We start from the raw sequence: 210,274 nt of genomic DNA, 5'->3' as shown, positions 1-210,274 counted from the left end.
ACTCCTCCGGGCGGGGGAGGGTTCTTGTCCTGGCACTGAGGCAGCATGAGAAGCAGGCCAAATATTTCCGTACTTTTAAGCCGATTTTAGACATACTGGGCTGATAATTGATAGTGCTGAAGCCACTACCCTGGGGGAATGAAACGGGAGCTGGGATTCTGGCATCTGGAAATCTGCCCTCACGGGGGGGCGGGACCATGTCAGTGACCAATTTCATTTAGGGAAGCTGGGCCTTACCCCTGAAAATCGGGGCCTAACAAGCACTGGTAGCTCCCATTGACTTGAACTGAGCTTAGTATTTATGAACTGCCTTCCAAGTTGGGCACAACATTTGGACCTAAAATAGCTTGACCTTCCACCCGCAGAGCCTTCCTCAGGCAGAGGGCCAAGGAGCCCTGCTTCCTAATTCGAACCCTTCGCCGCCGCGTATCAAGAGTTAACTGAAAGGTGCTACTGTGGGGCAGTATCGTGAATATGAGCAAGTGGGACCAGAGCCGAGGGCTTCCAAATGGGCCATGCATGGCACTGTGCAGCTGGCCAGATGAACCCGGGGTCCTCTTGCCGTCTCATTCTAGATGCACCAGTGCCCTGCTGTGTTAGTGCGTATCCTGTGTTCTTAAAAGGGTTGGCCAGTTCCCTAAATCTGCATCCAAACCCCCCTAAATACAACATGAGAATCCAGACACATTGTTATTGTAGCCATGGTGGTAAGAAACTTAATTTCTTCAGGTCCTGTGGCTTTGCATGGAGAAATAACCTGAACACTCCCTGTTCTAGTGAAATTCACACTCAAACGAGGCAGATCTGTAACTGGGAAGTTGATTACCTCTGCCCTTGGTAGTTGGGCCCAGTGGTTAGATTCCCCATCTCTTGAGGGTTTCCAAACGAGACGTGTAGCTTTGCTGGGAGAGGTGTTCTCGTCAAACAGGCGCATGGAGGAGCTCAGTGCTGGGGTAATGGATATGTGATGAACAGTAGGTCGGATGAGGTGAACCTTCACGTTCACCAGTTTTTAAAGTCAGGAAGTGCTGAAATGTATTGATACAAAATGAGCCTGTAGTGGGGCAGAGTGGCTGACCACTGACTATGTAGCAGTTCTGCAGAAAAGGACCTGAGGATTCCAGTGGATGAGAAGCTGGATACAAGTCACCAGGGTGCCCCTGTAGCCAAGAAGGCTAATGGCATATTGTGGTGCATTAGGAGGAGCATTGCCAGCAGATCTAGAGAAGTGATTATTCCCCTTTATTTGGCTCTGGGGAGGCCACATCTGGAGTATTGTGTCTAGTTCTGGGGTCCCCACTATAGAAAGGCTGTGGCCACATTGGAGGGCAACCAAAATGATGCGGGGCTGGGGCGCATGACCTATGAGGAGAGGCTGAGGGATTTGGGTTTGTTTAGTCTGCAGAAGCGAAGAGTGAGGGGGGATTTGAGAGCAGCCTTCAACTTCCTGAAGGGGGGTTCCAAAGAGGATGGAGAGAGGCTGTTCTCAGTAGTGACAGAGGCAGAACAAGGAGCAATGGGCTCAAGTTACAGTGGGGGAGGTCTAGGTTGGACATAAGGAAAAACTATTTCCCTGGGAGGGTGGGGAAGCACTGGAATCCCTAGAGGTGTTTAAGTCTTGGCTTGACAGAGCCCTGGCTGGGATGATGGAGTTGGGGTTGGTCCTGCCTAGAGCAGGGGGCTGGACTTGATGACTCCTGAGGTCTCTTCCAGCTCTAGGATTCTCTGACCCAGAGGTGGCCAAGCCCCTCACAGAACCCTGGTGGGCAGCGCCCAGCCCCAGCACAGCACCTGCCGCTTCTGTCAATGTGGGAGCCACTAAAGGAGTCAGCAGAGCTTCAATCTTAACTTCACCCGCAGAGCAAGGGCAGGGCATGCAGGACAGCAGGGGATTTTTCTGGCCTTGTGAAATCACTTCGTGGCCCCTGGAACCCGGGCTTGGAGAGGGGCTTTCCAGGCCAAAACGATCAGAGTCCCATTAATGGTGGCTCCAAAGTTCCAGCTCCAGGCTCAGTGTTGTGGGAGATCAGATGGAGATTTAAGCTTTACAGCGCCTCTCTGGATGCTTCCAGTAACCCCAGCGCCAGGTTCAGAGTGTGGGAGCACCTCTGGGAGCTAATCTTCACGATCCAGCCCCAAAAGCTTCTGTACTGTCTTTACATTAAAGAGGGAGAACAAGCATGGGGAGATTAGGTGACGTGCCCAAGGTCTTGCAGAAAATCTCTATCAGGATCACAGATCTGTGTTGTCTTGGTCCAATGTCCCAGATGCAGGACCATCTGTGGTGTGGAGGAAGTGAATTGGGAAATATTTACCCCTTCATATAACACAGTCACCCAGGGAAATCCACAGCCTGCGGGTTTAAAGTAAAGGTGAGGGAACCCTGCGGCGCTCAGCGCCAGGAGCTGCTGAGACAACCAGAGCTAGGAGGGAGACCAGGGAAGACCGAGGTAAGTTGATGGAGGAAAGGTCAATCACTGGCTGTTGGCCGAGGTGATCAGCGACGCAGCCCCCGCTCCGGGTGTCCCAGCACGTCTGGTGGCCAGAAACTGGGACTGCTCCATAGCTGCCCAGCTTGGTTCACTCCCTCAGGCGCGGGTGACTGGGCCGTCACTGGGCTGAGCCAGGAGAGCTGCCCCGACGTTCCGCCTCCGTTGGCTTTCAGCTGGTTCTGACACCAGCAGGATTTCAAGGCCTGGGCTCAGGCCCAGGGAGTCTCAGCACAACATCTGGCTCCTTCTATCACTGGGCTTGTCAGGTGAGAGCTCGGAGCTGAGCGCCCCTGAATGCACGTGCAGGGAGAGGCGTCCTACCAGCCCGACCTGTCTGCGGCTACACCGTCCGCTCTGCTCGGATCACAAGGCGACTCCTTTGTCGGCTTCCGCTGGGCTGGGCTGTTGCTCTTCGGGGCGTCCCCGTCCAGCAGCTGCCCCACGACAGGCGTGTGGGCAGCTCCCCTCATGGGGCTATTTGCACGGGAAGCTGCTTTGGGCTTCCCCATCGTATGGTGGGGGAACCCATGGCCCAGTGAGTCGAGCAAGGTCCAGAGGCAGCAGCGCGGGGGCCGGGAACACACTGGCTGCTGGCCCGTCTCCGGGGCCTACCGAGTAGTCGTGTAACCGCCCAGATTTGAAGTGGCTACATGACTAGTCCGTGAGTCGCTGGCTCCCTCCCTCCGCTGAAGAGCCCGGGGAGCCAGGCAGCACCAGCAGGTGGATCGCTGCGGGCCTGGAGGGGAGACTCCCGATCGGGGAGCAGGGGCAGGCGGGCCCGGGGCTGGCTCTCTGGCTGAAGGACGAGGAGCCTGGTGCAGGCAGGGCTGTGCTGAAGGACTAGCCGGGGGGGGGGGGATCTGAAGCAGGGTCTGCACCGGGTGGGAACCGGACCAGTCTTGTCAGCTCCTTGGCACCATGAGCCTGTGACAGGCAGGTCCTGAGAACGGGCTGGGAAGGCCTGGAGCTGGGGGGGGAGGCGGCCTCCAGCACGAGGACACCCGGGCAGGGCTGGGGGGGGGGTGAGTCCCCGGCTGGGGCGGGTTAGGGAGGCAGGTTCAGAGCAGGCCCAGCAGGTGAAACGGGCCAACAGCTCCGGGGCGTCCTTGGCTGCCCAGGCGGAATCTGAACCCACGTCCCGGCTGCAGCCACTGGGGGGCGCTGCCGCCCAACCAACGCGCCGCCTGGTCCCGCCGCCCGCAGCCGCGCCAGGCGCTTGGTCCCGGGACGCCCCGGCTCGGCCAGCCCCGCAGCAGCGATGCGCAAGGACCTCGCGGCCCGGCGCTTCCTGCTGCGCCGCGTGTTCCTCGCTCCCCGGGGGGCGTCTGGCTGCTGCAAGGTCTTGGCCCCGGGGGCTCGTTCGCTGTCCAGGGGAGCCCGGCCCGGAGCGCGAGGCTGGACGGGCCCCTGCGCTCCGGGGGCACTGGCCGCGCGGTGCTCCCCGCTCCCCCAGCAAGGGGGCCGGGCTCAGTGGGGACAGTCGGAGGGGCCCCGTGTGCCGCTCCGGTAAGCGCCGGCCGGGCTGCTGGATCGGCCCAGGCAATGTAAAGGGGGCAGCGGGGGGAGGCTGGGGGGGAGGTGCGCGCTCCGGCCGGCTGGCCCCGCTTGGGGGGGGGTGGGGAGAGCCCCTGTGCGGCAGGCCCCGCGCTCTGGCTGCAGGACGGGCTGGTGGCTGCCCTGCGGCCTCACTCCGGGCTGGAACAGGCTCCCCTCTGGCTGGGGCTGCAGCCGGGCCCCCATCTGCCGGCAACCCCGCTCCTGCCGCCGCTGGGAAAGCAGCAAAACCGGCCCTTCCAGTCGCGTCTGTGGCTGCCCAGCCATGGCCCCGATCCTGGGGAAGACTCGCAGCGTGGCCCCCCTGTGCACTCCCCACGTCCCCAGCCTCCTGCCCCCCCACCCTAACCCCTGCCCCGAGGCCCCTCCGAGGGGGCGGGCAGTGATAGGACAGTGCCTGTAAGAAACATCCCTGACTTTCACCCTGGCCAGGCTGGATTCAGCGACCTCAGGAGATGCTGGATCCACCAGTCCGGGGGGAGCGTGTTCGGATGGTCGATCACCCTGCGCCTTCTTCCCTGCTTGGTGTCTGGCTTCAGCACCCAGCCAGGGACCTTGTTCTGCCTTTCTCTGCCAGGCTGACGAGCGCTTTTGGGCCCAGGCTTTTCTCCCCAGGAAGGTGTTTGAGAGGAGAGAGGTAGGCAGCCAGAGCTCCTTAGTCCCTCCCTCCCTCCATCCATTTCTGTGGCTCCTCTTCGCACCCCCCCCAATGCATGAAGTGTCTCCCTGTTCAAAACGGGCACAGCCAATGGGACGCAGAATCCGGCTCTGTCTCACGAGTCTGAACACAGGGCTGGGGCGTGTGTGCTCCTGCGCGCTCCTCCCGGATACGCAGCCACGGATGGCATTGGCCCTTTCCTAGCTGGGCTTTGCACCACACGCGCCCATTGAGCTGCTGTGCACGTGACCCGAAATCCTTGTGTCACTGCTTTGCAGGACACAGTCCCCTCTGCGCCCCGTGGTCCTACATGGGCACTTTGCTTTGACTACAGTAAAATGCATTTTGACTGTACGGGCCCCACTTGCCAAGGGATCCAGATGCTCCATCTGACACCCTGTGCCCACCGTTATCGCGTGGTCGGTCGTTGGGTCGGCCATGCATTTTACAAGCAGCAATTTGCTAGTCCCAGAGAGTTAGTTCCGGTCACTGTGAACAGGCAGAGTAGCATCAAGCGCCCTGCAGAGCCCTCTAGGAACACACCCCTGCAATGACCATGGACAGCTGCCTCGTGAGATCTGCCAGTGGTAACCAGTTTTTAAATCTATTTCACTTGTGCCCCACTGATACAGAGCACTGCTCACGTCTAATCAGACTAACACGGCTACATTTCTGTCACACGTCTAATCAGACCGCGGTGCCTCCCCGAGTCCAACCCTTCATCGAGGTCTAAGTACAAAAAAGAAACGTTGTAGAAGTAGATCTGTCAGGAAAGGGTCATGTCAAACCACCCTGCTACCCCTTGTTGACAAGGTAGCTCACTGGGGGGGGGGGGGAGGTAGATGTGAAATATCTTGACGTGATTCTAAGTGGCGTGTGGGTGGGACGAGGCAGCGTCTGTGGGCCGGATCTGGTGGCTTGGCGGGCTGGATCTGGCCCTTGGGATGTATTTTGCCCAGGCCAGGCCTAGCGCCAGGAAGGAACGACCGAGATTCACATAGTGAGAGAGCAAAATGCCAAACCCAGGGGGCTTGCGCCTGCATTGGCAGCACGAGGGCCGTCCCGGGAAAGGCTTGTGGGCAGTGGCGCGGGTGTGAGCGCCCCCACTGCCTGGAGAGTAGCACGGTCAGGAGCCACATTGAGCCTCTTTTACAAGGTTTGCCTGGAAGCCCTGACTGGACTTGCTTCTGCTCAATGAAACACTGAGAAAAAGAGACTTTCCCATAGCAGTTTTTGGTTTGAAAAAATGGCTTTTCATTTGGAAAACTTTTCACTTGGAAAATATGCAGAGCAGCTGCCGGTGAGCATCCAGTCCTCCCAGCTCCACTGAGCTGCTGTGTGACTGTGCCCATAGCATGACCCTGCTCCGTGCCTCAGTTTCCCCAGCTGAAAAATGGGAGAAATGTCCATCCTCCTAAGCTGTGGGGGAATCCTGGCTTACATGATGCCTGTCAAGGCCTCCTGCTTGGCACCTCTACTAGAGGAAGGATTTTCAACTCAGGACTAAATTCTGCTCCTATTAACATAGAAGGACATTACAGCCACGCCTGGGGAGCAGGTGATAAGCTACCAGTTGCCGAACACCTCCTGCAAGGGGCTGAAAACCCCCCATGTCTTTTCCAGCCAGCGCCAGTAACGGGGCTGGTCCTCCATCACTGACGTCAGTGGAAAATCTGCCACCGGCTCCCATCTGAAAATGAGACGTAGCAGGTCAGCCTGGCTCCACAGCACGATCTCTGCAGACAGAACTGGGGACAAGAGTCAAAGGGCCACAGATGAACAGAGTCCATGAAAGCATCTCTCTGAAATGTAGCCCATACACACGCCACCCCCGAGCCTTTGACCACCATGGGCCAGGTCTCAAAAAACCAGCAACATGGCTTAGAATTGTGCGAGGGCTTGTGGGGGCTTTTTCAATAGCACTGAGTCGTGAGTCTGGTTGTTGGCCATCTGGGTTTGGAGCCTTTTGCAGATCGTGTTCTCCAGCTTTTCCCTTGAACTGCAAAGATTAGTCGCTTAGCAGCTTCATTTTTTACCTTAAAATGATGGCGGAGCATCTCACCCAATCACCTGACTCCAGGATCTGGGACTTTCAGAAAACCCTCCTGCATTGTCAGCACTGGCAGTGAACAACCTCCCTGGACTAAGGGCCCAAAGGGAAACAAGGAAATTGGGACGTCTCCGACGCAGCAATACCCTCATCTCGCCTTGTGACAGCGCATTTTGCAAACACATTCGTTACACTGAAATGCAGCCACTTCTGGGCTGCTGCGAGACCAGCTTACCACTGCCCCGCCCCTGGGAGCCAGTGGGGAAGAAAGTTCTCTCTTTGACACTGGCGCAGGAATTCAGAGTTGGAGGAAATGGAGAGCGAGCAGGAAACTGGGGTTGCAAGAAATTGTGCGTGGTCAGCACCTTGGTTTTGTGCCTCATCAGCCACCCGCCAGCTCCAACAACTCCAGGGGGGCTGGGTTGGTTTGGCAATGACTCACAGCGCAGAGCGCCACCTACTGACCCAAACCCAAAGTCTTCCAAGCAAACCTCCCCTCCCTTTCCCATTCCTCCTGCTCTGATCAAACCCATCCATTGTGCACCTCTGTCAGCCTCACCGATGCTCTGCCCACGGATCCCCGCTCCCTCCCTAGTCAAGTGGCTTTTGTCCTCGGTAGGCTCCGTATTGTTCTCGTTATTTATTAGTTTAATTTCCCTGCACTTCCTTTAATTCAAAAGAACTCAGGGGTAGCAGCTGTGGGGTGAGCTGTGCCCCCACTCCCAGGCTCTGATAGCTGGAGAGCTGTTTAAGTCCTAATGAACGAGGGTCATTTCCTGGCCAGCGTGCCGCTAGTGTGACTTGTAGCAACTTGGCCCTGCCAGCCTAGGCCCTGCTGGAAGTTTACAATGTTCTCGGCTTCAGCAGGCTGCTCTGCCCTCGTGTCTAGCCCTGGAATAGCTCAAGCAGCGACTTTACAACAGCCGCATGACTGAGCTCCTGTGCTGTTCACACTGGGCTTTGACTCTAGCGTTGCTCTGCTCTTGCACCCATGTGAGCGTGCGGGTAGTCAATTCCAGTGGGGCTTGTGTACCCCAGTTCCTGTGCATCTAGCTGGGGTGAGACTCTACTACATATTCCGGTGTCAAGCAGTCCTACCATTGGCCATGCTACACGCCACGCTGTCTGCACATTCAAGACAGGCAGGGGAGCTGAAATGCGGTGGCTTCACACCCTGGCTTGCTGCACAATAACTACCAGTTGGGATTAGTCCTGCTTCAAAGACTCCTGAGGTCTCTTCCAGCTCTAGGATTCTCCGTGAACAAGCTCTGTTTTACGCCTCATTTTTAGAGGTTTCTAAAATGCTTTGGTTATATTTTTCCATTGCCCCGTATAATTGGACTTCAGGGGAGCAAGGGATTTGCAGTTATGGACAAAGATCTATTTAAGGGGGTGTGATGGAGAGGAGGAGGGCTGGCCAGCACAGGGTGACTAATGGGTTAAACTCAGGTAACTAGCAAGGGTATTGGCAGGGGGCCAGAAGAGCCAATGGGATACAATGCTGAAACCTGAATAGTAAATAGATACCCGGTTTTCTCTTCCTGGCTATGTCTAGACAACATGGCTCCATCGACAGAGCCACGTAAAATAGTTTATTCAGCATAGTCCAAGAAGCGGGGATTTAAATAATCCCTGTTTCATTAAAATAAAAATGGCCGCCGCACTGTGCCGATGATCAGCTGGTCCGGCACAGCGCGGCAGTCTGGACACGGCGCGTCGACAAGGGAAGCCTTTGTTGACCGCTCTGGTATGCCATGTAGTCTAGACGTAGCCCCGTCGTGTGACTTCTAAGTTAAGGGCTGGACGGCGCAACATGCAGTTAGCAGATTTACCAGGCCTACAAGGAATATTGGGCATGGGAGGAGACTGGACTATGAAGGGATGGTGGAAAAAAGTAGATTGAGTCACAAGCAGGGTGTTTTTCTTTGTTTTGGTTGTTTGGTTAATCTTCTCTGTGCAAAACCCACGTGCCCCCCCCTTCACTATCTAAGCTGCACCTAGAAAGACTAAGTGCTCTGTGTTTTTCTCCGTTCTGTAGCACCTAGCAACCAAGTATGCTTGATTAGGGATAGCTTTGTTTTGTTAATAAAATCACCCTTTTTAGGGCAGCGATTTGATTCTTGTGTCCTGGAATGTAACAGAAGGTCTGTGCGTGTCTGCCTGTTAGCCGGACACGTCCGCTATCAGAGATACAGTTTGTATTCTTTGGGGGTTTTGGTTGGTTGTTCTTTCAAGCCCCCGAGGAAGGAATTCAAGTGTTTCTGCCTGTTTTTCTGGGTTTGAGAGTGGCAGCTGCCTCCCGAATCAGTGACTGGGGAGGTTTGTGAGCAGAGCCTATAGAGGCAAGATTTGTAAGGTCTTTTGCGGGCCCCCACCTTCTGCACTGAGTGCCAGAGGGGGGAACAGCCCTGAGAGGGGGGAAAGTCCAAATCAAACTTTTCTTATAAACCCTCAACAACATTTATGAAAGATTTGTCCTTCTGCAACAACCGTGTGTCCTGCCTCCCCCGCAGCTCTGGAGACACTGCTGGATTTATCTGGGCCTGTGTTATATGGCTTGCATTTTTAATACGCCACAAAGGTGCCTAGTCCCTTAGGGTATGTCTACACTACAAAGTTAATTCGAACTAACAGACGTTAGTTCGAATTAACTTTGATAGGCGCTACACATGCAAACCGCTAGTTTGAACTTAATTCGAACTAGCAGAGCGCTTAATTCGAACTAGGTAAACCTCATTCTACGAGGACTAACGTCTAGTTCGAATTAAGGGGTGTGTAGACACTTAATTCGAACTAGTGGGAGGCTAGCCCTTCCCAGCTTGCGCTGGTGGCCACTCTGGCCACCACCAGGGAAACTTGTCTGCCCCCCTCCCAGCCCCGGAGCCCTTAAAGGGTCACGGGCTGGCTACGGTGCCCTTGCCAGGTGCAAGCCTGCCAGCACCCAGCCAGCAGAGCCTGCACCTGGCACAGCATGAACCAGTCACCCGCTGCCACCCAGCCCTCTGCCTCTTCCCGGGACCAGGCTGGCGGCTCCCAGGAACCTGCCCGGGGCCGCAAGAGGCGGGCGCCCGCCTGGTCTAGTGCGGAGATCGTGGACCTCATCCACAACCTCCGCACTAGGCACAGGAAAGTGGCCGTCTAGGGCAGGAGAGCTGCCAGCCTGGCCACCCAGGAGCAGGTTTGCATGGTCCAGTGAGACCCCCGACCCTAAGCTTAGAACATAAGAACATAAGAACGGCCGTAGTGGGTCAGACCAAAGCTCCATCTAGCCCAGTAGCCTGTCTGCCGACAGCAGCCAACACTAGGTACCCTGGAGGGGATGGACCGAAGACAGTGACCAAGCCATTTGTCTCGTGCCATCCCTCTCCAGCCTTCCACAAACAGAGGCCAGGGACAACGTTCCTACCTCCTGGCTAATAGCACTCCATGGACCCAACCTCCATGAATTTTTCTAACTTCTCTTTAAACTCTGTTTTAGTTCTTGTCGCAGGAGGCTGTGAAGGCTAGGAGTTCCACAGGTTGACTATTTGCTTTGTGAAGAAAAACTTTCTTTTATTAGTTTGAAGCCTGCTACCCATTCCTTTCATTTGGTGTCCTCTAGTCCTTCTATTATGGGAACTAATGAAGAACTTTTCTTTATGCACCCTCTCCACACCACTCATGCTTTTAGAGACCTCTATCATATCCCCCCTCAGGCTCCTCTTTTCTAAGCTGAAAAGTCCCAGTCTCTTTAGCCTCTCTTCATATGGGACCTGTTCCAAACCCCTGATCATTTTAGTTGCCCTTTTCTGAACCTTTTCCAAGGCCAAAACATCTTTTCTGGGGTAAGGAGACTACATCTGTACCCAGTACTGAAGATATAGCGTACCATAGTTTTATACTTTCCCTCCTCCTTCTTCCCCCTTCCAGCTCCCTCCTCCCAGGTTTCCCTCTCCCCTCTCTCTTCCCCTCTCCCACTTCCTTTTCCCAGTCTCCCCAGAGGTTAATCCCCCCCTCCAGTTTTGTTAAATAAAGAGAGTTTCTGTTTTTGAACACGTGTCCTTTATTTTGTACATCAGGAAGGGGGGCTAGGGAGGGGTAAATGGAAGGAGGTGAGGGAGGAATGGGGTATGAGCCCCCGATGGGGAGGACTGGGCTGGCTCTGCGGGCTCCTCAGGGTGGAAGCTCTCCTGCAGCCCCCCGATTCACCCCCCACCCCCAAATGGCAGCCTGCGGCAAGTGCAGCCGGGCAGATGGCCGAGTGCTGTGATGTGCCAAGTGTGGGCACTCAGGGCACTCCAAGACAGGACTGCTTTGCTGTCTACCTCAATGAGGGACAAGCGAGCGGGGAACCCCTGAGAACTGTCTGGCCGGGGTGGGGGTCGGGTCCCTTTAAGCACAGCCCTCGGCTAGCCTGAGATAGCAGTTCCACACTCTAATTCCTAATCTGATGCCCTGCCGGCACTGCTTCCGGCCAGCCTTAACTTTGGTTCAGGGTCCACTCAGTGTGGACATGCTAGTTCCAATTAGCAAAATGCTAATTCGAACTAGTTTTTAGGTCTAGATGCACTAGTTCGAATTAGCTTAGTTCAAATTAACTAATTCCAATTAAGTTAGTTCGAATTAGTGCTGTAGTGTAGACATACCCTCATAGCAGAGGGTTTAATGCCTTGTCTAAACTACTGAAAAACATATAGAATACAGGATGAGGTGGGGAGGGGTGGTATAAAAATGTCTGTGCCTCAGTTTCCCCTATGAGTAAAATGGGAACTGTTAATACTTAAGGGTGCATCTATTGCGTATTGCGCAAATTGCATCTCTTATTTCGATTGTATTTCGAAATAGCTTATTTTGAAGTTTGGGGCATCTACTCAGCACCAAATTTTGAAATAATGCGCTATTTCAAGACATCTCTTAATCCTGGTGGAATCAGGGTTACAGGGAAGCTGGAATAGTGTGGCCGTTATTTCAAAAAATATTTCGAAATAGCAGGCGCGTTTCAAAGACGCAGCGTAGCTAGTTTGGGGTATCCCGATACAGCCCCGCTGTCTAGACGTACCCTAACTGGGGGACAGAGGGAGCCGTAACCTGCCCACGGTGACCCAGCAGGCCGTGGTAGAGCTGGGAACAGAGACCTCACCGGTTTCTAAGTGGCTTGGGGTGAGGAAATGCCAGGCTCAGGCCCCAGGCTCGAGAGATCTAGACACCTCAGGATCTCACCCAAGAGCCTGGTTATGCCAAGACCCCTGCTCTCGACTCAGCCAGGGGAAGCCATCTAGGAAACTGCCCCCCCGTTACCCCCACCCTCACTGCCTTCTGCTCTCTCGGCTCCCAAGTGAAGGTGACGAGCACCTGCGTCTTCATAAACAAAGGGACCGTTGGTCATAAGCCCATGCCTCAAAAACCACCCCGCCATTTGCAGTCCCTGGAGCCCCCAGGACGGGGTGTGGTGTCCTCCACTCACAGCCCTGCCACGTACGGTAGCTGAAGGGGAAGAGGAGGACGCGTGGAAGCTGCGGGGGGTAGGCGGCACAGGGAGCACAGTGCGCACATCTTCTCTGTAGCAGGCAGCTGCAGCTCTGGGACCCAGATGGCTGCTGAACGCTGCATTCAGAAATGCAGAGGGGCAGCGCGCAGCAAACATAGAGCCACTGGTGCCCTGGGGCTGTCAGCCAGGCCCTGTCCCCAGTCGGCTGACGCTTCAGTGCCCTGTAACTGGTCACTGGCACGTTTCACTGCTCCGCGCCTCAGGTCTGTGAGCCACACGGTCGGGATCCGCTCGGCTGGGGGACAGGCAGAGTGGAGGGTTCATGCCTGCCCCATCTCAGGTTGGCATGTGCCTTGTGAGACCTTACTGAGGGCTGCTCATTAGCAGTCTCCTGGGCTGGACGCTCGCCTCTGTGCTGCTAAGGCAGAGAGATTGTTATCCGTGCAGAGGTTTGCACAACGAAGGGAGGCGGAGGTGGGGGGAACCATTTCCACAGCCCCGGGGAGAAGAGCAACACAGCCTATTAAGGCTCCAGCGCTGAAAACTTCATTAATGCTTATTACATAATGAGACACTTCGGTTCTTAGCAAGCTTCGCAGTAGCTGGGAGTCCTGCGTGCAGCTACCCACAGACACCGCAGCCTCGGGGTTTCTGAGCTCGAGACCCGCTTCTGACGTGTGCTGTGACTGGCAGCTCGGCTGTGCGGCTTCACCTCTGCTCCTTGCTCTGTGTTAACCACACACCTGCCTGCCTGGGCTAAAGGGTTTTAGGAAAAGTCACCGCTGGAATCTGGATGGGTCTTTATGAGAGAAAACCTGTGGCCCAGGGTCTTCCCCCGCCCGGTTGCATAGTGTGGTCCAGCTCCTCCAAGCCAGCAGCTTTCCACCCACAGTGCATGGGGCCAGTGCCCAGGCATGGTCCAGGAAAGCCTCGGCCCGACTGCAAAGTGCAGTAACTAAGGGTATGTCTACACTAACCCCCTAGTTCGAACTAGGGGGGGTAATGTAGTCATACGGGTTGCAAATGAAGCCTGGGATTTGAATTTCCCGGGCTTCATTTGCATAAAGCCCTGAGCAGGATCAATGCACACAGGCTACTGCTCGCTGGGCTGCTCAGCTCCCCCCTTCCCTGGGAGCTGCGTCGCTTCAGGGTTCTTACCGCAGTCGCCGGGGCAAAGACTCCAGGCTCTGCCCCTCTCTTCCCAGCATGCTTTGCTAAAAGGAGATGGACATGTGTGATGTAGTTGGGGCTGTCTACTCTAGTGGCCCTGGGCCCGCTCTGCTGGGCATTCGCTGTTGCTGTGTGTGCTGTGAGTGACCCCTACTGGCCTCTGTCTGTAAGTCTGCCCAGTGGGGGGGAGGGTCACCCCTGCAGCCTTCATGTCACAAAGACAATGGCCCAACCGGTTCTCACCTGACCAGGGGACGGGGTTAAACAAAGGCAGAGGTGTGGCTACCTGGGGGGGATGTGTGTTCACTGGTTTTGGAGAAGGGGCAGTCTTGGCTGGGAAAAGATGAAGAGAAGAGACTGAGCCGAGTCCTGGAGGTTCAGGGGCCTTTGTCTCCCTGCCCCAAGGGGTCTAAGGCTGCCTGGCCCTGACTCCTATATCCACATCGCGCCTGGGCTGTGCTGTGTGCTGGAGAAGCAATAACCCCTCTCTATTCTATGAGGCTGGTGGAGTCTCACCTTGCTGCAGACGGGGTGCAGGGTCGGGGGTACCCGACGCACCATCACAACATGCAACCCTTTCCCCCCAGAACAGGAGCCTGCTCTGCACTGTGCTTTGGCTCTGTGCTCCAGGGCCGGAGAAGAGGCCAGGGACAGCTTCCAGCTCTCTTCTGCCCTCGCCTGGTAACCCTGGAGAGAAGGGGGGGCCCAGCTTGTCCCCACTGGGCTGCACTTCTGGGGTTCTCATCTGCCCATGGGGGAGTGTAAACCCAGTTAGCTGGGTCGCACCTTCTGCCATCCCAGTGACTGTGCCCCGTCCCATGGCTACGTGAGCGCGCAGGCAGGGGATCTGGCAGACGCTGGAATAGATGGAGCCCTGCCCTGAAGCACAATTGAGGGTTTGCTGCTCCTGGACCCCACTGGCTCAGTGTTCCCTGCCCTGCCCTGCTCTCGGCAGCGTTTTGGGAGTCCCTGCTTTGAGCACAGTCTGCCTCAGCACGGGGGTGGCCCGGACCCCCTCCTGGGAACCCCTGTGCCCCACATTTCCATCAGTCTGTAACTCCTGTTCTAGCTTCCCGCTTTCATGAGCTACGGATGGTTCTTAGACCTCAGCTCCTGGTGCTTGGCTCCTACCTGGAGCTGGTCAGATTTTCAGAGCCTGAGCACCTGCAACTCCCACTGACGTCAGCAGGAGCTGGGGTTGCAACCCCTAGGAACTAAGCATTTGTCTTGATGCTCAGGTGTAGCTTTAGGAGCCTAACTTCAGGCCTTAGGCGACTGGACAGATCGTTAGGGCTGGAAGGGCCCTTTGCCATGCTCTGGGCTGAGCCCTGGCATAGCAGAGGCTCTCGTCCGCTGGCTCCTGCATTGAGTCCACAGGTTCTGGCCTGAGCGAGCCTGGAGCTTCTAGGCAGACACCCAGGGTTGCTTTGAAGATGTCACATGATGGAGACTCCCTGGGAGCTGATCCTGGGGTTAGTTGCACTCACTGTCCCATTGGTGCCTTATCTCTAGTTGGACACTGTCTAGCGCCGGCTGCACCGAGGTGCAGCACCCTCAAGTGCCCACTCAGCTTCTCCCCAGCAGGTCCTGCCGTGACCAGCTCACCTCTTTGTGTAACAAAGCTTTGCATTCAAATGCCGTTTTCTTTTTGATGGTAATTGAAGGATATTTTTAGGCTTTTCACAGAAAGTGTGTGAAATCCATTAGAAGGAATTAGCTGTTTCTTTTACACATATCATTTATATCCTGTGCCTTATGCTACCAACTTATCACATATTGCCACCTCCCTTCTGGACCGGGAGAAGCCACATCCATTTTAATTTGCTTTAACCAGAGCTAAGACTGGGCACTCAGTCTCCAAGGGCTGTGCATGGAGAAGTGAATGCGTTCTCACAGCTCTCCCACCCCGTAGCTATTAGCTCCATTTTACGGATAGGAAAAGAGAGAGGCAGAGGCACCTTTGATCTTGTAGTAAGACTGGGCCTTGGGAGAGTTAAGTTCAATTCCTGGCTCTGCCACCATAGGCCAAGTCATATGATGACTCCGTGCCTCAGTTTCCCCATCTATAAAACAGGGATAATCTTTCTTTCCCCCCAGGGTTGTGTGTGTTGAGAGTGGGATGTGTGCAGCGACAGAGCTTCCACACAATGTGCACAGAAGGTGAGGTTAGCTTCACACTAGAAACTTCTAATTGGATTTAAAAAGGAGAAAGAGGGAAATTCTGGTAGGAAGGTCCCGAGCAGGAGGGAAATAAGCACAGCTAAGGCAGTTAAGATTTCACCTGTGGAAGGCGCGTGACCCTTCTGGTGGCTCTGTGCCTAGCTCTGAGCCCTTGGTTTTCCCCTGTGTCCAACGTGCTGCCTTCCCAGCCAGGGACTGTCAGGACCCACCTCTGAGACAAGGTGGGGAGGATCTATCTTTTCGGGGACCAACTCCAGCTGGTGAGAGAAAAGCTTTCCGGATCCACTGAGCTCTCCTTGTGACAATCAGAGCACAGAGCATTGGAGCTGGGGATGGCCAAGCAGCCACTAATAATGCCCGGGTGGTAGTTGGCATGCACCAATGGTATTAGCTGCAGAAGTGAGGGTGGGGGGGACCCAAAGAGCTTTGAACCTCACAGCCCAGTTGCTGTTTCCATTTGTTTCCCTTTTAAAGGCGATAACACTGTGAACAGGCAAGCGCCTGCAATGGGAACAGAGACTGGGGAGATGTGGGGCGCTGACAGAGCACCCCCTTGTCCCAGTTAAATTCCATTCTGTCTGTGCAGCCTCCGCCAGCAAGCCAACATGCAGCCCCGATCACAGTGGGAAAGGAAACTCACTCCCACACGTCCGCTCCCTTCCCCGGCTGTCCGGGGGGAGACACAGAGGGCAGAGAGGGAGACTCATGCAGGGAGTTCAAGCCAGCAGGGCAGCACGAGCCACGCCCAGCACGACAGCCACACTGCTCCATGCTGTGCGTGAGCTAGCTGAGCACGAGTCTGTGCAGCTGGTCTGGGAATCCCGCCTCCCAGCTGCAGTGCAGGTGAGCCCGTCGTGCGCAGAACCAGAAGAGTCTATGTGGAAGGGAAGGGATCTGCAGTGTGGAGAGAGCCTTTTCCTGCACGCCAGGCATGAGCCCTTGGATACCACAGTGGTGGGCCCTGGGGAAAGCCTTCTGGGAAATAGCCCTGGTTCACACTTGCCCAGCTGTGCTGCAGTGGGACAAGATTCTAGTGATTAGAGCAGGAGCTGGGGTTTTAGGGTCCTAGGCCCAGCTCTGGTGGTGAATCAGCATGTGACCCTGCAGCATGGCCATGTGTGGTGAGCAGGAGGCAGCTCCATCCAGCTTGTATAAGGAAAACATCTGGCTAGGCTGGAGCTGCAGCCAGAGCCAAGCCTAGACAGCTGCTTGCTTGCAAGGAAACAGCTGAAGCACTTGCTAAACAGGGTGACCAGGGCTGCCTCTGGGAAGTGGGGTCTCCCCTGGAACTCCGGAGGAGTGTAGAGAGGGGGCACTGAGGATGCATGTCCTGTGTCACTGAGAGGGCCAGTGACTCCTGCCTTGAAGCAAGGGAGGGACATGTGCACCTACATGCTTCATTGTCCTCAGACAAGCCTGTTTTCTGGGGAGTGGGCCTGGGAAACTTAGGGTCGGTCTACACAGCAAAGTAATTTCGAAATAACTGTCCTAGCGTCTACACAGCCAAACGGCTACTTCGAAATTAATTCAAAATAGTGAAGCGCTTATTTCGAATTTGGTAAACCCCATTCCACGGGAATAACGCCAAATTCGAAATAGCTATTTTGAAATAAGTGCAGTGCAGACACTTCTATCGAAATCGGGGGCCTCCAGCCTTCCCAGGGTGCCCTGGTAGCCACTCCAGATTCAACCAAGAACACTCCACTCCCCTCCCCCCTCCCCGGAGCCCCTAAAGGGGTAGACTCTGGCCACAGTGCCTGTGCCAGCTCCAAGCCTGCCAGCCCAGAGCCAGCAGTCACTGCCCCTGACCCAATGGCCCCAAAACATGAGCCAGCAAGCCACTGGCAGCCAGCCCTCCACCGCTCCCCAGGAGCAGTCTGCCAGCTCCCAGGAGCCTGCCAGGGCCCAGAGAAGGTGGGCGCCTTCCTGGTCTAGGGTGGAGATCATGGACTTTATTCAGGTTTGGGGGGGATGCCCCCAACGTCCATGATCTCTGCACTAGACGGAGGAATGCGGCCGTCTAGGGCAGGATAGCTGCCAGCCTGGCCACTAAAGGCCACATGCGAACCCAGGAGCAGGTTTGCATGAAAATCAAGTTGGTCCAGCGAGACCCCCAACCCTGAGCCCTGAGCTTCCCCTCCCCCTTCTTCTTGTTGCTTCCCCCTTCCAGCTCCCGCCTCCCAGGTTTCCCGCTCCCCTCTCCCACCCTCTCTCCGCCCCTCTCCCACCTCCTTTCCCCAGTCTCACCAGAGGTTCATCTCCCCCTCACCCAGTTTTGTTAAATAAAGAGAGTGTGTGTTCATGAAAATACATGTATTTTATTTGACATCAGGAAAGGGGGTTGGGGAGGGGTAAGTGGAATGAGGGAGGAATGAGGCACAAGCCCCCCAGTGGGGCAGACCAGGGAGGCTCTTTGTGCTCCTCAGGGTGGAAGCTCTCCCGCAGGGCCTCCTGGATACTGACAGCCCCTGATGGACCTCCCAGATGGCAGCCTGCAGAAAGTGCAGCCAGGCTCGCAGCAACGCGTCCATGAGAAGCACCAGCGTGCCCAGGGGCAGCTCTGACTCCATGTTGCAGAGTGCTGTGGTGTCCCGAGTGAGAGCAACCAGGGCACACAGAGACAAAATGCTTTGCTGTCCCTCATCGAGGTGGGCAAGCAAGCAGGGAAACCTGAGAACTGGCTGTCCAGGGAGGGAGGGGTCCCTTTAAGCACAGGCCTCAGACAGCCTCAGGCAGCAGCCACACAAAGTAACTCCTGACCTGATACCCTGCCGGACTTGGTTCTGGTTGGCCTTAAATGCGATTCAGCATCCACTCAGTGTGGACGTGCTATTTTGACATAGCAAAATGCTATTTCGAAATGCATTTTGGAGGAGACGCGTTATTTCGAAATAACTTATTTTGAATTAACTATTTCGAAATAAGATATTTTGAAATAACGCTGTAGTGTAGACATACCCTTAGTGTCCGACTCTGAAAGAAAACACATGGGATTCCCTTCACCATTTTTCTCTTTGTATTGAATAAAAAAGTGCCAGGCAGCTTTTCTCCTGAGTTCTGGTGACAGGGAATCTTGGGAGGACAGACCCGGCAGGCAGGGGCAGATGACCGTTTTGCGGGGCCCCGGGCAGCATAATTTCGCGGGGCCCCCCCTTTGCCACGGCGCATGCGCGGGACTTTTTGAAGCGCGGGGCCCGGGGCGGCTGCCCCATTCGCCCTCCCCTATATCTGCCCCTGCCGGTAGGGGGGTCTCACCTTGCAGGTGTCTCTGAAGCAACACTCACGGGCAGGAGAGGAAAAGCCTTTTCTACTTTGACCAATGAACGTTCTTTGCCTCCATCCGTACCTCAAACCCTGGAATGCACTTGGGGGAAAGATCTTTGTTACAGATTCACATCCAGGCCTCTTTGATTAGGAGGAGAGAATGCTGAGGAGGCATTTCTCCAGGGCCTCCCAAGACCTCCAGCAAAAGGCGTCCTAATGTGCCCATAGGCGGCGACTTATATGGACTCGTGGTGCCCATGCACCAGGAATATTCAGAGCCAGGGGCCCTGCTCCACCAATATTTGAAGCTGGGTCTCTCCCCCGGCCCTGCTTGGAGCAGGCCCTGGCCAAGGGCGGACTGGCCTGGGAGGACACCGGAAATTTCCAGGTGGGCCGTCGTGAGATGGATTGTCTGGAGGCTGCTGGTGGAGGAGGGGTGTGACTGAGCAAGCCTGTCCAGGACGCAGGAGGCCAGAGGGAGCCAGGGCCCCAGACAAACAGGGATGAGAAGCACCCATGGCGGATGGACCGGCGAGGGGGCTGCCCGAGAGCCCAAAGGGGCAGCACCCCAGGCAGGAAGCCGAAGGTCCGGGTGTAACCCTGGAGGTCCCGGCGGAGCACACCTGGGAGGTCCAGAGGCACAGTCCTGGGGGAGGAGAGCGCCCGACTGGCTGCGGGACGGTGCGCTTGTACTGGGTGGCCTCTTCTTTGGCTGAGTGCGGCCCCCCCCCCCCACCGCAACTCCCCCTCCCCCGCCCGTGGGCCCTCCCAGCTGGCCACCCCCTCCATCTGTGTTATCTCCCCCACAACTCCTCTGTCTGTGAACCCCTCCTTGCCCAGCGGCCCCCCCGCCTGTGTGCCCCTGCCCACTGTCCCGCGACCCTCCCCTCACTACCTCCCCCCCCTCCTCTCCTCCCCCGGCTCGGCCTCTGCCCAGCAACACCGCACCCCCACCTCCTGGCCCACTGCAACCCTGCTGGGACCCCGTCTCCTCTTCTCCCCCCCCCCCACCTCCCTGCCACCCACCTGGATTCCCATCTCCTGTCTGGCTCTCTAAACAATCCCCCCTCCCCCTACTCTCTGGTCCCTGAACCTTCCCTCCCTCCCACCTGCCCAGGAACCCAGCCCCCTTGTGCTGTGTCCTGACAACCTCACCCCTGCCTGGGACCCAGGTGATTCTCCCTCCCCCTTTGTCGGAGGAAGGGGAACTCTGGTGTCCCAGCGCCCGTGTCCCCAAGTCCCTTCCTGTCTGGGGCAGGAGAGCGTCATTAAAATTGGAATTGCGATCCCCTTGAAATAGGCTTTGTTTTAAATAATATACTTTTAAAATTCAATTAAAAATTGTTATGGCCTAAATTTATCATAACCTATTTAAATAACTTATGAATTAAATTTAAATAATAAATAGAACATGTCTCCTGTCAACTTTTAAAGAAATTCTACCAGTTCACTAGTGTAAGTTGCTGGGTAAGCACCCAGAACTAGTGTATACATCAGCAGTAGCTTCTTCTGCAGATGAAGACAGAATGTTTTTATCACTTCTGTTTATTCAGCTAGTTCAATTCAATGATTAGTTCATTCACCCTTGCAAAACTGAGAGTGGACAAAGCAGAAAAACTTGTTTTCCTCTTTTCTCAGTAAAAAACTGGTTATGAGAGAGTTCTAACATCATGTATATAGTAGCCCAATGTGTGAGAGTCTGTAATGCTGAAATGTTGGCTGATCCCTCTGGAGGGCGCTGTTGGCTGAAATGCTGGCTGTTCCCCCTGGGCGCCCGTGCTGCATGGGGAGTGCGGGGCCCAAACGGCTGCTTGTGCCGCTTGCTCCCCTGCGTTGGCCCGGCTGAGCGGCACAGGAGTCAGCCGAGCGCCACGGCGGGAGCAGAAGGGGGGCGGGGCGGTGACGTACATGGCCAGGGGGCGGGGCCTGGATGAGCGTGCATCCCCGACGGAGACAGAGGAGAGTGGAGGAGTCAGAGAGGAGGCGGAGGACAGCGGAGAGAGAGTGAGAGGCAGGAGGGGGAGGAGAGCTGAGAGAGAGGGCGGGGGGAGGCAGTAGGAGGAAGAGAGAGAGAGAGACGGAGTGAGAGACCAGAGGCTCAGGAGAGAAGACCGAGGTGGAGGAGAGACCTGAAAATCCTGTGTTATGATGAGCTAATTGGCTAGTCTTGAAGAACATGATGACTAGAATCGAGCTGTTAAAATCACTATGGATATTTCTTTTGTTTAATAAATGAATTTTAGATACAAAATGTGTTTGGATACTTTTTTGTTATGTGTCTTTCACATTTAAGATAGTTTTGTTTCATACAAAAATTAAATGCTGGTTTTGTTTATTTTAAATAGAATTTCCGTCCAGACAGAAGTAGACACAAATCATACATTTTAAAAAAAGTAGCCACCACTTAGCAAATAATAAACGGGGTAAAAACCTGTCTCTTAAGTGTTACTATTACACACCATTTTGTAATAGAATAAAAATGTAAAAATTAAGAATCTGATTACATGTAAGTTACACAATTATTTGGGCACTTCTTTAGTTGGTAGCTGTACTGAGTGTATTCTCCTGGTTAGTAAACAGAAGCACCAAATTTGGCATACAGGTTATATTTAGTTGTAAATCAACATGTTTTAAAGAGTGCTTGGTTGTTTCCATATTCAAAAGTATTAATAACGTTGATATTCTTAGTTAAATAATTTTTTCTTACAATAGTGATATTGCGCAATAAACAGAAACTGTTAAACGCTTACGGTTTCCAGTCCATTTTTACATTATTTACATCCTCTGGCAAGGAGTTCCACAGATTGATTGTGCGCTGAGAGAAGAAAAACTTTCTTTTGTTTCTTTTAAACCTGCTGCCTATTAATTTCATTTGGTGATCCCTTGTTCTTATATTGTGGGAATAAGTAAATAACTTTTCCTTATTCACTTTTTCCACACCAGTCATGATTTTATAGACCTCTGTTATATTCCCCCCTTAGTCTCCTCTTTTCTAAGCTGAAAAGTCCAAATCTTTTTAATCTTTCTTCATATGGGACCTATTTCAAACCCATACTCATTTTTGTTGCTTTTTTCTAAATCTTTTCCAAAGCCAATATATCTTTTTTGAGAGGAGACAACCACATCTGTACACAGTATTCAAGATGGGGACGTAGCATGGGTTTATATACAGGCAATAAGATATTTTCTGTCTTATTCTCTATCCCTTTTTAAATGATTCCTAACATTCTATTTGCTTTTTTGACTGCCGCTGCACACTGAGCGGATGTTTTCAGAAAACCCGAATGACTCCAAGATCTCTCTCTTGAGTAGTTGTAGTTAAATTAGTCCTCATTGTATAGTTGGGATTATTTTTTTCAATGTGCATTACTTTGCATTTATCAACATTAAATTTCATTCACCCTTTTGTTGCCCAATCACTTAGTTTGGGGAGATCTTTTTTAAGCTCTTCACAGTCTGCTTTGGTCTTAACTATCTTGAGCAATTTGATATCATCTGCAAATTTTGCTTCCTCACCATTTACCCCTTTCTCTAGATCATTTATAAATATGTTGAATTGGATTGGTGCCAGGACAGACCCTTGTGAGACCCCACTAGTTACCTCTCTCCACTCTGAAAACTTACCATTTATTCCTACCCTTTGTTTCCTGTCTTGTAACCAGTTATCAGTCCATGAAAGGACCTTCCCTCTTATCCCAGGACAACTTCCTTTACTTTAGAGCCTTTGGTGAGGGACCTTGTCAAAGGCTTTCTGGAAATCTAGGTACACTATACCACTGGATGTTTGTCCCCATGCTTGTTGACCCCCTCAAAGAACTCTAGTGGATTAGTAAGGCATGATTTCCCTTTACAGAATCCATGTTGACTTTCCCCCAACAAATTATGTTCATCTCTGCATCTGACAATTTTATTCTTTACTATAGTTTCAACTAATTTGCCTGGTACTGACATTACACTTACCAATCCTTACCAGGATCATCTCTAGAGCCCCTTTTAAATATTGGTGTTAAATTAGCTATCTTCCAGTCACTGGGTACAGATGCCGATTTAAAGGATAGGTTACAAACCACAGTTAATAGTTCTGCAATTTCCCATTTAAGTTCTTTCAGCACTCTTGGGCCAATGCCATCTGATCCCCCTGACTTGTTACTGTTCAGTTTATCAATTTGTTCCCAAGCCTCCTCTAATGACACCTCAATCTGGGACAGTTTGCAATTCCTCAGATTTGCTACCTAAAAAGAATGGCTCAGGTTTGGGAATCTCCCCAATATGCTCAGTGGTGAAGAGTAAAGCAAAGAAATCATTTAGCTCCCAAAGGGGAAGGGAGGTAACTGGCTCCTATATAAGTAAAAGCCCCAACTATTGAGACTTTCCCCCATAAAATCAGGACATCTGGTCACCTTAGCCAGTCACCCCTTGGCCAGAAGTGATTTCCATCATATCCAGGGGTGGCGCCCAGCACCAATGTTCCTGCTAACTTTTTCCACCCAGGTGCAGAATAAGTTTTGTTCTGTGCACCACCAGTAGAGATGCACGCTGTTGGTAGTGGCTGTGGGCTTTTGCTCCCCAGCAGGACCCATTTGTATCTCTCGTGGGTGGCCGCCCAAGCGCTCAGCTTGCCGGGAACACTGCTCAGCACCCGCACTACACTATTTTCACGCACACTTTGGCGGGAGGAGCTGGGGCTATTGGGAGCCGCTCTCGCCGGGGAAGGGGAGTGGGAGGATGGACCCCGTGTATACTTGCCGGGGAAGGGTGAGATACTTGGTGCCCCCTGGGCTGCTCCCTTCCGGCTCCAGTTTGCAGCTTCTCCGCTGCCTCTTCTAACTCGCCAGCCCGCCCGGCGGCGGCGCCTGGAGCCCGGCTCGCCACACGGGGGCTGGCCGGGAGGGGCGCCCCGCGCAGCCTACGGTAGGGGGCATTGCAATCCCTCCAGCCGCCCGCGCTCCCCGCCCCTGCCAGGGAGGGAATGGAGGCGGATCAGGAGCGCACGCTTCCTGCCAAGGGACGGCTCTGATGCTCGCAGGCAAAGCCGGGGGCCGGCAGGCAGGCAGGAGACACAGCGCGACCGGGAGCCGGGCAGCCCGCCTGGACCCTGCGCCCAGCCCCGCAGCCGCAGCCCCGCTCCCGCCGCCTCCAGCCCGGGCTCGGCAGCTGCCCCGCGCCCCCCGCCGGGGCTGCCTTGTTGCGTCGGGAACAAAGGAAAGTCGCCCCCCTCCGCCCGCCCCTCCCAGCATGAAGATGCCTTGGCTGGCGCCGGGGCCCCGGGCGCTCGGGCTGCTGCTGCTCCTGGCCGGCCACGCTGCGCTGGTAAGTGACACCCGGGCCATTTCAGCCCCCCCCTCCGCAGAGCAACCGGGGGGTTCCCCTCCCCTCCCCCCAGCTCCCTCCCGCCCAAGAGGGGCACCGCCCCCTCCCCAATCCAGCCCCTTCCCCCTGTCATTTCCAGCCCCCCCGCGCGCCCCCTCCCCACCGAGGGGACCCCCCCTCCCACGGCAGCTTCGATTGTTGCAAGACAACAAATGCCCCCCCCCCCGAGGCTCTGGGTCGATGCCGCGCAGGGGAGCCGCCCCCAGAAAGTTGAGGGTGGTTGGTTGCGCCTTGGCTGGTCGGCCGCGGTGCATGGCCCCCGGGCAGCCGGTCTGGGCCGCATTGTCGGGAGCTAGAGGCTTCCCGGCTGGGTGTGGGCGGGTGCCTGGGGGGGGGGGGGGGTTGCTGCCTGCCAGGTAGCTGCGAAGCCCCAGGGGTGGGCGTGTGGGGGGGGGGATCTTCCCTGGCTCGTCCCGCACGCGGGCTCTGCGCAGGGCAGTGGGGCGCTGGGGGGCCGAGATATCCGGGTGCCGCTGGAAGGTCGCAGGGACTCAGGACGATGGGGCGGAATTCGCCCCGAGCTGGTGCAGGAGCGCGGGGCGGGCCCTTGCAGAGGGCGGATTGACAGGCGCTGGGGCAGGGACGGGCGGTCCCCGGGGGCTGCCGCCAGACGCGCTCGGGGGGACGCCGGAGCAGCAGGTGGAGTCGGGAAGCGGCCGGGGCTGGAGCCCGGCTCGTGCAGCCCCGGGGCTCGCGGGCAGCGTTGCAGCAGGAGGCGCCTTGACGTGAAGGACACTCGAGTTGCGGGCTGCCCCCTCCCCCGCCAGGGATTGTTTCCAGGCCCTTTGATCCTGCTTCCCAGCAGGGCCGGGCGGGGGCTGATCCGCAGGGACACAGCCGGGAGGAGACAAGGGGCCACTGAGTCACGCCAGGGGCAGCTCCCAGGGGGCGTCCCTTGGGCAGGAGCAGACTCGTCACCCGTCTGAGGGCAGAGCTAGTGCTGCCTTGTCACTCCTCCCTCCCCCTGGCCATGGGCCTGGCCTGTCCTGGGGTGTGTGAGCGGAACCGTTCCCAGCAGCGATTCTGTGCAGGGGTCGCACAACCTGCCGCCCAGCTGCGGGCCCAGCAGTTCTACCACCCGGCCCCCGCCCGGCTGCTGGCCTGTGAGTTCAGCGGCCCTGGCGGGGTGTCCATACCCCTCCCCCAAGCCTCACCCCTACTCTGGCCCCATCCTGCCTCTTCCCGCCCCTGCTTTGCCCTCTCCCCCCATCGCACCCCTTCCCCGAGGGAACTCCAGGGGGCCTGGAACAGGCTGGCAGCAGGGGCTGGGCCCCTCTGGGGGAACAGCTTGTCCACAGGACGGTTGGGGCGGCTGCCGCAGGGCCCAGGCGGCCATGGCGAACTGTACAGTGGACACGATGGCTCTGCACACACCTCCCCCAGGCCACAGGGACGTGCCGGCAGTGGCAGAGTTGGGGGAAGCCAATCTAGCCCCGCTGCATTACCAGTGTTGGCACCAAGGGCCCCCTGGGAGGGGTTAAATCACGAGGGGGGGGCCGCAACAGGGGAAGCAGGTGGTGCCTGGGGATGTGTGGGGTGGAGAATGCACAGAGACCTCCCCCATAGCCCTGCCAGAGAGAGGTGCCCACTGGCCCATTAGGAAGATTTGAGGACTGACATTGGCCCTAAGGTAAATTGAGTTTGAGACTCCTGGTTTTGTATCCTAAGAGACAGATGAAACTTTTTTCCCTAATGAGGCTGATGCACCTGATCTTGAATATGCAATCATGGGCGTGATCTATTTGGAGGAACCTATAAATATTGTGCTGCACTCCACCCTACTAGCAGTAAAGCCAAGCAGATGCTCATGCTGCGTATCAATAACTAATCTATTAAGTTGAACAGCACATTTTGCTATTGATCTGTGGCAGACTTGGTTAAACTAACAGCTCTATTATTCCACTGTTTATACACTGGCTAAGAAATTAGTTTTGCTCCTGGAGCCCCGGATTTCTGTGTGGGGGTGGGGGAAGAGACAGCTGAAATGTGGGCTCCGTTCTGAGACCAGCAATGTTTGGGTGCTTGCATGTGACAGCAGGATCAAGTGTTGGGTCATGCTTGGCCATCTCAAGATGGATTTTGTCAGCGCAGAGTCTGGTTGTAAAAGGAATCACAACCATTCCCCTGGTTCCCTCGGGTGCTGCCTGAGCTCCCTCTCTGCCTCTCTGACTTGCGATGGTTGCTGATGTTTAACTCCAACTTCTTACGTGCGGTCTCACCCGCATGAAGCTCGCCACTCGCGGGAGGCTGTTTGCTCCGTGTCTGATGACTGTCACTTTATACAGCCGCATCGTTTGCTGTTTCATGCCCCTCTTGTTGCCCCTCTTACAGTATGTTTGAGTGCTGATCCCTTTGCCAGGGCTTGGAGCAGCTCTCATGGCTGACAAGAGACAGGGCATGACTGCCATCATGGGCTGCGGCTGAAGGCCTGGCTTGGAAGGCAAGCCCCAGCCCCCCGTTCTGGGCATGCCACAGCCCAGACCCCATGGTGGCCCCTGGGCCCTGCCCAGCCCCCCCATGCACTTCTGTTATGGCTGCTGTCCCCCCTCCAAGGATAATCATCTCCCCCCAAGCACCAAGCATGCGCGTAAAACCAGCTTCCCCCCTCCTGGCTCCCACAGCGCCGAGCAGCACTACCTCCCCCTGCCCCTTCGGCTCCAGGGGCAGCCGGGCACCATGGCCCCAACCCCAGTTCCAGGCCGGCCCTGGGAGCAGCTGGGCAGCCACACCATGGATCCAATCCCAGCTCTGGCTCCAGGAGCAACTGGGCAGTTGCACTGCAGCCTCAGCCTTCCTGGCTGGTCAGAGCACTGGTCACTCAGGCAGCCAGACTGCAGTCAGAGCCCCTGCCCGCCCCAGCCGGCCGGAGCATGATGGGCAGGTCCACTCCAGTCTTTTAGGGAAGGCAGTGCCTTCCTTTGCCTCGATTACCTGCTGCCCATGGCTGCAATGGCTATCAAGGAGATTCTTTCCGGAGGCTGCAGGACACAGACAGACCCTGTGGGACTCTCTGGCTGCTAGCACAATGAAGTGGCACTGGTGTGTGCTGCAGCCACGGACCCACGTGCCCAAGTGGTTGGTGCAGTTTCCCTGCTGGTTATGCTGGATGCTCCTCACCAGCTCTCTCCAGCCTCTGATACCTCAGCAATTCCTCGGGGTGGATCCGGGCCAGAACGGATCAGTTGCTACGGAAGCTGCTCACCTGAGTGGGTATATTGGGAAATTGGGAGATTGTTTGGATTTGAAGGAATTATGGGATAGCTCCCAGGGAATCGTGCTTGCACCCCCGTTTGGAGCAGTTCAGTGAGCCACGGGACATGTGCCCCCCCAGACGTGGCTGTTGACTCACAAGTGCAGCATGGGTACAGCCACCTGTCGAGGTGCGGATTCCCGTAAGCCAGGATCCGGAGACCAATCACAGCGGCTCCCTAAATCCTGGCCTGGATTCCACAGTCATAGAAGGGAGTGCTGGCATCGCTCCTGCTTTTCACCTTCCAGTGATATTTCCCCTACCTGTAAATTTCAGTGACCGGTTTCTCCTGATGGGGTTTTGAGCGGAAGGACAAAACGGCCATTTGCTGACATCAACCAATTCAAATTGGAAACTTTCTGGCCTAATTGCAGCAAATGCAAGAAAGGATATTAATGCAAAGTTAGCACATGTGTTACTGGGTTATTAATAAACACTCCAGGTTGATCAGGCTGGCAGGGAAATGGTTAAATGGAGACTGGGGGTGGGGGAGCATCTTCCTTAAATTCCAATTCAGTAAGAGACTCCTGCTGCCTGTGGCCTGGAGCCTTGCTTGTCAGGGGCCTGTTACTGACTCTGGGCTCTCCGACTGAGTGAGGACTGTTGCTCTGGGGCAATCGGGTGAGATCCAACGCTCTCATGCCACTGAGGAGGCTGGGGTGGGAGGTGCTGTCTTGAATTGAATCCAGACATTGCCCCCCTGTCGTGATGCAGCGTTGGGATGGGACAGCATCACTCTGGCTCTGAGGCAGATTTGGGGAGCTGAGCATGTGCGGTAATAGCAGGCGGGTGTCTCCGGCACAGCGTGTTCCTGCCGGATCCCCCGGCTAGCATGTGATCCTCTGTTTGTGTCTATTGTTTGCAGGCATCGGGTCAGGAATGTCGAGTGCAGCCGCTCTGCAGTTGCTCTGTGCAGGGTGGGTGGCGGTGTGGGGCTCTCCAACAAAGTGCCAGTGTACTGGGTTCCAAACGCCTCCTGCCGCTCGCTGCTGCAGACTTTGGAATCACTTCTGTAGGCAGGGAGCGGAGATCCAGCCTGTCTGGGTGTGTGGGAGAGACACCCCCCTTGGATCTTCTCTGGGGTTACAAACAGGCCCCCCCACAGCTCTCCCCAATCCAGCCCCTCCTGGGCACCAGGGTAGAGCTGGCTGGGAAGGGCTGGTGTGGCACTAGAACGGGCTGCAGCAAGGGAGTCTCATTCAAAACTCTAGGCGAGTGAGCGCTCCTGGCAGAGCCTTTGTGTTGTCTTCCCTCTCGAGATGAGCCCCATATCCTGGCATATCCTTGCCCAGGTCCCTCCTTGGGATAGACACTGACCCCCGAACCTCTGACCACGCTAGCCCGCATTGCAGAGGGTGCAGGGCTGGGGGTTACAGCAAGAAGTCTGAGATACCCAGCCTGGGTTGGGTAATGGGGCCCTGAAGAGACAAGATGTGGGGAGCCCATTAATCCATGGGAAAGTGGGCAAAGGATCCAGCAGCCTGGAGGTCAGGAGCTGTGGGGTCATGGGCACATGTGATGGGAGGAAGGGTTTATGATGCATCTCCCTCTTCATGGGGCAGGGAAAGGTGCCTATGGGAATGGCCAACCCCTCATCCCCTGGGGACAATGCAATCCAGGGATTGTTAGTAACCTGGGACGGTTCTTCCCCTCCTCACCCTCGGGCTGGCTGTGACTTGGATGCTCATGTTGTGTTTATCAGCATGTATTCCCTGTGCGAAAATATCTGCGGGTAGCTAATCCATTCCTGGCCGCGGTGGTGCCCTCCCGTGCCCCGGCTGGTGTCTGGCGACGCTGGGAGCAGAGGGGGCATGCCAGCTGAGATGCTTCTGTTTCCAGGCACTTTGCCAGGCTCCCTTCATGGGCTGGGAACGGGAGTGTTTCTGCGACGTCAAATTTCTTATGCCACTGATGAGCTGCGAGGTGTACCCACAGGTGGCCAGATGCCTCTCCCGTGACATCCAGGGTAGCGTGAAGGTCCATAGGACAATCAGCTGCACCCCGTGTGGGTGTGGGGTGGTGTCTGACTTACCATCACTGCCCCCGCCTCGGTTTCCTCCTCTTCCCCAGGGAAGGCCATATTGCCAACTGCAGCGAGGCCAGTGCCTTGCTAGAGATCTGAGGGCGAATGGGCTCAGTTATTGGCCAGCTGAGAAGGCGCTGAATGTAGCACCTGGGCTGCACTGCTGCGTGTGTCTGCCCGTTGGTCTGGAGGGGACCGGGCTAGTGGCAGCCGTGCTGGAGGGAGGCACGGGGGTAATGAGCTGACGGGGCAAGATGAGGGCTGGGTGTGGTGGGGCAGATGTGAGAATGGGGGATGGGCAGGGGCGTGTGCCCACACACATGCTCCATTTCTCCTGCTGTGCTTTGAAACCTCCTCGAATGGATCGGGGGCTGGGAAGCCCCGTCCTTGCTGGCAGGGAGGTGGCTGGGCCACGTGGTTAGAACCACGGGGAGTTCCCCCTTCGCGTCCCAGCGCTAAAGAAACCCGAATCAGAACTGGGCCACAGCAAGGCTGGATTGAGTCCTGGGGAGGCAGCCAGCTCTGTGCCCCGACAGCTAAGGCAGGGGAAGCGAATGCTCCTGGATCCACGCGGGGCAGTCGGTCGGTCTCTCCCCGGCCTTTGCCCCTCGCTCCCGAGGCCCAGTGCTGCGGTAGCCTCCTGGCTTCAGCCATTGGGTATGAGGTTGACCCCTCCTTGTCGGACAGGCCTTCAGTACATTGAAGTGGAAAGGCTCCCCTGGCTGGCTCCCCTGGGCCTCATCCAGTGAAAATGATTCTCTCCTGAATAGGCTCCAGCTCCAGCATGTTGACCCTGCAGAAGCCAGTTGAATGAAGCCCTGCTCTGGGGCCACTGCTGGTGTCTTGAGGGCAGGTGGGGGGAGAGCGTGGGAGCCAATAGCCTCTTGTCTCCGCGGCTCCCTTCTCATCTCGCCCTCTCCTGGACATGGCTCCGCGGAGAAGCCTCTGCCTAAAGCAGAGCGAATTCTCCCTCGCAGGCTTCGCATCTTCACCTGCATTTTGGGAATTGCTGGTGTATTTCAGTTTGGTTCTCCCGGCCTCCCTCCAAGGCCCCTTGTCTCCTTTCAAGAGGATGGTTTCATGTTGCCTGCTGCATATGTAGATGGACTCTGGTGTTCTTCCAGGCTTCCCTGGAGGAGGCCTTGGTGAATCATCAAAAGCATTGGCCCCTTGACGGGGAACTGTGTAGAACAGTCAGTGTTGTTCCTTTAAATATGCAAAGTAATATTTAAATATGCAAAGGCAGTGATTTGAACTCAGAACCCCTCCCACCTCTGGTCCCAGAGTTGTCCAGAGGCTGGTTTATGCCAAGTAAAAAACTAAGCTGCACCAAAGTGGGACACTTCCGCACTGACATAAGTAGAGTGAGTCTGTGCCAGCACTTTCACCAGGCTGTCTGTGCTGACGGGGCGGTACCTCTGCCCCGGGATGGAATTTAGGAAGACAGAGACCCCAGAATAGCCACAAGCCCAGCGGCTAAGGTATTTGCCTGCAATGTGGGAGACGGAGGCAGGCTCTGTTCATGTGGATGGCTACCTGGACTTAGAGCCCCAGGAAGCACTGGGGAGTAATTACTTTGAATGACTCGGGGGACTTATTTTGAAATAGCAACAGTGGAGCGTCCACACTGCTGCTGTTTGAAATCAGCGTTATTCCTCGTGGACAGCAGGGGTTATTTCGAAATACAGGCAGTCCCCGACTTACGCGGATCCGACTTACGTCGGATCTGCACTTACGAACGGAGCTTTCTCGCCCCGGAAGTCGGGACGAGAAAGCCCCGTTCGTAAGCTGCTCCGGTGCCCCTGGTCTGCTGGAGACCGTCTCCAGCAGACCAGGGGCACCGGGCGGGTTCCCGCGCTTCTGAGGCTTTGCCAGAGCAAAGCCTCGGAAGCGCGGGAACCGCTGCTGCTGCCACTTGGGTGCCGGTGCCTGTGGTCTGCTGGGGACCGTCCCCAGCAGACCACAGGCACCGGGACCCAAGCGGCAGCAGCGGGCGGGTTCCTGCGCTTCTGAGGCTTTGCCAGAGCAAAGCCTCAGAAGCGCGGGAACCCCCGCTGCTGCCGCATGAGACCCGGTGCCTGTGGTCTGCTGGGGACGGTCCCCAGCAGACCACAGGCACCCGGACTGAAGCCGCAGCCGCGGGGGGGTCCCGCGCCTCTGAGGCTTTGCCAGAGCAAAGCCTCAGAGGCGCGGGGAACCGCCGCTGCTGCCGCTTCAGTCAAAGCGGCAGCAGCGGCGGTTCCCCGCGCCTCTGAGGCTTTGCTCTGGCAAAGCCTCAGAGGCGCGGGACCCCCCCGCGGCTGCGGCTTCAGTCAGGGTGCCTGTGGTCTGCTGGGGACCGTCCCCAGCAGACCACAGGCATCCAGACTGGAGCGGCAGCAGCGGCGGTTCCCCGCGCCTCTGAGGCTTTGCTCTGGCAAAGCCTCAGAGGCGCGGGACCCCCCGCGGCTGCGGCTTCAGTCCGGGTGCCTGTGGTCTGCTGGGGACGGTCCCCAGCAGACCACAGGCACCCTGACTGAAGCCGCAGCCGCGGGGGGTCCCGCACCTCAGAGGCTTTGCCAGAGCAAAGCCTCAGAGGCGCGGCACCCCGCTGCCGCTGCGGCTCTGCTCCCCGTGTCCCTGGTCTGCTGGGGGGGGGGGCGCAGCTAGTGTGCCCCCCCCCCCCAGCAGACCAGGCTTTTGTTTTGGACTCTGGGGCAGAGCAGCTGGGGCGCTGCCGATTGGTCCTGCAGCGCCCGTGGGCACTACTGGACCAACCCGGCAGCACCCCAGCTGCTGTGCCCCAGGTCGTGATTCAGCCGCTGCTGGTCAGTTTCAGCAGCGGCTGAATCAGGACGTCTGGGGCAAAGTAGCTGGGGTGCTGCTGGGTTGGTCCAGTAGCACCCCAGCTGCTCTGCCCCAGGCGTCCCCAAGTCAGCTTCTGCTGAAACTGACCAGCACTGACTACAGGAAGCCCCAGGCAGAGTTGCTCTGCCCCGTGCTTCCTGGAATCAGCTGCTGATCAGTTTCAGCAGCAGCTGACTTGGGGACGCCTGGGGTTCTTAAGTTGATTCTGCATGTAAGTCAGAACTGGCGGTCAGTTTCAGCAGTGTCTGAATCTGGACGCCAGTTCCGACTTACATACAGATTCAACTTAAGAACAAACCTACAGTCCCTATCTTGTACGTAACCCGGGGACTGCCTGTAACCAGCTTGGTAGTGTGGATGCTCGGCTTGTTATGTTGGAATAAGGGCCACAGACCAGGGCCACAGGACAACTCATTGTGTTTACAAGTGTTCACAGGTCAGGAAAGCTGTTTCCCATCCAGCTCTGGACATGTGTCCACAGACCACTTATTTATTTCAGTGCAAGTTTGCCTGTAGACTAGTCTGAAGCCTCTTGCTTCCAGCTGTAGAACTTCAGCATCCCCACCTATCAGATGCACAGAGACAAAATGGGACGTGACAAGCCCCCTGTTCCTGGGCTGAAAACTGCAATGCAGTGTGAGACCCACGTAAGGACAGCATCAAAATTTCAGTCTGTCATGAAAAATGATGCTTTGGATATTGTTAATTTCCTTGTCCACCAGCTCTTTCCTGGATCCGGGATGGCGGCTGGGGGAGCTATCCTTGAACTACTCGAGTCTCTGCTCTGACTCTGTTGATGATAGACCTTCGAGGGAATGTTAAATGATTATGTGAGATCTCAAACCAAGGTCCTGACCACTTTCAGGCATTAAATCTTCCCTGGCGCTCTTCCCGGCTGTGGGCCACATTCCAATATGAGTAATTACATTCTCTTTGCTGAAATTTCCCCTGCACTTTAAAATGGAAACATTTTATTCTTCACTTCCCTTTCCTGAAAATACCCATTACGTAATGTTGCTGAGTGCAGGTACACAGCTGCCCTCTTCTAGCCCAGAGAGAGCTGCATTTTTCTGATGGGGGAGGGGATTTATACACCTACAGGAGGAACGTCTGCTCTCACAAAGGCCAGTGCCAGTTCGCTGACCACAGGGAGCTGCACTGGCACATGGCAAAGCGCTGGAGGGAAGGAATTGCAGTAAACAACACGCTGTCACTGCTATGTATGTCATCAGTAAACGTCACTATTAGTGAACAGAGAGAGAGCCCGTTAGTGCCCTGGGCTTGTGCAGGCGCATCGGCCAGGCCTGGGAGCTGGCAGTTCTGAGCTCCAGGCAGGGCTCTGGAATAGAGTGCAGCCTAAAGGGCTGAGCAGGGTGGAATTCCTGGGTTCTGTTCCCAATGCCACCACCTTGTGGGGAAAAGTCCCTGCCCTTCTGTGCCTCAGTTTCCCCACGTGCACTACAGGGATAATGCTTCCTTTGAAAAGGACTTTGAGTTCCTCTGGCAGAAGGGGCTGTGGGAGCGACTGAGCTCTCTGTCCAGTGATGACATTTCCTCGGGGGTGCTGGGTGCCCCTCTGCTAATCTTTCCTCTGGTTTCCCTGCCCAGAGCAGGGCTCAGAGTTTTCAGGAATCACCTTCAAGATGCAGCCTCCGAGTGTCCCTTTGCCTTCCCCCAGTGTGACGTCTGCTCCTGCCAGCCTGTGGCTGTCCAGGAGCTGCAATGGCGGGAGACCGGGGCGTATTTGTATCCCGTTTCATGCCTTTCTCTTCTTTCCAAGCCCCATCGCACGGCAATGTAAACAGCTGGTTGACGGGAAGCTGGGAATCCCCATCACCTCAGAGCCAGGGCAAAGGGGGGTTGGGAGCAGGGTCTTGCAGCGGATCAGAGCTGGAATAGAACCTGGAGTCCTCCCTCCGGGCGCTAACCTCTCCCCCACTGCCCTCACGGAACTGGGAGCAGAACCTAGGAAACCCAATTCCCAGCCCTCCGCCTCTATTCTTTGGGGCATTCAAAGCTGGGCTCCGGAGCTGTGGGGTGCTGACTGTCTCTGGGTCAGAGCTGGACTGTGCTTGGGATTCTGAGCCCCTCCTCCTGACATCTGACCTGTGCAGTGAGGGGGTTGGCGGGAATGAACGGCGGCCAGCCCACAGATCCAGCCTGGGGGCCAGATGCAGGCCACCTAACACTTGGATCTGGCCTGTGAACTGCATCTGGCTGCTCTCTATGTATAGCCTGCTGCCCAGGCCACCACATTTCCAGGTAGTAGGATCCTATTTCGATGGGTCATGGCTCACAGTCGTGGCAGGGGCTGGAGCAGCGAGCCCTTTAAATAGACGCAGCAACCCTGGGCGGGTGCCAGACAATGCGGTAGTGGCAGAGTAACAAGCCCTTTACTGGGTTTTTAATTCAAAGCCTCTGGCCCCAGACAACTCCGGGAGGAGGCTAGTCCCCAGCCCCGCCCCTTCTGCATCAGGCCCTGCCCCTTCTGGGGGTGCACCTGGCCCATGGCCATGTACCAAAATTCATTAAATGGCCCCCCTGCAAAAAGTATCATCCACTCTTACCATAGAGCTTGCTGGGCCTTGCAAGAGATTTTGTGTGTGCACGTTTGGCTGGACATTCAGTATAAGTGGCTTGGCACTGGGCTTTGTGCCTGCGATTATGGTCTGTAGTTAACCAGCCCTACTGGGTGGGGAAGCACTGGGATGGGTTCCCTAGGGAGGGGGTGGCATCTCCTTCCCTAGAGGTTTTTAAGTCTCGGCTTGACCAAGCCCTGGCTGGGATGATGGAGTTGGGATGATGGAGTTGGGGTTGGTCCTGCTTTGGGCAGGGGGCTGGACTCGGTGACTCCTGAGGTCTCTGCCCGCCCTGGGATTCCAAGATTCTAGTGCTGCTCAGAGTTGCTGGATTGATCACTCCAAGAATTCATAGAATCCTGCAGGGGACTAGGACTTCAGTCGTTTTTGTTGCTCTTCTCTGGACCTTCTCTAATTTCTCCACATCCTTCTTGAAATGTGTGCCCAGAACTGGACACAACACTCCAACTGAGGCCTAATCAGCAGGGCTATGTCTACACTGGCCCCTTTTCCGAAAGGGGCATGCTAATTTTCAACTTCAGAATAGGGAAATCCGCGGGGGATTTAAATAAAGATGTCCGCCGCTTTTTTCCGGCTTGGAGAAAAGCCAGAAAAAAGCGTCTAGACTGGCCTGATCCTCCGGAATAGAGCCCTATTCCGGAGGATCTCTTATTCCTAGATCCTCCGGAATAGGGCTTTATTCCGGAGGATCGGGCCAGTCTAGACGCTTTTTTCCGGCTTTTCCCCAAGCCGGAAAAAAGCGGCGGACATCTTTATTTAAATCCCGCGGGGGATATTTAAATCCCCCGCGGATTTCCCTATTCTGAAGTTGAAAATTAGCATGCCCCTTTCGGAAAAGGGGCCAGTGTAGACGTAGCCCCCAGGTGTGGTCTATACTACATGGGAATGTCAAAGGAAGATACGTAACTCCAGCTACACAATTTACAACGTATCTTATGTTGCATTTCCACGCCGACCTCGTGAGAAGCAGGTGTACCAGCACCAACACCCTTTGAGTTCGCTCTAGCGGGTCTACATTACGCCTGCGAAATTGAACCCCGGAAGATTTGACCGCAGCATCGTTGATTTTCCGTATAGTGTGGACGTGCCCGGAGCAGAGGAACAACTTCTCATGACTTGCTCACACCACTCTGTTAATGCAGCCCAGAATCATATGGGCTATTTTTACAGTGGTGTCTCATTGTTGACTCATATTTTACTTTGTGGTTCACTGTGCCCTCTAGATCCTTTCAGCCATACTCCTTCCTAGACAGTCCCTCCATGGAGCACTTTGAATTTGTTCTTATTGATCGTCAGCATGTTTGCCTCAGACCAGTTCTCCAGTGTGTCCAGGTCACTTTGAATTATGCCCTGTCCTCTGAAGCGCTTGCCACCTCTCCCAGCCTTGTAATGGGTGTCACGGGGTGTCATGGGGCAGACTCACCACCATAGCGTCTCCAGCCGGCAGTCCTGGGAATTAGCTTGTTTGGACGCCTCCCTCTAGTTCATGGGTTCCCAAACTGGGAGGCATGAAGAAATTCCACCGGGGGGGAGGGGGGCGCGAGGCCACCCAGTCTCCACCCCCCATCAAGTTTTGCTGCCCTGTTTAGTTCCTTTTTCCAGGGGCAAACCATGCCAGAGGCCCAGCTCAGATCAGAACCCAGGAGTCCTGAGTCCTCGTCTTCTGTTCTAACCACGAGGCCCCTTCCACACTCCTGCCATGAGGCAGGCAAGGTAAATCCTCCTCCACCCTACTGTTAGAATAACCAGTGCTGGCCCAGTCTGCCCAGGGGCGCTGTTTCCTTCCTTGCATCCCAGGAGACAAAACATTTCTGTACACTGCACAGAGCCCCAAGCCCCCTGCCCTGTTCTACCAGGGGCTGGGGAGGAGGAGGCCCATGAGGTCCCCTTGCAAAGCTATTGGTGGCAGGGCCCTGGGGAGACCCACATGATCTTTTCCAACTCAGTGAGCTGGGAGCTGCAGGGCTCATTCTGGCTTGAAGTCTGACTAGGTGCTTTTTAAGGAGTCTTGAATTATACGTGGCATTCTACGTGGCACGAGGAAGCAGGCTGGGGATTATTATTTAAGAGGCAGTGATATTTTTATGTAGATCTCTGTAGACTTAGAGCCAAGACCCACCTCCTTCTCCTTCACACTTGGGCAATTCCAGCCTGTTAGAAAACTTCTCGTGGCTTTTCCCCAAAGACGAGCCTTTGCACTGGGAATGAGAAATTCTGCCTCGCAGAATCTCTTTGGCTTTCCCCCGAAAGTTAGAAGCGCCCAGAAAGAGGAGCTTGGAATGAAAGAGCTGACAAGCCCCATACAAAGGGTGTCCCCTTAATAACTTAGGCTACGTCTTCACGGAGGACCTATTTCAGGATACCGGAAGTATCTCAAACTAGCTATTTTGCATCTTTAAAGTAGCCCGTTGTTTCAAAATAGATTTTGAAATAATATAACAGGCACACTATTTCAGCGTCCTGGTAACCCTCATTCCATAAGGGTTAAGGGACGTTTTGGAATAGTGCTTTATTTCGAAATTACCTTGAAATTTGCATAGTGCAAATAACATAGCTTATTTTGAGGTAAGGATGCAATGTAGACCAGTGTTTCTTAAACTGTGTTTTGTGGCACACCGGTGTGCCGCAAGGCAGTTGGAGGTGTGCCGCGGAGGACAACAGAATTAAAAATGGCTGCCCTTAAAGGGGCAGGTGACTTTTTTTTTTTGCTCAACAAAAAATCCTTGGTGTTCCTCATAAAAGAAAATTATTGTTTGGTGTTCCTTGGTCTTAAAAAGTTTAAGAAACACTGGTGTAGACGCACCCTTAGGAACTGTGTGTGAGATTTAATAGCTAACTGGGCCTAGTTCTCGTCTTGGACCAGTTTTATACTGTGTAGCTGCACTGTCTGCTATAGAGTCACTCCTGCTTGGCCGGTCTCAAAGCAGGCTTGTGTTGAAAGGTACAGTCCAGGTTATAATTCACACTGACTCTCATGGACCCAATTATCAGTGTGGGGCAGTGGTTTGGAAATTGGGTGTGTTGGGTTCTCTCTTGGCTGTGACCTTGGGCCAGTCACCCCCCCCCCCCTTGGCCCCCGACCCGTCCCCACCCTTTGAGCCAGTGCTCGGTGGGGCAGGGACTCGCACTGTGTGGCTATCGTACCTAGCACCACTTGGCTGGGGCCCTCTGGGCCCTATTGAAATGTAAAGAATTGGTCTCTGCCCCGTGGGCAAGGCCACTGAGATGAAGTCCCTGCTCTTACACTGAGCATGCAGCTGAAATAGGGCCTCGCATTGGGGAAGCATGCAGCTGAGAGAGGGCCTCGCATTGGGGGAGCATGCAGATGAGAGAGGGCCTCGCATTGGGGGAGCATGCAGATGAGAGAGGGCCTCGCTTTGGGGGAGCATGCAGATGAGAGAGGGCCTCGCATTGGGGGAGCATGCAGATGAGAGAGGGCCTCGCATTGGGGGAGCATGCAGATGAGAGAGGGCCTCGCATTGGGGGAGCATGCAGATGAGAGAGGCCTCGCATTGGGGGAGCATGCAGATGAGAGAGGGCCTCGCATTGGGGGAGCATGCAGATGAGAGAGGGCCTCGCTTTGGGGGAGCATGCAGATGAGAGAGGCCTCGCATTGGGGGAGCATGCAGATGAGAGAGGGCCTCACATTGGGGGAGCATGCAGATGAGAGAGGGCCTCCCATCGGTGGAGCTTATTCCAACGACCCTCTTGCAGTAGATTTGGAAGTGGCCGGGAGCCTTGTGCTCCTTTGAAACCCGTAACCCTGGTGTATATGTGCACCGAACCTCCCAATTGGCCCATCGCTGGCGGCTGAGTTGGCTGGTGATGGCACGGGGGGAGGGATGTGTTTCTAAAATGGGATCTGCCCTGGAAAGCCAGGAATCAGCCCCCCTTGAGTCTGGCTTCACCAGAGGCGATGGGAGGCAGGTTTTCATCTCCCTTCCCAGGGCTCCCAGCCAGGATTTCTCCCCTTGCCGTTTGGCACCCGTTGCGGACTGGGCCAGATAGGGGCTTAAGGATCAACTTGTCACTTTAATTACTAAGAGCACAGATCAGCTGTAACCTCTCCGCAGGTTTCCGCAGTTACCTGTGTGCATTAGCGTTTGGCTGCAGACAGAGAGGGGTGTAGCCCCCAGAGAGGCAATGTACCAGCGGGGCTGGGAGCAGAGGGACAGTAGCTGCAGGCTGAACTCCCTCAAGCTACCCCATGCCATCCCACCTGCCTCCCACAAGTGTCTGTCTCACTGCCGGCTGCACCGGTTGGGCCTGCTTCAGCGTGTGTAAACCGTGACTCCCGAACACGGCTGCTAATTCCGGCACCTCTGCTGAGGAGCAGACTCACCTGTGCCAAGACCCGCAGGGCTGCTCAGCACACGTCTCCCGGCATGGAGGGCATTGGTCACTGGGCCTGACCTCCCAGCTCAGCCCTGCAGCTGCCGTGGCATTGGCGGTGTTGCTGATGGGTCTTTCCAAGCAGCAGGTTCTTTGGTACCTCCAGGGGATAACAAGAATTTGGTGCCTGGTGCTCCTGCTTGAAGCCCAAGGACCTGCTGGGAGCTGGGGCAAGTCTGTCTGGCCACAGCCATGCACAGGAAACCCATGGAGACAGGTCTGTTTCTGGGCCAGGGCCAGGGCGAGCCAGCAGGCCTCCTTCTGTGGCTGCAAACTCATTAGTGGACTGGGACTGGCCAGCCTTGCTCAAGCTGGCCTGGCTCTCTTGTCCTCTGCAGCCGCCTTTGCCCATCCTGGGGCTGCTGGGACCTGCTTTGCACTTCCTTTTCTGGGCCCGCCGGAGCCATGTGAGGCTGCTCTGACGAGAGCCCAACGCACTCCCGCGACAGCAGGGCTCAGGGAGGGAGACGTCCTAGCACTGACGTGGCTCGGCAGCAGGGGAGGAAGGCAGCGGAACATGGGTTTCCAGTCATGCTTCTCTCGCAGTCGTTTAAAATTCATCTTGGCTGCAGTCCAGACTGGGCCATTGGAAACGCTGCTGTAGGTGCGCGTCTGCCAAGGCTGGAGGACAGACCCAGAGCACAGGCCTCCCTTCACGGGGTGCGGGCTGGTGGGAGGAGCTGGCTCCTCTCTCATGTGGGAGGGGAAGGTTTCTGGGGAGGGTCTTCCAGCCCAGCGAAGGGAGCAGGACTGTGGCGTTCTCAGGGTTTCTCTTAGCTCGAGAAGGGGCCGCCCAGCGGCGTCCTCATGGCTCCGGGTTGCGGGGCTCTGGGGCGGGCAGGGTGCTAGGTCCATCTACTAAGAAGGAACTTTTGCTGCCTGCTGCCCTATGGAAGGCTGTCCCTTGGTCACCTGAAGCCAGACCTCCGGCAGGCTCTGAGCATGGTTCCTTCGGCACCGTGGCAGCGTAGGAACGAAGGTGATACCCCTGGGGGGCTGGGAGAGGGGTTTCTCTCATCCCCTGCAGCTCCAGACAGGGGCTGGATTACTGAGCTGTCATTTGCTTGCTCAGGAGAGTGGGACTTGTTCAGCGGTCGGGGTTCGCGTTGTGTGCTGATCTCAGCAGTTTGCCTGTTCCACATGCCACCTCCGTGCAGACAGGCTCCTCGGGCTCTGTCCTTCCAGTGAGCGGGCAGCTGCGTTTCCTCCCGACACGCACAGAGAGCAGGGGGATGCTCTCTTCATCAGCGATGGAGGTGGGAGCCCACAGCCCGCTGTACTCCTCCGGGGGGCTGAACACAGCACAAAGCGCATGGGTTTGGTAGGCTGCAGCCCACGCCCTCACAGACGGAGATTCCCCACCACAACACACTGTCCTCCCCTGCCCTCCCTATTGGACTTGAGAGTCATCAGCAGCTGGTTGGCCATGGAGTCTAAATCTCTTCCCCCCAGGGCGGAGCTGAGCTGAGTCCCTGGGGAAGGCTGCCCGGTATGCACAGAGGAGCCTGTGTCTGCAGTGTCACTCCAGCCTGGCTCTGCCCTGAGGCCACACTGATTTGAAAGCGGCATAAAGAAAGTCAGGGGTGGAAACAATCCCAATAGACTCACTGAGCCACTCACCAAGGCTATGTCTAGACTACGGAGTTTTTCTGGAGGTGTCCCGGAAAAACTCGGCTGCATCAAGGGAATGCGTCTGCTCTTCTGACATTTTTTGCGGAAGAGCAAACGTGCTCTTTTGGAAGCCCTGTATTCCTTGTGCCACAAGGAAGAAGGGCTCTTCCGAAAGAGGAGGTTTTTCTGAAATTTGGCCCAGTGTAGATGGGCCACATTTCAGAAAACCCTCTTCCAAAAACACCATCGGAAAAAGGTTCGCAAATTGCAGTGCACCATTTGCGTACCTTTTTCCGATAAAAAGCGGCAGTCTAGATGTAGCCCAAGTGGGCCGGGGCCCTCTGACAGCCATCCATTTCTTCCCTCTCCCCTGCCTGGGCTCCTGCAGCATCTGCTCACAATGTGGATTAAGTGTAATTTAGTTTATCTGGCTGCTGATTCTTTCAAATCTACTCCATTTAGTTGAGGACATTAGGTTTGTAATCTGGCTTTAACATTTTAGCCAACGTCAATGTAAAAAGGTGGGGGTTTGCGGGTGGGGGATAGGTTGGAGAGGCAGCTTGGTCTCCTAATGTGATACTGGAAAACTTGTCTCCATCTTCCTGCTGTCTGATTCTTCGCTTACTGCAGGCAGAGCTCATATTGATTTCAGAGGTGCAGGATCAGAGCTAAGACCTTTGGACCAGACCACACTGGCCTTGGGTGGTTTCGAAGTGCTGCATGAGATTTCTGCTCTCTCATATCAGAGAAGCTGTCGTAATGTAACGCAGCCCGGCAGCTTAGAAAACTGCAGCTCTCATGCCTTGCGCATCCCACCGAATAGCACTGAGCTCCTGTTTAAAATACAGGAGTTCCCATTGACTCCCTATTTGCACCCATTTACAGCATACACCCTATTAGGGTGTGTCTAGACTACAGGGTTTTGTCGACAAAAATGGACTTTTGTCGACAAAACTATACCTGCGTCCACACTGCCTTTGAGTTATGTCGACATAACGTCGACAAAACTCAGCAGTTTTGTCGACGTATGTAAACCTCATTCTATGAGGAATAGCACCTTTTATTGACAGAGTTCTGTCGATAGAAGGCGTTATTGCATCTACACTGTCCTTTGCGTCCACACTGTTATGTCGACAAAGCGGCTTGTAGTCTAGACGCTCTTTGTCGACAGAAACTTTGTCGACAGTATCTGTCGACAAAACTTCTGTCGACAAAACCCTGTAGTCTAGATGTACCCATACTGTCAGACAGGTGGTGGTGATGACGGGGGAGGGAGGGGGAAAGGGAGGGGTGACGTCTGTGGAACTCTGTGTTTAGTAAATTAAAATTTGCATCCAAAAAACTGCTAAAAGAATGTTAAGATTACAATGTGGAGTGCTCACAAGTTAGGAAATGCCATTGTTAATGTTGCCGGTGTTACCTAACTTCTGCCCTCTGTGGGTGCACACGGCACGCGTGTTTTTCATGATAAGATCACACAGTTGTTTTCCTTGGAACCCTGTCTCATTCATAAGAACATACAAACGGCCATTCTGGGTCAGACCAATGGTCCATCTAGCCCAGTAAACTGTTTGCTGACAATGGCCAATTCCAGATGCTCCAGAGGGAGGGAACACAACAGGTAATCCTCACATGTTCCCTCCCCTATCTCCCACTTCCAGACAAACAGAGGCTAGGGACACCATTCCTACCTATCCTGGCTAACAGGACTTAACCTCCATGAATTTATCTAGCTCTTTTTTGAACCCTGTTAAAGTTCTAGCCTTCACCACATCCTCTGGCAAGGAGTTCCACAGGTTGACTGTGTACTTAGTTAAGAAAAACTTCCTTTTTTTTGTTTTAAACCTGCTGCCTATTAATTTCATTTGATGACCCCTAGTTCTTATATTGTGGGAATAAGTAAATAACTTTTCCTTATTCACTTTTTCCACACCAGTCATCATTTTATAGACCTCTATCATATCCCCCTTAGTCTCCTCTTTTCTAAGCTGAAAAGTCCAAGTCTTTTTACTCTCTCTTCATATGGGACCCGTTCCAAATCCCTAATCATTTTTGTTCAGATCAGTGGATGGACGGTGGACAGCAAATGGATGTTGGACTGAGGGTATGTCTACACTGCAGAGTTTTTCTGGAATTATGGCCATTTTTCCAGAAAAACTATACTTACATCCAGACTGCTATTGTGTTCTTTCGACAGGATTTTTTCTGACAGCGGTAAACCTCTCTCTAAAAGGAAGAAGCCTTTTTCCGAAAGAGCGCTTTTGGAAAAAAGCATGTGTGGATGGGTAAGAGGGGTTTTTTTTCGAAAGAAGAGGCCTCCAGGAAAAAGCACAGGTGCCCTGGTGGCCGCTCCATCCATAGTAATCACAACTTAAATGCGAGATAGCGTCCAATTAATGTGGACGCTCTCTTTTGAAAAAGCAGGTCCCTTTTTCAATGCACTTTGGCAGTGTGGACACTCTCTTTTGAAAGATGTTTTTCCGGAGAGCTCTTCTGGAAAAGCTTCTTCTGCAAGAAGCCTGCAGTCTAGACGTAGCCTGAGGGGGTAACTATCAGTATCTCCCCCCCCCCCCGCCCGATGTGGGCTATTGCATCTCGTCCAAACTCTTCTCTGAAGACAGAATTATTAATGTCCTCCTGGACTTTTCTAAGGGGCTTTCTTCATAGTATCTCCGCGCTTTACAAACACAAATGCATTTATCTTCCCAGCACCTCTGTGAGGAGGTTTTATTATCCATGTTCTATACACAGGGAATTGAGGCCCAGAGATTAAAGTAAAAAGTGTTAATTAGCTTTGGGTGCCGCTTTTGAGATGTTCAACCTGATTTTTCAGAGTATTTAGCATTGATAGCACTTAATGTGTTCGGAGCAGAGCAACTGAGTACTCAGCACTTCTGCAAATTGGCCCTCATGTGCCTCAAGTTGGGTTCCCAGGGAAGGAGGAACTGATAAGTCTCCTGGGAAAGGACGGCTTCACTGACTTGCGAGCAGCTAATGGGAACACTGTGGCCGTATTCAGAGATCTGAGCCATGAAACCTGAGGCAGGGCCCTACGGACAATACCCTGCACTGCACAACCTTGATTCATTCCTAGAGGACGCTTTGTCCTGCGCACCAAACACGCAGTGTCCTGTGGAAAACCGGAGTAAGTGACCACGTGGTGAGAGACTGTGTCATGATGCAGATGCATAAGGGGGCTGTATGCAGGCAGCACGGGTAATGTTACTACTGGCATCTTCCAACTTGTGGGTATGTGACTTTGCAACCCTAATGCTCTTTTAATGGGGTTTTAGATGTAATTTCCCAAGTTAAATAAAACTCATTAAAACTGGAACCCCCCCCCCCCCCAATGTAATGAAATGGAACTATGCTAACTCCTGTCGTGGGCCAGCAGTGGGGTTGGGCTCTTTAGACACACAGCACAGTTCTCTGCTACTTGTAGCAGTAGAAGGCTGTTATCTTTTGTACCATCCTTCCCCTGGAATGGGATGGAGAGATCTACTGTGGCAGTGAGTTTCCCAGCTATTTGTGGGCAGCAGAGGAAGGTAGGGACTCAGGAATAAAGCATTCTACACCTGCATCTCAAAGGGAGTGTTCTCTAGTGGTTACAGAGCCTCCTGTCACTGTCTGCCTGACCCTCACCCCGTGTTAGTTCAATGAGGGTGCTTAATTTCCTTGGACTCCTTTGAAGATCTCACCCTGGCACTCTTGAGTCATTGACCCTTCTTTAGGGAAAGCTGGGCTGGGAGGGGAGGGAGAGGCAGTGAAAACAGAGCACTTTTGTGGCAACACATAGATCTTCCTCTGTTAATTAATTTGACATTTATATAGAGCCTCTCATGCACAGATCCAGCGTGCTTTGGCAGCCTCACACACAGGACAGCGTATGTAGGCAGCATGCCCTTTGTATCAGCCAGCGGAAAGCGTCAGCAACACAGAGATGCTCCACAGGCATTCAGGCTGGAAAGGAAGAAGGGTTCTGTCCCCGGCTGTAAGTGCAAGAGAGAGAGAGCAGCCAATTGGGGGTGGCTAAGTGAGTTCCTCATGCTGGCAACTGGGCTAGCTCCGTTTGTTAGCACCAGTGGCTCAGGGCTGACGTACAGCAGCTGTGGCAATATGACAGCTCCGCGCTCCAGCTTGGGTCTGGGTCACCAGCACCAGATCCTGCGCCAGGCATCTGCTTTCTTGGAGATCGTTAGAATCATGAGGTTAGAAGGGACCACGAGAGTCATCTAGACTTGTAGAATCAGAATCCTACAACTGGAAGGGACCTCGCGATGTCTTAAAGTGCAGTCCCCTGCCCTCATGGCGGGACCAGGCACTGGCTACCACAGGGCTGGGCAAAATACGTCCTGAGGACCAGATCTGGCCCACGAAGCCACCGGGTCCGGCCTGCAGACCACCCTGCTGGGACCCTCAGGCACTCAGCCCAGTAGGTGCAGCTCTTTGCTCTGGAGGAAGGGGGAGTCTTTGTGTGATCTCCCTGATCCCAGGCCAATCCTTAGCTCCTATTGGTTGGAAACAACTGGCCAATAGGAACTGACCCCAGCCAGAAACAACCAGCCAATAGGAGCTGAGAGATTGGCCTGGGGAATGGGGGCCGTGCAAGCCTCTCCCTCCTCCTGGAGCTGAGAACCACATGGAGGGAGCTGCCTTTCAGTTTTAAGCGTCTCGGGCTGCAGCAGAAAGGGAGCCCAGCCTGCCTTCGGATGCTGCAGGGCTACTGGCTGGGAGATGCTTAGGTAAGTGCCTCCCAGCCAGAGCCTGCCTCTGGTACCCTGCCCCTCCCACACCCCAACTTCCTCCCCCAGGTCACCTTCCAAACCTGCACCCCCCTGCCCCAGGTCACAACTCCCTCCTTCACCCAAACTCCCTCTCAGACCTCATACTATCTCCTGCACCCCGTCCCGTTCCCCAGGCGCCCTTCTGTATAATCCTAGACCCCACACTCCCTCCACAGAAAAGTGCGGCCCTTGACCACTTACAAAATCTTAGAGTGCCCCCCCCCCCCCACCAAAAATTATTGCTCACCTGGTCTACCATCTAGATCATCTTGATGAGATCTTTGCTCTTAAATATCTCCAGTGATGGAGATTCCACAATCTCCCAGGCAATTTATTCCAGTGTTTAACCACAGTGACAGTTAGGAAGTTTTTCCTGATGTCCAACCTAAACCTCCCTTGCCACAATTTAAGCTCGTTGCTGCTTGTCCTGTCATCAGAGGTCAAGAAGAACAATTTTTCTCCCTCCTCCTTGTGATGCCCTTTTACATGGAATCTGCAGTCATGTCCCCTCTCAGTCTCTATCCCAGACCAAGCAAACCCAGTTCTTTCATTCTTCCCTGGTAGGCCTGTTTCTGGGAGCTGCTGCATGTGCGGAGCGGGGCAAAGCAAGCCCCGACCCTGCTCCCTGGCTGGAGCACTGGACAGGGCAAGGGCAAGTACCCAACCCTGGTCCCAGGTGGGAGTTTGAGAGACGGATTAAAAGGTCCAATGGGCCAGATGTGGCTCATGGGCCATAGTTTGTCCACTCCTGGTTTAAACCATTGAAAACACCCTCATCCAGCCTCCCTTTAAAAACGTCCAGTGAAGGAGCAAGGAGCCTTCTCTTTGCCTGCTTAGGTGTGGTACTTAGTTGGCTCCATCACCCTATATCTGAATGTCTCACGTTTCTCTACATTTATCCCCCATCTGAGGATGGGGAAGCCTGTTATCTCCACTTTACTGAGGGGAAACTGAGGCACATGGGCCAACATCACACAGGAAGCCTGCACCAGAGCAAGGATTCCCATGTCCTAGTGTAGCGGCCTTGCCCCTGCCTGTCCCTGCTGGTTAACAGACCACGACTGCTCTGACCCCTAAGTGGAGGGTCACAAGCCCTGCAGGGGTCCCTCACCAAGGCAGTGTTGTATGATGCAAGATCTTTCCCTCTGGCAGAGCAGCTTGGTCTGTTTGTACCTGTGTATCACGGCCGTCCCCGCAGTGTCAGAGCCAGGTGCTTAAGGAGACAAGTCACAATTGCAGCCGCTCCTTCCAACGTGCAGGAGAAATGGCTCCGTTCATTTACAGGGGCAGTGACAGTGCCAGGGAATAATGGGGGGAAGCCAAGGGACACAGAGAGCTGCATGCTGAGTGCGGCGAGGGCTGTGATTCGTGGTTCCGGGTCCTGGCCTGGGGAGGGGGCTGGGGACTGGGGGCCGTGGGGAACGCACTGTGGCTCCCAGCAGCTGCAAATGGCGAGGGCTTCCTGTCTAGCAGCGAAGCCCATGCTCTAGGTCTGCTCCTGCCTCCCTCACACACAAACCTGCCCCCATCGGTGGCCAGCTGCTGTGGGTGGCCATGATCTGAGGGGTGTCTCTGGCAGCCAGGGCTGATGCCAGGGAGGTGTTAATGTCCTGGGGCAGATGCCATGAAGCTGGGGGTGCGCTCTAGATCCCATCCCAGAAGCTGTGGCCTGTAAGTCCCCTCCCCCTGCTGCACCCAGCCAGGAGTGGGGGGAGCCCATCCCTACCCCACCCCCAGCAGCTGGAAATAGCTTTACATTTTAAAGCCAGCCCATAAATACTTGACAGTCCCTGCATCCAGCTCATTGAAGGGATATTACCGTCTGATGGCTTTTTAGCTGGTGTCTGTCCTGAGGCTGTTAGCTCTATAATGAGATCTCAACAGGAAACCGTCCAGGTTCCATGCCATAAAGAGTAATCAAAACAAGCTGAATGGGGCAGGTAGGGGGGAAGGAGGCAGGGGGGTCTGCAACGATCAGAACAATCTGCAGCCTGCTGTGTGGCTCCCAAGGCAGATAACTAGCCAAGGCAAGAGAGTGTCACATGGAGAGCTCACAGTTCCAGCACGAAAGAGAGCCCAGTCACACTGCCAACTCTGAGCCTCCAAACATCATGAACCAGGCCCCAGCAATCCTCATTGGCTTAAAAATCATGAGATCTCTCTCTCCCTCCATCCCTATCCCTATCCCCATCCTCTCTCTCTCTCCCTCCATCCCCATCCCCATCCCCATCCTCTCTCTCTCTCCCTTCATCCCCATCCCCATCCCCATCCCCATCCTCTCTCTCTCTCTCCCTCCATCCCCATCCTCTCTCTCTCTCTCTCCCTCCTCTCTCCCCTCTTCCTGCTGAGTCCTTAGAGGGTCCATCATGTTTTCCAGCTGTTCTCTGCAAACTCCAGGGCTGGAACCATTTTGTTTAAATGCAGCGGAGAGTCTCACATAATCACATGACTCCAGGAGCTGGGGCTTTAAGGAGACCCACCAGGAGTGGGAGTCGTGTGCTACAAGAGCAGATGCTGGCAAGGCTGGGGGAGGGGAGGGGTGGCGTGACTGGGCAGTTGCAAATCGAAAGACTAGAAGCAAGATCTCACTCTGCCCTGGAGCTTGTCCTGTCACTGGTTTGCCCTGTGGTAGCATCAGGGGCCCTGGGGCAGACCAAGGTCCCATGGCGCTAGAACAGAGGCCTCCGTGGGTCGCATCCAGCCTGCAGAGGTCCTGCTGCTCCCCTACCCCCGGGCCAATTGGGACCCTGGCGATTGACTCTTAAGTGTGCGCGCATGAGGGCAGGGAGTGAGAGACTTCGCACGCTCCTTCCGCCCCCAGGCCAATCAGGGCTTGGGGCGGGGGGAGCGCGCAGTCTCCTCCCACCCTGCAGGGAGCGCTTGGTGCTTAGAAGCTCTCGGGGGAGGCGGGGCAAAGACTTCGCATGCTCCCCCAATCAGAGTCCTCATTCCACGAGGAGTAACGGTCGTTCGAATTAGGATCTCTAATTCCAACTACCTACTCGGTGCCGCGTGGAGCCGCGTGGAGCCGCGGGCACAGAGTTCGGACTAAGGGGGCTTTAAAAATGGCAGCGCCCGGGAACATGCAAATGAAGCCCGGGATATTTAAATCCCAGGCTTCATTTGCAACTCCAGTTGCCCTAATTACCCTACCTAGCTCGAACTAACGAGCTAGTGTAGACGTACCCCAAGAGGTGAAGGCTGCATTTCCTCCCGGGAGCGGGAGGCAGGCAGAGTCCAGGCCAGGGAGCCGGTGAGCTGGGCAGGGCCTGCTAGCCGTACTGAGGCACTAGCAGCTTGTGGATCTCCCTCGGTTTTCTGCTGTTCCTCGCTGGCGACGAGGGAGGGCGGGTGGAGCTCTCCTCTGAACCAAGCGCAAACGAATCCAAGGCCTTGGCTCCAGCCCAGTGGAAAAATCCAGAGTTGCCAGGTATTTGTTGATGAAACAGGATTATTTTATACGTCTCCAGCAAAGCTTTAATCTGCTGCGGGGAGTCTTATCAGAGCGACCGGTTCCCTTTTTTGGAGTGAGGCGAGCGGGCCCAAGCTGAGCACAGGAAGCAGCGGGCAGCCGGGGCGCTGGGACTGCAGCAAAGTCAATGCCCAAGCCCAGTTTATTCTGTATCTCTGGCCAGTGAAGAAGGCAGGTCTTGCGGCTGAGGCTCTGGCCTGGGGACCACGGCCCGATGTGTGGCTCTGCCACAGACTCCCTGTGGGGCCCTGCCCAAGCCATTTAACGGCTCCGTGCTTCAGTTTCTGTAACGCGGGGAAGATGATGCTTCATCCAGCACCCTGCCTCTTGGCCTGCCCAGTCTGTAAGCTCTTCGGGGCAGGGACCCCTCCCTACGCCCAGCTCCTCGCCCAGCAGGTGGCTGAGGTCCCTCGGGGTGAGTGTAATGGGACTTGGTCTAGCATTTGCCTTGTCGTGGAGGCAGATGCTGGGGGCTCTGCAGCGTGGCGAGGCAGTACAGGGAGCGCTGTTTGTGGCACATTTGAGGGGGTTAGTGGTGGGGCCAAAGCAGGCTGGCTAAAGTAGAGCTGGACTGGAGTTTATTGCACAGGGTTGTGGCTGCAGCACAAGGGGCTAAGGCAGGGTGGGCCAAAGGGCCTCCGTGGGCCAAGTGGATTGATCCGGCCCGCGGAGGCTATGATGCTCCCCTGCCCCCAGGCCAATCAGGGCCTGGGGATGGGGGAGCACGCAAAGTCTCCAGCGCCACATGCCCCTTGTAGGGCGGGGGCAGGGCGGGAGGAGACTTGGTTGGCCCGGGGGAGTGCGTGAAGTCTCCTCCTGCACTGCTCAGCTGGACAGTGACTCTAAGCGCAGTGCCCCCGTGCAGGGCGGGGGCAGGAAGCGAGAGATTTCCTGTGCTCCCCCTGCCCCCAGACCCTACCTGGGGACAGAGGGTGGGGGAGCATGCAGGAGTCTAAAGGGAACTGCCAGCTGTTCTGAACGTTCTCTCTGGGCGGGGCGGGGGCAAAGACTTCCGGTGTTCCTGCCCCGCCCCCCCCAGCCAGTCAGGGTCTGTGGGTGGGGAAGCAGGGAAGTGTCCTGCCCCCGCCCCTTCCGCCTGCGGCCCCACCCTTTCTGAAGTGGCCCCCTGTCTAAAATTATTGCCCACCCCTGGGCCCAAGGGCGGGCGCTGCTCTGGTCTACCTGAGCTGCCGTGACCCAGGTGAGGGAAGGGCGCGCTCCGGGCTGGGAGGTTTCAGAGACTCGCCCACTGGGCCTCCCTGCACACATGCCTGGCTGAGTGGTGCCTTCCCTGTCTGGCAGCCTGAGGGACGGGATTTCCTGCTCCCCTGACGGCCTGTCGAGACGTGATCGATGCCGTGGCTGAGGAGCCGCTGGGCGTGCAGAGCAGAGGCCAGTCTCTTAGGGCTGCGGGTCTCCGTACGGGGCCCGGGGCCCACTGGGGTCAGAGAGCAGAGCCGGAGTTAGACTCACTCTGGCTCAGGGCTGAAGCTGAAGCCTGAGCAGCTTAGCTTTGCGGGGCTCCCTGTGGCGTGGAGGCCCAGGCAGCAGCCTGCTTGCTCCCCCCAACCTAGCCCAGAAGGAGAGTTGAGGGGCCATGGAGTTTTTATTGCATGTTTGGGGCCTGTTGAGCCGAAGCGGCCAGATTAAGGGTCTGTCTACACTACCACCGTAGTTCGAACTAGGGTGGTTAATGTAGGCAATCGAAGTTGCAAATGAAGCCCGGGATTTGAATATCCCGGGTTTCATTTGCATCTTGCCGGGCGCCGCCATTTTTAAAGCCTCAGTAGTTCGGACTCCGTGCTCGCGGCTACACGTGGCACAGAGTAGGTAGTTCGGATTAGGCTTTCTAATTCGAACTACCGTTACTCCTCGTGGAAGTAGGGTGGCAGTGTAGACATACCCTAAGGGAATACTCAGGCTACTGTGTCCCCTGGGCGCCCCGCCCCAGACTCCTGGGGGCCCATGCCCGCCTGGGGCGTGGGCCGCCGCCCGCTGAGCTGCTCTTTGAGTTCATTCCCAGGGTCAGGTGGAGAACTTGTCTTTCCGGGCACACGGGGGAATTGTGGGAGGGCGCCGGGGGCACGTGGCACTAGCCTGCGTCCACTGGCAGCGTGAGCCCGTCTGCAGTTGGCTAGCTGGGCTCTCTGGAGCCGTGGCCAGTGCCCAAGGCGGGCAGAGGGACAAGCCGGGTCAGGCGGAGGGTTCCGGGGGCAGGCGGGACGCGAGTTCGGGGCAGCACTTGACTTACACTCAGGCTGACTTTGCCGTGATGACAAGCTCTGGGAGGGGTCTCTGTGGCCCATGGTGTCTCCTCTCCTGCTCCTCCAGCCCTTCCCAGCCCTGGGGCAGAATGGCTGCAGCTGAGTCTGAGCCTCACCCTTTGGGCATGGCTGTCTGCTCAGGGCCACTGGGCCTGACGTGGTGTTACCCTCCCTTTGCCCCAGGCAGGTACAAATGGCTCCCGCCTGGGCACAGGGTGTTGGCCGCTTGCCCTGCTTCGCATGTGAGTGGAGATGCGAGGCTACGGGTCTCCCCAGCCCCTTTAAAGGCAATGTTACTGCTGGGAGCTGACAGCCTTGCCGAGCAGAGCGCAGGGCCAGCGGTGGTGCAGGCCTCCTCAGCCCGCCGCCCCTCCAGTGAGCCGCACACCCACCCCTCGGGGGGTTTGGCCCCCCAGCTCACTGCAGGGCATTGGAAACGCTCGAGCCTGGCTTGCAGGTTTGGCCTCCTCCTGCAGCACTTGCCAGCGGGGCCGCTGGGAGGGCGCCGGGCACTAGTGGCTCTCTTGCTGGCCAAGCGTCACCTTCCCCGTCTCTTCTAAGAGTGCTTCTGAGCCACCAGCTGCTTCTGGAATGTGAGGCCACCCTTCCCCTGACTCTTGGGGTGTCAGGCTGCCCGGCCCAGGTGCCTCTGGTCTGGGCGCTGACCCGTGGGCGCTGCATGGACCATTAGCTGCTCAGGACAGCCGGGGGCGGGAGGGGGTTGTGTGCATTTGCCTGGGCTGCGCTCAGCTAATTCAACCATGTTTATTCAAACACACTCTACAGCCCAGATCAGAGGCGCTGGTGGGGGGGGCGGGGGGGTGTGTGAGGGGAGGGCAGGGGAGGAATTTCCCGGGCACAATCAGGATTCTGTCTCGCCTTCCTTAGACGTCGTAAAATAAACCTGCAGCGAGAGACCCTTTAGAACAATATTCCATTCAAAACGGGCGCCCGGCCCCATCCGGCAGCCAGGTCCTGGGCATGGCTGGCGTTCTGCAGGGGGCGGGCAAGGCTCAGCCCATTTTCATGCTGGGGGCAAAAGAGATGACTCAGGGCAGAGTCTCAACCATGTTCCAGTGGAAAACGTTCCAGGCTTTCCCTCCTCCCCTTGCAGATCTCTTCCCGCCTGGCCTGCCGGCTGGGCCCCCAGCCCTAGAACCAGAGGGCAAGCTCTTGGGGGCTTGGGCCGTTTTGTTTGGGGCTGTACAGCTGCTAGTGCAGTGGGGCCTTGGCCTGGGAAATGATCCTTTGTGATGGAAGGGTTTGAAATCCAGGCGCAGGGGATGTGTCTGGTTTGTCGCCCAGCGCTGCAGAGCCTCATGGCTCTGGAGGTCCCAAGTTCAATCCAAACTGGCCGCTTGGCCATGGTTGTGAGGGGCAGGGTGGCTCAATACTGTGCTCCAGGCAGAAATCGGCTGCTGAAGGTGTCTAGCCAGAGGTCTGGTCCGATGGGAATGGGAGTGGTCCATGCCCATGATCTGTGCCTGAGGGGGCTGGCCTGCCCATTGCAGAGGTGATGTCCTTGCAATCTGAGGCCAACCATGGTGCAAGCGTTAACCCTCTCGCCCACTGTGAAGTTGAATGTTCGCTCCGTTTCCGAGACGGGGCGGCTGAGACCTGGGGAGCGGCAGTAGCTTGTCCAGGGGGAGCTGGCGTTATGGCTGCGATGGGAACTCACAGCTCCGCTCTGCGGCTGCTGGAGCCACCTCTCTCTGCATGGCCTCAGCTGTGCGGGTGGCACGTTGTACTCCGGGTCTCTGAGCTGCTGGGTCTCGGAGCCTGGCCCGTCAGGTTTGTGCTCTTGGCTGATTACCGCCAGCCAGGCTGCTGGGCTGACCCTGAGCTGAAGAACGGAGTGCAGCCCACGGGCACCCCCTCCCGCCCCTCCCGCTGGCCTGAAACCGCTACTTCGAACTGCCTAGACACAGCATCTCCGTCTGGAAGACCCCACCCTCCTGGCCGTTTCCAGTGCACGACCTCGCCCTGAGGCAGGGCTCCCTTGGCATTACCACCAACCTCATGATGGGAGGGTCATAGAATCATAGAACCATAGAGCTGGAAGAGCCCTCAGAAGGCCATCAAGTCCAGCCCCCTGCCCTAGGCAGGACCAATCCCAACTAAATCAACCCAGCCAGGGCTCTGTCAAGCCGAGACTTAGACAAGGGTCCCACAAGGCCCTGCCCACTCAGGCTCCCTGCCACTGAAAAGGGGCCTTGGGAGAGAGTTCCCAAGAGTGCCCTAAACCAGCCCCTGTTCTCATCTGCTTCTGGACCCCTCCCCGTTTCCTGTCCCAGCTCAGAAGACTCCCCCAGGCCCTGTATGGCCTGCTTTGCCTGGGGGGCTCAGAACCACCCGCCTTCCTCCAGGGGAGGAGCTGGGGTGGACTGAGTTTCTCAGGCCTCAGACCAGTTCCTGTGGGAAATCACATCCATTGAAGTGGGGCTGGCTAAGCCACTCTAGACTGAGCTCCTTCCTGCACCCCCACTGTCATTGCCCATGCTGTAATTGCTCTGAGTATGGCGAGGCAGTGTTTCCTAGTAGACGTGCTGCCTGGGTTCCTGGTGTGGGTTCACACATCTGAATCCTTGCGGGATCCCCTCAATCCTGCAGCCCTGGGGGTTCCAGAGAGATTATGGCCCGAAGGGGCGAGTCTGCCTCCTGCCCCGCACAGGCCAGGCAGCATCCCCCAGACTCCCCTGTGCAAGCCCAGTAACGTGCATTAGACCTTTGCACCCTCAAGAGACTCAGTTGCTGTCTGCACAAGCAACAGCCCAGGTGCCCGCAGCGCCTGGGTGCCAGTTAGGTGCGTTGTGGCCCGGTGGTGAGCCATGCCCCGTCCTTCAGAGGCAGGCAACTTCCCCCACTGCCCCTCGAGAGTCCTCCCCATCTGATCTGGGGGGAAATTCCTTCCTGACCCCAAAGGGGGGTCAGTGGGACCCTGGGCATGCGAGACTACGGATTCTCTGGACCGTCTCAGTGCACTGCCCCGACTCAGCCCTTGATCCCAAAGCACCGTGAGCCAGTCGCAGGGGGCAACGTGGGCTCCTGGCCGTCAGTCGGCACAGCGCCTCTCTGGGAGGCTTTCTTTGCTGGGTCCCTGGAGCGCCCTTTGAAGTTTGCCTTCCTGCCCTCAGCCTGGCGGAGGTTGGGGGGCTGGGCTGGTGAGCACAGGCCATGCACACAGGCAGGAAGGGGTGGGGAAGCAGGGAGAGGGAGGGGCAGGAAGGGAAGGGGGCAGGAGGTGTGGATGACATAGCCCAGGACTTTTGCCGTCTCTGCTTCACAAACCGTCTAGCCGCCAGGGCCCGGGCCCCGCACTGTGAATTTCCTCCGCTGGGAGATGAAAGGCGCTTTGTGTCACGGGGGAGGGGTCAAGCTGGGTTGGGGGGTGTTTGCTGACATCTGCTGCTGCTGTGCACGGTGAGTGAACCCAGTGTGTGCAGGCTGTTGCCTGGGGCTGCGAGTGCCACCCCTCTCAGAGCATGCGGGAGCGGGGAGGAGCTGGCGTGGACTGAGTTTCTCAGGCCTCAGACCAGTTCCTGTGAGAAATCACATCCATTGTAGCTGGGGCTAGCTAAGCCACTCAAGACTGAGCTCCTTCCTGCACCCCCACTGTCATTGCCCATGCTGTAATTGCTCTGAGTATGGCGAGGCAGTGTTTCCTAGTAGATAGAGTGCTGGATGGGATGCTTGAGGCCTGGGTTCCTGGCCCTGCCACTGTCCTCTTGGATGACCTTGAGCAAGTCACTTTGCTACTCTGTGCCTTAGTTTCTCCATCTGTAAAACAGAGATAATGACCCTGCCACACACCCCCTTCATAATGTGCTTGGAGAGACACCGATGGAAAATTGCTACATGAAAGATTACTGACTAGTTATTACAGGTCTCTTGGGCTGTTGCTCCAGCACCTTTTAAAATCCCTCAGTGCAGCCTGTGCTTAGACTTGCATAGGTTCCCAAACTGGGGGGGGCCATTCCCCACTGGGGGGGAGGCGTGAAGAAAATCCAGGGGGGGTGCGAGGCGACCCAGCCCCCCCTCCCCAAGAAAGAGCCTGGTCCATCCAGTAAAAAAATTCAGAAAGTAGCATGTGAAGTGTCCCGTGTTTTCTGTTTTTCCTGGCTTGAGCATCCACTGGAACAGGCACAGGTCCAGCTGGCTAGGGTAGGGGGAGGATGGAGCATCCTGGGCAGACTTCAAAATGGCCACCTTAAAAGGGCAATGCCTCCTCGTCTCTTAAAATCAACAGCGTTTTCCCTCGAGTACTGGCACCTTTTTTTTACACTGGTCCTGGGAATTAAAGGGGCCACGACTGTTTTTCAGCCCCGGTCAGTCCTTTTTTTTTTTTTTTTTTTTGCTCAACAAGTTTTGCTGCTATTTTTGGGGGGGCATGAGGGTTTCTCAAAAATCAAGAAGGAGGCGTTATGATGAAAAGTTTGGGAACCGCTGGCTTAGAGGATGCAGCATTGTGGAACTCTGTGGGAGCAGCCAGGCCCCTCCCTCTGATACTGACTGAAAGTTGTTCCAGGCTGTTTACAGAAATTGTGGGAGGGCCAGCAGGGAGCCTTCCTGCGGTAGGGAGGGTGGGGCAGTGCCGGGCCTGGCCTTAATATCCGGATGCACAAAGCATCAGCCCCCAGCAGGCATCAGCCTAACTGCTCTCTAGAGGGACGAGCCCGGCTTTTGTTCCAGGGCCTCACCCTAGCTTCAGTCTGGAATCACTTTGGCAGTGCTCCAGCAAGTGCAGCCGGCCCCACTTGCCTGCCATAGCCAGGGCTGCAGGAAACCCCGGATGTCCGTTGCACCCAGGTGTCTTCTGCTTCCCATCCCGTCGTCCATCTGAACTGGTCCAGGGCATGAAATCACATCGGCGCTGCACCCTAACAGACCGGAAGCACAGTGCATCATGCACCCACCCGCAGTGCTGCCTCCAGGAAAATCGATCCCTCAGCAGGGTCATCGCTCTCTGCCGGTGGCGCTGGTGAGCGCTAATTGAGGCCTAATTAGTGATGACTGGTTTCTGAGAGCAGCCAAATGCCCCAGTGAGTTTCCTGGTGCTGCTCTGTGCTGTGCAGCTGTTCAGAATCCACCTGCTGGCTCTTTCCCTCATGTGTTCCCACTTCATAGCAGGTGGCACCCATCCTCGGGGTGCATAGCTCTTCAGCAACAGCACTTAGCACCTGCGCAGAGCACGCCCCAGACATTAACTGGCCTTTGCAGCGCCCGCATGCGAAGAGAGGTCGGGCATGTCATCTCCATTTCTGATAGGGAAACTGAGGCACAGAGTGGTTAAAATCAAAGTGAGTCAGTGGCAGAGCTTAGAATAGAGTACAGAAGTCCTGACATCCATTCCCATGCTCACCTGTCTCTCAGCATCGAACGCTGGGGGTTGTAGCGCATGGTCAGTCTTATCTGCATGTGTTTCCTTACTGGCCTGCTAGTGAAACGAAACTGGAGGTTCATTCAGGGTCTTGGCTGCTCGAAATGAGATCGGGTGACTTTGTTTGATGCTGACTGGCTTTCGTTCCACCCCTTGTGCTCCTGCCACGCGGAGACTGCTCGAAGAGGGTGTGAAGGCTCCACTCCCTTGGGATGCAGCATGTGCCTGACTTGTATCCCCGGCTGGCCAGATCTGGCTGTGGTGTGCGGGATTTTTGTCAGGTATGATCTTATACATATCCACTAGGTATCACTACCCATTGGGTGGAAAGGGTTAATTCTCTGTCAGGGACAAGCAAGGTATTTGGCTCTGTTTGGGTTGGAATCAACAGGGTTGAATGAAGCTTCAGTGGGCAGATATCAAACATCCCAGGCAGCTGAACATGTGAACACAACATGGCTGGAACAGGGAACAAAGGAAACAGACAGGTGTGAACAGATGGTACCTAAGGCCAGGTGCTGGAACAATGGAGACGCAGGGACAGAGACAGATCATGTTTCCAGAGTACCTGGCCCACGTTAACCTACTCGCTCTTGGACTAATAAATGTTACCTTGCCTGGAGAAGGATGCTGCATATTGCTGCAAATGCTGACCAAGCTGCATTGTGCCCTGTGAGGGGAAAGTCTCTTCCAGCAATCGGTCGTCAGCTGGATTCACTGCAGGGAGCTGCAGAGAGAAACAGGGTCCTTGGTGCTTGAAGGCCCAGTTGTGGGGTTGTGGAGGCTGTGGGTCTGCCTTTTGGAACAGAGTGGATCTCTGGGGCTGTGTCTACATTGGCACCCCTTTCCGGAAAAGGGATGCTAATGAGACCAGTCGGAATTGCAAATGCCATGGGGGATTTAAATATCCCCTGCGGCATTTGCATGAAAATGGCTGCCGCTTTTTTCCGGCTCGGGGTTTTGCCGGAGAAAAGCGCCAGTCTAGACGGGATCTTGCGGAAAATAAGCCCTTTTCCGGAAGATCCCTTATTCCTACTTGAAAGTAGGAATAAGGGATCTTCCAGAAAAGGGCTTATTTTCCACAAGATCCCGTCTAGACTGGCGCTTTTCTCTGGCAAAACCGGAATAAGGGATCTTCCGGAAAAGGGCTTATTTTCTGCAAGATCCCGTCTAGACTGGCGCTTTTCTCCAGCAAAACCCCGAGCCGGAAAAAAGCGGCAGCCATGTTCATGCAAATGCCGCGGGGGATATTTAAATCCCCCGCGGCATTTGCAATTCCGACTGGTCTCATTAGCATCCCTTTTCCGGAAAAGGGTGCCAGTGTAGACACAGCCTGGGGCTTCGGGTTACTCCCAGGAGACTGTTTAAAGGCTGGGACGTAGCCCAGGTCCTGTGAATTCAGGACACGTGGTCAGAAGGAGAATTGGCTGGTGGAACATATCGGTGCTGAATTGTTTCGTTCATCCTTGTAGGAGCTCTGGCTATGGCTACACTGCCGCTTTTTTGCAAGAGAGGATATGTAAATTGCGCTCTCATTTGCATATCTTCTTCTGATTCTTTTTGCGGAAGAGGTTTTGCCGATAAAAAGCCCGGTGTAGACGGGGCCATTTGTCGGAAAAAACCCTCTTTCGCAAGGCCCCTTGTAAATCGAGCTTTACAGGGTCTGGTGGAGAAGGATTTTTTTCCCGACAAATGGCCCCGTCTACATGGGGCTTTTTATCGGCAAAACGTCTTCCGCAAGAAGAATCGGAAGATATGCAAATGCGAGCGCAAAAAAAAACGGCAGTGTAGCCATAGCCTCTGAGTCCAGGAGAAGCCAGTGGAGTAAATTCAACATCTCTGCTGCCCAGGGGAAATCCCAGCGGAGTGCTACAGGGGGAGGGAGGGAGGGACTGTGTTTGTGTGAATGAGCGAGACTCAGAACCCCAGTTATTGGCGTAATTTGGCACCCGTGCCCAGGGCTGACAAGCACAACAACAGGCTGTTTTCGGCACCCAGCCTCCTTAATTGGTTGTTTCTGTTTGTGACGGAGCTGCAAGGAACTGAGCCTTCCCGTTATCGGAGGATAATTGGTTTGGGTGCAGAGCGGTAGTTGAGCTGCTCGCAAAGCACCAATTAGGAGCCTGGGAGCGGGCTGCATGCAGGCTGGTGGCAGACTCCTCCTCTGTCTGGCTGCACATCACCCATTCTTCCCCCAGATTTCCCACCAGTGCAAACGCCCGTGCAGGCAGGAGAGCCAGGCTGGACGGGCTGCCGTGGGGGTGTAAGCAGCCCTAGCTCGCTCACTGCCCCCGGGCTGGGGGGTTTGAGGGGAGTGGCGGGGGTGGCGATGGCCTCACTGTGTTGGAAGAAGGGAAAACGGGAGCCCAGCCCTGGGCAGCTGAGGCGGGTTTGCCTTACTGCTGAACCCGCAGCAGAGCTGGCTGGCTGCAGTGGAAGACTCAGTCCCCTTTGCCACAGCAAGGCGGCCCTGGGGAGGCTAGGAGGCACCGCGGGGAGTAGAGCCACACGGGATAATTCCTAGAGGCCCCCGTTGAGATTGGGGCCACAGCACCTATGAGAGACGGAGGACGTATCATTGTCTCTCCGGCACAGCTGGGTAACGGTCTCCGGCGGCTGCCTGGGCTAAGCGTGCTCTGCAGAGGGATCGCTGCATTGCATCTCAAGCCGCTCTACAGCATCTTGACTGGGCAGCCCCCACCCATCTCCCGGGGAGGCTGCTGCCTGAGACTTGAAGGGCTGGGGTGCAAGGTGGCTGTGCGTGAGGGTTTGGGGGCAGGTCTGACCAGGGGGCATCTGTAGAGGAGCTAGGTAAGGTTCCCCCTGTGTGTCCGGCCCCCTCCTCCTGGTGCATCCTGCTTGTCCTTCATTTCCCTGCCTCTTGGCCTTTCCTCCGTCTCCCTCAGCTCCCCCTTTGAATTACACTTGTTGCCATGGGAACAGTGTCAGTGATGCAAGAGATGCCTGGTGACATTCCCAGGTGCCTGGTGGAGCCGGCATCTCTAATAGCATGAAACACTGCACCTGGGGTGTGAAACGGGGAGCTTGTGCCATGGACGAGGCTGTTAGAGGGCTTATCCCTTCACCCTCCCGCTTCCCTGGGCCTTCTCGTGGGAGTCGAGAGCAGTTAGACCCAAGTCCAGAGATGCAAACAATTTGCTGCGTCCAGCCGGCAGCGCCCCGGTTTCCGTTCCGTTCGGCCCCGTTCCCTTGTTTTCTCTCAGTCGCTCCTGGGTCACGTGCGGGGCTGGTTCTGACACCACGCCCCTGAGTAATCGGGAGGGCACTGACACGGGAGTTGGGGAGGTTGCACAATGTGAACCAAGCAGTCCCAGGCACCAGTTCCCCACCAGTACCCTGCTGTGAGAACAGCTCGTGCCCTGCTACCGTGGCAGCTCTAGGCCCCCTCTTATTTCCTCCCCCCCTCCCCATGCCCACGCTTTGCTTGCTTTGCTGTTTTTCCTTTTTGGGACGCAGCAGACTTCATACCTGTAGGTGCACTCCCCTGGCTCTCAGCGGCCAAGCTCTCATTCTCAGTCACTACGCCACTTCGGTGAATCCCTTTCCCATATTCTGAAGGAGCTGCGGGCCCATCATGCATGGACTTTGTCGGGGACTAAAACTAACGTTGGGATGAAATGTTATGGGGGGGATGTATCTTACGTGTGTGGCTCTAGCCTGTGTATATGGGGTATTTTAAGTGTGCAGCATGAGCATTTTTTGTGTCTCATGCATCTGTGCATTGTGTCTTTTGGGTGCATTCGGTGTGTGGCTTATGGGTGTATATAGCATGTGTGTTGCACGTGGGTCTCTCACGTGTGTATAGTGTATATTTTGCATGCATTCTGTCTGTGCACGGCGTGTGTATTTTGTGTGGTTTTGTTTACCATCATGGACCCCCTCCCCTCTTCACACTCTTCACACTGGGTATGTCTACACTACCACCCTAGTTCGAACTAGGGTGGTTAATGTAGGCAACCGGAGTTGCAAATGAAGCCCAGGATTTGAATTTCCCGGGCTTCAATTGCATATTGCCGGGTGCCGTCATTTTTAAATGTCCGCTAGTACGGACTCCGTGCCCGCGGCTACACGCGGCACGGACTAGGTAGTTCGGATTAGGCTTCCTATTCCGAACTACCGGTACTCCTCGTGGAGTAGGGTGGTAGTGTAGACATACCCACTGTCTTTTGAGCCCATGCTTCATGTGGTGAGCCATCCCTGGCACTGCTGGTGGGCTGGGAGCTCGCTCTACCTGTTTGCCTGGGGATGGTTGAGTGTCAGGCTGGAGTGTGCTTTGGGGAAACGATTGTGAATCATCGCTGCTGCCCGGTAAGCTGGGTACTTCAGAGTGTTCTCCATGACTTGCCCCCTTGACTTCCACATGGATCTGACCTGCCTTCCTCCGAGGACAAACTTCCCCTTAACGACATGGGGCTTTTCTCGCTCCTTTTTCAGCATTTGGGGCCATGTGTCAGTGACTGTGAAAGATGAGCTGTTCTTCGCCCTGGGCTGGGGTAGCCCTTGTCTGCTGGGCCTAGCTGGGAGATCTGGCAGCTCCAGGTTACCTCTCTGAGGCTACAGCTACGCTGCTTCGCTTTTGCAGAGGCTATGCAAATCACACTCGCATTTGCATATCTTCTTCCGCTTCTTTTTGCGGAAGAGGTTTTGCCTATAAAAAGCCCCATGTAGACGGGGCCGTTTGTCAGAAACCCCCCTCTTTCACAAGATCCCTTATTCCTCAGATATCAAGGTTTACAGGATCTTGCGAAAGAGGGTTTTTCCCAACAAATGGCCCCATCTACACGGGGCTTTTTATCAGCAAAACCTCTTCCACAAAAAGAATCAGAAGAAGTATGCAAACGCAAGCGTGATTTGCATAGCCTCTTCTGCAAAAAAGTGGCAGTGTAGCCGTAGCCTGAGGGTGCCTCAACACTGCACCGTTTTCCCAGAATAGTGGCTGTTATTCTGGAAAAACAGTCCTAGCGTCCACACTGCAATTGCGTTATTTCAACAGGACTAATGGAGGGCATTTTCCGACGGCGATAAACCTCATTTCATGAGGAGTAAGAGTGCAGGGTGCTCTATGACAGTGGTCAAGAGATTCCTCAGTGTCTCCTTTCCATTGCTGGCCTGGGGCCCAAAGAGATGCTAGGTCCCCTACAGACTCCCAACAAGGATGTCTCCAGCTCTTAAAGACACAGTGCCCTATAATCCCAGGGACTACACAACAGACATATCGCTGCTGCTGGTCTGTGCCAAATCCCTGTGTTTCTTGTGGCTGGGGTGGTTCCTTGGATAGAGTGTTTCTGTTCTAATCAGTGGCCATGGAAGAGGGAGATTCTGGCTTTTCCGCTTGCTGGACCAATCAGTGGCGGCTGTCAGAATCAACAAGTGTGAAATCTGCAAGCAAAACCCGAGGTTGCCATGTCAACTGCTTTGTTCTGGATCTGAGTGACAGCTCTTGTTACACTCTGTATGTTCATAGACCCAGCTTCCCAGGTGGGTGGGGTATCGGGGGGAATGACACACAGAACGTGTGAATGTTTATAGAAGTTTAGGCTTGTGGCAAGGACACTGGGACTAGAACTCTGCACTTTGCGTACCTTTTTCCGATAGTTTTGATGGAAGAGGCTTTTCTGAAATTTGGCCTGTCTACGCTGGGCCAAATTGAAAAACCTCCTCTTGACCTTCTTCCTCGTGGAAGGAGGAAGTCAGGGCTTCTGAAAGAGCTCATCTGCTCTCCCGCAAAAAAAGTTCCCTGGACGTGGCAGAGTTTTTCCAGGATGCCTCCGGTAGCCTGGAAAAAATCCGTAGTCTTGCCGGGGTGACCTTGGGCAAGTCACTTAAGCTATGTGCCTCAGTTTCCCCTCTGTAGACTAGGGATTTGCCTTCCTTTCTCCTTCTTTTGACATGCCCATTTAGACTGAAAACCCTCAAGAGGTTGATTCATTGTCTGCCACGATGGGGCCCTGTTTAGTCAGGGCATGTAGCCACAATTGTCAAACAAATAAGGAAAGAATTGATTTCTCCCAGGGCTGTGAGGGGCAGCTGTTGTTCAAGACCAGGACTCGGAGTCCTTGGATCCCAGTCCAGTGCTCTGATCAGTACTCCATGCCCCTTTTCCACCTGCATTAACCCTTTCTTGGTGGCCTATTTAGGGCCACAGCTTCCATGTTAATCCAAAAAGGAAAAATCTGTCAGCCCTACCCACTCCACGCTTCCTGCGAGCCTCGCAGGCAGATTTCTCACTGGACTCCCATGCAATCATCCCCCCGCCGCTCATGTTCCCTTGTAGGGCTGCCTGTTCGGCGAAGCATCTGCTGCCAGGGCGCTTCCCAGAGTCACAGACTTCAAGGCCAGAAGGCACCACTGTGATGACCAGTCTTGATTTATAAATGGTCACCCTGAACTCCCCCCATGCATCTCAGTAAATGGCCACACAGGGCTGATCACCTGCACAGCATGAACATAAGAACGGCCACAGCGGATCAAAGGTCCATCTAGCCCCCTGTCCTGTCTGCTGACAGTGACCAACCCAGATGCCCCAGAGGCAGTGAACAGAACAGGGAATAATCAAGTGATCCCTCTCCTGTCATCTATTTCCAGTTTCTGACGAACAGAGGCTAGGAACACCAATTCCTACCCACCCTGGCTAACAGCCTAACCTCCATGAATTTATCTAGCTCTTTTTTCAACCCTGTTAAAGTCCTGGTCTTCACAACCTCCTCTTAGGATTGCCAGATACTTTCGCAAAAAATTCCCCCACTCTTCCAACCCCCACAAGATGTAGCAGGGGAAAAATGTCCCAGCCAGCCTTCTGTCCGAGAAAAACAGAAAATACCAGACATTTTACATGTTCGGTATTTTCTGTTTTTTTTACTGGACTGTCTGGGTGAAAACTGGACACCTGGCAAGCCTACCTCCTTTGGCAAGGAGTTCCACAGGTTGCACTGCGTTAAGAAAAATCTTCCTTTGATTTGTTTTAAACCTGCTAGGGTATGTCTACAGTACCACCGTAGTTCGAACTAGGGTGGTTAATGTAGGCAACCGAAGTTGCAAATGAAGCCTGGGATTTAAATATCCCGGGCTTCATTTGCATCTTGCTGGGTGCCGCCATTTTTAAAGCCCCGGTAGTTCGGACTCCATGCCCGCGGCTACACGTGGCATGGAATAGGTAGTTCGGATTAGACTTCCTATTCCGAACTACCGTTACTCCTCGTGGAACGAGGTGTACCAGTAGTTCGGAACAGGAAGCCTAATTCGAACTACCTAATCCGTGCCGCGTGTAGCCGCGGGCACGGAGTCCGAACTACCGGGGCTTTAAAAATGGCAGCGCCCGGCAAGATGCAAATGAAGCCCGGGATATTTAAATCCCGGGCTTCATTTGCAACTTCGGTTGCCTACATTAACCACCCTAGTTCGAACTAGGGTGGTAGTGTAGACATACCCCTACCTATTAATTTCATTTAGTGACCCCTAGTTATGTTATAGGAACAAGTAAATAACTTTTACTGTCTCTATACCTGTCATGATTTTATAGACCTCTATCATATCCCCCCTTAGTTTCCTTTTTTCTAAGATGAAATGTCCAAGTCTTTTAAATCTCTCTTCATATGGGACCTGTTCCAAATCCCTAATTATTTTTGTTGCTCTTTTCTAAATCTTTTCCAAAGCCAATATATCTTTTTTGAGAGGAGACAACCACATCTGTACACAGTATTCAAGATGGGGACGTAGCATGGATTTATATACAGGCAATAAGATATTTTCTGTCTTATTCTCTATCCCTTTCTAAGTGATTCCTAACATGCTATTGGCTTTTTTGGCTGCCACTGAACACTGAGTGGATGTTTTCAGAGAACTATCCATGATGGCTCCAAGATCTCTCTTGAGTGGTTATTCTAGCTAAATTAGTCCCCGTCCTATTGTATGTATACTTGGGATTATGTTTTCCAATGTGCATTACTTTGCATTTATCAACATTAAAATTCATTTGGACGTCACCAGGCCGAGCAGACACCCAGGACTCACTTCCGCCCTGGTGCAAGCAGGTGCAGCTCTTGCTGACTTGAGTGGAGTTGCTCCAGCTGCGTCTTGTGGGTGTGTCTGTCTCTGCCTGTATGGACCTGCAGGTCTGCCCCTTCCTTGGGGAGCAGCAGCAATAGGAGTGATGCTGGCTTGGCCAGGCAGGATTGTCCTCCCTCCGTGCCTTATTTGTACCAGCTGGGTCCCCTCCCCCTGGCAGAGCTAGGAGCTGGGCTGAGCAGCTCCCATCTCATCTGGACCTTTCTGAGTGCTGAGTTCAGCTGCGCCATCTGCAAGTTGCTGCCTCCTGGCAGTGCTGGGCTGAGCTCCTGTCTGGGATCCCCCCTCCCGGGCTGAGAGAGAGGCAGTCTGAGCAACATGCAGCTGTCTACACTGCTTTTGCGGAATCATCTGCTTTTGCGGAAAAACTTGCCAGCTGTCTACACTGGCCGCTTGAATTTCCGCAAAAGCACTGACAATCTCATGTAAGATTATCAGTGCTTTTGCGGAAATACCATGCTGCTCCCTTTCGGGCAAAAGTCTTTTTCCAAAAAACTTTTGCGCAAAAGGGCCAGTGTAGACAGCTCAGATTTGTCTTCCGCAAAAAAGCCCCGATCGTGAAAATAACGATTGGGGCTTTTTTGCGGAAAAGCGCGTCAAGATTGGCCACGGACGCTTTTCTGCAAAAAGTGCTTTTGCGGAAAAGCGTCCTGCCAATCTAGACGTGCTTTTCCAAAAATGCTTTTAAAGGAAAACTTTTCCGTTAAAAGCATTTCCGGAAAATCATGCCAGTGTAGACATAGCCCTCCAGTAACGTCTCATGAGGCGCTTGGGGTCCTTGGGATGAAAGGTTCCGTGGATGTGCCCAGTTTCCAGCAGGCCTAATGACCCCTATCTCCAGTGTACGTTGCTGGGGCAGAGAGCTGGCCCAGCCCAGGGGGCACTGAGGTTGACCAGGGCGGTGCGTTTAGAAAAGGAGACAAGGCCTGTGTGTGGAAGCCTGGGCAGTCCCCGTCCTCCCCGCCCCCCAACAAGGTGGAATTTGATACGGGGGAGGGAATCGCAGTAACAGGATTTATGCAGCGAGGTTTCGGCAGGGACAGAGTCGGTTGGCAGTACCGTCATTTATGGCAGCTAACCAGAGCAAAGGTATTTTTCTTTATTTGTTACCTACAGTGAAGGGGAAGGAGCTGGCTGCTATGGGGCAGCCCATGCTGTCCTCCCGGTTGGCGCCCCAGTGTCCTCAGGGTGCCCCTCCTAGCTGTGGAGGGGAGTTTAGATAGCTCTTTGTCGCTGCTCGGAGGCCGCCTGTACTCTTGCATTGGCCTACACAGCCAAGTGGGCCCTGGCTGGTGCAGGGTACCTTGGGGCATCCGTGCGTGTCGGCCCGTGTGGGTTTAGGGGAGGAGAGTCTCTCTGCACAGACGCGTTGTGCTAGGGGTGTCAGGCATCTGGTTTTTGACTCAAATGTCTCCAAAGGGGCCCTAAAAGTCTGGTCGGCAGCGCAGTGCGGGCTTGGGGCTAAGGCAGGTTCTCCTGCCCAGGATCCACATGGATCCTGGGCCACCAGGCCCCTGCAGCCCCTAGGTTCGGAGTGGCCAGGGAGGCTCCATGCACTGCCCTCTCACTTGCAGGCGGAGCCCCTGCAGCTCCCATTGGCTGGGAACCACGACCAATGGGAGCTGAGGGGACCGTGCCCCTTGGTGCAAGGGCAGGATGCGGAGCCTCCCTGGCCACCCGCCATGTACCTAGGGGCTGCAGGGACCTGACGGCTGCTTCTCAGGGGCTGTGGTGCTGCCAGGACCTCACATTGCCTCCCAACCTGGACTACTTCCCCCACAAACACTCTCCAGGAGCCCGCAACCCTCACCCCCTGCTCCAGCCCCGAGCCCCTTCCTGCACTCAAGCTCTTCATCCCCAGCCGAAGCCCAGCACCCGCACCCTCAGCCGCAGTCCTCGCTGCCGCCCGCACCCCAACCCCCTGCCTAGCCCAGTGAAAGTGAGTGGGGGTGGGGCAGAGTGAGCAGTGGAGGCAAGCGGGTGGGGCGGTGTTTGGTTTTGTGGGGTTAGAAGGTTGGCAACCCCGGGTGTGCTCCTCCGGGGGGGGGGGGGGGGGAGCGGCCGCCTGCCCAGCTGGGGTCCTGTGCCTGTTACAGCCCATCGCCTTAGCTGCTCGAATGCTTCACAGCAGCAGTAATGTGGTCCCAGGCAGCGTGATCCATCCTTCCAGAGCCTGCCTGGTCTCTGGAGCCCCTAGGGTGGAGGCTGACGTTCCAGACTCTGCCCTCCGCACACCCCTGACTCCCTGGCGGCGCCTTGCTTGGTTTCTGGCTATGTCCGGCCGCTGCCACGCAGCCCCCTCTGCCCACTAGCTGCTGTCAGCACGTCTGCGTGGGGTGAGCTGTGGCTGAGAGGCAGATGGAGCGTTGGCTGCCCTGGTGCAGGACTAACACTAAGGGGAAGAGATGCCCTTAAAGGGACAGTAGGAGACTTAACCTGGGCCAGGAGCCAGGTCATCTCCCATCTCAGAATGGCCTTGATTCCCTTTAGCTGCCTGCTACAGGGCAGGGAGGGTTCTAATCCTGGCTGTCACCAATTCCTGAGAGCCCTTTATAGCCTGTGTTGGTGTTTGTCTCCCACGGGCAGAGAGCCATTGTCGAGAGCTGGTGTACGTGCATGCACCCTAACTCCTCCAATCCGATGGAAGCAGGACTGTGTGTGTGTGTCAGAAGCCCTATAATGCTAACAGCCCATGTGTGTGTCAGAAGCCCTATAATGCTAACAGCCCATGATGATTCCCCATTGAAACCCTTGGACAAAAGGATGGCTCTGGGGCTAAAATGATCTTTATTGTGCAGTTGCAATTTATCTGACATGCATGTGGGGTGTGGCCTCCATGCATGGGGCTTACGTAGAGAAATATTTGTGCCGGTCACATCCACAGCTCCAGGGCCGACACACCGAAGTGTTGAATAAGGAGTAGGTCTGGTACCACAGCTGTTTTCTTGGCCACACCTGCATTGTAGCCCTCCCTTTGGGCTCCCACGCTCCCCAGCTCAAGAACTCTGTGCCGGGCGTGGGTGGAGCTGGGAGCAGGTGGGCAGCTGTACAATCAGTCTGCTCAGGCAGGTGGGACTCTGTAGCACTGGCACAGGGAGCCTGGGGCCATGCATCCGTGTGCCGCAGCCCCACAGATCCGAGGGGCTGCTGAACGCGTGTGTGCCAATTTCATGCTGTCGTGCCTTGTTACTGTGACAGGGGAGCTGGGAGCACCATAGGTGGGAGGGGCAACGACACCATTTGAATGAGTGGGCTCAGCCTTCTCCCGTGGAAGAGACGATTGGGTGTGAAACAGCAGGGGCTACAGGTGGCCACCCACTGCGGATGGCCCGTCTCTCCCATGACTGCCTGTGCTTGGATTTACACGGGTGGCCCGTCCCTCCCATGACTGCCTGTGCTTGGATTTACACGGGTGGCCCGTCCCTCCCATGACTGCCTGTGCTTGGATTTACACGGGTGGCCCGTCCCTCCCATGACTGCCTGTGCTTGGATTTACACGGGTGGCCTGTCCCTCCCATGACTGCCTGTGCTTGGAGTTACACGGGTGGTCTGTCCCTCCCATGACTGCCTGTGCTTGGATTTACACGGGTGGCCTGTCCCTCCCATGACTGCCTGTGCTTGGATTTACACGGGTGGTCTGTCCCTCCCATGACTGCCTGTGCTTGGATTTACACGGGTGGCCTGTCCCTCCCATGACTGCCTGTGCTTGGATTTACACGGGTGGCCCGTCCCTCCCATGACTGCCTGTGCTTGGATTTACACGGGTGGCCCGTCCCTCCCATGACTGCCTGTGCTTGGATTTACACGGGTGGCCCGTCCCTCCCATGACTGCCTGTGCTTGGATTATACCCTGACTTTAGCAAAGCTTTGATACGGTCTCCCTCAGCATTCTTGCCAGCAAGTTAAGGAAGTCTGGGTTGGATAAGTGGACTGTAAGGTGGATCGAAAGCTGGTTAGATAGTCGAGCCCAATGGGTGGTGATCCACAGCTCGATGTCTGGCTGGCAGTCGGTATCAAGCGGGGAGTCCCAACGGTGGGTTCTGGGGCTGGTTTTGTTCGACATATTTATTAATGACCTGGATGAGGGGATGGCTTGTACCCTCAGGAAGTTCCTGGATGATGCTAAGCTAGGGGGAGAGGTAGATATGTTGGAGGGCAGGGATAGGGTCCACTGTAACTTAGACAGATTAGAGGACTGGGTCAAAAGAAATCTGATGAGGTTCAATAAGGACAAGTGTAGAGTCCTGCACTTGGGACAGAAGAATCCCAAGCATTGTTACAGGCTGGGACTGACTGGCTTGGTAGCAGTTCGGCAGAAACAGACCTGGGGATTGCAATGGATGAGAAGCTGGATAGGAGTCAGCTAGGAATATGAGAGGCTAGAGCAGTGCCCCTTAACCAGTTAACTGGTTAAATGTGAAGTAAACTTCATGTTTAACTGATCAACCAATAACATGGGATTTGACATCCCTAGAGACAACAGGGCGCTCTGGTTGCCACGAAGGCTAATGGCATATTAGGGTGCATTAGGAGAAGCATTGCCAGCAGATCTAGAGACGTGATTATTCCCTTTTGTTCGGTGCTGGTGAGGCCACATCTGGAGTAATGTGTCCAGTTCTGGGCCCCCCATGTGGACACATTGGAAAGGGTCCAGTGGAGGCAAGAAAAATGATCAGGGGTCTGGAGCACATGACCTACGAGGAGAGGCTGAGCGGACCAGGCTTAGTAGAAGAGAGAAGAAGAATGACTGAGTTGGGTTGGTCCTGCTTTGGGCAGGGGGTTGGACTCTAACCCCCGAAGTCTCTTCCAGCCCTAATCTTCCATGATTCCATTATATGATTCTGAGACTGTCACCACATCGGGGAGCGTCATTCCAGGCTCCTCCCCATTGAGTCTGAACCCCAAGGCTGGAGAATGGCTGCCTGCTCTGTCCAAGCAAGTAGGTTCTGAGGCAAATGGGCATTTCCCCTCCCCCATCCCTGCCTTCTCTCCTGTCTCTCAGAAGCGTCTGTTCCGAGACGCTGATGGATAATAATACGTTTGTCTCGTAAAGAGGACACGCTGTCAGCTTTTAGTCGAATGCCAAGCTCCCGGAACCTCTGCTCTGTTCTCCCAGGGCTGCGGGAGAGGTACAGTTGGTCATTGGTAATGAGGAGTGGGAGGGGGTGCACATGGAGGATGATGCAAGGTTTTGGTTGGTAGGCCTGGAGGAAGGGGTTAGTTATTCGCAGTGTTTTTCCCCAGGAAAAGTTCTGTGGAGCCTGATTCAGAGCCAAGAGGTGTACATTCGTGCGCGTGTGCGTGGTTATTTCTGTATCCACACTTGTATCCACAAAATGAGCCGTGGATATCCACATCCGCGGATGTGGATACGCAGGAATATAAAGCAGATATCCACAGATTTGCAGGGCTCTGTTTCCCTCAGGAAACTGAGTTCGCATGTCTGGTTGCTTTTGGTGAGGTTCCTGCTTTTTCTGCCAGGTTTCCAGACAGAGAAATGAGGCAGAAGGACAGGATGCAGGCCCAGTGTCTGAGTGAATCATTGGGGGTATTAGCCAGTTTGGGCAGGCCTCTGACCTCTGAGGTCCCTGAGCTTGGCTGTGAATTCCCAGAGCTCCTAATCTGATCATTTCACCCCCCCCCACCACCCTTGAGCCTTTCTCATTCCCTCTCCTTCCAGAGCAGAACGGCAAAGGGGATTTCCGAACGTTTCCTTGCTCTGAATCTCATTCCTTTAAAAATGCTCCCGAGGTTGAACTCTTGGTAGCTACCCAAAGAGCCCGTCGCCTTTGTGAGAGGCTCTTGCCTCGGTGGTGCCCCCAGCAGTGACTGTGGCCGTTGTGTGTGAGGCCGAGCGATGCCTGTAGCCCTGTGCTAATTTCCCTGCGCTGAGCCGGGGTGGCTGCTGGGTGCTGTCTATGCCAGTAGAGCCCCTCCAGCCCGCCTTACGCACCGCCCTTTGGTTTTCATCCCTGCAGCAGCATCTGACCCTAACCCTGGTCCTAGGTGCGTCTGCCTAGCCAGGTACCACGGGCAACAGGAACAAGTTCAGTTTTCAGAAGCTGCCTGCAACTATAAATATCTTGGAGTGCAGCAAAATCTCCCAGGGGCTTGGCACTAAATATAGGTCTCTGCCGCATGAAGGCATGGCCATGGAGAGGGCCACGGAGAACTGCTGGTGGGTCTTGCTGCTCCCTGCTTCCCCGGTAAGGAAAAGGTGGAGGAAGAAAGGAGGGGAGAGCGGGAGAGGCAGGGAGGGGGGATGTGCAGGAAAATCATTGCCTACAGACAGAGCTGCAGAGGAGAAGACTCTCTCAGGTAGCCCCTCAGTGAAGGGCCAGAGGTGTGGGGAAGGCTGCACCACCATGGGGTGGAGATGCTGTGCAAACCCCAGAAGAGCAAGGTGGTTTTCCCTCTTCACCAGTGGAATTCTGGGCTGCTCTCCGGGTGGAAATAGCCTCCAGGATAAATTAGAGCAGCCCCATAGGTGCTCCACTTTACAGCAGCCTCCCAAGACTCCACCCAGAATCTCGCTAGCAGGATGCATTATGGAGAACCCCTGCCTCGCACCTGCAGCTCCACGTCTTTGTGACTGTCAGCCCACTCACGCTGAGTATGTGAGCGTCCGGCACGTGGCTGAGCGTCTGCAGCACCCTCTGCCACTCGAGTCCCAGCCGGCTCCAAATGTCTCTGCTAATGCACCAAGGTTCTGACATGCAGCGCCCCTGCTATTCCGGCCCTGGGATCTTGGACACGTGCCCACGGGTCTGACCTTGCACTTGCAACCTGAGCCATAGCCCCTCCACCATTCTGACCTGTGCCTCCCTCCCATACAAGCTTGTGATCTGCACATCTTGGTCCTGGCCTGCCCTTGCTATTCTGCGTTGGAACCCTCCATCTAAACCCTGCTCAGGCATGACCTGGAGAGACTCTTGCTGTTCAGTCCTGGCCTTTTCCTTCTGGGTTCGCCACCATCAGTACATTTACTACGAGTTTGAAAAAAAGACATAAAAAATGTACAGCCGTTGAGAGTCAGCAGAGACACTGATCTCTCTTGTAAAAATAGCAAGAGCAGCTAGAAAAATGGGTTTTTCCCTCTTGTTCTGGTGTACATGCCCAGCCCACCCCCCCACGAGCACTCTCCATATGCAGCCTGGATTCACGGAATTCTTTTTTTATTTTTTAATTCCAGGATGATTGAGAACAGTGGATTCTGTATCTAAACCCAAGCCTGCTGTGGCCAGAGGCAGCAGCCATTACAAATCCCCCAAATTGCTTTGAAAATTAATTTGGTGGATTGCGTGAGCACTTTCACAATGTAATCTGGGTTTAAAATGACAGGGCTCCAGGAAGGGTCATTGCGAAACCATAAAAGCCCAGGATCAGCAAGCAAAACCGGAGCTGGCCAGTACCTGCTCAGTGGGATCAGCATGGCTGGTCTGGCTCTGCAGGAGACGTGCGTGCATGTGACGTCTGCGGGTGGAGCACAGTGGCTGTGCCATGCAGGAGCTCAGGAGGGAGGATCGTAATGGTCTCTTCAGCCGTAAGATCTGTGACAAGCCCCCTCTGCTTTCAGGCTCCGGAGCACAGGTGTTAACAAGGCCTCCACCTGAGAGTGGGGTTTGCTGCAGTGGGGTTAGTCTGGTCCCTGTTCCAAATTCTGTAAGGTCAGAGCTTGTGGCCCTGCTGAGTGACTGGCTAAGCAGCACTTTGCAGGAAAGGGCCTGGGGATTCCAGTGGATGAGAAGCTGGAGATGAGTCACCAGTGCGCCCTTGTAGCCAAGAGGGCTAACGGCATATTAGGGAGCATTAGGAGGAGCGTTGCCAGCAAATCCAGAGAAGTGATTATTCCCCTTTATTCAACTCTGGTGAGGCCACATCTGGAGTATTGTGTCCAGTTCTGGGCCCCCACTATAGAAAGGATGTGGATGCATTGGAGAGGGTCCAGCGGAGGGCAACCAAAATGATTAGGGGGCTGGAGCTCATGACCTCTGAGGAGAGACTGAGGGATTTGGGTTTGTTTAGTCTGCAGAAGAGAAGAGTGAGGGGGGATTTGAGAGCAGCCTTCAACTTCCTGAAGGGAGGTTCCAAAGAGGAAGGAGAGAGGCTGTTCTCAGTGGGGGCAGATGGCAGAACAAGGAGCAATGGTCTCAAGTTACAGTGGGGGAGGTCTAGGTTGGATATTAGGAAAAACTATTTCACTAGGAGGGTGGGGAAGCACTGGGATGGGTTACCTAGGGAGGGGGTGGCATCTCCATCCCTAGAGGTTTTTAAGTCTCAGCTTAACAAAGCCCTGGGGGTATGTCTACACTACCCTCCTAGTTCGAACTAGGAGGGTAATGTATGCATACCGCACTTGCTAATGAAGCCCGGGATTTGAATTTCCCGGGCTTCATTAGCATAAGCGGGGAGCCGCCATTTTTAAATCCCCGCTGCTTCGAACCCCGTGTAGCGCGGCTACACGGGGCTTGAACTAGGTAGTTCGGACTAGGGTGCCTATTCCGAACTACCGGTACACCTCGTTTCACCAGGAGTAACGGTAGTTCGGAATAGGACCCTAGTCCGAACTACCTAGTTCGAGCCCCGTGTAGCCGCGCTACACGGGGTTCGAAGCAGCGGGGATTTAAAAATGGCGGCTCCCCGCTTATGCTAATGAAGCCCGGGAAATTCAAATCCCGGGCTTCATTAGCAAGTGCGGTATGCATACATTACCCCGCTAGTTCGAACTAGCGGGGTAGTGTAGACATACCCTGGCTGGGTTGATTTACTTGGGATTGGTCCTGTCTTGGGCAGGGGGCTGGACTTGATGACCGTCTGATGTCTCTTCCACTCTATGATTCTATGAGAGGCTGAGGGATTTGGGCTTATTTAGTCTGCAGAAGAGAAGAGTGAGGGGGGATTTGAGAGCAGCCTTCAACTTCCTGAAGGGGGGTTCCAAAGAGGCTGGCGAGAGGCTGTTCTCAGTGGGGGCAGATGGCAGAACAAGGAGCAATGGGCTCAAGTTGCAGTGGGGGAGGTCTTGGTTGGATATTAGGAATAACTATTCCCCTAGGCGGGTGGGGAAGCGCTGGGATGGGTTCCCTAGGGAGGGGGTGGAATCTCCATCCCAAGAGGTTTTTAAGTCCCAGCTTGACACAGCCCTGGCTGGGATCATAGAATCACAAAGCCCTTGGGCTGGCAGAGACCTTAGGAGGCAGCGAGTCCAGCCCCTGCCCGAACCAGGACCAACCCCGACTCAATCATCCCAGCCAGGGCGTTGTTGATCTTGGGTGATTGAGTCGGGGCTGGTTCCGTTTTGGGCAGGGGGTTGGACTTGATGCCTCCTGAGGTCTCTGCCTGCCTGGGGGTTCTGGGATTCTATGCCTCCTCTCTTCTGCCCCAGCTCCAGTCGACTTAGGGCTCCTCTTGTGATCCTGGCTACTGCAATAGTCCAGGGCCCTTGTGCAGCACAGGGCTGGCAGGTTATGCAGTAGCTGGACTGAGGGACTGTCCCTGTCCTGATGCGTGTGGATGGAGATGGGCAGGCGGGGAGCCCAAGAAGACAGACCCTGGCCAGCAGGACAGGCAGGTCTCAGTGCAGCCTCCGCCTGGTTGGTGTCATGTTTTGGGGAGGGCGTCACAGCCCGGAGCGTTTGCAGGAGCAGAGAGGTGGCTTTACAGAGATTTCCAGGGAGTCTCCTGAGCCCGAGGGAGAGGCCGGGTGGGTGTGGGGTGTTTGAAGTGGGCAAAGGACGTGGCTTTGGTGGACACTGGAGTTGGGAGTTGACAGCTGGATGGCGAATGAGGGGTGGGTGGGGACAGGCAACAAACATGATTCCAGCCATACGCGCTGACTCCACAGCTGCGCTGGGGCTGGAGCACCCTGGGTGCTGAGCCCTCTCCAGCAGCCAAACTTCCCCCCAGCTCCCTCTGCCCAGAGCCTCCCACCTGCTGGCAGCTCAGCTGATTTACTCCTGCCCCCCCTCTCAGTGCTTCCGGAGCAAGGTGAACAGTTGATCTGCTGCAGTCAGGAAGCTCTGGGAAGTGGGGGGGCGGGCTCTGGGGAAGAGGTGGGGCGGGGAGTTCGGAAAAAGGATGGATGGAGGTGGGGTGGGAATTTGGACATGAAGCCTAGGGTAGAGGGAGGGGTCGGGCACCCCGTGGCTGGAGGGGAAGCCAGTATTTTCTGAAGACTTCAGGGGGTTGGAGGTAGCCAGTGGTGGCCAGATATTTTGCACTAGCCACTTAGCCTGTCATAAGACGGGATTTTCAGGTCTCTCCTCCACGTCAGTCTTCTCGCCTCAGCCTCTGGTCTCTCGCTCTCTCTCTCGCTCTCCCCTCCTCCTACTGCCTCCCTCTTTCTCTCTCAGCTCTCCTCCACCTTCTGCCTCTCTCTCCGTCTCTCTCTTTCTCTTCTCCCTCTCCTGCCTCTCACTCTCTGTCTGCTCATCTAGCCCCTGCTTCCTGGGCGTGTACGTCACCGCCCCACCCCCCCTTCACCTCCCGCCGTGGCACCCGGCTGACTTCTGTGCCGCTCAGCCAGGCTACCGTGTGGGAGCAAGTGGCACAAGCCGCTGTTTGGGGTCCGGACTCGCGATGCAGCACAGGAGGGCTTCATGGGGAGTGCGGGGCCCAAACGGCTGCTTGTGCCGCTTGCTGCCACGTGGTGACCAGGTTGTGCGGCGCAGAAGTCAGCCGAGTGCCACGGCGGGAGGCTTAGGACGTGACTCAGGCAACAGCACCGCCCAGAGGGAACAGCCAACATTTCAGTGTTACAGAGTCACAGACATTGGGCTACTATATATATGATCAGGGCTCGCCAAGCGGCGGTGAGCCCCACTCGCCAGTCGCTCGGTCCTGCGCTCTGTGCATGCACAGATCGTTTCGCGCATGTGCAGATCGCTCTGCACCGGCTCTTCCGGGGTGTAATCTACTCGCCACGGGCAAGTATTTGTCGAGCCCTGTATATGATATTGTCCATGCCACATTCCTGCACGTTTGTTCAGGAGCCAGCTGGAGAACAGAGCTCCCGTTGGGGCCAGGCTCAGGACCAGCTATGCTGAACAAGTCTAGCTCTATAAAAGATCACATCATGAGTAGAGCCCAGCTCAGATGCAAAATTTGTATCTGCATCTTCATTCATATCCATAAAAAGGAGCTGCAGACATCTGCATCCCTATCTGCAGATGCGGACTCCTGTGGCTATAAGGCAGGTGTCAGTGGATTTGCAGGGCTCTAAGTGTCATGTGTGACATGTTGGTCTGGCATAAACCAGGCAGGAAAGCTTGGTTCAGATAATGAAATGTCACTTGGCTCTGAAAGTGGAAGTGGCAAGGGAAGGCAAACAGCTGCGAGGAAACTGATGGGTAGAGCTGAGTGACACAGTGAAAACTTTTTTGTGATGTTTGAAGTTTTTGCTTCAAGGGAGATTTTGAACCTGTAAAGTTTTAATAAAGTTTTAATATTTTGTTGAAACAAATGGGTAACGTACAGTGTTCCCTCTAATTTTTCCCATCTATGGGCAGAATAAGTTTTGTTATGTGCACCAAGGCATGTGCTGAAGTGCACTACCAATAGAAACACGCTGCTGGCTGTGAGAAGCAGTGGGTGCTCTGCCAATCAGCTGGGAGGCAGCTAAATTTCTCCTGGGTGGCTGCCTGAGCGCTCGGCTTACAGGGAACACCGGTAATGGGGATACGTGGAGAAATTTTATGGTGAAAATTGATCTTGGTCTCACGGAGATTTAGAAAAATAGGGCCATTTATGAGGGCATGTTTTGATCTGAAAATGTGTGGTGTTGAACCCAGCAAATGAAAACACACTCCAGCTGCTTTTGCCGCATTGGGCCATTTTCACAAAGTTACAATGAAAAGAAGTCAGGGTCCTGAGTTTTATCCCCATTTTGCTTGTGACTGTTTCAGACTTGCCAAGTTGCGGCATTCAAACGTCTACAGTGAGGTCCTGCAAAGTCTTTAAGAAATGATAAAACTCATTAGTTTCTGAGCTTTTGGGGGAGGGAGGTGGGGGAGGGGGCACATTTTCAAGCTTTTCCCTCCAACCTGGAGAAGTAGAAACTTCTTTCATTAATATCATGAAAGCCGAGATCCTCCCATGACAGCCCATGATGCTGCAAGCAAGACTTTATGAAAACCCCACAGTATTGTGAGACTTGCCATAAAATCATGAAGGTGGCACCACGAGCTCTTTGGCCTGAGTCTGCCTGGAAACCCAGCACAGACGGTAAAACAGGGAGACCGCTTTGGATTTCAGGGAGGAATTTGAAAATCAAGCTCCCAAAATCCCTTCCCCTGACATTAACTGTTCTTTTTACCAAGATGCTTATTTTAAAAAAAGGGAGTGACTTCTGTATTTTATATTCTTTCCAAGGAAAACTTGCCCGGGGCTTTGCCCACAAAAGCTCAAGACACTATCTCTATATTTTGGTTAGTCTCTGAGGGTACGTCTACACTACAGCGCTAGTTCGAACTAACTTAGCGTCTAGAACTAAAAACTAGTTCGAATTAGCGTTTTGCTAATTCAAACTAGCAAGTCCACATTGAGTGGACTCTGAACAGGGCTTAAGGATGGCCGGAAGCAGTGCCGGCAGGGCATCAGAGGAGGACTTAGAGCGTGGAGATGCTGTCTCAGGCTAGCCGAGGGCTGCGTTTAAAGGGTCCCGACCCCCACCCCGGACACACAGTTCTAAGGGGTGCCCCGCTTGCAAAGAAGTTCTGGCTTGGAGTGCCCGGAGTACCCACACTGGGCACATCACAGCACTCAGCCATCAGCCCGGCTGCACTTGCCGCAGGCTGCCATCTGGGGAGAGGGGGCAATCGGGGGACTGCAGGAGAGCTTCCACCCCCAGAAGCCCGCAGAGCCAGCCCAGTCCTCCCCAGAGAGGCTACAGAGACTGGGACTGTTCAGCTTAGAAAAGAGGAGATGGAGCGGGGACAGAATAGAGGTCTCTAAAAGCAGGGGTTGGGTGGAGAGGGTGCATTCAGAAAAGTTCTTCCTGATTTCCCATAAAGAAGGACTAGAGGACACCAAAGGAAAGGAATGGCTTGAAACTAGTAAGAGAAAGTTGTTGTTGTTGACAAAGCAAATAGTTAACCTGCGGAACTCCTTGCTGCAGGAGGCTGTGAAGGCTGGAACTAGAACAGAGTTGAAAGGGAAGTGAGATCAAGTCATGGAGGTTGGGTCCATGGAGTAGTCTTAGCCAGGGGGTAGGAGTGGTGTCACTGCCCAAAGTTTGTGGAAGGCTGGAGAGGGATGGCACGAGACAAATGGCTTGGTCACTGTCTTCGGTCCATCCCCTCCAGGGTCCCTAGGGTTGGCCGCTGTCGGCAGACAGGCTACTGGGCTAGATGGACCTTTGGTCTGACCCAGGACGGCCATTGTAAGCTCAGGGCTCAGGGTCGGGGGTCTCAGTGGACCCCCTTGATTTTCATGCACACCTGCTCCTGGGTGGCCAGGCTGGCAGCTCTCCTGCCCTAGACGGCCACTTTCCTGTGCCTAGTGCGGAGATCGTGGATGAGGTCCACGATGTCCGCACTAGCCCAGGCAGGTGCCTGCCTCTTGCGGTCCAGGGCAAGCTCCCGGGAGCCGCCAGCCTGGTCCCGGAAAGAGGGGGAGGGCTGGGGGGCATCGGGTGGCTGGCTCGAGCCGTGCCAGGTGCAGGGTCTGCTGGCTGGGTGCTGGCAGGCTTGCACCTGGCACGGGCACCGTAGCCAGCCTGTGCCCCTTTAAGGGGTCCGGGGCCGGGAGGGGGGCAATAGAGTTTCCCTGGTGTTGGCCAGAGTGGCCACCAGGGAAACCTGGGGAGGGCTAGCCTCCCACTAGTTCGAATTAAGGGTCTACACACCCCTTAATTCGAACTAGCTAGTTCGAACTAGGCTTAATCCTCATAAAATGAGGTTTTCCTAGTTCGAACTAAGTGCTCCACTAGTTCGATTCAAATTCGATCTAGCGGAGCGCTAGTGTAGCGCCTATTAAAGTTAGTTCGAACTAACTTTGTAGTGTAGACATACCCTGAGGTGCCACAGGACTACTTTTTTTTTAAAGTTACAGACTAACACGCTCTGAGACAAGGAAGACCAGTCACTCCATGGCATCGCCCCTTTGCTCGAGGGGACCAGTTGACACAGAGGAATGAGCTGTGAGAAAGGGAGAGCAGGATTTTATGCAGCTCTCCAGCTGCATCAACAAGCCAGATGTCGTATTAAGCCCTTGTAATTCGGTGCCACCCACGTGCTCTGGAGTTTGCCCCCTCTAGGAATCTGGCCCCCCCTCAAACGGCAAAGCCACGTCACAGAGGAGGAAAAGACTTTCTTCTTCCTTGTCCATTGTGCTAATGCAGGCAGTGAAATGTGCCCTTTGGACGCAGCGGCAGAAGCCCCCGACTCAGCCAGCCTCAGAGGACTGTAATTTAGGAAGGCGTTTGCAGGCAGACCAGACGCCTGAGAGCTTTTGAGTAAATCTTGGTCAAATGCTGGCTCTGGCGGGGACAGCGAGCCGGGGCAGCACAGTCACTGCCCAGATCCTCCACTCTGGGGCAGTTCGTGCTGCTGTCAGCCCCTTTCAGTCTGCCTGAGAAGGCCCTGCCCTGTGTGCATGCACCCCCTCACCCCTCCAAATCTTAGCTCCTTTGGGATCGCCCACTGTCCCTGCCCTAAAGCCAGGCCTCTCTGCTTTCAGGCTGAGTTAAATATTTGGGAGCATCTCCTCCCTTTGCAAATGTGCCCGTGTGTGTGTTCCCAGATGTGCGTGTGCACACACGTTATTTCGAACTCCTTAGTGGGGTGCATAAATTAGCATCTGCGTTGAATACATGGGCACTGCCTGGGCATCTGCATGGCTTCCCACCACGCACAGGGGTCAGTGGGATGGATTCGCTCGGGGCCGGTCTCAGGTAGCAGGAAGAGATGCCCAACAAGAAACTACCAAAATCCTCAGGGCCTCACGAGGCCTCAGGCATCAGCCAGCTGGTGTGCGTGTGTCTTGTGGGGATGCTGGTGGTGCCGAGGGGGGAGATAGGTTCGGGGTGCGCTGTTTAGTCTCTGCTCCCGAGCTGCATGTTAAAGGGCTTGTCTCCAGCTGGAAAGGGCTGTCTGCCCACGGAGTTCAGCAGTAAAACCGCTGTTGTGTGTCCACAGTGTCAGCATTCGGAGTGATGCATTCTGGGCAGCAATCCTCCAGAGCACCACTTCCTGTTCTGGTGCTGGGGCATATGGGAAGGTGGGGGCGTGGGGCAGTCGTGGGGCATCCTAGGTCCTGTCCCAGTGCTCTGTGGTGCATCCCTTCGCATCCCAGCAACCCCCGTGCTTCCATCCGCTTTTGACACCATCTTTCTGTGGCTTTTGTGCTGCGCGCTTGTGCTCCTGGGCCTGCGGGAAGGGACCCTGAACTGTCCAAGGGCGTGCGGAGGTCTCACTGACCTGCCACGCGTGGCAGTCGGGTTGTGCCGTAAGCATCGAGCACATCATGCAAAGTGTCTTGTGGCATCAGGCAGCTGCTGCCCACAGCGGAACGCTGCTCCTGGGCTTGGGGAACAAGCTCTGAGCAGCGGGATCCCAGCGTCCTGCGAGCCTGGCATGACAAGCAATGGCTGCAGAACCTCCAGACAAGGAAAGCCATGGGATTGTGAGCTGAGCTCACCTCCCCGCCACCGCGGTGCAAAGATAAGCGACTGAGAGCTGCCCTGCTGGGCTTGTGGCTGGCTGTGCACAGATGGACTTCCCTAACTGCGGGAGGGGAGGCGACAGATGGCACGCACATTTCAGTTCTGGTACCAGCCCACCTCGCCTCCGAAGGGTACTTCTCCATGCTTCTCCAGGTGCTTGTGGATCCCCGGGGGCATTTCGTAGACATTAACACAGGCTGGTCTGGAAAGGTGCATGCAAGCGGGGACTGTCTTCCTGGACTAGAAGATCACTGGGGGGGGGGGAGTGGCAATGCCCATTATGACTCTGGGAGACCCTGCCTCCCCCTTGATGCTCTCATGAAGCCATATACTGGGAACCGTGACGGCGGTCAGGAGCTGTTCAACCACAGGCTGAGCAGGTGCAGGATGACTGTGGAGTGTGCTTTTGGCTGTTGAAAAGCTTGTTGGCGATGTTTGTGTGGGAAGCTGGACCTGGCCGATGACAACATGCCTATGCTTATAGTCACATGCTGTACCCTCCATATTTGTGAATGAAAGGGTGAAAGCTGGACCGATGAGGCTCAGTGCCTGGAGGCTAAGTGTGAACAGCCAGCGCTGTTAGAGGAGCACAGCGCGGGGCCCTAAAGATCAGGGAAGCCTGCAGGTAGCAATTTGATGCTGAAATATGTGTTGCCAAGCTCAGGAGTGCTGTGGCTGAAATGCTAGTGGGGGACTCTGATTGGTCTGTATTAAGATGCCTGTTGCTGTTCTGGTGTTTGCTTGCTTGCAGTCATGCACTGGAATAAAGAATACTTGCAAACCCAAGAATTTCATTTATTAAAAGCAACACAGGTAGACTACACACAGCAGCATGACAGGCCTGCAGTTGCGGGGGAGGGGAAGGGAGGAGGTGAGGCTGCAGCACGTTTACAGATTTGTGCATATGCCGCCCTGCTGTCCGATGTACTGTGTGCTGCAATTCAGCAGGGCTAACCCGCGTGGGGTAGGGTGCATTGTGTGCCAGCTGGAGACAGGATGGTGGCCAAAATGTGTTGGTGGTGAGAGGGGGGTGCATGGAAAACAGTTTTGAGACACTGGGGAAGAGGGGTGTTCATGGAGCTGCTCTGTCTGGTATTTCCGGTTCCCAGTACAGTCCTCTGAGCACTAGCAGTGCCTGCAGCGTGTCCGCTGAGCGCTCCATAATGTTTACGAGCCGCTGCATGACTGCGTACCGGCGCTCAGCATCCTCCTTCCCTTCCTGCTTGCACTGTCCCTCCACTGCTCCCGTTCTTCCCTTTCAGCGCCAGCCTGTGGTGGGACCCTGCACTCAAGTCTTCTGTACCTCTCCGAGGACACCGGCGTTCGGCAGGCGCTATCAGGGAAGCCCAAATGCTACATTTTACAGGGGGACCCTTGTGCTCTAGACAGAGTCTAGACATAAGCGCTGTTCACGTACCTATCTGGCTGGCTATCCCAGGGCAAGTGCACATAAGACACAAGACCCCCAGATTGTGAGTTGAGCACCAGGGCAGGGGATTTCACTGGGACAAGGCCTTCTGGTAGTCTGGGCAGCTGTGTCTTGGGGAGAGCCAGCACTGCAGGGGGGCCCTATACTCGCTAATGCCCACACATTTTCCACAGGCTGTGGTAATCCTGCAAGACATTTCACTGCGGTGGGTGAGAGGGAAACAAGGGGGGGTCTCGTGTGACTGTGGCTTCCATCCTGGCCCTTACGTGCCTTGCCTTTGTGCAGCGATGTCCCCCTCCCCTGCCCTCGTATGGCAAGGCTACTTACTGGGACAAGTGAAGCCAGCAGCCCTGCCACGGAGCCTGCGGAGGAAGAGGGCCCAGCATCCCCATGACACACACCTCTGTCCATTCCCGCATGTACCCCTGGTAACATCCCTCTTCCCCCATGTTAGGCTGTTGGCTAACCTGGTGGGTCTATGTAGCCGGGGCAGCTAGAGGTGCTCTTCATTCCTTCTGTACATACAGCCCCAGCAGGCTGGGAGCTCGCTCCGCAGCTCACTTGGACCCACTTCCTTGTTCCCCATGGGCTGGCTAGCAGCTGTGAGTGAGCTGTGAGCTGGTGGGTCTCGGTGAGGTTCCCAATGGGGCAGCAGCCTCTCAGTGTCAGACCGGGGGTTCTCCAGTCAGCGTAGGGAATCCACCTCCCCAAGAGATGGTAGCAGGGTTCTGCAAGAATTCTCCTGTCCCTCTTGCACTCTCTGCTCTGGGAGTGTGGACTTGTCCTGCCCCTGTGAGATGTAGCTATGCCACTGTAAAGTCACAGTGTAAACCAGACAAGTGATGCTAAGGCAGATTATCCTGGACCAGAGGTGGGCAATCATTTCTGATGTGGGGGTCACTCCAAGAATTTGGAAAGTGGTTGAGGGCCGCCCTCTTCCGTATTAATGGCGGAGGTGTGGGTCTGGCATGGTGTTTGGGTGCAGAAGGGAGCTTGTGTAACCCACAAACCTAGTGTGGCTCACTGTTCCGTGCAGTGGCACTTAGACCATTTGCCAAGAGATAAGAACAAGGGAGCTCTACAGCCTAAGCTGCGAGCCAGCTGGTTTTATAGCTCAAGCTGTAGAGGCTCCTACATTAAACTCGAGAGATCCCAGGTTCAAATCTGCCTGGTGGCAGTTATGCTTGCAGTAAAGTATTAGGGTATTGGAGTGGGTGTGGGGTCTGGGAGGGAATTTGGGTGTAGGAGGTAGTTGTGACCTGGGTTAGGGGAGGAGGATGCATGGTTTTGGGCTGTGATCTAGGGCAGGAGGGGATTGTGACCTGGGGAAGGGAATTGGGATGCAGGAGGGGGGCAGAGGGTTGGGGTCAAAGGGTTGGGGTTCCAGAGGCAGGCTCTGGCTGGGAGACTTACCTGCTTGATTCCTGGCCAGCAGCCTTCTCAAGCAGACTCCCTGCCTGCCCCACGCACACAGTGGCTGTGGTTTGTGAACAGCTAGGAGCTGGGGGCAGAGGGTGATTCGCAAGCTGCCTGTTGACAACAGGTCACTCCTATTGGCAGAAACTGGCCAATGGGATTTTGCTGGGGGTGGGAGCAGCGCGCAAACCCTTTCCTCCCTCTCCTGGGGCTCACAGCTGTTCATACAGCTAGGAACCGCTGCATTTCTCAGCAGTGTGCGGGGGAGGCAGGGAGTCTATGGTCTGGATCCAGCCTGCAGAGGGCACTTTGCCCAGGCCTGTCCTAGACCAACCTGTGGCCGTGAGCCATTAAGCGGCTCATTGGGGTTCTGTGTGTGGTCCATGAGACATTGTGTCTACCGCGGCCCACGCACAGGGCTGCCAGGCTCCACTGCTTTCTGTCTGCACTGGGGCGGCATTTGGAGTGTGGATGCGTCGGGAGCGCTGGGCTAGTTAGTACCTAACAGCAAGATAATCCTTCCTCTCTCTGCTTCCCTGCTGTAAACCGCACCCTGTGAGATTTTGCTTTGGTCCTTTTAAGCCTTCCAAGTATCGAACCTAACCTAGCTGGGGAAGGGGCGGCTGTCGCTAGACTCATCCCAGCCGAGGAGGGACCTTGGTGCTCACAGATCAGAGTGTGGAAGAGGACAGCTGTTTAATTATTGGTTGTGCAATTTTTCCACTGGTTGGAAGGTCTGACAGCCCTGGAGACAGACAGTCTCTAGCCACAGGACAGAGACAGCCTGGGTAGCAGCAGGCCAAAATTGCCCCTGCCATTGGTTCTCGCAGCCGAAGGAGCTTGCAAGAGCTCTGCTTAATTCTCTATCTGGTTCCCTTCCCTGCTAAGTGGCTGGCTGCATCTGGAAACGAGTTTCACTGGACCCTGCCCAGGCCTTCTGTCTGGGAAGCTCTTCCCATAAAGAAACAGTCCGGCACACAGGAGTGAGCCCCCCGTCTGTGTTGGAGGGAGGCGAGGATTTGGCAGGGGTGTTTTTATTAAGTGATGGGCAGGACGTGGACAATAACCAATAAATCACGGCAGCTGGAGCACTGCCATGTGAGGCTGAACCCTCCGTCCCACCCCAGCCCCACCCCATGGATTGTGTGACTGGAATTTTCAGGAAGTCGCAAAGGTCTCGTACAGTCACAGAATCCGTGGCCTCCATGCGAGAGTCGTAGCCTTATCCGTGGCCCATTCAGTCCTGGGCGGCCTGGTGAGGCTGCCGACATGAAGGCCCGTCTGGGTGATGACGTTGTCTCTGTGAGCTTGGGGGTTATTGTGCGTGAGGCGTGCATGTCCGACCTGGACGGGCGTCTTTGTGATGAGGGCCAGGTCCTGCGAGGGACTGGATTGGCATGTACCGATTCTTTGCTCGCAGGCCACCAGCTAGGCACTGGGGCTGATGACAGCCAGGTTCAGAGCAGGGCTCTAGAGCAGGGCTACTCAACTTTGGAAGCCCCAAGGGCCACAACGATACTCACAGCGCATGCCGAGGGCGCGTCTTAAGTGTGTTTGCATGTACATGCAAATATAGATGCAAATAGCTTCTTTCACACTGACGGGCGTGAATCCAAAGCAACCTTCCCACAGTGCCCCTGCGCTCCCTGCGCCTCCTCCCTGGGGCTAGAAACGCCAACACCCTGTATCCGTCTGTGCCAGCCAGCCCGTTCGCGTGCGTCTTTCACTGCTCACCCCCCTGGGAGACGCCTCGCCGTTGTGGAGCGTGTTCCCAGTGGAGGCCATGTTCAAAGGTGTTGAGCCCCACGTAAACCCAAACCGCACCGCGGGCTGCAAACAAACAGGCTGTGGGCCACCTGTTGAGTAGCCCTATGGCGGCCCAGAACTGGAATAGAGGGAAGAGGAGCCGTGTGTGTTTGCAAAGGGGGATTTACTCCTTGCGCCCGGAGAGGGGAGGGCAGAGGGGGCTGGGTGTCATCCCCTCGTGGGTAGGAAAGCCGGGAGCCGCTCCCTTGGAGCTCTGGGGCAGAGGTGGAGAATATCCACCCGCTGAACCTGCCTTTTCCAAAGCCTGATGCAGGTTTTACCCAGCGGCATGGAAGCTCAGCTCCACTGAAGAGGCAGCAGAATTTGCCGCTCCAGGCTGACTGAAAGGGCGGTTCGGCTGTGAGTGGCATTCAAGTTGCCATTAAGTGGCTCAAGAGATTGGGAAATGAAACCTCAGTTTTCTACCCAGGCTGGTGACTCTGCAGCTGTTGTTGCCAACCCTCCAGGATTGCCCTGGAGACTCCAGGAATTAAAGGTTAATTTTAATGAAAGATTACATCATACTAGATTTACCCAGCATTGCTAGCCTCCTTCAGGGCAGGGGGCTTGGGATGTGGAGGGGGTGGGAGTCAGGGTTGGGGGGTGAAGAGGGGCTCAGGGCAGGGGCTCAGGGGTGTGTGGGGAGTACAAGAGTCAGAGTTTGGGGTAAGGAGGGCTTGTGGCTAGGGGGTGTGGGGGATGCAGGAGTCAGGGTTGGGGGGTAAGGAGGGCTTGTGGCTAGGGGGTGTGGGGGATGCAGGAGTCAGGGTTGGGGGTAAGGAGGGCTTGTGGCTAGGGGTGTGTGGGGTGCAGGAGTCAGGGTTGGGGGTAAGGAGGGCTTGTGGCTAGGGGTGTGTGGGGTGCAGGAGTCAGGGTTGGGGGTAAGGAGGGCTTGTGGCTAGGGGTGTGTGGGGTGCAGGAGTCAGGGTTGGGGGGTAAGGAGGGCTTGTGGCTAGGGGTGTGTGGGGTGCAGGAGTCAGGGTTGGGGGTAAGGAGGGCTTGTGGCTAGGGGTGTGTGGGGTGCAGGAGTCAGGGTTGGGGGTAAGGAGGGCTTGTGGCTAGGGGTGTGAGGGATGCAGGAGTCAGGGTTGGGGGTAAGGGGGGCTTGTGGCTAGGGGTGTGGGGGATGCAGGAGTCAGGGTTGGGGGTAAGGAGGGCTTGTGGCTAGGGGTGTGGGGGATGCAGGAGTCAGGGTTGGGGGGTAAGGAGGGCTTGTGGCTAGGGGTGTGGGGGATGCAGGAGTCAGGGTTGGGGGTAAGGAGGGCTTGTGGCTAGGGGTGTGGGGGATGCAGGAGTCAGGGTTGGGGGTAAGGAGGGCTTGTGGCTAGGGGTGTGTGGGGTGCAGGAGTCAGGGTTGGGGGTAAGGAGGGCTTGTGGCTAGGGGTGTGTGGGGTGCAGGAGTCAGGGTTGGGGGGTAAGGAGGGCTTGTGGCTAGGGGTGTGTGGGGTGCAGGAGTCAGGGTTGGGGGTAAGGAGGGCTTGTGGCTAGGGGTGTGTGGGGTGCAGGAGTCAGGGTTGGGGGTAAGGAGGGCTTGTGGCTAGGGGTGTGAGGGATGCAGGAGTCAGGGTTGGGGGTAAGGGGGGCTTGTGGCTAGGGGTGTGGGGGATGCAGGAGTCAGGGTTGGGGGTAAGGAGGGCTTGTGGCTAGGGGTGTGGGGGATGCAGGAGTCAGGGTTGGGGGGTAAGGAGGGCTTGTGGCTAGGGGTGTGGGGGATGCAGGAGTCAGGGTTGGGGGTAAGGAGGGCTTGTGGCTAGGGGTGTGGGGGATGCAGGAGTCAGGGTTGGGGGTAAGGAGGGCTTGTGGCTAGGGGTGTGTGGGGTGCAGGAGTCAGGGTTGGGGGTAAGGAGGGCTTGTGGCTAGGGGTGTGGGGGATGCAGGAGTCAGGGTTGGGGGTAAGGAGGGCTTGTGGCTAGGGGTGTGGGGGATGCAGGAGTCAGGGTTGGGGGTAAGGAGGGCTTGTGGCTAGGGGTGTGGGGGATGCAGGAGTCAGGGTTGGGGGTAAGGAGGGCTTGTGGCTAGGGGTGTGGGGGGTGCAGGAGTCAGGGTTGGGGGTAAGGAGGGCTTGTGGCTAGGGGTGTGGGGGATGCAGGAGTCAGGGTTGGGGGTAAGGAGGGCTTGTGGCTAGGGGTGTGGGGGATGCAGGAGTCAGGGTTGGGGGTAAGGAGGGCTTGTGGCTAGGGGTGTGGGGGATGCAGGAGTCAGGGTTGGGGGTAAGGAGGGCTTGTGGCTAGGGGTGTGGGGGGTGCAGGAGTCAGGGTTGGGGGTAAGGAGGGCTTGTGGCTAGGGGTGTGGGGGATGCAGGAGTCAGGGTTGGGGGTAAGGAGGGCTTGTGGCTAGGGGTGTGGGGGGTGCAGGAGTCAGGGTTGGGGGTAAGGAGGGCTTGTGGCTAGGGGTGTGTGGGGTGCAGGAGTCAGGGTTGGGGGTAAGGAGGGCTTGTGGCTAGGGGTGTGGGGGGTGCAGGAGTCAGGGTTGGGGGATAAGGAGGGCTTGTGGCTAGGGGTGTGTGGGGTGCAGGAGTCAGGGTTGGGGGTAAGGAGGGCTTGTGGCTAGGGGTGTGTGGGGTGCAGGAGTCAGGGTTGGGGGTAAGGAGGGCTTGTGGCTAGGGGTGTGGGGGGTGCAGGAGTCAGGGTTGGGGGATAAGGAGGGCTTGTGGCTAGGGGTGTGGGGGATGCAGGAGTCAGGGTTGGGGGTAAGGAGGGCTTGTGGCTAGGGGTGTGGGGGGTGCAGGAGTCAGGGTTGGGGGATAAGGAGGGCTTGTGGCTAGGGGTGTGGGGGATGCAGGAGTCAGGGTTGGGGGTAAGGAGGGCTTGTGGCTAGGGGTGTGGGGGATGCAGGAGTCAGGGTTGGGGGTAAGGAGGGCTTGTGGCTAGGGGTGTGGGGGGTGCAGGAGTCAGGGTTGGGGGATAAGGAGGGCTTGTGGCTAGGGGTGTGGGGGATGCAGGAGTCAGGGTTGGGGGTAAGGAGGGCTTGTGGCTAGGGGTGTGGGGGATGCAGGAGCTGGAAGGAGCCTTGCTGCCTGGGCAGAGGTTCCCCGGGGCTGGCTGTGGCAGGGGCCACACTGGTGGGGAATCTTCTACTCTTGCCCCTGCCGCCCCAGTGGGGTTATAGCTGTCCCCAATCTCTGACCCTTGCTGCCCCCATGTGGTCATGCCACAGTATAACTGTCCCTGCCCCCTCCCTTTCTGTGTTATAAAAACAATCCCATTCCAGGCACATCCCATTGTCCTGGCACAACCAAACCCTGACCTTGCTTTCAGCTATGATACGACGAAGGTGCCTCCCGCATTTTGTGGTCCTAGCTCTTACGGTTTAGGAGTCGTTCTTTAGAAGTAGTTCTTGAACAGATGGACAGACAGACTCGCTCACTGGCAGACAAACAAATTCTCCCAGATATTTAGTAGATGACGAAACCTCCAGGAATACATCTATCCAAAACTGGCAACCCTAACATCTGACAATGAGGATGTTTGTCAATTGCAGATTGCAGCCTCCTGGCTGCATGGAATTTGGTTTCAAGAGGCAAATAAAATGTCTTTGAGTTTGTGAACTTGGTTCAATGTCCCGATCTCGTTAAGCTCTCGACTGTGCCAAATGTGGGAGCTTCTCTCTGCAGTTGAAAGGATTTCTTTCCCTCCCCCTGCACAAGATTTTGTTCCATTTGTAGCCAGCAAGGAGCTCCCTTTCCTCCCACCCCAGAGAAAGCATTTGGGGACGTTTGAGTATTTTCCAAACGGAGCACCAAATTCGCTTTGAACCAGGCGCTGCAGGCTCGATTCCCAGCAGAGCTGAGCTCCTGCCAGGCACCCACCTTTCTGAGACGCTCTGGAAGCCCAGCTCCTTCTTTTAGTGCCTGGGCTGGAGATGGGCTCCTGACGTAGGGAATGTCTGGGCTTCAGTCACAGGGAATAATTGCAGCCCGCCAGCATGGGGCAATGACGCTGCAGCACCATGAGTGATTGTTCGGGGCTCTGGGCAGCCTTGAACAGTGCATGTGGTCAGTGAATGCAGCCCCTGCAGCTCCACAGTGAAGCAGGCTGGGGAAAGTAGGTCGTGTGGGCAGGCTTTGTCCTACATATGTAAATCATGTCTATTTATGGTCACCAGTGTGAGAGCAGGATCAGGTGTCTCTCTCCAAGATGCTGCCTGCTCCCTAGTTCCATCTTCGGGTGCCAGGGGCTTGTTCTCTGCCCATCGCAGGCTGGGTGGGTCCCATGCTTTTCAGTGCAGTGCGATCAGTCTCCCAATTTGCTAGGGCCCAGTTATACATGTCAGAGCATCAGCAGCCAGGCGTAGTGTGTGTGGCGTGCAATACACACGGCACTGCGGTGGTGTTACATACGCATCGCTTGTCAGTAAAGCAGGGAGAGCCAAGGAAGTGAGCCCTTCTGACTAGTGACCAGCTCCTGGGAAGCATCATTAGTGCTCAGGACCGGAGTTGGGACTCCTGGTACTGTGCGTGGTCGTGCTATTTGCTCGCAGCGTGATCTCAGGCAGCTCTCAGAAGAGAAGAGCCAGGTAAATTGTTTTGACTGAAACTTCTTTTTTAGCAGAAAAATGCAAATTTGGGGGAACAAAACAATTTGCAAATATATGCCAATTTGGCAAAGTGTGTCGGTCTAAAAAACAAGAGGAAACAAAGCTGCCCTTACTAATGACTGCAAATGTCTAAACATTTTAGAATTTTAGAATCATACAACACTAGAATTAGAAAGAACCCCGAGAGGTCATTGAGTCCAGTCCCCTGCCCTCATGGCAGGACCAAGCACCATCTAAATCATCCCTGACAGGTGTCTGTCTAACCTGCTCTTAAATATCTCCAGCGATGGAGATTCCACAACCCCCCCAGGCAACTTATTCCAGTGTTTAACCACCCTCACAAGTAGGAGGTTTTTCCTGACATCCAACCAAACCTCCCTTGCTGCAATTTAAACCTGTTGCTGCTTGTCCTATCCTCAGAGGCCAAGGAGAACAATCTTTTCTCCCTCCTCCTTATAATACCCTTTTAGATACTTGAAAAGTGCTCTCATGTCCCCTCTCACTCTTCTCTTTTCCAAACTAAACAAGCCCAGTTCTTTCAGTCTTCCCTCATCGCTCATGTTTTCTAGACCTTTCATCATTTATGTTGCTCTTCTCTGGACCTTCTCCAATTTCTCCATATCTTTAAAAAGGAAATGTTTTGAATTTGTGTTTTGCGGTTACATCTCATGGTATCCAATGGAGAAATAAAAAGCTCAACGCCGAAACAAAAAGTTTCGCCTGATCTGAAACAATTATTTTCAGTTTGTCTATTTGCTGAAAATGGTGAAAAGTTTCTTTTTCCGGACAGCACCCAACAAAATCTTTTTTGATTTTTTTTTTCATTTTCAAAATTGCTCCCAAGCCACAAAATCCATTCCTTGTGTGGCTCTAATTTCAGAGGGCTGGAAGGCTCTGAGTTCTCGATTCACCATGGAGCTCTGGTGCCTACTTCTCTCCCCACAGACGCCACTCGTGGGATGGAATGCTGGGGAGAGGTTACAAGAGCTGGACTTCCACTTTCTGAGCTAAATGGGACTTTCTGCCGACTTATTTAGATACTTATATGGCCCCAATCAACCTTTCCATCTTTGAAGTATGTCCAAGAGCCATGACAACCACCATCTCTCTCCTGCCAGGAAGAATTAGCACAAACTTGCCTCTGCTTTTCATACTGCCTGTTTCCGAGGGGTAGCTGAGTTAGTCTGTAACTGGAAAAACTGAAAAAACAACAAATAGTCCTGCAGCACCTTAGAGACAAACAACATTTGTAGATGGTAGCATGAGCTTTCATGGGCACAAGCTGCTTCATTTTCACACAGCTTGTGTTAGGCAGGCTACCTTGATAGCCCAATAATACACTTGTGACACTTCGGACAAATTACTTCTCCTCTGAAACACAGAGGGGCAATTCTGATTCCACAGAGCTCTTGGCAGGTGCAGAGCCAGAGTCAGGTTCCCTCTTGGTTGGCGTGGGTCTCCCCTGGCCAACAGGGAAGAGAAAACCTTTTTAAAACAAAACAAACCAAAAAAACGTTGTTGTAAAACCACAGAACTTGGCAGGGGCACTCGGCGGCAGATGCGCTATCTGAATTCATTCTTGGAAATTGACTAGTTTTTCAAGTTGATGGTGCCCCTTTAAATTACAGCAGGATTATTCAAGAGAGCTAATTCATATTGGAGTCCCTCTGAAAATAACAGAAGGCTCCAGCCTGCTAACATGTTTGAATTTGGCAAGTGCAGCATCTTAATCAACATCCATTAAAATTTTCCTGACAGCTTTGGAGGGGTGGGGGAAGAAACTTTTCCCATCCAGTGATACATGAGCTTCAAACTGTGTCTGGCTGTCAGGGACAGAGGTGCACAGAGCTCCAGTCTTGGCTAATCTTGTAATTAAATCCCAACAGGAGCAGGGAAAGGCCATTCCTGCAATGGGCTCCCCCTTCCACCAGCAGTTTTGGGGAAACTGCCACTGTGGAAGGGAAATCTGTATTAATCTGCAGCCAGCAGAGAAACATCTGGGAGCCGCTAATGTACTCCAGATTAATCATTATTAGGAGGTTCATTATCTATCACTCAGTGCAAGAACAGATTGGGAGGGGCAAAGGGCCTCAAATAATTGAACCGCAACAGTTTTAGGAGCAGATATTAGATGGTTATTGCTGCTTTTTTTGCCAAAACGAGTGAAAGCTTTTCCCTTTAACGCTTGTTAAATACGCTGCTAATTGAGCCTCCCTCTATGTCTTGCTCATTCTCATTAATTCGTATAATTTTGTACATTTTCCCCCTTTTTTCGGTGGCAGTAGCAATGCACCATAAATGGTTTGTGTGTGATAAGCAAATGTTAATGAAATGCGATTAGGGGTTTGTAATGGGTGCTATATGAAGAGAGATTAAAAAGACTGGGACTTTTCATCTTGGAGGAGACTAAGGGGGATATGATAGAGCTCTATAAAATCATGACTGGAGTGGAGTAAGGAAAAGTTATTTACTTGTTTCCATCACATAAGAACTAGGGGGTCATGAAATTAATAAGTCGCAGGTTTAAAACTAACAAAAGGAAGTATACTTCGTGCAACACATAGCCAACCTGTGGAACTCCTTGCCAGGGGATGTTGTGAAGACCAGGACTTTAAGGGTGCATCTACACTGTACCGTTATTTTGAGATAACTAGTGTTATTTCAAAATAACAATGTGAGCATCTACACAGCCATTCCATTATTTTGAAATAATTTTGAAATAACCGACGTTTTATTCTGAGATCTGTAAACCTCATTCTACAAGGAATAACTCCTATTCCAAAATGGCTATTTTGAAATAAGGCTTGTATAGATGCTGTGCTTCTGCTACTTCGAAGTAGCCTTTCTCCAGGGCCATACTAAGTTATTCCTCCCTAGTGCCTCCTGGGGCTCTAAATCGAGATAGCACGTCTACATTAGGGAAGCCTGCCTTGGGCTAATTTTGAGGAATGTAGTGCACTGCAGTGTAGACATGCTATTTCGAAATAAACTATTTTGGAATAACTATTCCAGAATAGTTTATTTCAAAATAAGCATACAGTGTCAATGTACCCTAACAAAGTTCAAAAAAGAACTAGATACATTCCTGGCGGATAGCTCCCTAGCCTCTGTTAGAGGCTGGAGTGGGGGGCAGGGGAAGGATCACTTTACGATTCCCTGCTCTGTTCATGCCTACCGGGGCACCTGGCATTGGCCACTATCAGCGGACATGACACTGGGCTGGATTGATCTTTGGTCTGACCCAGTACTGTATGGGTGTTCTCGTGTAAGCTTTCTGTGGCCTAAGATAAAAGGGCAGCAAGTTCTTACCACCAACCGTATTGTATTCCTTTGTGGCTCTGGTGTGGCAAAAAAGAACCTGGGGATTACAGTGGATGAGAAGCTGGATATGAGTCAACAGTGTGTCCTTGTAGCCAAGAGGGCTAATGGCATATTAGGGTGCATTAGGAGGAGCATTGCCAGCAGATCAGAGAAGTGATTATTCCCCTTTATTCGGCTCTGGTAAGGCCACATCTGGAGTATTGTGTCCAGTTCTGGGCCCCCACTATAGAAAGGACGTAGAGAGGGTCCAGCGGAGTGTCCAGTGGGGAGAGTGGGCCCCCCATTATAGAAAGGATATTGGAGAGGGTCCAGCGGAGGGCAACCAAAATGATTAGGAAGCTGGAGCATATGACTTATGAGGAGAGACTGAGGGATTTGGGTTTGTTTAGTCTGCAGAAGAGAAGAGTGAGAGGGGATTTGATAGCAGCCTTCAACTTCCTGAAGGGAGGTTCCAAAGAGGATAGAGAGAGGCTGTTCACAGTAGTGACAGATGGCAGAACAAGGAGCAATGATCTCAAGTTATAGTGGCAGAGGTCTAGGTTGGATATTAGGAAAAACTATTTCCTTAGGAGGGTGGTGATAGAGATGCAGCCATGTTAGTCTGGTCTAGCTGAAACAAAAGACACTTTAAAGTGCTACATAGTTCTGTCTTTTGTTTCATCTAGAAGGTTGGTGAAGCACTGGGATGGGTTACCTAGGGAGGGGGTGGAATCTCCATCCCTAGAGGTGTTTAAGTCTCAGCTGGACAAAGCCCTGGCTGGGTTGATTTAGTTGGGATTGGTCCTGCCTAGAGCAAGGGGCTGGACTTGATGACCTCCTGAGGTCTCTTCCAGCTCTATGATTCTATGACTTGGGTTGTGTGTGCCTAGTTTCCATCTGAAATGACTGCTGTAATGACCATCTGTGACGTAGTGGGGGTACCTGGCTGGTTTCTATGCTGCTGGCTCTGGGGGAACCCCCACTGGCTGCCGTGGGTACCACGACGCAGCAAAACAGGATGAGTCACTATGCAAACCAGTGGCCAGACACCCCCCATGGAGAGGAACAAAGGAAGGTGGAATGCTGCCTTGGCTGGGGGGCAGGGCTGGAAGTTAGTTAGTTGGTTGCTGGCTGTCTGAGAGCATGGAGGAGCGCCTAGGGGAAGGGGCTGGAGTTTAGGGGCCCAGTCTCCCCCATCTCAAGGGGGCCTGAGGCATCCTAGCCCAGCTCTGGGACCAGATTCCATCTGTGCTGTGCTGTATCCTGGAGAGGCAATAAACTTCCTCTATTCCACCGGCTGGTGCAGTCCATTTGTGCCATTTCGGGGTGCAGGAGACGGGGGACCCCCAACGTGCCATCACACCATCACTCTTTGGTGCCAGTCCCAGCAGAAAGGTTAAGTTGGGGATGAGCCATGGAGGGGGATCCACACACAGAGGTAGCTTGCATTGTCCTTGACCATGTGGCAGAGAGGAGCTGTTGGGGGCAGGAGCAGTTGAACTGGCAATAGAGTTGAGCAGACAGGTAAAGGGCAACTGGTGGCCATTTGAGTGGCTTTCTTTCCACAAATGCACCGTGAAGGTTCTCGATCAGTGTTTAGGGTAAGGTGCCAGGAGATGGTGCTCAAGAATATTTGCACAGTTCCTGGATTCTGTAGGTCCAATAACACCAGTTGTGCATGAGATATGGCTTCCTTTCTGAACATTCCCAGTTGTCTTTTTGCTAGTATGCTCCTGCGGATGAACGTGTTCCCGGATTGCTCCTGGGAAGTGCATTGCAGCAGTGCTGTGGGGGATGGGCAGTTTTTCTGTCTTGTGAATATTTCTGGGTTTGAATATTTTTTCCCATCACAAATTGAGCCAAAAAGAAAAAAATATTCAGAACCTCAAAAATAGTTGTGACCTGATCCCCTCCCCCTCCCTGTTTCGGGGATAATGTGAAAACATTGTGATTTGCTTTTGATCAGTTTTCCTTTTTAGCCTTTTCCAGTCTATTTCACTTAAATTCTGAAAAATAGAAATAATTTCGAACAAGAATCCTGGAATTCTTTCTTTCCGCAGCTTCAAAACTTTTCCTCAGTATTCTTTGAGTGGGAAAATGTGCTGAGTCTGGCCCTGTTCCGTGACATTTCCATTTTGATAAATCAGCATTTTTGACACTTCCCCACCCCCCTTGAACAATTCCTAATCTTCAGACTCCAGACCTTTGCTGCAGTCCCTTTAACAGCAAATCAATGAGGGTACGTCTACACTACAGCGCTAGTTCGAACTAACTTAGTTCGAATTAGTTAATTCGAACTAAGCTAGTTCGAACTAGCGCATCTAGAACTAAAAACTAGTTCGAACTAGCGTTTTGCTAGTTCGAACTAGCGCGTCCACACTGATTGGATGCAGGGGGGCATTTAAGGGCAGCTGAAACCGGTTCTGGCAGGGCATCAGGTCAGCAGTTGCTTTGTGTGGCTGCTGTCTGAGGCTATCTGAGGCTCGTGCTTAAAGGGACCCCCCCGGACAGCCGGTTCTCAGCTTTTCCTGCTTGCTTGCCAACCTCGCCGAGGGACAGCAAAGCGTCGGTCTCTGTGCCCGTCTGTGTCGGTGCTTCCCTTCGGGGGGGACTGCCGCAGGTGGCAACATGGAGCCACGGCTCGCCCTGTACCTTCTGGTGCACGTTCTGGACTTGCTGCTGCAAGCCTGCCACCAATGGCTCGAGGCTGCCTGGCACCACCTGGGGAATGTCAGCCCCCTGCCTCTCCGCCTGGCCGCCCTGGGGGCCGTGGAGGAGCCGCGGCGGCGCCCCGGCACCGGCGTGCCCCGCCGCATCTGGCGTCTGGACACCAGCAGCGACTGGTGGGACCGCATCGTCCTGGAGCGCTGGGACGACCGACAGTGGACCCAGAACTTTAGGATGAGGAGGGACACCTTCCTGGAGCTCTGCGAGTGGCTCGCCCCTGCCCTGCAAAGAAGGGACACTCGCATGAGGCCCGCCATCCCCCTCCAGAAGCGGGTGGCCATCGCCCTCTGGAAGCTCTCCACGCCGGACAGCTACCGATCCGTCGGGAACCAGTTCGGCGTGGGGAGATCCACTGTCGGAGCAGTGCTCATGCAGGTACGGCGCTCGTCGGCCACCGAGCCGGGGGGGAGGGGGGCTGCGAGGAGGGGATGGGCCGCCCCAGGGACAAAGGGGGGGGCGGGAGGAGGCGAAGGCGCCCCGCACCGGAGGGGTCGGGCTGTCCCGGCCGTACTACACGCCGCCAGGGGGGTTGCTTCCGGGAGTGGGCTCCCAGCCACCCAGGCGCCCCACTGATTGACGCTTTGCTGTGTCTCTCTCCGCAGGTGGTCAAGGCCATCAACCGGGTGCTGCTCCGCAGGGTGGTCCGCCTCGCCGACCCGGACGCCGTCATCCGGGGATTCGGCGCCCTCGGCTTCCCCAACTGCGGGGGGGCCATCGACGGGACGCACATCCCCATCCGTGCCCCGGAACACCAGGCGTCCCGGTACGTCAACAGAAAGGGGTACTTCTCCGTCATCCTGCAGGCCGTGTGTGACCACCGGGGACAGTTCACGGACATCAATGTGGGCTGGTCCGGCAAAGCACACGACGCACGGGTGTACCGCAACTCCTCCGTGTGCCAGCGGCTGCAGGACGGGACCTTCTTCCCCAACCGCCACATCAGGGTCGGGGACGTGGACATGCCCGTCTGCCTGGTGGGGGATGCCGCCTACCCACTGCAGCCGTGGCTCATGAAGCCCTACACGGGGCACCTCAATCCCTCCCGCCAGGCCTTCAATAACAGGCTGAGCAGGGCCCGCATCGTGGTGGAGGGGGCCTTCGGGCGACTGAAAGCCCGCTTTCGATGCCTCCTCACCCGTCTGGACCTGGCCGAGCACAACATCCCTCCCGTGGTGGCGGCATGTTGTGTGCTCCACAATTTGTGTGAGCGGAAGGGGGAGGCTTTCCTGCCAGCCTGGATGGCTGAGGCTGACCGCATGGCTGGACACTACGGTCAGCCCCGCACCGCCGCCGTCCGGGAAGCCCAGCGGGGGGCCATCCGGATCCGGGAAGCCCTGCGGGAGAGCTTCCAGGTGGAGGAGGAGGAGGACTGACCTCTCACTGCATGCCCCACCGGGGCCTTCTTCCACCCTACCCCCCCCTTCCCCTTTCCCCTCCCTACCTACTGTCAAATAAAGACACCTGTTTTTCCAACAAAAACGTCTGTTTATTTCACAGAACTGGGGTGGGGGAGGGAGGAATGAAGGTGGGAGAAGGGAGGGGGAAACCTGGGACGAGGGAGCTGGAAGGGGAGGGGAGGGAAGGGAGGAAGGGAAAGGAAAGCTCAGGGGTGGGAGTCCGGCTGCCTCTCCCGTCTCGCCACACTGCGGGTCCGGGGGCGTCGGTGGGGAATGGTTGTGGAGGGGGGGGCAGAGAGGACAGGGGGTGTGGAGGAAGCAGGAGCGGAAGCAGGAGGAGCAGGGGGAGCAGGGGGAGCAAGAGGGGGAGAAAGAGGGGGAGCAGGGGGAGCAAGAGGGGGAGCAAGAGGGGGAGCAGGGGGAGGAGGAAACGGGAAGCGGTCCAGCAGGCTCTGGAGGTGGCCTCGCAGGGCACGGCCCTGCTCCTCCAGGGCCTCCAGACTCCTCTGGCGCAGCCTGAGGTCCTCCTGGACCCAGTGGTCCTGGAGACGGAGCTGTCGGTCCAGGAACCGGAGATGCCGCCTCTGGTAGTCCTCCTGGTTCCTGGCTGACCTGCTTGCCCGGGCGCGGGCGGCTGCTGCAGGCGGTGTGGTGCGCCCTGCAGGCCCCGGTGCTGCAGCTGTGGTGCAAGAAGACCAGCGGTCAATGACCCCAGGGGCCCAGGTGTGTGAAACCCAGCTCCCCTCTGCAAGGCCAGGGCCCCTGCAGGATCCCCAGCTGCTGTTCCGTGGTGGGCAAGGCCCAGGCGCACGGTCCCGGGGCTCCCTCTCGCCCCAGCCCACCGTACACATAAGGGGAACACGAGGGTACTCACAGGTGGACGCCTCCCCGGCCTCTGATGATGCAGGCGAGCGGCTCTGTGGGGTGCCTCGGGGGTCCCGGGTCCTGGGAAGGCTGGCGGCAGGCTCCTGGCTCTCAGAGCCCTCTTCCTCCTCCTCGGTGTCCAGGAGCGGTCCCTCTGCCCCGGGGTCAATCACGTCCCGGGGGGCAGGGACGGCATGAGGCCCCAGGATGCGGTCCAGGGCATGGAAGTGGGGGCAGGCCTCCGGGTCAGCCCCTGGCAGGCAGGCCCGGGAGTAGGACTGCCGCAAGTCCTTAATTTTGCAGCGCACCTGCTCCCGGCTGCGCTGGTGGCCCCTGGCGGCCAGACTGGCAGCCATGCGTCCATAGACGGCCGCGTTCCGGTGGCTAGTGCGGAGATCGTGGACATTGGAGGCTTCCCCCCAAACCTCGATGAGGTCCACGATCTCCGCACTTGACCAGGCGGGCGCCCGCCTTTTGCGCCCCCGGGCAGGCTCCCGGGAGCCGCCAGGCTGGTCGTGGGGAGCAGTGGAGGGCTGGGAACCCTCGGATGGCTGGCTCATCCTGTGGCAGGTGCAGGCTGTGCAGGCACGGGTGCTTGCAGCCTTGCAACTGGCACAAAGTGAGTAGCCAGCCCGTGGCCCTTTAAGGGCTCCGGGGCCGGGAGGGGGGCAATAGAGTTTCCCTGGTGTTGGCCAGAGTGGCCACCAGGGAAACCTGGGAAGCCTTAGCCTCCCACTAGTTCGAACTAAAGGGCTACACAGCCCTTAGTTCGAACTAGCTAGTTCGAACTAGGCGTTAGTCCTCGTAAAATGAGGTTTACCTAGTTCGAACTAAGCGCTCCGTTAGTTCGAATTAAGTTCGAACTAACGGACCGCTAGTGTAGCGCCTAGGAAAGTTAGTTCGAACTAACGTCCGTTAGTTCGAACTAACTTTCTAGTGTAGACATACCCTGAGCTTCCTTGCAGGAGGAAACCAAATGCATTTCAGAGGGAGGCAGGAATAGCTCAGGGCATGTACAGGGGATGGGTGGCGGCGGAGGCAGCAGACAGGGAGATGCACTTAGGGAGTGAGTGGAGAGAGGCACAAGGCGGGGAGGACTCTGCAGCCCAGGTCTCCTAGTGCCCTGACCATGGAGCAAGGGAGATCCAGAGCTCTGCCTGGTAGCGCCGGCCTGTCCCAATGCCAGCTGCAGGGCAGGGCAGGGCAGGAGGAAGCGTTGCACGTGTGATACAGGAAGCATGGTTAGGGTTGCCAGATGGCTGAAACAAAAATACTGACCCCCCCCCCCAAAAAAAAAACCCTAACACATGGTGCCACCAGGAGCAGATCCCACTGCTGCCCTGCGATGTGGTTAACAGCAACTGCCCCTGCTAATCAGAGGCCAAATGGGCAGGGGGGAGGGAGAGAGTCTCCCAGACTCCACCCACAAGTCAGGCTCCGCCCATTGACACAAAAGCGGCTCAGCTCTCCGCCACGCAGCCCCGGCTCTCTTCTCCCACTCGGGTCCGGGCCGCGGCGCTCGCACTGGTGGCCTCGTGGCCGTCAGGCGTCATGGTGAACACTCTGTGAAGAGAAATGGGGCCAGGTCACAACCCTTGCATCTCTGCGGGCTCAGGCAGGCCTTGGGGGGACACATGGCCCTTGGCTCCGGGCATAGCCATGGGGAAGGCAAAGGCCTCTGTTATTAAATTAGAGCTGGAATTGTAGAGCCGGAGCTGTAGCCAGGGAGCGTGGAAAGCACTGGTTTGCCGAGCCAGGCCAGCCAGCCTTATTTGACCCTGGCTACCTCTGTGGGACCCTGGGCTAGGCACGAGGCTCGTTATTCGTAACGACTTGCGTACATGAGTGCCCTGACCAACATGGACACCACTTGTGCCAGGTGCTGCACAAACACACGGTGAGCACGCCCCAGCCCAGCCAGAGCATAAAATCCCGAGGTTTTACAATATTCGTTCCTGTGGGGGCTGGCGGTGACCAATTTTGGGGGGTGTCTGTTTTCTCTGGAGTCCACAGAGGGATATGGGGAACAGGGCTGGACTTGGGAATGGGGAGGGGCAGACAGACAGACCTGTTAGTGCACATGCCAAGAGAAGGCCGAACTGTTGCAGCAGCATCTAGCCAGGAGGCTGTGGCCCTGTGCCACACGAAGCCCTTGGATTCCCCCAACCCTGCCGGCTGGGCAGGGAGCCGTCGCCGTCCTTTGGGAATCCTGGGTCCCTTCAGCCTCATGACCTGGGGGAGCCCGCTGGAGGCTTCCTGACCCCAATCCTGTGCCTGGGATGAGCCGGGTCAGGAGCCCCTCGCTCTCCTCAGCAGCCCCCCTGTTCTTACCCCTCACCTTCCTTCCTGTCCCAGGCACATGCTGCCTCTCAGCCTTGAGATGGCAGGTGGACAGCTCCGTCCACTGTTGGAGCAAATTCTTCGCCGGGGGAGTCCAAGGCTCCAGGCAAGACCAAGAGCATCTGGCCTCCTTCCCATGCCAGTGAGGCTTCCGGTTCCCTCCGGCCAGTCCCTCTGCCCCGGGATGCGCGGGGGCTTGACAGTTTGGCAAGGCCCGTGCTAGAGAGGAGTTTGCTGCTGCCACTGCAGCAGGCTGTAGCTTTTGAATAAGCAGGAGGGTGGCCAAGATGCTGGGAGGGGGGAGGGGCCTCAGTGCTGGTGAATGGTGCAGGTCTAGCTGCAGCGGGGGGGGGGGGGGGGCCCTTGGCCCACAGGAAAACCAGCCGGGCACCGCAAAAAGCAAAAGAAACCTCGTTCAACTCACCTGGCCAGTCAGGGCCCCATATTAACTCTCCATGGATTTTGTGGGGCCCACTAGGCTCTGGGATGGGTCCAAAATGAGGTGTTTAGCGTGTGGGAGGGGGCTCATGTCTGGGACGGGGGTGGGGTGCAGGGTCTGGAAGGGGGCTCATGTCTGGGACGGGGGTGGGGTGCAGGGTTTGGAAGGGGGCTCGTGGCTGGGACGGGGGTGGGGTGCAGGGTCTGGAAGGGGGCTCGTGGCTGGGACGGGGGTGGGGTGCAGGGTCTGGAAGGGGGCTCGTGGCTGGGACGGGGGTGGGGTGCAGGGTCTGGAAGGGGGCTCATGTCTGGGACGGGGGTGGGGTGCAGGGTTTGGAAGGGGGCTCGTGGCTGGGACGGGGGTGGGGTGCAGGGTCTGGGAGGGGGCTCGTGGCTGGGACGGGGGTGGGGTGCAGGGTTTGGGAGGGGGCTCATGTCTGGGACGGGGGTGGGGTGCAGGGTTTGGAAGGGGGCTCGTGGCTGGGACGGGGGTGGGGTGCAGGGTCTGGGAGGGGGCTCGTGGCTGGGACGGGGGTGGGGTGCAGGGTTTGGAAGGGGGCTCGTGGCTGGGACGGGGGTGGGGTGCAGGGTCTGGGAGGGGGCTCGTGGCTGGGACGGGGGTGGGGTGCAGGGTTTGGAAGGGGGCTCGTGGCTGGGACGGGGGTGGGGTGCAGGGTCTGGGAGGGGGCTCGTGGCTGGGACGGGGGTGGGGTGCAGGGTGTGGGAGGGGGCTCATGTCTGGGACGGGGGTGGGGTGCAGGGTCTGGAAGGGGGCTCATGTCTGGGACGGGGGTGGGGTGCAGGGTTTGGAAGGGGGCTCGTGGCTGGGACGGGGGTGGGGTGCAGGGTCTGGAAGGGGGCTCGTGGCTGGGACGGGGGTGGGGTGCAGGGTCTGGAAGGGGGCTCGTGGCTGGGACGGGGGTGGGGTGCAGGGTCTGGAAGGGGGCTCATGTCTGGGACGGGGGTGGGGTGCAGGGTCTGGAAGGGGGCTCATGTCTGGGACGGGGGTGGGGTGCAGGGTTTGGAAGGGGGCTCGTGGCTGGGACGGGGGTGGGGTGCAGGGTCTGGGAGGGGGCTCGTGGCTGGGACGGGGGTGGGGTGCAGGGTTTGGGAGGGGGCTCATGTCTGGGACGGGGGTGGGGTGCAGGGTTTGGAAGGGGGCTCGTGGCTGGGACGGGGGTGGGGTGCAGGGTCTGGGAGGGGGCTCGTGGCTGGGACGGGGGTGGGGTGCAGGGTTTGGAAGGGGGCTCGTGGCTGGGACGGGGGTGGGGTGCAGGGTCTGGGAGGGGGCTCGTGGCTGGGACGGGGGTGGGGTGCAGGGTTTGGAAGGGGGCTCGTGGCTGGGACGGGGGTGGGGTGCAGGGTCTGGGAGGGGGCTCGTGGCTGGGACGGGGGTGGGGTGCGGGGTCTGGGAGGGGGCTCGTGGCTGGGACGGGGGTGGGGTGCGGGGTCTGGGAGGGGGCTCGTGGCTGGGACGGGGGTGGGGTGCAGGGTTTGGAAGGGGGCTCGTGGCTGGGACGGGGGTGGGGTGCAGGGTCTGGGAGGGGGCTCGTGGCTGGGACGGGGGTGGGGTGCGGGGTCTGGGAGGGGGCTCGTGGCTGGGACGGGGTGGGGTGCGGGGTCTGGGAGGGGGCTCGTGGCTGGGACGGGGGTGGGGTGCAGGGTTTGGAAGGGGGCTCATGGCTGGGACGGGGGTGGGGTGCAGGGTCTGGGAGGGGGCTCGTGGCTGGGACGGGGGTGGGGTGCAGGGTTTGGAAGGGGGCTCATGGCTGGGACGGGGGTGGGGTGCAGGGTCTGGGAGGGGGCTCGTGGCTGGGACGGGGGTGGGGTGCAGGGTCTGGAAGGGAGCTCGTGGCTGGGACGGGGGTGGGGTGCAGGGTCTGGAAGGGGGCTCATGTCTGGAACGGGGGTGGGGTGCAGGGTCTGGAAGGGGGCTCATGTCTGGGACGGGGGTGGGGTGCAGGGTTTGGAAGGGGGCTCGTGGCTGGGACGGGGGTGGGGTGCAGGGTCTGGGAGGGGGCTCGTGGCTGGGACCGGGGTGGGGTGCAGGGTTTGGAAGGGGGCTCATGGCTGGGACGGGGGTGGGGTGCAGGGTCTGGGAGGGGGCTCGTGGCTGGGACGGGGGTGGGGTGCAGGGTCTGGGAGGGGGCTCGTGGCTGGGACGGGGGTGGGGTGCAGGGTCTGGAAGGGGGCTCGTGGCTGGGACGGGGGTGGGGGGCAGGGTCTGGAAGGGGGCTCATGGCTGGGACGGGGGTGGGGTGCAGGGTCTGGGAGGGGGCTCGTGGCTGGGACGGGGGTGGGGTGCAGGGTCTGGGAGGGGGCTCGTGGCTGGGACGGGGGTGGGGGGCAGGGTCTGGAAGGGGGCTCGTGGCTGGAACGGGGGTGAGGTGCAGGGTCTGGGAGGGGGCTCATGTGTGGGACGGGGGTTGGGTGCAGGGTCTGGAAGGGGGCTCGTGGCTGGGACGGGGGTGGGGTGCAGGGTCTGGGAGGGGGCTCATGTCTGGGACGGGGGTTGGGTGCAGGGTCTGGAAGGGGGCTCGTGGCTGGGACGGGGGTGGGGTGCAGGGTCTGGGAGGGGGCTCATGTCTGGGACGGGGGTTGGGTGCAGGGTCTGGAAGGGGGCTCGTGGCTGGGACGGGGGTGGGGTGCAGGGTCTGGGAGGGGGCTCGTGGCTGGGACGGGGGTGGGGTGCAGGGTCTGGGAGGGGGCTCGTGGCTGGGACAGGGGTGGGGTTCAGGGTCTGGGAGGGGGCTCGTGGCTGGGACGGGGGTGGGGTGCAGGGTCTGGAAGGGGGCTCGTGGCTGGGACGGGGGTGGGGTGCAAGGTTTGGAAGGGGGCTCGTGGCTGGGACGGGGGTGGGGTGCAGGGTCTGGGAGGGGGCTCGTGGCTGGGACGGGGGTGGGGTGCAGGGTTTGGAAGGGGGCTCGTGGCTGGGACGGGGGTGGGGTGCAGGGTCTGGAAGGGGGCTCGTGGCTGGGACGGGGGTGGGGTGCAGGGTCTGGGAGGGGGCTCGTGGCTGGGACCGGGGTGGGGTGCAGAGTTTGGAAGGGGGCTCGTGGCTGGGACGGGGGTGGGGTGCAGGGTCTGGGAGGGGGCTCGTGGCTGGGACGGGGGTGGGGTGCAGGGTCTGGGAGGGGGCTCGTGGCTGGGACAGGGGTGGGGTGCAGGGTCTGGAAGGGGGCTCGTGGCTGGGACGGGGGTGGGGTGCAGGGTCTGGAAGGGGGCTCGTGGCTGGGACGGGGGTGGGGTGCAGGGTCTGGAAGGGGGCTCGTGGCTGGGACGGGGGTGGGGTGCAGGGTCTGGAAGGGGGCTCGTGGCTGGGACGGGGGTGGGGTGCGGGGTCTGGGAGGGGGCTCGTGGCTGGGACGGGGTGGGGTGCGGGGTCTGGGAGGGGGCTCGTGGCTGGGACGGGGGTGGGGTGCGGGGTCTGGGAGGGGGCTCGTGGCTGGGACGGGGGTGGGGTGCAGGGTCTGGGAGGGGGCTCGTGGCTGGGACGGGGGTGGGGTGCAGGGTTTGGAAGGGGGCTCGTGGCTGGGACGGGGGTGGGGTGCAGGGTCTGGAAGGGGGCTCGTGGCTGGGACGGGGGTGGGGTGCAGGGTCTGGAAGGGGGCTCGTGGCTGGGACGGGGTGGGGTGCAGGGTCTGGAAGGGGGCTCGTGGCTGGGACGGGGGTGGGGTGCAGGGTCTGGGAGGGGGCTCGTGGCTGGGACGGGGGTGGGGTGCAGGGTCTGGAAGGGGGCTCGTGGCTGGGACGGGGGTGGGGTGCAGGGTCTGGAAGGGGGCTCGTGGCTGGGACGGGGGTGGGGTGCAGGGTTTGGAAGGGGGCTCGTGGCTGGGACGGGGGTGGGGTGCAGGGTCTGGAAGGGGGCTCGTGGCTGGGACGGGGGTGGGGTGGAGGGTCTGGGAGGGGGCTCGTGGCTGGGACGGGGGTGGGGTGCGGGGTCTGGGAGGGGGCTCGTGGCTGGGACGGGGGTGGGGTGCGGGGTCTGGGAGGGGGCTCGTGGCTGGGACGGGGGTGGGGTGCGGGGTCTGGGAGGGGGCTCGTGGCTGGAACGGGGGTGGGGTGCGGGGTCTGGGAGGGGGCTCGTGGCTGGGACGGGGGTGGGGTGCGGGGTCTGGGAGGGGGCTCGTGGCTGGGACGGGGGTGGGGTGCAGGGTCTGGGAGGGGGCTCGTGGCTGGGACGGGGGTGGGGTGCAGGGTCTGGGAGGGGGCTCGTGGCTGGGACGGGGGTGGGGTGCGGGGTCTGGGAGGGGGCTCGTGGCTGGGACGGGGGTGGGGTGCGGGGTCTTGGAGGGGGCTCGTGGCTGGGACGGGGGTGGGGTGCAGGGTCTGGGAGGGGGCTCGTGGCTGGGACGGGGGTGGGGTGCAGGGTCTGGGAGGGGGCTCGTGGCTGGGACGGGGGTGGGGTGCGGGGTCTTGGAGGGGGCTCGTGGCTGGGACGGGGGTGGGGTGCGGGGTCTGGGAGGGGGCTCGTGGCTGGGACGGGGGTGGGGTGCGGGGTCTGGGAGGGGGCTCGTGGCTGGGACGGGGGTGGGGTGCGGGGTCTGGGAGGGGGCTCGTGGCTGGGGCAATGGGAGCTGCGGGGGGCAGAGCCTCCTGGGGAAGGCAGCACGGGGACCGAGCTTCCCACGCAATGTGGCTGCAGCCTAGCAGGGGAGGGGGCAGCGCATGGAAGCCCTCTGGGCCCCCCCAGGCCGAGGACACTGCTGCACACTGTGTTGGCAGCTGAACCTCCCTCCCTTTCCTGTTTTAGCCTTCACCCCCCTCTTCCCTCCCCCCCACTGGCACTGGCGCGGATCAGAACGCACCCCCTGGGCAGAACCCCTGGCACACAGCGCTGCCCCTCCCTGCAGCTGACAGCCCTTTGGCTGAGCATCCAGCCCCCGCCCCTGGACTTAGTGCTCGGCCGGAAGCTCTCACGTCTATTACCCAACTCTGGAGCTGGCCAGGGACTGGGGCTCTTTCAGCCGGGGAAGGCTCCCACTGGTTCCCAGCCCAGCCCAGCCAAGCAGAGCAGCCTCCCCGCAGGAGCCTGCCAGCCTGCACGGACCCGCAGTCCCCCTCTGCCAGATTGCCAGGGGCCGCTTAGCTGGGCCTGCCGGAGAGGTGACCGCTGGAGTGAAAGCCTATTAATAGTCACAATAGGAGGTTGTGGGGGTTTCGTGCCATTTCATTCTCTGGGATCGGTTTAATTACAGTCATTTAAAAGCAATCAAAAGACGGCAAGAGGAATATGGAAACGGTAATCGCTGGGAACTGATTGCTCGTGTGATTGGGCGGGGGTGGGGAGAAAGCCAGAGCGATTTTTGTTTTTCACCTGGGTTAGAGGAAGGCGGCTGGCGAGCGGACGGGGACGGGCCTTTCTCCTTGTGTGTTTGTTTGGAATGTGTGTGTGGGGCCAGATCTTCCACTGAGGTGAACGAGCCTCGTCCTCGTCATTTCCCTGCGGCCAGCCTGGTTCCCAGCAGCTGTGGCTCGGTCCCCGGGCAGCGAGGGCGGAATGTGCATAGAGGCAGAGCCACCCAACAGTGCATCTCCTGCCTGGAGCCCTGTTTGGAGATGCCGGCCCAGCGCCGGCCTGCGCAGGCACGAGAGCTGAAAGCCAGGTGCCCTGCTCTTGTGTCAGGCGGGGGAAGGAAGTCGTTCGGGAGGGAACGGGGAGGGGGAGAACAATGCACAAGGCCTTTCCTGTGTCAGGGGCTGCCAGAGATTGTTCAGTTCCCAGCCACTTCCTAAGGAGAGGTGGGAAGGGGATGGGATCGAAACGCACTTTGCCAGAGTCTCTCCAATCCTGTGATGCAGGCGCTGGTTTCACTGGTTCGAATAGGGCCGATTCAGTTTGCAGCTCCCCAGTTACTGTAGCTTCTTCCATTGACTTACCTGAGGCCCACGGAATGAAGGTGAAGTGCCCGATATGTACAGACAAATAAGTAACATGCACGATTCGCATCCCACCATACGTACTTCATGTCACCTGCCCTTGTTCCTGGGATCTTGGACAAAACATTCATTTGTCAAACTCTCTTGTACTAGATTGGGGTGTATCCGGACTAGCTGGAATATAGTTAGGTCAGTCTCTAGTGTGCCTGCTACACTAGCAACACCTCTGGCCAGTGAACTTGCAGGCATCTTCTTCTATGCATGACATGACTTTGGGTCACAGCCTCTGGCCCAGGCCTCAAATCTCGTGCCACACCCAGTGCTCTTAGCTCTCGCTCTCTCCCACCCTGGGGTAAAGGCTCGACTTACTTTTTAAAGTGCAAATCTCTGTTGCTCTCGCATTTTCCCTGTTCAGGAAGTGAGGGGCTGTGTATGCGGGTGAGTTTGGCACGTGCAGGGTTTGACCAGTTAATTCTAGTCTCACTTTAGTGCTCCAGGTGCACTAACTGTACAAGAATAAAGCCACCAAAAGCTTTAATTTCACATTTTTCTTAAGGCCCCATTTCCCATAGCTCTCTCAGAAGCTGAGGACCCTCTTTTGGAGGCATACGGAACGCCAGCTGAGGGGTCCTGTGCCCTCGCGGCTGAGGAAGAATGGGAGCATATAAAGGTGACTCCCCGGCCTGAACTATGAAGAACTGATGTAGGGTCCCAGGCTGTGTACACGGATCATTCCTTCACCATGGCAATGCAGGGGGAGGGGGTGGCAGCTGTTTAGGACTCACTGATGTTGGATACCCAGTGGAGAAGCATCCTGGGCCCATTTGAAGCTGAAGAAGGAATTTTCTGGACTCAGAACACATGCGGCACCTGGGACAGTGGCTTCCTGCTCCGACTGGGGCGCCGATGTGCTATTGCAGTCCGAGGAATATTCACAGCGTGCTCCAGCTGTGAAGAGTGTGAGGAACAGCCCTCACTGCTCTAATGGGCACCTTCCTTTTCACTGTGCTGTAGCTAGAGAAAGTCTCACACTTCCTGTAGCCTGCAGCCCACCGCAGGACGGATCCGTGTTGTACAGTCCCCCTCTAATGCCCCATGCGAAGGACCCTCCTCTTCCCTTCCCCTACCTAGTTTTCTTGGTTTGTTATTACCCGATGTAAATCATACCTGGCTGCCACAGAAATCCCATAGCTGGGAGCTGTCGCAGAGCTGAGTCTTCTGTGGGCCAGGCACAGATGGGGCATGTAACACAGTGAAAAGTGGGGGCATTTGTCTCTTGCGAATCCATCTGTTCCTTGTTCTTGGGCTAAATACAGAAAACATGGGCCACATGAGCACAGTTAGCACTCGATGTGGTCTGCGGAACATGGCATGAGTCACCACCGGCGGGTTATAGGCGGGCAGGGGAGCCTGCAATGCCTTTACCACTGGTCTGTGGCTATACAAGTTCTCCTTCCTCGGGGATCTCCGGACCCTGGCACCTGGGGACAATGCTTTCACATTTCCTTGTTTTCTCTCATTTTGCTGGACGCTGGCCAGCTGCTTAATCATAGCTAAGGTGGCCTGTACTTTCACACTCTGCGTTGTAATGATGCGTGGGAGTTCAGAGCCCCCTGGGTGCAATAGCGTCATTGTGATCTTAATTAGGGACGGTAAAGCTGGGGGCTTTTAATGCATAAATGTGGGGAAATTGCCAATGAATGGAATGGATGAGGGGGGGTCAGCTTTGCTTCCGTGGCCCCAGCTCTACACCCGGGATCCATCTGGTGTGATAAGCCACAGGTGCCTCTCAAGCTCTTGTATGGCCACCCCTGCCATCGCTGGGAGCCCGTCTCATTCGATCTGCCGCGTGGGCAGGGCAGAGTGTTGGAGGTTAAGTAGAGCAGGCTCCCTCGGGGTACCGCTCCACTGCCACTGAAAACCCACTGCTGGGCTGGGCCTGCTGTGTTAGGCTCAGGACAACGGGCTGCTTAACCACGTTTCCAAGCCCAATCTATCGTTTTTAGACATGGCGACCCGATCTGCATGTGGGATTCAAGCTGTGGGCACCATGACTTTACATAGAGACAAGCTGACATCTTCTGTCTCGCTCTCTGTTCCTTCCCTAATGATTCCCAGTGTTGGGTTCGTTTTGTCGAATTGCCACTATCGCTAGCAGCTGTCCACAATGGCTCCAAGATCTCATTCTTGAGGGGTAGCAGCTAATTTAGACTCCATCGTTTTGTATGGATGGTTGGGATTGTATTTTCCCACGTGCGTTACTTTGCACTGGTCAACACTGAATTCCACCTGCCCTTGTGTTGCCCAGTCACCCGTGTTGTGAGATCCCTGTTCAGTAATTTTGTATCATCTCCAAATGTTGCCACCTCGTTGTTTGCCTCTTTTCAAGTTCATGTATAAAGAAGTTGACCAGCAGTGGTGCCAATGCCGACCCCGTCAGTCACGTGAACGACGAGCCCTTTGTTCTCGCACTCGCCCAGCCCCCCTCTAGCAGTCCCGTGGCGCTCCAGTACCTCTGAGGAAGTGGGTTTTGCCCACGAAAGCTCGTGATGCTCTTTTGGTCGGTCTCTGACATGCCGCAGGACCACTCGTTTTTGAAGTTACAGACTCACACGGGGAGTTACAGACTCTCCCCTCTGGGAGTTTTCCTGCCTCCCTCTGTTTATGAACAAACTCCCTGCCCCAAAGGCAAAGGCGGAGGCAGCACGAGCTCCCTTGCAGTTCAGAGCCGCCTCTGGGGCCTGCACTGTCAGCTGAACTGAAGTATGAAATTCAGGGGTTCAGACGTTGGGAGGAATGGCTCCCCTGCTCTCTTACCCTTTAACCCTTTCTGTGCTAGTGTGGGGGGGGGGCATCCCATCACAGCCTTCAAGTGGCGCTGTCCAAGGCAGGGTACTGGGCTAGATGGACCCTTCTCAGAGGCAACTTGGAAATTCTGATGCTAAGTAACAGCTGCAAGCGCCAACCTTGAGGGGCAGAGAATGGGCCTGATCCAAAGCCCATTGAAGTTAGTGGAAAAGACTCATGTGACCTCAGTGATCGTCTCGGGCCTGTTTGAGCGCACAGAGCTGCCCGGGCCAGCAGACAGCTGGGCGATGGGAAATAAGGAGCCCTCCCTGCTCCCCAGCAGTCTTTCTGCCAGGCAGGGTGAGTCCCTCGCGCTGCTAAACTCCCGCCTCGCCGCGCGGCCCACTCTTAGCCTGCTCCCCGCCCTGGGAGCGACGCGCTGGCTGGTCGCTGACAGGGCCGTTAAGAGAGTGGTAATTCCCTTTAATCCTTACAGGCAGGCTCCCGGGGCAGCTGGGAAAATGCCGGCCCCTTCCCCCTAGGTGTTGGCGAGCCGTCAGCTGGACAGGAGGTTAAATGGTTACGGAACCTCTCTGGCAGGCAGACGCTGGATCAATAGCAATTGTAGGGGGGATGGGACAGTGAATAAATGGCTGGAGGAGGAGGAGGGTGGGTAGAAGGGGTGACAGGGCCATTCAGGTGTCTTGGTAAATGGAACTGAAGTCTGAGGCCTTCTCCGTGACCCAGGGAGCCTTGAATTTTGAAAGTGGGCAAAGGATGCTTCATTCCCTGCCATCGCTGCTGAGCCTTAACAGCCCCGGGGCCAGGCTGCTTAGGGGGCTCATGGGGCCTTGTAGTTCCGGCATTGGCCTGGATGTCACAAGCGATGGGTTTGAGTCCCGGCTCTGCCACATGTGCCCTGTTTCACCCCTGGAATGTCACTTTGAATGAGACGCCTCCCCTGGAGGCGCAGTGGGAGAAGGTGAAATGGCTTCTGGAGGGGCTCTGAGTTACATCAGTCCCCTGAGGTCTGCACATGCCCAAATGGCTGCAGCGGGATGGTCTGTGTCCCTATCACCTGGGTCCGGAGCTCTGCCCTGCCCTTGCATACCACTCCCGTGGGGCAGGAGAGTCTGAGCTAGGGACAGATGCTCATACTCGGGTCTCTTCCCTGCCTTGATCTGGGGAGAAACTCACCATCCTACGGTGAGCCTAGGGTTGCCAGGCATCTGGTTTCTGACTAGAATGCCCAGTGGTAAAGGGACCCTGGTGGCTCTGGGTGGCATGGCCAACCAGGCCCTTAAAAGTCTGGTTGGTGGCACAGCAGGGCTCTGGGCTAAGGTTGGCTCCCTACCTACCCTGGCCTTGCACAGCTCATGAAAGTGGCTGCTAAGTTCCAAGTGGACTCCATGTGCTGCCTCTGCCCTGAGTCCCAACTCCTTCGCTCCCATTGGCTAGGAACTGCAACCAATGGGAGCTGTGGGGGCAGCACATGGATTCCCCTCAGCTGCCCATGCACGTAGGGGTTGCAGGCCGCACCTAGAGCCCACATCCCCAGCTGGAGCCCTCAACCCCTCCCACACACCAACCCCCTGCTCTAGCCTGGTGAAAGTGAGGCTATGGGAGAGTGAGTGACCAGGGTGGGCAGGGAGGTATGGAGCAAGCAGGGGGTGGGTGTTCAGGTTTGTGACAGTTCGAGGTGAGCGCCAAAGACTGGACACAGCCACCTGGGTCTGGATTGAATTCTGGGCCTGCAGCATGCAGCAGCCACGGGTGGGGGATATGGGGGAAGAGGCAGGTCAAGCGGGACGTGCCATAAGTGCCCAGTCCTGATGGGGGTCCCAGTGCTATCAGTGACTAGTAATAAAACCCTGAAGGGGCAAATGTGTCAGCTCCCCCCACCCTTCCAGGCATCTTTTCACAGAAGGTTTTGACAAAAATGAAGAAAATAAAATTAATTTCTGTGGGAACTTTTCCGTGGTAAAGTTTGAATTTTTGGTGAAGACTCAAAACTTGGCACCAAACAAGCCCAGACCCACGGGCACATTGATCTCAGCTGAGTTATACCGTAGAGAGCCCCTCAGGGAAGCGGGATAAGCTACAGCCCCTTTAGTATCAATAGAACTGTGTCCACCATAAGGACGTGCTGATGCAGCAACCGTGGTATAAAATCTCCCCCCTCCGACCCTCACTGACATCCTGGAGCCGTGCAGTCACTGGGTGCAGCCAGAGCTCTATAGTGCTGCCTCTCACCGTGGTATCCGGGCCTGTGTGTGATCAGAAACAAGCACAGTCCTGCGCTGGCAAGTGGCTGGGCTGGGGATAGGGTTGCCAGATGGTTGAAACAAAACTACCGACCCCCACCCCCTGAAAAAAACAGGAAAAAAATTCTGTTGAAGGGGGCAAAAAAGGGGGAGGGTAGACCAAAGTTGTTGAGAAAAAAAAAAAAAAAGAACTCCAAGTAATCAAAAAAAAATTAAAATAAAACAGCATGTCCCCTTTAAGAGTTAGTGCAAGGTCTTTTGGCTGGGAGCTATTTTGTGCTGGCAGAACCAGGTCAGCATGGGGGCTGGGGTCAGAGGGTTGGGGGTGTTGGGATGCTGGACGCTGAGGGTTGCCAGGTGCCCGGCATTTTCGCCTCCTGGCCGGGGAAAAACTCCGAAAATACCAAACCTCTCAGGTGTCCGGTATTCTCTGCATTTTTTTTACCGGTTAGGAGGCAAAAATACCGGCCTGTCGGGGTGAATACCAGACACCTGGCAACCCTGGGGGGCGTTCTCGGTTGTGTTATTGTGTGGTTTGTTGGGCGGGGGGGGGGGGGCAATGTCATGGCGGGCCTGTGCAAAGAGGGAGGGTTTGGATTCGCCAGTTCCCTTCGGGAAGATGGTTCCACAGCTGGATCCCCTCACAGGCTGGATCATCCCCCCCGTGTCCTGGGCTCCCATGGAACTCTGCTCTCGACGGCGTTGGATCCCAGCGAGAGCTCAGGCCACTCCGCTTGTTCTGGAGACCCCTCCCTCTCCCCGCTCCCTGGGCTGCTAGAGCCAGGCGCAGTGGTAGGCCCGGGACAGAGCTGTGCGCAGGGGAAGGCGCAGGAACCGGGCAGTGCCCCGTTAAAGCGTTTGGGAGCCCGCTAGAGCTGCGCCGTGTCTGGAAGCCACCAGAAGCCAAGCAGCACGGCGGCGCGGTGGCAGCTCGGTCTGGCCTGCCTGGGCAGGGCCAGTGGCCGCGGGCTTGGGACTCTGCGTCTTGGTTTTGCCAGGTGCAGACTCTCGCCAGTGAGACCCCGGGGAGCCCAGGTTGGCGCAAACAGGCCCCCCGTTGAACTAGGCCAAGGGCAGCCCAGCTCTTGCCAAGGGAGTTCAGGGATCTGGAGCAGCTAGGAGCCGAGGTTCTATTTGATCTGCGACGGCACATTCAGCAGCCTGGCGCTTCCTCGCCCCGGCTGCCGTTTGTTTCTGGGCTGCGCGTGTCGAAGCTTTGGGCTTTGCAGAAATGCAGCACGTCACTGTAAATGGGGAGGGCGGGGGCAGTGGGGTAGATTAATGCGCATGCCTCCGGATGAAACACAAGCTCTGAAAGCAGCCAGGCTGCTGCCCTGGGAGCTCCCTGCGCTCCATAGCCCCGATTCCCCACCTCACAGACTTGTAAGGCCTCTCTCAGCATGGCTGCACGTCTGGCTAACTGCACCCCAGGAGAGCGGGGGAGGCGTGGGCGGGGGGCCCAAGGGCCATGCGTTGGGATGGCAGGCCTGTGAAGGCATGTTGGAAGAGGTGCTGAGCACGACTGGCCTGCGGATCTAGCAAAAGAAGGGAAGGGCCCGGATAGACTCGTGTTCTCGTCTGTTCTTTCTCCCCGAGGAACGCAGAAGCCTGTTGTTAGCATTATGGTAGCATCTCGGGGGCCACCAACCAGGAGACGGCCCCTGCCCCAAACGGTTTATAACTGCAATAGACAGAGGGCAGGGAGAGGGACGGGGATGAGCACTTTTAGGAGCCATTCCGGCGCCCCGGGCAGACAGGTTAATTGCGCCCTGGGTTGGGGGAGGGCGCGTGCGCAGCCCTGCCCCCGCCCGGCGCATGGGGGAGGGCGCACGGAGCTGGCGGTGGCAGGACGCACGTATCCAGCCTGGCCCAGCCCGGCTACCGCCACTGGCACGCAGCCCGGGGCAGGCTGAGCCTGGCCGTGCAGGGCCCCGCAGCTGTGGGGGGAAGGGTGCTGCTGGCCGGCTCTGTGGGGATTAACGCAGCCCCCGCCCCGGGCGACCACAGCAGGGTGGCTGCTGGGAGCTGCTGCAGACCGCGATCCGGGAGCCGGGCGCATGGTGCCTGATGGCAGCTATAAGGGGCTCTGTGTGCCCCTTACTGCTGCCATCAGGCGCCCCTCATAGGTTGGCGCCCCGGGCAGCTGCCCGGCTAGTCCATACCTTAATCCGGTCCTGGCCCTGGCTGGCTGGGGCTGGCTTAGTGTCAGAAGTTCCAAGTGTGAAATACAGTTCCAGAGCGGTGAGCCCCTGCAACGTGAGTCTCCTCCAGGCACAGAAGATACAGTATAGGCGTCTCCTACTCCCAGCGGGGTGTCCCGCAGGTCGATTCTACGCTGTTGTGTGAAGTAACCCTTGGCTCTGCATTCAGCTGTCTCTGTGCATATGAAATGGTCAGGAATATTCCCATCCTCATTTTGCAGGGGGCAACTAAGGCCCAGCAGAGTCCTGCAACCTGACTTGGATGTGGCTAGCGGCCCAGTGCAGCAGGGGCAGGTGCAGGGCGCTCAGCCGCCAGGGCACGGAACTGCCTCTGGGATGACCCCACGGGCAGGAGGCGGAGGCGTTGATGCGTTTGGGAGAAGGGTTGGGGTTGGCCTGGGCTGGAAAACGACTCTGCCCCCTTGGTTTGGGTTGGCTTGGGCTGGCTTGGGCTGGGTCGAGCCAAAACTGAGTCACAAGCACAGAGAATCCAGGGCGTGGTCTCATAGGCTGTGTCCAGACTCAGGGATTTTTCGGGAAAAGTAGCCTTTTCCCGAAAAAACTTCCCCTGCGTCCAGACTCAAGCTGCGTCCAGACTAATTTCGAAAGAACGCGGCTTTTCTTTCGATGGCGGTAAACCTCGTTTCACGAGGAAGAACGCCTTCTTTCGAAAGTTCCTCTTTCGAAAGAAGGCGTTCTTCAATGTAAATAGGGCTTCCTCGAAAGAGAGCATCCAGACTCGCTGGGTGCTCTCTTTCGAAAAAGCGGATTGCTCTTTCGAAAGATCCGCCTGCAGTCTAGACGCGATCTTTCGAAAGGGGCTCTTTCGAAAGATGCTTTCGAAAGAGCCTCTTTCGAAAGAAGCCTGCAGTCTAGACATAGCCCTAGACACACAGCTGCCCAGTGGTGCAGTGGGAGTGGCTGGGTGCCAGTCTTCTGACAATCTGGCCCATCTTTGTGTGCTCAAAAGGCAGCAACGCATACTGAAAAGTGCACTCGGACTGGGGTTCCCGCGCCCTCGAATAACGAGCCCCTAGGTTACGTGGCAGTGCCCCTCCCCCATTTCCCAGTGAGAGGCAGAAATCATGAGACCACCCAGCACTGCTAGCAGCAGAGAACCAAGTGATTGACAAAACACTGTCCCCCCACATTGTGCCCATTTTACAGATGGGGAAACTGAGGTCCCGGAGAGCCATGTTACTCCCCCAGCAGGCCAGTGGCTCAGCCAGGAATTGAATCCACATCTTCTGAGTCCTTGGTCAGCATCTTGTCCATCTTTGCCATCCCCAGGGTAACAGTTAGTCCCTTTATCTATGTGCCGATCTGCTCAAGTTGGAATCCTGCAGGCTTATTTTGCTGTATAAAAGACGTATTACACAGCTGCCCCAGAATGAAGGAATGGTAGCACTTAATCCTTCTCAGGTAAATCCTCCCTTTATTACGCACCGAGAAAATCCATCAAATGCAAAAGACCCAGAAAATGTTACCCCCCCTTTACTGTCCCCCCCGTAAAGTCTGCTGGACATTGTGTGGCTAGGAGGGCTAAGTGTAATCTCTTCAATAACATCGTTAATCTTTCCCTTCCCCTGCCTAGCTGCCACGTAGCCAGCAGAGCAGGTGCAAGGAGCTGTTATGCCCGGCAGACTGTCCTTACTCCATTTGATTCCAAAAGAGCAGGCCAAAAGCATTGTATGTAGAGAGGGAGTGTGACCTAACGGGTAGGGGAACTGGACTGGGTCTCCAGAGTGCTTAGCTCTGGCCCAGCTCTGTCATGCTGAGTGACCATAGACAAGTCACTGTAACAGCACCGTGCCTCAGTTTCCCCATTTGTTCAAGGGCAACAAAGATGCAGGCCTCCTTTATGAGGTGCTTTGAGATCTATAGATGATAAAAACTAGGTCGTGTTACTTAATATGGGGTGGGGCAATTCTGTCCCTTGTTACACCAAAACTCTGGAGTCACTCCACTTCAGTCTGCGGGGCTGATTCCCCATTGCCTTTCCTTGGGCGTGCCAAGCTAGTGTGAAGCACACTCACAGCAGTCTGGTAATGCGTGCGCTTCCAAAGCACAGGTGGAAATGGTGACGGGTCTGCAAAGCCATGGCCAGCCAGGCTCTCTGCTCAGTTACACTGGGGTAATCCACAGCGAGTCTAGAGAAGTCAAGACAATTACCCTGGAGCGACACTGGCTCCATCAGAATTCTCTGGGACCAGGTGTCAAAGTCCCTGGGGGTTGAGGGTGCTCAGCTCCTGGCAGGATTGCGCTTTCAGCTCCCCGTGCCCAGAGCGATGCTCGTTTCCTCCCGGCCCTGGGATCTGGCAGGATCTCTTACATCTCTAGGTCCCCAGCGTGCCTCACTCCTGCAGCTGCCGGGCCCTGGGCCCATCCCCCAGCTGGCAGAGCCAGGCACAGATCGGCAGTGCTCCCCCCCAAGAATGCAGCTCGGAGGCTGGCCGGAGGGCGGCTGTCTCTCAGCCCTCTTAGGGGTGCGCAGAGGCTGGTGATGGGGGCATGGTGACCCGTGCTGGGGGCTGCCCGCCCCTGCCTCTCTACTCACCCGGGTGGCATGTGCGAGCCAAACAGACAGTCCTGCGCAGGGGAGGGGAGCAGTGCACCGTGGGGGGGGACTTCCGGCGCGGCTCGGCGTGTCTGACGGGTGACTGCATCCGAATCTCATTAGTGCCTCGGGGATCCCCCCGCGCGCCCACCCCGGGCCTGAACGCCGCCTCTCCAGGGGCTCCGGGAGGGGCATCCACCCTGCCCCCACTTGGTCCTCTCCGGCCCGGAGCTCGGGGTTCCACTGGGCGGCTGCTTTGGCCTGTCACGTGCCCCTGGGGCTGCGCTGTTGCCAGTTGTGGTTGTTTCCTCCACACGCACCCAGAAGAGCGTTTAGGGCCGGTCTACAGTGCGGTTGGACCCCCTGGCTGGCCTAGGCCCACCCGCTCCAGCTAAGGGGCTCAGGCAACCCGGCTGTTTACCTGCAGGCAGCAGCCTGGGCTCGGGGACCCCCCACACCTCGCAGGGTCCTGCAGTCTGGGCTCCAGCCCAGCCCCTAGCTCCGTGGAGACGTGCCGCAGAGCCCTGTCTGAGCCCTCTCAAGCTGGCTCTGGCTCCGTGGGTTTCCTAGGGCCCAGTTTGGCAACCTCGACTGCGGCTGTATCCCGGCATGTCAGCTGCAATCGCTCCTCGCCGGTGTCACGTGGCCCCTGGGCCTCCCACTCCAGGTTCCTGGTCGGGACTGGGCGCTGCCAGCGATGCTGGACTGAATTGGCCTGCCCTGTAGCTGAGGCTCCAGGCTCAGCTGTTCCCTGCCTACATGGATTAGCCCAGGGCTGCTCAGACTGCACCAGCCGCTAGCTGCTGGCAAAGCGTGAGAGTCGCTTTTCTGCCCTCTCTGCTCTGGCTGTCTAGGAATCTGCTTGTCACCCAAGCTCTGCCAGTTCGTGCTTCTGTGCGGGAGTGTCGCAAAGCCCCGGAGCAATTAAACCTGTGTCACTGCCCCATTAAACAGAGGCACAGAGAGAGCAGGAGAGATGCCTCACCTCCCCGGCAGTGACTAGAACCCAGAACACAAGAGTCCGCTGCTTTAACCATTCAGCCACACGCCCCCTGAACCCAGGAATCCTAGTGCCTGACTGGTGCTCTGGCTACTAAGTCCCACTGCCCATGAAAGCCTCCCTGGCCCAGGTTCTGCATCTCTCCTTTGATCTGCTTTATTTTGCCTGGCCGGGGGAAGGAAGAGCAGCCCTTTGCCGTGACACCCCCAGAGGGTCTCCCCCGCGCAGCCCAGCTCTGCTCTCCTGGCCCTTTTTCTTTTAACTCACCTTCTTAAGCCCCGTCAGCACATCGGTGCCTTTGAGGGACTCTGAGCCTCCAGGCAGCTTGTAAGTAATATTCATTAACGAGCTTGTGGGCAGGAAAGCCGCTCTGGATCGGTATTTATAAAGCGCCGAGGATTGACGTGGGGGGGTCAGGCGTGTGGCGTGCGCCGGGCCCAGCGGAGCTGAAATCTCCATTCATGATGATATAGTTAAGCTCAGCCTCCTTAATGGGATTGATACCTGGCAGTATTGCTTAATGCCATCACGTTCTGGCTTGGCAGCTGCGCTGTGAGTCAGTTTCAAGTGACACATTGCCCCTAGCAGCGTGGGCCAGCCCACGTGTGCGATTCCTCCCCATCTGGATTACGCCCTCCCTTCCAGTTCTGGGACGTGGCCTAGATTTCCCTTGGCTGCCCACACCTGAGAGCTAATTAACGTGCTTCTGTCTGCTGCCAGTAGAGGCAGGAGGGGGGTCGCCCTGCCTCTGGGCTGAGCCATGTGCTGTGCCCAGTGATGGGTAGCGACCAGCTCGGCATAAGAACTGACCCAGCCAAGCAGACCCATCAGGTGGGTCGGGGGGCGGGTATTTATTTATTCAGGGCAAAGCAGAGCTGGGTGAGAGCTGAGCAGCAGCACATCGGGGGCCCGGCAGGAGGGGAAATCATTGCAATGGAGTCTGGGTGTTTTCTTAGGCGATAGGCTGTATTGACCCTGCACCAGTCCTGGCACAGAGGTGTTCACAAACAGCGTGCCGGCAAGCCCCTTCTTCTGCCACGAGACCAACAGTGGCAGACAGAGCCGTGGCCACCCACTTGTAAGCAGTGGGTGTCTGCACTGCAGTCCTAGCCTGCCGCTGCGGCTCGTGTAAACGCTCCCAGGGTGGCCATGGACCAGCTCGCTCAGTCCAGCTGTGGCAGCAGGAGCTTCAAGGCAGGCTAGCTACACAGTGTCCCCAGCGTCCCAAACAGGCCAGGCTGGTGTGTGCTGTGTATGTGTGTTGAGGTACAGAATGCCTATGCTGTGTGTATGTTTGTGTACATTATGCCTGTGCTGTGTATGTGCCAGTGTGTGCTGTGTATGTGTGTTTGTGTACATAATACCTGTGCAGTGTGTGTGCTGGTGTTTGCTGTGTCTGAGTACATAATGCCTGTATGGTGTGCGTGGTGATGTTTGCTGTGTATGTGTGTCTGTGCGCATAATGCCTGTGCGGTGTGTGTGTGGGTGTGTGCTGTGTGCCTGTGCTGTGTAGGTGTGTCTGTGCACATAATGCCTGTGCGCTGTGCGTGCTGGTGTGTGCTGTGTAGGTGTGTCTGTGCACATAATGCCTGTGCGGTGTGTGTGTGGATGTGTACTGTGTGTGTGTGTCTGTGCACATAATGCCTGTGCGCTGTGCGTGCTGGTGTGTGCTGTGTAGGTGTGTCTGTGCACACAATGCCTGTGCGCTGTGCGTGCTGGCGTGTGCTGTGTAGGTGTGTCTGTGCACACAATGCCTGTGCGCTGTGCACACAATGCCTGTGCGCTGTGCGTGCTGGCGTGTGCTGTGTAGGTGTGTCTGTGCACACAATGCCTGTGCGCTGTGCGTGCTGGCGTGTGCTGTGTAGGTGTGTCTGTGCACACAATGCCTGTGCGCTGTGTGTGCTGGCATGTGCTGTGTAGGTGTGTCTGTGCACACAATGCCTGTGCGCTGTGCGTGCTGGCGTGTGCTGTGTAGGTGTGTCTGTGCACACAATGCCTGTGCGCTGTGCGTGCGGGCGTGTGCTGTGTAGGTGTGTCTGTGCACACAATGCCTGTGCGCTGTGCGTGCGGGCGTGTGCTGTGTAGGTGTGTCTGTGCACACAATGCCTGTGCGCTGTGCGTGCGGGCATGTGCTGTGTAGGTGTGTCTGTGCACACAATGCCTGTGTGCTGTGCGTGCGGGCGTGTGCTGTGTAGGTGTGTCTGTGCACACAATGCCTGTGCGCTGTGCGTGCGGGCGTGTGCTGTGTAGGTGTGTCTGTGCACACAATGCCTGTGTGCTGTGCGTGCGGGCGTGTGCTGTGTAGGTGTGTCTGTGCACACAATGCCTGTGCGCTGTGCGTGTGGGTGTGTGCTGTGTAGGTGTGTCTGTGCACACAATGCCTGTGCGGTGTGCGTGCCGGCGTGTGCTGTGTAGGTGTGTCTGTGCACACAATGCCTGTGCGGTGTGCGTGCCGGCGTGTGCTGTGTAGGTGTGTCTGTGCACACAATGCCTGTGCGCTGTGCGTGCCGGCGTGTGCACGGTGCAGCAGTCTGTGTATCTGCCTGTATTTGTATGAAAGCCTGGAGCAGCCTCTGCTCTGCTGTGTGCCACTTTCCAGTATCCGTAATTACGCCGAGCCGCCTCCCAGCGCCCCCTCTGCCCGGCCTCCTCTGGGTCCAGCTTGCCCAGGCAGCCGAGTGATTCATCGCCCCCAAACCTCCTGGGCCCCTCAGCTCCCCAGCTGTGGGAGGAGCCTCCCGGCAGTGTCCTTACCCTGGGCGTGGGCCAGGGAGGGTAACGCCCCAAAGGCCCTGGGCTGGCCAAGGGGGCGGGGAACCAGCCACGTTCCTGTTCCTGCTGGGTGACAGCAGACGATGGGCGAAGCAGCCACGAGATGCTGGCACGTCGCTCCGTCCTTTGGGAAGTCCGGGGGCAGCCTCCCTCCCGGCTTCTTCCAGCACAGGCTGGGTGGGGAAGCGGCTGCCCAGGCGCAGAGCAGTCCCCTCTAGGGTCCCAGCCCTGGGCCCTCTGTGGGTGAAGCCTGCCAGTGCCGGTGTTTCTGTGCTGTGGAGGGGAAACCGAGGCACGGAGACGTTACAGCTCCCCCAGAAGTCAGGAGCCAGGCTAGGACCCAGGAGGCCTGCAGGTAGGGGAGGGACGGGACCGGGCGCGGGTGAACAGACAGGGAGTCCGTTATGAGGCAGACAGTCACCCCGGTCTCTCTGGTGCTGCCAGGCAGGGCACGGCCCGTGGTGCCCACCGCGTGGCCCGGGGCCTGGCTGGGGCAGAGGCAGCTGATGCTAGGAAGGCGCTGCCTGGGGGGAACGGCACATTCTACACTAGGGATGGAAACATCTGGGCCAGCCGTGGCCTAACCGCCCACGGCAGGCAGCTCTAGAAAACCTCCCGGGGAGGGGCTTCCGCAGCCACCCGTGCAAGTGCCGGCCCCCTCGTGTGCAGCAAGTCGGGGGAGCTTAGGGTGGGGCCCATTGGGAGGCTGGGCTGAGGGGGCATCAGTTCTGCAAAGCCAGGTCAGGAAGCACGGAAGCCACGTGGGGTAACTGGAAACGTGGCCACTGTGCGTGGGACGGAGCACGTGTGTGTGCACATGTGGGCATGTGCGCGTGTGAGTGCTTGCACTGCGTGTGTGACAGAGTAGCCTCTGCGTGTGTAAGCACATAGCATGGATGTGAGCCTATGACTGTGTGGCTGTATGTGTGCACGGTTGTGTGTATACGTGATAGCGTGTGTGATTTGTGTGTGCATGTGGTTGGACACATGGCTGTGCGCAACCTGGTGTGTGCACTTGACTGTGTGGCTGGACACATAACTGTGTGTACATGCTCGTGTGTGCACAATTGTGATAGTGTGTGTGGGTTGTGTGTGCACATGACAGTGCATGGGTTGGACACATGGCTGTGCACGTGCTGGTGTGTGCACATGACTGCGCTGCTGCCGTTGCCATGCCAAGGGGCATACCCGACGCTTCAGACGGGAGGGGGGCGATGGGGGTCTGTACCTGCGCAGGGCAGCTCAAGCCCCTCCCCTGCCCCGGCCGACGTGGGCGAGGCAGCCTGGCCGGGCTCGGCACCCTCGGGAACGTGCAGCAGAGCCGGGGCAGAGGATGCCTGGCTGCAGCACGTCGCGCGCAGGCTGCCCAGGGCAGCAGTGTCCTGCAGCAGGCAGAGCTGCCGCGGGCGAGCCTGGGACGGCCACGCGTGCAGGCCGAGAGCCGGGCAGCTCCTGCCGGCACCTCTTCTTCCAGCTGGGGGCAAGGCATGTTCGTGAGCCCCGCCTGGTCCATGGTGCATGCTCCGGCCCTGCCACAGGCTGACTGCCGCCCCCTCGCGCCTGCCACCCCAGGCTCTGCAGCATGGCGCCGACGGGCCTATAGCCCTGTGCTGCTGGGGAAGCTGACGGGCATGGATACAAAGATTCAGGCGAGACGACTCAACACGCAGGCCCCGTTTAAGTCAGTTCTGCTGCTGTGACTAAATGCGACATTGACCCGGTTCCCACCCGCAGGACAGCACCTCGAATGAGCAGTGCAGGCTCCCAATGGCAGCTTCTGCAGCCCCAGCCGGAAAGGCGTCTGGGTGGGAAATGAAAGTGGCGTTTTTGCCTCCTCCTGGTCTCTGCAGCATTCGCTCCCTGCCAGGCTTGGGCCGTTACCCCTCGGCTGCCGGGACCAGTTGGCTCTGAGGTTGGAACCGCAGCTCCCGGCCCTGCCCGCTGGCTGGTCGCCGCAGCACAATGGCCCCGGGTCCCGCGCCGATCAGCCAAGCGCACAAAACAATTTGGAGGCTCTTTAGAGGGTGAAATGAATGTAAATCCTCCTTGGCACCAAGCTGACCCATTGGACATGCTTTGCATGTTCCATCTCCTGGCTCCAGAGGCAGCGGCGGGGGGGGGGGGGGGGGAGTTTCCCCCTGGCCTTGTCTCACAAGGCTGCAGCCGTGTCTAAGAAACCGCGGCCTGCTGCAGGGAACGTGCCCCCGCACCCCCACGCCCCCACTTCCCTCGCAGAAAGATGGGGGCTCTGGCCGGGGGCCCCCCCATAGCCCAGGGGGTCTCATGTCTCCGTATCGCCAGGCTGAGCACTGGACAGCCTGCAATGGACTCGGCTCGCAGCCCCCCCGGGGGCTAGGGACTTGGGGTTAGCCCAGGTCTCTGATGGGGAGCCCAGGCCGAGACGGCAAAGGGATTTGCACAAGATCACCCAAGACGTTTGTAGCAGGAGAGGGCCCCTGGCCCCCTTTCCCTCAGCCCTCTGGGGGAGGCCGCTGCTGGGACGTCTAGGCTGAGAAAACATCAAATCCAGCTAGTGGAGCAGGCTCTCCGTGCCGCACTGCCTCCCTCTGCGAGGCGGGAAGGGGCAGTTACCCTGTTCCTCAAGTGCCGCGAGTCCTGAGGGTGGAAAGTGCAGTCTGAGCGCTCCGGAGGCAGGCCGTGCTCCGGCTGTCGCACAGGGGGCAAAAGTAGAAATGGAGAACCAGAAAAAACAACAGACGAGGCATAGAAAGGGGTGTGTGTAGATGGGTGTGTGCGCGTGGGCATGCGTGGGTGTGTGTGCACATGGGTGTGCATGTGTGGGTGTGCATGTACGTGGGTGTGTGTGCACGCGTGCATGTATGGGTGTGTGGGGGGGGCATGTTGTGTGCATGCAGGCGTGCATTTGTGTGTGTGCATGCGTGTGCATGTATGTGTGTGTGTGGGTGTGCAGGGTGTGTGTGTGCACGCGTGCATGTATGGGTGTGTGTGTGTGTGTAAGTGTGGGGGCATGTTGTGTGCATGTAGGCGTGCATTTGTGTGTGCGCATGCGTGTGTGTGCATGTGCGTGGGTGTGTGGTGTGTGTGTGTGCATGTGTCGGTGTGTGAGTGTGCGTCTTGTTCTGCGGCTGCCAGTTCTGCCTCCCTTGTGTGGCTAAAGACAGGGTTCCGGGCCGCTGGGCTGTCAGTCTGCGCCTTGTTTCAGCCGCCGTGCGGCTCGTGCTCACGCACAGATCGATATGAAATCCACACAGCTCCAGCCTGCTTCCTCCGCGAGGTCCCTGCTGTTCTGCGCCAGCTCTTAACCCGGCCGCGAAGTGAAAGCCCCGCGGAGCGCGTGCTGCTCCTCCGTGCAGCGGCAGGAAAAGGGGGCCCCGGGGTGTCCAGCGAGCTCTTGTTGGGGCCAGGCCAGAGGGCGCGGGCTCTTTAATGCAAGACCGAAACGGGCTCATTTATTAGCCCCAGAGCGCGGGTGAGGCATGAGGGGCGTATTCCCGCCACACTGGGCCGTGCTAGGAGGGGGCAGGCCAGCAGGGGGCGCGGGCGGCTGCTGAGTGACTTTGGAAAGTGGCCTTTGCCCCCAAGGACGGGACTTGGGCTGAGCTCCTGCGTTCACGTCCCTGCTCTACGGGGGGATCCCTCTTGGCCACGGAGACCAGGGCCGTCATTTGCCCCCGGCATCTGCTGAGTCAGCACCGAGCACCCCTGTGGAATCGGCCGCCCCCTTTCTTGCAATCAGACTCCCCGTGTTTGGGCACCTCCCCCCCCGACCCCCCACCAGCAGCACCCGGGATCGCTGCGTTATCCAAACACCACATGGGCTGGACTCCAGTTTGGGGAGAGCCCAGCGAAAGTGCTTGGTGCTGCGCAGCTTCGAAGCCCTGTGCGAACCTCCCTCATGCCCGTCCTGTGCGATGCGAGTGTCTAGTAGATTTCAGAAGCTGCACTCTCACGGTCCTGTGCCCACACTGAGCCCTGCCTCTCCAGGGGGCTGCGGGCGGGTGGAAGAGAGAAGGAAAAGTCAAGGCATTAGCCCGGCTTCAGTTCCCTCTGCTACCGGCTCCATGGGTGACCTTGGGCAAGTCCCTTAATCTCCCTGTTCCTCTGCTCCCTGCCTGTGCAGTGGAGATAACAGGCCTGCCCTACCCAGTCCAGGGGCAGGAGGTGCTCAGATACCACGCTGAGGGGGCTGGGTAATGGAGCTGCAATGACCCATATGTCCTCTTTCCCCTTTGGAAAAAGCCACGTCGGGGACCCTGCTGCAGCGGCCTGGCAGCTTTTCGAGGGTGGGCAGCTCAGGCCTGAGGCTTGCGGCAGGAGTGTGCCGCTCGGTGGAAGCACTTCTGAACCTGAGCAGAATTTCCCGCGCTCTCCTGGAGAGAGGGCCCTGGTGCCCCAGCGTCCGGCTCCCGGGGTCGTGGGAACCCCAGCGCAAAGGGAGAGACGATTGCAAATATCAAATCTAGGTGGCAGGAGGATCTAGTGGTTGGAGCAGGGAGCCAGGAGAGCGGGCGCCTGACCTGCGCTCTGCTTTCTGCTCCGAGTCACCTCCCGGATCTGCTGCTCGGCTTCCCCCGGCCCCGGGGTCAGGCTGTTCCCCTTCCACTGACTGGTGGAAGCCGTAGGAGCTGCCGAAGATGAAGGCTGGTCCGGCAGGTGGGGGGCTGGACGGGAGGGGGAGGACGGCTGCAAGCAGAGGTAGACGCTGGGCCTGTGGGGGTGACTTTGGCAGTCCTGGTGCTCTCCTCGGGCCCTGTGCCCTCCTCCGCCTCCTTGCAGTGGGCTAGCCTAGACCAGGCCAAGTGTGCGGCTTTCCCTTTGCGAGGGCTCAGGCCGGTTTGTGTTTCTTAGGGGCTTGGGGCACTCGCTCAGGCGAGCCGCAAGCCGGCCCAGAGTCTGCACAGATCCCTCTGCCAGTTGATCCCTCCGCTCTCCGCTCAGAGGCCAAAGGGCCAGGCCTGCGTTGCTGGGACCGGATCCCAAACCCTCCAGCGCTCGGATGAGGGAGCGGGATCTGGGCTGCTAGCAGTGTCAGCAGGATGCCGACGGGGCCGAGGCGAGAGGTGCCACCGCTTTGCAGGCCAGACCTTAGCTGCTCGGAGAGCCTGGGGGCAGTGGACCCAGTAACACAGGGCACATGGCAGCCTCTCCGCCTGCCCCTGAATGGGCCACTTCCCTGCAGCCCCCAGTCCCGAGCTCCTGGAGCCCAGCCGGCAATTAGGACGAGACGTTGCCCTGAGGACACTGGGTATTTCTCCTTTTGCCAGAGTAGCCGAACCCTGGCTGTCTGGCTCGCAGCCGTAATTGGGGCTGCAAAGGCAGGATGCTGATGGCTTGTTTAGTTACATTTGATTAGGGGTCACGTCATTCTGGGGCAGGAAATACTCAGAACTGCTCTGTAAATACTTGGAGAGAATTTTCCAGCGTTCCTTACCGCTGCCCTCCCCCATAAAACCCTTCCCTCCTCTCACTTGCTCCCTCTGGTCTCCCCATCTCAAAAAAGGCATTTTAGAAATGGGAAAGGTACTGAGAAGAGACACACAAATGATGCGGGGTTTGGAGTAGCTTCCATATGAGCAGAGATGAAACAGACTGGGACCGTTCAGCTTGGCAAAGATGCCTAAGGAGGGATGTGATGGAGGCTATAAAGCCATGAGTGGTGCAGAAAAGGGGACTATTTACCCCTTCATGCAATGCTAGACCCAGAGTGTAGTCAATGAAATTAATAGGCAACAGGTTTAAAATAATCAAGGAAGTTTTTCTTCACATTGTGCACAGTCAACCTGTGGAACTCCTTGCCTGGGGATGTTGTGAAGGCCAAAAGTATAACCGGGTTTAAAAAAGGAGTTCAGTAAGTTTCTGGAGGACACGTCCATCAATGGCCAGTGTGGTGAGGGATGCACCCCTATTCTCTGAGTGTTCCCCAACCTCCAACTGCTGGAGGCTGCGACTGGACACCAAGGGGTAGGTCACTCGCTAACTGCCCTGTTTGATCCATTCCCGCCGAAGCGCTCAGCCTTGTCAGAAGGCCGGATACTGGGCTCTGGTGATCCTACACTAAAGCGCTTGTGACAACTCCTGATGAACGGGGCGGATTCTGCTGAGATCGGGGGAGGATATTGGATATTTTTCTCATGCCAAGTTTATTTGATTATAACTTTTTCAAAAGTCCCTTTCAGCTTACTGATGAAGTAAGCCCTGTGGGCATCCAAGCCGTTCTGAGCTACCAGGAACCAGATATGTGACTGCCTCCTGCCAGATGTGACTGCCTCCTGCCTGCCTCCTTAACCTCTTGTGGCTCAGGCAGATTTTAGAGAATTCTTGGTTTTTCTTGTCCTCTCACAACAGTTCCTTTATTGCCACCGGAGCTGTACGACTGCTGCCGTGGCTAATGCACCGATCCCTTGGAAATACAGTCTCCAGGGCTTCTGATCCTAAACCCTCACTCCAAGTTCTTCTGTGCTGTTAGCCAGCGGCTGCGTTCCACCCCACAGGTGGCGGCTTTTCAAGTCACCCTTGTAGGTGGTGAAAGTGTTGTGCACTCCCTTCGCTTGGAGCCAGGCTCTCGTGTGACCCCCGCAGGGACGGGCCAGCAGAGGCTGCAGAGGGTAGAGTTTGCCAGCTGTTTCTGCAAAAGTAGCAATATGCTTCATCCGCCCACTGCTTGGATGGAGCAGGCCCGAATTCCGTGCGCTCCTTCTGGGACGGCGCTTCCCACTTCTGGCTCGGCAGTTCTAGGCAGTTTTTATCCGCACTTCCGACCTTCTTCCTTTCATCACGAACAACATAAGCTGCATGGCACAGAGAAGAGGGGGACGATGAGAACGCGGCTCTGGCTTGTCCAGCACGGTCCAAACTCGGTTTGGTTGCGGTTTCCCAAGGGGTAACCAGGGCAGAGAAATCCAGACTAACGAGTCTCTGCGCCAGAAGTTGAACGAGGAAATGCAAACAGTGACGGGCCTGCGCTGGATTCTGCTGGGCACTCCAGTGTCAGGCAGGGAGGAATTCCTGAACCCTTCGTCAGTGAGCCAGGCGCCGCACCCAACCCATTCCCACGGCTCCCCCGCCATTCGCAGTGCCTGCCCTGTGCATTCGGCACAGTCCAGATCGCCCAGGGTCTGGGGGCGCTATCGGCCATTGGTCGCAGGGGAGCGAGGCCTGAGAGGGGCTGGATCTTGGCGGCGCATGGGGCGGAGAACTGGGGAAGGACAATAATCCATTCCCAGGGTCGTGTCTCTGATTCAGGGCAGCATGGGCCAGGGGGCCAGGCACTGGGCCCTCATGCAGCAGCCCCTCGTTCTGTGCCCAGCTCTGCTATTGACCCGCTGTGGGCAAGCGAGACCCTCCCTTGGCCTGTTTAGGCTGAAGCTCTGGGGGCCGCTATTCCAGCAGCCCCTGGGGCCCCTGCTCCCCGCACTCAGAACTGGTGCAGCAAGGGAGGCACAGGGCATTGGTGAGTCTCTGGAGAGAAAGCGCAGCCGTTCTCACGGGAAGCCACTGGTTTTTACGCTTCCTTGGCAGTCCTAGCACCTCGCTGCTACCCCCTAACCAGCCAGCTCTCTATTTTTAAAGTGCTAATGGCTCCGGTATCTAGATGCCAACCAAACAACACTCCACATTTGCACGTATTCAACGTGCTGCTCCGTTACTGACTAATTAGCTCGCACAACAATCCTAGGAGGGGCGCCTTCTGCATTCAGCCAAGCAGGGAGCCAGGAAGCAAAGGGACATGTCCAACACCACGAGCAAATCAGTGGCAGAGACAGAACTCAGGCCCCTGGTGTCCGTGGCTTGTGTTGGGTCTGCTGCCCCCGCACTAGAGCTCAAGGGAGGCACTTGCAAGCCCCTCCTCCCAGGGCGGAAATGCTGGTGGGGCCTAGGCCTAGACCTGGCAGGAGGGGCTGGGAGCCATTTGGGGGTGGGGTGCGGCATGGAGTCCCTGGACGTGAGTGGCATGGCCTGCGTCGTGGCCAGATTCCAAAGGGGGTAATTACGTTCTGCCTTGCAGGGACAGCTGGGGCCGGCATTCGTCTCTTGCCAGGTGGCCCGGTGTGCCGGATGCCCGGCCTGCAAGTGACGCCGTTCCAGCCCCTCTGGTGACTAAGCAGGTGCCCCCAGGTGGGGCAGCCCCTGCGGGCGAGTCTAAGAGTGGGGCTGCAAAGGGGGGGGCCCGGAAAGAAGCATCTGTGGAAGGGAGCCTCAGCCCTGGCAGAGGAGCCCTGGGGAAAGAGCTGAAGGGGGGAGGTGGCCCCCTGTGATGGTCGCCCTGCGGTGGGGCCAGGAAGTGAATGGCTGGGAGCCTAGGAAGCGGCTTGACCCCCCCCCCCCCCCGGAGGGGGAGAGGGCGCAGCAGGTCTGGCACGTGAGACGTTGGGGTGACCCTGGTCTGGGAGGAGGTCAGTTCACGTGACTTTCATCTCTGGGGAACCATGGGGAGCCGTGCCCGGCAGCGGGAGGCGTGCTTGGAGCGGCTGGCCTGCAGACGAGGCAGTTGCCTCCGGCCGTTGGCTTCATAGAATCATAGAATCATAGGACTGGAAGGGACCTCGAGAGGTCATCGAGTCCAGCCCCCCGCCCTCAAGGCAGGACCAAGCTCCATCTACACCATCCCTGACAGATGTCTATCTAACCTGTTCTTAAATATCTCCAGAGAGGGAGATTCCACCACCTCCCTTGGCAATTTATTCCAATATTTGACCACCCTGACAGTTAGGAATTTTTTCCTAATGTCCAATCTAAACCTCCCCTGCTGCACTTTAAGCCCGTTACTCCTTGTCCTGTCCTCAGAAACCAAGAGGAACAAATTTTCTCCTTCCTCCTTGTGACACCCTTTTACATATTTGAAAACCGCTCTCATGTCCCCCCTTAATCTTCTTTTTTCCAAATTAAACAAGCCCAGTTCATGAAGCCTGGCTTCATAGGTCATGTTCTCTAGACCTTTAATCATTCTTGTCGCTCTTCTCTGCACCCTTTCCAATTTCTCCACATCTTTCTTGAAATGTGGCGCCCAGAACTGGACACAGTACTCCAGCTGAGGCCTAACTAGTGCAGAGTAGAGCGGCAGAATGACTTCACGAGTTTTGCTTACAACACACCTGTTGATACAACCTAGAATCATATTTGCTTTTTTTGCAACAGCATCACACTGTTGACTCATATTCAACTTGTGGTCCACTATGACCCCTAGATCCCTTTCTGCCATGCTCCTTCCTAGACAGTCGCTTCCCATCTTGTATGTATGGAACTGATTGTTCCTTCCTAAGTGGAGCACTTTGCATTTCTCTTTATTAAACCTCATCCTGTTTACCTCTGACCATTTCTCTAACTTGCTAAGGTCATTTTGAATTATGTCCCTATCCTCCAAAGAAGTCGCAACCCCACCCAGTTTGGTATCATCTGCAAACTTAATAAGCGTACTCTCTATCCCAATATCTACATCATTGATGAAGATATTGAACAGTACGGGTCCCAAAACAGACCCTTGAGGAACTCCACTTGTTATCCCTTTCCAGCAGGATTTAGAACCGTTAACAACAACTCTCTGACTACGGTTATCCAGCCAATTATGCACCCACCTTATCGTGGCCCTATCTAAGTTATATTTGCCTAGTTTATCAATAAGAATATCATGTGAGACCGTATCAAATGCCTTACTAAAGTCTAGGTATATGACATCCACCGCTTCTCCCTTATCCACAAGGCTCGTTATCTTATCAAAGAAAGCTATCAGATTAGTTTGGCATGACTTGTTCTTCACAAACCCATGCTGGCTATTCCCTATCACTTTATTACCTTCCAAGTGTTTGCATATGATTTCCTTAATTACCTGCTCCATTAGCTTCCCTGGGACAGACGTTAAACTGACTGGTCTGTAGTTTCCTGGGTTGTTCTTATACATTCTTATACAATGTTCTGCGCCATTAAGGTTTGCTCCAAGAAGCAGGGAGGAATGATTTTCAATATGTTGTGATTCTGATTGTGTAGTGTAGACATGGGTATGTCTACACTACTTACAGAGGTTTTTTTTGGAAAAACAGCCATTTTTCCTGAAAAAACGTCAATTACGTCCACACTGCAATTGCATTCTTTTGAAAGAAAATCGAAAGCGCAGAGGGTTTTTCCGACATTGGTAAAGCTCTTTCTACGAGGAAGAAGCCTTTTTCCGGAAGAGCTCTTTCGGGAAAAGGCGCGTGTGGACGGGGAAGAGGGAGTTCTTTCGAAAGAAGAGGCCTCCAGGAGAAAGCACAGGTGCCCTGATGGCCACTCCGCCCATAGCAATCACAGCTGACATGGGAGACAGTGTCCATTCAGTGTGAACGCTATCTTCTGAGAAAACAGATGGCTTTTTCGATGTGCTTTGGCAGTGTGGACGCTCTCTTTTGGAAGAAGTTTTTTCTGGAAACTCTCTTACGGAAAAGTTTCTTCCAAAAGCAGCCTGCAGCCCATGTTTAACTGCTGAGGCCTGCCCCGAGATAGGTTAGTTATGGCTGTGGCCTGTCAGACCATAGCAGGCCAGCAGGAAATGGCAACCTCTGTGATACAAGATAACTGTGTTCAAGAGTCGCCTTGTTGCTCCCAAGAGGCAGCTGCATTTCAGGGGTGGGAAAAATGATCTCTGGGTACCGTGTTCTCTGAGGCAGCACGCGAGTTCCGTCGTGGTGAGAAGGGGCTTTGTAACCCTTATGCTGTAGAAGGCTGCGGGTGGCCGAGGGATGTAGCGATGAGGGTGGCCATTGACTTGCCTTGTGATGGTGGGGGGCACGTTTCCACTCCAGCTAGCCCTGAGAGATCCGATCTGGGGTGGTCGCTTTGTGAAGAACACCTGTTTTCCCACAGGTGACGGGAAGTTTTGCTCTGTCGGGTTTCAGAGGGGTAGCCGTGTTAGTCTATGGGAGCCCAGTGGCACTTTTAAGGCCATGTCTGTACTAACAGGAGGATCCATGCTGCAGAGGTCGATCTCCTGGAGTTCGATTTAGCGGGTCTAGGAAGGACCCGCTAAATCGAATGCTGAGGGAGCCCCCAGGGACTCCCGAACTCCTCCTGGCGGTCATGGAGAGCAAGGGAAGTCAGTCGGGAGCGTTCTCCTGCCGACCTCCTGCTGTGGAGCCGCCGGAGGAATTTGGCTCAGGCACGTCCACCGTCCGGAATAGACCTGGCCTAGCAAATTGATGCAGGTATTAGGGCCTAAGCTACAGCTGGAAGCGAGTGCAGCTCAGGAGAGCTTGTCGCCCAATACCCGCATGGACCTGTCAGTCTTTCAAGTGCACCAGACGCCACGAGGGTTTTGCCTTTCAGGTTTTTGGGGAGCTCATTTGCGAGGGTGGGGACTGCCTGGTTCCCCCGCCTGCCCCGGGGCATGAAGTCCACCGTGTCGCGGTACCCTTGTGTGGGACTCAGGAGCCCTGAAAGGTGCGGTGGGGGTGGGGGTGGGGGCGCTGGACATGGTAGCAGTGGAGACGTGGCTGCAGGTCTCGCATCTGTTCTGGCAGAGCTGGGGCTGTGCTGAGTCTGAGCCTGGGGGTGGGGGTGGGGAGGATCCTTTCTGATGTTAGTTCGGTGGCACATGAAATGAGATGGCTGCTGATGGACGGGTTCATCCTGGCGGTTGGCACTGGGTGGTTTTGGCAGGAGCTGGGATGGCTGAACTCTGCCCTCGCCCCGACAGACCACCCCCTTTGCGGTTTACTGCACGGTGGGAGAAGCTTGCCCAGCTGCTGTCTGTGCTGATGCTATCCCCTCTGTGGGTAAGCTGGGGCCTTCACTCGGAGACAGGACTCCATGGGTGTATTCCTGTTTCTGCCACTGACACATTGTGCGGCCTCTGGCACGTCTCTTTGCCATGGTGTGAGGCTGACATCTATCCACCCTTGCAAAGCCGCTGTGGAAACATCACACTGCACACGCCTCCCGTGGAATGTCGAGTACATCTGCTGCATACAACAGGCACAAAGCGCCGTGTAGAGGGTGAGACATGGCTTAGGCGTGTTAGGAAGGGCCTGATCCCTTAGGGCGTGGACCCCGTGCGGCTCAGCACGCCCAACAACGCCTCCCACAGCTGGGCTGGTATTTTTAGCATCATCGTGTCCTGCTGCAGAAGCCTTTCCCCGCTGCTGTGAAAATCTCCTCAGTGTGGCTGCAGCCTGCTTTCTGCTGCAGCGTGTGGCCACGCACGCCCCACACACAGCCTCAGGGGATGAGGCCCAGATCCCTTGTGGCACAAAGGACTTTGTCAGCACCATAGTCACAGGGAAGGAAAGCGCGGTCCTCAGGCAGGCGAACCCCAGGCTTTGAATGGGCCGGTACGGAACAGCTGTAGGAAACAGGGTGAAAGCAGCCAGGGACAGAGCACACACGCCCCTTTCCGGTTTTGGATGAGGCGGAGACATACTTTGTGTCTGCCGCGCTCCCTGGAATCCCACGTAAAAGGCAACCGGCTGCTGAGCAAACGCCCTTCACTTCCCTGGTCACTTTCCTCCTTGCTCACCAGGATGCAAGAGCTTAGCTGAAGTGGATGGGTGATGTTGAGTGCACGGAGCGGATGTGAGTGAGAGCCCAAACCACGGCCGGGGCTGGGCTAGCGACGGTTTGCGGGATTCCTCTGCCCCAGCAGAGAATCAGCTCTCAGTGACCCAGGGTTTGGCCATTCTAGCTTAGCTGGGTGTGGCAAGCAAAGCAATCTGCACTGGCAGACACTCCCCTGCTGTGAGACGTGACCCTGGGGCTTTTGCTGGTGCAGAAATGTTGCCAAACCAAGCGCGCCCTCGACTGACACTGCGACACCAGGAGCAGCCGGCTGCGTAGCCCTGGCCTAGCAAACCAGGTCTGCTCCTGACTGCCGAAGAAACCCATTGCTGCCTGTGATAGACCCTGCCCCATTCTCCACTTCCAGGAACCCCGCCTCCATCTGAGCTGCCATGTCTCTCCTAGATGGCCCACTCTCAGGGGCAGGGGCTGGCATGCTGGCTCTGATGAGCTGCCAGAGGCATTGCTGGTGCTTTCATTAATAATTAAATGAAGGGCCCAGCGGCACGGGGGAGGGGCTGGATCATGTCTGTTCAGACCCGCTGTCCCGCCCAGCTGGGAACAAGAGCACCAGTGTCTCGCTGCGTCCAGCAGCTCTTCTTTCCCTTTCAGCCCTCGGAGACCTACAGAGAAACTGCCTCTTGGAGCCACCAGAATTGGGCTTCCTCAATTGGGCTCATTGTCATTTGATACACAGCGTGGCCTCGTCTCTGCTGCTGCACCTCCTGCGTCCTGGACTTGCCTTGCTGCCGGCCGCGGAGAAGAATGTTTGGGTTGTTTCATGGATGTGTGAATTTCGGCTTGTCCGTGTTTGCAGATTACGGGGCCTGGGCTCGGTGCCACTTCCTGGAAGCTTGCCTGCCATTGAGCTCCTCCGCTCTGTCTGGAGGAAGGTCTCAAAGGATGCCAGGCCTGTGACCCGTCTAACGTGCGAGAGAGGCTGACGGGGGCTCCTCCCCAGGCCTGCGCAGTGCACCGCCAACGGCTGCTTTGCTACCTGAAGAGGGTGTGGAGGAAGAGTCTTCACAGCTGTGGCTGGAGAGTAAATGTTTTCTCCATCCTTGTAGATGGTCATGGGGCAGTTGTGTGGTGGCTTGGGGCCAGGGGAATGTAACTGCAAAGCCTCTGACTTGCGGGGTTTGAATTTACACCGGATCTAAATTGCTAGCAGCAAAACCTTGCTCTAGAAAGGGGGTTGGAAATCTGGGGCCAGGAGGACCGTGGGCATCTAACCCATCAGTAAGGAACAAACCAAACCAAGTCTGGCCTGGCAGCTTGTGAACGTGACGTGGAGCAGTAGGGCTGCCTCCCCGAGTCTGCGGAGGGATGGCTCCGGAGTGCTTGGTGCTGCTCACGCTGCTGCCGAATGGGCTGCTGCCCAGGGTCCTGAGGACAGCGCTGAAAGCTACAAGGATCCCATCTGGTTTGCTCCACGGCTCCCTGAGCCAGGTGTGACTGCAGAAGCAGAGGCAGACCCTGGCGTTATTCAAGACTGTGCAAGGACCCTACAACTCCAAAGGGGAGATGAAGTTAAGGATTCAGCAAAAAACCATAACCGACCTCTGCTGTGCCAATCAGGATGCAGATATTTGCATATACAATCTGACGGGTTAACGCTGTTGCAAATCCACCTGACCAATGCAAGACACTAGTTCTTTGCCTGATGCAATCCTGAGCCAGGATTTCTCTCATCCGTGGACCAGTTCAGACTTTCTCAGGGACTGTCTGAGGGATCCAGCAGTCTGAGATCCTCCCTTGATGCGCTGGATTTACTGCCGGCGTGAAACAGACAAGAGTGCGAGCGTCCGTGCGCTTTCTCTATGGAGTTGCAGCTCACTGTCCACGTGTCCCCTAGCGGGGACGGTGCGTCAGCGAGCCCTGTGCTGCTGCAGACATTGGGCCGGGTGCTGAGCAGGTGTGAATGGGTGAAGCTCGACTGTGGTCAGTCGGCTGGGCCAGCAGAGGGTCTACTGTAGCCCGAGGCCTGTAGGGATCACGGGAGCCCCCTTCATCGTCACACGCTGCACTGGATGGGGGAACGGGCACGTCAGCCGGCGAAGAACCAACACCTTGTTTAGCTGCTCCAAAAGCCTGGCAGAGGGAATGAAGCCGGCGAGGGGAGGCTCCTCCCCAGCTAGCTCCGACTGCCCCCCAGCCAAGGGAGGCCTTTGTGCTGCGCATGGCAGAGGCCCATTTCCTCCGCTCTGTGCCTGGAGGGAGAGAGACTCTGGGGAAATGCAAAAAGCCTCCCATCCCACACCCAGCTTGCAGGGCAGCAGCTCCTCTGGGCAGGAGTGGCTTGAGGCCGGCTGCGGCAGCTGGCGCCCTAGGTGGACGGCTCGATTGGCGCCCCCGCCTGCATGGCTGTCAATGGCCGTGACGTCATCATCAGGCGCCCGGACTGGCGGCGCCCTAGGAAACTGCCTAGTTTGCCTAGGCTCACGGGCCGCCCCTGCCTCTGGGCACCCTGTAAGGGAGTCTGCTCTCCCTGCGCACTCCACTTCCCAGAGCAGCCCTCATTAGCGTCCCCCCCTCCCCATCGGCAGGACCCGCCTCCCCACCAAGGGCAAGTGCAGGACGCAGCAGCAGCCCCTTTCGCTTTGGGCCAGGCTGGCAGCTGGCGTGGTTCCTGCTCTCGGCACGTCTCTCCAGCAGGGGGTGCTCTGCCCCACCCAGGTCTCGGCTGCTGATGGAGCAGAAGGCAGTTGCAGGCCGTTTCTTCAGTACTGGGGAAGCCCCTGGCCGAGAACACTGGGAAGCAGACAGGGCAAAGCACCGGAGAATATTCTGTCGAGCTGCCAGCTTCGGCCTGGAATGGGGAACTGACTGAGGTTCTTTGTACCTACCACCTCATGCCCTGAGATTGAACTCAGGGCTGAAAGCATGGGTCTCTTCCATTTGAGCTGACGGAGTGGCTCCATGCAGAGAAGTGACTTGACCAAGGTTACCCAGCAGGCCAGTGGCAGAGCCAGGCATAGATCTCCAGGGTTCCTGTGTCCCAGTGCTCTATCCCCTAGGCAATACTGCCTATGTTCTCCTCCACTCAGTGGGCTTACTTTATACTTCCTTGCATTATGCTCACCAGTCCCTTTCTTTGGCGTTTACTCTCTGGCTGTGTCTAGACTGCATCCCTTTTTCGCAAAAGGGATGCAAATTAGACCTATCGCAATTGCAAATGAAGCGGGGATTTAAATCTCCCCTGCTTCATTAGCATAAAAATGGCTGCCGCTTTTTTTCCGGCTCGGCGCTTTACCGGAAAAAAGCGCCAGTCTAGACGCGGATCTTTCGGAAAATAAAGCCTTTTCCGAAAGATCCCTTATCCCTTATTTTAAGAGGGATACCAAGCCCAGCGCCTGGGCTGGCGTCTGCAGCGAGGGCGCGTTTGTAGAACGCCAGGGACCCTCAGCCCTCCTGGCAACTCGCTTTCTTCCAAGGGCTCCCCATTAAAAGCATCCCACCCCAATTGAAAGCAAATAAACCGATGGGGAGGGGGGCTCCAGGCTGGGCTCTGCTGTGTCTCAGCTTCTCATGGGTGGGAATTTTTACAGCTGAGCTATAAATACACTCCCCTGCCCTCCTGAAAATCCTGCTCAGTTCTACAGAAGCCATTGGCTGGGGTAAACCCTTTGTTAGGGTCTGTGCAGACGTGGGGTGGGAGAGGGGTTTGCTTGGGCATTGGTGCGATGGGGTAGGGATGCCGGAAGTGGGGTGAGGAGTGTGCATGTGCCGCTGTCTTGAATTGTGATGGGGGCTGTGTCTGGGGCAGGTTGAACAGGCCTGGGTGTGTGGCAGGCTGTTGTCAGTGTGTGGGGGTGGAGTGAATGGGAGGAGTTGGTCTAAGTGCCTGGGGGGAGGGGTGTGAAGGCCTGGGTTGTGCAGGGGTGGGGTGTACTTGGTGCCTGTGGGGGGGCCAAGTCGTGCAGGGGGGGTGTACTTGGTGCCTGTGGGAGGTTTGGGTTGTGCGGGGGTGGGGTGTACTTGGTGCCTGTGGGAGGTTTGGGTTGTGCGGGGGTGGGGTGTACTTGGTGCCTGTGGGAGGTTTGGGTTGTGCGGGGGTGGGGTGTACTTGGTGCCTGTGGGAGGTTTGGGTTGTGCGGGGGTGGGGTGTACTTGGTGCCTGTGGGAGGTCTGGGTTGTGCAGGGGCGGGGTGTACTTGGTGCCTGTGGGAGGTTTGGGTTGTGCGGGGGTGGGGTGTACTTGGTGCCTGTGGGAGGTTTGGGTTGTGCGGGAGTGGGGTGTACTTGGTGCCTGTGGGAGGTCTGGGTTGTGCAGGGGCGGGGTGTACTTGGTGCCTGTGGGGGGGGGCCAAGTCTTGCAGTGGGGTGTACTCGGTGCCTGTGGGAGGTCTGGGTTGTGCTGAGCCTGGGTGAATTCCCCACTGCCCTGCTCTGCATGTGCCACTGGCCCCAGGGCAGTGCGGGCTGGTGTCGATGGCACCCCAGGCTCAGGGAAACGGCACCCCCATTGCCAGGGCAGATGGTGCGGCAGTGACCTGCCCGTTGGCAGTGCTGTGCTAGTGACCGGTAGGCTGTGCACATTCAAAATGCTTTCCAGACAGGCACGGCCTCCCCTCCAAACCCACTGAGGGCAGGTCAGCATCATTATCCCCATTGCTGCCTGGGGAAACTGAGGCACAGAGGCGTGGTTAAGGACCGAACTGGCTCTCCACCCGCTGCTCATTCATCCTTTTTCAGTAAGGGTGGGGGGCAGGTGTGGCCTGTTGCCCGGCGGTTCCTGGAGGGGCCTCCTTGATGCGCCTGCTGTGAGGAGGCATCTGTGAATTTTACTGGCTGATCGTACCCCTCCCTTGTCTCCATGTAGGGTTGCCAGGTGTCCGGTGTTGAACTGGACAGTCCAGTATGTTCAGGAAACAAATTGAGAAAATAGAAATGAGAAAATATCAGTGCCCGGTATTTTCGACATGCGATGGAATGTGGATGGTGATGGAATGTCAAGTGTGTCCGGTATTTTTGTTGAACCATCTGGCAACCCCAGCTCCATGTTACCCCCTCCCCCGAGCAGGGAATGCTTCTCCTTCCCTCCCCTGGCTCCCCTCCGGCACACGGAGCCTGTGCAGGAGGCTAGGCGAGGCGCTGGTAGCTTCCGTGTACAGGGCTCTGCAGGCCCCGGTGCACAGCCGGGCTCCAGAGATTCGCTCCTATCCCCTTGGTGGAGCAAGAGGAGACCCTGGGAGCTGGGCTGGCTAAGGGGCCAGAGACCGGGAACTCCTCCTCCTGTTGGATGCCTGGTTGGCAGCCCGGGCCCAGAGGAATGGAGAGCGCCCCAGACAGCTCTGGCCGGGCGGGAAAGGCAGCATCACACACGTGGTCCCATCCGGGCTGGTCCCGGCAGTTCATCCCCTTCTCCGACTCCAGGACAACATTGGCCTGGCAAAAGGTCGCTTCGATCCCCTTGCTCTTATTCCCGTGTCCCCTTCAACTCCGAGCACCCTCCCAGCGCCCCGGGAGTTGGGATCTGCCGTCAGCCCAAGGAACCGGCTTCTCGCCGCCTTTGCTCCGTGGGCCAAAGACAGGGAGGGGTGCGCGAGCCGCAGAGCAGGGAGACAGAGCCGGCCTCGCCCGAGGGCTCCTGATCGAAGGTGAGACTCCCCTTCCCGAAACAAGCCAGCCTGTGGCAGCTGGGCCCCACGGGGTCTCTGCAGAGGCCTTGTTTGCCTCACCTGGGCTGTGGTTTCCATAGCAGCCACAGCCTGTGGGGAGAGGTGCCATTGGTTCCACGTGGCACCATAGGCCGCACCTGGAGCTCGTGCGGACTCCCGGTGCGGCTCTATCTTCGCCTTCCTGGCACTGCCGTCCCCTGGGAGGGGAGCGGAAAGGGGAATTTGCAGCAGAAATAACTCTTTGCTCACCCCGCCTGGAGAGATTCCCTGGGAGTCCTGCATCCAGACTGGCTGTCCCCGGGGTGTTGCTGGCCACCTTGCCCAGGGACCATCCCGGAACCAGGACACTACCCGCCATCTTTGCCAGACGCCACTGACCTGGGGGATGTGCTTTGGCATTCTCCCTTGAAAGGGCCATGACCCATGTATTGTCCTCCCAGACAGTCTCTCTCTCTCTCAGGCTATGTCTAGATGGCAGGCTGCTTTCAGCAGAAGCTTTTCTGGAAGAGATCTTCTGCAAAAACTTCTTCCGAAAGAGAGCGTCCGCACTGCCAAAGTGTGTCGAAAAAGCCATCTTTTAAACTGAGATTACTATGGATCGAGTGGCCCCCAGGGCACCTGTGCTTTTTTCTCTTTCCTCTCCAAAAGTAGTCCCTCTTCCTCGTCCACAAACACCTTTTTCAGAAAGAGCTCTTTCAGAAAAAGGCTTTTCCCTAACAGAAAGAGGATTACCAATGCTGGAAAACCCCTCTGGTCTTTCGATTTTCGATTTTCTTTCGAAATAGTGTGATTGCAGTGTGGACGTAATTGAAGTTTTTTCAGAAAAACGGCCACTTTTCCGAAAAAAACCTCTGTAGTGTAGACATAGCCTCACACACACGCACTCTCTTTCTCTCTCACACACACACTCTCACACACACACGCTCTCTCTCTCTCTCTCTCTCTCTCACACACACTCTCTCTCACACACATGCTCTCTCTCTCTCTCTCTCTCTCTCTCTCTCTCACACACACACACACTCTCTCACTTTCTCTCTCTCACACACACATACTCTCTTTCTCTCACACACACTCACACACACTCTCTCACTTTCTCTCTCACACACACTCTCTCTGGGTATGTCTACACTACAAAGTTAGTTCGAACTAACGGACGTTAGTTCGAACTAACTTTAATAGGCGCTATACTAGCGCTCCGCTAGTTCGAATTTGAATCGAACTAGCAGAGCGTTTAGTTCGAACTAGGTAAACCTCATTTTACGAGGATTAAGCCTAGTTCGAACTAGCTAGTTCGAATTAAGGGGTGTGTAGCCCCTTAATTCGAACTAGTGGGAGGCTAGCCCTCCCCAGGTTTCTCTGGTGGCCACTCTGGCCAACACCAGGGAAACTCTATGCCCCCTTCCCGGCCCCGGACCCCTTAAACGGGCACGGGCTGGCTACGGTGCCCGTGCCAGGTGCAAGCCTGCCAGCACCCAGCCAGCAGACCCTGCACCTGGCACGGCTTGAGCCACCCACCCGATGTCCCCCAGCCCTCCCCCTCTTCCCGGGACCAGGCTGGCGGCTCCCGGGAGCTTGCCCTGGACCGCAAGAGGCAGGCACCTGCCTGGGCTAGTGCGGACATCGTGGACCTCGTCCACGATCTCCGCACTAGGCACAGGAAAGTGGCCGTCTAGGGCAGGAGAGCTGCCAGCCTGGCCACCCAGGAGCAGGTGTGCATGAAAATCAAGGGGGTCCACTGAGACCCCCGACCCTGAGCCCTGAGCTTACAATGGCCGTCCTGGGTCAGACCAAAGGTCCATCTAGCCCAGTAGCCTGTCTGCCGACAGCGGCCAACCCTAGGGACCCTGGAGGGGATGGACCGAAGACAGTGACCAAGCCATTTGTCTCGTGCCATCCCTCTCCAGCCTTCCACAAACTTTGGGCAGGGACACCAGTCCTACCCCCTGGCTAAGACTACTCCATGGACCTAACCTCCATGACTTGATCTCACTTCCCTTTCAACTCTGTTCTAGTTCCAGCCTTCACAGCCTCCTGCAGCAAGGAGTTCCACAGGTTAACTATTTGCTTTGTCAACAACAACAACTTTCTCTTACTAGTTTCAAGCCTGCTACCCATTCCTTTCCTTTGGTGTCCTCTAGTCCTTCTTTATGGGAAATCAGGAAGAACTTTTCTGAATGCACCCTCTCCACCCAACCCCTGCTTTTAGAGACCTCTATTCTGTCCCCGCTCCATCTCCTCTTTTCTAAGCTGAACAGTCCCAGTCTCTGTAGCCTCTCTTCATCTGGGACCTGTTCCCAACCCCTGATCATGTTAGTTGCCCTCCCCTCTCCCAGCCTTTCTCTTCCCCTCTCCCACCTCCTTTTCCCAGTCTCCCCCAGTTTTGTTCAATAAAGACAGAGTCAATGTTGGAAGAAACGTTATCTTTATTTTGTACATCAATAAGAAGGGGGGCTAGGGAAGGGTAAGTGGAAGGAGGTGAGGGAGGAATGGGGTACGAGCCCCCGATGGGGAGGACTGGGCTGGCTCTGCGGGCTTCTGGGGGTGGAAGCTCTCCTGCAGCCCCCCGATTGCCCCCTCTCCCCAGATGGCAGCCTGCGGCAAGTGCAACCGGGCTGATGGCCGAGTGGTGTGATGTGCCCAGTGTGGGTACTCCGGGCACTCCAAGCCAGGACTGCTTTGCAAGCGGGGCACCCCTTAGAACTGTGTGTCCGGGGTGGGGGTCGGGACCCTTTAAGCGCAGCCCTCGGCTAGCCTGAGACAGCATCTCCATGCTCTAAGTCCTCCTCTTATGCCCTGCCGGCACTGCTTCCGGACATCCTTAAGCCCTGTTCAGAGTCCACTCAATGTGGACTTGCTAGTTCGAATTAGCAAAACACTAATTCGAACTAGTTTTTAGTTCTAGACGCGTTAGTTCGAATTAGCTTAGTTCGAATTAACTAATTTGAACTAAGTTAGTTCGAACTAGCGCTGTAGTGTAGACGTACCCTCACACTCTCACACACACACTCACACTCTCTCACTTTCTCTCTCACACACACACACTCTCTCTCTCACACATACACACTCTCACTTTCTCTCTCACACACACACTCTCTCTCTCTCTCTCACACACACACACTCTCTCTTTCTCTCTCTCACATACACACTCTCTCACACACACTCTCTCTTTCTCTCACACACACACTCTCTCACACACACTCTCTCTTTCTCTCACACACACACTCTCTCTCTCTTTCTCTCACACACACTCTCTCTTTCTCTCTCTCACACACACACTCTCTCACACACACACTCTCTCTTTCTCTCTCACACACACATACTAATGCTGGCCCGCAAGAGAGCAACACAGACTAGACATTGCGCCAGCCCCACTGAACTCTGCACACGACTGGATCCAAACTCTCAGAGCTGGGCCCATCTTGCATGGAGCAGAGGTGAGGCTGCTCTCTCCTGGTGGGGTGGGGCGCAAAGAGGAGACACAAATCTCGTGCCCTTGCCAAGCTCTGTCAGCGTTCAGAATCCAGGGGGGCTTTGGTCAGATGCTGTTGCTTTTCAGTTGGATTGTGTTGCTTGGCTGGGGGCTACGGGCTAGTCACTGAGCTACTCGGGTTTCTACTAGTGGCACCAAGGAAACTCCTACCCAGTGCTCGGGGCACCTGCCTACACTTACCAGGGACCAGAATGGCTGAGCAGAGCGGCTGCATCTCCCGAATCCGATCAGCCCAGCAGGGTCTTACAGGCAATAGGAATGAATCTCCCCGCAGCCCTTGAGAGGGGGGAGGCTGGTAATGTCTGGATGTGGTTCACGGTTGAGGACCGTATCTGGGGTTCTGAGGCTGCAGTGAACTCCTGGCTAGCGAGGGCGTTGGGGGAGCAGGGCTGGGACCCACCTGCTCTGCAGCACAGGCCCTGGGCACTGAAGGATTCTTCGATTCCTAGGCCAGGCAGGAGCAGCGCAATCATCTTGTTGGCCCACCCGTACTGCACAGGCCAGAGGACTAGCCCACCTGGTCCCCCCAGAGCCTAGGGAAGGCCGTCAATTCTGAAATGGTGAGCGAGTGATGGAGAATCCGCCCGAGCCCTTGGTAAATTGTCCCCCTGTCAGAACTTTATGACTTGTGTCCAGTCTGCATTTGTCTAGTTTGTAGTGAGACCTTCCTCTGCTGGACAGAAGAGCCATGATTAAACATTTGTTCCCTGGGCAGGTGTGTAAATACTGCGATCCCCTTCCCTGTGTTCAGATCATATACCCAAGGAGCTTTAATCATTCTCGTGGCTCTTCTCTGACCCTCTGCCACTCATCACCATCCTGCCTGAGTTGTGGATGGCAGAACTGGACACAGTATCCCAGCAGCCATTGCACCAGTGCCAAATACAGAAGGAAGATAACCGCTCTGCTGCTGCTCCAGACTTCCCGCTTTAGGCTGCCCTGGATCACATTAGGAAAATCTCTGTTAGCTGTATGGGGCTTCTGACACAGGTGAGCATAGTGACTCTGTCCAGCAGAGGGCAGTGGTGCATGCTCTGTGTGACGTAGTGGGGGGGCTGTCTGCTCTGTAACCCGGGGTCCCCCTGTGCTGGGCTGTGTGAATCCTACTGACTCACCCACACGTGTATTAGCCCAGACACTGGGACCAGCCTGACCAGATAACAAGGCTCTTTCTCCAGGGGAGAGACAAAGGAAGGGAGGTGGAGACGAACACTGGCTGGGGGGCAGGGTCTGGGAGCGAGGAGTCTTGGGCTGGAACCATGAAGGAAACAGACTAAGGAGGGGGCTGGAATCTAGGGGCCCAGGGACCCATCTCAAGGGGTCATCCTGGCCCAGTCTCCTGTAACACATCGGCTGCGTCTAGACTGGCAGGATTTTCCGCAAATGCTTTTAACGGAAAAGTTTTTCCGTTAAAAGCATTTGCGGAAAAGAGCGTCTAGATTGGCACGTTTTGCGGAAAAGCGTCCGTGCCAATCTAGACGCGCTTTTGCGCAAAAAAGCCCTGATTGCCATTTTCGCGATCGGGGCTTTTTTGCGTAAAACAAATGTGAGCTGTCTACACTGGCCCTTTTGCGCAAAAGCATTTCCGGAAAGGGGCTTTTGCCCGAACGGGAGCAGCATAGTATTTCCGCAAGAAGCTCTGATTTCTTACAGTAGGAAGTCAGTGTTCTTGCGGAAATTCAAGTGGCCAGAGCTTGCAGCTGCTTTTGCGGAAAAACTTTCCAGCCTAGACGCAGCCATCACGTCTATGCTGTGCTGTATCCTGGAGAAGCAATAAACCCTCTCTCTTCTACTGGCTGGTGGAGTCTGTTCTTGCTGCTACGGGGCTGCAGGATGGAAGGGACCCCGTCGCGCCATCCCAGTTGTCACCCAGTGCTTCTCCAGCTGTTTATCGGATTCTTCCTCTCTCTCCCCAGGATCTTTCCTGTCCTCCCAGCCCTCACTAGGCGGGATTCACTGTCCCGCCCGGCTCTGTGAGAGCTGCTGCTCTAGCCAGTTCACCCGTGACAACAGTTATTTTCTCGGCACGTCTTCCGTGGGCCACACACTCAGACTGAGATCTCAGTGTCTGCCCACAGCTCGGGCTTCCCTGGGATCGAGAACCCAGCGGTCCTCTCTTGCCAGCTGCACCATCACCTTTGGATGGCAGGAGTCTGGAATCAGGGCGTGAGTGGTAACCCAATGGTGGCTGTGCCTGGCATGTTCCTATCCCATCGCTGGGCAGGGCTGGCCCAGGCTGGCTTCAGACAGCAGGCCGGGTGGTGGGTTACCGTGCACTGGCTTCATGCAGGGGAGCTTGGCCAGCGGGTGCTTTGACTCCTGCCATGGGGTGAAGAACTGGCACTGTCGGTTCACTGGCCCGAAAATGATTTTTTCTGCATTTTTGGCAAACCCCAACCCGTTTCTTTGGGTCCCAACGCGACGGGAACGTTTCACGTTGAGCAGCTTCTCTTTAGGCTTTTGCATTTTAAAAAACCTTTCAGGCAACATCTAAGCAAAGCCCGGGCTGAGCAGCCCACCACCGAACATCGCCCGGACGCTGCCAGCACCGTGCTTTGACGCCCGCGGTGTTGGTAGAGACACATTTGCAAGATGTCCTGGTGCTGCTTTTTCTTGCTGGGATTGGGGGTAGAGAAGGGCTTGGCCGTGTCTCGCCCAGCTGTGCATGGCGGCAGGTCTCGGAGCAATGTCATGGCCCGTCTCTGACCTCCTCTGCTCTCTCCTGTTTGGAAGCTTTGCTTCTTGCCTCGCTGAGCCCAGCTGCTCCCCCTGCCCAAGGTCAAAGATGGCCCCAGAGGCGCTGGAACATCCCGCTGACCCAGGAGGCCAACACCAGGCTGTGGAGTTCCGGAACGCTCTGCCCCTCCAGGATGGAGAGCTTGGCCACAGGGGAGAGGGCTGAGGCTGGCCCTGGGCCTGGAAGTCGGAGTGTTTCCTTCCTGGCAGCTACATTCTTCAGTGCAGAGGAAGGAGCCTGCTCGGCCGGGCTGTGTCTGCCCAGAGGGGTGGGGTGGAGAACAGTCAGGGTGCACGGAGAGGTCTTCACCACATGCCCAAAGCCTCCTGCTGCAATTAGTGCGACTGTCCCTGGCGCTAAGGTCAGGCCTGGGATGGGGGTCCCCATGTCTGCCTCACAAAGCAGGATCAGGGACTGCCCAGGAGCTGTCTCTGAGTTCTGGGCCCACGCCTCACCTGGCTGCCAGTTGCCGCCGTTTGGATGGGACACACTGTACAATCAATGCCGGGACTCCCCGGGAAGCCCTAGAGTTGCAAGGCACTTTCCCCGGGGATACAGAGCAGACAGCCCCTCACTACGTCACAGTACGAGCAGCAGCCCGTGGCCGGGTGGGCTGCCCCTGCTGCAGTGGCCAGGCCGGTGGGGTTAAAGTGAGCTCCGATGTGTCGCACGTGCTGCCGCCACCCCCATGGCTTGCCCAGGGGGACCCAAAGGCGTCTGTGGAGGAGCAGGGCAGGGGACCCAGGTCTCCACTAAGCCTTCGACCACTGGGCCACGCTCTGCCTCGGGGAGGGGGCTATTTCCACTCCTCCCTTCAGCCGCGTGGCAGGCCGAGTCCCCCTGGAGAGCTGTGAGGAGCAGGGGCTGTCTGGGGTCTCTGCTCCGTGGGCCCTTGGCTCTCTCTCCCGTTTGCTGTCCGTCGGTGAGGCGGGGGCGCTGGCAGCTGGCCTGCCGAGCTGTCTGTTGGCGCGGCGTTGGGCAGGGCCACGGGCGTTCTCTGGGCGCGGTGCCACGGTGGCTCTTACTGGGCCGGCTAATCCCTCCTGTGATTGCGGCAGCCTCCCCTACACGCCCCCCCACCGCTGCTTGTGCAGGAAGGGGGGTCTTTAAGAACAGGTCCAGCCTGGCCACAGGGGAGAGAGGGGCCTGAGAGACCCCCCACCTCTTGGCCTGAATTGCCCCCTCAGCCAGGGGGCCGGTGGGCAGAGTAATCCTGCTCGTGGCGTCAGAGCGAGGACAGGCTGGGAAGGGCCGTTGCTCCGTCCGACAGACCCACGGAGGCGGAGGCTGGCAAGGGAAGGGGCTCTGCTTGGGCTGGTGGGTGTGTGCTGCGCCCCGCCCCAACTCTGGGGCGCTCTTCAAAGCGAACCCTCTGTGCTCTCACTGGAAGGGCCGAGTGCGGGTCGTTGGCTCAGCTCCGGGCCCCCAGGCCTGAGCTACAGCGCCCAGCCCCACCCAGCCCTGCAGTGCCCCTCTGTCCTCAGACATACCCGTCTGCTACCCTGGCCTGGGCTCCCCCAGCCTGCCCTACTGCCCTGCTCCTGGAGGAGCTCAAATGGCTTAGAAGTGGAGCTCAGGACCCCTAGCGCCCGGGCCCGGCGGGGATGCCAAACCCTGTTTCGTTAGTTCACCAGGTAAACGTTACGTTTGGCCAGCTAACTGGTTAAACGGGACGGCTGATTAAATGCCAGGGGCTGCTCCAGCCTGCGGGCCGGGAGTCAGCAGCCTTGCGCTGGGCGGAAGCAGCATTGGGGGAAGAGCTGCCAGTTCCCAGCCTGGGTGGGCTCGTGGGCTGGGAGTCGGCAGCCCCCCCGCGGCTTCCGTCCCCTTTCCCCCCATGCAAGATGCTGGAGCAGCCCTCCTCCCGGGTAACTGCTAACCTTGCCCAGGAAGCATTGCCCGTTGAGGGGGACGCTTGCCTGGTAACCAGTTAACCGGTTACCCGTTCACATGCCTAGTCCCAGACGGAGGAACCAGAGTAGGGAGGGGAAGTGACTTGCCCCAGGTCACTCAGGGACTCCGGGTCCAGATCCCTTGGCTGAAGAACTTTCCCGCAACATGGAGCCAAGAGCCTAACCCAACGCTCCAGTGTCTGTTGTCCCAGCGCTCAGGCACAGAGAAACGAGGGCGAACCGTGTTATGGGCCTCACAAAGCAAGTTAACGGTCGTGCTAGGAGCAGAGTCCAGGAGTCCTGAAGGTCAGTCTGGTGCTCCTACCACTAGGCATGCTTCCCATCCAAGAGTCAGGCCTGGGACCAGCCTCCCTGCGTGCTGTTTGCTCTCTGCACAAGGGTCCAAGCCAGACCCAAGTCTGACCGGAGCGTCCTTGCTTCTGCCTTGCCAAGGAAAGGAACAAAACTCCCTGAAAGGAACAGCTCAGCGGGGCCTCCTGTCTGCCTGAGGACGCTTCGGCCCCTCTCTCGGGTTGTCTCTTCACGGGAAGCCTGGCCCTGGGAACAGCCCTGCGGGCAGAACATAAATCCAGTGCGAACCGGCTGTGGCCTGAGAAGTCGGTGTCTCTGCCGGAGAGCCCCCATGGAGCTGGGGCTCTAGTCCCCCCCTCATGCGCGGAGCCTGGGCTGGCAGCCTGGGGAAAGGAGGGCCGCGGCAGCTGCAGAGATGAAACAGGAGTGGTCCAAGTCTTGGCTATGCAGCTGGCAGCCGGATTTCCAAGGCAGGCAATGGGCCCTACCTGCAGGCAAGGACCTGGAGAGATTTAGCAACTTGTCCCAGGAGCCCTGGTGACACAGACTCGCCCAGAGAAGCGGGTTCAGTTCGGGCCAGCCCCATAGCTCCGAGCCAGGCCACTCCCTCAGCCTGAGGTCAGAGCGCCCTGCATTGACCCGCTCTGCAGTGACCGCGTCCATACAGGCTCGCCAGGGAGGCTCCTGTCTACCTGGCCCAGTGCAGCCTGGGCCCCCGTGGCCAGCAGCTGCCTCCCCTCCCCTCCCTGCCTCTGTGGCTCTCTGTACTGCAGGGGAACTCAGGGCTCTTGATCCTCCCGGCTCGGGTTTGTCTCTTCCCAGCTGGCCCCACTTGCCTCTGGAGCACACTACGGTGCCTCATCTCGGCCTCACCTTCCCACAGCATGAGCAGGCCCAGCATCGACGGCTCCTTTGTCATGCAAGGGCACCTTTTCCCAGGGCGCGTGGCTCTTGCTGCCTCATGGTTCAGGTCTGTTCATGAGGCGGCAGACGCTGTCCCGGCTACATTCCTGGGCAGAGCATTAATTACCTTCCTGGACGCTCACCAGGCAGTTTCAGTTGGCTAGTGTGTAGCTGGGACCTCCCTGGTCCAGCACCCTCAGGACCTGAGTGGCCTGAACCCCAAACCAGAGTTTGCCAGACCAGGGGAGGTCAAGGCTCCCCGCTGGCCCTGCTCCCTGCTGCTGGCCCAGCTGCTCCCACTCCTCACCATTGGGGGCACCGTCCAGCTGCTCTCCCGGCCTCTGGGCTTGCTGCCTCCAGCCGGGCTGGCCCAGGTGGGGCTGTGCTCCCTGCCCCGGTTGGCCAGTGCTGCACTCCTGGGTGCTGGCCCCATTGCTTTCAGCCTGGGTGGGGCTGCACTTCCCCCTGTGCCTGCCTGGCTAGGCCTGTGCTCCTAGCTCCTGCCGGCTGGTGCGCTCCTGGGCCCCAGCCCTGCTGCTTTTGTCCCAGTGGGTCTGCACTGCTGGCCGCCAGCCCCAGTCAGGGCTGTGCTCCTCACCAAGCCCGCCTCGCTGCTGCTGGGGCTGCACTCCCCACGGCCAGCCCAGCCCCTGTACCTGGCCAGCGAGGGCTCTCTGGTCCAGCAATATCCGTGGTCCGGCTGGACCAGAGTCCCGGAGTGTAGAGGGTTAACCTGTACTTCTTTTTACTTCCTGTGCTAAATTGCTGCTGCAGGTTAAATAGTGGCTGTGCTCTGCTCCAGAGGTGGCTGCATTCCACACGGGCACTGGATAGTGGGGAAGGGCAGTGTCATGGAGCTGGGCCTGGATACAGGGGAGTTGGGTTTCATTCCTGGCTTTGCTGTAAGCTTCAGTGATAGCCTTGGGCAGATCAGATCTCTGGCTCCCAGCGCTGCATGGTCCATGGGGACAATGGCACTTGTCTCCTCCCCCTTGCCTTGCCTACTGGGGGCAGAGAGGGGCTCTCACTTTGCATCTGGCTTCACCCCACAGTTAACCCCTGTGCCACCTCTGCAGTGAACCACGCTCGGTGGGAGTGGGCAGATGGGGAAATACCATTGGACCTGCAGTGCCCACTGGCATTGCGCCCCCACCCGGACTGGCAAGTTACCCTAAAACGTCCGGGGCATCCCAGTGTTCTGAGCACTGCGGGTTTGTTCCCCGGGTAGCTGTGGGGATCTTGTCTGTTCTTTCGGGGAAGGGGGCGGGGACTGAAGGACTAGCAGTTCTCAGGTGGTGCTAGCCTGCATCTCCACAGGGTGTTGTGCTAACTGCGGCCAAGCTGAGCTCACTGGAGCTGGAGCCTGTACCCCGAGGGCCGCCAGTGAGTTCAAAGCACCATGCCCCTTGAGTGCAGGGCGTTTGTGTGCTGACAGTGGGCTAGCTCTGCGGGGAAGGCTGGTTGCTGGGGGGTGAGCAGGTGTTGGGATCTGTTCAGAGACCTGTAAGAAACCATCTACTGTACCTGGCTGCAGCATGTTGGTTGAAGGAGGGTTGCAATTGGAGCCTCGAGGTGCTAGGAGAATAGAAAGAACAGTATGTTTAAGCAGAGTAAACGGTTCTGAATTCCTTGACCCAAGCCATATGGCAGAGCAGGTGCCATGCTAGACCACAGGCACCGCAGAAAGGATCCCTGTTTAAAGCAGCACGGTGCAACCAGGTATATGAGATGGTTTCTCATAGCACCTCTGGACTACCCCCCCCCCGGTCCCCAGTCCCCAGTCCCCAGTCCACCCCCAGCAACAATCCTAATAAAGAACCAGTTCAAGCCAGTGTAGGAAAGCCCAAGTCCAGCCTGCCAGAGCCCAGGCCAGGGAATTGTCTCTGCTATTTAAACTGGGGAGCAGGGAGAGGCAGATGGTGCGATTTATAAAGGCTGAGCTCAGCCGGGTCCCACTGGAATGGGGATGCTGGTACAGCAACGATCCCATGGCGCGTGCAGCTTGCTCCAAAAGGGCCTTTTGTTTTGGGCTGCCTGGAGAGCTGGTGCGCGGCGCCGAACCCAGAGCCATGAAGTATTTATTCCTTTGTGGAAGGTGAGAAAAGCCCAGGCCAGTTTTGCACTTTGAGCTGCAATAGGGTTACACTGTACAAGTGCATCAGACCCTCTTCCCCTCCCCAGGCCATGAGCCTTTCACAGCTGTGCAACTGAAACCCAGGGGCCAGCTTCTGCTCTCAGGCTGCCACCTACTAATCTTCAGCCGGGGAGAGCAGGATGACTAAGCTGCTGATAAAATCTGCTCCCCTGGCAGGGGAACGGGGTCTGCACCCACAGGACGGCAGCGTGGGTGGGGTGCCTGGGTGCTAGGTTTCACTCCACTGTGTTTCATGTTCGCCTTGCTAGGTAGTAACACCAGTGGACTCCAGGTTTATAAAGCGAAAAGGGCGCTTTATGAAGCACTGATGGAGTTGAACCTTTAGCTCCTGCTGTTGGTCCCACGTTCCATTCCCAATAATGCTTCATTCTGTTGCTTCATTAAACCAGCCCCACTGCTAAATCAGCAGTGAGAAATGTTAAGGGAAAGCACCAGGTAGACACCTAAGAGCTCACATAAATGGCTTGAGGTTCAGTCTTGTGTCTACCCAAATAAGAACACAACCTCTTGGTATATACCTCCATCACTCTCTACTCCCTGTGTGAGAACCCAGGTCTGCTCCATTATCCGATAACAAATCCCTGGCCAGTTTGGGGTTTGCAATTGCTAGGAACTTGAGGCTAACAGCAGGGATAGAACTCATGGTCTCCTGGTCCAGCTCTGATGGCTAAAGTTACATTTAGAGAATTTAGGAGAATCACCTTAACTGTTAGTAGTAGTATAGGGTTTATGACACAGGTGAGCAATTCTATTGTCTAGAGGACAACCAGGCACCTAAAACATTCTAGCAAACTAGTCAGTTGATTGGTTCCATTATAGCTTGAGAGATTGTATCGTCACTCTCATGTGGGAATTTTTAGGGTGCACAGCTGGTTCAGGTTTTGGTTTGGCATGTCCTATATCAAAAGCAGGGTCTCATTTGGGAACTGCTCTTTGGTTTGCAAGAGACTCACTCCTCCTTCAGCTACAGCAGCAGGGGGTGGGGAAAAGGAGCTGATTGTTGGCTTTATTTTAATGTCTTAATCTATGTAACCAGTGAAGCAAAACTGATTTGCCACAGGCCAGCTCCCCTGCTGGGGTAAATCAGCACTGGTCAGTGACGGACACTGATTTACACCAGCTGAGGAGCTGGCATCAGGGATTCCAAGCCCAGTGACCTCATTGCTGGGAAAGACAGAAGCAAATCTCCATAGGGTGGCCTTGCAGACAGGAATACAAATGGTCTCGCTTGGTCATGGGCCTGAATTAGTCACAGCATTACTCTCCCCCAGTCCCCTCAAGTCTGAGCCCTCCCTCTGGCAAATGCTGAATCCAGACTGTGGGGCACAGGCCCTGGTTTTTGCCTTTCCTCCTGGAGAGTTCCTGTGCAAATTCAAATGGGGGGAAAACTGGCCGAAGCTGACTCCTACTCTTGAATCAGCGTAAGAGACCCAGGCCATGCCAATGTCTAGCTAGGAAGGGAAGCCTGGTTCCAAAAATGAGCCCTCCTGGGCAAGCAAATAGTTGTATGCCAGGGACTGGGCTGTGATCTTGCTGGACTCACAAGCCAAGCAGGGCTGGGAATAGCCAACCCTCGGCTGAGAGAAACTGCCAAATGGAGGGTGGTCCAGGAAGCGCTCACGGCAGCTCAGCAGGGGGCGCTGCTCTAGCCAAGTAGCCAATGAATCCCGGGCCGGAAGGCAGGCGGTGCTGTTTGCCCAATGAGATGCAAAGTAGAGGTTCCCGATGTCATGGTGCCATTGCTAATGATGTCCTGGTCTCCTCTGTAGTCTGTTTTCCACTTCCTGTCTCAAACTCTCGGCAGAGCAACCTGGTCTGAGGGCAGAGGGGGGACGAGAAACGCCTGATCCGAGTTCTATTTAGTCACATGATCTGGGTCAGTTCCGGGTTCGAGTTCTGGCTCGTGGTCTCTCTGCCCGTGTATATCATTTGGAAGTAAGTTCCTGGTGGTGGTGCTGTGCACTGTTCGACAGCACCCTGATCCATCCTGGGCTGGCTGCATCTCCACTGTCATAGTACGTGCAGCTAGAGGAGGGGTGTGTGCACGTGCCAATGTAGATCTAGCGTCAATTGACTTCTACCCCCCTGAGACCTGACTCTGGCCTGGAGCCTGAAGAAAGCTCGGGAATGAAAGGCTTGGGTGGCATTGTCACAGAAATGGCTCTGCCATGGCTTTGCAGTGGTGTGTGTGTGTGTGTGTGTGTGGGCGGGGGGGTGTTCACTGTGGCTGTGGGATTGTGCTGCGGGAAGAGCACATTTTGTGTGCTCCTGGCCCCTCAGTGCAGAGCTGGGGGGGTACCCAATGCGCCTCGTTCTTGGGTTGATGATCCTTGACTTGTGTAGCTTGGGTTTGTGTCATTAAAGCCTCCAACCCCTGTTATTTCCCTGTGGCCCTGCTAGGTCTGTCTGGGGAGGGGGTGTAGAGAGATCCCAGGACCCTGGGTGCAGTCCCGCCTACCTGCTGGCTGCTAAGAGTCCTCCCTCGGCTGTGGGGCTGCATGAGGCCAGCGTGGGCAGCATGCCCAGGGAGCTGGGCCGGGGGAACTTGCTGCAGGAGCTGAGGGGAGAGGTTTTTCCAAGGCCTGTCTGCGTTGCCATGGTGATACACTCTGCATGGTCCCACGGGAATGAATAAAGTCAGGAGCGAGCGGTAAATCTTTGGAGCGGAAAAGCAATTGGACAGGACAGGTGGAGCGAGGGAGCGTGAGGGAAGAGGGCAAAGGAGTGACTGTGGGAAAGGCAGAAGAGACTGGAAAGGGGGAGGTGGAGCAAGAGGGGCTTAGGAATGAAAGACGTGGACCAAGTGAGGGAAAGAGCAAGAGAAGAGGGACGGGCTGAGAGGCGGGGGGCCGAGTGGAGAAGTGGGAGGGATGGAGGAGAGCAAGGAGAACAGCAGGGATGTCAGTGTGTGGACGGCTACACGATGAACCCATGCGCCTTGGCTTATCGGTTAATCTGGTTGACTCCACGCACGCTCACCCCTTGCGCCTCTTGCTGCCTGTGCCCCTGATGAGCTGCCTGTAAGAAGGCTCCCCACGAGCACCGGATCCACCTGTCCCTCTGCTCCACCGCCTCCGTGTGCAGCGTGGGGTGGCAGGGGCTCCCCGGGTGGGCCTGGGAGCACACTGGCTGCCAGCCCCACCCCCGCCCCTGCGGACTATAGAATAGTCGTGTAACCCTGAGATTTCATGCGGTTACACAACTATTTGGTTCCACGCTAGCTAACGCCCCTGCAGAACATGGATGGGTGTGACGGGGATGGGCACAGGACAGGGGGTAGGGAAGGAGCAGAGCAGGTGAGTGGAGAGAAGAGAATCAAAGGGGGTCCCCGTCTGTGGAGCACTTCGCCAGTGACCCCATCCCCTCCAGCATCTCACACTCCCCACATCCTGCCTGCTGCCCCCGAAGTCCTTGGACTGACTTCCAATAGCAAGGGCAGAGTCATGTGTCAGGAGCACATTCCTGGGCCTGGCAGTGGACCCAGGCTCTTAAGCGTGTCCCGCGATTGGGACACCTCCCTTGCCAGGCCTGCTGCGGGCTGGGATGCGGGAGACTAGCTAGACAGCACCTTTGCAATTCCTCCACCCGCCTCCAGGGAGAAGAGCATCAGCTATTCCTTTCCAGTGACTCACACTGACGTGCATCCATGCTTCTCCAGTCGGAGAGTAGAAACGGTACCTTGTGGTCAGTGTTCCCTGTAAGCTGAGCGCTTGGGCGGCTGCCCAGGAGAGATTCAGGTGCAGTCCAGTGGATTGGCAGAGCACCCACAGCAGCTTGCAGCAAGTGTTTGTGTTGGTGGTGCACATCTGCATGTGCTTTGGTGCACATAAAATTTATTCCATGCATGGATGGAAAAAATTAGTGGGAACTTTGCAATGTGATCCATCTCAACTAACTGAGTTTGACTAGGAATCACTCGAACCAAGCCAATGGATTATGAGGGAGCATGGCCAGATGGATTCGGGCAGGAAGTTGGGTCCTATTTTTTGCTGGTGACTCATTGTGTGACCATGGCTAGATCCATCCATTTCTCCACCTGGAAAACAGAGCTTCTCCATTTCTTCACCTGTGAAATAGAGTTAATGCTACACCCCCACCGTTGTCAAGGCCTTTGGATACAAAGCACTAAACGTTGGGTGTTCTCACACCATGGAGTCGCAGCAAGAATGTGTTGATTGGTTAATTGTGATTTGCATGTGGATTTTCTGCCATCAGGTGGAGTATCCAGAATGATGAAGGGGTTGGCTGGGCTGTGTCATAGACATACATGCGAGGTTTCTGAGGAACTTGGGATCTCAAAAGGCTGGTGGGAAAACTCTATCCAGCTTCTGCTTTTTGTGCTGCAGACAAAGCAGTTGAGCGAATCAATTATCCCCCATTAAACAAGCCCCAGTGGATGGAAGAGGGGGTGTTTGGAAAATGGTGTCAGTACAGTAAAAGGGGAAGGAAAAAGAGATGCAATTCCTCAGGGAGGCCTGGCGCTTGGGGCAAGCCTCCATTCCGGCTCCAGAGCTGAAAATAAATCTGTGAGCGCGTCTGATGCAATTTGTGCCAATGATCAGTGCTGCCGCGCTGTGCTCATTTGTAACTCTTTATTGTGTGTTCTATGTACAGCAGCGGGTTCGTCTCATTCTTTCCCGTTCCCCTCAGGTAGCAAACCAAGCAGCACCGCAGATAAGGTGTTATCAACAGTATTTGGCAGTTGGCTTGTTATTTCTCAACGCAGCCTTGTTTTGTGATAGTTACTGTGCAGCAGGTAAATGCTGGCACCAATCCACTGAAGGAGCTGAGTAAAATATGACGACGGTGACAGGCAGTCCCAGGCGAGAGCCTCTTCTCTTCCTGCCACACTGTATGTGCATAGGCTGCAAGAAGGAACCACGGTACATACTGTGGAATTAACCTGTCTCACCTGTGTCTATATGGGCATGTGGTGAGCCAAGGAATTGTCACTCCCATTTTAAAGAGGGGAAATTGAGGCATAGGTTTGATCAGTGGTTCTCAAGCTATGGGTTAGGACTAGGGATGTTAGCAAATGTTTATGTTTATAAATGTGCTGAATTATTTCATGGTTTCATGTTTACATGTGGGGGGTGGGAGGGGGAGACAGGAGCCAGTGATCATGAGGAACTGGCTTTTAAACCGTCTTCCAACTGGCTCCCGCCTGCCAACCCTTGCTGCCACTGATACAGAGGCAGCAGTTCAGGGGGTTGGGAAAGGGCAGGCAGGTCCATGGAGCCAGTACATACAGGGAGCTGGCTTGACAACTGTGTACTGCCTCCCCGCCCCATGCTGCTGCCTCTCCACCAGACGCTTTTGTATTTCATGTTGGAGTCCGAAAGCGAGTGGTTTGTGAGAGAGGTGGAATCTGGGGGTACGTAAAACAAATCAGCCTCCTGAAAGGGGTGCAGTACTCGGGGAAAGGTGGGCCCCTCTCTCCTGCCTTAACTGTGCAAATGTGTGGGTCTGACCATACGTCCCTGAGCATGGGGGGTGGGAGGGTGTCTGTGGGAGCATTCACAATCTGTGTGTGTGCATGTGCACCAATGTATTGTGTGTTTGCTTGTCTACGTGACACCCTTATGTGGTGTTTCTCTCTTCCTTGCTTGCGAACGGCCCAAGCAGAGGATAAGAGCCTACTATTGCTGCTATTTAACAGTCACGCCTTTGTAACAAGTGGTCCCTCACCATGGCAAAACCCAGAGGGTTGTGGCCACCTCGCAGATCTCTCAGATCATCCTCTGAGAAGGTGAAATGAATATCCAGCTAGAGCATCTTCTGTCCATCTCTGTCTGATCTTACTGTGCCATTGACGTTTCTCCCCACCTCACTCCCATTGCCGGCCATATAGTGGCATTCGCAGGCTTTGGAGTTTGCTGGGCTTCCCTTCTAATAATGTGTCCAGCTCCCTGGAGCCAGGCAGTGCTTTGTGTGGGCATGGGGACCTGAGACCAAGGCTCACAGCCCCACGAGCAGAGCCAGGCCCGAACCACATTTTCCATGTCGAGGGATATCTTGTTGGTTTGAAATGTTCCATTTTGAAGTGCATGGGGGGGAAAATATAGAATTGGAAGTGTGATGTCAAATCAACCCCCCCCTCCCCCCAAATCAGTGAGGTCAATGGAAACAAACCAATTTGATAAAACCAAAGCTTAATGTTCTCATTGGGACCTCATTTGTTTTTTATTCAAAATACATTTAAAAAAAGTAGTTTGGAAGTGGCAAATCCACGTGTTTTTTCCATTTTTTGTTCAAAATAATATTTTATCAACAATTTTCCTACATTTCGTTTATTTTTTTTTTATGAAATGGCACTTTTGACAAAACAATAGCTGTCAAAACTTTCCAGCCAGCTCTGCCTGCAAGAAGATATCCTGGGACTGTTTCCTTAACCTTTTGTAAAGCCCTGGCTCTGATTGTTAAAGTTACATGGAGAGGGGTTAGAAAGCACAGACGCACACACACACTCTGTCTCTGTGAGCAGTAACAGCTATGGAATAAATACAAGTGCAGCATAATTGCTGTTACTCAGCAAATGTTAATTATTTCACTTGCGTAATACTGGCCTATTAAGCCAAAATGGAGCCTTGTTGTTCCTGTGATTGATTATGTTTTTTCAGTGCAGTCAAAAAATACCCCAACAAGATGCTGCTGGTGCTGGCATGAGCTAGATTTAGATTAAACGACTCAGCTCGTGTTCAAGACACTTCCCCCACCTGGCTCGGCCAGTGCGCCTCATTGCTGACTGATCTCTGACCCCAGCACTGTCTGTGCACTACTGTCTTGTCATAGCTGCCTCCTCCGCTGGCTGTGCCAATGCTGGAGTGTGTCTGTCTGTGTGGGAGCCCGTCCGTCTGTCTGCGAGTCTGTTTGTTCAAGAACGCTCCTAAGTGGTAAGAGCTGGAGCCAGCAAATTTGGTAGGGGCTTCCTCGTCCTAATTTAAAGCAAGGTCAGGGTTTGGTTGAGCAGGACAGCAGGAAGTGCTGGAAATGGGGGTACCCAGGGCCGTGAGGCTGGTCCTGAGCATGAGGAAGCCAGTAGAGGTCAGCTCCTCCCCCCCCCCCCACCTCCCGGCTGCACAAGCACCTCGTGGGCCCTGCTCCCCCTCCCCAGGTTAGCAATCAGAACATGAGTCCTACTGAGCTCTCCCGGGAGGGTCCAGCTGCTGCTCCGCGGGGTGCGCAGTGTCCAGGCCCACGGCCCCCGACGGAGCAGGCCACCCCGGCGTCCCAGCTTCACCTACAGGGTCCTAGCAGGCCTGCGAGAGAGCGCAGTCAGCACTAGGGATATTCATGAATAGCCCTTTAAACGATTAACCGGGAAACCTGGGCTTATCGGTTAATCCAAATGACTACACGCAACCGGCTCCACTCCACAGAGGCAGCAAGAGGGGTGGGGAGGCAGGAGCTGGTGCACGTGAAGCTTCCCCCTTGTCCCCATTCCTCCCACAGAGGATGCCGGTGCAGCCTCTGTCCGTGAACGGGGGCTGCTGCTGCCCTGCACTGCTGCCTCTGCGGCATGGAGCCGGGAGCGCACTGGCTGCCGCCCCAGGAGTATTTTAGTAACCATGTAACCGCTGCAGTGGGGCACCCCAAATCAGAGCCCGTGTCCAGAAGTGTCTCACGGAGATACGGAGCCTTTCACCACGTTACACACCGGCCTGTTGGCTGAAAGAGGCAGTTAGCTGCAGGGGTGCAGAGGTGCAGGGCTATGGGGAGCAAGGGGCCTGCTGCACCCCTGTTTTGACGTGATTTCCATCCCATTCAGGGTTAACAGTTGCTCAGTGGCTCTCAGCACCTCCATGGTACCGACTGTTCCAACTCCCCTCCTGGGTGTCAGCCCACTTGGTAGTGGGCATGTCCATCCCCCCACAATCCCACCATTTAACCCTTCAGCATGCCCAGCAGGAGGGGGTAACGTGCCGGGAGCTTTCTCTCTGGAGGGGAAGGCAAGATCAGTCCCAGCTCACAGCCCTGTATAACAGACAGGTCCGTGCGGCCTACCCTGCCACCCTCCGGGGGCAGACACCCGCCATCGGCTGCCCACCTGCGAGGCCCCATCCCGGCTGAGAATATCACTTGCTGCAGGTGGGAAGCTCCAGAAGCAAAGCTGGGCTGCCCTGTGGGGATACCCACTGCTGGAGCTCTGGGCAGAATCCAGCCTGCAGCCTCGACCAACCACAGCCTCCTCCTCCAGCTCTCGGGAGCCAGATTGGCAGCGGCTGCCCATGCACCTGCCTCCTGGCCGCTGGCCTTGGTGAGCCTGGATTGTAAGTAGGGATGACAGGGGGACAGGGCTGTTTCAAGCTGCCTTGTAAACGCACTCCCTGCCCCCAGGGAAGGGCTGGAGGCTGGAGTGTGAACGGAGTGGAGGGATCCAGGGGGATCTTTCTGCCACAGCCTGAACGAGCGCCAAGGGGGCAGCTCTGCCCGCTGCCCCACTGCACCAAAGGCTGCCTCTGGCGCATCCCTGCCCTTCCCAGTCCCGCTACCCCCGCCCATTCCAGGCTCACCTCTGGCTCCTGGCACCAGTGCCCTCTCCTCCCACTCCCCCTGCCAGCTCTCCCTCCTGTGCATGAGCCTGGGGCCCTGGCCTTAGCTGCAATTCCCCTGCCCAGGCCAGCTCCTTCATACTGGCTTACTGTGCCCTACCCCTGCAAGGTCCATCTCCCCCCCTCGCGCCACTTCCCGCTCTTGTACGTGGGGGGGGGGGGGTCCGTGGGAACAGCTTCACCCTGCCACCCCCCCTCTTGGCATCACACTGTCCTGAGTCAGCCCTGCCTCCCGCCTGCCCCCAGCTCACCCTGTTCTCACCTGAGTCCAGCTCAGCCTGTCCCTCTCGGGGTGTCGCGTCCCCCTCCGGCACTAAGCTTGTGTCCTCTTCTCCTGCACGGTTAGCCATTGTGTGCCTGGGTCGGCACAGCTCCCATACACCAGTCTGGGGCCTGGGCAGGTTGTGCGACTCAGCTGAGCCAAACACACCTGGGTGCTTGGACCAGAGACCCTTGAAGGGGGAGGGGGTCAGTGCTGTCAGCTGCCCTCTCCAAAGTCAGTCAGGGAGCATGCCACAGCTCTGCTTAGCAGAGACGACACATGGCTTGTGAGCACGCCCGGTCAGTAGGGGTCCTGTGGCAGTTTTCACGAGGGGAAGGGTATTGTGACCTGATGCCAGTCCCAACAATTATTTTTTCAGTTGCGTGTGATATTCTTCCCTTCTTGCCCTGAGCAGTTGTGACGTGCTCCTGTGTGCTGTTCAATAAAAGCAGGGTTCCACCCCAGAGATGGCTGCATCTGAGCCACACCCAGGGTGTTACCTGAACGTATGGAGCATGCAAACTGGACCCTTCAGGGTGACAGACTTAAAGGACCCAAACTTGGGCTAAATTCATCCTGGGGGTATCTCTGTGGACTTCAGTGACTGGCACTTAGATACTGTGGAGATGGACTCTGTACGATAATGTAACTAGAGCAGTAACAAGGGACTTATGCCAGAAAGGGCTTGTTTTTTCAGAGATTTGATTCTGAATCTGCCTGAATTTGTGTTGCATTTCTCAAGTCCTGCATGAAACCTGTTGGGTGTTTTCATCTGGCTCTCAGGGTGCTCACCGGGTGTTAATTAGCTGGCTGCGTGAGGTGCTGCTGCTATGAAAAGGGAAGTCAAACCTGAGCTCAGTTTGGGGAAATTTTGGATCTTTGCAACTTGGACCATAACAGATGAAACTGAGTTTCTGACAAAAGTCAATGAACCAATATCACCTTGCACTTTCCACTTTCTGGACGCCTCCTGCCTGCTGCCGTCTGGCATTTCTCCTGCAGTTCTAACAGGCCACAGGACTCGCGGTTTGCTGGGTGTTGCTGTGCTTTGGCAGACAGCTTCACCCCAGAGGTTGCTCCGCTTCCGTGCTGGTTTAAACAGATCGTGTAAGGCCTTCGGTTTGAAAGCCATGGCCTTGTGATAATTATGTGGCAGTGAATGGCTTGTAATATAGTGACCAGGCCTGGGTTAGTGACCCTGGATTTGTGCCAGGGAAACAGGGAGTGAAGCTGAGCTCCACGTTTGCGCCCAGCAAGGTTTAAGAACCTGCATGCCCCCCTCCCCCGAGTTTAAATCCCAGGCTTGTTTGGAACATCTGTCCAGTCTCATCTAGCCCTGAGTTACAGGATCACTGTCCTAACTGCTGCTGCCCAGGGCCTCCCTGTGTCCCATTCCCACGTCCTTGTGGTGTTTACATTCCGGCGCACAGCGGGGTGGCTGGCGAGGGCCCATCCACCCACACAGCTGCCGGGGGAGGAGGGTCCAGCAGGGGTGGCTGCCTTGTAGCCAGTCGCTTGTTTGCGCGGTGGTTAGCAGAGGGGCCCCAATACGTCCCAGGCTGGCACTGGGTGCTGGGACGGGCCACGGGAAGGTGTCTCTGCTGCAGAATCTTCCCAGATGATGCAAACCAGGTTCCTGTCGGCTCAGCCCTCCCAGCCTGTTTAGCAGGATTCAAAACCTTCTCCCCTCGCAAGTACCCTCCAGTGAGAAAAACACCCCCTTGCACTAGCTAGTCGTACAGTCGATAGGGAGCCGCTCCAGGAGCCAGGACTGAGCACCATGGCTCTGCATTTGAAATGTAGGAAGAGCTGCCGGGCCAGCAGGAGCCCGAGCCAAGAGGCGAGCTCGGAACGGCTTATGCTGAGTCCAGCAGCCTGTCCAGCCCTGGTCGCCACAAACAGGGGCTTGGCAGCAGCAGCTTCTGTCTGCAGGGGGGCCCAGCTCCCCACTGGGACCCCTGCAGACAGGGGCTGCTTTGCCGCAACCTCTCCTATCCCCCTCCCCCTCCCACTGCCTCTGATAGAAGCAACAAGCAGGGTGGGGGAGCAACTAGTTGAGTCGCTGGTCAGTTCACACTCTCTTTGTGATGCTTTTGCTCTCCAGTTCTCACGCCCTAGCACAAGGCCATGGCCTTTGGGTTGCGAATAAATGACGGAGGCATCTTTGTTCATTTAAGGGACCCAATTCCTTTCCAGCGGAGTTGCCAGGAAACATTTTAGCAAAAACTTGATAAACCCTAAATCTTGGGCCAACTTTGCTCGGTTCTTCGGTCAGATGATCCATCCAGGCCTCTGCTGGCTGAGGGGACAAACCCCGAGTCATTCCCTGCTGGGTGCTGCTTAGGGGGATGTTCACCCTCCTGCTGGCATCACATCTCCCTTTGCCTGGGTCCTGCTGGGAGCTGTGGGCCGGGGGAGAGCCCCTGGGGAGACAGGGGGCCTATGCCAGGCCTGTGGGAGGGAGTGGTTGGGGCTTGGGGCAACATCCCCGGCTTGTTCTTTGTGGTGCAACCCCCAAGGAATGTGCTGACAGTGAAACTCCCCTCTGGAATTTCCAACCTGAGGCAGGGAGTTCCATGCAGGATCTCAGGGGCTGATGAATAATTTGTCCCTCGTTAACTCCCATGGCAACGAAGGGAGTGGGAGTGGAGAATCCCATGGCCAAGGCCCATGGTACCCCCTGAAGAGCCCATGGAGCTCCTGTTCTTGTTATTAAAGGGCCCACCATCTATTTGATGCTCCTTGTTGATTTCACCCCCCCCCCCATAATTTCTCCTCACCTGCTAGCGTCTGAGTGGGGCAGCGTCAGTGCTCCATGTGCACAAGCCCTGTGCTACCCCGCCCTGGCTGCCTTGCCGCTGCTTTCTTTGTAAGGGAAGAAGTGGGGAGGCTCAAGCAATTGTTTTGCATTAATAATGGATGCAGCGAGCCCAGAGCTGTGACCTGCCAAGGCAGAGGGGCCTGGGCAAGCCCTGGCGTGAATGAAGCACTGGGCCATTCGAGGGCAGGGAGCCATCCTCACCCGAATGGGCAAGAGCCCCTAGTGCCACAGCTCCCACGTGTGGCTGACAACCTGGCTGTGGTCAGAACAGTGATAGAAATGTAGCCGTGTTAGTCTGGGGTAGTTGAAGCAAAATGCAGGACAATGTAGCATATGGTTGTGACTACTTTCTTCCACTATTTGATCTGAGGAAGTGGGTCTGGCCCACGAAAGCTCATCATCTAATAAACCATCTTGTTAGTCTTTAAAGTGCTACATTGTCCTGCATTTGGCTGTGGTCAGCTCTTCTGTCTCTGTGCACGTGCAGTTAGACTCAGGGGGCTCCATGCAGGCTGCAGGGTCAGGACACTTCTGGTGAACACTGCAGCAGCTTTTCCTATTGGGGGTGACAGGCAGCCACTACTCCATCCTGGCTTTTATTGCTCCTTCTCGTCTACAGCCCAGACCAGCCACCCTCAAGCACAGCAGCGGGATGTCCCAACAAAGATCGGGCGGGATGCTTCTCAGGACACCCAGGGCTGGGAGGAGTCTTGTGCCTGCTATGGGTCAGCTCCCCAATTCTACTGGCCACGGGCAACACAAGCATTAGGATGTGGAATGCAGCGGGCCATCCAGCCAACGTCTGTTGTAGGAATCAGACTTGTAAATGAAACTAAGTTCTGTAGTTTCCCTGTCGCTGGCTTTCGAAATTGGTTGGAACTAACAGGCTGACTTGGAGAGCCATTAGTGAGTGCCCAGGCAAGTTCAAATGTTCCCCAACCGGTTTCTGTGTTACCCCTCTGAAACATTTGAATCAGAAAGTATTGCTAGCCCTCCTCTTTGCAGCACTGTACAGCCAGCCTAGGTGTGACTCTTTTGTCCTGAGACAAGCAGCTGTCAGTTTGCCTTCTAGACAAAGGATTCAGTGTCTCTGCATTCCAAGCCAAGCCACAAGGATTCTTTGTCTTTATTCATAAGTAGGGCACCCTCTGCTGTTTGCTCCCCCCCCAGCTTTCCTGACTTGTGCATTTCCTGATCTCTCCAGTCACACCTGGCTCAGCATGCAAAGAGGCAGACTGTGCAGAGGCCCTCAGTGCACACATGGCCAGACACGGAGATTAGTTACCTACTGCTGGAAAGGAATGACTCCCAGGTTTGTCACCTCCTGGTGACCTGCCTTAATTGCAAGATGTTACGAGCATATCTTTCAGTATAAATACAGAATCCCTTAAATATTATCTGTAGAGAGATTTATGGTGGTCAGTTAGGAACTGGCTCGCAATAGAGATCGCACATGTCTGCCGTCAGTCTGTCTGCAGGTAAAATTGTAGTCCTGTGGACCAGCAAGGCAATGCAAGCTTGCAGGGCCTGATTGCTACCCATGTGGCCATTGTTACCTGTGTGAGGGTATGTCTACACTACCCTCCTAGTTCGAACTAGCGGGGTAATGTATGCATACCGCACTTGCAAATGAAGCCCGGGATTTGAATTTCCCGGGCTTCATTTGCATAAGCGGGGAGCCGCCATTTTTAAAACCCCGCTGGTTCGAACCCCGTGCAGCGCGGCTACACGGGGCTCGAACTAGGTAGTTCGGACTAGGCTTCCTATTCCGAACTACTGGTACACCTCGTGGGGTTTTAAAAATGGCTGCTCCCTGCTTATGCAAATGAAGCCCGGGAAATTCAAATCCCGGGCTTCATTTGCAAGTGCGGTATGCCTACATTACCCCACTAGTTCGAACTAGCGGGGTAGTGTAGACATACCCTGAGGTACCCACTCTCCAGACCAACTCCAGCTGACTTGTCCAAAGTCACTCAGGCTAGGTCTAGACCACACTCGTTTCTCAGAAAAAGCAAGGCAATTTGTGTAGCTTTTTCCGATTGCTTTTCCGGAAGAGGCTTTTCTGCCATTTGGCCCCATCTAGACGGGGCCAAATGGCAGAAAAGCCTCTTCTTTCGGCAGAGCCCTTATTCCTTGTAGAATGAAAAAAAGTGGAAGAGCAGACGCATTCCCTGGATGCGGCGGATTTTTTCCGGGGTACCTCAGTGAGTGTGGTAGAGGCAGGAAATCAGCTTAGATCTCTTGAACCCTAGGCCAGTGGCTTAACTGGAGAACCACTCCCCTCTCTTCCTTATGGCATCCATGGGACAGCGAACTGTTTAGATTCAGCAGCCTGCTTGGAATCCAAAGGTGTTTTCTGCTCATTGGTGCCATACCGCTGGGTTGGGCTGGAGCAATTCCTTAGCAGAGCTGGCTGATTAGGCTGTCTTAGGTCAGGGCTACCGTGCAGGGCCCTGTGGCTGTGGGGGCACGGGCACTGCTGGCAGGCGCTGCACGCCCCTTACAGCTGCCATCAGGCACCCCCCATCGGTTGGCGTCCCGGGCAGCTGCCTGGCATGCCCACCCCTCTGTCCGGCCCTGGGCTGCCTATTTGTTTGCGGCCTGTGGTGCAGTTTGGGTTTACGGTGCAGCTCGGGTTGATATGTAGTTAAATTCCTGGACTGTTGTGAAGCCAAAGCAAAAAAGCAGTCACTAGAATGGTCTTCTGTTGAGATGCGTTTTAGAAGTTAAATTCCTGGACTGTCATTGCTCATTAAAAGTGCTGTCCTATGAGTGGAAATCGGGTAAATGTTGCATTTTATTAATATCAGCAGAACTGACTTAAATGGAGCCTGCATGTTGTGTTGTCTTGCCTTAATCTTTGTATTCATGCCCGTCAGTGTGAAAGAAGCTAATTGCATCTATATTTGCATGTACAGGCAACCACACCTAAGTTGCAGCCCTCAGCATGTGCTGTGAGTATCATTGTGGCCCCTGGGGCTTCCACAGTTGAATAGCCCTGGCTTAGGTGATCCGTATTCCACCCAGAGCAGCAAGAGGGGCAGGAGGGCTGGCTGAAAGGGCTGACAAAGGGGAAATCGAAGCCCAAACGTCTGGTGACTGTGGGGAGGCAGAAGAGAAAGGGAACACGAAACTGCTGGAGGAAACCTCTTGACATCAACGTGATACATTCGCTCTTTCCCAGCGCGTAGGGGAGAGTTACACATCTCAGTCTTTAGGATGGAAGAGGTAGTTACCATGGTTACTGTTGTCATGTCAATGGCTACTAGAAGAGGGCCGAGTAGCATTCAGGCATGATTCATCCCCCATCTACCTGTGTTTAAAGACTGAGTGATTGATTTGTAAGTCTCTCTTTGCCCCTAGCTTACAGCGCTGTATTAAATTGACATACTCAGCGCTTAAATTCTCTTTGCAACAGCAGTAAATTTCATTCCTAACCCAACCCCGGGGGGTGGGAATTGGCTGGTTTCATTCTTTGAATGCACTGAGAAACTCTGAAGGGGAAAATAAAGGATGGTGAATGATCAAGAAATAGCTCTGGGATGAACCAGACCAATGAGATGCCAAAAAAATATACCCCCTCCAACTCTTCCATCCGCTTCAGAGAGCTGCTAGTGTCTGGGCAGATCCTGAGCCATGTGTCAGCGTCGGGCCACGGAAATCCGTGCTGTTACGCCAACCAAAGAGCTGACCCTTAAATGTCCCAGTGGCTGGGTGCAGAGTGTGTGCGTGTAACTATAATGAAAAGTGCATGGAAAAGTCCTATTAAGTGTATTGGGGTCACCAATAGGGTTTTTTAGAGAAGGGGATATTTCTGTATGAATAATTCCCTTATTCCCTTTTCCTGCCTCCACATGTAGGTGGATGCTCCTTTTTTAATCATCCCATAGGATTCGAGGGCAGGGCTAGAACTCTGTTACGTTCTGTAGGATGGGTCAAAAATCGTTTTTCCTTTCACATGGCTCTTCCCGCGATGGAGGTGGGCAAGTGGAGTGGGGTTGGTCTGGGTCTCTGTGCTGCGGCGATGGGACCATGGGAGGTGAGGGGTGGGGGAACAGTGGGAATGGGGAGGACTCGGTGTGGAGGATGTTGGACTGGGACGATTTTGTCGGAGTGTGGGTGTCGGACGTGGGAGTGTGTGTCCAGTGTGGCTGTGGGGAGAAGGCGTGAAGGACACTAGGATGCTTTCGCTGGGCTGCTAGCTCCGTACTCGCAGTCTTTTCTCAATCCCAGCCTCTTTGGCAGGGAGAAGTCATTGTCTAGTGCAGGGGTGGGGAACCTCAGGTCTGGCGGCTGGATGTGGCCCCCGGCTTGCCTGGATCTAGCCCCCAAGGCTGAGCATTGGGGAGCTCGCGCTGGTGCTCCAGCTCCCTGGCCATCCACCTGCAGGCCGGAGCACCCAAAATCTACTAGCCCAGGCTCTGGGTGCGAGGGGAATGTGCGGAGGGTCTTTCTCCTTCTCCTTGCCGATTTTCTGTGGGTCAGCGGCCCCCGACCCAAAGAAGTTCCCCAGCCCTGCCCCAGTGATGAGAGCAGGACTCAGCGTGCCTGGCTTCTCTTTGCAGCTCTGCCGGGGACTCCTGGTTTGATCAGGAGGACGTTGTTCACCTTTCTCTGCACCGGCAAGTGGTGTCACGGATCGGTGCCTTTTGGCCGCAAAGCGCACGAGTGTTCACACTGCAGCATGACTTTTGGTGGGGAAAACAGCCATTTTCATTGGCTAAAACCTTCCGCCCCAGTCCCCGTGTTGTCGACAAACGCGGCGTAAACACCTCGGGGCGTTTTGTCGCTGGCTCCGCCTCCAGGAAGTGGCCCACGATGCCCAGCCAATCGCTCTGGTCAGGCTTTGAACTCCGCTGCCCTGGAGACCAGTGACCAGCTCCCCGCTGCGCCCCCTTGCAAGCCCCGGGAATTGAAATCCCATTTCCTGCTGGCTGGCTTTTCTGGAGGAGCTCATTGCAGAGGGGTGGCTGTCTGGTTTCACCCACTTGGTTGTGGAAGCATTTGGTGCAATGGATGAGGTACCCCACACAGGCGACCTTACGAATCATGATGCCCTACGCAGCCCGACCCCTGGCCCCCACCTGGCAGGCTGGCTCAGCATGCAGTGGTCCTGTGGTGCCCACTCGCATGATCTCCAAGCCTTCATTACAGCCCAGCTAGCCCCCGGAAACCCTCCCTCCTGCGACTGTATTGACCCCGCATTCAGTGTGTCTCACAAACCCCTTGCCTGTGCAGCTCGATGCTCATTAATGAAACCCTCTGCCAGGAGGCATTCGCGGGTGACATGCAGTTTTATGAATGGGAGTCGCTTTTCCTCGACTCCACAGCTCCAGCTGGTTAATTGGCTCCCCTGTGCCACTCGGCTCTCCCTTCGGCCTGCCAGCACCACGGGAGAGCTGGGGGCCGGGGCGCGCCTCACCCCATGGCACAGGACTAGTGGGGCAGCTCAGAGGCAGCCGGGGTGCGTGGTGCAGTTAAATGTGCAAGGCAGCTGTCACTGGGCAGGACGAGGGCTAGAGCCTACGTCCAGCTCTTGTGTTGCTGTTTCCCTGCCAGGGACCAGAGCTTGAGAACCTCGGAGGCTGAGAGGGTGCAATGCAATAGCCCCTCTGCGCTCCGCTTGCCCCCTTGCTCGCCTTACTTACCAGCGACCGCAGGGCGAGACCCGGGTGTGCCGAGTGTGTGCTCTGATGTGCCACGGCGGCTAAGCCCCTCAACCCTGGGCATCTGGTCTCAGAGCGGCTCCGGTGCCTGCCAGCCCCTCTGTGAACAGGGCCCGTGATGGTAGCAGGCAGCCTGAGACTGGGGGACGGGCTTTTGCAGCAGGCTAGGGGGAGACCCTGAACCAGCAAGTGACCTGCTAAGCATTCACAGCCCCGCCAGGGATAGCACCAGGCTATGGACCTGTCCCCTGAATTGCTTTGCCAGCTTGCCAGGCCAGATCACTTCAGCCTCAGCTCCCCCTGCAGCCGGCCATAGAGGCCATGCCAGCAGCGTGCCGGGGTGGGCATAGTGACACGCTGGGCTGGGCGCTTGCCTGGTCACGCCGTGGTCCCTCCCAGATGGCTCTTGGGTAGGGAATGTAAGCGGGGGAATGGTCCCGCTATTGTGGGGAACTTTCCTGGCTTCTATACACCCCGGAGAAATGGACCAGCGAAAGGATCTGAGTCCCCGCTCTCACGTCCTTTACCCCACGGCTCCCTGATCCTGAGGGCTCCCCCTCCACTCTCCCGAGTAGCAGAGTCCTCGAAACCCCAACAAGGCTGGGCCCAGGTTTCCTGGGGCTTAATCCCCGACCTTGTGGTCACTAGGGGCAGGAGTTAGGGTGTCCCCACTCCGAGGTGCTCTCTTTACACTGCAGGCCTTCTTGGCCCAGTGATCACTTCATAAGGTTCAAAGCAAATACAATTTATTAAACATCAACTGATTAAAGAGAAAAGAATAAGAAAAAAATGAGAATGGTTAAATGAGAACACACAGCTCTGCTCTGTAGCACAGGGACATCAAAACAGCAGTCTGCAGAGTGTAAGGACAGTTCACAGTCTCTTCCTTAGAGCCCTGGATGTGCTGCGGGGGGGGGGGGGGGGGGGGGTGCTGCAGTCTGGACACACTTGCTCTGGCAGTGACCACACAGCCTCAAGCTCTAAGTGGCCAGACCCCTCTCCCAGTCCAGAGCCTCTCCCCACACTTTGCAGTTCCCAGCTGCTCACCACATCCAGCTGCAGGCTGCTGCTTGGCCAGTCTCTAGCTCCTTGCGTTGCTTCTCTGTTCCTTTCGGCTCTCTGAGCGCTGCCAGTCTGCTGCTCAACACAGGGTCTGCGCTCCTTGAGCTGTGTGTGTCTGGCTCTGCTGCTGCAAAAGCTGCCCCTCAGCACAGCTTGCTCCTCTTAGCAGTCTCTCAGCTCTCTCCTTGCTCAGAGAGACCCTGAACAATCCCAGCTCACAGGGAGGACGGGTCCTGGCCTCTTGCTTTTCTCACTGGCCTGTCCAACTTGTCAATGAGGCAGAGCTGGAGTGTGGGCTGCTTTCCATTGTCTCTGGGGTCTGTCAGGCTCATGGACCCTTCCCCTTTTGATACTGGGAGCTGGCAAGCCAAAAAACTCCCACAGAGTTTAAGTAAGGGGCTAACAGTCCCCTTACAGGAAGTCAAATCCCATTTAATTGATAAACCAGTTAACCAATTAAAGGGAGGGTGGGTGGTGCTGGAGCAGCCCCCCGCCAGCTATGGCCAAGCTGGAGCAGCCCCTCCTGCCCCCCGATACAGACAGGGGTTGCTAAGGGCTGGCCGGTCGGAGCAGCCCTGCCTGTGATGGACCCACAGGGCTGGAGCATTAGATCTGGTAACCGGTGAACCATTCACATCCCTGCTCTTGGGGGATATTTCTTGTTAGCTCCAGACACAGAGAGACCCAAGTGCCATCCTTCAGAGACCGGCTGCCCCCGGCCGGCCGGCACCCTGGCAGCTGTGGGGCGGGGGAAGTGACTTTGGGCAGGACTGGTTTCTTGCCAGGTGGTCTGCACAACAGCCGTGGGCATTCCCCGCCTTCCCCGGGCACCAAGGGCTGTCTCACACGGGGCCCTTCAGTGCAGGGCTCAGCTTGGTCTTGGGGTGGCCACATCTAACAGGGAACACCTCCTTGACTCCTCCCCTCTGTCCCCCCACTTCTTACCCAGCCTCCTGCCTTCCCGCCCCCTCTCCCCCAAGCTCGACCTCCCTTCTTCCCCCCCTCATGCAGCAGTCACTGAAAACGCTTTGTCTTTCCATTCAAATACCGCAACGCACCCGCCCAACATCAGTGTACTGAGCCGAGCCACCAGCAAGCCTCCTCCCTGACTCCCTCTCTGGCAGCACGCCCGGAGGACACTGAGCCGCCACCCACGGACGTTGGCTGGAGAGGTGGTCGCTTGTCTCTTGTGGAAGCAGGGATCTGTCACACCGCAAAGAGCCGAGGGAGCCCTGACTTGCATTCCCGTGAGCAGCATTGTCTCCGGTAGGGCCTGTGAGCCTGTGTAGAACCGCTGGACGGGTCTCCCACAACGCGGCGCTCAAAGGGTTACCGTCTTCGCAACGGGCTCACAGCAGCCCAACCAACGTGAGGCTACAGCGTTATTCCGCCTGGCAGATCACATCTACGCACCTCTGTGAACTTATTACTGCTGCCGGTTTTAATTAACACCTCTGTTTTTAGCAGCGAGGGCTCCTGGAGATAGCAACACCCATATATTTACCTGCTGTCTTTACATTATCTTTCTGGGAAAAGCGGAGCTTGAACAGTCCTGCTCTCCAGTGGGGTGGGGCTGCGGTTATTTATTTTCAGCATGAACTCAGAGCCCTGGGATTTATCCGACATGGCAGGAAAACACTCAAGGACCAGTGGAATTTCAAGGCTGCGGGACTCAGTGGGTGTGCATTTCGATACGTACGAGAGCATATGTCTCACAAACTCTACCAGCTCAGCCCAGGCTCCCGCAGGGAGGAGACATTGAGTTTATTTTTTGATCAAGTAAAGTATCATTAGGTTTTGCGCTATATCACTGACGACATGGTGAACAGCTAGCTTCCAGGGTTGAATATTACACAGGTATAAAATATACTGTCCCGTCCCCCCTTTACCTTTGCAAAGCTGGTAATGGGAAAAGAAACTATATTTTCCTTGCTCATCAAAAAATGTCACTGCAAACACAAGCAGGCTGCTGGGATTATCTGCCTATCTGTCTAATCGACTCTGTCCTGTTAAAAGAGGTTAAGCAAACGTGGGGGTAAATTGAAGCCAAGTGTGCAGGGACAAGAAGGAGCTGCAGACACAAGAGCAGTTCTTGGTCGGCAGTCTGAGGGCGAGGATTAGAAACATTCCTGAGGTGGGTTCTGGGCTGGTTAAGTTCAGGGCCGAATGGGTGTGTCTACAAAAATGGCATCGCTAATTTTGAAATAGCTTCTTTTGAAATGTGGTGCTGTCTACACATTTCCAAATTTTGAAATAAGGCCTGTTAAGAAATGTCCCTTAACTCTCATGCAATGAGGTTTATAGCAGGGGTGGGCAATAATTTTTGATGGGGGGCCACTCCAAGAATTTGGAAAGTGGTTGAGGGCCGCACTCTTCCATGATATTAATGGATGAAGTGCGGGGTCTGGAATGGAGCAAGGAGGTGCAGAAGGGAGTTTGGGGTAAGAGAGGGGATTGGGTGAAGGAGGCAGTTGTGACCTGGGGCACTGGACTGGAGTTCAGGGGTTGGATTGCGACCCAGGGCAGGGAATTGGGGTACAGAAGGGGTGCAGGAGTTTGGGTTGTGAGCTAGGGCAGGAGGGGACTGATCTGGGGCAGGGAATTGGGGTGCCAGATCTGGGAGGGGGTATGGGTACAGGAGGGGGCAGAGGATTTGGGTATGTGGAGTGGGGGGCAAAGGGTTGGGGAAGGGAGGGGCTGGGGTGCCAGAGGCAGGTTCTGGCCAGGAGACTTACTAGCCAGCAGCCCATTCCTGAATCAGCCTCCCTGCCTTCCGTGTCCCTGCACAGGCTGCAGCCATGTGCTCTGTGAATAACTAGGCGCTCCTTGTGCTTTGTGGCTGCCTCTTCTTGATTTAGGTGCCCAACTGCCACTTTAGGTGCCTACGCCTGAGAACCCCTGTTGAGCTGCTGCCTAGCCTGTAGACCCCTCCATTTCTGGGAACCACACTAGTTTGCTAGAACCGCAGAGGAGGTAAAGGACTCGCCGCTGCTGCCGGCTATTCCTTTCGTCCAAGAGGTAGAAGTTCCATTGATCATGTGCTGGATAATAAGGTGAGAAGAATCCACACTTGGAAAACAGAACTGGCCGCTTCTTAGAACTGATTGCAGGGACGTTGCAATTGCAGCCGTGTGCACGGACTGGCTTCCTAGTGCCTCCTCCAAATCTTCCGCCTGTAGCCTGTGCTTCTCCTTCCTAAAGCCACGCAAGATGTGAGCGCAGAGGCCTGAGTTGTTAGCACTGGAGAGCCTGGCTTCTCGTCCCGGGGCTGCTGTGATTCGCTTAGTAACCGTGCCTGGGTTCCTGAGGCGCCTCGTCCCAGCGCCAGCTCTTTGTCTCAGACTAAGTTGAGGATACACACACTAAAGAGCGAATCCTTCCAGACCCCGAGCCTCCTGCTGCCAGCGTGTTCCAGCGGTTAAAATGTTGGCGTCCACCTTTCACAGCCAGAGTCTCAGCTGCCAGGCAGACTCCTCACCCGGGCAGCGCTGCTGGCTCTCACGTGGACATAAGCTGCCACTGGGAAAGCACCTTGGTTCCTAATTCTGCTTTACGTCCTTGTGACTTCGGGCGTCTGGGAAGGGGTGCTTGCAGGGGAGTGTGTCCATACCTGAAATTGACCCTAAAAGCAATGCGCTGCCAGGCTTGAAAGTGGCCATGACCCGTGGGCCTGCTTGTCACAGTCTCTGCACTCCAAGTTCTGCGCCAGGCCAGAGGCAGGACAATCTCCACCAGGCTGTTTCGGTAGCAGTCCCCCAGAAGGGGTAGCTCTTGAAGTCTCATGAGAGAGGCTCTTTGAACCCTGTGGTGCAGATTCTGAGGAGCTGTTGGCTGCATGGACAGGCGGGAGGGGTGGGATGGCAGCCATACAAGCAGGCTTGGCGGAACGTGATTTTTATGTTGGTATCATTTTGACGGATAACGATGTTTATTTCTAAGCTTTTTTCAAATTACTTTTATCGATTCTCAGTTTTCACAGTTGCAGGAAATTATGCGGGGGTGGCCACACTGTGTTTAATGACAGATGAGAATCCAAAAGTTAAAACTTTATAACTGTGAAAACACCAATGGGCAGCATTTCATGTCAAATACACACTGTAAATCTCCTCAAAATAAACCTGCTGTGCTGTGTTCTCAAGACACACTTGTCTGACTTTCCCTGTCTGTACATTTTGATTATTATGGGTGGAAATATTTTTTCATCACTTTGTGGATACCCAGTGAATCTGACGTTTACTGACAGCTACTGATGGAAATCTCATCCTTCCGAGCCACGTGTGGGCGAGGAAACCATGGCCGCAGGATCTTATTCACAAACACCTGTCAGGGACGGTCTAGGTCAGTGGCTCTCAGCCTTTCCAGACTTTTGAGGCGCCTTTTGAGGCAGCTGTTTGGGGGTGTTGTGTCCCCCAAAATTCGCCTCGCTTTAAAACGACTTGCTTACAAAGATCAGACATAACAGTGCACAAGTGTCACTGAGCGATTGCTGCCGCTCTCATTGCTACGCTGAGGCTGTGGGGCTGGATTGGTTCTGTTCTGCCAGTGAAATGGATCCTGGACACAAGGGGCAGTTGGCACCCACCTGTCCTTTGCGGGGCCACTCAGGAATGCCTGGACTGCGCTCTCCCCGCCATGCTTCCCCATCCCAAGCACAAGCAGCCAGTGAGCCAAGGCCTGGTGTTGCCTGGGCTGGCTCCAGCGATCAGGGAATGAGATTCCCAAAGAGCCTGCCCATCGTTATCAGGAGGCTGGAGGGTCAAATAGAGAGAACGAGGCCTTATGGAACTCTAGAGTCTCTAATAACGGATCTTCTGCCAGCCAGCCAGCCAGGCCAGGAGTCACCTCCGTGCCGGGCACCTGCAGCAGCTCTTGCGGTTTCCCATAGTCCCTGCGCAGGGAGGCCTGTGATGAGGTAAGAATCCCAGTTTTCCGTTCAAAAAGGACAGCAAGTGTCTGGCGGTCAGGGTGGGGTCTGGCGCTTGGGCGTGTGACCCGATTGCACCTGGAGACTGAGGGCACCAGAAGCATGGAAAGACCCCCCAAGGCAGCACTGAAAAAATCCAAATCTCAGGGGCTTTCAGCTCAGCTCTTGAAGTTTGTGGGCCTGCGTGGGAGCTTTAACTGCGCGCAGTGGGCAGTGGCCGGCGCTGAGGGAGCTGGTGTCTGGACCTTGCTCTTGGCCCTTCGTACAGGGCCGAATCTCACCCGTCCACTTGTAGTCATGCCCAGGGAAGCCTGGGAAATCGGCCTAGTGAAACAAAAGGTTCTGGAAGCCACAGCTGGGCTTGTGGCTTTTCACCGTGAGGCTCCGTCTACCCTGCAGCGCTATTTCGGGCCCCGGAGTATCCCGAGGTCACCATCCCGCCTCGTCACAGCAAGCCCGTCACTTCGAAATATCCCGGGCTCGCTATTCCGACGTTCCACGAGGCGGCAGGGAGGTTTCGGAGTGGCGGGTTAGTTTGAAATAAGTGCTGTGTAGACGCCGCCAAATTACGAAATAAGCCTTTTCAAAATTGACTCGAAATAAGCGATGCAGAGTGTGTAGCTCAAATTGCAGCGTTTTTTCAAGCTCCGGGTGCAGGGTAGACGCACCCTTAGAGGGCAGCAGTAGACACCGCACTAATGGTCATTTCCAGAGCATCTCCCATCCTTGGAGCTCAAAGGATGTCCAACATTAATCATAGAATCATAGAATCATAGAATAATAGGACTGGAAGGGACCTCGAGAGGTCATCGAGTCCAGCCCCCCGCCCTCAAGGCAGGACCAAGCTCCGTCTACACCATCCCTGACAGATGTCTATCTAATCTGTTCTTAAATATCTCCAGAGAGGGAGATTCCACCACCTCCCTTGGCAATTTATTCCAATATTTGACCACCCTGACAGTTAGGAATTTTTTCCTAATGTCCAATCTAAACCTCCCCTGCTGCACTTTAAGCCCATTACTCCTTGTCCTGTCCTCAGAAACCAAGAGGAACAAATTTTCTCCTTCCTCCTTGTGACACCCTTTTAGATATTTGAAAACCGCTATCATGTCCCCCCTTAATCTTCTTTTTTCCAAACTAAACAAGCCCAGTTCATGAAGCCTGGCTTCATAGGTCATGTTCTCTAAACCTTTAATCATTCTTGTCGCTCTTCTCTGTACCCTTTCCAATTTCTCCACCTCTTTCTTGAAATGTGGCGCCCAGAACTGGACACAGTACTCCAGCTGAGGCCTAACTAGTGCAGAGTAGAGCGGCAGAATGACTTCACGAGTTTTGCTTACAACACACCTGTTGATACAACCTAGAATCATATTTGCTTTTTTTGCAACAGCATCACACTGTTGACTCATATTCAACTTGTGGTCCACTATGACCCCTAGATCCCTTTCCGCCATGCTCCTTCCTAGACAGTCGCTTCCCATCTTGTATGTATGGAACTGATTGTTCCTTCCTAAGTGGAGCACTTTGCATTTCTCTTTATTAAACCTCATCCTGTTTACCTCTGACCATTTCTCTAACTTTCTAAGGTCATTTTGAATTATGTCCCTATCCTCCAAAGAAGTTGCAACCCCACCCAGTTTGGTATCATCTGCAAACTTAATAAGCGTACTCTCTATCCCAATATCTACATCATTGATGAAGATATTGAACAGTACGGGTCCCAAAACAGACCCTTGAGGAACTCCACTTGTTATCCCTTTCCAGCAGGATTTAGAACCGTTAACAACAACTCTCTGACTACGGTTATCCAGCCAATTATGCACCCACCTTATCGTGGCCCTATCTAAGTTATATTTGCCTAGTTTATCAATAAGAATATCATGCGAGACCGTATCAAATGCCTTACTAAAGTCTAGGTATATGACATCCACCGCTTCTCCCTTATCCACAAGGCTCGTTATCTTATCAAAGAAAGCTATCAAATTAGTTTGGCATGACTTGTTCTTCATAAACCCATGCTGGCTATTCCCTATCACTTTATTACCTTCCAAGTGTTTGCATATGATTTCCTTAATTACCTGCTCCATTATCTTCCCTGGGACAGACGTTAAACTGACTGGTCTGTAGTTTCCTGGGTTGTTCTTATTCCCCTTTTTATAGATGGGTACAATATTTGCCCTTTTCCAGTCTTCTGGAATCTCCCCTGTCTGCCATGATTTTTCAAAGATCATAGCTAAAGGCTCAGATACCTCCTCTATCAGCTCCTTGAGTATCCTGGGATGCATTTCATCAGGACCTGGTGACTTGCTGACATCTAACTTTCCTAAGTGATTTTTAACTTGTTCTTTGTGTATCCTATCTTCTAAACTTACCCTCTCTCTGCTTGTATTCACTACGTTAGGCACACCTCCAGACTTCTCGGTGAAGACCGAAACAAAGAAGTCATTGAGCATCTCCGCCATTTCCAAGTTTCCTGTTACTGCTTCTTCCTCCTCACTAAGCAGTGGGCCTACCCTGTCCTTGGTCTTCCTCTTGCTTTTAATATATTTATAAAAGGTCTTCTTGTTTCCCTTTATGCCTGTAGCTAGTTTGATCTCATTTTGTGCCTTTGCCTTTCTAATCTTGCCCCTGCATTCCCGTGTTGCTTGCTTATATTCATCCTTTGTTAGTTGTTCTAGTTTCCATTTTTTATATGACTCCTTTTTTATTTTGAGATCATGCAAGATCTCCTTGTTAAGCCAAGCTGGTCTTTTGCCATATTTTCTATCTTTCCTACACAGCGGAATTGTTTGCTTTTGGGCCCTTAACAACGTCCCTTTGAAATACTTCCAACTCTCCTCAGTTGTTTTTCCCTTCAGTCTTGCTTCCCATAGGACCTTACCTACAAGTTCTCTGAGCTTATCAAAATCTGCCTTCCTGAAATCCATTACCTCAATTGTGCTGGTCTCCCTTCTACCTTTCCTTAAGATCATGAACTCTATTATTTCGTGATCACTGTCCCCTATACTGTCTTCCACTTTCAAGTTCTCAACTAGTTCCTCCCTATTTGTTAAAACCAAATCCAGAACAGCTTCTCCTCTGGTAGCTTTTTCAACCTTCTGAAACAGAAAGTTGTCTCCAATGCAGTCCAGAAACTTATTGGATAGCCTGTGCCTCGCTGTGTTAGTTTCCCAACATATGTCTGGATAGTTGAAGTCCCCCATCACCACCAAATCTTGGGCTTTGGATAGTTTTGTTAATTGTTTAAAAAAGGCCTCATCCACCTCTTCCACCTGGCTAGGTGGCCTGTAGTAGACTCCTAGCATGATATCACCCTCGTTTTTTACTCCTTTTAGCTTAACCCAAAGACTCTCTACACGGCTATCTCCTACGTTCATCTCCACTTCAGTCCAAGTGTGTACATTTTTAATATACAAGGCAACCCCTCCTCCCTTTTTTCCCTGTCTGTCCTTCCTGAGCAAGCCGTACCCTTCCATACCAACATTCCAATCATGCGTCCCATCCCACCAGGTTTCTGTAATACCAATGATATCATAGTTGTATTTATTGGTTAGCAATTCCAGTTCTTCCTGCTTATTACCCATACTTCTCGCATTTGTATATAGGCATCTAAGATACTGATTTGATCTTGCCTCCCTGTTGTGCCCTGACCCTCCTTTCTCCTTGCCATTATAGGCCGTAGTCCCCCCCATTTCCAACCCAACTCCCAGTCCCGCACATGCAGCACTTACCTGTGGGCTTTGCTCACCTGCCCCCGTCGAACCTAGTTTAAAGTAATGAAGACTTACAACACACCATGAAATGGGTTTCTCCTGTAGCACACGACTAGTGAGTGTATGTGCTACTGCCCTCTACTGGGTGGAAGTAGAGCGGCTCTGCTATGTGCCATAAGCCCTGTACTGCTACAAACAGATGGCAATTCTTGTTTAGTCCAACTATCGGGCCTGTATTTACAGAGTAGGCTGACTGAATTGTATTCCTACAATCCCCATGGGAGCTTTAAGAGGCATTTCTTGAGAACTATCAGTTCATTAAAATATTATTTGCATGATACAAAGGGAGAAACGGAGGCATGGAGAAGCTAAGTGACTTGCCCAAGGACACATGGCATGTCAGTGTCCAAAGGGGTACAGAGTCCAGCAGTTCTAGCATGCCACCCCCTGCTCCAAATAGCAGCCAGACAACCCATGTCCCAGGGTGCTTGCTTGCAGCCCCATTTCCCTGCCCTCAGGGGATCCATTCACACAGGCTCTGTGGGACACCCTCCGACGACAAGGGCAATTGTGAGCAGCTTGAATGTGCTGGGGCCCAGGGACAGGAGAGTTTCTAGCTCCCGCACAAGGATGCTGGCAGTGGGAGAAAACAGGCATTGTATTCGGACAGGCCATTCCCTTGCAGAGATCATTAGCCACATTCCCCCTTCCCCTGCAGTGCACAGCAGGATGGATGCCACTAGGCCTGGCACCATGGCAGACAGGTACAGCCAATGCCAGGAACGGAGACGGGCACGGGCGGGCGGGAATGCAGGCAAGAGAAGGCACAGCCTTCCCCAAACTACTCTTCGCCCGACTGCCTAAGGCTGGGGCTCAGCCCGCCCGCCAGGGAGCAATGAGCCACCGTGCAGCAGCATGGCCGCTGCAGCTCACCACATGGCCCGGAATAATTGGGCTGGGAGTGGGCGTGGCCTCGGGTGGAAGGGGGCGGGGTGGGGACGTGCCTTCCCCAGCTGGCCTTTCACCTGGCGCCCATGGCGATGGGGCATGTCAGTCGATGAGCCCATTGTGGGCAAAGCCCCGCTGGCTCCTGGAAACTAAACTCTGCTTCTGGTTCCCGTGCGTCGTGCCGGGAAACCTGACCCGCCTGGCCCCCAGGTGCGGAGGGAGAGTCGCCCCCTGGCTGCTGGGGCTCAGGTCTCAGCTCCTCCAGGCCTGGGCTCAGAGTGGTGCCCAGCGAGAGGCGCGGAGGTGTGCAGGGGCTGCGCCGGTCCCTTCCTTGGGCCGAGGATGTGCCGCTGCGCCCCGGGGCGCTCCTGTTCCCAGTCAAGGAGAGGCCTCGCGGAACAGCCCCCTGCCCGCGCTGTGCTCGGGGGCGGGGGCTGCGCTCTCATGGCCTCCCACCCGACCTTTGGGTTGTGCCTCTGCAGAGAAGGGCTCGGGAGGCCCCGGTGCTGCCTCTCGCTCAGGGGCCCTTCCTGGGGGATGATGCCTGTGTGGCTCTGCTCCCCTGAGCCCTCGGAAGGGGCCTTGTTCAGTGGAGCAGCCAGGCTCCGCGTCCCCCACCAGGTCTCCTGTCTGCCAGCAAGCCCTGCGGCCCTCACTTGGCTGTCGCAAGGCCCCTCGGCGCCCCCATGCGTTGCCCCTGCAGCTCCAGGGCAGATTCACAGGGGAACTGACCAGCTGTGGTGAGTTTCCCTTTGCTGTGCCCACCCCCCCTTGCCTACACTGGCAGGAAGAGAGAGGGGCCTGGGGCCTTGACCTCTGAGCCTCTAATAATCCCAGTTAATACATTGCAGAGCACGTCTGCTCCCTCCCCTGCAAACCCTCACCCTCCTTTTCCCGGGGCATTTCCCAAGGGATCTGTGCAATTCAGTCTGGTCTGCGGCGAAGCTTAGTGACTAATACCGAGTCCTCTTGGAAAATAGCACAGCGTTTAAACACCGTTATTTGTGGAGCAAGGGCTGCGTCTCCCTCTGCGCTTGGAAAGCGCCTGGCAGGTTTTGGAGGCTACTGAGATAAGAACAATGCAAAGTATTGCTATAGCCAGAGACAGAGAGTCTAGCCCCAAACAGAGACCTTGGGGCACATTTTCAAAAGTGACTTTGGAGTCTACGTGACTTGGGCATTTAAGAGCCTAAATCCCCTTGACTCTCAATAATATTTGGGATCCTACATGTCAAATTGAAGACTGGGCTTATGCTATTGTCGGATACTTTGGAAATGTTTACAGCTCGTTACAAGCCCTGCCCCCTACGGGCAGCAGCCAGCAGCTCCTAAGGATCTCAGGAGTTGTGTGTGCCCAGAACATAGGGGGAATGGGAGAGTGGCAGTGTAACCCAATGGGTAGGGCACTGGACATGGCCTCAGGAGTCCTGGGCTCTATTTCCAGCTCATTCTGCTCCTCCTCCCACCCATCGCAGGTTGCGGCGCATCGCTTTTTGGCATGGGGCCTGTCTGTGACTCTGGGTTTGTGCAGCACCTGGCACAGTGGGGCCCTGGTCTCAGCCAGTAGGAGGCTGTCATTACTAATTTCCTTGCGTGGCTCTCTTCTCCGCTCGCTTCCAGGCACAGCGCTGGCGTAACGAAAACTACGAGAGGCCTGTGGACCTGGAAGGGTCAGGGGATGACGACCCCTTTGCAGATGATGAAATCGACGATCTCTACTCGGGGTCCGGCTCGGGGTGTAAGTATAACCCCCCGGGGAGGGGATCAGACCGGAGCTGCCTGGCTGAATCCTGGAAGCTCTGCCATTTGCCTGTAAAGTGCCTAGAGAATCAAGAGCCCCCCCTAAATCACGCCCTCCCTTCCCCCAGTGGAGAATACCTGGCCTCCAGCCCCCATCGGCGGGGCACGTGCCCTCTCCCAGCCGCGAGGGGCTTGTTCTGCAGCGCGAGGGTCTCCTGCTGACAGCGGCTCTTGGGAGCTCTGTGCCTCCCTGCAGGCATCAGCACGTGCCCACGTCACCTGGGCCTCCTTGCTCCACAGGAAGGGGCTCTGGCTTTGGGTGCATCAGGCTGTCTGGGGCAGCTCATGGCCATGGGCACCGGCCTCCGGGCGGCTCTTACAAACCAGGGCACAAGCCCTCAACTGGCTGTGAGCTGTCCCTGCTCCCGCCCTCGTGTCAAGTGTGAGCTCCTCGTGCCTGTCACAGCCGGAATGGCACTCGGGTCTGTCTCGCCACCCAGGGGAGCCTGCCTGGGGGATGGATGGTCCCTTTCTCCAAAAAGGGATGTAAATGGTTAACTAGTGAGCACCATCCTCACTGGGGGCTGCTTGCCAGTTCTGGTTAGCCAGCAGGGGCGGGAGCAGCTCCCTGGTTGCGCGGGCAGAGGGCTGCTCCAGTCCCGCAGGGCCTGCCATAGATACGGGGCACTCCAGCCTGGCTGGAACAGCCCCTGCCCATGGCGGGCCCGGGCGCGTCGCAGGCAGGGGCTGCTCTCAACATCCGAAGCAGACCTGCCCACGGTGGTAGGGCCACTCCAGCCGCTCCCCCTTTAACCAGTTAACCAGCGACACGGCAGTTTACATCCTTTGTCCGGTTACTCCCAGTCCCAAAGGACCCATCGCTCACCACATGTCCCTGGTGCCTCCGATCTCAAACCAAGGCAACACTTGCTGCCAACCCTGAGAAATGACATGAGCATTACTAACTGGGCTGAGCAGGACACCGGCACACAGACGGCTCCAGTCTGAGCGTCTCAAAGGACGAGAAGGGGGGGAGGGGTATAAGCAAGGGTATGTCTACACTACCCTCCTAGTTCGAACTACCGTTACTCCTCGTGGAATGAGGAGTAACGGTAGTTCGAACTAGGAAGCCTAGTTCGAACTACCTAGTTTGTGCCCCGTGTAGCCGCGCTGCACGGGGTTCGAACCAGCGGGGTTTTAAAAATGGCGGCTCCCCGCTTATGCAAATAAAGCCTGGGAAATTCAAATCCCGGGCTTCATTTGCAAGTGCGGTATGCCTACATTACCCCGCTAGTTCGAACTAGGAGGGTAGTGTAGACATACCCCCCAAGAGCTAACCCAGTCGCCTTGCGGCAGAGTCCAAGCAGCACACGGGTGCAGTTCCTCCCCCTCTGGGAGTCGTATTCCTTCCCCGAGTCCTCCCTGGTGGGACGAGGGCTCCGCTGCCTCCTCTTCATGGGGGGGGGGGGGCCGTGCACAGTCGTTTGTCCTCTGATGTTCCACAAGGCTCATTGGGTTCCCATGGGCAGGACGTGACGCCTTCTGTGTGCATTGCCGTCGCACACGGTGTCACTTTCCTTTGCTCAACACTCAGACGTTCCCTGGTGGCCTGGGACCCGGAGCACAGGGCAGGCGACAATCTTAAAGCCCGTCCTCGAGTCCAGACAGGAAGCACCGCACCTCTCTCCAGCTAATCTCCATCGCAGCAGCCTGGGGGCGGGGGCAGCCTGGCTTAGGAGCCAGCCGGGCCTAGGAGCCTTGGCACAGGCCACACCCGGCTGCCAGCGTCACAGTGCGCTCCCCCCTCCTCTCTGCGCACAGCCCCTCCGCCCCAAAGCCTGAGCCTGCCGCGCCCCTGGCCCACGTCTGTCGCTCCTGCCCGCTCCCCCGGCAGCAGCCTGCTCACGGCCTCGCTTTTGCCTCTGCTGTAGATTTCGAGCAGGAGTCCGGGATTGAGACGGCGGTGCGGCTCCGCACGGACGCCTCGGTCACGCTCCCCAGCACCCCGGCCGTGCTGCCCGTCACATCCGTGCAGCCCGTGGCCACGCCCTTTGAAGTGTTGCCTGCAGAGGAAACCACGCCAGAGCTGGTGACCAGCGCCCTGCCTATGCCCAGGGTGACAGGGGCACCAGCCATTCCCAACTGGAAAGCAACTACCAGCCGGGCCACGGCCAGCGACACGCCGCCCCCTTCCATGGCTGCTGCAAGCCCCACGGCTCCCACTGCCTCGCCAACAACCGTCCGGAGGGGCCTGCCCTCCCCCGCCACCACGATGGCCACCACGCGGGCCACCACGCTGCAAGTGCCCATCCCAGCCGCCACGGAAGCCAGCACCATCACGGAGGCAGCCACCACCCGGCTCATCCCCCCCAGCACTGCCAGGCCCAGAGCCAGGCCAACGTTGAGCACCTCCAGGCCTGTGGATGTGCCGGAGAAAAGCACCATCCTGCTGCCGCCTGTTGCTACCAGGGCACCCACAGACATACTCCAGGTATGGACAGGGGCTTCTCTAGCCTGGGTCAGTGACAGGCTGAGCCCCTCTGCCCTGCCCCGGCCGGGGAGCCCAGGCTACATCCGCACAGCTCTGAGCACCAGGCAAGCGGGGGGGGGGGGGGGGGCGCGGAGCAGATGGGGAGGGTGAAACCTACGAACATCGGAACGGCCAGACAGGGTCAGCCCAAAGGCCCATCCGGCCCAGTGTCCCCTCTGCCCACAGGGGCCACTGCCAGGGGGAGTGAACACAGCAGGGAATCGTCACATGCTCCCTCCCCTCTTGCCCAGTCCCAGAGGCCTGGGACCCCATCCCTGCCCAGCCTGGCTACTAGCCACCGATGGCCCTTCCTCCGGGAACTCGTCCCGCTCATTTCCCGCTTGGAGAAGAGCCACAAAACACCAGGAGGGTCAAAGGTCAGGATGCAAGAGACCCCTGAGTGGGGCCAGGCTGGGCCACAGGCGGGGGGTGCAGAGCTCCTGGGGCCCCGGCGGCAGGGCCTGCGGGTGGGAGACGGGGCGAGGGGGGGCAGGCGGCACCACAGAGCCAGTTCTGGGGGGAACTGGCTTTTAAGCTGGCTCCCCCCCAGCACCGACTCCTGCTTCCCCTCTGTGGAAGAGGCAGCAAGGGTGGGGATAGGGTGGGAGGGGGGTGCAAGTCGTCACCTAGATCAGTGGTTCCCAACCTTTTCAACCCCAGGGACCAGCAAACCCATTCACAAACTTTCCCCTGGCTGCCGGGCCACCGTGGTTCGGGGAGCCGGAGTACACCGCTCTCGCCACGGCCTGCCCCGCCTCTCAGCCAACCAGCGCCGAGCGGGGGCGGGATCTCTTCCAATCACAGGGAGTTGCTCCCGGGAGCTGGCGGGCAGGCTGGCCTGCAGGGATCGGGCCCACAGGGAGCTGGCGGGCAGGCTGGCCTGCAGGGATCGGGCCCACAGGGAGCTGGCGGGCAGGCTGGCCTGCAGGGATCGGGCCCACAGGGAGCTGGCGGGCAGGCTGGCCTGCAGGGATCGGGCCCACAGGGAGCTGGCGGGCAGGCTGGCCTGCCTATCATTCCCTTGTCAACACCGAATCTCCACTGAACGAGACGCGTAAGGGAATTCAAAGGGAGAGTTTCTCCCGCAGTGGAGACCCCATGGTAACCCGGCGTGAGGTATGTCAGCTCCAGGGACAGTGACGCGTCGCTGGAGTTGTGTAAATTAGGTTGACGTGGTTCCATAGTGCAGCCCTGCCCTCAGTGTCTGCGTTTCAGCGTTTTTTCCTCCTTGTTACTCAGTTACTTTGGCAAGTTGGAGAAACTGCAAAAAATTACAGGGGAAAAAAGGGGGGGAGGGAAGGAACCAGGGGCATTAATCATTGTGTTGTACTCAGTGGCAGCAAGGAAAATAGGGGGTTTCAGAAAAAAATATTTTGTGTTTAACCCAGAAAAATGGCTGATTTGGAAGCCCGGGATAAGGAAACACTTTCGGATCTTTTGCACCAAATTGTCTTTCCATTTTTGATCAGCTCTTGGCCTCAGTGGGGAGAGGCCAGGAAGTCAGGTGCTGAAATTCCAAGTGTTCTGGAGGAGCCGGGGCCAAGATTTCAGTCTGGTCCATGAGCTGTTGGCAGGATCCAGGGCCCGATGTCGGCCGGGGTTCGAGCAGCTCTAAAACGGTCCAGGGCCTGGGGGCTCCAAGGGGCGAGGTTGGATTCAGGCCCCTCTGGTTTGAAGGGCTGGGTGCGTGTTGTTCTAATGCTCCCTGTGATCTGGCGGGACGTTTCCAGGGCGCTGTACGATGGGCCAGACTGACCAAGCTACCCACCTGTAGCCCCAGCCCTCCCATCTCAGGCTGCCCCAGGTCTCTCGCCGCCGTGGATGGGGTTGGACTCGAGCTCTGGCTGGGGAAGGCAGAGGGAGGCTCAGAGCAGGCCTGCCTCACTGCTTCTCCCCAGGCCTTTGGATGACTGGCTTCTCTTCTCCTCTGCCTCGTTCCCTCCCCAGACAGAGCCGCTGGACGGGATCATGCCCACCGCCCTCGACAACGAGCTGGAGGTTCCCGTCAGCGGAGGGCCCAGCGGGGACTTTGAAATCCGCGAGGAGGGAGACACGACGCGGCCGGAGCTCAATAACGAAGTGATCCCCGCGGCCACGCCGGCAGCAGGGCCGGGGCTGGGGAAGAACGCCGAGCCCGGCCTCATAGACAATACGATAGACTCCGGGAACTCGGCTGCGCAGCTCCCCCAGAAAAACATCCTGGAGAGGAAAGAAGTGCTAATAGGTGAGGCCTGAACTGGCTGGGGACGGACTTCTCCAGCCGGGTGGAGGGGGGCCGCGGACGGGGCGGGCCCTGAGGCAGAAGGGGCGGGACTGTAGCTAGTCTCCACGGTCAGCCATTCAGTGCTGCTTGCCTGCGTGGCCGGGTCCCTGAGGTGACCCAAAGGGCCTGAGGCTCCCGTAGCCGCTGGGAACCCCAGGCTCTTTTAACCCCCCAGGCTCCGAGGGAGCTGCCCCCCGCCCCCGCCTGTCCGCGCTCCTGGCCTTGAGGCCCTGGTGCAATGAAAGGCACTGGGACTTGCAGGGCAGTCTCCTGGGAGTGTGGAAGTTGTAGAATTCCCCGAGTGACACCTCCCCGCCATGAGCTCCAGGCAGGTGACTGGGAGGAGGGGGGCCCAAAGGGAGGTAGGCCAAATTATTATTGTTACATCTCTGATGGGAGTTTCCTGGGTGATTGCTGGAGGCCGGGGGCCGCAGTGCTGTGGGCCCCCCTGCTGGATTCAGTCCTGCTCTCTGACCAGGGATGTTAACTATCAGTTAATTAAACAGGCGATGAATCCCATGAATTCTTATGGGTTAGTCGACTGTTCTATAGTCCCCGGGGAGGGGGCCGGCAGCCAGCGAGCTGCCCTGCTGCCTCTGTACAGCGCGGGGCGCCAGGCGGGAGCTGGGCCACGAGGGGAGCCAGTTTAAAAACCAGCTCCCCTCACGGACCAGCCGCCTGTCACCCGGCGCTGCTGCCTCTGATAAAGAAGCAGCCGCGCGGGGAGGCAGCAGCCCCTGTCTAGGGCTGGAACTGGTGAGGGCTGCCTGCCCGCCCGGCTCCTAATACACTTCAAATGCAGAGCCATAGCGGGGCCAGGTCCTGGACCTGTTGCGAGCCAGGACCGAGCTGGGCTGAAAAATTCCCTGGCAGGGGAGGGGGAGGGAAATGCGTGTGGTCTAGAGCATTAACCTACAGGCTTGTGCTTATCGGGTACCCGGTTAATCGACTGCACGATTCCCTCCCTGTCTCTGACGGTGCCTTCCTGTGCTCTCCGCTGCAGCCGTCATCGTGGGTGGCGTGGTCGGGGCTCTCTTTGCCGCCTTTCTGGTCATGCTGCTCATCTACCGGATGAAGAAGAAGGACGAGGGGAGCTACACGCTGGAGGAGCCAAAGCAGGCGAACGTCACGTACCAAAAGCCCGACAAGCAGGAGGAGTTCTATGCATAAAACGAGCCCAGAGTGCCTCTCTCTCTCAGTGTCACTCCGTTTCTGGTTCAATCCCTCCTCCTCCCCCTCCCCATCCAGTCTCGCTCGCTCCCTTTCTCAAGGCACTGGGAGTCGAACAAGCAAATACGATAATAAGAAACAAAATCTTCAGTTAAAAAAAGACAAATCAGAGTGTCACCGACTTGAAACAAAGACTGTCACCGTTCTCCAGCGGACATGGAGTTTGCAGGGGACAGCGAGTGTGAGGAGCCAATGGGCAGCCACCTTTCAGTGCCTGTGTGATGCTTGGGTGGTCATTCTGCTGACGATGGCTGGAGTTTCCTGGGTTTACCAAACAACAGGACTGACTGAGATCTAAACACCTGTTACCAGAATGGGGGGCGGGGGGCGGGATGAGTTTCTCTGTTGGCAGGGTGGGGGGTTGGTTTCGTACCAGGAATTGCTGCTCCGTCGCTCTGTGTGGAGAGGTTGTGACTGTCAAATACAATTTCAAGCCTTGAAAAAGCACAATGAGCTGAACCATCCAATGCTCCAGTTTGCTCTCGGAATGAAAAATGGCCGGAGGGCTGGGCTGAGCTTTGAGATCACCTCGCCGCTGCGGGGAGCCGCGTTTTGCAGTCGTGTGGCGCTCCCCTTCTGACACCGCTTCACGTCATCGCATTGCTGTGCACAGCCAGAGACCTGCAATGTCTAGTAACCATGTTCTGGGGCTAGCAAGGGGCTGGGTTCAAAGGGACCTCGCTTTTGCTGGGTTTTCACTGTGACAAATAAAACTCGGCCTGCGCAGTATTCCTTGCTCTTTGCAGACAACCACACTGATGTTTTAAAGGGAATTGGGACCTTTTTTGGGGGGGCGGGGGATTGACAAAACCAAGAACAAAAGGCTAAGAGCTCTTCTGGGTTCCTTTGAATGTGATAATATTTCACAAACCTCATCAAGTGAAAATGAAGAATTGAAGCTCCCGGAGGAGTGATAGCCCTTCTCCTCAGAAGCTGGTTGGTGATGGCTCCTGTCAAATTGCAGGGTCCCTGGGAAATTAAGAAACACTAGGAAGCAATGGTAGCTTTCGAGAGCTGCAGCAGGTCAGTCTTGCTCCAAGACACATCGTTTGTTCAATCCACGATTGATGTGTTTCCATCTTTTCGTTTTAAAACTCCTGTCTGGCCCTTGCAGCCCTGTGCTGGGCCTGGTGGACTCCCAATGAGTTTTGGACCCGGTTTGCGTGGGAGCCAGAAAGGAAAACGGACTGAAAGCAGCCATGAAACTGACTCACGGGTTTGTAATCCTCGGAGGTGCGGTTAAGCTGGGAAGGGAGTTAGTGGCACGAGGGCCCGATCGGGCAGTGTCTTTGGCCAGACACTGAGCTGGCTGGCTTGGGGAATCGAGAAGGCTGCTAATGAGATTTGTAAAAAGCTGGTTTTGATCCTGGCCACGTCTCTGAGGCCCTGATTTTGCTTGTGTGAGTTTAAAGCAGTCGATGTGCCTGTGCCATTGCCCCGGCTCATCGTCTGCCGTCAGCCCTTCCAGTGGCTGGCTCGTGGGAGTGGGGGGTACCAGGATGCTTGTGGCTCTGTGCTCACACGGGCATTGGCACTGACGTGCTTAGGTCAGCCCTGTAAATAACTAACCCAAAGGTGTGTCGCCCAGGGGTCAGCGAGGGCACACACGTGATCGGGAAGAGGGTGCGCCCGGCATTCCCAGCTGGCTGAGGCCAAGGACCTGCGGGCAACGCTGGGGGCGTTCGGCTCATGGAGCCAGCAAAGCTTTCGGCCCAGCCCGGAGAGCAAAGCGGCTCTGTGGGCAGGTGGGAGAGGAGAAGGTCCGGCAGTACCAGTGGGTGTCTGGTGAAAGGCACAAGAAGGAGCCTGTGGTGATGTCACACCAGCGCATTTGCACGGCTGGCCGCAGAATTACTCCTGAGGGGTCCTGGCACGACTGATGGCAGAACCAGGCTGCCAGTCCGGAAAGGGCCCGTCGAGGGCTGCTGGGAGCTCACAGCCAAATGTTTGAAAGTTTGGTGCCAGTCTGGATGGAGGCCCGTTTTCCCCCATCAGTCTCAGGCTGAGCCATTTCCAAAGGGACTTGGACTTTGAGTGTCTTTATTTACAGGTGCAGTATCGAGACCTTCGAGGGGGTCTGATTCTCAGGGGTGGACGTGCAGCACTGTCTGAAAACCAAGCCCTTAAAGTGTTTCAATTTCAGGCATCCCAAAACCTGAGGCAACCAACCAGCATCAGTCCCTTTGAAAGACACGGTCCTAAGCTTTTGAGTCTATATTGGAGCCTCCACGCTTAGTCTTTTAAATTTTGCTTTTCTCAGCTTCCTCATTAATCTGCTCCGTTCTGGTTTTCCTTAATAGTCTGAAGTGCTGTAATACAACTTTTTTTTTCTTATTATCCACTTAAGATTAGAGCCCTCCGCTGGTATTAAGTTGTAATCCCAATACTTAAATCTTGTCCAGGTCGGAAGTGAGTAGCAATCTCTAAATGTGACGGTTGGAGCAGGCTGAGAAATCTAAAATAGTGGAAAGGAAAAAAGGAAAAAAACGCAGAGTCTCGATTTATTGTCCGGTGGCCGCTGCCCCCGCGCTCTGTGTCGCTCCGGGACTGGAAAGCAGATGGGAACTCAAGGAGATTTTATATCTTGCTTTGTAGCACCCCGTTTCTTAGCCAGCCATTCCCCGATCACCCTCCAGCTCTCAGCGACCCAGCAGCGAAAGGCTAGATGGGACAATCAGCAGCCAGGAAGACGCATCCCAGATCTCTGCTGTCTTGTCTTCTGTGCATAGGCCAGAGGACTGCAAACAGCAATACCTGACTGGGGCTCCCTGTTGGAGGAGAGCGCTGCCAATGATCAAATACTCCCTCAGCCCGTCAGAGTCCCGGGAACGACTCCTGCTGATTTCAGTGGGGGAGGGGGGAGGCTTGTGGACTCAAACCCCATTGGAAGTCAGGGAGAACTGGGGAGTTGACTCTGTTGGTGCTTTTGAAAACCCGGCTCTCAACACACGAAGAAACAAGAGTTTTTCCTGGGGCTCCCCAGGCTTTGCTGGGACTCCTGGTGTGAACCTTGCTCATTCAGAGAGTCACGGGACCCTAGGGCTGGAGGAGACCTCAGGAGTCGTCGAGTCCAGCCCCTGCCCAAACCCCAACTAAACCATCCCAGCCAGGGCTGTGTCAAGCCGAGACATAAAACCTCTAGGGATGGAGACTCCATCCCCTCCGTAGAGGACCCATCCCAGTGCTCCCCCCCCTCCTTGGGAAATAGTTTTTTCCTAATATTCAACCTAGACTCCCGCACTGTAACTTGAGACCATTGCTCCTGGGTCTCTCGTCTGCCGCCACTGAGAGCAGCCTCTCTCCATCCTCTTTGGAACCTCCCTTCAGGAAGTTGAAGGCTGCTCTCAAATCCCCCCTCGCTCTTCTGCAGACTAAACAAACCCAAATCCCTCAGCCTCTCCTCGTAGGTCATGCGCTCCAGCCCCCTCATCATTTTGGTCGCCCTCTGCTGGACCCTCTCCAATGCGTCCACATCCTTTCTGTAGTAGGGGACCCAGAACTTGACCCAATACTCCTGCTGTGGCCTTACCAGAGCCAAATCAAGGGGAATAATCACTTCCCTAGATCTGCTGGCAATGCTCCTCCTAATGCACCACAATATGCCATTCGCCTTCTTGGCTACCAGGGCGCACTGGTGACTCATATCCAGCTTCTCTTCCACTGTGACCCCAGGTCCTTCTCTGCCAAACTGCTGCTTAGCCAGTCGGTCCCCAGCCTGTAACAATACTTGGGATTCTTCCCTCCCAAGGGCAGGACTCTGCACTTGTCCTTGTTCAACCTCATCAGATTCCTTTTGGCTCAATCCTCTAATTTGTCTAGCTCACTCTGGACCCTCTTTCTACCTTCCAACATATCAACCTCTCTCCCTAGCTTAGGGTGCATCTACACAGCACCCTTAATTCAAAATAAGCTACACAATTTGTGCTATGCAAATGGAGTAGCTTATTTCAATGCTATTTCGAAATAGCTTATTTCAGAATTTGATGCTGTCTACACAATGCCAAATTTTGAAATACCTCACCAATCCAAAATTCCCCTTAACCCTCGTGTAATGGGGGTTACCAGGATGTAGGAATAAGCTGCTTCAATAGATGTGGAATAGCTATTTCAAGATACTTCCAGTATCCCAAAATAGCTCTGCAGTGTAGACGTACTGTTAATGTCATCTGCGAACTTGCTGAGGGTGCAATCCATCCCATCACCCAGGTCATTAATAAAGATGTTGAACTAAACTGGCCCCAGGACCGATCTTTGAGGCACCGACTGCGAACCCGATATCCAGCTGTTGATCACTACCCGTTGGGCCGGACAGTCTAGCCAGCTTTCTATCCACCCTACAGTCCACTTATCTAATCCATCCTTCTGTAACTTGCTGGCAAGAATTCTATGCGAGACTATATTGTAACTTTGCCAAAGCCAAGCCACTGACTTCCCCGTGTGCACAGAGCCAGGTACCGCGTCATAGGAGGCAATCAGGTTAGTCAGGCAGCACTTGCCCTTGGTGAATCCATGCTGACTGTTCCTGGTCACTTTCCCCTGTCTGTCATCCTGTTTGAGAGGAACCCTGCCTGGGGGATTTTCTTCTGTCAGGTGTCAGTCAAAGGCTGGTTGCTGCTGGTGCATGGTGGCAGTGCAGGTATTTGTTCTGGCTTTTGGCTTAACTCCAGCTAACCAATGGGCCGCCAGGTGGGACATAGAATCGTTTCCCAGGTGCAGGAGCAGTGGCTGGTAGGGATCCCTTTTTGGGGAGCCCACAGGCTAAGGGGATGCTCAATCTTTAACTGCTGGAATCGGAGCTGAGCTGACAAGGCGCCAGCCACAGAGGAATCCTTCTCCCTGCCCCGCAGCTGTATTGGCTCAGCCAAGGCTCCCTCAGAGCCGGTGTCACTAGCTCCCCTCGCCTCCTGCTGGCGCGCGAGGCGGGCAGCACGTCGGACGATCACGTGGCCCTGATCTAGTACGTCAGAGTTAACTTTCCACACCGACCGTCTGCTGCCTGGCTGTGAGCAGAGCCTGAGGTGACTGGGCAGAAGGGCTGATACAGAGACAGGCTCAACTCACACCCCTCCACTTTGCAGGGGTTTTGATTCTGGATCCGCTTGAGCAGATGAGCCCGTGAGTGCCCCAAGTCGAGGGCGCGCACCTGGGCTTGGGGACACTCCGAATCGGCCGCCCTTCCCACGCTGCTTTGGTAACGAGCCGCGAGCTAGGGAGGCAACGTCCGATGATGGCACCGCAGCATCTGGGGCCAGCTGCGCCGCTGGTGACAGTGGGCCCAGCTCCATTGCGGTTGCACCCTCTGCGCCGCCTCTGGCTGGGCGTCTGGCACGGTCCCGTTCCTTTGGAAATGTTGCCTGCACTCCCCTCCCCATCCCTTCCCTCACGCGGTGGCAAAGCCCCATGGGAAACACGGGGAGAACCGGGGCTCAGGTGAGCTGAGAGCTTGGCCCAAATGTCTGAGCCTTCGCTAGCCCCGAGACAGCCGGGAAGTGATGGAGATCGGTCCAGTGTTCACTAGTCTTGCTGGCCTCGCCCTCTGGGCAGACTGATCTCAGTGACCCCCGTGTCTGAAGCGATTTACACCAGCGTAAACGAGCAGAATCTGGACCAGAGTTGTTAATGGGCCCTGCTGCCAACTGCAGTTTCCTTGCCATTGACAGCACCACGCTCTGCTCTTCTGCTGAACGACAAAGGCCCCGTCTCTCCCAGCCTTGCTCAGTGTGAGCCGGGAGCTTTTGCTCCTAAGATGCATAATTCAAAGGTAGCTAATCTCGAGCCGGAATCTCCCCTCGCACACGGAGCCTCTGCGCCACTTCAAGTGGTCAGTCACATGGAACGGGTAAGAATGAAAAGGGATTTTTTCCTCCTATTATTATAAAGGTCCATCGGCGGCAGCGCGTTCTGGGCTGCCAGGCATTGCAAGGCTTTTGGCTCTGAAACATTGATCAGAATAGCCGGGTCTTGTTAGGCACAGAGCCAGCGGCTCTGCAGTCCTGAGCAGATAAAAATCCGTCCCACTGTGTGGAGGGAAGAGCAAGCAGGCGGGAGGGCCACACTCTTGGAAGTGCATAAGAGCGGCCAGGCTGGGTCAGGCCAAAGGTCCAGCTAGCCCAGGCTCCTGTCTGCCGACTGGCCATGCCAGGCGCCCCAGAGGGAGGGAGCAGCATGAAGTCATCGAACAACCCCCCCTCTTGCCCATTCTGACAAGCAGAGGCTGGGGCACCATTCCTGCCCACCCTGGCTCATGGCCACTGAGGGACCTGCCCAGTGTCCCTGCACCCTGGCCACCAGCACTGGCCAGTCAGAGGCTGAGGGCTCCCTGCAGGCGCTGACTGACTGGGCAGGGCTGATGAATCGTCCGGGAAGCTGGGCTGCCCGGCAGCATGGAGGGACACTGGCCCTACCCTCCATGCATAGATATGTATGTGGGGATAACTGTGTATGTCAATTCAACGTGTGTCTGGGTGCCCCACAGCTGTAATCCAAGCTCTCTGTGTAAATTAAGAGTGAGGCAGCTGTGGGTGGCTTCATAGATTGAAGATGCTAAATTCTGTAGAGACTTTGGACCATCTCCTCATCTGCGGGAATCAGTTCATATCACCTGAGGGTCTGGCCCCTGGTTCCTGTCTTGTCTCTCTCAGCAAGGGCCGGAGCCAAAGCCTGGAGACTTGGTGGAAAGACTCCCATTGACTTGGGCGGGTTTTGTACCAGGGACCCAGAGGCAACCCAACACCTAATGCCCAGTGACTGTGTTTGGCCATTCAGAGCCATTTTCAGGGGCTTTGCTTTTGTTGGCTTCTCCTTTTCTCCATGCCCTTTCCCCAGTGCAGACATAGTGGAAGACCAGTCAGATAAATGTAGAGAGAGCTTTCATTGGCCTCTCCTCTCAGTTATTCCCTTCTGAGCCCAAGCATCTTGAACCTTCAGGTCAGACGATATCCTAAATATCTACCGAAAAGTCTGGATTGGCCCCGTTTGGAAGTTTTGCATTAGGAAAACTCAACACAGAAGATTGGCGGGAGTTGCCCACAATTTTTAAGAACCTGCTACCAGGTCTCACTCAAGGATACCAGTGACTTTCTGAGCATAAACCACGTCTGTTTTGGCTCCCAGAGGTCTAAGTCATAAAAAGTCCAGTTGACAATCAAACCAGATGAAAACAAAAAAAGATGACTAGAGATCTCTCCACACTGTTTGGTAAAAACTGCTTTTAAAACTCACTTATGAAGCAACATACTTATCTACCACATTCAACACCCCATCTCCAGGATAAAATGCCACCCATTGGTTATTCTGTAAATAAAGACAAAGAACTTGTACACATTTAAAAAGAAAACTATTGATATATATCCAAAAATACCCCATCTCTTTCCAGAAGATTTAAATAATAAATCCTCTTCAACTTCCTTTTTGGGGCTGATTAAAAAACCCAACTAGGAGAATGAAAAATCTTTGGCAGTTGAAATTATAGTGTTTTACTATTCAACAACTAGGGGAGGAAAAATGCATGTAAATATTTTTAATAGGAAACATATCTTAAACCGAACTTTTTTTGTATGTACATAACTCTTCTAGAGTTTAGTACTTAAATTGCTTCATAGTGTCTGTTAAAAACAAAAATAAAATAAAATAAATAAAAATGTTTGTTAATTGTTTTGTTCTGACTCAATGGCCAAAACTTTAAAAAATAAAATAATAATAACAATAAAAAAGACTATAAAAATAATCTTTGCCAATGGATCTAGCACTGTAATGGTACTGTCTATTTTTTTTAATAATTTCTGTGCTGTGCCCATTTATAAAGGAAAAATAAAATCATTTAAACATTGATTGCTGGGCGCTTTGTGTTCTGTTTCTTTTTTCTGGTCCATGGGTGTTTGTTGAGCCAACATGTGAGGAGGGCTAAACAAAAAGATAGAGCTTGTTATCCCAGCTGCTCTGGTTAGATAGCATCAGGCAGAGGCTGTGTTTAATTAATGGTCTCCATAGCAACTCTTCAGCCACCTTCGAATGACAGCAGCTCCCCTCTACACGGCCTAGCAGAGTGTAACCCAATTAAGTTTTATGCTCAGCACATCACAATTCCTTGCTCATCTTGCACAAAAGGGAAGAGCATAACTCCTGGCTACGGGAGCTGAGTCTAGGAAGGACTGAAGGCTGCTGTCAATACAGTTACAATCATACATAGCGATCGCTTCACATACCACCAGACTGCGGCCACCCCTGGGGCGGAACGTGGCAGCTGTTTTGTGGCTCACCGTAACACTAACAATCATGTAAACAGGAAGTGGAGATGACTGCCCCCTGCTGGAAGTGCAGCTGGAATATAATGCAGTTGCCAGAGTTGGAATGTAGCCAGGCCTGCTGCGTGGCAGGAGAGACAGCTGGTCAGAGTGCAGTTGATTTTGAAGACCACGAGTGCTCGGTGCCTTGGCTTTGGGACTCAGTGGGAAGCTGGCGGTTACCGAGCACCACGTAGTCAGCGAAACGCCCCCAGCGACGCCAGCCCCACTTCCTGCAGTGCCCTGGGATTTCCTTGCCCCTTTGCCGTCCAGTATGGAGCGGGACAATCTTCCTAGTTTGTCAGAACTGAGGGGGCCTCAGCTCAGGGCCATGCACTGTGCTAAGGACGCCGCTTCCTTGCAATCGGGAGAAGGGGCTACAGAATCTAACGGACCCTCCCGTGAGCACTGAGGGTACGTCTACGCTACAACGTTAATTCGAACTAAGCTAATTCGAACTAACGCATCCAGACTGAAAAACTAGTTCGAATTAGCATTTTGCTAATTCGAACTAGCATGTCCACATTAAGTGGACCCTGAACCGGGCTTGAGGATGTCCGGAAGCAGTGCCGGCAGGGCATCAGAGGAGGACTTAGAGCATGGAGATGCTGTCTCAGGCTAGCCGAGGGCTGCGCTTAAAGGGCAGACAGGCTACTGGGCTAGATGGACCTTTGGTCTGACCCAGGACGGGCATTGTAAGCTCAGGGCTCAGGGTCGGGGGTCTCAGTGGACCCCCTTGATTTTCATGCACACCTGCTCCTGGGTGGCCAGGCTGGCAGCTCTCCTGCCCTAGACGGCCACTTTCCTGTGCCTAGTGCGGGGATCGTGGACGAGGTCCACGATGTCCGCACTAGCCCAGGGGGTGCCCGCCTCTTGCAGTCCCGGGCAAGCTCCCGGGAGCTGCCAGCCTGGTCCCGGGAAGAGGGGGAGGGCTGGGGGGCATCGGGTGGCTGGCTCGAGCCGTGCCAGGTGCAGGGTCTGCTGGCTGGGTGCTGGCAGGCTTGCACCTGGCACGGGCACTATAGCCAGCCCGTGCCCCTTTAAGGGGTCCGGGGCCGGGAGGGGGGCAGACGAGTTTCCCTGGTGTTGGCCAGAGTGGCCACCAGGGAAACCTGGGGAGGGCTAGCCTCCCACTAGTTCGAATTAAGGGGCTACACACCCCTTAATTCGAACTAGCTAGTTCGAACTAGGCTTAATCCTCGTAAAATGAGGTTTTCCTAGTTCGAACTAAGCGCTCCGCTAGTTCGATTTAAATTCGAACTAACGGAGCGCTAGTGTAGCGCCTATGAAAGTTAATTCGAACTAACGTCTGTTAGTTCGAATTAACTTTGTAGTGTAGACATACCCTGAGCTACTGTCTAAGGATCCAGAGAGCTTAAAGGCGGCAGCGTGGGGCGGGGGAGGGAACAGGTCTTGAGCAAGGGGAGCACGTTGCTTGTCATTTGCAAAGCCTCTTGGCTGCTTGCGCCGTTCATCAGCCAGCCGTGCACTCAAGAGCAGCAGCGTGGGAGGTGCCCTTCCGGCTCCTTCCAAAGAGTTGCAGCAGGGCTCCAGCACCTGTGCTAGCCAGCGGCAAGCCGGCTACATTCCTGCCACGGCAGCGGGAGGACGGGCGAGGTGGTGCCATGCACTTGCCGCACTAATAAACCCGAGTGATCCCTGGCGGTTAATGCTGGCGCGAGCTTTGGCAGCAAACGTGCTGTGAAGAAGTTTGCAAAGAAGACGGACGGGCAGCTCCCCACTGGTCTGGGACCCAGGCCCCCACCGTGGAGCCTTCAGAGGGCTGGGGCCCCGTGTGTTCACAGCACCAGGAGCTTGAGGCGAGGCTGCTGGCTGCTGAGGGCCGCAGGGGGCCGGCCAGAGGAGGGAGCCAACTCGGTGTCAGTGTTGGGAGCCTGGTGTCCCCGGGCTGTGCTGGGTGCTGGGAATCGCTCTGGCGTTGCAGTGATAGAGGAGGGGCAGTAAAGCCTTTCCCCTGTGAAATGTATAGACCCACCGGTGCCCCGCGGGCTCAGACACAGGCTCCGCTCGGTCCATACCTCCCTGGCGGCTGCTGGGGATGAAGCGTTGCTGCCTCCAGGCCTCAGTTCGGCCTCTAGCAGTGGCCACTGCCTGCTATTTCAGGGCATGCTGAGCCTCCCCGCCCCCGCCCAGTTGTCTGGCGTGGGCGTCTCTCCTGGCAGCGAGCGCCTGTTGACCAGGTCATCCTGTCAGTCACCCATCCCACAGGAACCCTCAGCTGTGACTGCAGCCCCTGGAGACACACCTGAGCTAGCGCTGATCTGGACAAGCCACCCAGGACCCTAGGCACACACCTGAGCAAACCAGCCTTTGCTGCAGCAGCACACTGCCCCTAGCCCGGAGCTGCCTCTGGGCTAGCTAAGCCTACGCCGCCTGCCGGGGGTCCGGAATCACAGCCATTACGGCTGGAAGAGCCCTCAGGACGTCAGGTGGCCACTCCCCTCCCCCACACTCAAATCAGGACCAGCCCGAACTCAGCCAGGGCCTTGTCAAGCCGGGACTTAAAAACCCCTCGGGATGGAGAGCCCCCCCCCCCCCCAGTGTAGCCTATGCGTTTGTATAATTTGTAGCCTATGCTTCTTTATATTTTTTCCACGGATATCCATCTGTCTAGCAGGAATGCAGGGATCTGACCTGGAAGCAGTTAGCTTTGGCAGTTGTGCTATAATCCAGGGCTAAGTATATAAAATCCTGTGTATAGATTTGTAGAGTTGTGAAAGGGTTTGTGGTGACATTTTCAGCTGGGTCAGAACACCGCAGCGGCCAGCCTGGCGTGAGCAGATGTGAGTCAATACCTCGAGTGATCTAAAAAGGGCCCAGAAATGCAAGCCCCAGCCAAACTGACAAGGAACCAGAAGACATGAGAACCTGACCGCAGGTTTCCATTTTCCCACTTCAGAGACCTGGTCCAAAAGGGCATCAAGTGGTTTTACTCCTACGTATTCAAAGGATGCCCCAGTTTATTCATCCAATGAAATACGTGTGCCCTTCAAATCTCAGGCTGCGGGTGTTTTTGGCCTTAAGGTGCTGGCATTGATGACGTCAAGTGGACACATAAAAACCTATGGCAGTAGTCGACCGGCCGGATTTTATTTCCTCACAAAGAACTTTCAGTTTGAGGCCTGTCTGCCGCAGCCCCTTTCCTTTATTCATTCTCTCATACACTGCTACTCATACTCCAGAGCCACGGTGCCCGGGCGAAGGGGGCTGGTCCCTCCATGGAGGGTGAGGAGGTGAGCACGGCACTGTACTAGGGGATTGTACCTGTATGCTTAGATAAATCACAGGTGTATACTCAGGTTTGCCTTATGCTGCCCTCCACGGTGATTGAATCCATTTGTGTAACCCTTGCTGCGTGTTTCGTCTTGTTTGCAATCTTGATACCAATCCTAATACGAATTGTTTTAATTTGGCTCTGCTCTCAGGCTGACGGCTGCAGGCTCCCGGATCTGCCTCCAGACACAGAGCTACGCAGCTTTCAGTCCCTGTAACTGAGGCAGGAGGGCAATCTAGAACCGTCTGGTCAGATTAGGTGAGCCATACCCATATCAAATACCGTATTCTTAACCCCAGGTAACACTAGGGAACCCATCCCAGTGCTTCCCCACCCTCCTAGGGAAATAGTTTTTCCTAATATCCAACCTAGACCTCCCCCACGGTAACTTGAGACCATTGCTCCTTGTTCTGCCATCTGCCGCCACTGAAAACAGCCTCTCTCCATCCTCTCTGGTAGTCGACGGTCCCCTCCCCTCATTCCTCTCTTCTGCAGACTAAACAAGCCCAAATCCCACGGCCATGCCTCGTAAGTCATGTGCTCCAGCCCCTGCCCATTGGCCCAGCCGGCGCTGGACTCTCTGGGCCGTGCTCTAGCTGGGTGCACAAAGGGCGAAGCCAGTGAGCGGGGCCACCCATTCAGTTTTCCGGACTGTGCTCTGACAAACACTCCTCGTGCCAGAGGCCGGCAGGCAGGCTACCCAGGGGCTTGGCAGCAGCACTTGGGCTGTTGCCATTAACTGCCAAGTGAACAACTGCTTGCACTTAGATGTGGGGCTGAGGGCGGGAGCCTTGAAACCGGTGCTAATTATTCCCTTTGGCAGTGGTGCGGGGAACTCCCCAGCAGCAGTTCTGTGACTGAGCCGTTCCAACAGCCGCGCCGGGTTCGGCAGCCCAGCTCGCCGCAGCCTGGGAGGTGCACTAGCAGGAAGGAAGAGCTCCCTGCAGAAAGCAGCGCAGTGTGCCCGGAACGGCCGCCTGCTTCAGGAACGGGAAGCAGAATAGTACGGCACATCCTGGCCCGGTGGGGCTCTGCCTCCCGGATGCTGCAGCAATATAATTAATTACACGGATGCTAAATGAATCCGCCCCAGAAACCCTGCGACTTGCTCTGGTCACTCTGGGTAACATTTTCGCAGCTGCTCGCAGGTGTTCAGGCTCCTAACGTGCCCAGAAATCAATGGGAGAGCTTTGTATTTTATGGCTGTTTGGAAAAACCATCAAATAAAAATCAAACAAAACCAGTTTAGTGTTTCCATTGCTCTTTATTAATCCTGCTTAGTGCTCACAGGAATCCAGAGCTTGTATCACCGTGATGACCTCATCAGGCACTCGTAGACAATTATGCCTGAAATATATGAGAACGTCCTGGCCTAGGCTTGAGTCAAACCAAAGACATTGTAATCTGGGACGCTCAAAGCACTGTCATAAGGCTGACCCTGAGCATCTGTACTTACAGAGGGGGAAATCGAGGCAGAACGGGACTCTCGGTCATACAGTGAGTTTGGGATGGGGCTGGGAGGAGAGGCCATGGGGTCTGATTCCCTTGGGGATGCCCTAGACAACGCTGCCCATCAGCACAGGAGCTGAGCACCTCACATGTTACTGAGACTGGGGTCACTGTGCGATTGCCACAGCAGCCTGGCTCCACGGCCCTCTGTGCTCTGGGGCCGGATGGCTGCTGAATACGGCAAGTGCAGCCCTTCTGGAGCCGCCCTGGGGGCCTTGGCAGGGGTCTGGCGAGAAGACGATCTGGTCTCCGGGCCAGGGAGTAGACAGGGGCCCATCTGACACGTGCCAGCAAAAGCCAGGAGGTTGGGCTGATGGTTCCTTCATTCTTCCCCCAGAGCTGGCATGTGGCCCATGGCTAGAGACAGTTCCCCTGCTGCCCGTGTTGGGCCTGGCTCGGGGGCAGCAGGCCAGGCTGGGGTTCTCCGAGGAGACGTGCCCATCGCTGTCTGGCTTCAGTGCCAGCCGGGCGTTCGTCTGGCCTGGCTGAGATTTGATGCCAACTGCGTTTCAAGGCTGCTGGTGCTGGCGACGCTCGCAGGTTCCTGGGGTGTTTCCCTGGATGGGCCCATCCCACTGTCACTGGAGAGCGAGAATCACCGTCCATTGATTAAATAGCACCCAGGCTGGGCAAGGCCTTCGCTGCCTGTGGGCTGCTGCCCCAGCCCAGCCTGTAGGAGCTCCCCCGTCTCCAGAAGGAGCTTCGGGCTCCCCTCGTCCCTTGGCTCATGTGCGTGGTGGGGAGCGGCCGGTGGGAGAGCTCGCCAGGCGGGGGGAGGCGGGAGACCCTGCGCTGTGTAGTGTAGCGCTGGGCACTTAGCCCGGCTGGGCAGGGAGGGGGTCCCAGGCCTCCGTGTGTCGGGGGCTGGGAATGGGCGACAGGGGAGGGGTGACGGGATGACTCCCTGTTCCGCTCGCTCCCTCTGGGGCACCTGGCACTGGCCACTGCCGGCAGACAGGACCCTGGCCTGACCCAGTCTGGCCGCTCTGATGTTCTGACGGGGAGCCAGGAGCTGCCCGCTTTTTGGCAGGGCAGGAGCATTGCACCCGACGCAGCGGCCCGGCCCAGTGGCAGGGGCAGCGGCTCAGGCTCGCTGCCCGAGTACAGACCCAGACTCAGGCAGGACTGCACTGGGCCCCTTGCGGGAGCTGCTCACTTGAGCCAAGGGCTGAGCTGGAAATGCCACCTCCCGGGCCTGCCCCTCGGGCTGTCATCTACACCCAAGGCAACATGCACCCTTTGGCGGACATGCCTGCACAAAGCGCAGGACAGCAGAGGGGCACTCGGATGGGGGGCAGCCGGGGACCGAGTCTGGGGGCAGAAGAGGGATGAGAGGGCATGGGGCAGAGAGTGTCCTGGAGGCAGGGTCTCAAGAGGAAGGCACAGCATGTCGGGGGGGGCCTGGTTCAGGCACCAGTGCCCCCCCCACACCCTTCTCCTGCTCCTGGTAGTGACCCTGCACCTTTTGTCTCCTGATTAGGGACTCGCACAAGCACAGAGCAACACCGCGTGTGTGAGAGGAGCAGCAGGAGCCACGAGACCAGCCGCCCCCGCTCTGCGTGACACTATTTCTTGAGCACAGATATTCACAGGCCTTGAATCCCACAGAACCCCAAGGCTCCTTTCCCCCCTTGACGCTAACCGGCATCTCTGGCCACAATGAACCCTTGAGCAGGGTTGCGCCCATGAAACCCCCTCGCCGAAGGAGCCTCTGGCTTTTCTGGGCGGACCCTTGTGCTGCAATCTAGCCCTAAGCCATGTCTAGACTACACCCCTCTTCCCAAAGAGAGATGTAAAGGAGTGTGGATTTAAATATCCCATGCTTCATTTGCATATTCGTGTCCAATTGCTGTTTTGAAAAAGGGTATTTGAAAGTGAAACCGCAGTCGAACCCCCCTTCCCCCGCCCTTTTCCAAAAGGACCCGCACGCCTCAAGGAAAAGAGGGGCACTGCACAAGTCCTTTGTGGGGAGGCCCAGGGGAGAGTATCACTGGGGTTTTTGTGAGAAACGCTCCCCTAGGGCCTCACAGATTTGTGTAGCTGCCCCGATAGGCCTGCCGGATAGCAGCGTGCTCGAAGCCCCTGCTGACCCAGTCAGACTTTGCCCCTCACCCTGGCAGGAACGTCTCCCCCTTGCTTTCACAAATGTTGTGAAGGACACAGCATGACACCACCACCTGGGGGATGTTCCACTCACCGAGGCCCAACCGGGTGAAGGCAGCAGAACCTCCCCTTGAGATGCCTGAAGGCGCCCTCCACAGCAGTAAAGGGCCAGCTGTGTCCGGTGTAGGGCTTGATCAGCCAGGCAAGCAGGGGGTAGCGTCCCCTACAATACAGACTGGCATGTCCACAGCTCCAACCCTGATGGTGCAGTCCGGGGAAAAAGTGCCGGCGTGCAGCTTCCGGAACAGGCTGGAGCTTCGGAAGACACGTGCATCGTTCGCCTTCCCCCACCACCCAGCGTAGATGACAGTGAACTGGCCACAGTGACATCACCCAATGCAGGTGCCTCAGTCCCTCCCCTCCCCACCACGCCAGGATCAATCCCAACTTGCCTCATCCCCTGTCAGGACTTTGTGAGGGTGGGATTGAAAAAGCTCCCAGGGAAGAGGCCTGCCCCTACCCTTCCCTAGGGAACCCCGCTCCAGCAGTTCTGTTCACTGTCCCCCAGGACAATGACATGAGAGCACCAGACCTGCATGAGCAGGGCCCCGACGGTCGATCTCCCCTCACCAAACTGTTTCCGATGGCTCGGTAGCTGTGCCGTGTGGCGAGCTTCCAGAGGGAGATGGCATCACGCTTCTGGAGGGTGATGGTGGGTCGCATGTGGGTGTCCCATTGCCAGAGGACATGGTGAGCCACTCACACAGCTCCAGGAAGGTGCCCTTCTGCATGCGGAAATTCTGGAGCCCCTGCTGGTCACTCCACCGCTCCATGACGATTCGGTCGGAACTGGTGTCCAGTCGCCAGAAGCGGCGGTGCGTGGTGGGCAGGGGAGGGCAGGTGGGTTGAACTGCATGAGCAGTGCCTGGAGGGAGGGGAGGAAAAGCCCCACAAGGAGCTGGGGGTCCTGTTCCTGCAGGGCCTGGAAGGCAGCCCACAGAAACTGCAGCAGGAGGTGCACCAAGACAGATAAGAGCCGTTGACTGCTCGGAGGCAGGTCGGGCTCCATGGCTAGAGAGCTGAGATGTCTGCAAGGGCAACCAGAGCAGGCAAAGGGAAGGCTTTGCTGTGCCTCAAGGAGGTAGGCAAAGGAGAAGAACCTGAGACATACGAGGGCGGGGGGAGGGAGAGTTCCTTTAAGCTCGAGCCTCAGCTAGCCGCAGGCAGAAGCTCCAGGAAGTTGCTGCTGTCCTGATGCCCTGCCTGAAGGGCTTCTGGAGGGCCTCAAATGTGATGCAGCGTCCAGTGGGTACGGAGCCTCTATGTCCAAGTAGCTCAGTGCTATTTCAATGGGCAGTTGCTGCATGGACGCGCTATTTTGAAATAAGCTATTTCGGAGTATACGTTTCGGAGTAGCTTATTCCGAAACAAGCCTGCAGTATAGACATGCCCTCCGGTGCTACAGGACCACGTGTATTTTACGTTTGTTTTGCAAGTGGGGCTGGAACTCAGGATGCTGCTGTACCCCTGGCTTGAAGTAGCAATAACATCTGCCAGACACATGGCTCCCATCATCCACTTGAGACCCAGCGCAGCCCCTGGCACCGCTGTATTCCTCTTTGAGCAGGCCCACATGCCACCAGGGCTTACGGGACAGATTTGAACCTGGGATCTCAGGAGCTTAGTGTAGGCGCTGCTACAGCTTGAGCTATAAAGCTAGGCACATAAGGCAATTCCCCACACCCGAGCCTGGGCCCCAGGGGGTGACTGGCCCCCCAATCAGACAAGGCTAAAACACAGAACTGCCATTCTGCAGATTTTTTTTTCTCTCCAGATTGGAACAGGGCCAAACATTTCACTATTTCTCGCAGAATGAAATTTTGGAAAACTCTCATTAGGGGAGTCAATCGACACATCTCACTGAGCTAAATTGAAGTGGCTTGTTCTGATTTTGACCTTATAATTTATGAGCTCACGGAGAAAACATTTCAAAAGAGTAAGTTGTTGTGAAACTAACAAAAACATTCAGAGTCCCTTCAGATAAGGGCTAAACCCAATTTTCTCCAACTTGACATGTTCCCATGGAAGAGTTCCAATACTCTGCTGCTGTAACACTCAGAGAACAGCAGCCTGATGACAGCAGACTGGTCAGCTTTGCCTTAGTACCTGGAAAGATCATGGAGCACGTCTGTAAGGACTCCATTTTGAAACACTTGCAGGAGAGGAAAGTGAGCAGGAAAAATCAACATGGATTCACCAAGGGCAAGTCCTGCCTGACCAACCTAAATGCCAGTAATGGGCTCTGTGGACATGGGGAAAGCGGTGGCTGTGATATACCTTGACTTTAGCAAAGCTTTGCTATGGTCTCCCACAGAATTCTTGCCAGCAAGTTAAGGAAGTCTGGATTGGATGAACGGACTGTACAATGGGTTGAAAGCTGGGTAGATCGTCTGCCTCAGTGGCTAGTGATCAACGGGTCGATGGCAGGTGACAGTTGTATCAAGCAGAGTGCTGCAGGAGGCAGTGCTAGAACTGGTTTTGTTCAACATCATCATTAATGACCTGGATGAGGGGCTGGATTGCACCCTCAGCAAGTCTGTGGATGACACTAAGGTAGGGGGAGAGGTAGATACGCTGAAAGATTCAAGGAGTGACCTAGACAAATTGGAGGATTGGGCCAAAGAAATCTGATGAGGTTCAACAAGGACAGATGCAGAGTCCTGCACTTGGGAGGGAAGAATCCCAGTATTGTTACAGGCTGGGGACCGACTGGCTAAGTAGCAAGTCAGCAGAAAAGGACCTGGGGATTCCAGGGGTATGTCTACACTAGAAAGTTAGTTCGAACTAACAGACGTTAGTTCGAACTAACATTCATAGGCGCTACACTAGCGCTCCGCTAGTTCGAATTTGAATCGAACTAGCGGAGCGCTTAGTTCGAACTAGGTAAACCTCATTTTACGAGGACTAACGCCTAGTTCGAACTAGCTAGTTCGAACTAAGGGCTGTGTAGCCCTTTAGTTCGAACTAGTGGGAGGCTAGCCCTCCCCAGGTTTCCCTGGTGGCCACTCTGGCCAACACCAGGGAAACTCTATGCCCCCCTCCCGGCCCCGGACCCCTTAAAGGGGCACGGGCTGGCTACGGTGCCCGTGCCAGGTGCAAGCCTGCCAGCACCCAGCTAGCAGACCCTGCACCTGGCACGGCACAGAGCCACCCACCCGATGCCCCCCAGCCCACCCCCTCTTGCCGGGACCAGGCTGGCGGCTCCCGGGAGCTTGCCCTGGACCGCAAGAGGCGGGCACCTTCCTGGGCTAGTGCGGACATCGTGGACCTCGTCCACGATCTCCGCACTAGGCACAGGAAAGTGGCCGTCTAGGGCAGGAGAGCTGCCAGCCTGGCCACCCAGGACCAGGTGTGAATGAAAATCAAGGGGGTCCACTGAGACCCCCGACACTGAGCCCTGAGCTTACAATGGCCGTCCTGGGTCAGACCAAAGGTCCATCTAGCCCAGTAGCCTGTCTGCCCACAGCGGCCAACCCTAGGGACCCTGGAGGGGATGGACCGAAGACAATGACCAAGCCATTTGTCTCGTGCCATCCCTCTCCAGCCTTCCACAAACTTTGGGCAGGGACACCACTCCTACCCTCTGGCTAATAGGACTCCATGGACCCAACCTCCATGACTTGATCTCACTTCCCTTTAAACTCTGTTCTAGTTCTAGCCTTCACAGCCTCCTGCAGCAAGGAGTTCCACAGGTTAACTATTTGCTTTGTCAAGAACAACAACTTTCTCTTACTAGTTTCAAGCCTGCTACCCATTCCTTTCCTTTGGTGTCCTCTAGTCCTTCTTTATGGGAACTCAGGAAGAACTTTTCTGAATGCACCCTCTCCACCCAACCCCTGCTTTTACAGACCTCTATCCTGTCCCCCCTCCGTCTCCTCTTTTCTAAGCTGAACAGTCCCAGTCTCTGTAGCCTCTCTTCATCTGGGACCTGTTCCCAACCCCTGATCATGTTAGTTGCCCTCCCCTCTCCCAGCCTTTCTCTTCCCCTCTCCCACCTCCTTTTCCCAGTCTCCCCCAGTTTTTTTCAATAAAGACAGAGTCAATGTTGGAAGAAACGTTATCTTTATTTTGTACATCAATAAGAAGGGGGGCTAGGGAAGGGCAAGTGGAAGGAGGTGAGGGAGGAATGGGGTACGAGCCCCCGATGGGGAGGACTGGGCTGGCTCTGCGGGCTTCTGGGGGTGGAAGCTCTCCTGCAGCCCCCCAATTACTCCCTCTCCCCAGATGGCAGCCTGCGGCAAGTGCAGCCGGGCTGATGGCCGAGTGGTGTGATGTGCCCAGTGTGGGCACTCAGGGCACTCCAAGCCAGAACTTCTTTGCAAGCGGGGCACCCCTTAGAACTGTGTGTCCGGGGTGGGGGTCGGGACCCTTTAAGCGCAGCCCTCGGCTAGCCTGAGACAGTATCTCCATGCTCTAAGTCCTCCTTTTATGCCCTGCCGGCACTGCTTCCGGCCATCATTAAGCCCTGTTCAGAGTCCACTCAATGTGGACTTACTAGTTCGAACTAGCAAAACGCTAGTTCGAACTAGTTTTTAGTTCTAGATGCGTTAGTTCGAACTAGCTTAGTTCGAATTAACTAATTCGAACTAAGTTAGTTCGAACTAGCGCTGTAGTGTAGACGTACCCCCGTGGATGAGAAGCTGGAGATGAGTCACCAGCGTGCCCTTGTAGCCGGCATATTAAGGCGCATTAGGAGGAGCATTGCCAGCAGATCTAGAGAAGTGATTATTGCCCTTTCTTTGGCTCTGGTGAGGTCACTTCTGGAGTATTGTGTCCGGTTCTGGGCCCCCCATTACAGAAAGGATGAGCACAAGTTAGAGAGGGTCCAGCGGAGGGCAGTGAGGGGCCGGGACACAGGATTTATCAGCAGAGGCTGAGGGAACTGGACTTATTTGGGGTACATCTAGACTACAGAGCTTTTCCGGGATACCTCTGCTCTGCCTTGTCCAAGGAATTCAGAAAAGCAGATGCGTTTTTTCAGCATCTCTGTAAACCTCGTTTTGTGGGGAAGAAGAATGGATAGTCCAAAAGAGGATTTTCCCCCCGACATTTGGCCCCATGTAGATGGGCCAAATGTTGGAAAAGCCTCTTTTGGAAGAAAAGCGGAAACAGATGCACAAATTGCAGTTTGCAAGTTGCGTATCTTTTTCCAACTTTTCTTTGTAGTGTAGACATAGCCTTAGTCTGCAGAAGAGAAGAGTGTGTGTGTCGGGGGAGGGGGGGGGGGATTTCATAGCAGCCTTCAGCTACCTGAAAGGGGGCTCCAAAGAGGATGGAGAGAGCCTGTTCTCAGTAGTGACAGATGGCAGAACAAGGAGCAACGGTCTCAAGTTACAGTGGGGGAGGTCTCGGTTGGATATTAGGAAAAACTATTTCCCTAGGAGGATGGTGAAGTGCTGGGATTGGTTCCCTAGGGAGGTGGGGGAATCTCCATCCCTAGAAGTTTTCATTCCTGGCTTGACACAGCCCTGGCTGGGATGACTGAGTTGGGTTGATCCTGCCTTGGGCAGGGGGCTGGACTCAACGACTCCTGATGTCCCTTCCAGCCCTGGGGTTCTATGATCCTGTGACTTTATCACTCCTCTCTCTGTACGGAGCCTCACAAACTTCTGCAGGAAGCTGAACTGGCCTTTAGCGTGTCCTTGACTCAGGGTGGTTAATAATGGGTTGTATTAGCTTTGCCCTCACAGTGCTGAAGGCTGAAATCAACTATCATGGAACAGCTGGGCAGGGCAGGGCAGGGCAGGGCAAGCAGTTAGCACACAGAGCATCATGGGAGGTGTAGGTCCAGTGCCTCCTGGTCCTATTCTCTTGTGTAGGCTGAATCCCCTCCTTGAACTACTTCTCCTATGACGCATCATGGTCTCCTTTCAATTATTTGAAAATCTGCAGATTAGTTCATTAACCAATTTGTAGCATCACAGTTCTATACAGCGCGTTTACAAACATGTAAATTAACATCTAGATGTGCACAATGAGATTGGAAATAAAACATACATTTTTAACAGTGAGGTTAATTATACATTGGAACAATTAACGGGGGAGGGGGATGTTGTCAATGTGCCATCACTGACAATTTTTAAATGACGACCAGATGGATGTGTTTCTAAAAGCTTGGTTCAGGGAGTATTTGGGGGGAACTTCTCTCAGGCTATGTCTACACTACAGGGTTTTTGTGCAAAACCAGTGGGTTTTGCACAAAAAATCGTGGAGCATCCACACCTCAAGCCTGTTTTTGCGCAAGAAAATTTACAGTAGAATGACAGACCAGAGAGCTGTTTGCGGTATAGGTATACCTCCTTCTACGAGGAATAACTCCTTTTTGCGCAAACATTCTTGCACAAAAAGATGTGTGCGGACCCTCAACAGGGGTTTATTGCGCAGAAAGAGCCTATCAGAAAAAGCACAGAATGGCCATCAGAGATTTCTTGCGTAAGAGTGGCTATGCAATGTGGATACTCTCTTGTGCAAAAGTGCATCGTTTTTGTGATGCTCTTTTGTAGTGTGGACGCGCTTTTGCGCAAGAAGTTTTGTGGAAGATCTCGTCCGCAAAAAGCTGTCTTGTGCAAAAAGCCTATAGTGTACTTGTAGCCTCAGTGTGTGATAAAGGAACTCCGTCCAGCTGAGCCTTTCTAGCTGTGGGATCCATGACTCTATATACAGGCAGTCCCCGACTTACGCGGATCCGACTTACGTCGGATCCGCACTTACGAACGGGGCTTTCTCGCCCCGGAGGTCGAGGTGGCGGATTGCTACCTGCAAGCTCCGGGTGAGAAAGCCCCGTTCGTAAGCTGCTCCGGTGCCCCTGGTCTGCTGGAGACCGTCTCCAGCAGACCAGGGGCCCCGGGCGGGTTCCCGCGCTTCTGAGGTTTTGCCAGAGCAAAGCCTCAGAAGCGCGGGGAACCGCCGCTGCTGCCGCTTCAGTCCCGGTGCCTGTGGTCTGCTGGGGACCGTCCCCAGCAGACCACAGGCACTGGGACTGAAGCTGCAGCCACGGCGGGGTCCCGCGCCTCTGAGACTTTGCCAGAGCAAAGCCTCAGAGGCGCGGCACCCCGCTGCCGCTGCGGCTCTACTCCCCGTGTCCCTGGTCTGCTGGGGGGGGGGGGGGGCGCAGCTAGTGTGCCCCCCCCCAGCAGACCAGGCTTTTGTTTTGGACCCTGGGGCAGAGCAGCTGGGGCGCTGCCGATTGGTCCTGCAGCGCCGCTCTGGGCACTACTGGACCAACCCGGCAGCACCCCAGTTGCTCTGCCCCAGGTCCTGATTCAGCCGCTGCTGGTCAGTTTCAGCAGCGTCTGAATCAGGACGCCTGGGGCAGGGCAGATGGGGTGCTGCTGGGTTGGTCCAGTAGTGCCGAGGAGGGGTGCTACTGGAGCAACCCAGCAGCACCCCAGCTGCTCTGCCCCAGGCGTCCCCAAGTCAGCTTCTGCTGAAACTGACCAGCGCTGACTACAGGAAGCCCGAGGCAGAGTTGCTCTGCCCCGGGCTTCCTGGAATCAGCTGCCGATCAGTTTCAGCAGCAGCTGACTTGGGGACGCCTGGGGTTCTTAAGTTGATTCTGTATGTAAGTCAGAACTGGTGGTCAGTTTCAGCAGCGGCTGAATCTGGACGCCAGTTCCGACTTACATACAGATTCAGCTTAAGAACAAACCTACAGTCCCTATCTTGTACGTAACCCGGGGACTGCCTGTAGTGTCACACATGGAGTGGAACGAAACTTGGAAGAGTTGATGTGTGATTATTTTTTGCCCCTCACTCACCCTGGTCAGTGAAACTAGTTTGAACTGTTTCCTAAATTAGTTGCATTGCACTTACAAGTTCTCACATCTCACATATTGTGCTGCAATATTTGGTTTGAGAACCATGCAAGGAAAACACTATTGTTTAAACAATAACATGTAGCACGTAATATTGCCTCTTGTCAAAAGAGCTTGTAAAGATCATTAGCCCTATATGACAGTTGCGAGAAAATGAGGCAAAGACAGGCAAGCTGACCCCAGAACTGCTGCCTTTTGTGTCCCAGTGCCAAGTACTAACCACTAGCCAATGTGCCTTATTTTTGATTTTATGGAGAAATAAATGGCCTTCAGAATGAAAAGCAACGTCCACATGTTTCTGTGAAAGTTAAGTTTTGTAAAAATTTATTTCTAGCCGCATTTGTGGCTTAATGCAAGCCATACCCTTTAACGTTCACTTTGAACCACATTCATTGTTGGGATCGTACATCAACAGAGCAGTGAGATGGTTAGAAATGAAAACAAGCTAAATAAATAATGCAATCTTTAGCTGAAAAGCTGCAAGTATCTTCTTCAACTTTTCCAGGAAGCGTCTGCTTTCAGCAATTATAATTTGAGAGTCTACCGAGCCCCTGAACAGCCAGTGCTGGTTTTCCTGCCTTATTATTTTGGACAGCAAAAGTTCCCAGATGTAGCCCTGGGCTTCAGAGACTGAGCTGAGAACTTCCAGCTGTCGGTAAAGACTTCATAGTACTTCAGCGGTTAAGCACTGCTGGAACTAAAGTAGCCCCAAATGAGCTGCTGAAGAGGGTGTGGAATGTTTTATTCAGGCTCCTTACGGCAAACACTTCCCAATTGCCCTTATTCCTGCAGGAGTTATCACAACCGCTCTATAGAAGGGTTGGGCAAAGCCGCGGGCAGAAATATGAACTGATCTGAACATTTTCCTATTGTCCAAAGTCATTCTTTTATTAAGATAAAAAAGTAAATATAAAGTAAACCCAAAAGTGAATATAGAAATGGCCGTCTCGGGTCAGATCATTGGTGGGGTCAGTTCAATAGCCTATTTCTGACAATGGCCAAATGCATCAGAGGTAGACGCTGAAGTGTGCAGTTTGGGAATAACCTGCCCCCAAGGAAAGATTCCTCCTAAGCTCAAATAGCGAGAGGTTGGAACATGCCCTGCAGCGTGAGAGCTAATGACCTTCCCAAAACTCTAGATTTTTTTTTAAATATTTACTGCTTTATTTTTGGATGTTGGCTACAGAAATGTCACTTTTGGAATCCTTCTCAATGATGCCTTGAGGCAACGAGTTCCACAATTTAACAATGTGTGTGTGGGGGGAGTATATTTCCTTTTTTTCTGGCTAAAACTTACTATGTTTCAGTTTCCCCTGGTATCAACTGACAGGGTGCAGACCAGTGCTCCAAAAATACTGGCCTCTTAACCCTTGAGTTAAAGCAAAATCTCCATTAATTAGCATGAGTAGCTAGCTACCGACCTCCAGACATCAGCGGGCTTGGCAAACACACATAAGCAGAGCCGATTCTGTCCAGTGGAGGGCACTGATAGAGCAAATCTGACACTGCCCTTAACAGTACTTTGTCTCTTTGCTTCACTGGATCAAATTTCTGCCTAACACCGAGACCTGCCCTCCCGCCAGCCTGTTACCAATTTAAGGAAACA

The 210,274-nt window shown here is 56.0% G+C and overlaps 1 protein-coding gene across 2 annotated transcripts; it reads left to right on the top strand.

The window, feature by feature from the left end:
• Nucleotides 1-23,629: 23,629 nt before the first annotated feature.
• On the top strand, nt 23,630-186,334 carry SDC3 (syndecan 3). 2 transcript variants are annotated; one of them, XM_075908989.1, is made up of 5 exons: nt 23,630-24,146; nt 179,463-179,580; nt 181,514-182,073; nt 184,060-184,336; nt 185,379-186,334. In XM_075908989.1, the coding sequence occupies exons 1-5, from the start codon at nt 23,853-23,855 to the stop codon at nt 185,543-185,545; spliced, it is 1,416 nt and encodes a 471-aa protein (XP_075765104.1). In that variant the 5' UTR covers nt 23,630-23,852; the 3' UTR covers nt 185,546-186,334. The 2 variants fall into 2 exon arrangements, with proteins under 2 accessions (XP_075765104.1, XP_075765105.1); XM_075908990.1 differs by lacking the exon at nt 23,630-24,146 and adding an exon at nt 57,024-57,107.
• Nucleotides 186,335-210,274: the final 23,940 nt, after the last annotated feature.

This window comes from Pelodiscus sinensis, chromosome 25 (genome assembly GCF_049634645.1).
Source record: "Pelodiscus sinensis isolate JC-2024 chromosome 25, ASM4963464v1, whole genome shotgun sequence".
NCBI classification, from domain to species: domain Eukaryota; kingdom Metazoa; phylum Chordata; order Testudines; family Trionychidae; genus Pelodiscus; species Pelodiscus sinensis.
This window is presented reverse-complemented; position numbering and strand designations above follow the sequence as displayed.

Bases quoted from the DNA above. Each gene is read 5' to 3' on its own strand.
- SDC3 (XM_075908989.1), top strand. From the start codon at position 23,853: ATGCTCGCAGGCAAAGCCGGGGGCCGGCAGGCAGGCAGGAGACACAGC. The intron at 24,147-179,462 runs GTAAGTGACACC...GCTCGCTTCCAG, and splicing joins TGGCCGGCCACGCTGCGCTG to GCACAGCGCTGGCGTAACGA. The intron at 182,074-184,059 runs GTATGGACAGGG...TTCCCTCCCCAG, and splicing joins CACCCACAGACATACTCCAG to ACAGAGCCGCTGGACGGGAT.